Below are 269,716 nucleotides of genomic sequence, written 5' to 3'. Positions count from 1 at the left end.
TTGCTGAGGACAAAGGCAACACAAATGCGTGACAGAAGAGGGCAGTTATAAAGACGGCACCAGCTATGACCACAGGACTGTAGTGATGCTGAGTACTTCTCATCCTCACGTGAGTGATGTTTGCACTTCTACTAACGAATGTGTTTTCTTCCTTTTTCCCTCTCCCATTCCCCTAACACAGAATGTGTTAACAATGGCTCACCTACATGTCAGTGTTCGCGTCATATAACTCTTGTCTTTCAGAGTGTCTAAGTGTTAGACGCACAGAGTCAGACACTCAGCTGGAAGAATGAGGATCACCCAAATGCGGATAAAACGATGTGACGCTCGTTCAGTTTCTTCTGGAGAGACAGCCTAGTTTTGGTTGGGATAGTTGTTGCATCATTTTAAGCAGAAGCATGATTTTTTAAAAATAATTTTAAGAATCAAATTAATAGAAATAGGTTGTTGCCTTTTTTTTTTTTTTTGGAGGCAAAGTCCCGCTCTGTCACCCTGGCTAGAGTGCTGTGGCGTCAGCCTAGCTCACAGCAACCTCAAACTCCTGGGCTCAAGAGATCCTCCTGCCTCAGCCTCCCGAGTAGCTGGGACTATAGGCATGCGCCACCATGCCCAGCTAATTTTTTTCTGTATATTTTTAGTTGTCCAGCTACTTTGTTTCTATTTTTTAGTAGAGAGGGGTCTCGCTCTTGCTCGGGCTGGTTTCGAACTCCTGAGCTCAAATGATCCACCCACCTTGGCTTCCCAGAATGTTAGGATTACAGGCGTGAGCCACCACAACCAGCCAGAAGCACGGTTTTGCTTTTGCTTCTATTTGTAAGCTACATCCGGTTTTGACAAGAAGTGTGCATGCCGAGTTGTCAAGAGAGGGCGCTGCTGGGTTGTTCTAACCTCAACTCAGTTAAGCTGGGGACCTGGCTCCCAGAACCTCTTTCCCTCCGTGTTTGGGGTTAGACGTTACTCTCTAAAGGGCCACTGGGGTGGGTAGGTGTGAAAGGCTAGAGGTGGTGGCAGAGGGGACAGACGTGTCTGGTAGATCCCAGCTTGTCCCTCAGTTGCTCTGTCTGCCTTCTTCCCTTCCCTCCACCTGCTGGTTTCCCGATCGACAGAGGACATCGCCTTGCTGTGGACCCACAAAGGCAGCAGCGTCCCAAATGCACCTCTCCTGATGCTGTCCAACGCTGGCTTTCCAAAGATGCTGTTTATGTGTCAAACAGACGTCACCCCCCCCCAGAGAGCTGCCGCCCTAGCTGACGCAAGCCTCCCCCAAATCACTCTATCCCATCACTCCATTTTATTTTCTTTGTAGCACTTACCACCGGGCAACGTTATTACATATCCTCTTGTTTGTCTCTGCCGAGTAAAGCATAACCCCAGAAAGGAGGAACCTTCTCGTCTTGTTCATTATTGTGCCCACAGGTCTCAGGGTCCCCGGGACACAGGCAGTGTCTACTGGCTGCATGACGGGCACACGGGGACGCCAGGGAGTGGGAAGTGGCCGGGAGGCATTAGATCACACGCGGCCACAAAGATATGTGTGAGAATATGGGGTTCAGCGGAAATACAAGGAACAGAATGAGCTATACAAACCAGTACTGTTACTGTAATGTTTAAAATACACACAGCTTGATACACGTTTTAATGAAAACGCGGATAACAAAGGCGGAAAGTGGACCGGAGGAGGGACGGGGTGAGAACAGGAGTTGATGGGGTGGAAGAAGGTTTGAAAAGATCTGGGTGTCGTTGGAAGGTCAGATATAAATAGTGGGGTGCGACCAACTTGATTCTATGCTTGAGGTTAAAATAAAAGAGGGGGCAGAGAGGCGGTATGACGAACCTGGGTGGCTGTGACAGTGTGTGGCAGACCCGGAGTGGGGCGGCCCTAGGTGCCCTGCCCTGTTTGGTGGACTTGGAGGCCAACGCACCCGAGCGGCCGGGTAGGTGCCCTGGTTAACCGGCCCTGCTGAGCCCCGCCATTCCCAGCGAGGGTGCGCCCAGGCCAGGGTGCGAGTCCCCAGGTGACTCCAGCCCAGCCACCAGTCACTCCAGGCCATCCATGTCTTCCCACCTTCGGCCTGACGTCGTGGAGCAGAGAGAGCCGTGCCCTCGTCCCCGCGTTCCTGACGCACAGGACCAACAGCTGTCGTGGCCACCCCGAGGCCGGGGCGCTTCGTGACACAGCAGCAGGCGACGAGCAGGAGGAAGAAGAGGCGCGGGGCAGCTGCCGGGGAGGGGCTGGCGGGGGCAGCGCGGGCAGGGAGGGGCGGTGCGGGCCAGGCCGGGTCGGGAACCCGCGCGGCGGCCCGGGGGACGCCCACGTCGACCCGCAGCCCCGCCGCGGCCGAGCGCCCCGCTCCGCTCCGCAACCTCAGGGCGCCCTCCCGAGGCTCGAACTCTGACCTCGCCGCCGCGGACCTGGCCCTCCAGGCCGAGGTGACCCTCGCGGCCTCAGGGTGAAGCCTGGCCTCGCCGGAGCAACCCCTGCCCGCATCACCTCCCTCGCCAGCCCCAGGTGTCCCCGGCTCGTCGCCTCCCTCCGCTTTCCTCCATTTTGTCCGACCCCTTCCCCGGTCACGCCGCTTCCCAGGGACCCCGAGACTCCAGGAGCGGCTGCCCGCACGCCCTGCCCGCCCCGCGCCCGCCCCGCGCCCTGAGCGTCCCCAGCCCCCGCCGCGCAGCCGTGTCCCCGCGTCGCCGTCCGCGCGGCCCAGGTGGATGCGCGCGTCCGCGGAGCGGGAGCGGGAGCGGGAGCCGGCACACCCTGGCACGCCGCCCCGCCCCGCGCCGCGGATTGGCTCCCCGCGGCTGGCCCGGCCCGATTGGCGCGGCCGCCGGTCCGTTTCGCGGCGGCAGCACCGCGGCGCGGGTGCCGCTCGGTCCCGCCGCGGCCCCGAGAAGCGCGGAGCCGCCAGCGGCCGGGCCGGGGCCCCGCGAGCAGCCGCTGCCGCCGCCCACCCCGGGCCCGCGCCCAGGGCGGCGGACAAAGGGCCATGCGGGGCCGCGGGCGCTGAGCGCGGCGGGGCCGGGGATGCGGCGCCGCTGAGCGCGGCGGGGGCGGGGCGGCCGCGATGCCGTGGTTCCCGGTGAAGAAGGTCCGCAAGCAGATGAAGCTGCTGCTGCTGCTGCTGCTGCTCACCTGCGCCGCGTGGCTCACGTACGTGCACCTGAGCCTGGCGCGCCAGGGCCGCGCGCTGCGCCAGCGGCCGGGCCACGGGCGAGGTAGGGGAGGACGCGCGCCGGGGCCGGGGGGCAGCGAGGGCCAGACCCGCCGGAGCCCCGCCCGCTGCCGCGGCTCTGCGATTTTGGGGGAGGGGGCGCGGCTCTGCCCGACGCCCGGTGACGTCAGCAGTGACGTGCACGACCCTCTTGGGGAGCGTCCCCGACCTGGAGGTCTGGGCCCTGGCCCGGATCCGGCAGGGCTGCAGCTAGTGGTGGGCCGTTGGGGAGACTTCGCCCCCAGCCTCCGCTGGGGTTTCCTAGAGGCCCGAGAAGGCCTCACCGCCACCACTTGCCTGCTTAGCAGGGCCTCAGTTTCCCCATCTGCTGGCAGGGGGCGGGGAGGGCGGTCGCCCAGGAGTGCAGCCTCAGACCAGGGCCGGGTTGGCGGACTGCAGTCAGAACTCTTTCGGGGGTGGGGGGACGCCCTCGTAGACCAGCGCTCGGGGTCCCAGCCGCCGGTGTGCTGCGGGCGAGGCATGGCACGTGTGCCCAGCCGGGGGAGCCCCAACTGCCCAGAGTAAACTCTGCGGGGTCCTCGTGCCACGTCCCCAGGGGGCAGTGAACCCACAAAGCAGATCAACTCTGGTGAGCTGGGGGAGGGCCTCTTGGAGATGGTGACCTTTGACACACAACTTTGGGGAAAGGGCACCCCAGACACAGGAAGGCACCGGTGATAGTGGGAGGAGGGGGGCAGAGTGCCCCTGAACCTGGGGTACAAGGAGGGAGGGGGGCAGAGGGCCCCTGAACCTGGGGTGCAAGGAGGGAGGGGAGCAGAGGGCCCCTGAACCTGGGGTGCAAGGAAGGAGGGGGGCAGAGGGCCCCTGAACCTGGGGTACAAGGAGGGAGGGGGGCAAAGGGCCCCTGAACCTGGGGTGCAAGGAGGGAGGGGAGCAGAGTGCCCCTGAACCTGGGGTACAAGGAGGGAGGGGGGCAGAGGGCCCCTGAACCTGGGGTACAAGGAGGGAGGGGGGCAGAGGGCCCCTGAACCTGGGGTACAAGGAGGGAGGGGGGCAGAGGGCCCCTGAACCTGGGGTGCAAGGAGGGAGGGGAGCAGAGTGCCCCTGAACCTGGGGTGCAAGGAAGGAGGGGAGCAGAGGGCCCCTGAACCTGGGGTGCAAGGAGGGAGGGGAGCAGAGGGCCCCTGAACCTGGGGTGCAAGGAGGGAGGGGAGCAGAGTGCCCCTGAACCTGGGGTGCAAGGAGGGAGGGGAGCAGAGGGCCCCTGAACCTGGGGTGCAAGGAGGGAGGGGAGCAGAGGGCCCCTGAACCTGGGGTACAAGGAGGGAGGGGGGCAGAGGGCCCCTGAACCTGGGGTGCAAGGAGGGAGGGGGACAGAGTGCCCCTGAACCTGGGGTGCAAGGAGGGAGGGGGACAGAGTGCCCCTGAACCTGGGGTGCAAGGAAGGGAGGTGAACAGCCCAAGGCAGGAGCAGAAGCCCCACCTCGGGCAGGAAAGATCCCAGCTGTGCTGCCTCTGACCCTGTCTAGGAACCCGGGTGTCCTGAGGTTGGGGCCTGGGGTGGGGCTGTCTCCTACAGACTAGGAACAGTGACATGACTCAGGACCCTGGGCTGCTCCACCTGAGGGGCCCAAAGCCCCCTGCTCAGCCTTACCCTGCCTCCCACCTGCCCAAGCCCCCTGTCTCCCGTTTGTGTGCCTGGACACCTCGCTCTGCAGAGTCTTCACCAGACCCTAGGCCAAGGGTCTGGGGCTTGTCTTGAGCCCCAGTGGGTCTCTGGGTTACCCCGACCTATGCACCTCAAGAGACCCCCAGCACTGCTCAATCCCTAAAAGAAGCCCCCCCCACAACAGCTGTCAGCAGATAGGGCAGGACCCAGAGCTGACCCCGTGACACGTAACAGAACCAGCCCCTCCTTGGGCACCTCTGTGGCTTTCTGAAGCCCCAGTCCTCCCCCAGTCTGGTTTCCCGACCAGCTGGAAGGGCCGGAGGAAGAGGAGCCCTCTGCTGCCAGTGGGCGGAGCTGGAAGAGCAGGACTGTGGCTCCCCCCAGGGACAGTCTCTTTTCAGGGCCACCTTGGCCCAGGTCCTCTGGCAGACAGGACCGGGTGCCGGCTCCCCTCTGCCCAAGGTGGTGCCAGGGTTCCTTTGTCCCTGGCTTCAAAGACAGCAGGCGGCACAGGTGCCCTGGGCCAGAGCGGGCTCCTCCTTGGGCCTGAGGCTGTCTGATCAGCGTGTCTGCAGCCCTGGAGGGGGGTCCAGCAGCCTGTGCAGAGGTCCCTGAGGGAAGGCGGAGCCAGGGGCTGGGAGGCCCGTCTGGACACACTGTGCGGGGCTCAAGCCCTGCAGGACAGTGGCAGCAGCCCAGGCTGGGACCCCACTGCAGAAGGCTCCCAACACTCCGAGGTGTCTGGACTTAGTTTGGTGGGCTGTAGGGATTTGGGCAGGGTGCCATAGGGGCTCGTCTCCCAGCTGGGCAGGAGCAGTCCTGGGGGCTTCCTGGAGGCAGAGCCCTGGCAGGGAGGCTGGGTGGGTGTTCACGTGCACACCTGTACACACCGTGTGTGCACACAGCTCTGCTCCCTCGCCCCGGCTGGGGGTTGGGAAGGGCCTGGGAGGGCTCCGCCCCAGCTGCCCCACCAGAGGGGGGATTGGAAGGTTAGGTGTGAGGGAGTGGGCGCCTCGGCCTTCCTGCCCTGCTCCGGCCACGCGGGACGCGGGTTTCTGCCGCCGACTGACCCCAGCAGCAGGTGCCGCAGCCTTGGAGAGAGCCTGCGCCCAGACGTGCCCCCCGTGCCACCCGCAGACGGCGAGAAGCTGACCAGCGTGACCGATGGCCAGGGTGTCCAGGCTGCGCCGTCCACACAGAGGGCCGAGGACTCCAGCGAGAGTCTCGAGGAGGAGCAGGTGGTGAGCCGGTGCAGGAAGAACACGCGTGTGCACAAGCACGCGAGACCCTGCAGCCACTTGTGGCCTCGGGAGCCTGTCCGTGGGTGTGTGGAAGGGGCCACGCGGCGCGGCCTGTCTGTGGGCCCCAGCACCAAGCGTGGACGGCCGTGCCGGCCTGGAGCTCCGGGTCTGAGTGCACAGATGTGCTGGCGTGTGGGGTGGCCAGTGTCTGCTTGGGCAGGTGCATGGGGGGTGACGTGCCGGGTGCTGGCGTGTGGGGTGGCCGGTGTCTGCTTGGGCAGGGGTATGGCGGGTGACGTGCCAGGTGCTGGCGTGTGGGGTGGCCCGTGTCTGCTTGGGCAGGTGCATGGGGGGTGACGTGCCGGGTGCTGGCGTGTGGGGTGGCCGGTGTTTGCTTGGGCAGGGGTATGGGGGGTGACGTGCCAGGTGCTGGCATGTGGGGTGGCCCGTGTCTGCTTGGGCAGGTGCATGGGGGGGTGACGTGCCGGGTGCTGGCGTGTGGGGTGGCTGGTGTCTGCTTGGGCAGGGGTATGGGGGGTGACGTGCCAGGTGCTGGCGTGTGGGGTGGCCCGTGTCTGCTTGGGCAGGTGCATGGGGGGTGACGTGCCGGGTGCTGGCGTGTGGGGTGGCCCGTGTCTGCTTGGGCAGGTGCATGGGGGGTGACGTGCCGGGTGCTGGTGTGTGGGGTGGCCCGTGTCTGCGTGGGCAGGTGCATGGGGGGTGACGTGCCGGGTGCTGGCGTGTGGGGTGGCCAGTGTCTGCTTGGGCAGGTGCATGGGGGGTGACGTGCCGGGTGCTGGTGTGTGGGGTGGCCCGTGTCTGCTTGGGCAGGTGCATGGGGGGTGACGTGCCGGGTGCTGGCGTGTGGGGTGGCCGGTGTCTGCTTGGGCAGGGGTATGGCGGGTGACGTGCCAGGTGCTGGCGTGTGGGGTGGCCCGTGTCTGCTTGGGCAGGTGCATGGGGGGTGACGTGCCGGGTGCTGGCGTGTGGGGTGGCCGGTGTCTGCTTGGGCAGGGGTATGGGGGGGTGACGTGCCAGGTGCTGGCATGTGGGGTGGCCCGTGTCTGCTTGGGCAGGTGCATGGGGGGTGACGTGCCGGGTGCTGGCGTGTGGGGTGGCTGGTGTCTGCTTGGGCAGGGGTATGGGGGGTGACGTGCCAGGTGCTGGCGTGTGGGGTGGCCCGTGTCTGCTTGGGCAGGTGCATGGGGGGTGACGTGCCGGGTGCTGGCGTGTGGGGTGGCCCGTGTCTGCTTGGGCAGGTGCATGGGGGGTGACGTGCCGGGTGCTGGTGTGTGGGGTGGCCCGTGTCTGCGTGGGCAGGTGCATGGGGGGTGACGTGCCGGGTGCTGGCGTGTGGGGTGGCCCGTGTCTGCTTGGGCAGGTGCATGGGGGGTGACGTGCCGGGTGCTGGCGTGTGGGGTGGCCCGTGTCTGCTTGGGCAGGTGCATGGGGGGTGACGTGCCGGGTGCTGGTGTGTGGGGTGGCCCGTGTCTGCGTGGGCAGGTGCATGGGGGGTGACGTGCCGGGTGCTGGCGTGTGGGGTGGCCAGTGTCTGCTTGGGCAGGTGCATGGGGGGTGACGTGCCGGGTGCTGGCGTGTGGGGTGGCCAGTGTCTGCTTGGGCAGGTGCATGGGGGGGTGACGTGCCGGGTGCTGGCGTGTGGGGTGGCCAGTGTCTGCTTGGGCAGGTGCATGGGGGGTGACGTGCCGGTGCTGGCGTGTGGGGTGGCCAGTGTCTGCTTGGGCAGGTGCATGGGGGGTGACGTGCCGGTGCTGGCGTGTGCGGTGGCCCGTGTCTGCTTGGGCAGGTGCATGGGGGGTGACGTGCCGGTGCTGGCGTGTGGGGTGGCCAGTGTCTGCTTGGGCAGGTGCATGGGGGGTGACGTGCCGGGTGCTGGCGTGTGGGGTGGCCCGTGTCTGCTTGGGCAGGTGCATGGGGGGTGACGTGCCGGGTGCTGGTGTGTGGGGTGGCCCGTGTCTGCGTGGGCAGGTGCATGGGGGGTGACGTGCCGGGTGCTGGCGTGTGGGGTGGCCAGTGTCTGCTTGGGCAGGTGCATGGGGGGTGACGTGCCGGGTGATGAATGAGGTCTTTGTACAGTTGCATTCTGCTGTGTGTGTGGTTCGGTGGCTCCTCCCTGCCCCTCGACCCCCAATCCTGCTGCCCTTTCTCTCCTGCAGCCCGAAGGCCGGGACCCAAACATGCTGCTTCTGGGGGGCGCTGGGAGGCCGCCCCCAGTGAACCTCACCCGACAGACACCCCCATGGCGGGAGGAGGTGAGCCCTGCTGGGCCTGCGGTGAGCTGGGAGGCGGGGCGGGGGGGGGCTGTGCAGGAGGTAAAGCCCTCCCCTCCCCCCAGTACAAGGGGCAGGTGAACCTGCACGTGTTCGAGGACTGGTGTGGGGGTGCCGTGGGCCACCTGAGAAGGAACCTGCACTTCCCGCTGTTCCCCCACGTGAGTGCCGGGAAGGGGGGTACGGAGCGGGCAGGAGCCGGGAAGGGGGGTACGGAGCGGGCAGGAGCCGGGAAGGGGGGTACGGGGCGGGCAGGAGCCAGCAGTCTGTCTGATGCTGTCGCCGTCCCCCTAGCTCCGCACCACTGTGAAGAAGTTGGCCGTGTCCCCCAAGTGGAAGAACTATGGGCTCCGGATTTTTGGCTTCATCCACCCAGCAAGAGATGGTGCGGAGGTGGGGTGCTCTGGGGGAGGGGTGTCCTGAAGAGCCCCACCCCCCTGAGCCCTGTCTCACGGACTAGGCGATGTCCAGTTCTCGGTGGCTTCAGACGACAACTCTGAGTTCTGGCTCAGCCCGGACGAGAGCCCAGTGGCCGCCCAGCTTGTGGCCTTTGTGGGCAAGGTACCCCCGCCCCCGCCCCCACCCCATCTGTCTCCACCTGGCCTCCTGCAGCTCGGTCACTTGTCCCCTCCAGCCTCTTGGGAATGGGGACCTGGTGGGTCTGGTGCCCCCAAGGAGAGGGTGGACCACCTTGCTGTGTCACCCCCAGACTGGCTCTGAGTGGACAGCACCTGGGGAGTTCACCAAGTTCAGCTCCCAGGTGTCCAAGCCCAGGCGGTGAGTGGTCCCGGGTGTGTGTGCGCCTGCAGTCACCGGTGCATGCACACGCGTGTTCGTGCACGTGGGTGGGAGAGGGAGGCTGCATGAGGTCCTCACCCCGTGCGCGCACACACACACACACACACACACACACACACACACACACGCTGAGCAAATGCCACCCTGCCAGACCACTGCCCTCCTGAGGGACCAGCCCTGCAGGGTGAGGGAGCCACCCACCCCCTTCTCTGGGCTCTCCACCTGTTTGGGGCTCCTGGGTCTGGTGGGGACACGGCCCCCACTCCTCGTGTCCCCAGGCTCATGGCCTCCCGGAGGTACTACTTCGAGGTGCTACACAAGCAGGATGACCGAGGCTCGGACCACGTGGAAGTGGGTGTGAGTGCTGCCCCCTCCCCAGGAGCTTCCCGGGACCCCCCTCCAGCTGCCCCCTCCCGGGAGCTTCCCGGGACCCCCCCTCCAGCTGCCCCCTCCCCGGGAGCCGACAGAGCAGATGCCCAGGGATGGGGGCCTGAGGCCGGGGGCTCTGCTCTGCCCACTGGGGTCTCGGAGCTTCACTGAGCACTGGCCCCGCGTGGAGTCTGGGAAGAGAGATGCGCAGTGGGGGTGCAGTGGGGAGAGCTGGGGGTGGGGAATGCAGAGCAGGACAACCGCAAGGGAATGGACCAGTGTCTGTGGGATGCAGAGGGGCCTGGTGGCCGCTCAGGACAGCTGGGCTTTGTCCTGAGGAGGAGGCAGTTGGAGCTGTGTTCCAGGGAAAACCCAATGGCCACTGTGGAGAGGGACAGTGGCCTTTGGTCCTGAGCCAAGGAGATGGCCGGAGGGGTGGACACACTGGACCCAGGGCCTGGCATCTGGCGGAGTGGGGTGGCTGGGCGGGGACTCTTGGCCCCACACGTGGGATGTTGCGCGTGTCTGGTGTGGGGGGTGTCACCCCTGCTCACCTGGGCAGAGGGCCCGGGCTGGAGACACAGGTGTGACGGGACCCTGAGAGCCCAGGATGAGCTGGGGGCAGAAGGGCCCGCGGCAGCCCCGGGAGCCCCAGGGTGGGAGGGGCACGGGGAGGCCTGTGGAGGGGGTGCTGGGTCTGGAGGGCCAGCAGTGACCCCAGGAGGGAGTGGGTGGGGTTGGAAGCCATGGCCGTGGGCCAGGACAATCTTGGGAAGTGCGGGAGGCCAGGGAGCCTGGGGTCCGACCTGCCCCGGGGCCCTCGGCCTTCTGGACCGCCTCCCCCAGCCTCCCCACTGCCCTTCTCAGGACCCCAGGACCCCTTTCCCACAGACCCGCCACGCTTCTTGCATCCTTTAAGGGAATGTGCCCATGAGTCCCCAGCCCCCAGCCAGAAAGACCCCTTCCTTCCCTCATGGTCCTGCCTCCACCCCCCGCCCTCTCTGCCCCGCAGTGGCGAGCTTTCCTGCCCGGACTGAAGTTCGAGGTCATCGGCTCTGCTCACATCTCCCTGTACACAGGTGCCGGCGGCGCCTCTGGGGTAGTCTCGGGGTGGGGGCAGGGTTGAGAGGGGTTCTGAGCACCCCTGCGAGCCCAGCATTGCTCTGCCCCCAGACGAGTCGGCCCTGAAGATGGACCACGTGGCCCACGTCCCCCAGTCTCCGGCCAGCCACGTGGGCAGGCATCAGCCGCAGGAGGAGCCCAGCGCAGACATGCTGCGGCCAGACCCCAGGGACACCTTCTTCCTCAGTGAGGGGGGGCCGTGGGGGGCGGGGGGGACCTGTGCTCCAGCCATTCTGTGACCGAGGGGGCCCGTGGGGGGTGGGGGGGCCTGTGCTCCAGCCACTCTGTGACCGAGGGGGCCCGTGGGGGCCAGGGGACCTGTGCTCCAGCCACTCTGTGACCGAGGGGGCCCGTGGGGGCCAGGGGGGGCCTGTGCTCTAGCCACTCTGTGACCGAGAGGGCCCATGGGGGGCAGGGGGGCCTGTGCTCCAGCCACTCTGTGACCAAGGGGGCCTGTGGGGGGCGGAGGGCCCTGTGCTCCAGTCACTCTGCCACCGAGGGGGCCTGTGGGGGGCAGGGGGGACCTGTGCTCCAGCCACTCTGTGACCGAGGGGGCCTGTGGGGGACGGGGGGACCTGTGCTCCAGTCACTCTGCCACCAAGGGGGCCTGTGGGGGGCAGGGGGGACCTGTGCTCCAGCCACTGTGTGACCGAGGGGGCCCGTGGGGGGCGGAGGGCCCTGTGCTCCAGTCACTCTGCCACCGAGGGGGCCTGTGGGGGGCAGGGGGGACCTGTGCTCTAGCCACTGTGTGACCGAGGGGGCCCGTGGGGGGCGGGGGGGCCTGTGCTCCAGCCACTCTGCCACCGAGGGGGCCCGTAGGGGACGGGGGGACCTGTGCTCCAGTCACTCTGCCACCGAGGGGGCCCGTGGTGGGGGGGGGGGCCTGTGCTCCAGTCACTCTGCCACCGAGGGGCCCCGTGGTGGGCGGGGGCACCTGTGCTCCAGCCACTCTGTGACCGAGGGGGCCCGTGGGGGGCGGGGGGGCCTGTGCTCCAGCCACTTTGCCACCGAGGGGGTCCGTGGTGGGCGGGGGGGCCTGTGCTCCAGTCACTCTGCCACCGAGGGGGCCCGTGGTGGGCGGGGGCACCTGTGCTCCAGCCACTCTGTGACCGAGGGGGCCCGTGGGGGGCGGGGGGGCCTGTGCTCCAGCCACTCTGCCACCGAGGGGGCCCGTGGTGGGGGGGGGGCCTGTGCTCCAGTCACTCTGCCACCGAGGGGGCCCGTGGTGGGGGGGGACCTGTGCTCCAGCCACTCTGTGACCGAGGGGGCCCGTGGGGGCCGGAGGGCCTGTGCTCCAGCCATTCTGCCACCGAGGGGGCCCGTGGGGGGCGGGGGGCCCTGTGCTCCAGCCACTGTGTGACCGAGGGGGCCCGTGGGGGGCGGGGGGGCCTGTGCTCCAGCCACTGTGTGACCGAGGGGGCCCGTGGGGGGCGGGGGGGCTGTGCTCCAGCCACTGTGTGACCGCCCCTCCTGCAGCTCCGCGGATAGAGCCCTCGAGCCTGGAGGACGTGCTGGAGCCCTGTGCCTATGCCCCCACCTACGTGGTCAAGGACTTCCCCATCGCCAGATACCAGGGACTGCAATTTGTAAGAGCCGGGACCCGGGACTCCTGTCCGAGCCTCCCCTGAACCTCCTGCGGCCCCTCGGGAAGACTGCCCCCCCGCCCCACGCCCTCTGCCCCGCCCCCAGGTGTACCTCTCCTTCGTTTACCCCAATGACCACACCCGCCTCACTCACATGGAGACGGACAACAAGTGCTTCTACCGCGAGTCTCCGCTGTACCTGGAAAGGTAGGTGGGCAGGTGGTCCCGGAGCAGGTGGGGCGGGGCCGTGGCTGGTGGGTCTCTGATGCTCCTCCCCTGCCCAGGTTTGGGTTCTATAAATACATGAAGATGGACGAGGAGGAGGAGGGGGAGGAAGATGACGAGGAGGAGGTGCAGCGCCGAGCCTTCCTCTTCCTCAACCCCGACGGTGAGCTGCCCCAGCGCCCCCAGCCCTCGCCTGGCTGGGCATGGGGGTCTCAACCTGTGCTCTCTGCAGACTTCCTGGACGACGGGGAGCTGCTCGACAGTCTGGAGCCCAGGGAGCCGTCCCCAGCGCAGAGCGGCCACCTGTCCCCCGCCCCTGTGGCCCCCACTGAGGCCAGGGCCACCCCTGCCCAGCCAGCACCTCCCAGCCCCCAGGACGAGTGGAACCGGCGGCAGTCCCGGGCCCTGAGCTGGGCTGCGCGGGCCACCCGCACCTTGCCTCTCTTCTTGGGGCGCGCTCCACCCCCCCGCCCTGCGGCCCAGCAGCCAGCCCCAAAGGTGTATGTGACCAGGGTGCGGCCAGGACAGCGGGCATCGCCCCAGGCCCCCGCGCCGCGCAGCCGGCACTGGTCACACTTCCCTGGCACCTTCCTGCGCCCCAGGCCTCTGCCCAGAGTTCAGCTGCGGGCGCCCCCGCGCCCACCCCGGCCCCACGGCCGCAGGACCGGCGGCCCCCAGGCCACACGGCTGCGGCCCCCGGCCCGGCTGCAGGCCTCCCAGGAGGGCCGGGAGAGCCAGGCGGGCACGCTGGGACCCGCGGTGCCCACCGTGGACTCGAACTCCTCGTCTGAAACACGGTCTGTGACCTCCTTCCTGAGCTTGTCCCAGGTTTCTGGGCCACAGCTGCCCGGGGAGGGCGAGGAGGAAGAGGAAGGGGAGGAGGAGGGGGCCCCCGGCGACGAGGCTGCGTCAGAGGACAGCGAGGAGGCCGCTGGCCGGCCCCTCGGCCGCTGGCGGGAAGAGGCCATCGACTGGCAGCGCACGTTCAGCGTGGGCGCTGTGGACTTCGAGCTGCTGCGCTCGGACTGGAACGACCTGCGGTGCAATGTGTCCGGGAACCTGCAGCTGCCGGAGGCCGAGGCGGTGGACGTGGTGGCTCAGTACATGGAGCGGCTCAACGCGCGCCATGGCGGGTATGGGCGCAACTGGGGAGAGGAGACTCCGGCCTCAGACCTTCCCCGGGGCTCCGCAGTGTGCGGGTGGGGGCTCATGCATCCCCCAGGGAAGCCCCAGACCCTGCCCACTCTTCTTACTGCCCAGAGCCTTGTCTACCCGTGGGGGCCTCCCAGGGCTGGCTCTCCTGTCCCTGTCCCTGCAAGCCCCACGTCTGCCACCCTGGACCTGGGCCCAAGGATGGAGCCACAGGAGTCAGCCTCAGTCCCCGTCAGTTGCTGGGCAGATGGCCCCGTTCAGGGGCCAGAAACAGCCGAGGGTGATGCCCAGGACCTCTGGGCCTGACTCCAGGGGAGGTGCAGAGTTCTTGGCCCCTCTGGTCCCCCCAGGCCCCAGGATCCAGTCCTGTCTCCACTGCATGCAGGCAGGGGGAGCAAGGGGGCTAGTTTGGTCTCAGGAGGCCCTCTGGCATTCTCTAAGAAGAGGTGGTTTCCTCTGTGCACAGCCTCGAAAACGTGGTAGAATCTGTATGGGGACAGTGGTGACTTGGGGCAAAGGCTGCTACAGGGGCAGGAGGACAGGGTGGTGAGAGCAGAGGACCAAGACAGAGCCATGCTCAGGACTCATTTTTCTTGTGCACGACAGAAGGTTTTGGGCAGGGTCGGAGTTTGACCCCTTTGTGCCACTGCCTGGGGGAAGCCCAGGATGGTGACTGACAGGCTTGGACCCCAGGGCTGGGAGCTGCTGGATTCTGGGCAGCTGGGGGCACACCTGCCTTTGGCTCTAAGCTTCCCAAGAGTGAGCAGCTCAGCATCCCCTGGGCATGAGGGCATCTGTCCAGCCAGGATGGTCATGGCTGTGCCCCACTTTTGCCCATCTGGGTGCAAAGGTCTATGTGGCCCCAAGGAGCAAGAGTGTAGAGAGACAGTATTTGGGGCAGAAAGTCCCCAACACTTGGTGTGAGCATGGGGGGGGGGTGGGCAGGAGTTTGGGGAGCAATTTGGACTCCTCAGTGGTCACCCCGGGGCCCCCAGGTGAAGGGCCCTGGTTACCCATAAGGCAGAATGGCCAGACCTTAGCCTAGGGCAGGGTCCTATGTTTTGTTTTATTTTTATTTATTTATTTTTGAGACAGAGTCTTGCTTTGTTGCCCAAGCTAGAGTGAGTGCTGTGACGTCAGCCTAGCTCACACCAACCTCAAACTCCTGGGCTCAAGCTTCTGCCTCAGTCTCTCGAGTAGCCGGGACTATAGGCATGCGCCACCATGCCTGGCTAATTTTTTCTATATATTTTTAGTTGTTCAGTTAATTTCTTTCTATTTTTTTTTTTTTTTTTTTTAGTAGAGACGGGGTCTCGCTCTTGCTCAGGCTGGTCTCGAGCTCCTGATCTCGTGCGATCCTCCCGCCTCGGCCTCCCAGAGTGCTGGGATTACAGGCGTGAGCCACCGCGCCCAGCCAGGGTCCTATGTTTTCAAGATGAGGAGAGAGAGGCCTCCCCTTGGGGGCAGGAAGGAGGGAGAGGGGGGGACCGCATGGGCAGGGAGAGGAAAAGGGCGGGGCTGGCAGTGGTCACCCAGTCCCCTCCACTCAGGATCAGGACAGCCCTGAGCTGGCGCCTGGGGCACAAGGAGGCTCCTCAGCACCCTGGCTGGGGCCACCGCAGGACAGTGGGAGGCGGGAGTCTGCCACCCTCGTGAGGGCGAGCCGTAAGGCCACAAGTGGGGAGCTGCTGAAGGTCCTAGGATGCCCTTTGGGGCCCTGGAACCTTGTCCCAGGGGCAGTGAAGTCCTGAAGGTTTCTGGGCAGGGGAATAACGCGACAGGCCGGCGAGTCATAACCATTACTGCAGACGTCAGGGGGGGCCGGAGGCCGCCTGGGCTTGGGGGTGCGGCCGGCCCCCCAGTACGGCCTGCCCTACTTCCTGTGCGGCTTGGGGAGGGGGAGGTGCAAAGTCGGGGGGCGTGGCGGGGAGGGGGGCATGGAGCTGTCCCCCTCCTGTCTGCTGAGTTCCCGGGGCTGGTGGCGAGACCTGCAGGGAGAACCGGAGTTAGGGTGCAGGCTCGAGGCCCAGAGCTCTAGTCTGGGCCTGACCGCCCCGCCTCGCAGGCGCTTTGCGCTTCTGCGCATCGTGAACGTGGAGAAGCGCCGGGACTCGGCGCGCGGGAGCCGCTTCCTGCTGGAGCTGGAGCTGCAGGAGCGCGGGGGCGGCCGCCTGCGCCTGTCCGAGTACGTCTTCCTGCGACTGCCTGGGGCGCGCGTCGGGGACGCCGACGGAGAAAGTCCCGAGCCCGTGCCCGCCGCCTCCGTGCGCCCCGACGGCCGCCCGGAGCTCTGCCGGCCACTGCGCCTGGCCTGGCGCCAGGACGTGATGGTGCACTTCATCGTGCCAGGTGGGCAGGCGGGGTGGGAGGCCCACCTGGGGGGCGCCCCAGGAGACCCCGGGGGAACGGGGACCTGATGATGCCGGGGAGAGGGCGTGGGGGGCTGGGATGAGGTTCTCCCGAGCCGGGGCGCAAGGGCGAGTTGGGGCGGTTCAACGTGCGCCCCTTCCCCCAGTGAAGAACCAGGCGCGCTGGGTGGCGCAGTTCCTGGCGGACATGGCCGCGCTGCACGCGCGCACCGGGGACGCGCACTTCAGCGTGGTGCTGGTGGATTTCGAGAGCGACGACATGGACGTGGAGCGGGCCCTGCGCGCGGCGCGGCTGCCCCGGTAAGGGCGCCCCACCGCCCGGGAGCACCCGGAGCATCTGTCCTCCCCCGGGCGCTGGGTTTCCCTGACCCCCACCCCGGGGTCAGTGCCTGGGACTTCCCCCCCCCCACACACAGGTACCAGTACCTGAGGCGAACCGGAAACTTCGAGCGCTCCGCCGGGCTGCAAGCCGGAGTGGACTCGGTGGAGGTCTGTGGGCCGAGGGGGTGTCGGTGGCAGGAGGGTGCGGAGGGGGGAGAGGCGGGGCTCAGACCTCCCGCCCGCAGGACGCCAGCAGCATCGTTTTCCTCTGCGACCTGCACATCCACTTCCCCGCCAACATCCTGGACGGCATCCGCAAGCACTGCGTGGAGGGCCGGCTGGCCTTCGCGCCGGTCGTCATGCGCCTGGGCTGCGGGAGCTCCCCGGGGGACCCGCACGGTAATGCCCCGAGTGTCCTCGCCCCGCAGTAATGCCAGGGGTCCCTCCAGCCACGAAGGTAGAGTCACCTGGAGTGCCCAGGACCCCTGCCGCCCCAGCCCCCAGGGCCTCCCCAGTACCCCACTCCTGAGGGGCTCCTGGGCTATGACCCAGCGCCAAGAGGTGGCACCGAGAGCCCCGTGGTGGCCCTTTGGGGAGGAGGCCTTGCAGGACCTGGCTCTGAGAGGCACCCCTCTCCTTGCCCCAGGCTACTGGGAGGTGAACGGCTTTGGCCTCTTCGGGATTTACAAGTCAGACTTCGACCGGGTCGGAGGCATGAACACTGAAGAGTTCCGAGACCGGTGGGGGGGCGAGGACTGGGAGCTGCTGGACAGGTGACCACTGCCCCTACCTCTGGACAGGGAGGGGGTTACAGCCCTCAGGAGCCTCGTGCTGAGGGCCTCTGCCCCCCCCCCCCCCGTCCCCAAGGATCCTGTGGGCCCAGGGACCCCTCCCCACCCCCCTGGTCCTGCAGACATGCAGACAGCCTTGAACTGATTGTGCCCCATTCTGTAGGCCCTCTGGTGGCCCTGAGCCCCCACCCTGACACCCCGAGCCCCGGACCAGGGTCCTGACGTGCCCCTGCCCTCCCCCAGGGTCCTGCAGGCGGGGCTGGAGGTGGAGCGGCTCCGCCTGCGGAACTTCTACCACCATTACCACTCCCGGAGAGGCATGTGGGGCACACGCAGCAGAGGGGGCGCCCGAGAGGCTGGATCCTGAAGACGGCGACCCCCTGACCGGCCAGATTCCAGGGCAGCCCTGAGCCCCGGCCCCAGGGCCCCGGCAGGGCTCACCGTACGGAGCAGCCACCACCTGTGCCCACCCCTCTCTGGCCTCCTGGGGGGGGGGGCCCTGCTCCATGCTCCTCCCAAGAGGCAGCCTTCACAGCAGGTGGGGGCCTGGCCTTGGTCCCCACACTCTGCGATGATTTCTGTGAAATTTTGCTGTAGCGATGACATTGTTTTCAGGATTTATGGGAGTTCTGTCTGTTCCGTTTTTTATTCAGAATGAAATGAAATATTTTTTTTAGTTCTGACTTGTTCTCTCTCTATGCCTTGTTCTCTGGGGAGGGCAGAGAGTCCTGGACCCCCGGGTGCTGCCGCCTACTCTGGACACTCCCTCTCGCCTGCCCCACCCTCCACTCCCAAGACTGCTGGGCCCCCGAGGGGGGCGTTTCTTCCACCCTCAGCCTATGGAGTCCAGTCTCCGGCGACAGACATGCTGGCCCTTCCCACACTGAGCAGAGAACTGGTGGCCGTCTCCCAGTTGGTCCCCTTTGCTCTGACAACAGAACCTGGGTGTCAGTCCTACCTCATCCGCTGGGGTCCTGTGCGGGCTTGGGGGTGACCAGGACTGCACCGCCCTTGGGGTCTCGGCTTGTTCTCAGCCTGGGAGGGTGGGCAGCGCTCTGGACCTGTGTGGGTTCCTACAGCTGCTGTAACAAGTGTCCTGAAATTCAGGTGTCAGCAGGGCGGTATTCCTTCCGGAGACTCCAGGGCCCACGTGGGAGATCCCTGGCTCGGGCCCCTTCACCTGCCAAGCCAGCAGTCGGCATCTTCCTCTCCCTCTGTCATCTCATCTCCTGTGACACTGCTCCTGCTGCCCCACTCTTGCAAGGACCCTGATGGATGCTGTGGGCCCAGAGAGCCCCGATGGCATCCCTTTCACCGCGTCACATCTGCAAAGCCCCTTTGCCCAGCGAGGCCATGGCCACAGGTTCTGGGACCAGCGTGGGGGTCACGTTCCACCGCTCATGTGGGCGCAAAGCAGCCCACACTGTTCTTGAGGCTCACCCAGGCTGCATCCACGGGTCCACCTTGCCGTGGACACAGGGCAGCAGGAAAGGCAGAGCTGAAGGAGGGACCAGGTGGACACTCCAGTTTAGCTCCAAGAAGATTCTAGAGACAGCAGTGCTGGCAGGGTTGGGGAAGGGACATCGGTTCTGTGGCTGCAGACGTGGGTAGACACTCAGTCACCTGTGTCACGTGGGCCTCACAAGTCCTGCAGGGCCGCAGGACACAGGCTCCCCTGGTGGGACCCGACGGACCTGCCACCTGCCCAGCAGTGCTGCCTGCTCGGTGCACCCTGAGTGGCTGGTCCCGGTGGGGCTGTTTCCACCCGCGGGTGCTTCACGACAGGAGAAGAACCAGCCTTGGGTTCGGGGGCACGTACCAACGCAAGAAACCGCGGAAAGGAGAACGGATGGAGACAACAGGCAGAAGTTTCACGTCAGAGGGGGCTTGAGCCTCGGGAAGCAGGAGCAGGCTCCACACACAGTTCCGTGGGATCCGCACCGGCTCACGCGTGTGTCCTCGTCTCTGTGCACCTGTTTCTCCGGCGTCCACCGTGCGTCCGGGCACCGAGGGAACAGCAGTGAGGACAGACGGAAATGCCACCGCCCAGAACGCGAGTCCTAGCGCAGCGTGGGGAGGGCGGGGCCCGTGTGACGTTTGAGGGAGTTTTTTAAAAGCCAGTGGTAAAAACAAGGAAATGCAAATTATCTGTCCGTACCTGGGAAAGAAATGGAAGAGAAAAATAAAGTCTTTACAAAGTTAGAGCCACTTGAGCAATTTCAAAAAAGAAGAATAGGCAGAGTGGAAAGCCCAGTGGGGAGCGCAGGAGGCAAGCTGGAGAGGGCACGGGGGTCCGAAAGGGCGGGCAGGGAGGTGACCCCAAGAGGCAGAAGGATGCGGACCTGCCGGCAACACAGCAGAAGAGAAGTTTCCGAACTACACACGGGCCGGAGGCGAAAGCTGGAAATGTCGATGCCAAAAAGTTCCTGGGCTTCTGGAGAAAGACGCCGTGGGCATCGGACGGTGGGAGTGAGTCGCCCACCTGCCCAGGAGGGCCGGGCGGGATCCAGCAGCTGGACTTCGGGGAAGCGTCTGCCGAGGCCCAAGGGCGAGAAAGCGGCGCCCAGGGCCACACAGCCCGGACTTGGCCGGAGCCACCGAGCTCAGAGCGCCAGGCCTTTGGGGGCCAACCAAGGTGGCGAGAGACAAGCAGCTCCCGAGGGCTGCGAGGACAGGAGAGGGCTCACAGGCACAGGGGATGAATCTGTGTCATTTGATGAAACGAGACTAACCCTAAACCACGGAGAGAAAGCAAGCAACATAAACCTCCGCTCTGGCCCGTTCCCAGTGAGGGGCCACCAGGGACTCTGCCAAGATGCCCCGCCCCGCCAACTTGCCCCCAGCCCAGTCCTGCTGCCTCTCAGGGTCACTTCTGGAAACCTATAAGCCTTGCAGAGCCTCAGTTTCCCCGTCTGTAAAGCAGAGGTAGTCGTAGCTCTGCCCTCCCAGGGCTCCAGCGAGGACGGAGGACAGTAGGAACACAGTGTGCCAGGCATACCATTGTCCCCTGCTGCAGGGACGGGCGCCCACCGGCGTGGGGGAGCAGCTGCTGCTCTCCAGGCCCTGCCACTGCCAGGCCACCGTGGGGCCACCAGCCACTGCCCCCATCTCGCTGCCCCCCGGCCCCCTGTCCACTCTCGCACGGAGGCTGGCGACCCCTGGGAAAAGCGCCCCCTACTCCCAGCCCCTCTCCCCCACCAGGATCTGTCCATCGGCTCCAGCCACTCTGCTCTCTCTGGGGTCCTTCAGTGCCTTTTGGGAACCTCTGGAGAGCAGCCACAGTGTCCCTGTGGCCACCCTGACGGGCAGCGTTGCTTGTGGGCAGCTGAGTGTGGTCACGTCTGTGCCCCGCCAGACCCCAGGGGGCTGCCAGAGACCCGTCCCCAGGCAGCCGGGGCAGCCCCAGGAAGAGCTCGGGACACGTCTGTGAAAGGACAAGCCATGGCAGACAGCCGTGAGGACCGCCCGCCCCGCCCCACCCCGCCCTCAGCTACTTCCAGCAAGGGCAGGAGGCAGGGGTGGGGGGCCGGGGGCTGGAGCCGCCCCACCGACAGCCCAGGGTTGGGGCAGGGGCCACGCTGCCCGGGAGGGTGTGGGCGGTGCTCGTGGAGGGCCCCGGGCCGGACTTGGCTGGAGCCAGACCCAGATGTCGGCAGGGTCTGGAGCCTCGCCCACACCTGGAGGTCACACGGACCCCTCCCCACCCCCGCCCTGCCTGGTGGAGACCGGCTTCAGCACACTCCTGGGTTCTGTTTTGGAAGATTACCCTGCTTTTCACGTCCTCGCGCCTTTCTCCCCAACCTCCGCCTCCTGCTGCGTAAGACCCACCACGCCCCCCTCCACCTGGGGTCCTGCCTCCCGCTGGGCGCACCTCGGTGGGGGGGCGCAGCCCCTGCCCCGGCACCAGCAGTCCTGACGCGCCAGCCCCGCCCTGCCCATCCCAGCTCCTCTGTGGGAGGGAACCTCCGCCTGGGGACCCGCCTGGCCCTACTCACCCTTGGAGACCCCAGCTCCTGGGCCCCCAACCTGCCGGCCACCATGGGTGGTCCAAGCCCTGCCGCTCACACAGAGCCCCCTCCTCTTTGTTTCCTAAGCTCCCTGGGTGGCGCCTCCAAGCTGCCACCTCCTCCAGGAAGCCCACTGTCACGCGTCGTTCTTGTGCTTCCTCCCCAGTGCTGCTCCAGGGAGGGGGACACTCGGGAACCACAGAACCGATTGCCGGTCGCAGGAGTTGGGCAGGGCTCCTCCCAGTCTGGGGCTGGCGGGGAGGCGGCTCCACGTCTCCGCCAGCCTCAGGCCACAGCGGCAGAGGAAAGAGCCCAGGTTCAGCTTCCCCGGGCCGGCGCTGGGCCGCAGAGATGCAGGACCCCACGGGCTGCCAGGAGACCCCTCAGGGCTCCTGCAAACCAAAGCCCCTCTGTCCCCACGTGGCCCGGGCCGTCCACACGATGCCCTCTCATGAGCCCCTTGGGCGTGCTGCCCTGTCACACTGCCCAGGTGGGTCCTGGGGGACCCGGCGGGGGGCGGAGGGCGGAGGGCGGGCCCCGGCCTGTGCCAGGTGTCCGCCTCCAGGCCTGCTCTGTGCCGTACAAACTTGTCTCCCGGGATTTTTCCACACGAAACGCATCTCCCAGGGAAGCAACCGGTCTGATGAGCTGGGCGTTCCCACTCCGCCCGGCGGGGTCCCCGAAGCCCTGTCCAGAGGCTGCCCGGCACGGCCGGGCCCGGGATGGAGCCCAGGACGACGCGACTGGCGGCAGCGGCCTCTGCAGTCAGCCAAGGGCCTGGTGGGCTCTGGACCCCAGGCAGGGTAGGCCTCCCGCCCTGCCTGCCACCCCCACCTGCCCCGGGACCCCCCCAGCCCTCACTGTTCAGGGGACCCTGCCCTTCCCCCCTAACACCCCACAGACCCCTGATCCCCACCCTCCAGCTCCTGCTCCTCAGTCCTGATCTCACCCCTATGCTGCCTCCTGGCCCGGACCCCTCCCTACCCCTGCCTCTGCCCCAGCCATCCCCCCACCAAGACACTGTCTTCGGGGGACCAGGGCAGAGGCAGGTGTCTGGGGTACAGCCCCAAGTCCAGGGCCAGGGTCCTGGCAGAGGCGGGGGGAAGCCCAGGAGGCATGTTGAAACCCTGTTCCCCACTCGGGCCCTCCCAGGCTTATCCGCAGCCCACCTCCCAGTCTACCAGGGGCTTGTCCCGGATCCCAGGCCTGAGCAGAGGACCTGGGCACACCATCCAGGCCCTGGGCTGCTGGAGGGTCATCTCCTGGGGACAGGCCCTGCTTGGCCTCCCCTGCCCACCCCCTTCCCAGACTCCTGGGCCCCCATCCCACCCCCTGTCCCCCCAGACTCCTGGGCCTCCATCCCAGCCCCTGTCCCCCCAGACTCCTGGGCCCCCATCCCAGCCCCTGTCCCCGCAGACTCCTGGGCCCCCATCCCACCCCCTGTCCCCCTAGAATCTTGGGCCCCCATCCCACCCCCTGTCCCCCTAGAATCTTGGGCCCCCATCCCACCCCTGCCCCCCCAGACTCCCGGGCCCCCATCCCACCCCCTGTCCCCCCAGACTCCCGGGCCCCCATCCCATCCCCTGTCCCCCCAGACTCCCGGGCCCCCATCCCATCCCCTGTCCCCCCAGACTCCCGGGCCCCCATCCCAGCCCCTGTCCCCGCAGACTCCCGGGCCCCCATCCCATCCCCTGCCCCCCCAGACTCCCGGGCCCCCATCCCATCCCCTGCCCCCCCAGACTCCCGGGCCCCCATCCCAGCCCCTGTCCCTGCAGACTCCCGGGCCCCCATCCCACCCCCTGTCCCCCCAGACTCCCGGGCCCCCATCCCAGCCCCTGTCCCCCCAGACTCCCGGGCCCCCATCCCACCCCCTGCCCCCCAGACTCCTGGGCCCCCATCCCAGCCCCTGTCCCCCCAGACTCCTGGGCTCCCATCCCAGGCCCTGTCCCCCCAGACTCCTGGACCCCAATCCCACCCACCTATCCCCCCCTCCTGGGCCCCCATCCCAGCCCCTGTCCCCCCAGACTCCTGGGCCCCCATCCCACCCCCTGTCCCCCCAGACTCCTGGGCCCCCATCCCAGCCCCTGTCCCCCCCAGACTCCTGGCCCCTATCCCACCCCCTGCCCCCCCAGACTCCTGGGCTCTTGTCCGCACACCCCAGCCCCTGCCCCCAGCCTGGCAGGCACTGACATGAGTCCAGGCCCCTCTGAGTCAACCCCCTGGGGCCACCCCGCCTGCCGCCCTGACTCATGTGCTGGGAACGGCCTCCCACCCCAGGCCTGGGCGCTGGAGCCAGACTGCTGGGGTCCCAGGAGCCAGGAGGGTCCAGCTGGGCTCGCCAGGGCCTCAGGGTTGGGCTGCCCTGGAGGTTGCCTGGTCCTTGGAGCTAGCTGGGGCCCCAGACCCCTAGCGAGTGGGACACCGTCCCCTCAGGCTGGGAGGTAGCAGGCCACAGGCTTCCGCAAAGGCACCCCAGCGACCCACACGGGGCCTGGTCAGCCACTGGCACCCCAGCGGCCCGTCTGACCCACCCCTACGCCCACGGGCCAGGTCTGCCCTTTGCAGGCTGACAGCGAGGACCCAGGCCCCGTGGCCCTGTCCTGGGACCGAGAAAAGCAGGCAGGAGGCCAGGCCGGGACCCGGGGCCACGCAGGGCCTGTTCTTCCGCCCGAACTCCACCTTAAGCAGGCGGCAGCCCCTCCCTCCCACCTGGCCCAGGTATCCCCGCCCCCAGCCGAGCTCAGGGCCGGGCCAGCGTCTGTCTCCGGGCTGGCTCTGGGTGCGGCCAGCCAGCGGGGACGCGGGGAGGGAACTCCGGGGACAGGGCCTCAAGGAACAAGACTGCGAAGACAGTTTAGGTCGGAGGCGGAGGCGGCGCTGAGGCCGGGCCGGCACTGCTGCCATGCAGGACGGCAACTTCCTGCTGTCCGCCCTGCAGCCCGAGGCCGGCGTGTGCTCCCTGGCCCTGCCCTCCGACCTGCAGCTGGACCGCCGGGGAGCCGAGGGGCCGGAGGCGGAGCGACTGCGGGCGGCCCGCGTCCAGGAGCAGGTCCGCGCCCGCCTTCTGCAGCTGGGCCAGCAGCCGCGGCACAATGGGGCCACAGAGGTGGAGGCCGAGGCAGCTAGAGGTAGGCCAAGGCCGCCAGGCCCGGGCGGGAGGGAAGGCGGTGGCGGGCAGAGGCGGCCGCCCCAGGTCGGTGGTGCGAGGGGCAGAGGCCGCGGCAGGCGGCCTCGGGTTCAGCTCCTGACTCACCTAGGCCGCGCACTGAGTCACCGCCCCGCCCCAGCGGGCGGGGAGCCCACGGGTGGGACTGCCCCACCCCAGTAGGGACCCCCGGGTCCTCCCGGGACGGAGCCTAGCTGGGACCCTCCTGTCCCCGCAGCCTCAGGCCCTCCCTGTGGGGAGGACGGGGTGGGGACATGGGCACATGGCGGGCAGGACAGGCCCATCTGTTTGCAAACCCAGGACACGCACACACCCAGCCCCACGGAGCACAGGCTCATGCACGGTCTCGGTGACACAACATGGACCCTCAGCCACCAACCTCCTCCCCACGTGCCCCCCACACCCCACAGGAACGAGCAGACCAGAAACGGGGCAGGGGTGTCTAGAAGTCCTGGAGGGACGCCAAGGCCTGTCTGGGCCAGGGGCTCCCTGCGGAATTGCAGGGGGAGGGCCCGGCTGGCGTGACCCAGATACTCCCTGTGAGAACGGCGGATGGGGGGTGCCCCTGAGAGCCAGCCAGACCCACCGGTGCCGGAGCCCTGGCCTCACTGGGGGTAGGGGGTGTTGGTGCCTGTGTGTGTCAGAGGCTCACACAGACGGTGAGTTCAGGGCAGTTATTCTACAAATGTCATTTCCTCCCTTGTCAGGCTACAGCAACAGGGATTAAGGTTAGACAGTAAGATGAACCTCCCAGAATGTCAGGGGCCCAGACCCAGTTCACCGTGGTCCATGTGACGTTTGGGGGACCTGCCTAGGACTGGCTGCAGCCACTTGCCGGGGGGTGGGGGTGGGGGCAGAGGGCCGGGGCTGCCCGGATTGCTGGGTCCTCCTCCCTGGGCCTCAGCCTTCCTGGTGACTAGACCAGGTGCCCAGGGGTCACAGGGTGGAGGAGGGTTAATTACCACCCTAGCCGCCCTGCCAATTAGGGGGAGGTGGATTATAATTTGGGGGGTGGGGGTAAGGTCCCTGGGCGGGGGTGTGTCCCCCCAGGCTGGGCCTCACTAGCGTCAGAAGCCTCATTAACCAGGGTGGGTCTGGAGCTTGCTGGGGGCTCAGACCATCTGGCTCCTGGGCAGAGTCGGGGGAGGGCCCGGGGCCCTGCGTCCCTGCACCCCCCAGGCCCCCCAGGCAGGTTGCCGGCCTGCGTCCAGCCCTCCCATGCACCCCTCTGTCCACTCCGCACCCGCCCACCTATTCGTCCAGCTGCCCACTGGGCGTCACCCAGGTGACCCTCACTCACCGCCCACTCTCCCACCCCTCCGCCCACCCACCTGTCTGTCCGGCACCGTGCAGTCGGGCTGCTGCACAGGGTGGGTGTGGCCCCTGCCGTGGGTGTGGCCCCTGCCTTGGGCGCTGCCGTAAGGGCAGGTCCAGGGAAGCAGTGTGTCCTCGGCCAGCACACTGTCACTCCCCTGTGGCCGTGGCACAGAGGGGTCTGGGCATGAGAGGAGCTCCAAGAGGTCAGTGCAGGCCGGGGCAGGCCTGGCTGCCTTCCTGGAGGAGGGGGCTGGGCGCTGTGCCCTGGCAGGGATTGGAGAGCTGACAGAGGAGTCCCTGGCACATCTCCCAGGCAGCCAGAGTCCCAGATGTTTCCCGTGACCCCGGGAGCAGGCAAGGCCAAGGCAGAGACGGGGAAGGCCACTGCCCAGAAGCCCACCTGCCCTCCCTGCTTGAGAGCCAAGGCTGCCCCGGGGCCAGGAGTGGAGACAGGGCTCTGCTGTCTGGCCCAGAAGGGCCATCACTGTCCCTGTCCACAGGCACGTCCAGGGCTCAGTACCACACCCTGCAGTCTGGCTTCAGCTCGCGCTCTCAGGGCCTGAGCGGGGACAAGACCTCGGTGAGTGACGGGCCCGGCTGGAGTGGGCGCAGCCTCAGCTCTGCAGGCCAGAGGGCGGGAGCTCTGTGGTGAGGCTGGGGGCCGCAGGGCCAGGGCGGTGATGGGTGCCGGTGAGCCCTGGACACCCCCTCACGGCCCCCCCACTGCCCCCACAGACCTTCCGGCCCGTTGCCAAGCCAGCCTACGGCCCGGCCTCCTGGTCCTCTCGCTCGGCGGTCGACCTGAGCTGCAGTCAGAGGCTGAGCTCCGCCCACAACGGGGGCAGCGCCTTTGCGGCTGTGGGATACAGGGGCACCCAGCCCACCCCACACATGCCCACCAGGCCCGTGTCCTTCCACGAGCGCGGTGGGGGCGGGAGCCGGGCCGACTATGACACCCTGTCACTGCGCTCCCTGAGGCTGGGGGCCGGGGCCCTGGATGACCGCTACAGTGTGGTGTCCGAGCAGCCGGAGCCCGCGGCCGCCTCCACCTACAGGGCCTTCGCCTACGAGCGCCAGGCCAGCTCCGGCTCCGGGCGGGCGGCGGGGCTGGACTGGCCAGAGGCCCCCGAGGGCCCTCCGTGCCGGACCATCCGTGCCCCGGCCATGCGGACCTTGCAGCGATTCCAGAGCAGCCACCGAAGCCGCGGGGGGGCCGGGGCGGTGCCACCGGGGGCCGTCCTGGAGCCTGTGGCCCGAGCGCCGTCCGTGCGCAACCTCAGCCTCAGCCTGGCCGACTCAGGCCATCTGCCTGACGTGCGTGGGCTGGACAGCTACTGCAGCCACCGCTCCCTGCAGAGGCTCAGCAGCGGGTGAGCAGCTGGGCCTGGCACAGGGAGGGGCTGCTGCCACCCTGTGGCCTGAACCCGAGGTTACCCTGACCCCCGACCCCTGGCTCTGCAGTTTTGATGACATTGACCTGCCCTCAGCAGTCAAGTACCTCATGGCTTCAGACCCCAACCTGCAGGTGCTGGGAGCAGCCTACCTCCAGCACAAGTGCTACAGCGACGCGGCAGCCAAGAAGCAGGTGACTGGGCCCCGGCCACCCACCCCTCCCTTGGCAGCCACCCCGCCAGCCCCACCCCCTCACTGACCCTCGGTCCCCGACCACCCCTCGTGATCCCCAGTGACGGGGAAGGCCCTACCCTGTGCGGAGCCTCCCCAGCAGCAGGCCGGCAGGGGGGTGCAATTTGCACACATCTGCGTACACCTGCAGACGCCCACATCCACGAGCGCCACGTCTGTAACATCTGCACACGTCTCCACACACCTGCACAGTCTGTGCCCGTCCACACGCATCTTCACACGTGTGCACACCCCCGTGTCCCTGTGCCCGCAGGCCCGCAGCCTCCAGGCCATACCCAGGCTGGTGAAGCTGTTCAACCACGCCAACCAGGAGGTGCAGCGCCACGCCACGGGCGCCATGCGCAACCTCATCTACGACAACGCGGACAACAAGCTGGCCCTGGTGGAGGAGAACGGGATATTCGAGCTGCTGCGGACACTGCGGGAGCAGGACGATGAGCTGCGCAAGAACGTCACAGGTGCCCCTGGGATGCCGCCTGTCCCCTCCGCCTGTCCCCTCCGCCTGTGCCCTCCGCCTGTCCCCTCCGCCTGTGCCTTCCGCCTGTGCCCTCCGCCTGTCCCCTCCACCTGTGCCTTCCACCTGTCCCCTCCGCCTGTGCCTTCCGCCTGTCCCCTCCGCCTGTGCCCTCCACCTGTCCCCTCCACCTGTCCCCTCCGCCTGTGCCTTCCGCCTGTGCCCTCCACCTGTCCCCTCCGCCTGTCCCCTCCGCCTGTGCCTTCCGCCTGTCCCCTCTGCCTGTGCCTTCTGCCTGTGCCCTCCACCTGTCCCCTCCGTCTGTGCCCTCCGCCCTCCGCCTGTGCCCTCCACCTGTCCCCTCCGCCTGTGCCCTCCGCCTGTGCCTTCCGCCTGTGCCCTCCGCCTGTCCCCTTCGCCTGTGCCCTCCGCCTGTCCCCTCCGCCTGTCCCCTCCACCTGTGCCCCTGCTCTGCTGTCCCCCCCCACCTGGCCCCTCTGCCCCACAGTGTCCCCTCCCTGTCCTTGGCCTTTCTGTGCCTTTCTGCCCTCGCTGTGTCCCTATCCCGCTCCCCTCGGGGCTCCGTCGGCCGTGGGTCCCCAGCGACGCTGTTCTGTGGCTGTGTCTCTCTGGAGCCTCTTCTGCCCCCAGGCCCTCTTGTCCCCATGTGTCTCTCTCGCTCGGGTCCCATCCCTGTAGCCCACAAGCCACTCTCGCATCTCCCCGGTGGGGTTCTTGGATAACACACAAACCCCAGGCTGGCCCTAGGGGGAGGGGCGCCTCCTCCCCCCACCCCCAGAGCAGCAGAGGGCAGCTGGGGGTGACCGTGACGGTGGCCCCGGCCCCACCTGCCCAGGGATTCTGTGGAACCTGTCATCCAGCGACCACCTGAAGGACCGCCTGGCCCGCGACACGCTGGAGCAGCTCACGGACCTGGTGCTGAGCCCCCTGTCCGGGGCCGGCGGCCCCCCCCTCATCCAGCAGAACGCCTCCGAGGCTGAGATTTTCTACAACGCCACCGGCTTCCTCAGGTGCGCCGGGCGGGCGTCGGCGGGAGAGGCTGTGCTGGGGGGTGAGACGATGCGTCTTAATCTGACGCCTGGGTGACAACGTGCAGCCAGCGAGAGGGGCCAGGGGCAGGGCACAGTCCGGAGGACGCAGGGACTGGAGCAGGACGGGGGACAGGCCAGGTGCGGCCACCAGGTGTGGCTGTGCTTGGGCTTCAGCAGACTCGGGGGGCTGCAGGCTCAGGTTCCATTAAATCTGCGACCTGATCTGACATTCGTAGCCCCCTACCGCAAGGAGTGGGTTGGGGGATGGGTGGGCATGGGGCCAGGAGCAGGAGGCATGGACGGGCATGCGGGGACCCAGCCCTAGGTGGGGCCCGGGATGGGGGGCTCTGATCTGCCTCGGTCCCCAGGAACCTCAGCTCAGCCTCGCAGGCCACCCGCCAGAAGATGCGCGAGTGCCACGGGCTGGTGGATGCCCTGGTCACCTACATCAACCATGCCCTGGACGTGGGCAAGTGCGAGGACAAGGTGAGGGTGGCCCGTCCCGGGGCCCGGGCGCGCCAGGGGGCCCCTCTGACCACCCGCCCTCCCCCCCGCAGAGCGTGGAGAACGCGGTGTGTGTGCTGCGGAACTTGTCCTACCGCCTGTACGACGAGATGCCACCTTCCGCCCTGCAGCGGCTGGAGGGCCGGGGCCGCAGGGACGTGGCGGGGGGCACCGCCCGGCGAGGTGGTGGGCTGCTTCACGCCCCAGAGCCGGCGGCTGCGCGAGGTGGGCCCCAGCCCGGGCGGGCGGTGGGCGGGGGTGGCGGGCCACCGACCCGCTGACCCGCGGTGCCCTCCCAAGCAGCTGCCGCTGACGGCCGACGCCCTCACCTTCGCTGAGGTGTCCAAGGACCCCAAGGGCCTGGAGTGGCTGTGGAGCCCCCAGATCGTGGGGCTGTACAACCGGCTGCTGCAGCGCTGTGAGCTCAACCGCCACACCACGGAGGCGGCCGCCGGGGCACTGCAGAACATCACTGCCGGAGACCGCAGGGTGGGCCTGGGCTGGGGACGAGGCCATGAGGCAGGGCCTGCCCCCAGGGTCACAACCTGGGAGGGAGGGGCAGTGGGAGGGAGGGGGCATCTGGGGTCGGCGTCTGGCGGATGTGCCTTGGGCCACGTGCGGATGGGGTTCCCCACGGGGTGCCAGGGGACGCTCCCAATCTGGGTCACGGCTGATGGGCCCCAGCTTGGGGAACGGCAGAGGCAGAGACCCCTTGGTGGCAGCAGGAGGCAGAGAAGCTGTTCTGCCCCAGGACCCCCGGCTGGACCTGAGGGTCGGGGGCCTCCCGCTCACATCCTGTGCCCCCCGCAGTGGGCTGGCGTGCTGAGCCGCCTGGCCCTGGAGCAGGAGCGCATCCTGAACCCGCTGCTGGACCGAGTCCGGACTGCGGACCACCACCAGCTGCGCTCGCTGACCGGCCTCATCCGAAACCTGTCTCGGAATGCCAGGAACAAGGACGAGATGTGTGAGTTGGGCTGCCCAGGCCGCCCTTGGCCCACCTAGTCGGTGTCCACCTGGACGTGGCCTTCTGCTCGCTGTGTCCCCAGCTGGGCGGGGCGCACAGGCACGCCAGCTCCCCGGGGGGGGCGGGGGGCCCAGGTGCGGGGTGGCCGGGAGTGGGGGTGAGGACTGACCTCCTGACCTCCCGGCAGCCACGAAGGTCGTGAGCCACCTGATTGAGAAGCTCCCTGGCAGCGTGGGTGAGAAGTCGCCCCCAGCTGACGTGCTGGTCAACATCATCGCTGTGCTCAACAACCTGGTCGTGGCCAGTCCCATCGCCGCCCGAGACCTGCTCTACTTCGACGGGCTCCGCAAGCTCATCTTCATCAAGAAGAAGCGGGACAGGTGAGGCCACCCGACCCTGGGACCCTGCAGCAGCCTGGCGGGGCCCTCTGGCCAGGTGTGTCACCTCCTGACTCTCCCCACCCCCAGCCCCGACAGTGAGAAGTCGTCCCGGGCGGCCTCCAGCCTCTTGGCCAACCTGTGGCAGTACAATAAGCTCCACCGTGACTTCCGGGCGGTACGTTCCTAGAGCACGGGGCAAGCAGGGCCGCGGGGTGTGGGCCCCGAGTGCAGGGCACGGGGAGGGCCCACGTGGAGCAGGAGGCCCGGGAAGAGGGTAGTGGGAAGATGGAGACCAGGGACCTGGGAACGAGGGGGTCCGTGCCAGGCCAAGCACACTGGGGGGACAGCGGGGCACAGGGAGGGCAGGCCTGCACCCTGACTCCCGGCCCCTCACCACAGAAGGGCTATCGGAAAGAGGACTTCCTGGGCCCGTAGGCAAGACCCCCTGGAGGAGGAGAAGGTGATGTGGCCCAGCCTCCGAGGGACAGGCTCAGCTCCAGCCGCGCCAGCCTGGCCTGGAGGAGAAGGCTGACGCCCGAGGGGCCTCTTACTGGGGCCCTAGGCCACCGGGAGGGGTGGGGGCTCACAGCTGGGGACTGGGCTTCCGCAGGGCAGGGGGTGGGGCAGGGCTTGAGGCAGCTTGGGTGTGTGGGGCGGTGACTTGGGCACATTGGCAGAGGTGGGGCCAGCTGTGGCCTGGCAGCACCACAGGGCAGCCGGCACTGAAATAAAGATGGCAATGAACACATGCACTGCCCACACGCTTCCACAGCTGCCCTACCTGGGTGGCCGGTCCTGGGACTTGCAGTGTCCCCAAGTACACCCCCCTGCCCCAAGGACACTCACAGCCCGAGCTCACACACAAGCCTCCCAAGGTCTGAGGAGCCAGGACAGGGATGGAGTGTCCAGCAGAGGGGCGCTGGCTCTGCAGGGCAGAGAGGGAACAGGGACAGATGGGCAGCAGGGACAGCCTCAGTGCGCCCCAGGCACGACTGCAGCAGAGCTGGGGGCCCGGCGAGCAGAGCGGCCGGAGATGGGGCCGCCCCGTACGGTGTGCTCCTGCGGCCAATGCACACAACACCCTCTGCCCGCCGGGGGCCAGTACCAGGGAACTCAGGTCTGTCCCCTGCGCCCGAAGAGGCCCTGACTGGGGACTCCCACACTGGCCACTGAGGCCTGGGGTCCAGTAGGCTCTGGGACATCCCCACCTGTCTTCCCCAGAGCCAGCCCATTTGGTTGTGAAGCTTCTGCAAAGCTTAGAACGTGAGGGCAGAGCTGGCCCCCCTCCAGGATGCGTCCAGATTAGAGGGAGACGGGGACGTCACATCGCCAGGCAGGGGCCAGGCAGGGAGGCGGCAGGACCTGAGCTGCTCACAGAGCAGGGCGGGAGGGCAGATGGGTGACGGGCAGGCACGGTGGGTGAGAAGTGGCGTGAGAGCCCAGAGGGCAGCCAAGGGGAGGCTGAGGGGGCTCTGCCAGGACAGGGCAGGCCCCTTCCGCCCCAGAAGATAGCGAGGCCCAGGCAGAATCCAAAACAACTTTATTTTCTGGCATTAGGAGGAAGCTCGGGTCAGAGCCCTTCCGTGAGGGTCCAGGCTACAGGATGGGGTCCTGATTCTGCTTATTGCAGAAACGACCCACCTGCCTCTGCCCCCGGATGTCCCTGGTGGTCCTGCACGCGGGAGGGGGTGGGGGCTACACATCATCCTCAGACACCAGGCAGTAGAAGTCCGTGCGGGCACTGTAGTTTCGGGAGCCGAGGTCCGAGACGTCCACTTCACTGCCCTGGCCCTCTCCCAGCGACACCCCACTTGCATGCGGTGGAGCTGATGGCTCCCCAAAGACAGGACCTCGGACACCTAGGGAGGGGACATGGAGGCCCCTGAGGCTGGGCTGTCCACAATCTGCCTTCCCTGGGCCACTGCCCTGGGGTCAGTCCCTGCTCACCCCTGCCATGGGGTCATGTGAGGTTCAGAAAGTCCCCAGGCAGGCCTTGGGCCTGAGCACCTCCAGGGGAGAGGCAGTGAGGGCTTCTGGGGGGGACATCAAGCCCGTCCCCGGGCTGCAGGGCGCTCCATGCTGGGAACATGTCCCTTTCTGGGCCCTCTGCCCTGCGCCTGCCCGCCCACCCCAGGCTGAGCTGCTCGGGTCAGGAGTGGGCTGGGTGGGCTTACCCAGGTCTCCCTCAGGGTCGGGATCCAGCTCCGGGTCCAAGGCCCGGCCCTCCGCGACACGGCCTCGAACAATTAGCATGGGATCCTTGTCGTCCTGCAGCTGGGTCTGGGGGTCTCCCTCTACCCGCCTGTACTGCACCTTCCGCGGCAGGGCCAGCTGCAGCTCTTTCCAGAAGTCGGAGGAAGGCGTCTGGGGGCCAGGTTGGCGCCATTTGCATGTGAACACGCGGGAGGGGACGCACACGGAAGCCCCTGGCCGCCCTGGCCCCAGGAGCACTACCTGCCGGGGACCCACGGTTCCCACCCCCGCGCCACCCGCTCCCTCCTCCGGGACAGGCCGCAGAGCCCCACTCAGAGCCCACCCACAAGCCCCAGCCACAGGGCGCCCGCCGCCCCCGCCCGGGCCCGGCCGAGCCGCGCACCACGGAGCCGGGCCTCCAGAGCAGCAAGGTCACCAGGTGGCGGTGCTGGCGCAGCAGGCGGAGCGCGGGGTGCGCGGGGGTCGCGCCTCTGGCCCTCGAAGGTGATGAAGATGGGTCTGCGCGTCAGCTCCAGCAGCCGGCATAGTCCCTCCCTGCGAGGCGGGAGCGTCAGCGAGGGCGCGGCCGGGGCCCGCCCAGCCCCGCGCGGGACCCACCGGAAGCTGTGGCTGCACCAGGCCCGGCCCAGGAAGGCGTCCGAAAGCACCACGATGAGGCGGCGGCAGCGGCTCAGGTTCACCAGGAGGTCGGCGGAGGGCTCTGCGGGAACCGGACGTCAGACCGGCCCGTGCTGGGCGGGCGCCGGAAGCTACAGGCGGGCCCGGGCCCCGAGCGGCGGGGCGGGGCCTGCAGGAGGCTGGGCGGGGCCGGAGGGGCGGGGCCTGCGGGTAGCCGGGGCGGGGCCCGAAGGCGGCCGAGGCGGGGCCGGAGGGGCGGGGCCTGCAGGTGGCCGAGGCGGGGCCAGAGGGGCGGGGCCTGCAGGAGGCTGGGCGGGGCCGGAGGGGCGGGGCCTGCAGGAGGCTGGGCGGGGAGGGAGGGGCGGGACCGGGGGCGGGGCCTGAAGGGCGGGGCCTGCAGGTGGCCGAGGCGGGGCTGGAGTGGCGGGGTCTGCAGGTGGCCGGGGCGGGGCCTGCAGGTAGCGGGGGCGAGGACTGAGGGGCGGGGCCTGCAGGTAGCCGGGGCGGGGCCGTACCTGCGCGGGGCAGCAGGTCGCGGTCGTCCAGGAAGAGCTTGTAGCCCCGACGTCGCTCCAGCTGCGGCTTCAAGATGAAGTTCACGAACTTGCGGTCCTCAGGGCAGTCGCTGTAGGAGACGTAGGCGTCGTAGAGCTTTCCGTCTGCGGATGGCGGCCAGTCAGCACGGCCGCCCCCGGGCCCCCGGCGTCTCGGCTCCCCTAACGCCCCCAACAGGTGCGCCCCTGCCGCCGACTCTGACCCCTCCCGTTCCACCGACCCCGGCCCTGCGCCCTCGTGCGCCCACGGAGCCCTCCAGGGGTGACGTCTCCCCGCTCTGCCCCGCCCCCACGCAGAGCCGAGCCCGGCCGGCCCTCCCGCCCGCGGGCCCCGCGCACCGTTCATCTCCACCTCTCCGTGCGTGTCTTGATACCAGAGCAGCACGTTCAGGCGGCACTTGACGTAGAGCAGCGCGGCCAGCAGCAGCGCCAGCAGGACTAGGAGGGAGGCCAGCACCGCTGCCAGGTGGCCTGCTGGGCCTGTGGGCGGGTCGCCTGAGCACTGCCCCCAGCACCCTCCAGCCTGAGATCCCCGCCCCCCCAGGTCCCCTCCCACTCTCTGCCCCGGGCACCCCCATCACCAGCTCTGCGCAGAGTGAAGGAGGAGGAGCTGGCGTTCTGGATGGAACAGGTGAAGGCCCCGTAGTCTTCAGCACTGGTCAAGTTGACCCCCAGAACACTGGATACGAGTGTCTCTGACGAGTTAGGCTTGACCCTGGGGATACCAAGCCCCACCCTCTCACCTGGGGCCCTAGAGCATCCGTGGACGCCCCAGAGTCCCGCCTGCGGGGACTCACCCAGAGAGGCCACTGATTTGGGCCTCCTGGCTGGTTCTTGGGCCATAAGCTAAGAGAAGAGACCAGAACCTGGAGGGGATGTGGGTCTGTTTCAGGACAGTCACCCCAGGCCCGGGCCTGGGGCCTGCGGGTCTTCTGATCTGGGCTTGGCCGATGGTCAATGTTCGTTTGGACTCTAGGACTCCACTGACACCCACAGCCCTGGGGAGTCTCAGGGGCTACACAAACCCCAAGGTCTGTCCCTGGGGTCACTGACCCTCCCCACCTGTGTCCACAGCAGGAGTCATTGCCCAGCCCATGCCCAGGTGATTCTAGACTAGGAGTACATCAGGCTGCTGGCCATGGCCTGTCCGGGTGGTCCCTCTAACCCTGGACACCCCGGTCTCTTACCAGGAGTACGCGTGGAGGCTGTAGTGGCTTCCATTGCCCAGGGGAAGGCCGTCTTTCAGCCACTGGACTGAAGGCAGGGGGCAGGCGGACCCAGAGACCACCCGAGCCGTGCAGTTCAGAGCAACAGCACTGCCCAGGGCAGGCCCCAGGACCTGGTCTTCAGAGGGGGAGAGGAAGTCAGGGGCCCTATCGCAGACACCTGAAGAAAGAGGACACAGCAGGTCAGCGTGCCAGGACGCCAGACCCTGCCCAGCCCAGATAGTCTGTGGTGCAGGAAGAAGCCAGGCGGCAAGTCCCGTGTGTGGCCTGGTGGTCACGCCGGGGCTACCATGAGTACCATGGGCAAGGGCCCAGCACTTGGCACGTCTTCCCCCAGCGGTGGTCAGACCTTGTGTGTGCTGCTTGCCCTGCCTGTGACTGCCCTGTGCTCAGAGGGGATACCTGCGTGGGTGGCAGTGTCCAGGGTCACAGTTGAGCCGACCCAGCCCTGCCACACAGGGCCCATCTGGCTGCTGGTTCACCCAGGACATGCGTCCAGCCGCCCATTTCCCACATGCACCTGTTGCCCACCTTAGAGGAGGGCCAGGCCCTGTACCTTCAGCCCACCTGCCTCTGCTGGGGGAGCTGCAGGGAGTGTGGGCACATGTGGGTTTGGGGGGCTCAGGTGCTGGCAGAGCTGGAACCTTATGCTCAGTGGCCCTCTGCTCCTGGCCACAGGCAAGCCCTCCCCACCTCCCCAAGGCCCGAACGTCCTCACTTTTGCATCAGGGTGGTGAGCCCTAGTGGAGTAGACCACCCTCTTCTTGGTAGATTGTGGTCTCCTACCAGCTCCCGTCCAACCCCGGTGGCCCACCAGTGCCCACTGCTGGCATTCCTGGGCCTCACTGACCCCCATGAGCCTGGTCTGGAGGCCTTGGGCAGGAGAGGGCTCGGGGCCCACCCACACCGCCAGCCCTGGGTTCAGGAGCAGGGGCACAGCGGGGGATGAGCAGAGGCCTTTGTACCTCCGGCACACAGCCAAGCAGAGAGCCTGGGTAAGAGCAGGGAGCGTGGTGTGGGGACAGCAGGAGGCGGGAGTGGGACTCGCACCTGTCCCTCTGACCTGCCTACCTGCCATGGCTCTGGCTGGGGCGTCCTCACGGCCGGCTGAGCTCTGGTGCCACCCCCAGCTCCACAGGGCTCCTTGGCGGAGCAGACTGGTTCACCAAGGGCTGGCAGGACTCCTCTCTGTCCTTGTGGTCGGTTGGACAGGGCACCTGGGTGGGTCAGAGGCTGCCGCCATCCCCAGGGAAGAAGTTAAACAGGAACAGGATGAGTTAACTAGTAACTGTCGGCTCCACTGCCCCTGCATCAGGTACCACCCTACCAGCCTCATGGCTGCCAACAGGACTCCCAGATGCCAGCTTGGGGTTGCTTTGAGCCCCTTACACAGGGCCAGAATAGGGACCACCTCACGTGGCCCAGGGACACAGGACAACCTCCACCCACCCAGGGCCACCATGATGGCCAGGGGGCACAGTGGACATGCACCAGGGGGACCCATCCCATGAGGCAGCTGTTGGCTTCATTCCTGGCTGTCTCCTGCAGCAGGGCTGCCACACGCAGGTGGGTGCTGCAGTACCCATGACAGCCAGGCCCTGGGGGGCCAGGTGGTGAGCAATGCGCCCCCCACAGCAGAGCAGGTGCCCAGCTGCCTGGCTCTGGCCCACACTTGCTCCCAGCTGTGGGCTTTTGTTCTGGGTGCAGTCATGAGTGCACACATGTACGCAGATGCGGGACAGCTACAGACACCCCGAGCTCAGCTGCACCCTGAGGTCTGGAGGCAGGAGGGGCCCACGGGGCCAGGCTGAGACAAAGGCCAGTCTGAAGGGTCACAGCCACCCCTTCCTCTGGGTCCCACTCCCATGCCCTCTCCATGACCCAACTTGTCTTTTCCAAACTCAGAAATTTGGTCTACATTGTTCCGTCCAGCTCTCCAAGGGAAGCCCCTGCCCCGCCCAGAGGTGACGCTTCTATGCAGGGCCCGGGGGACCATTCCCAGCCATGTCCCTTGTGACTCAGAGCTCTGCAGTGATGTGGCTGAAAGGAGGAGGTGCCCCGGGCCCTGGGGGTCCCCTCCTCCCTGGGTATGCCAGGCTCACCCCCGTTTCTCCCACAGGCATTGCATGAGTACCTCCGACCATCCCTGCTGCGTGGACACCCTGGGAGTGGGGCACAGGGATTGGGCCCCAGGTTTTGTGGCCCAGCTCCCTGGGATGTCTCCACCCCTAAGGCCCCAGAGGCTTAGGCAGGGAGAACCCTCTTAGTTTGCCCCGACCCTGTTCCTTCTGCACAGGGTGAGGCACAGCCAGAGCCCCAGGGGTGGCTGGGTTACAATTTCCACGGGAGCTGATAGGGCATGAGGGGTGTTCCCTGGGGCATGGGCAAGGGGTCCTTGCAGAAGCTCTCTGGGGTGGCAGACAGTCCCAGGAAAGTCCTTGAAGCAGGAGAACTGCCCACATAGGGACTGTAAGAGACCCCCCCAGTGCAGCCAGCTCTCACAGCGTGCCCAGCAGGTCCCAGGCGTCCCCTGCAGCGGCCTCTCAACCTGCCCCGGCTCAGACCTCGCACCCCTGCAAAGGGAGCCCCAGACTCTTTCTGGAAGTTGAGGCCGCAGCGCTAGGATATGAGTACAGCAAGCACCAGGTACCCTCCCCCGCACACCGTCCCCTGCACCCTCTCCCCGCACCCTCTCCCTGCACACCCTGCCCCAATACCCCTACACGCAGCCCTCCAGCCCATGCACACCTGCACTGGGGTCCACCCGTGTGACACTAGCACTCCCACACAGCGCACTTCCTGCCACCTCCCGTTAGCACCCTGTGCCTCCTGGGCACACAGGACACTGGGACCTCCTCTCGAAAAGCGCAGGGCCACAAGCACCCTGCAGCCCACACACCGTGCCTCACACCTGCCCTTGGCCACCGGTGCCACACTGGCAGCCTCCTGCTGCCCTCACCGTCTCACACACACACACGTGCACACACCTGCGCGTGTGCCCCGTGTGCTACAGGCTTCCCTCACCAGACCCAGCTCTAAGGACGGGCCCTGACACAGGCTCACTCAGAGCAGCAGAGAGGGCACAGTCACCTGGTTCCAGCTCTGTCCTCCTGGGCAGAGACGGCGCTCACGGATGTGCATTTGGGAGCAAACTGTCCCCTCGGCGGGGCCCCAGGCAGCGTCCACGGCACCACAGCTGCCAGGGATCCACAGTGAGGACCTGGCTTTTGTTTGTGTGTATTTTAATCAGAACTTTCCCCCGTAGCTTCCTGGCCTTGCAGTCACATCCTCTCCTAAACCTAAACCCCACCCAGGCACCCACCCCTTCCCTGGCGGGCGGGCAGTTGGTGGTTCTCGCCCCTCCTGCCCCGGCTCTTCCTGTAGCTCTGAGTCAGGCGGCTCCTTCCTCTGCGGCCCACCCAGCCCACCAGTCACTGCACTTTCCTCTGTGCAGGGAGGGGGGGTTGCTCAGAGGGGCAGGGGCCGGGGCGATGTGTGGGGGTCCTGCACACACACAAGGAGGACCAGCGGCAGTGCAGCCTGCCTCCTGGACACCCCGTGACGCCATTCAGGAGGGGAGGGGTCATCCATGTCCCTCCAGGCCCAAGAGAGCACCCCCTGACCTGGGGGGGGTGCAGGGGGCAGGTTCAGAAATTCCCAGCCCATAACGGGGCCTCCAGCAGGGCTCTTCTGGCCTCTGTCCGTCTCCCAAGCATGTCTCCCAGATGGGCTAGTGGCTGCAGGCAGCTGCGGCATCTCATGGACCCCAGCTTCAGGCTGGGTGGGCTGCGGGGGGAGGGCAGGGCCTGTTCCAGATAAGGAAGCCCACAGGGGAGGCCATGGCAGGGGCTCGGAGCCAGGTGAGGGGCAGCTGGTATCTCCTGTTGTCATCACTGACCCCCCCCACCCCCAGATTGACCTGGGACTCAGGGCCCAGTGAGGAGGGGCTGGTATTGCCCTAGAACCGGACAGGGGTCTCCCTCAGTCCCTGGCACTGTCCTCACCCACACGGGAGCTGGGCCTCATCCTGGAGGGGTGCCCTCCATCCCCCCTGCCCAGCACAAGAGCACCCTCAAAGCAGCAGCTTCCCACAGCCTGATCTGACCGCGGAGCCCTGCTCAGACAGACCCTCCTGCGGCCTGGCACCCAACCTTGGGTCAAGGTGCACCTTGCCCTCAGGGTGGGAAAGAGCTGGAGGGGACAGCAGCCCTCCCCCAGAGGCCTCGGCTCCCTCGCACACTTGGCAGGTGCCCCCGTGGGCCCCCCTGAGCGGCAGTGCACCCCCCAAGGCCTAGCGCTGCGGCCCCCACACTGCAGGTCAGGAAGCTGAGGCACAGCGCGGAAGGAAGCGCGGACGCAGGCCCCGCCGCCGCCGCCGCCGGAGGCCCCGCGCCCAACCGCCTGCCCAGCCCTGGAGCTGCTGCCAACCCTCCGCTCTGCGCGCTGGGCCGTGTCACCTTCTCTCGGGGCTGGCTTGACGTGACTTGACGCCCCCCTCCTTCCCTCCCTGTGCTAACGCCCCCCGCCCCGTCCCACCCCTCCCCCTGCCAAGCCCACTCCCCAGGGCGACCGGAATCTAAGTCCAAGCCTGGCCCCTCGGTCACCCTGCACTGCCCACCACACTGTCGTTCGTAGAAAGCGCCAGCTCCTGCTGCCCTCAGGCCCCGCACTGGCTGCGCGCGGGGCGAGCCTCCGGGCCCGCCTGGCCCCCGACCGGCGCTCCCTTCCCCCCGCCTCCGTCGGGCTCGCTGCTCGGCACCCCGCAGTCCCCAAGCGTCTCCCGCTTGTCTCCGACGCGCCGCCCCTCCGCTCCTGGCGCGTGCGGAGACCCACACGTCTCTCCTGAAGGAAGGAACGTGCGTAAAAGGCCGCATCCCGCGCGCCCAGGGCTCCGTCCCGCTCCCCCGGCCCACGACGACCCGCTCTCCCCCACTAAGCTCCGCATCCCGCGCTCCGCTCGCTGCGGGGAGGGCGGCCTTGCTGTCCCCGCCCTCCGGGTGCGGGGAGCAGGCGGCTCGGGAACGCGCGCGGAGGCTGGGGAGCGCGCGGACGGCGAGCGTGGGCGCGCACCGAGGCGGGGACGCGGAGGACCGGTCGGGCGCCGCGAGGGCGGAAGCTCCGCCGCCGCCGGCGCCTCAGGAAGCCTCGGGCCTGGGGTCCGGGCTGTGGGGCGGAGGCGGGGTCCCTGCGCGCCTCGGCGCTCCTCGGCCCTCCGCTCTCCGGCGCTGAGGGTTCACCTGAAAGCCACGGGCCACGTCGGGCAGGGCGGAAGGGGCGGCCCCCGGCCCCTTCCCCCGAGGCCGCGAAGGGGCAGGGACACGGGCGAGCTCGGGCTTCCGGGCGACGCGGGGAGCCTGCCTGGCTCGGAGCCGCTTCCCGCGCGACCGCGCCCTGGGGCCCCCAGCTCCAGGCCTGGAGCGGCTCGCGGGGACCGCGACCTCCGCTCCCCGCCGCGGGCCTGAGTCGCGACTTCCACTCACCTGCTGCCGGGACCTGGGGCTGGCGCGGCCGCGGGGGCGGGGCAGCTCACCTGAGCCAGGTGCGCAGCGGCGACAGCCCGGGCAGCTGCAGGTGCGGCCCCGCCCCGCAGCCAGGGTGAGGGCTGACCCAAGTGTCCCGCTCGCGCCCGAAGCTGGCGCTGAGACTGCCCTGCGCCCAGCCCCGGGAGCGACGGCCGCCTGGGCCTGGGGGCAGCGGCCAAACCGGCCCAACCAGCCCCAGAGAGGCCGCCGCCCCCGGACGCACGTTTGCGGTGCTGCCCCCCATCCCCTAGCGTTTCCCCCTCCTCCAGGAAGCCTGTCTCGGCCACCACTCGCCCCAACCAACGCTGCCGTCTTTTCTGGCCACCCCGAAACCGCAGGTGCAGGCAGGGCACGACCTCAGTAACGTCCCCTCAGGCGGAAGCATGCGGAGAACAGGTGGCCTGAGACTACTACCACATTCCAGACTTTGCACCCTCTGGCCTCAGTTTCTCACCTAACCCTGAGGGCAAACAATCCACCGGGGCCCAGAAAACAACACAAACAGGTTTGATTTTATTACAGAAAATTCTGGCTGCCGGGAGCCAGGCCTATGCAGAGACAGCCAAAGAGGTGGGCTCAGCCTTCCCCCAGCCAGCATGGGGGCGGGGCAGGGCCTGGCGCTCAGAAGTCAGAGGGAGGCCCAGGAAACTGGGGCCCGCTTTTCTGCACTGTGATGGCATGGGAAGCCCCGTCAGTTCTGTGGGTGCTGGGCCCCCAGGAGCCCTCAGAAGGAACAGGCCCGCTGTGCAGAGGCCCCGAACACATACGGACCTCCAGTGGCCCCTCAGACACAAGGGCCTTCCTGCGACACCCCTCAACACACGCACTCAGCGTTGGGCAGGGATGGGAGGCTGCAGCGACTCTAGTCTCAGCTCCCAGTGGCTCACGCGCCTGGACCCCTACACTTCTGTGCTCCTGATGCTGGTGCGGGAGGAGGAGGCCGGGCCAGCCCCCGTCCAGCTTTTCCACATCTTCTCCCTGAGTCTCCGGTACTTCTCCTCCAGAACCTTGTTCTTCACCAACTGAGGGACGTCGGGCATGAACCAGGCGGCAATGAGCTTGCTGCACAAGGCCACGTGCTGGGAGCAGGGGCAGGAGGAGCCGGCAAGGTCAGGACAAGCAGGGATTTCAGGGATTGGGGCCAGGGAGGAGGGCAGAGAGAGAACTTCCCCACCCCTGGCCACGGGTCCCCTACCCCTAGCTCTGGCTCACCTCGAAGAGGATGACAAAGGCCAGGCGGATAGCCAGGAGGAACCAGAACTGCTCCGAGAAGTTGTAGTCATGGGCATTGCGGTAGTCCCTGTACCTGGGGTAGGGAAGTGCTGGAGGTCAGGGGTCAGGAGTTCAGAGGGCATTTGTGGGGGATGGGAGCGTTCCACACCTGCACTCAGTCACGTTTTCCAAGCCCTCTATCCCAACGGGATCCTGGAAGTCCTTGGTGTAGAAGATGGACAGGCTGTGGTTGACGTAGCCTGTGAGGCAGCTGGAAAGAGGGGAGAGGAATGTGGGGTGGGAGGGGCTGCAAGGTGTGGCCCCTTCAGGCCCCTGGGTGCTTTCCTGGAGCTAACCTGCCTCAGTGGGGGCACTCAGGGTGGGGCACCACGGACCACCTCCTCCATTTCCCTACGTGGGAGAGGGCCGCTGGCCAAGCACACTGCCACACCTGGGGGCCTCTGGGCCACCAGCAGCTGCCTTCCTGGCCAGGGCTAAGGGGAGTGTTGGGGGCTGACCCTCTGGAGACCTGGTCTGCAGCTGCGGTGGCCCCCGAGGGCCAGAGGAGTTGGGTAGGACTCTGCTCGGCCCTCCCACACCAGAAGCAAGGACCTAGTTTGGGAGCAGAGGGTTCTGGTAGTGCCTGCTCAGAAAACGGCTGGAGCTGGGACCCGCATTCCCAGTGAGGGCCCAGATCAGTCATCCCTGAGCTCCAGCCCAGGGTCTGCAGGTTAGGGCAGGGCGATGCCACCTGTCCCTCCCACCCCCCAGCCTCACTGCAGCCCCAGGTGATCCAGCCATTCCCAGGATAAAGGGTAGGGCCAGTTTCTCCCAGGGCTCAGACAGCTTGAGGCCTTACTCAACGGCAGGGTGAGCCCCCTGTCGGCATGGGCCATAGCGGTACTTGTAGACCACTCGCGGGATGAACTCAGACGTGAAAGCAATGACCATCCCGTTGGCGATGACTGCTAGCACACCGATGGTCTCCAGAACCTGCAGCCAGGTCCCTGGGCCGGAGCAGCGGGTGAGCTGGTCTGACCCCTCAAGCCCCCACCCCCAATGCTGGGAGCCCGGCTGGCCAAAGGGCCTTGTCATGTCTCTGTCCATGGCACCCCACCAGGGCCAGGGGGCCCAAGGCATGCATGAGGACATGCCCATCACAGACAGAACATGCCTCAGCCCTCCCGCACCCCACCACCGTGACCTGGACAGGGAGGGAGCCAGGTGTCCCCAGCTTCCGCCTGAACTTTCCAGCCGCCCAAGCCTGCTCCACCTCCTGGGTCCCCACTCCAGGGAAGCAGGACCCCTTAACCTGGGCCAAAGCCTGGGGGCCTCCCTAACACCTCTCTCTCCCTCTCCCCACATCCAGCAAGGGTCAGGAGCTGCCTGGCCCCAGCGCCCGCCCTCCTCAGGGTCCCCCATCCCGTGGGGGCCTGACCGATGTCCTTGGCCTTGCGGGGCACCAGCCGCCGCTGCAGCCGCACCATCTTGATGGCGTCTAGGCGGATCTCCACGAGGTTGCTGAACAGCGCCAGCAGCGGGGCCAGCGGGAAGGCGGCCACGAAGATGGTGGTGAAGCCGTACTGGATCACTGCGGGGCGGGGGCGTCACGGTCTGGGGCAGGGCGCCCCGCCCCTGCCCCTCGCCCCCCGCGCGCCCCTCGCGCCCTGCCCCTGCCCCTCGTGCCCCTCGCCCCGCGCGCCCCTCTCCCCGCGCGCCCCTCGCCCCGCACGCCCCTCTCCCCGCGCGCCCCACGCCCCGCGCGCCCCTCTCCCCGCGCGCCCCTCGCCCCGCGCGCCCCTGTCCCCTCGCCCCACGCCCCGCGCGCCCCTGTCCCCGCGCACCCCTCGCCCCGCGCGCCCCTCTCCCCGCGCGCCCCTCTCCCCGCGCGCCCCTCGCCCCGCGCGCCCCTCTCCCCGCGCGCCCCTCGCCCCGCGCGCCCCTCGCCCCGCGCGCCCCACGCACTCATCTCCATGAACTCGTCGAACAGGCTGAAGGGATTGACCGGGTTCAGGCGGTAGTTGCGCTGCCAGTCGCTGAGCTCGGGGTCCCGGGGCGCCAAGGCGGACCTGGAGCGGCAGCGGTGGGCCAGCCACCTGGGGGCGAGGACCAGCGCGTGGGCGGGCGGGGAGGGCGCGGGGCTCGCGCGCTGCGGGGAGGGGTGGGGGAGGGCCGGGCGCTCACGGGCTCAGGTACTCCACGCAGTTGCTGAGCGTCTGCTTGAGCCCCATGATGATGGCCATCTGCAGGAACAGGTCCGTCATGCAGCCGCTGAGGTGGCACTGCGGGGCGGGACGGGGCGCTGAGGGGCTGTGTCTGAGGGGTCAGGGCCTGCGGAAGGGCCACCGAGGGGGGCGCGGCGTAGGGGAGGGCAGCTCAGCACCCACCTCCTCCAGCTTCCACAGCCCCGCCAGGCGCGTGGACTTCCCGGGGTGGCCGTTGATCCTGGGGAGGAAAGTGAGGCCTGGGGGAGGCGGGGGCCAGCGCTGCTGGCGGGGGTGGGGGGTTGGGGGGAGGGGCAGGACCAAAGAGGGGAGGGGAGGGGGGCAGAGGGGAGACCAGCCGTCCCCCAGGCAGGCTCACAGGCTCGGACCCATTCTAGGCAAGCTCTGTTGGGGTGGCCTCAGTTGCTCCCCCTAGAAACTGCACGCGGGGGGTAGTCTGTGTTTTAAATTATGTGCTTTCCATAATATGATAAAAAATATGAACTGTCTTAGCCCAATGGTCCGACTCATGTTCCATGGTGAAATCCTGGAAGCATTCCTATTATAGTTCGTGGCAACTATTATTTAGCACAGTTCTGGAATTAACTTGCAAACAGGCCAGAGAGATATAAAGTATCAACAGTATAACTATCCAAAAGGAAAAGTTAATATTTTAGGAAATATGGTTATATACCACGAAAGCCAAAATAAATCTACTAGAAGACTTGGCAGATACGTCAACTAGGGGACACTCAAGCGGATCCAAAATTGGCATCTTCTCTACAAGAAAGCCACGGGAGGGAGAGACGCAGCGGGAAAATGCCAGGCACAGATGCCAGCGAAAGTTATAAAATAACTAGAGTGAAATTCACAAGAAATCTGTGGGACCTCTATGAAGAAAACTATAAAACTGCTACAGAACATAAAAGGCAGGAATAGAGAGCATTGCTCTTCAATAGGAAACTCGCGACTGTTTGTGGGGGCAGAAGGACGGCCCCCGAAGACGTCCACATCCTAAATCCCAGAGCCCGTGAACACATTCTCTTACCCAGCAGAGGGACTTCCTCTGACCTGGCAGATGGCCTTGAGGCTGCTAACCAGGTGACGTTACTGTGGGGAGATTGTTCTGGATTATCTGGCTGTGCCCAGTGCAGTGTCATCACAAAGTCTCTGAATGGGGCAGAGGGAGAACCGGACAGACGTTGCTGGCTCTGAAGGTGGAGGAAGGGGCCATGAACCAAGGAATGCAGGTGACCTCTAAAACCCGAGAAAGGCAAGAAAAAGATTCTCCCCCGGAGCCTCTGGAAGGGACTCAGCCCTGCTGACTCGTGGATTTTAGTCCCAGGAGTCCCACCTCCAACTTCCGGCCTACAGAGCTACGAGACAATAAGTGTGTGTTGTTGAAGCCACTAAGCTGTGGTCATTTATCGCGCAGAAAACTAATGCAGCACCCCTGCCAAGTCTCTCGAAAATAACGTATGATTTTCCTGCAATCTTAAAGTAAATCCCACAGAATTTTGAGACAGTTTGACAGAATGATTCTAAAGTTCACCTAGAATAAACATATCTGGATAACTAATTTTAAAAAAACTGGAAAAGAAGACTAGTGAGCAGCAGCGAGCCCTCCCCGCAGCAAGGCACATGACACAGAGAGGCACCAGCCCGAGAGTCCTCAGGATCCGTGAAAGACCAAGATATATAAACGCGTGATGGAGTTTGGCCTACGGCAAAAAACACATTTCAAGTCAAGGCGGGCGGTGGTGAGGGGCCAGTCAGCAAGCAGCGTGGGGACAACTGGCTTCCCTCCTTTACCCCTGCAGCAGAACAAATTCCTTAGGAACCGAAGATTTGAATGTTTTACTATTTTGAAACCAAAAGCATCTAAGGGAAATCACAGCTTTTCGAGCACTGAAAAACAGAACCAAGAAAGGAAGGCATGACAAAACAGACACTTTGTCTCTGGTGTGACATGGGCAACGGGATACACCTTCTCCGAGAGACCCCCCCACGCAAAAAGGCACTGCACCGAACGACTGGGGACCCAGCCAGGCTCTGGAGCCAGAGGGTCTGGCTATTATTAATTTCTATTCCACCACCTACTGCCTGTGTGACCTAGAGAGCGTTTCTTAACCTCTCTGGTCCTCAGTCACCTCATCTGTAAAGTGGTGATAAGGGAACCCCTGCCCTGTAGGGCGTTGTGTAGATGAAGTGAGTTGATGAATGTGGGTAGTTGGAACTCAGGATGGAATGTGCAGCGGATGTGAGCTACTCTCTTACAGACCCAAACCATCTGCCAGGAAAAATCAGTTCAGTCCTCAGTTCTCCAACGTGAGTGGACAGCAGCAAATGTCCAGTCACAGGGCCCCGCTGTGTAAGCGAGAGGAATGAGGACATACAGACAGGAACACGGACCCCTTAGGAAACAAGAGACAGGGCGCAGACGGTAACTTGCGGGAGGAAAAAGCCTGCTTGACTTCCTCTGTAAACACGAGAAAGGGCTGCTGCAAGTAAAAAGCAGGGAACAACAAACAACTGTTAAAAATTAAGACTTAAATTGTTAAACGTAAAAAAAATCAATAGAAGGGACCAAAAGAGACAGTGGAGGAAACCACCCAGACGCCGGGTGAAGAGACAGACGGAGCGTGTGGGGAAAGGTGAGGAACACGGACGTACACCCAAGAGGACCAGGACCTCCCGCACGAAAGGGCAGAGAGAAAACAGTAAGAAACAAGACCTGAGAGGTTTTGTTAAAAAAGAACATTCAGTGAGCCCAGACAGGACACAGGCCTTGCAACTGGAAGGGCTCGTAGTGGAGCTGCAATAACCCGGCAGAAACCACCCTGGACCCTTCCCCAGTTTACAGCGAAGGTCCCAAAGCTTCCAGGGGAAGAGGTAGGCGGCCTAGGAAGGAACGAAATCCAGACTCTCCTCAGACTCTAACCAGCCCCAGCTGAACGCCGTTCAAGTTCTACCAGGAAGAACTACTGTGAACCTAGGTTGCTACGCCCGGCCGTGCCAGTCGTACGTAAGGGCAGAATAATGACATTTTGAGACGACAAGAATTTGGAAAGTTTACCTCCCAAATACGCTTCCTTTGGTAAATGAGATCCCTCGTCAAGAAAGAAGGGGGCTTGACAGTCCTGGGAATGCAGGCCCAGCCCGAGAAAGCAGCAGCAGCGAGTCCCAAGAAGACAGCCGAGCGAGAGGCCCAGACAGCAGCAGGCAGCTGGGGAGGAGACCGAGGCTCCCCAGGAGGGTCCCTGGGAGAGCAGGGGCTCCACGCCACGCACAGGGTGCGACAGAGAAGCTGGGGGACGTGAGGATACGATACAGGCACGCGAGAAAAGAAAAAAAGCAATTAGAAACTCCCGGAAAACTAAAGAGCCGGACAATAAAGCAGTGGTCCAAATACGAAGCCAAGTGAAATATTACATAATTTTAAGAAACCGACAGAGTCAAATAAAAGAGAATCCCCTTGGCTTTGGTGCTACAATAACCTGACAAAAAATACTCAGATGACATGAACAGTCGATTTATAGTAAAGGAAATACGAAGGCCAATAAATAAACGGAAAGATGCTAGACCTCACTAACAGCTTTTGAAAGGAGCCTTTGAGAAGCGAAAAGGCTTCGCGTATCAGCTTAGCACGCGGTGTGCACTCTCACACGGTGTGGGTGGCTTCGTCAGCGAGCACAGCTTTCTGGAGGTTGCTGTGGTAGTGTCTGCATTGGTTTAATGTGCACGGCCGACTTGCGGCTACGGTGGGCTGCTGACCCCCACCAGCAGGGATCGCCTTGCAGGGAGGAATTGGAGAGGTCTGCAGGGCGGACGTGCAGGAAGCCCAGGACTTGGGAGCCTCTGGTGGCTTGGGGGCACCGGTTGGGGGAACGCAGGCCCAGCTTAAAGCCCGCAGGCCCCCTGCCTGGCCCCAAACCCTCCCCTCAGGGGACCAGGAGCTCACTGGGGGTGTCGCACAAGCAAGACTCAGGGCCAGTGGACACCGAGGCCCCACACCGTCCCCTGCCCCACCGGGAGAGACTTCCAGAGCAAGAGGTCCCAACCGCAGGCACGTGCGCTTCTCAAGTACGGACGGGTGGCCAAGAACCAAGGACACCAAAGTCAGAGCCACTCCAAGAGAGGGCGTAAAAGCCACTCCGCAGAAGCAGAGCGAAGCCCGAGCAGAAGAGAGGAGGAGGCGAGGCGGTGTCCTCGGACTGGACAGCGTGGGATGCGGCCGGCGCAGGGGTGGCCGTGAGGGACATGCAAACCCAGGGCAGCCCTGAAATTAGGGGCATCAGGAAGGGCGAGAGGCTCCCTGAAGCTGGAACGAAAACACAAAGGCATGGAAAATGGGATGAAAAGACCAGAAAATTAGAAGGTCGATCCCACAGGTCTAATTTCCAAGCAGAATAGTGTGGAGGCGGGAGCAGAGGGGCCAAGGCAGGAGACCCCGAACCCGCGGGACGGAGGAGAACCCAGGAACCTGAGGCCCAGGCGTAGTGAGTGCCCAGGCGCTTTTCTTTGACAAATGCGGGCTCTGCACCCCGGGCTGCTCCGCCGCCACAAACAGACGAGCACCCACCCTCCCCGGGACCCGGGATTCCCACATTCCCCACGGAGACCAACCCACCAGCTGCGTCCCGGCCACAGGGCTGCAAAGCGAAGCCGAGCAGGAGGTGTCAAGGGGGCCAGACTCCGGGGAGAGGTCGGGGCAGGGGTGGGGGCGTAGGTGTATCCCGGGGTTCTGAGCGCCTGGAGTCGGGAGAGGCCGTGGCCGGCGGTGTCCGGGCTGGGGGGCGGCCGGCCTGCACAGAGTGGGGCGGGGGTGGGGGACGGGGTGGAACCGGAGGGGAGCCAGACCCAGACGTGGAGGAGAGAGGAGAGTCCCCGAAGGAGGCGACTGTATCGAAGCGGAAAACCCAGCAGCAGGAGAAAAAGCTGTCGAAGCAGAGGAGGGAGGTGGGGACCACGGAGGCACGTGGGGCAGAAAAGCCACCAAAGCACACCGCGAGACCTCTGGGAAGACTGAGGATGAGGAGAACAGTCGGAACCGCAGCCCTGGCGCGCAGCGTCTGAGGGAAAACAGCCAACTGGGAGCGTCACTTCCCACGAGCGAGTCCTCAGTAACAGGGGACTAAGGGACAGGACCACGGGCCACCCGCAAGATCTGGTTCCCAGGCCGCTTCTCAGGCAGCTGCTGGAAAACACATCCTGAGGAGACAGGAGGCGACTGAGGAAGAGGAAGACGCGGACTCAGAGACAAGGGTCCTACGTGGAGAGGGTGAGGGGCTCCCCGGACGACAGGGCCAAGCACAGCCCAGGGGGGGACAGGACGGTGACAGGAGGGTCTCCAGGGACAGACCAGGTGGAGGACCCCCAGGTCTGAACACGTGGGGAGGCCTTTTCTGTTTTTAGCGCTGGTGGAGAGTTTGAGATTAATCGGCAACATGTATGTATCTTACAGAATTTAAGCAAACACGCACTCAAAACGGAGCAATGATTTTCTTCAGAGAAAACAAAAAGGCATATATGGATCGAGCCAGAGGGACTCATTTCCCTAATTAGGAAGGTGAGGGGAGTGAGAGGAAGGACGCTCCCTGCAGCTCAGCAGTGGAAATGACCCAAACCTCCGCCCGCTGAAGGGGTAAATAAACTCAAGTGCACCCCACGGCGGATTGCTGCAGCGCAGACCCACGCGGAAAACACCCACAGTGTGTCTTCAGGGTAAGCGCAGGTACAATTACCCCAGGACGAAACAACTGTTGTTAACGGGCGCACGTGTGCACATAAATTCGTGAGTCTGGAAGACCCCGCTAGACTGTGGCCTGGGACTGAGGAGCTGGGGCCCCTCCAGGCTTGGCTCCCGTGTTCCTGTATTGGGTTTCTAGTTGTTCTGAGCAGGAATTATTTCAAGGCGGGGGGTGGTGGCGAGTCAGCGGGGAGGGTCGGAGCAGCGGCCCTACCTGCCCAAGATGAAGGCGATGTATATGAGGGAGGAGAAGTGTGCAAAGAACTGCAGGGTGAAGAACCAGACCGTGAACTTCCTCTCCCGCTCCGAGAAGGTCCTGGGCTTCTCTGGAATGAGATGTGGCCTGTCCCTTGCCCGCCCTGTGTCCCTCGCCACCCCAGGGCCCTTGCCAGCCTGCTCGAGGGTGAGGCCCAGGGACAGCAGGAAGGACCCCTCCCCAGGTCTCCGATCACGGCTCCCAGGCTCCCAGCCCCGGATCCTCCCGCTGTGTCCCCTCCTCTCACCAAAGTCACAAAGCTTCAGGGCCACCCATTTGTTGACCTGCAGGAGGAGGGCACTGAGTGGGGCTCGCCAGGCCTTAGGGGACCCCCGGCCTGCCCCGCCCTGCCCACCCCTCCCTACCTTGGTCATGATGACGATGGTCACATAGTGCACCACGGCCCCGGTCACCACCATGGCCGTGGTCACCTGCTCCTCCAGGAAAGGCAAGGCCGAGCTGCTGAAGAGGGCAGCGGCCAGCACGCGGTAGACCACCAGGGCGTGGGCCATGCCGATCAGGAAGCAGATCTGCAGGGGGGCTGGCGTGGGTGGGGGCCGGGGAGGGGCTGCCCCAGCTGGGTCCCAGCCCCACGCGGCGTCCCCAGGAATACCATGAGCAGAGACAGGGCGAGGATGATGCCGCTGCGCAGGTAGGAGTGGCGGTGCAGCTGGAGCTTGTAGTCGGGGCAGTTGATGAGCTGGAGCGCCATTTCCTCCTGGGGAGGCCCAGCAAGCCTCAGAGGCAGGGACACAGCCTCGGGCGTGGGGACACACCTCACACGTGGGACGCAGACGTGGGTGCGTGGGGGTGGGAGCACACAGGCCTGGCACAGTGGGCCCCAGCCCTGCCTCACCTGGTCCTCGTCCCACCCGTACAGGTCCCAGTGCAGCACCACGCGGGCTCGCTTCCGCTTCCAGAGCTCCAGGAACACGGTGGCTGCGTGACGGGCAGGGGCGTCAGGTGCGGCCCTGGGGTGGCCTGGGGTGGCCCTGGGCAGGGTGTGGGGTGGGCGTGGCCTCAGGCCCCAAGTTGCCCCACAGAGGCGCCAGGTGGCAACTCACCCCACAGAGCCATGAAGATGGCAAACAGCACAGTCCAGTCGTTGTCGAAGAGGTGTGTGAGCTGGGGAGAAGGGGACACACTGGGGAGAAGGGGGCGCGCTGGGGAGAAGGGGGCGCGCTGGGGAGAAGGGGACGCGCTGGGGAGAAGGGGGCGCGCTGGGGAGAAGGGGACGCGCTGGGGAGAAGGCGCGCTGGGGAGAAGGGGGGCACTGGGGAGAAGGGGACACGCTGGGGAGAAGGGGGCATGCTGGGGAGAAGGAGACGCGCTGGGGAGAAGGAGACGCGCTGGGGAGAAGGGGGGCGCTGGGGAGAAGGGGGCGCTCTGGGGAGAAGGGGGCGCGCTGGGGAGAAGGAGACGCGCTGGGGAGAAGGGGACGCGCTGGGGAGAAGGGGGGCGCTGGGGAGAAGGGGACGCGCTGGGGAGAAGGGGGCGCGCTGGGGAGAAGGGGACACACTGGGGAGAAGGGGGCGCACTGGGGAGAAGGGGACGCGCTGGGGAGAAGGAGACGCGCTGGGGAGAACGGGGGCGCTGGGGAGAAGGGGGCGTGCTGGGGAGAAGGGGGGCGTGCTGGGGAGAAGGGGGCGTGCTGGGGAGAAGGGGACACGCTGGGGAGAAGGGGACACGCTGGGGAGAAGAGGGGCGCGCTGGGGAGAAGGGGACACACTGGGGAGAAGGGGACACGCTGGGGAGAAGGGGGGACACGCTGGGGAGAAGGGGGCGCGCTGGGGAGAAGGGGACGCGCTGGGGAGAAGGGGGCGCGCTGGGGAGAAGGGGGCGCGCTGGGGAGAAGGGGGGCGCGCTGGGGAGAAGGGGACGCGCTGGGGAGAAGGGGGGCGCTGGGGAGAAGGGGGGCGCTGGGGAGAAGGGGACGCGCTGGGGAGAAGGGGGCGCTGGGGAGAAGGGGGCGCTGGGGAGAAGGGGGGCGCTCTGGGGAGAAGGGGACACACTGGGGAGAAGGGGACACGCTGGGGGGAAGGGGACACACTGGGGAGAAGGGGGCGCGCTGGGGAGAAGGAGACGCGCTGGGGAGAAGGGGACACGCTGGGGAGAAGGGGACACGCTGGGGGGAAGGGGACACACTGGGGAGAAGGAGACGCGCTGGGGAGAAGGGGACACGCTGGGGAGAAGGGGCACGCTGGGGAGAAGGGGACACACTGGGGAGAAGGGGGGCGCTCTGGGGAGAAGGGGGCGCGCTGGGGAGAAGGGGGCGCGCTGGGGAGAAGGGGACACGCTGGGGAGAAGGGGACACACTGGGGAGAAGGGGGGCACGCTGGGGAGAAGGGGGGCGCTGGGGAGAAGGGGACACACTGGGGAGAAGGGGGCACGCTGGGGAGAAGGGGACACACTGGGGAGAAGGGGACACGCTGGGGAGAAGGGGGGCACGCTGGGGAGAAGGGGGGCGCTGGGGAGAAGGGGACACACTGGGGAGAAGGGGGCACGCTGGGGAGAAGGGGACACACTGGGGAGAAGGGGACGCGCTGGGGAGAAGGGGACACACTGGGGAGAAGGGGACACACTGGGGAGAAGGGGACACGCTGGGGAGAAGGGGGCGCTCTGGGGAGAAGGGGACACACTGGGGAGAAGGGGGGCACGCTGGGGAGAAGGGGACACGCTGGGGAGAAGGGGACACACTGGGGAGAAGGGGGGCGCTCTGGGGAGAAGGGGGCGCGCTGGGGAGAAGGGGGCGCGCTGGGGAGAAGGGGACACGCTGGGGAGAAGGGGACACACTGGGGAGAAGGGGGCGCGCTGGGGAGAAGGGGGGATGCACGGGGGGGGGGGCCTCCCCGCCAACCCCCGCGGAGGGTGAGCTCTGCGGGTCCCGGGCCTCAGCCCATCTCCAGCTGGACACACCTGCCCACCCTCCAGGCCGGGGCGGACCCCAGGGGCAGCGAACCTTGGCAAAGGTGCAGGTGTCCGAGAGCCGCTGGAACCTGCGGCCGTGGTCGCCGAGGGGACACAGAAGGATGGTGTGGGCCTCACAGATCTCCTTGCTGGGTGCGGGGATGGGCTGGGGGTGACTCTCCCGGAGCGCGGACCCCTCCTGGCCCACCCGGCCCCGCCCACAAGCTGCCTTGGCCCCGCCCACCTGATCTGGCTGGACTCGAACAGAGGGAACCCGATCAGAAAGATGCCGAGGCCCACCAGGGCTGCGGGCACCAGCATGTAGGTGTACCAGCCGAGCCAGGCGAAGTAGAGCGCCACCTTCTCACCGAAGTAGTCCCTGTGGGCACAGCTGCCGAGTTAGGGCCACCCTCCCCGGGGGTGGCTGCCACAAGGGCCAGTGCCTAGGTGGGGGGCGGCCACACGTGGGGGAGGAGTGTCTGTTTTGGTGGCATCAGTGTCCAAATGGGGGCACGTCTGTGGGGCAGGTGGGGGTGCAGGCAAGTCCATGGGGCAGGTGGGGGCGTGGGCACGTCCGTGGGGCAGGTGGGGGTGCAGGCAAGTCCATGGGGCAGGTGGGGGCGTGGGCACGTCCGTGGGGCAGGTGGGGGTGCGGGCAAGTCCATGGGGCAGGTGGGGGCGTGGGCACGTCCGTGGGGCGGGTGGGGGTGCGGGCACGTCCGTGGGACGGGTGTGGGGTGCGGGCACTTCTGTGGGGCAGGTGGGGGCGCGGGCACGTCCGTGGGGCAGGTGGGGGCGCGGGCAAGTCCGTGGGGCAGGTGGGGGCGCGGGCACGTCCGTGGGGCAGGTGGGGGCGCGGGCACGTCCGTGGGGCAGGTGGGGGTGCGGGCACGTCCGTGGGGCAGGTGGGGGCGCAGGCACATCTGTGGGTGCAGGCGGCCTGTCGGGCAGCACTACCTGATCTGGTCGATGGGCTGCTTGTGGCCCATTTTCCTCCACTGGGCCCACGTCTTCTCCAGCTCTGCCTCCCCCTGGCACAGGTGAGGGACGTTGAGAACTCCTGTCCCGGGCTCCTGCCACAGGCCTCCTCCCAGCCGGCCTGTCCCTCACCTTGTGCAGGGGGAACTTGGTCTCAAACACTTCATCCTTCACCAAATTCTCGAATGTCTCTGGGGGTCACAGGGCATCTTGAGTCAGAGGGGAGTGAGGGCCAAGGGAGATCCTGCCCACAAGACCCGTGTTGGGGTCCCTCTGGCCACCGGCCCACCCAGCCCTTACCGCCAGCTGCCGTTGTCTTTTTCAGGATGAAGTTCAGGATTCGGATTCTGAAACCCAAGAGCCAGGTCGGGAGAGCCCCGAGTGAGCTCTGTGGCCTCCAGGTCCTGACCCGCCCTCTGGTCTGGCCAGGCCCACGTCCCTCCCTGTCCTGGAGGGTCCCCCAGACCACCAACCCTGACCAGAGTCCAACATGCAGGACCCACCTGGAACCCCACCGCCCACCCTCTGTAAGGTCCTCCCAGTCTGGCCTGACACAGCCTCCAGGATGGGGCTCTGCCGGCTGCCCTCCACCCGCACCTCCCTCCTGGACTTGTAGCCACACCTGAGGACAGCCCTACCTGTCCAGAGCACACCTGAGCTTCATGTGCACAAAGCCCCTTGACCCTGGTGAGCTGTCCTGCCTGTGCCCAGACTGCAGCTCAGGGAGGGGGAGGAGCCCCCCACTCCGCAGTGCCAGGGGTCTGACCATGGGCCCCTCCGGGGAACGTGCCCCGGCCTGCTGCCCCTGCTCAGACTCCGGCTCGCTCCTCCCAGACCGTGGTTCTGCCTTCACAGCGGCCCGGGAACCGGTTCCAGGAGCACCTTGGCCAGCCCCGGCCAGGGCCTGAGCGGGCCAGGTGGGGAGGACCCAGGGGTAGGCTCCGACGGAGCTGGTGGCTGCCCCTGCCCAGCCTCCAGGTCTGTGCCTGGGAGAGCCAGGGACAGACGTCCGGGAAGGCACAGTCTCCCTGGAGAGGAGGGTCTGCGGGGGAGGATGGCCTTGGAGTCCAGGAGGGCTGCGGGGCCTCTGGGCCTCTCCAAATCCTGCCCACCTTTCAAGTCTGACTCCACTCTGGAACTTCAGAACCCTCCAGAGGTCAGAACTGTCATCACGCCGCATCACGGACGTGGAAACGAGGCACAGTGTGTGCCCACACAGCCAGTGGGTCTGAGCCCCTGTGGCCTCCACCCTGAGACCGCATGGGGCCAGTTGTCCTGCATCAGGGGACACCGGGAGCCGTGGACGTGGCCCCTTGCTCTGCCTGGACCAGGCTGTGGGCGGGCGAGGGTCCTCTGGCCGTGGCTCTGGGCAGGGCTTCCCACCTGGTGGTGGCTGGGACGGGGGTCGGCGTCTTCACTGTGGACCCAGGGCCCTCGGGCTCCAGGAGGAGGGTGCGGTACAGGTCAAAGATGCTGTCGTCGGCGCGGATCCCAAAGAACACCCGTTTCTGGTCTTTTTTCACCTGGGGCAGGGCCACATGGGACCCTCTGTTCCACCTGGGAACCCTTCCTCTGCAGCCACAGCCACTGGCCTGTCCCCGGCACCTTGGGCACAAGGCCACGGCCCCCTCCCCAGGCCCCTCCCCGGGGCCCCTGGCTCCCTGGGGACAGCAGCCCACCTTGAAATGGAAGCCCTTTCTCCTGAGCTCCCCCAGGAACTGCTGCTGCCGGAGCATCTTCTTGGGGATTCTCTCCGTGCGCCGGTCGGCCACGAGGACATAGTCCCACTGCTCAGAGGCCTCGGGCTGCAGGAGGGAGGCACATGGCTGGGGGCCCGGGCGCAGGCAGGGCAGGTGGGCCCGGGCCCGGGAGGGGTCCCTTGACACCCACCTCGACACCCACCTCGCAAGCATGGATCTCCGCCAGCGGGAAGCTGTCCTCTTCTGTTCCCACCAGGATCTGGAGGCTCTCCTCGCCCTGGGGGTTGGGGGTGGAGAAAGGGATGCGGGGGTGCAGAGTGGGGGGGCCGGCACCGTCTGGGGTGCTCAGGCCCTGAGGGGTCAGGACACACTGCCCCTCCCCCACAGCACTGGGGGAGGGGCAGCCAAGAACAAGGAACAGGTCGCTGCAGGGCAGGCAGGGCAGGGAGGTGTGTGTGGGGCTGGCGTGCAGAGCCCCTGCAGAGGCACAGGAAGGAGACAGCTTCGCGAGCAGGAGCCCAGGACCCGTCAGGGGCCAGCACGGGGCACTTGCAGACTGCTGGCGGCCTGAGCAGTGCGTGAACGAGGGACTCTGTGCACCGAGTTTAAAGTCAAACACCCCTGGACTGGACCCACGCCCGCCGTCCGCCCTTGGAGATGGATGCAAGGGGCGAGCACGGTAGCGCCCAGAAGGTGCCTGGGCCGTGTGTGTCTGAGGAGCGACTGTGTGGCCCTTCGGGACAGACAGAGGGTGAGTCAGGGGGAGGGGCTTCCAGACCTCAGAGTCTCCCCCTGACCGGGACTGGGTAGCCTGGAGGAGTCAAACACCCTTCTATGCTCCTCCGGCTTTTTTTTTTGTTTTGAGACAGTCTCGCTCTTTTGCCCGGGCTAGAGTGCCGTGGCGTCAGCCTCGCTCACAGCAACCTCCAACTCCTGGGCTCAAGGGATCCTCCTGCCCCGGCCTCCCGGATGCTGGGGGCGCTGGGAATGCAGGCGTGCGCCTCAGCACCTGGCCACTCCTGGCCACTCCGCCCTTCTTGAGCCTGGGCTGGACCTAGTGACTGAGGAAGACAGCGTGGGAAGGGCAGAGCAGTCCCTTTGCACGCCCTGCAGACCCCCTGACCCACTGAGGAGGGTGAAGGTTGCCTACAATGTCATCTTGATGTCAGGGACCCCGTGGGACATGAGACAGGACATGTCTTCCTCCCTCCCCGAGAGGAAACACTGGACAAGTCCAAACGGCGGGACTTCCGCAGGAGCCTGGCCACACTCAGAGGGTAGAGCACCAAGACATGAGGGACAGGGCCGCCCGGCTGCCTGGGGAGGCACAGGGACCCCAGAGGGACAGGGCCTGCAGCAGGAGTGTACCGAGAGAGACGGGTGGGCACGCTGGGGGCTGTGTCCACCCCAGCACCCTGCCCAACCCCTCCCCTGCACCCCGCAGCCAAGTCAAGCTGCTCTCCCAGACTGGCCAGGCAGCAGGGGTGCCGCCCGCCCCACTGTCCCCAGGGCGGGAGTCGGGGGAGTGGGTCTAGCCCAGGATGGCTCTGTGTCAGGCCCTGCTCCTGCTGGGCCAGGCCTTCCCCCGCCAGCCCTCACCTGCAATCCCTGCCAAGCCCAAGACCTGCCTCCTCCAGGAAGCCTCACTGGACTGCTCCAGCCAGTCCGGCCTCCAGGGCTGCCAGGCGAAACAGGCCGCCCAGCCCACCTGAATTTCCGATCAGCAACAGGCGCTCATTAGCATGTGTGTGGCAGCCATCGCATGGGACATACTCACACCAAAAGAATTGTTTACCCGAAATGCAAATCGTTTTGCTAAGTCTGCAGCCCTGCTCCAGCCCACTCACACCCCCGGGAGCTGCTGGCTCCAGGACAGGGCCCGGCCTGCCCCTGTCCCTCTGCCTCCGTCGCAGAAGCAGGAAACGCATCAAGCCCGACCACAGAGCGGCAGGTGCTCGGGCACATGGAGATGGGGCTGACACAGAATCTTCTCCGGGCCAGCCCCCTGGGCACCGAGGTCCTCACCCCAGTGGGTTCACGGGGCTCCCTCGGCCCTCCAGCCCCTCTGAGTGTGGCCATGCCACCTGCCCGTCAGCCCTTCCTCTGCCAACACTCCCCTCTGCCCGACTCGTGTGTGCCCGTCCTGCCGCCGAAGCCGCAGACACCGCGCTGAAGTGCCGCATGCAGCCCCTGAGACTCCTCCCCGCCTTGGCGGGCAAAGGCACCTCCGTCTCAGGGAAGGGGTGGAGGCTCCACCGGGCGGGACGCTGCTGTCATGGGCACCCAGCTCTGAGGCTTGCCCGGGAAAGAGCCCAGGAAGTGCCCTGTGGAGGAACCGGGCAGCAGAAGGTTCCTCGCCTGACCTCAAGCCCAGGGGGGCCCTGCCCATCCCCCGGCTCCTCTGGCAGAGGCCGACACTAGAGACCCCCTCACAGCAGCGAGGACCGAAGCTGAAGGGCAGGTGGAGTGGGGGCTCCACGCCGGGCAGGACTTTGGGGTGACTGAGAGGAGCCTGGGAGGGGGACTGTCCATGGGGAACTCTCAAAGCGGGAGGTGGTGGCCGCCCTCGGCCCCAGAAATGGGGCACAGAAAGCCCCCTCCCCACCCAAGTGCGGCTTTGGGGCACTTACCCCAGCCTCTCAGAACCACCGTCCCTGGGGGGAGGGGTGTGAGCTGGCTCCCTGGACGGTGACGTCACCCCCACCAGAGACACAGACGGCTGCACAGGGACCCCAGGCACAGCCACGCACACACCGGGGGGCTGCACCGTCCCTGGCTGCCCTCCGCTGCCCCCTGGGCTGGGCCCAGAGCCACCCGAGCAGGGAGGTCAGAGGGCCCCAGCCCAGCCCCCCACAGCCAGGCAGACCCGGCTCGGAGACCCTGCCGCCCTCGCACCCTGGGCCGGGCAGCCCAGCCCTGTGGACACAGCTCCTGGCCCAGGGTCAGGCTGCACGTCTGCCCATCTGTCCTCCAGGCCATTGTTTACACGGTCCCCTGGCCTGACACCCACAGGACCCCGGCTTCTCAGCACAACCTACGGGACCCTCACGGGTCGGGGCTCACCTAGAGTCCCCCCTCCAGCCAGGCACACTGCTCACTCGGCTCGCCCGAAGCAAGGTGTCCGGGGCCCCCATGTCCCCAGCCCAGGTCCGCGAAGCCGTGTGTGGGCCCACACGGTGCAGGTTCTGGGCAGACGACTGGCAGGCCCTGGCTCTCTGTGCCTCGGTTTCCTCATCTGTAGAATTGGGTGACCCTCACCCCTGCCTCACAGTCACCCCAAAGATGTGGCCATGCAGGAAGAGGGTGGACGGAACCACACACCTGGACACTGTCCTCCCTCCTGTCCTCCCTGCCCCAGCCCTACAGGCCACATGCCCCGTGGTGGGCAGGGCCCAGAGTCTCTGTGGGTGAGCCCACTGGCTCCAGGTGAAGAGACTTCTGGGGACACTGCGGCTCCCGGGAGACCCTGCCCCCAGGGCTGGGAGCACGAAGGCTCAGAGCTGGGGTCCTGCCCATCCGGCCCCTTCCCTGTCCGCTCCAGGTCCTGGGTGGGCAGAGAGACAGCCGTGCAGATGTGACCCCACCCAGCCCCGGAGCAGGCCTGGCCGGAGGGTCCACGGTCACGCACATGTGGCATCACTTCGTCCTGAGGGCCGGTCACACCCCTCAGCAGCACTCTGGGCCCTCCAGGTTAGGGTTAGGGTTGGGCACCAAGAGGGGCTCTCCTGCCCCCACCACAGTGCACAAGCCCTGAGAGGCCCACCTTGCTGAGCCAGGGCTCCTCAACTCCACCCAGCCTGGACACCTGCGGACCACCCTCCCTGAGCAGACCCTCCCACCTGGCTCTGCTCTCTGAGCTCCCAAAGCTACAGCCTGCCCCTCCCCTGGCTGGCCATCGTCTGTCATCTGTCAGTTCATCCTTTCCTGTGTCCGTCCATCCGTCTGTCCCCAGGCGCTGGTGATGTGGCCTGTCCCTGCAGGCAGCGCATGGTGAGGGTGCACACAGGGGCTGCCACCTACTTGGCAGGGAGGTGGCCTTGTAGGGAAAGAGGTTGGTAGAAGCCAAAAAAGTGGAGCAGCATTCCAGGGAGAGAAGGCATGTGTGGACAGGCCCTGAGGGGCAGGGTGCAGTCAGTGCCCAGGACTCAGCATTCAGCACCTCCCAGGGACTCAGTACTCAGTACCTCCAGGAACTCAATCCTCAGTGCTTCTCGGGGACTAAGCACTAAGCACCTCCCAGGAGCTCTGTACTCAGCACCTCCCAGGGACTTAGTACTCTGCACCTCCAAGGATTTAGTAGCTACCACTCCTGGTGACTCAGTACTTAGCACCTATGAGGATGGAATCTTAGTCCTCCCAGGGACTCAGTCCTTGGCACCCCAGCTTTGCAGAAGCATAAATGGCCCAGCAGGGAGCTGCCTGGAGAGGAGGCTGCAGGTTGGCAGAAGCCAGACCGGGGAAGTCTACCCAGGCACCTGGGGAGCTTAGGTGTCAGCAGGGGGAAGAGGGGAGCCATGGAAGGGGTTGGAGCCAAGGAGGGGCATGCCCAGACCCAGCCAGGGGCTGGGACCACCAAGTCCTCCCGAATCCTCCCCTGTCAAAGGACTGATGCTCTCACCTCAGACAAACCGGATCCCCACCCACCCCGCCAGCCCTGAGCCTCCTCCACCCCAGCTTGGGGCTGGCATGGGGAAGGAAGGGGCTGGCAGAGGGGACCCTGGGGTCAGGCCAGCGGGTGTCCACATGCTGGCCTGAGCAGCCAGGGTGCCAGAGCTGCTTCTGGAAGGGCCAAGAGCCCTGGACAGAGGTGGAGTGAGAGGCCACCTGCTCAGCCCACACCTGGGAGGCCGGGAGGGAGGCTGGTCTCACGCTGCACATGGCACTGGGCCAGCCCTAATCGACCTCTTCGCTGGCAGAGGGGAAAGGGCATCTCCCTGGGTGTTCCCCGGCCCCCTTCCCTGAGCCCCGCAGCCCTCTGCTCTGCCCCTGGAACCAGAATCCAGCAGTGGCAGGACCCGCAGGAGCAGAGGGCCACCACCTAGCTGGCCACCCTCTTCCTCCCCAACCCCAGGTCTGCCCACCCTGGAGCCCACAGCCCCCTCCCGCTCAGGTGCCAGCTGCGGGGCAAGGTCGGAAGGCCTGGGGGTCCTTGTCAGCAGTTCAGGGCCCAGGGTGGGCGTGCCCTGTCCTTGGACTGGGTGCTCTGGTAGAGGCCCAGGTCCCACAAGCTCACTGAGAGCCCAGCCCCGCGGTCCTAAGATCCCCAGGCTGGATGGGAGGAAAGCTGCCCTCCTCGCCCTGCCCCAGAGGCCAGGGGGGCAGCCGTGTCCCTCCCAGCTCTGGCTACCCTCCCGGCCCTGGCCGGCTGCAGGGAGCCCCCACAGGAGCTCCCAGGTTAGGCGGCTGGGGCCAGGGGATGGCAGGTGGGCGTGGCGGGGAGGGGTCCACAGGTGTGGACCCTGCGGCCCCGGCTCACCTGCATGCTGCGTCCTGGAGTCCTGGCAGGCAGCTGGGAGACGGCACATCTACCTGACTTCCGCGTGGGACTCGCCCCTCCTCCTACTTGGTCCCTCCCGCCGCCCTGGCCCTGCCGGGTGTCGCCGGGGAGGAGCCAGCCCCAGCCAGGAAAGCCCCCACCCCCAGCCCTCGGACACCTTCCAGGGGCCTGGGGACAGGTGAGGGTGGGGGAGTCTCCCTGTGGTGCCCCTGCCCTTCCCCCACAGGCCATCACCCTCCCCTGGGGAGGGGGCTTTGCTGTAAGAGGCGGTTCCATGACATCCCCTCCAGGGGGAAGCAGCTGGGCAGGGAGCACCCCGGCGTCACGGGGTCGGGGGCAGGGAGCACCCTGGCATCATGGGCGGGCAGGGAGCACTCATGGTGTCACAGGGGGGCAGGGAGCACCCCAACATCACAGGGCGGGGGCAGGGAGCACTCATGGTGTCATGGGGGGCAGGGAGCACCCTGGCATCACGGGGGGGGGGCAGGGAGCACTCATGGTGTCACGGGGGGGCAGGGAGCATTCATGGTGTCACGGGGGGCAGGGAGCACTCATGGTGTCATGGGGGCAGGGAGCACTCATGGTGTCACAGGGAGGGGCAGGGAGTACTCATGGTGTCACGGGGGGGCAGGGAGCACCCCCAGCATCACAGGGAGGGGCAGGGAGCACTCATGGTGTCACAGGGGGCAGGGAGCACCCCGGCGTCACAGGGTCGGGGGCACAGGGAGCACCCCAACATCACAGGGCGGGGGCAGGGAGCACCCTGGCATCACGGGGGGGGCAGGGAGCATTCATGGTGTCATGGGGGGCAAGGAGCACTCATGGTGTCACGGGGGGCAGGGAGCACCCCAACATCACAGGGCGGGGGCAGGGAGCACCCTGGCATCACGGGGGGGGCAGGAGCACTCATGGTGTCATGGGGGGGGCCAGGGAGCACTCATGGTGTCACGGACCTGCATCACCCAGCCCAGCAGCACTCTCTTGCAGGTCAGGCCCAGGCTTAAGGTCTGTTTGCTCCAGTTTCCCCAAGGGACAGCGTGGCCCCACCCACATTTCTTCCTGCCCCCTTCCCCCCCCCCACCGCCGCTGTGATGGCAGCAGGGACCAGGATTAAACACTGAGCTGGCAAAGACGCAACTCTGATGCAGCCGGTCCAGATGGAACGCGTGAAGATTTGTGTGATGGAAAACCCTAAGTGGCGGTGGCTTAAACTAGCTTCCGTATTTCCCTCTCCCACAAGCGAAGCCAGGAGTTAGCCAGTCCTGTACTAGTACTGCTGATTCGTGGTTGTCAAGGACCCAGGATCCCTTTGACCTGCTGCTCGGCCACCTTAAACACAAGGTCCTGCCACATGGCCCAAGATGGCTGCTTGAGCTCTGGGCATCGCAGCCACATTCCAGCCAGCAGGAAGAGGAAGGGGTGAAGGAGGGCACCCTTCCCTTCACGTGGTGAGTCACATGACCACACCTTATGCTAGGAAGCCTGGGGAGTGAGATCCCTTTTCCTGGGAAGAAAGTAGGGCACTGGTGGGGCCCAGCAGTCTCCGCCGAGTCAGAGTTCAGACACAGAATCAGCCAGGCTTGCTGAGCGCGGGAGCAACCCCAGCTCAAGAGCCACGTGATCAGCCACGCCTGGACTCTCGCAGGCAGATGTCTCCCTCCAGCCCCAGCTCAACCTGCAGGACACTTTGCATTTGCACGTTCATTGCATCAAGACAACCTGCTAGCAGGTCGTAGAGTTCACTCTGCTCCAGTGTCACCTCGCCTGTCTACGTGGCTGTGCTCTTTTCAGTGACTTTATTTGTCATTCCCAACTTTATTGCCGCTGGAACACCGTTCTTTTTCGTTCCGCCTTCCGCGGGTGTGCGTCATGCGAGGGAGCCTCAGCCGCACGCAGACCAGCTGCAGAGCACAGAGGTGGCCGCCAGGACTTTGCACCCCACGGGGAAGGGCACTCGGTGAGGGCACAGGGGAAGGCAGGTCTCATCCAGGTCTATCCGGAGAGGAAATGGGTACAGCCCTCTCAGAAAGCAATGCAGCAACAAGCATTAAACACCTTGAAACTGTTTATACTTTGGTCCATTCATTTAACTTTTGTAAACTGTTCTAAGAAAAAAAAATTCAAACTAATGAAAATATGTATAAATGTGTCCTTTGCAGCAAAAATTATAAACCACCCAGATGTTCAACAATACGAAAATGGCAAACATGCTATATTCACATGCTGATTAAGCGCTGTTAGAATTTATGCTTTTAAAGAGTTTATGAGAACACAGGAAAATGCTTAAGTGATCACATTAAATGGAAAGAAACATAGATTACAAACATACAGAAAATTTTTAATTTCAACTAACCTAAAATGCATTAAAATACTGGAAGAGTAGGTTGATATTTGATATTTACATTTAACAATGTGAACTCAGAGTAGGGAATTATGATTTTCTTCCTGTGTTAGTTTGTTTTCAAATTTTCTACCACAAACATGTGCCAGTCTTATAAACATTATTACCAAATGTACTTTATTATCATATTAAAGTCTGCTGTTGTAAACTTTACCTCCCCAGACCCAGCCTTACTCTTGCTTTCTGGTGTTGAAGAGGACACAGTGCGGTGACAGCTGCTGGCCCTGCCCTGTCTTGGCGGAGAACTTTGATCAAAGTCCCCATGGGCCTCCTGTGGACCCTGGACCCGGCTCCCTTTCCTTCCTCCTCAGACTCCAGGAGACTCTGCCCACCAGACCTCCTCCCCGCAGGCCCCCCAGGTGCCCAATTCCTGCAGGGTGAAGAGTGCCCCAGGTGAATTCCCTCACACCCTTTGCTGCCCTATCTCTGCCCCTCAGGAGCCTGTCCTCCTACCCCCCGCCCCCTGCATCCTGGGTGTGGCCGCAGAGATGCCTGGCCCAGCACCTCCCGGATGGTGCCTCTGAGAACCTGCGTCCCGTCTTCTCTGGGCTGGGCCCAGGTGCCCAGCTGGGCCGCTCTGGCTGCAGGTGCCTGTCCAGGTAGGCGACATCCCCATCCTCGGGCCCCTGCAGGGGAGACCCCTCTCCCAGGCTGGGCTTCTGCCCCTGGGGTCTGCCTGAAGCTGTCCTTGCCTGCCACAGCAGGGTGGAATGGGGTGGAGACCTGGCCCCTCATGTCCTCATTACAGGGACAGTTCTGTGTCCCTGCTGTCCTCCAGCACCTTGAGCCTTACATTTCTAAGAGTTCCTGTTTCCTGTCTTAGGGAGCAATCCTGCCGCCAAGCTCCCTCCCAGGTGCAGGTGTGCGTGGTGGGATAAGTTTGTGATCCGCACCAGCGGAAAGAGCAGTCATTGTTTCTTTAGGAATTCCCAGGCTTTCTCTCCCTTCCTTGCAAGGGCATTTTAAGAAAGCATCCTAGGCCGGGCGCGGTGGCTCACGCCTGTAATCCCAGCCCTCTGGGAGGCCGAGGCGGGTGGATTGCTCGAGGTCAGGAGTTCGAGACCAGCCTGAGCGAGACCCCGTCTCTACTAAAAGTAAAAATAAATTATCTGGACAACTAAAAATATATATAGAAAAAATTAGCCGGGCATGGTGGCGCATGCCTGTAGTCCCAGCTACTCGGGAGGCTGAGGCAGGAGGATCGCTTAAGCCCAGGAGTTTGAGGTTGCTGTGAGCTAGGCTGACGCCACGGCACTCACTCTAGCCCGGGCAACACAGTGAGACTCTGTCTCAAAAAAAAAAAAAAAGAAAGAAAGAAAGCATCCTGCCAATATTTGCACTATTTACCACCATGAAAGTGACTCCCCCAGGCCTACGGAAAGCTTGGGCTCTCGCCGGCCACGCTCATGAGAGCTCTGTAGGGCTCTGTCCCTGGGTACAGCTGGAGTTGGCCATTTCCTTTAAAGTTCCTGCCTCCCTCCTGCGTCTGTCAGCTGAGGAAGGCTTCTGTCCCCTGCACCCTGTCCCTGGCGGGGGACCTCCAGCCCTGCTGCCTCTGGGGGCTGCAATGGACCACGTCCTCGGAGGTGCTCCGGGGCCTCCTCTCACCTCCACGCTATCCCTGAGCCACAAACCGCCCGCATCCTGAGCCCGCATCCTGCGATGGACTCCACCGGTCCACGCGAGCGGTTCCCGAGGGGGCGAGGCGGGCACTTCTGCAGCTGAGCGTGCGACCTAAGGGTGGAGTGGAGGTGACACCGGGACATCAGGCCCGGGGTGCAAAGCTGCAGGTGGGGGGATCCCTCCAGGTGCAGGGATTGGGGGAGAGGTTCTGGGGTCCGTGGGAAAGGAGCTGGGCGCGGGCGGAGGTGGTCACCAACATTTCCGTGCCTCAGTTTCTCCGCCTCTAAGTGAGAGACAGAAATAGAACCTAAGGGCTGTGAAGATCACGACAGTTGGCGTTTGCAAAGCGTTGGGAATTCTTGCCGGCCGTGGCCAGAGGTCGGTAGTGACCGCTAACTACCGCGTGGTCTGCGTGCCCAGGGCCGCAGCGAAGGGCAGACGCCCCCGACGCCCTCCCAGATCACGCCCTTGCCCGCCCGGAGCTTCCCTGCCCCAGCGACCTTCGAGGCGCCCGGGGAGCCCAGCGGGCCGGGACATCCCTCCGCCCCGCCTGTGGCCTCGCTCCGCCGCTCTCTGTGCAGGTTGGGAGAAACATCTGTGCCCAGGAAAGGATCCCAACAGCACCGGACGGCGCCAGACGCGGGGAGAGGCCGGAGGGCCCCTGCAGGATGGCTCCCCGGGAGAGAGGGGTGGGCGGCAGCCGGCCTGCTCTGGGCATCGCTTCCCCGGGCAAAGCAAGTCCCTCCGTGTCAACCTGTGCAGGCCAGTGCCCGGGGACCGCCCGCCCGGTGCTCCACTGTGCGGCGGGCGACGCGGACCTCGCTCCCACTAAGAGACCCTCAGCGGCTCCCCGCTGCCTTCAGGGGGAAGGGGCCCCGGGCCCAGCCTGGCTGCTCTCCGGCCGCGTCCCCACCCAGGGCGCTCGCGCTTGCGGACCGCCGCAGGGGACGGCCCGGCCCGGGGAAACCAACGGCGGCCCCGGGGGCCTGTGTGTCCCTGGCCCGTCCGAGGATCGGGGCGCAGACGGGCGAGACGTACACACGGCAGCGTCGCAAAGCGGCGGCCGCCAGGGCCCTCCGCGCACTTCCGCCCCCGAGAGGACCCGCCCCCTGCGGAGTCGCTTCCGCCCCCGAGAGGACCCGCCCCCTGCGGAGTCGCTTCCGCCCCCGAGAGGACCCGCCCCCTGCGGAGTCGCTTCCGTCCCGGAGAGGACCCGCCCCCTGCGGAGTCGCTTCCGTCCCGGAGAGGACCCGCCCCCTGCGGAGTCGCTTCCGCCCCCGAGAGGACCCGCCCCCTGCGGAGTCGCTTCCGTCCCGGAGAGGACCCGCCCCCTGCGGAGTCGCTTCCGTCCCCGAGAGGACCCGCCCCCTGCGGAGTCGCTTCCGCCCCCGAGAGGACCCGCCCCCTGCGGAGTCGCTGCCCCGCGCTGCTCGCCACTCATTTCCTCTCCGCGGACCCCCGCGCCGGTCCCGCGCCGCGGCCGCAGACCGTCCGAACAGGCCGCTGCCGTCGGCTCGTGCAGCTACGCGGCCGTGGCGGCCCTGGCTGGCGGCTCTGCGCGGCCGGTCTCCGCCAGCCACCTGTCGACCAAGCCCGGCGTGTCCGCACCATTCGGGCCGCCCAGTTCCACCAGAGCCCCGAAGGAGCCGTCCAGCGGCCGCGGGGCGGGCCCCAGTTACCTAGCAACCGGGCGGCATCCTTCCCAGCAAGCACTGCTTTAACCCGCGGCGCAGGGACTACAAGACCCGGCGTGCCCCGCGCGGACTACAAGGCCCACAATGCACCGCCCACCCCTTCCTCGCCGCCCCCCGCCCCGTTCTCTTGAGACCCCGCCGGGCGAGCGCACGACCCCTTCCCGGCGCTCCCCGCGCCGGGTGCGGCGCGTCCTTGCGCCGGTGACCTGGTGTGCGTGGGGTCAAGGCTCCGGGCGGAGCGGCTCGGGCCAAAGCGCCATGCGGAGGGGCGAGCGCAGGGCCGCCGAGGGGTCGCGGCCGGGGTCCCCGGTGCCCGCGGGCAAGGCCTCGCTGGAGGAGCCGCCCGACGGTCGAGCCGCGGGGCCGGGCGCCGGCCGCCGTAGCACCGAGTCCGAGGTCTACGACGACGGCACCAACACCTTCTTCTGGTGAGGGTCTGCGGCGCCCACGGCCTGGGGGGCCCGGCCCCGCCCGGCCTGGGTCCCGCCCCGGCTCCCGGCCGCGCTGCGAGGGGCGTGGCGAACCCCGCCTCCGAGGCCCCGGGGGCGGCCGGGCCGAGCTCCCGCTGCGGGGGTGGCGGTGGCGGTGGGTGGAGGGAGGCGCGGGCTGGCGGCAGAGGCCCCGGGCGGTCCCCTCCCTGGGTCCCCCCTGCCCGCCCGCCTCCGAGCGGCGCCCGCTGCGCGGTGACCAGGCTTTCCATGGGGCCCCTGTGCGTAGGTCACCTGTGTCCTCCGTCGTGTTCCCTTTGGTGGCTTCACAGTGTTGGTGGACGCGAAACCGCCTTGCTTATTGTCCCCCTGCCCCCGCGTAGCAGCCACACTGGCCAGCTTGAGTGTCTCACTGTTTCCGGAGTTTAGACAGCGTTTGTCGAATAAAAGCTCAGTTTCTCACTTCAGTTGCCCCTGGCCAGCACTTCCTGCGCCGCTCAGTGCTGTCCCCCAACTCTGCCTTCAGTGGGGGGCGGAGGGCAGAGGCCCCAGGAGCAGCTAGGGGCATGGCGCCCTGAGTTGGAGTCAGGGCTGGGGAGCCCTGGGGTTCCAAGCCTGGCTCCTTCCCTGGACGGCTGACCTTGGGCTAGCCGTTTGTCTTTCCTCGTTTGTGAGAAAAATAAAGCCTGGGCTCCAGAAAGCGTGGCTCATGAGCAGAAGGGTTTGGCTTTTGTTTTCTACAGGGTGCTCACTTTCCTCCAGATGAACGACAGCCGTTCAGTCCTGCCATAGGCCCTGGGGGACAGTGGAGTGTGTGGGACCTCTGCCCCAGGAGAGAGTGGGGACACAGGGTGCACAGTCAGCTGTGTGGAAGCAGGTCCAGAAGAACCAGGCTCTGGGACATCAGAGAGCAGGTTGGGTCGGGGTGAGGAGAGCCTGAGGGGAGTGATGGGTGTGTCGGAGGAAGGTCCCCCCACAGGGGTAGAGACCTCGCAGGGGCCCTGTCATATCCTGGTCTGTGTCGCTGGCTTACGAGGGGAAGTGGCAGCCGAAGCTCAGAAGAGGAGGCTGCCTAACATCTGGACCCTATGCCAGGGTCTTCCCTGGGGGTGTAGGCAGCTGCTGCTGGAGGAGGAGGGGCAGCCGAGCCCTCCTTTGGGGAGATACGGCGCTCTGATGGCTGTGCAGTCCCTGAGAAGGAGAGAGGGGTGGGGTGCCCTGCCTCAGTGGCGGCACAGCCCAGAGCTGGTGCTACAAGACTTCCTGCCCTCGGGGCCTGCTCTCGGCCAGGTGTCCTGCCACACACCCTTCCGACAGGAGAGAGGGCACCATCCTCTGTCCACACAACTGGTGTCGGCTGGAGTCTCTGAGGTCCTGGACCAAGGTGGCTAGACCGGACTGTTCCTTATTCAGTCATCCAGCACATTTTGGGGACCCCTACTGGGTGACAGTTACCGTTCTGGAGGATACAACAGGAAACTACACGGGCAGCATAGTTGTTTGTAGTCCCTGAACTTCAGAAGGCCCCGTATGTGCCGGCTGCAGGGACACTGAGTGTGGCAGAACCGGAGGAAGCACTCACAGCTCACCCAGCGCCAGGGAAGCTGCTCAGCGAAAGGTAGATTTCTTCAGAAGCTCAGACCCGTGGCCCTCAGGTTCCTGCTCACAAGGGGAGCTTGGGACACAGAGGCCTGGCTGTGAGGAGGCTGAGGGGGTGCGACTGGGTGGGTGGCTCTGGGTCCCCCGCAAACCGTGTGCAGAGGAACGTGGGGCAGGCTCCGGCTGTGTCTCCTCCCTTACCTGGGCTGGGGAAGAAGCTTCACGTTCCCCGTGGCAGGCAGGCAGGCAGGCAGGCAGATGCAGGACCTGTGCTGACCCGCAGCGCCTTGGTACTGACCTCTGTGTCTCCCCTCACTGCCTTGCTGTGTTAGCATTTTCAAAACTCTTACTTTGTGTTTCAGAGAATTTTAATAATGAATTTGCAAAAAGTTAGCATAGGTAAAGATTAACCTGAAAAGTATATATTTGTGGAAATGACTGTAGGTTCCAGGATTGCCAAAAGGAAATTTTGTATGATGTGAAACCTCGTTTTTAGGGTTTTCGTTTCCAAAGCTAGACGGGTTTCTTTGGGGCCAGTCGCGGCTCTGGTGTGTGGATTTTGTTTCTTTGTGATTGGGTTTTGGCCCCGGGGCCAGCAGCCGGGGTTCGGAGTTTGCCGGAGCCTTGGAGCAGCCCCTGCGCCCTCCTGCTTTGGGTCGGAAGTAGTAGGGACGTTGTCTCTTCTGCCAACTGTGGGGCACCTCGGGGAGATGTTTGGGCCCACAGAGGCTGAGAAACACCGTGCAGAGATGCGCCAGCTAAGGTCTGAACTTGGGAGAAGACTTGGGACCCGTTACCCTGGAGCGGTACCTGGAACACGGCCGCCTGTCGGTGGCAGACGGTGACGCACCTTCAGGTCACCGCACTTGCTAACCACCTCCGCCAGGGAAGACGTGGTCTGACATTCTGAGAGTTTTTATTGTACGCTTAGATCTTAGAACACGGTGCCCCTCGTGAGCCTTCCTAGTGACTGCGTGGGCATTGCTGTCATCAGCGTGTGTTAGAGCTGTCCTTTAACCTCGGAGCCTGGAGAGCATGTGGGTGATCTTAGATGCCCCAGGTTTCTGAGGGTCCGTTCTCGGTCTCTGTGGGCGTGCCCACGTCTGGGAAGCGTGACTGGCTACATGCAGTCGTGTGGGTCGTGCTGGCGGCAGGCCAGGAGGGCCAGTGTCACAGCCTCACAGCCTTGGGCAGGCCTGGGACAGGCCCTGGTCTTGGCTTTTCTTTGGCCCTTGCTCAGCGATGTGTTGGTCTTTCCGTCTCACTGAACTTGGCATGCCTGGCTTCCTACCCACTCGGCCTGAGTGTGGCCGTCTCTAGAGAGGGACTGACAGCGGGGCGTCCTCCACCCGTGGTGGCATGGAGCCAGCTGTCCTTGGGCCCTCGTCCTTGTTGAGTGTCTGGAGTCCTGGGGTTTGCCGCAGCTCTTGCCCGGGGCCTGACCGCAGGACCCAGGCCCTCCCCAGCGTCTGCCCAGGGTCAGGGCGGGGGAGGAAGGGTCCACTGTGCACAGCCCTGGCCTCCTGGGAGGGACAGGGACGGATGCCTTTGGAGTCTTTTTTGTGCTGTCCTGAGTGGCACCCTGTCACTGCCACGTGCGTGTGGACGTCGTGCTGTGTGTAAGACCAGCACGGTAACTTAATTACGCGGATCTTACTTTCCAGGAGCCTGTGATTCTGGCAGTTCTGGCATCTGTCCTGCCGGGTGACTTGTGCCTGGCACCTTGCTCTGGGCCCTTAGCCCCACCTGCCTTTCTGCCTTGGGCAGGACAGAGCTGGGTCCTCTCCCTTGCTGATTCTGCTTCCCCAGGGCGGGGGGCCGGGGTGCTGCTGTTCCTTGGAACTGCTGGGGGCAGAGCCTGGGCCCAGAGAGTGCTGGCGCCTGCCGGTCTGTCCCTGTCAGGTCTCTGGGTGCCGCCGCCCAGTGTGGGGTGGGGCGTCCTGCCCTGCGTCCCCGCAGCCTGGCTCTGCTGAATCCTGGCCTTGCAACAAAAACGGTGGCTTCGTGACTTTTTGGAGTTATTTTATTTTTTAAATTCCCATACAGTAAAACTGACTTTGTAGGGCTATACCCATCTGTGAGCCTTAACATGCGTTAGATTCCCGTAGCCACCGTCACAGGCGGGTCTGTAGCTGCTCCAGCCCGAGTGCCTCGCGCTGCCTCTTGGTGGTGGCATCCTCCCCTCGCCCTGCTCTCACAGCAGCTCCGTCCTGCTCGTCCCCTGTCCTGCTCGTCCCCCCGTCCTGCTGGTCCCCCGTCCTGCTGGCCCCCCGTCCTGCTCGCCAGGGCGAGAGCGCCAGGAAAAGGGACCCGGACAGCGTTCTGGAGGCTGGTGGTGTATCGTTTTTACAGCTGAGCAGTATTCTTTGTGCCACAATCTGTCTTTTAGTTGGTGTGTTTAGATCATTTGTGTTTAATTATTGATACGTTTGCATTTAGATCTACCTCTTCCCTCTTGTCTCTGTGCCCTCTTTTCTGCTCCTCTTTTCCTCTTTCCTGCCTTCTTCTGGGTTATGTAAACCTTTTTTCACATTCCACTTGAATCAAGGTATTGTCTTATCGGTTATGTCCCCTCGTGAGGCTCTGAGTGGTTGCTGCAGGGGGCACAGGGGACGTGCCCGGCCTTCCCTGGCTGTGCTGGTCCCACAGGCGGTGTCGTGGCTGTTGGTTTTGAGAATCACCCACTACTCACCGTGCCCGGGGCCCTGGAACTGTCCTCTGCCGCCGGGTCTGCTGCCAACGTTTCTCTTGCGACTCCGTCCCTGGAGAATGTTCCCTTCACCTTCGTTCTTGAATTTGGAATCCTGTTTAACGTTTCTTTTCTTCCGGCACTTTCCAAGCTTCGTTCCACGTCCTGCGGCCTCCGTGGTCTCTGATTTGGCGTCTGGCGATGTCGGGTTTGCATCTGGTCTGCTCTTGAAGCCCTGTGTGTGCTGTGGGGCGTCAGGAGGGAGCTCTGGGGTCATTTCTAACAGAGTCTGCTCTCTGACTTCATTCTTTTTCCTCCTAAGATGCTTCCCGGAGTCGGCAGGGTCTGCGCGTGCAGCGCCCGCATCTCTGGGTGCCTCACCTCTGCGGATGTGCCTGTTGGGTGGGCGGAGCCTGCCCTGGTGCAGGTGGGACCCTCCGGCCCCCGTTTTACAGACAGGAGTTGGGGAGGGTGCTCGGGTCCCACCCCTGCCCGGGCAGCTGTGTCTGGACAGGCCTGGCGTGGACGCCGCTGGCTTTGAGCAGTTCTGCTCTGTCACCCCGGACCCTCACGTTTCACGCCTGCCCCGTCGGCCGACCCTGTTGGCTGTATCTTCCAGACAGATCCGAAGTCCCCCTGCCTCCTTCCTGCTTGTGGCTCTCCTGGTCACGGCTCCCTGCCGTGGTTCCCGTCCCTGTGCCTCCGCACGGCAGCTGCCACGGGGGCTCTCGGGGGCCCTGGCGTTGCCCGCTGTGCTGACCGCTCAGCAGCAGCTCCTGTGCAGCCACAGCCTCCGGGGGTGGGGGGACCCGCCTCCTCCAGCCGCACTGGCCGCTTCTGTCTCAGCCCTTTGCACTGTGTTTCTGGTCTGGGAGTGTGTTCCCAGGTGTCCCCAAAGCCCCCTGCCTCTGTTCTGCCTCAGTGTCCCTGGCTACCCCCACCCTTTTTGTATTTTCTGCCTGGCACGCAGGGTTTCTGTTCAGCCCTCCTGTGTTAGTCTCGTCTCGTTCCTCTGGAAGGAAAGAAGGCTCCAGAAGGGAGGCTGTGGGCTCTACTCGGGCTGTGGCAGGTGCTCGGGGAACGCTGTGTGTGGACGGGTGGTCCCTCCTCCTAGTCTGTGCCCCGCGGGGCTCCTGCCCCAGGCCCTCCCCCTGCTCTGGGACCTCCACCAGCCCCGACCTGCCTTGTGGGCACCGCACGCAGGTAAAACCGCACGGTGCCCAGCAGCGCCCAGCCGGGGCCACCTCGCTTGTTGTCGTCACTAACTGTGGGGTCTGAACACTCTGGGCCCTGCTCATCCCTGCAGGGTGTTCTTGGTCACTTCCCTTCATCCGATGTCCCCATGGAGAGGGAAGGGCAGGCCGTGTTCCCTCACACCAGCTTGTTTTATTGGCGTAAAACAACTGAGTAAATGGAGAGATTTCCTTGACTCCGTTGTGTAGTAGAAAGTTAAAAAAAAAAAAAAATGGGAAAAATATTCCGTGTCTCGTGAATGAGAACCGTCAGTATTAGTCACACGTCAGTTCTTCTCTCACTAATTCGTAAATTCAGTTCAAGTCAATTCCAGTCAAGATTCTCATGGAATTGTTTGTGGCAATTTGCCTGATGTTAAGGTTAACGTTGGTGAGTAAACGTCAATAATCAGGGTTAGAAACACTAGGGCAGCGCGGAGCCCCTGCCTGAATCCTGCAGCTCCTGCCTCGCTCGCCCTCGGGGACGCTGTCCAGTTGAAGTGTGGCGGTGCTCAGTGGCAGCACCCCCTCGCGGTGACGTGGGCACGGGACGGCCTCGTTGTGCACGGCAGGAGGGTCCTGCTCCCCGGTCTGATGCGCTTGGTGTCAGGTCGTCTCCAACCCCTGGGCGAAAGCGCTGCTCCCGCCTCCGGCTGGCGTGTTGTCGAGGTCTGTCCGCCCCGTGGCCGCTGTTGGCAGCTCGTTCCTGTCATTGCCGTGTGGTGTTCCGTGGTCCGTGATGTGGTGGACCACGGCTCCTCATCCCCTGGGATTTTTGGTTTGTTTCCAGTTTCAGGTTATTATAAATAAATGTTCACGTGGGAGTCTTTGAATGGACCTGTGTTTTCATTCATCTTGAGTAGATATTTTGGAGTAAATGTCTGGGTTGGATGGTAGGTGTATGTTTAACTTTTTAAGAAATTGCCGAGCTGGTTTTCAGAGTGGCTGCGTCATTCTGCACCTGCCTGTGACAGACGAGGTTCGTGTCCCTGTCCCCTTGGCCCGTGGTGTCGCGAGCGCCTTGATTTTTGCCACCCAGCAGACGTGTTTTGGGGTCCAGCTGTGGCTCTGATTTGGCTCTGATTTGCTTTCTCGGGGACAAGTGAGGTTCTATGTCTGTTTATGTGCTTATTGGCCGTTTGTATATTTTCTCTGTGAAGTGTCTGCTCAGTTTTTTGCCTTTTTTCACTGGATTGTGTATCTTCGTTGAGTTGTAAGAGTTCTTTATACATTCTGGATACAAAGTCTTTGTCAGATATGTGTATTGCGGATATTTTCTCCCCGTGTGTGGTTTGCTTTTTCTCTTTTTTAGGGTACAGCTGTTGTTTGTGACAGTCCGTGTTTCAGGGAGGCAAGTCGTGGGCTGCGTGCTGTGGGCGTGTTGCTCACTAGTCCCCATGGTGTCCCTGGAGGGCAGGAGCCCCCCCACCCAGAGACAAGGCCAGTGCAGAGGGGTCGCGTCATTTCTCCAAGTTCACACTGCTCCTCTGGATGGAAGAACTGGGTCTCTGGCTGTTTGCAGGCTGTTAAAATGCAGAGGGGGTCCCAGGTGGGGTCCGGCACAAGCCGTGGTCGAGGTCTGCAGGCTGTGGTTCTGGTGCCTGGCTGGCCGGGGGCTGTCCACGTCGGACGTCCCCACTGCGGTGGGCCGGGCTGAGGCTGCCCGAGGTGGAGAGCCCTGCCCCGCCCTCCCCCGCCAGGCGCCTGTGAGTCAGCAGCGCCCTCAGGGTCGTACCCGTCTCCGCTCAGGGTCTCCGCTCAGGTCCTGGTGTCCGCTCAGCTCTTCCTTTCTGGCCGTCATCCTTGTGAGTCTCGCAGCTGTGGTGGCTTCATAAACCCAAAGGCTGGTCACCTCCACGCATCTTGCTCAGTAAAAAGTGCCGAGCTTACTTGTTGCCTGGTTGCTCCTAACAACAGACGCCTGCAGCTCCCTGGGGGCAGACGCAGGGTCATGTAGGAGCACTCGGCTGGGGACCGCCAGCCACTTGCCTTCTGGGAGCCGGAGAGTGAGGTCTAAGCTCTCTGCTTTGTGTGGGGCGATTTGGTTCCACGTCACATGAGCATCTAACAACGCTGTCCGTGCTCTGACATGATGGCATGTTTTCGATTGCAGGCGAGCCCACACCTTGACTGTGCTGTTCATCCTTACCTGTGCGCTCGGCTACGTGACTCTCCTGGAAGAAACACCTCAAGACACAGCCTACAACACCAAGAGGTAACAGGCCCGCCTCGTCCTGCTCTCTGAACGGGGTGCACGGGTGCCCGGTGTGCTCGGCCTGGTGTCCCTGCTGTCCTCAGGCCGGCCGGGGGCTCAGGCTTTCCCTGGCGTCCGCGGGAGGACTGGCTGGGGCTCCTGGCCTCCCTCTCCAGTGGGTCTGACACGCCAGAGTCCCAGGGCCCCCCCGCTACGTGGCATTTCCTGCCTGGGGACTGGTCAGCCTCTGTCCTGCCGTCACCGGGTCCCTGGAGTCCGTGTCAGCTCCCGTGTGCCCTGGAACTTGTGCCGCGGTTTCTCTGCATTTCACGTGCAGAGAGACTGGGATGTGCCTCGCAGCCTCCCGTGGTGGAGCCATTGTTTTGGGGTGTCTTACAGTGTTGGGGCTTTGTGGGGGCCAGTGATGGTTCCCCCAGTTAGCTGGCATGGTTCTTCTACGCTGGTATGTTCTGTGTTTCGCTTTTTGGTTTTTAGAGGCAAGGTCTCACTCTGTTGCCCGGGCTAGAGTGCCGTGGCGTCAGCCTAGCTCCCAGCAGCCTCAAACCCCTGGGCTCAGACGGTCCTCCCGCCTCAGCCTCCTGAGTAGCTGGGACTACTGGTACTTGCCAGCACATGCAGCTGATTTTTTATTTTAGATTTTTGTAGAGACGGGGCCTTGCTGTGTTGCTCAGGCTGGTCTTGAACTCCTAGCCTCAGCCTTGCAAGGTCCTGGGATCACAGGCGGGACCCACCACGCCTGCCCTGCACTGCTGACGATGCTAACACTTTTTAAACGTTTAAACCACTTCAAGATGTCAGGCGATCGTCCATGGGCATCCTGTGATCGCACTTCTGCGGGTCGGGAATGAGTCACTCCATGGCAGACTCGTCACTCGGTTCGTCCTGTGCCCGGATTCCGTGGATTCTGGGGCCAGTGTGGAAGATAGGCTGGCTGTAGAGTTTGTTCGTTGGTCCTCAGTTGCCGCCTGACAGACCGGCCTCTCCGTTCTCTCCCAGTCCTGGCGCTGGGTGTCGGCTCAGGGCTGCATCCTGCCCAGCAAGGCTGGCTGCCGCCCTCGGGGCTCCCGCCTGCCCTGGTGGCACGGCCAGGGGAGCCAGGGGGATCTGGAGACCAGCACTGGGCGGGGCCCGAGGTGGAGGGAGCCCGGAGGCCTGTCGGTGGCCGCGCTGTGAGGTGGCTCTGGCTGGTGGGGCTGGGCCTTATAGAACCTCCCTGCCACGACAGCCCTGGGCCAGCACTTGGCTTTTTGTAAAACGAGGGTCCTACTCTCTGTGCGATAATTAGGCAGGGTCAGCGGGCTGTGGTGTTAGGGCCACCATAACGGGGCCAGGCGGCTCGCCATCAGCGCTGTCCGCCCGGCTATATGGGACGGTTTAGGTGGTTTAGAGACACCTTGTGACGGGGCTCGTCCCCTTGGGTGCAGCCGGGCATTTCTGGTTAGAAATCGCCATCGTGGTGCCAGGACCCAGGGGTCTGTAGCCCACCCGCCCTGAGGGACTCACACTCTGTCCCCCCCTGGAAGGCTCAGGCGGCCACTCCCTTCCTGAGTCTCCCGCCCTTTTCCCAGCTCTGCGCACTGTGGGGTTTGCTCCCACCTCCCAGTCGGCTTTGCCAGGTCTTCCTCTACACTCTGACCGTAGGTGCCACTCGCTCCCAGCCCGGCCAGTGCCCCTGCTGCCCTCACCCGTGCGGCCTGGCCGGCTCCTCCTTCCTCTCTTGGCAGCCGAGCCTGGGCCACGTGTGGAGCAGCCCCGGTGCGCCTGGCAGCTGCCGCCCAGAGCAGGCGAGGGAGCCGGTGCTGCGTCACGGGCCCTGCCGGGCCACCTGGGCCTGCCCTCGCACTGTCCCACTGCAGGGGCCACGTGGCACGCTGCACCTGTGGGTGTGGATGTGGTGAGGCTCTAGCAGGGCCCGGGTTTGCCTACGGGGAGTTTCCAAGTCGGACTCGGGCTTCTCCAAGATTCACCCCTCAGCACCTGGGTGTGCAGGGTCTGTGGCATCCCCGGGCACAGGGGGCCAGGGAGTGCCAAGGAGCGGGACGTGGTCACACCTCTGGAGGTGTCCCCATAAGGCAAGTAAAATTAGGCCAGAGGTGAGCAGTCCCAGTGTCACTGGGCAAGAGCTGCCGCAAGGGAGGACCTGTCTCCCAAGACCCCTGGAGGAGCAGCCCCCCCGCAAGGGCAGCCTAGACCCAGCGGGGCGGGGAACGCAGACCCTTGAGTGTACGGGACCGAGTGGGGACGCCCCCTTCATCTCGCACGTGCCTGGCGAGCTGCCCTGGGATGAGAGGCTGGGTCCTCCCACCCCTCAGCAGGGAGCCCCCCTGTGCCTTGAGAGAAGAGACCAGGGCTCCTGGGCACTTTGTCCTCCGAGGGTCTGTGTTGTGGGGACACTGTACGTTGTCCCGGGTCACATTCCCGGGACCACACTGCCTCAGCCCCAGAGCCTGGCGGCGGCACGGCGGATGCTCCGGCCTGCCCAGGCCTTGCAGGGAGGCTGCTGGGCCAGTTTATTTTAATACGTGGGAGTTATTTCATGCCCTTGAGCGTAGGTTTTTATATAGAAAAGACCTTCTAAAGGTTACCTGTATTTTAAAAAATTAATATTTATGTTATTAAAAATGGAGAAAACTAGTTTGTTTTCTGTAAAATTCCAAGTTCAGCTGTATATCTTTGTTCTTTTTTATGCATCTAACAGTTTCTGTCACTTTAGGGGGGGTTGGTTTTGTTCTGTTTCTTAAGTCAACCTTATTTTTTTAATTTTTTTTGAGACAGAGTCTCACTCTGTTGCCCAAGCTAGAGTGCCGTGGCGTCTTCATAGCTCACAGCAACCTCAGACTCCTGGGCTGAAGCGATCCTCCTGCCTCAGCCTCCCTCACCTGGGACTACAGGTGTGGGCCACCATGCCCGGCTAATTTTTTCTATTTTTAGTAGAGACGGGGTCTCGCTCTTGCTCAGGCTGGTCTGGAACTCCTGACCTCAAGTGATCCTCCCACCTTGTCTTCTCTGGGTGCTGGGATCACAGGCACGAGCCACCGCGTGGCCAAGTCAACCTTATTGACATACAATTTGATACTATATATAGCTAATCAGAGCATACAGCTCGATGACTTCTGACAGGCATGTAGCACGTACACCTGTGTGCCCTCCACTGAGCGGAGGCAGGAAATTTCCATTGTCCAAGTTCCTCTGCCGCCAGACGGCCACACCCGACACTTGGGGCGCTGGCCTGCCTGCACGGATGTGCTCTGCCCGTGTTTCGTGTAATGGCGCTGCTGGCGCATGCTCCGTGGCGTCTGGCTCCTCCCGCCTGGAAGAACGGCGTGTGGTGTCCCGTTGTGTCTGTCGGGAGTTCCTGGCTCTCCTTGCGGGCAGCAGCCGCGGTGCCGGTGTGCTGCGGTCCGTGGCGCTGCGCTCCGTGGGTGACCGTGGGGAGATGCCGGTTTTTCTTGCCAACACATTTGCAGGGTCTTCAATGAGTTTTTTATTGCGTTTACCAATTTAGTAAATAGAACTTCACATGTTTTAGTCATATAAAATGCATATGATACATATAAATATGTGGATAGATACACATCTAAAGTATAAATATACTTTATATGTGTAACACATGTATAAATGAAATGTAGCACATACGAATGTGTTCGCAGTGCCACAGAAGAGCAAAGTTGCGGAGCTGACGCTGCCCGATCCCAAGACTTGCTGTGAGGCTACGGTCATCGAGCCGGTGCGGTGTTGGCAGCAGCAGGCGCAGAGACCAGTGCGCCAGAGAGCGAGCCCGGACGGCACACGGCAGTCGGCTGCTCCCGACGAGCACAGGCCGCACCCTGGAGAAAGGGCAGCGGGTCACCCACGTGCAAAAGCGAATCTGGATGTTACACTGTTCACAAACATTCACTCAAAATGGATTACAGAGAGGCCTGAATGTAAAAGGCACAACCGTGAAACTTCTTGCAGAAAATACAGGAGAAAACCTAGTGCCTCAGGTTTGGTGATGACTTTTTAGATAGAACACTAATAGCACGGTCCATGAGAGAAGAAACTTGACAGGTTGAACTTCACTAAAGTCGGAAGCTTTTGCTTCATAAAAGGCACTGTTAAGAGAATGAGAAGAGGAGCCACAGTTTGGTTGAAAATATTTGCAAAACACGTATCTGATAGAGGACTTGCGTGCGAAATATGCAAAGATGCTTAAAGCTCAATGATAAGAAAAGAAACTACATGGTTAAAAACTGGGTGAAAGATCTCACGGTTGCTCCCCAGAGCAAGTACACAGATGACAGTCAGCGCAGGGCAGGGTGCTCAGCTCCGTCCGTCTTCAGGGAATCGAAGATCGAAAACTGAGCACGGCCCACCCATTGCCATGGCTAAAATTTAAAAAACTGACAGCACCAAATGCTGGCAAGACTTCAGAACACCAGGCACCCTCATGATTACCGTGGGAATGCTGAGTGGCGCGGCCACTTGGGAAGGCGCTTTGGCCGTCTCAGAACTAAACAGACTCTTACCTTAGATCCCACAGTTGTGCTCCTGAGTGTTGATCCAATCGAATTGGAAGCCTGTGTTCACACAAAACTTGCACGAACATTCATAGTCACCAGAAATTGGAAATAACCAGGATGTCCTTCACCCGGGGAGTGGGCAGGTGAACTGTGGCACGGACGGAATATTGTTCAGCGATAGAAGGAAACTAGCTCTCCAGCCACAAAGACAGAGATGGATCTCAGGCTGCGTTACCACCGAGTGGAGGAAGCCGGCCAGAAAGGCCGAGCGCCGTCCGATTCCAGCAGGGTAACACCGGGAAACTTTCTGGGAAGGTGAAATTATGGGATGGTAGAAAGAGGCGTGGTCTCCGGGGCGGGGCGAGAACGGACAGCAGAATGCGGCGCTGCTGTGGCAGAGGGACTGCTCGGGGCACGTCCGCGCAGGGGGGCCTGACACGGTGCATTGCCCGAGCGCAGAAGCAGACAGCTGCAGAGTGAGCCCTGATGCATGCAGATCTACACGGCTGACTCGGGAGGCCAGGGGTCCCAGGAGGGGAGGCAGACTGTGACAAGACAGCTCACCGTGCCTGCGGCATGCAGGGCCTTCCCGCAGGGGCAGGGGAGCAGGTCCTACGTCACGTGGGGGCCGAGTGGCGGCAGACGGAGCTGTGTGGAGCACGGTGCTCTGACTGACACAGTTGTGTCCAGGAGGTGCCAGGTGGCAGTTCTGTCACTGCCGTATGTGTCGGGTGGGGACGGTGGCAGCCAGGTGTCCACTGTCAGGGGGAGTTCACAGGTAAGGGGAGGAGGCTAGAAGGATCCGCGTGGGAATAGACCGTAGTCAGAGATGTCATTCGGAACTCATGTTTAGCTTAGTAAAGACACAAATAGCTGAAAATATAAATGTTTATGATGTGTGTACATGTCGGCTAGCGTGTACGCAGATAGCTCACTGTGCTGTGGGCTGAGAGGACCCCGAGCCTGCCACACCCCAGGGGCAGCGAGGCCTCCAGCGCCCGGGCTCTGACGTTCTCCAGGGACAGGGCCCAGGGCGCCTTGCAGAGCTGGCCGATTCCAGGGCTGGGCACGGAGTATCCAGGTGAGCCTGGTGCACCTGTCGTGCCAGAAAGCAAAGAGCTGCTCAGAAAGACACAACAAAACCCCACAATGACAGGATTATGTCAAAGCCGTGCAGGAGCCAAGTGACAGCTCTCGGTGGGCAAAGCTGGAACAGTTTCAGCAACAAAATCGATAGAGTGGTATTGGAATGTGGCCCAGAGTGTGAAAACTGCGATGTAAGTGATGAATAAATAGGGAAGGAAAACAAATCTCCCTGCAGAAGATTTCCAAGCGGCTACGCAGCTCCTCCACCCCGCGGGGCCTGGAGCGCAGCCCCCCCCAGGCTGCCCATGGGGGCCCTTCCCGAGCACGCAGTGTGGGAGGGGCCTGACCAGCGCCCCAGCTGGGTGGTCTGCCGTGATCAGTTGGTGGCCCTGGCGAAAGGCTCCTCACCACTGTGGTCCCCCCAGAGAGCCGCACCCCGTTCTGATCACGAGGAAGCACAGCAGACGCCTTAATTGAGGGACAGTCTGCGAAAGTCCTGACCAGTTCTCAAGACTGTGCTGTCCTCAGAAACAGGAGAGTCTGGGAAACTGTCACAGCCGAGAGGCATGTGGGGGGACGGACGTCTCCCTGTCACGGAGAATCCTGGACGGGATTGCGGGACAGGAAAGGACCCTGGGAGAGCTAAGGAAATCTGAGCGACGTGCAGACCTTAGTCAGTGGTGACGTGTCATTTGTGGCAGACGCCCCGTACTGACGCGAGGTGTCCGTGACGGGAAGCAGGTGCGGGGATGTGGGAGCTCTGCTGTTCACAGTGGTTCTGTAAATCTAAAACCGTTCCAAAATTAAGTTTATTTTAGAAATGTAATGTATTTGTTTTCCTTTTAAGGAAATTCCTTTACCCAAACGACATACCTTCCCGAGTACTGAAGCAAGTCCTAGGAACAAGTTAGCCTCACGAAGTCATGAGAAACAATAGCATGTGGTGCACAGCAGCTCACGTTCCCGTGTGACCTGGGCTGAGCTGGCTCCTGGCCTCGTCACGTGCAGAGCCACCAGGCTGCCCCAGGAGCCCAGTGCCAGGCGGGCACCGCGTAGCCGAGGCGCACTGACCCTGGGCGATGCCAGCAGCGTCCTCCTTGGTCACCACCCACTCCCTCTCCATTTCCTTCCGTCCTGGGGGCAGAGGAGCATTTGCTGTCTCCCCCACCAGCACAGCCGTCCTCCCCGTGTCGTGGAAGCGCAGCTGAGGGGGGCCTGCATCTGGCTCCCGTGGCCCCGCAAGGTGCTTTCCACCTCTGCCACCCCGGAGCACCCTGCACCTCGGGCCGGGGCACCTGTGACAGGACCCGCCCCACCGTGCCAGGCAGCGAGGGTGTCTCTGCGCCCGTCCCTGGGGCTTGGTGTGGAGGCTGCCCTGGATGTGCACGTGGAGGCTGCCCTGGATGCGCACATGTCCCACTGGGGGTCTGAGAATATCCTGCCAAGGGTGAGACCCTCAAGGCTCCCAGCTGCGTGAGGGCCGGGCCCAGCCCATGTGCTCCCTGGTCCTGGAGTCTCGTGCTGTCCCTGCTGGGGCTCTGCCTCCCCTGTGTCTGCGGGCGGCTTCCAGGCCCAGGCAGCCTTGCTGGGCGGAGAGGAGAACTCTTTCGACTGAAATTTGTCACCAGGTAGATTTGAAGAGCACTGTGGAGAGCTCTGGGCCCCGTCTGTTCTTGAAGCGGAATGAGTGTGCGTTTGTACGTGGCAGCTTCTCTGCAGCCACAGGCTGGGTGCAGCCCAGTGTGGGAGTGCGTGGGGTGCGGCTGCCAGCGCAGGTCCCCTGCAGCGGGGAGGGGTGCTGCCCGCGGTGGCTGCTGGGCTCAGACTGCAGGATGGGACCTCCATGGGCTTGCAGGGGCAGAGCGGGGGCCGCGGCCGGGGACACGGGTGCCATGAGCAGGTGCCCACACGGCCAGCCGGGCTGTCCTGGGCAGACCAGTGACTCAGGGCCGGGCCTGTGTGAGCAGCGGTGCTGGGGGCCCCTGCCCTGCCCCCCAGCCCCGCCCAGTGCTCTCTGGGCTGTGCCCCGTCCCCATGCACCATTCCCTGCACCGTGTTATCCATTGCTCAGCCGCAGCTACCGTGCTCACACCTGCACCTTCCTACGGGTTACAGGAGTCCTATCAGTACTGGACGATGTGACCCAAAGGGACAAAAGAGTGCTGTAAAAATATGGGGGTCCCTGCCCCGTTGGCACAGAAAGCCACTAGCTCCTAATGTCGTTCTGTCTCGTGTAGACGTTAGTGAACCCTGGTGGTTGTGTGGTTTTCTTCACGCAAAGTACGTACCCTGGGGGTTCAGCACTGTAGGTGAGGAATGTGGTGCCCAGGCCTGGGGAGACTGCTGGTCCAGGGGGTGGAGTCGGCCCCGCCCAGCCCCCTGCCGGCAGCCCCCAGCTGTGCCTGAGGCCGGGGCTGTCCCACAGTGGGTGTCCCGGGTCCCCGCTGCCTCCCTCCTGGGAGAAGCTTACACACACTGAGGGGCTGTTTGTTCTTTATTTGCAGAGGTATTGTGGCCAGTATTTTGGTTTTCTTATGTTTTGGAGTCACACAAGCTAAAGACGGGCCATTTTCCAGACCTCATCCAGGTAACTTGCCCTTTCTTCTTCCGTGTGTGGCAGTTCTGTTCTGAGCAGTCGCTGTGTGTGCGGGGTGTGTCCTTCCTCCGCCTGGCCCTGCCCTGGCTGCCCGGCCACGTCCCACGGCGGGGACGGAGGGCGGGGCCCGAGTTGCCTGCTCCTCCTTCGGCCCTTGCGTCTCTTGCTGCCCCCTGTCCTCTGCCCGCAGCCCACTCTCCTCCCGCAGGCAGGGAGGCTGGGCTCAGCGGGGGGCTGGGAGGTGCCCCTCCCCCAGTCCCCTGATGTCTGACAGTCCCAGGGGAGCAGGCACAGGTCCTCCCCAGGGCACAGGCCACCTCCCGCCAGGCCTCTGCTGGGACGGTCGGTTGGTTCCCCCGAAGGCTCAGGTGTAGTGACTGGAAACATCTGTTTTCTGTTTCAGTAGGGGTATATGTTGTAGAAAATTTGGAAAATACAAAAAATATTTTAATTAAAAATAAAAACCACCCACAAAAAATAACCACTATTAAATTTTGATGTGTTCTGTCCGTGTACATAAACATAGGCTTAAAAAAATGAGAAGAATGACGTATGTGTGGCTTTATATCATGCATTTTTGACTTTAGGTTTAACCAGCATTTCCTTATTCACTAATTTTTTTGTTTGATAACTGGATTTTTAGTGGCTGCTTGTTTAGCTGTCATTAGAATGTACCATAATTTTAGTTAACCCATTTGCTTCCGCTGTAACACCGTGTATTTAGGAAGTTTCCAGTTGTTCTGTAATAAACTAGGCTGCGGTGTATTTTTGCACATGTGCTCTGTGTAAATATCTGATTATTCGTTTTATAAGACATCCCAGGAGTAGGAGTATCGGGTTAAAGGGCGCAAACATTTCAGGCCCGTGACAGACATTCCGAGGTTGCCTTCTAGAAGGGCAGTTAGCGCCGAGGCGGAGGGGCTCTGCCCTGGAGGCCCCCGACCAGCTGGTCTTGTGGCCCTGCTCTTCCGGAGTCCTGAGGAAGGGCCCCGAGGTGCCTGGTGGGACACGGGCTGGGGGTCAACTGAGCACATCTGGTCTGGAGGGGTTTGGACCGCTCCCCCGCAGGGGAGAGCGAGGGTGTGGTTTACACTCCGCATCACACACTGAAAACCCTATGCCGCTGGTACTTGCTGGGTTGATCTGCAGCAAGAAGCTGCCGGAAGCTCGGCCAGTGTCGTCCTGGCTGGAGGCCGCGTCCCTCCCAGACAGGGCCAGGCCTTGGGGTGGGGTAGGGGGGTCTTATTGTGTCTTCAGCTTTTATTTTGAGCTCAGCTCCACCTTTCTTCTTTCGATTTAGTTTGCTTTGCATAAACCTCATGTTTCTTTGCCAATCTTTGATTGATTGATTGATTGATTTGAGACAGAGTCTCACTCTGTCACCTGGGCTGGAAGTACCCTGGGCTCAAGCGATCCTCCTGCCTCAGCCTCCCGAGTAGCTGGAACTACAGACACGCACCACAACGCCCAGCTAGTTTTTCTATTTTTAGTAGAGGTGGGGTCTCGCTCTTGCTCAGGCTGGTCTCGAACTGCTGACCGTAAGCAATCGCCCTGCATTGGCCTCCCAGGGTGCTGGGATCACAGGCCTGAGCCCCGGCGCCCGGCCAGATGTCTGAGTTATTAACGTAGGAAGCCAGGAGCCACCTTCCTCCACACGTTAACTTTGTGGTTGGCAGGAGACTCTCAAACCACCCAATCAAAATATGCGTGCAGTGGGTAAGTGAGGGTCCTACGCAGCGCAGCGCTCTGTGGCCAGAGCCAGAAGGGGTTTCTGGCCCCAGGACGGCCCCTGCGGGTTCTGCCTCCCTCCCTCCCCGCCTGCACTGGGCCCAGGAACGCCGGCCAGGCCGCCGCAGCGGGAGTCGGTAGATCAAGTGTGTGTGCTGAGAGGCAAAAACGAGCCCCAGGTCCTCTCTGGGGAGCTGCCCCGTGTGGGAATGTGTCTGACCACAGCTCCGAGCGAGACCACGTTCAGGCAGGTCCTGGCCCGCTGCAGAGGCCCCGTGTCCGCGTGGTCTTTGCTTCCATCTGTGGCCCCTCCGAGAGCTGGCGAGCTCTTCGCGGCAGGACAGCACCTCGTGAGGCTGCCCGTCTGCCCTGCCCTCGGGCCTGTGCTCGGCTGGGGCTGCCGGATCGGGGAGACCAGCTCAGGGGCAGCTGCCGCTGCTGCGGGCTGTGGGCGGACGGCCTGCTGGTGTTGGGGGTGGGCAGGGCCCCAGGTGAGCGATGAGTCCGAGGTGACCCACCTCTCCGATTTGGGGCACAGAGAGGACAGAATCGGTGACGGGGACCCAAGTGGCCCTGTCAGGCGTCTGTGGTTTCGGGGAGCACCTGGTGCTCCGAGCGGCCAGAGGCTGGGGACCTTCCAGGAGTCTTGCTCAGTGGCCCTTGGGGTGGAGGCTGCCCCGGGTTTGTTTCCCCACAGACCCTTCTGGCTGCAGTTGTAGCTCTTGAGCCAGTGAGGATTTCCCAGGCGGAATCTTCTTATCCTTCAAAGCACAAAAATAAGTTTGTAATCTCCATTTTCTATCTCATGTCCCTGAACTACTTTAGCAAATTTCCTAAGAACTTACCACGTTTGTATTTCCTGCCCGTGCAAGGTGGCTTTTTGTGTAACATCACGGCCGTCTTCCCCCAGGTGGGTTAGGGTTAGCCCTGCCCAGAGGCCTCCCACGGGTGCTGGGTTTGGCCCCGAAACCTCGTGCGCCTTGCTGGGAGCTGCTCAGAGCCGTGGCGGGGGTCAGGGGTATAGGGCGGGGGTCAGGGGTATAGGGAGGGCTCAACATTAGGAGTCTGCTAACGTAACGCCTCACGTTGTTAATGGAAAAATCAATCCTCTTAAATGCAGAAAAATGAAAGTGCATACTTAGCCATGAGGAAAACTTAGCATACTGGAATTAAAATATTTTTTTTTTTTTTTTTAGTGACAGTGTCACTCTATCACCTCAGATAGGGTGCCGTGGTCATCACAGCTCACAGCAACCTCAAACTCCTGGGCTCAAGCGATCCTCCTGTCCTAGCCTCCCCAGTGCACTACAGGCGTGCACCACCACAGCCTGGTTGGTTTTTCTATTTTCAGCAGAGAAGGGGTCTCGCTCTTGCTCAGGATGGTCTTGAACTCCTGACCTCGAGCGATCCTCCCGCGTCGGCCTCCCAGAGTGCTGGGCTCACAGGCATGAAGAAAGATTCTTTTAACATGATAAAAGGGATCCACCAAAAATCTACCGCAGACTTAATCACCAATGGGAGGTTGAAAGTGCCATCGGTGAACACGAGACCAGCGTGTTGGCTGCCACTGCTCCTGGCCAGCGGGCCGTGGGCCTTGTGTGCCGCTGCAGTGAGGCAAGAGAAGTGTATGGTTTAAGGACTAGAGTGGAAGCAAGTGAGGAAAAACATTTCAGGGAGAAACTGTGCTTAATTCTGGGTTCGGCCTTGCCTTAAAGGCTTAGCCAGGCTGGGCGCGGTGGCTCACGCCTGTAATCCTAGCCCTCTGGGAAGCCGAGGCGGGAGGATCGCTCGAGGTCAGGAGTTCGAGACCAGCCTGAGCCAGAGCGAGACCCCATCTCTACTAAAAATAGAAAGAAATGATCTGGACAGCTAAAAATATATAGCAAAAATTAGCTGGGCATGGTGGCGCATGCCTGTAGTCCCAGCTACTCGGGAGGCTGAGGCAGGAGGATCGCTTGAGCCCAGGAGTTTGAGGTTGCTGGGAGCTCGGCTGATGCCATGGCACTCACTCTAGCCCGGGCGACAGTGTGAGACTCTGTCTCAAAAAAAAAAAAAAAAAAAGGCTTAGCCAGGGACACGTGAGGAGCCCAGAACAGACACTGCATCACAGAGTCATGCGGGAGGTCCTGGGGGCTCTTCTGCCAGGAACCAGCAAGGCTGGGGGGCCTGGGAGGACCCAGGACCTGGGGCGCGCTAACGCTTCTGTGTTCTTTGTCTCCGTAGCTTACTGGAGGTTTTGGCTCTGCGTTAGTGTCGTCTACGAACTGTTTCTCATCTTTATCCTCTTCCAGGTAAGCGGTTTTTCTTGGTTGGATAAACTGTGGGAACTTAGGAGACAGGGTGGCCCCAGCCAGGGTGACAGGTGACAGAGGGTGTTGCACACTCAGCCCTCCCGAGCGCTGACGGGAAGCAGGACCTGACCCCAGCCAACATGGGCTGAGGCTGCACGGGGACCTCCGGAAGCATCCGTGGGTGGGAGCCTGACCGTTACCTCTCAGCAGGGTCTCAGCGGGTGGCACAGGTGGCAGGAGGGGGCCCAGCGATGCTCACGCCCGGGGGTCTCTGCCCTGGCGCTGCAGGGAGGACAGCACGCCGACCACGTCGGGCCACGTGTGCTCGCTGGGTTTGGGTCTGTGGGTGGCACACGTGGCTCTGTGGACCCCTCTCCCTCCTGGCGCACATTTCGAGAGGTGATCAGGGTGGAGGGTGGAAACTCGTCTCAGTATGTCTTGGGTCGGGATGCTGCCACCGAAGTCTGTGTTGTTAATCCTCGTTCTGCCTGAGCAATGGGCACACATTGTGGTGGCTGCCTGCGGTGTGCAAAGGACTTTCTTATTCATGACCTGGAAACTGTCAGTGAGTGGCCAGGCTACTTAGCATGATGCAGAGTTGACTCTGGGGGGCTGGTGTGCAAGTCTGTGAATTTTGGCGCTTGTGTAGATTGTGCCCCCCAAGTCTCTCCAGTTTGGCGTCTTGGCCGTGTGGGTGGCGGTGGGCAGGGTCTTGGTGCCCCGGGTGCTCTGCAGGCTCTGGCAGTCCCGCCGGTGCTCTCGGCGTCCCGCTCCTCCGTGCTGACAGCATTGTCCCTTCACACGGGGGACCACAGCGGTCTGTGTGCCACACGTGGGGAAGCACTTGCTTGTTGGGTTCGGGGGTCGTGAGCAGAGCTGCTCCGGGCAGTCCTGTGTGGGTTCTGTGTGCTCCCGGCTCCACCCTCCAGGGCGGGCGCCCAGTAGCAGCGCTCCGGCTCGGTGGCTGTGACTTTTTGAGGAGCTGCCACAGGCCGTGCGCCTGGGTCCCCACCAGCAGTGTCAGCTGCTCCACGCTCCCGTCCGCACCTGGGATCGTCAGCCCGCGGGCGGTGGGGTCTCAGGGTTTGGCCTGCGTCTCTCTGAGTCAAGTGGTGCGACCAGCTCTCCCACGCGCTCGCTTGCCGCGCGAGTGTTCGAGTGCTTGCCCTTTTTAAAACTCGGGTTGTTAGTTTTCGTAGTCTTGTATTGTGACAGTTTTTCATGTCGTCCTAATACAAGGGCCTTGTTGGATGAGTGATTCGTGATTTTCTCCTGTGGTTTTTTTCTTTTTTCTTTCTTTTTTTTTGAGGTAAGGTCTCACTCTCATCTGGACTGGAGTGTAGTGGGGCCATCACAGCTCACTGCAGCCTTGAAAACTCCTGGGCTCAAGCGATCCTCCTGCCTCGGCCTCCCGAGTAGCTGGGACTGCAGGTGTGCGCCGCCATGGCTGGCTAATTTTTTTGAACTTCTGTGGAGACAGGGTTCTTGCTGTGTTGCCCAGGCCGGTCTCAAATTTCTGGTCAAAGCTCTTGGGCTCGAGACATCCTCCCACCTCAGCCTCCCCAAATGCTGGGATTACAGGCGTGAGCCACCGTGCCTGGCCTCCTATATTTTTTCCTAAAAGTTTCATAGTTTTATTTACTTAGATCTCTCATCTATTTCATGCTGGTTTTTTAAAAAATATATTTTGCTTTGAAATCATTATAGACTCTCAAGAAGTTGTAAACAAAGTATTGTGCTGTGTCCCCTCTGTCCGGTTTCTCCCAGTTTTGTGTGACTGTGGAACAATACGGCGCAGTCTGCAAAGCGTATTCATATTTCACAGGTTTGCACTGGAACGTGTGTATGTAGAGTTCTATGCAATTTTTGTAATCTTATGCAGTAACTTTTAAAATTCTTTTTGTGTTAAAAAAGATAACAGAATTTCCCACCTTAAACCATTTTTCAGTGTATATTAAGGGGCATTAAGTACGTTGACAGTGCTATACAGCCACCACCACCATCCCTCTCCAGAACTTTCTCATCCTCCCCACTGAGCCTCTGTCCCTGTTAAACACTGACCCCCCGTCCCCGCCCCAGCCCCGGCAACCACCATCCTCTGTCTCTGGGTTTGGTGACCCTGGGACCCTGTAGGGGTGGAGTTGTGGGGGGTTTGTCCTTCTGTGTCTGGCGCATTTCACTGAGCAAATGTCCTCGGAGTTCTCCCGTGTGGAGCACGCGTCACACACGAACAGAACGAAGCCACCAAGCATAGTGACTGTTCCCATCGCACAGTAACGTGCACACGGATCCTGGTTACATTCAAATCCGACCCCGCGATGCTGTCGGGGCCATGTCTTGTCCGTGACTGGGGATAGTGCCTGTATCTTGGCTGCTGAGGAATCGCTGAACCAGTTTCCAGGGCAGCTGCACCGTTGTGCATTCCTGCCAGCAGGGCACAAGGGTCCCTGTTTTTCTACATCCTCACACACACTTGCTGTTTCCCATCTTGGAGGTCTTGGTTTTTAAATTCTCGTCTGCCTAATGGGTGTGAGGTGTTTTCGTTGCGGTTCTGGTTTGAATTCCCGGGTGGCGAGTGACAGCGTCGTGTGTGCAGCGACCACCGCGTGTGTTCTTGGGAGACGCGCTGTGGCTTGGATTGATTTTTTTTTTTTGATGGTGTTTTGATCTATTTATTTGAAATAAACTTTTAATTTTAAAACAGATATACAAATTGCAAAGCCAGTACAGAGAGTACCCATGTGTCCGATGCACAGTTTCCACTATTAATAATACATTAGTCCGGCACATTGGTTGCAAATGACCAGTATGACACACTGTTGCCTCAAGTCCATTCTTTATTCAGATTTCTTTAGTTTTTACTTAATATCCTCTTTTTGCTCCAGGAAACCACATTACATCTAAATGTTTTGTCTTTTTAGGCTCCTCCTGCCTGTGACAGTTTCTCAGCCGCTTCTTGTTTGCAAAGACCCGGGCAGGCGGGCAGAGGGTGGGGCGGGTGTGGTGGATGTGTCAGGTGACATTTGAAATTGGGAAGGCTGAGTCCTCCTACTTTGTTCTCCTTTTTCAAGGTTGTTTTGAATTATCTGCGTCTCTTGCATTTCCAGATGAATATTAAGGTCACCTTTTCCATTTCTGTAAAAAGAACAGGTGGAATTTTAATACGTTTCATGCTGAATCTATAGATTGTTGACACCCTAACAATATGGAGTGTTTCCATTTATTTAGGTCTTTAATTTCTTTTTTTTTTAGACAGAGTCTCACTCTGTTGCCCTGGCTAGAGTGAGTGCCGTGGCGTCAGCCTCACTCACAGCAGCCTCAAGCTCCTGGGCTCAAGCCATCCTCCTGCCTCAGCCTCCCGAGTAGCTGGGACTACAGGCATGCGCCACCATGCCCGGCTAATTTTTTCTATATATGTTTGGTTGTCTAGCTAATTTCTCTCTATTTTTCGTAGAGACGGCATCTTGCTCTTGCTCAGGCTGGTCTCGAACTCCTGACCTCGAGTGGTCCTCCCGCCTCGGCCTCCCAGAGTGCTAGGATTACAGGCGTGAGCCACCGCGCCCGGCCTAGGTCTTTAATTTCTTTCAACAATGTTTTACAGTTTTCAGAGTTTAAATTTTGCATTTCATTCCATTTATTTCCAGGTGTTTTGTTCATTTTGATGTTATTGTAAATGGAATTGTTTTCGTAACTCCACTTTGCGTTGCTCATTGCCAATGTGTAGAAATGCGACTAGCGTTTGTGTGATGGTCCTGCGTTCTGCAACCCTGCCGAGCTAGTTTGTCAGCACTCATAGTTTGTGGTTTGGAGAGGGGCTTTTTTTTGGATTGTGTAGGATTTTCTATATTCAAGATCGTGCCATCTGCAATAGAGCTAGTTCTGCTTCTTCCGTCCCAGGCGGGATGCCTTCTCTCTGCCCTTCTTGTCTGACTGTCCCGTCTGGAGGCTCCGGCGCAGTGTCGGCTACAGCCGGCAAGGACAGCCGTGCCTGTCCTACTCCAGCCTCTGCCCACCGAGTGTGTCAGCGTGGGATTTTCATGGGTGCCCCTGTCAGGCGGGGGAGTTCTGTTGCATTTCTAGTTTGTTGAGCATTTTTATCATGAAAATGCCTTTTCCGTGTGAAATGAGATGATGATATGGGTTTTTCCCTTGATTAATATGACGTGTTAGATTGGTTGATTTTGTTATTTTGAAGCATCCTTGTGCTCCTGGGACGAGTCCTACTTGGTCATGGAGTAGAGCCTTTCTCTGTCCTGCTGGATGTGGTTTCCTAGTATTTTGTCTAGCATTTTTGCATCCACATTCGTAAGAGAAATTGTTCTGTAATTCTCCTGGAATGTCTTTTTTGTGATTTGGGCGTCAGCATTAATTAGGGTTTGTGTGAGGTCTTTCTCACGGCCTGCCGAGGATCAGGGCACACGCCGTCACCACGGCTTGTCACTGGCAGTGCCGACCGCCCGCTGGCCGGGGTGTCTGTCAGGCTTCTCCCCTGTGTGGCGACTCCCTACTGCCCGCCCCACCTGGCTGCCTGGCGCTGTGGGGCCGCGCCTGGGCGCGCTCGGGGTCCTGCCCCCGCCTTGCTGCCCCAGAGCCGCTTGTGACAGAGTCTTTCAGATACGCTGGGAGGGGTGTGGTGTCCAGCACTGTCTGCCTCTGTCCCCTGAGACCGGGTCCCGTCTGCTCCAGCCCCGGGCCGAGCTCGAGGGGCTTTGTCTCCTGTCACTGTGGCCAGGGCGTGTGCCCAGGCACCTGCGTCTTCTCACTCCCGCTGCGCCTCCTGCACCTCAGCTCCGTCATCTGGTCTCCAGGCCACCAAGCCGCCTCCTCTTTGTCCCTTGGCTGGTGGCCAGAGGGGCTTCAAGGGAGAGTCAGGCCTGCTCGAGGGCAAACCCCCTCCCTTGAGGGACCAAGGGGAGCATCTGGCTAACGGTGGCGTCTGTGTGTCTGGGAAAGGCTGTTGTGCGTCATTTGAAGACAGAAGGGACGTCCCACGAAGGTGACTCCCCCGTGAGGGTGTCTGGCCCTGCAGACCCGTTGGGGGTGGCGGGTGAAGGTGGAAGCACACGGCCGCCGCCGTGGCCCGTCCGACCGGTGCTCCACGTCCCACCACCTGCCCAGGGTGAGCACAGCTGCAGAGATGTGGGGCGGGGGTCTGGGGGTCACCTCCCGCCCCCACCCCCTTGCCGGGTCTCGGGACCCCAGGGCTCCAGCCCTGCCTGGGGTGGGACAGCTGGCAAGACTGTCGACAGGCGGACTGAGATGCAGCCACAGACGTAACCCACGTTCCATGCCGCACCCCCGTCCCGGCCCCACTAACGAGGGCGTTGGCCTTGCAGACCGTGCAGGATGGCCGGCAGTTCCTGAAATACATCGACCCCAGCCTGGGGGTCCCGCTGCCGGAGAGGGACTACGGGGGAAACTGCCTCATCTATGACGCAGACAACGAGACCGACCCCTTCCACAACGTCTGGGTAAGTGCTGGGAGCCCCGAGGTGGCCCCCGTGGGTCAGGCCGGTGTTGGGTGCCCAGGCACAGGGGCTGCACAGGCTTCGTGACTGCATGAGGTTGTCACCCTCACGGGGGGTTTCCTCCTGGTCGGGAGACCTGCTCTGGGCCCTGCAGTTTAGATGGGGCTCCCTGGCGTGGGGCTCCCTGGGGTGGGGCGCCTGCTCTCTCGGCTGTCTGGCGTGTCGTCTGCAGGGGCCGAGGGAGCGTCCCCAGGTCTGGCGGGTGCTGCTCAGAGGCTCTGTGGTCCCAGCTGACCTGCCAGCCATGGGGCAGCTCAAGCCAGGGGTGGGGCTGTACCCGAGCATCAGGCCCTGTCGCCCATAGGACAAGATGGACGGCTTTGTTCCCGCACACTTTCTCGGCTGGTACCTGAAGGTACGGTGACCTCCTCTTCTGATCCGACGCCCTTCAGGCCTGCCCTGTGCTCTGGGCTGTTTCTGGCACAGGTTGCCCTTCCGTGCGCTTTGAGTGCGGTGGGTGGGTAAGCCCTGGCCGTGAGGCACCGTGCCGTCCCAAAGCGTCCGTGAAAACGCCTGGGAGCCGGGGGTCTCCCAGCAGGGCTGGAGTGGGCGCCCTGCCCTGTCCCCAGCATTGTGGGGCCGGTTAGGGAAGGGGGGAGCGAGAGGCAGGAAGTCCCGCCCCAGCCTGGGCTCGGGCTCCACTCCCGTCCTACTGCTGAACGAGGGGCTGGTGCCACCGGGGGCCCGAGAGCGGCGCCTGTGCGACCCCACACGGCCACGCGGCAGCCCCGGCACGGCCTTGGCTGGCCTGGCGGAGGGACCAGGCCTTCCCTCTGGAGCTAGAGCTCCGGCCCTGGGCGTGAGGGACGCTGCCTCATTTGCTGAAAGTGTTAAAAATCAGGGCTGTTAGGGGGACAGCTGCCCACCTCACGTGCTCTCCCTGGGCCTCACGGGGCTGGGGGCCCTGCGGTGGGGAGGTGGGGCTGGCGTTCCCCGTGGGCGAGGCTTGTGTGCGAGGACACCCCTGCAGGCTCAGTGACGAGCCCGACACCGGCGTCCGCCCTGCAGACGCTGATGATCCGGGACTGGTGGATGTGCATGATAGTGAGTGTGATGTTCGAGTTCCTGGAGTACAGCCTGGAGCACCAGCTGCCCAACTTCAGCGAGTGCTGGTGGGACCACGTAGGTGCCCCGTGCGGCCTCCCTGGGAGCTGGGCTCAGGCTGGCGTGGGGCAGGGGGGCGTGACAGGGAGGGCTGTGGGCCTTGCGGGTCCTCGTGCCTCCCAGCTCTGGGGCCGGGCGTCGCCTTCTGGTGCTGGGCGGGGGTCCCACGAGCGTCTGCCCCCCACTGGTTGCTGCCCCCAGTGGATCATGGACGTGCTCATCTGCAACGGGCTGGGCATCTACTGCGGCATGAAGACCCTCGAGTGGCTGTCCCTGAAGACCTACAAGTGGCAGGGCCTCTGGAACATTCCAACCTACAAGTACGTCTTGGGAGCCTCAGCAGGGGCTGGGTGGGTGTGGCGCCTGAGGTGGCGTCTGCTGCCCTGCCTCGGTGGCCCCGAGGGCCAGGCCTGTCCAGCGAGCTGCGGGGGCAGGGGGTGGCCCTCCTGGAATGTCCACTCTGTGGCACCGGCCACCCCGCACAGCCCCTTGCCTGTGGTCTTGTTACGGAGTAGTTGCTGGTGCTCTGTTGTTTTTACTTTGGGATTTGGAAAAGGAAACAAAGGCCTAAGGAAAGTCCTGGGGCCATGCAGGGGAGGTCTCACCTCCTGTCTGTTGGTGCCCTAGGCCCCCTGGAGCCAGTGCGGAGCCCTCGGAGGGGCCAGGGCCGCGCTGGCTGGGCTGGAGGAGGGTTCTACACCGCTTAGGGCCGTGGCAGGTGGGGCTTGGCCTGGGGCGGCTAGACCCAGCTGCTCCGCACCCGTCCCGGGCTGGCGCTGCCCCACAGCCGGACAGTGGCCTGGTGCCGGCCTCGTGCCCCGGAGCAGAGCAGTCCTGGTGTGCCAGGTGGGGGGCCTCGTCCTCAGGCCCATGGCGCTCTGGTCCACAGGGGCAAGATGAAGAGGATCGCCTTCCAGTTCACGCCCTACAGCTGGGTCCGCTTCGAGTGGAAGCCCGCCTCCAGCCTGCGCCGTTGGCTGGCCGTGTGCGGCATCATCCTGGTGGTGAGGCCGGGCCGCCCTGGGGTCGTACAGCTGACCGGGTGGCCAGAGCGAGGGCTCACCCTCTTCTGCACCCTCTCCGCCCCCCAGTTTCTGTTGGCGGAACTGAACACGTTCTACCTGAAGTTTGTGCTGTGGATGCCCCCCGAGCACTACCTGGTCCTCCTGCGGCTGGTCTTCTTCGTGAACGTGGGCGGCGTGGCCATGCGCGAGATCTACGACTTCATGGACGACCCGTGAGGGCCGCGGGCCGGGCTGGGGTGCAGGGGAGGGGTGTGGAGGGCGGGAGGCAGAGCCGGGGTTGCCTGGAGCTGGGCCAGCCGCTGCCCCCTCTGCAGGAAGCCCCACAGGAAGCTGGGCCCGCAGGCCTGGCTGGTGGCGGCCATCACGGTCACAGAGCTGCTCATCGTGGTGAAGTACGACCCCCACACGCTCACCCTGTCCCTGCCCTTCTGCATCTCCCAGTGCTGGACCCTCGGCTCCGTGCTGGTGCTCACCTGGACCGTCTGGCGCTTCTTCCTGCGGTCAGTGGGGGCAGGGCTGGTGCTCTTGGCAGGGGGCCCCGCCCCGGCCAGCGGCTGTCCTCGTCTCCCGGCACAAGCTCTGCCGCGGTTTGTTTAATTGTCCCTGCCCGACCCTCTGGGCGCGGCTGTGCCAGCTTCCCTGGGGCAGCCAGCCTGGGCCCTCCTGACCCTCAGGCCCCCAGGGCCTCGGCCCTCATGACCTCTGAAGGGACAAAGGTGCCCGGATGTCTACGGGGCCTGCACCGGGGGCTGGTGCGGGAGCAGGTGTGACCAGGCCTCCCTGCCCCACCCCCAGGGACATCACCTTGAGGTACAAGGAGACCCGGCGGCAGAAGCAGCAGAGCAGGGGTGGCCCGGGCAGAGCCGTCAGCAACGGGGACCAGCACCCGCTGGGGCCGGATGAAGACCCGCCAGGGCCTGAGGCGGCAGAGGGGTCGGGGGCGGCTGAGGGGTCGGGGGCGGCTGAGGGGACGGGGATGGCTGAAGGGACGGGGGCAGCAGCTCCAAACTGACCTGCAGCTCAGCCACCCTGGGAGCCTCCCAGAACCCAGGCCCACCTTGAGGTTCTGTTTTCCTTCCTCCTGTGCACTCCACTCAGAGGGACTGAGGAGGCAGTGAACGCAGCCCTGCCCTGGCTTCATACGTGTGTGCATGTAAGCAGGTACACACGGGTGACTGCGTGTGATACACACGTGTGTCTTTGGCTCCTGGGGCTTGGCCCAGGGCAGCTGGTTCCTCTGGAGTGAGGGTCCCTGCTCAGCCCAGTGGCCTCTGGCCTCGAGTGCCCCGTCACCCAGCCCTGGCACGGCCCAGCCCTGGCTCCGCCTGCCCTCTCCGTGCCCCTGGCCCCAGCTGCTCCAAGGCAGCGTGGTGGGGGCCAGGGGCCCCTCCTGGTGGCCTGTGTACGAGGGACAGTCGTCCAGGCTCAGTGGCTGAGAGGTATCGATCCAGGCGGCAGCGCTGAGCTGAGCCGTTTCAGCGTCTCCATTTGGCAGAGTGACCTGGCGGCCTGGGGATGGCGTCGGAGGCCGCTGGGCCGGCCCCTCAGGGTACACTGAGTCAGACGCTCCAAGGGCCGGAGGCCTGTAACTGGGTGCTGGGACCCGTGTCCGTGGCTCCCTGAGTTCAGGGTCATCCCCACGAGCAAACAACAAATAAAGTGGCGACGAAGGTCTGCAGCCTCCTCCTCCTCCTCCTCTCTGCCTTCCGCGCTCCCTGGGAGACCCCGAGAAGGAGAAGCACGGTGGGGTCAGCAGGTCGGCTCTGCCTCTGCCCGAGACCCCCTGGAGTGCGTTGGGTGCGAGTGCGGGACGCCGGGCCACCTCCCCACCCGCTGCTTCTGTCCCGGCTGTGGGAGGGGCTGGTGACCCGCGGGGCAGTGGCCACAGGGCCCCTGGGAGGGGCAGCCACCCGCTCTGGCTGAACGTTTAAAACCTGACCATGAAAATTTCCAGGCGCACACGAAGAGGCAAAAGTGTAGTGGGAAATTTCCACCCCCCGTAAGTCGTGAGGCTGGGATGTGGGGTCCCCTTGAGACTGCACCCCGACACCTCTGCCCTGCCCAAGAGCCGTCAGGGCGGCTCCCTGCAGCGGTTTCCCCGAGTCCTGCGTGTGTCCCCGACGCTGTCCTGCTGGGGCCTCTGTGTCCCTGCACGGGCCAGGGTCATGCCGGCTACCCTCATGCTTCCCTGGAGCTGGAGCAACTCGACGTCCCCCCAGCACCCCCAGGAGGCTCCTCCTGCTCCCCTCACGGGTGGAGGCTTTGACCCCTTGGTGAGAGTGGCTGCCCCGTCTCCCCGCTGCAGGGACAGCCTCCCTGATGTCACCCTGGCTACCGTGGGCCCTCGGGGCTGCATCTAGGGGGGTGGAGATGGCACCTCGCTGGAGGGGCTGCCCGACCCCATCCTCACTTGTCCCAGCTCAGGTTTCCGAGGCTACGACCTTGTGCGTGTCTTGCCGCGGGCCTGGGTCACCCTGTTCTCCAGGGAGCCCTGGTTCCTCTGAACAGTGGATCAGATTTGTCACAGAAACCGAAGACACTGGGGTACCTTGATAGGCGTCACAGCAGCAAACCTGAAGTTTGTGCCTGGGCACGTGGCCCTCAGAGCCGATGAGCCTCCCACGGCCTCTCGGGGCAGCCCCCCTGGCAATGCAGGTCACCCCTGGGCTGCGCAGCGGGGCTTGAGGTGCACCCGGCCCCCCATCCAGAGAGCCGCAGAGCTGATGGGGCTGGGGGGCAGTGCAGGGGCCCAGGCTGCAGGCGGCCAGGCCTGGGCAGCTCCCCGCAGCCCCCACACCCTGTGCCCCTGGAGTGGCGGGAGGTGGGCGTCACTAATAATGGCAGAGAGGGGGTGAGACCCCTGCTAGCCTGGGTACTGTGGTCTCCTCAGGGGACCCCACAAGGAAGGATGGGCACCCTCTTGCCAAAAAAGTGCTTTAATGACGATAAAGTGTCTAAAATTTTCTAAAATAAGTTGATTTAAGCATTTCTTTCCAGGCAAAGCTAGGACACCCACAGTGTGCGCCCCCCGGGGAGCCGGTCCACCCTGGGGGTGGGCTGAGGCCACTGTCCAGGGAGAGCAGGTGGAGGAGCCTGGTGGCTGGCAGTGGGCTCAGGAGATGATCCTCAGGGACGGCTTGTCCTCCTCCAGGGCCCTCACCTGGTTGTCTATCTCCTCAGACCAGTAGATGTCGTACAGGCTGCGTAGGGGGCGGGCAAGGAGTGGGCCGCGTGTCCCCGCCCCACCCCGCCCCCGCCCCGTCTGCCTGAGCCCCGGGGCCGCGCCCACCACTCACACCAGCTGCTCCAGGGCGCAGCCCGGCTGCCGGAGGCTGTCTATCAGCTGCAGGACGCCCGGGTCTCCCAGGCAGTTGTTGCTGAGGTCCAGCTCACGCAGGCTGCGGTTGGCCAGCAGGATCGAGGCCAGGCTGCCGCAGCCGCTGTCGGTCACCTCGCAGTCCCCGAGCCTGAGGGGAGCAGGGTGGAGGTCAGGACCCAGGCTGGGCTGCATGACCTGGACCTGGGATGGTGACAGGCCCACGCCCGGCATGCCAGAGGACCCCGAAATGCGCCTGCACCGGGCTGCTTCCCCAGTCCAGCCCTGGCAGCTTGTGCCTCAGTCCCTGTCCAGCCCCGGGCACATCAAACCCGAATACAGTGGACAGAGAGCTCTTTAAAAGCTGCCAAGAGGATCACAGTGGATCAGGGGTCAGAACAGCAGAATCCCTCCCGGAAGACAGAAAATGACGCAGCAGCACCGGCCTGTGCCAGGGGCCACGAATGGCTCCACACCCAGCCAAGGCTCCCAAGTCACCTCCACGGCATGTTTCCTAAGAAGCTTCTAGAGTAAGTGCTTTAGCAGGAGTCAGGGAGACCCGGAAAGAGACCAGGCTTCAAGCGTGGAACCCCGGACCCGCTTACTGTACACGGGAACCACACGCACACGCACCAGAGCACCCGCAGCACGGCGCCCGGCTGGCACAGGCCCTGGCCGAGCTCCCGCACGCCCGCGTCGCCCAGCTTGTTGCTGCTCAGCTGCAGCTCCAGCAGGGCCTTGTTCTGCGCCAGCACCGAGCCGAACAGGGGGCAGCAGGCGGCGGTGAGGCTGCAGGTCTTCACCCTGTGGACGGCGAGGTTTGGGCCAGGCCGCACCCCTCCCGGGCAGGACCCCAGGGTCGGGGCTGAGCCCACAGCCCCAGCGCCTCGCCCGCCCCCTGGGGCCTCACCACAGCGACTCCAGCCGGCAGCCGGGCTCCAGCAGGCTCTCGCACAGCAGCCGGGCGCCCACGTCCCCCAGCTCGTTGCCGGCCAGGCTGAGCTCCTTGAGGCTCTCCTTGGCCCTGAGGACGCGGCCCAGCTCCCGGCAGCCCTCCGCGGTGATGCCACACTCCCAGAGCCTGCGGGGCAGCGACACGCTCTACGGGTGCTCCTCACCAGCACCAGGAGCCGGGAGGGCGCTGGGACAGCCGTCGCCCCCGCAGGAGGCCGACTCACCACAGCGTCCTGAGCTGGGAGCTGGGCCGCAGCAGCCCCGGGCACAGCTCCGCCAGCCCCGCGTCGCCCAGCTGGTTGCTGCCCAGGTCCAGCTCCCGCAGCGAGGCCTTGGAAGCCACGATGCCACACAGGTCCCTGCAGTTGGCCGTCGTGACACCGCAGCTCTCCAGCCTGGGACGCAAGATGTGCCGTGGAGCAGGGAGCCCCCACCCCCGACCCCCACCCCCGACCCAGCCCAGCACCTACTTGAGCGTCTCGAGCTGGCAGGGGGAGTCCTTGAGACCCTGGCACAGCACGCGGACGCCAGCCTCGCCGATCTCGTTGTTGCTCAGCATGAGCTCCTTGAAGTCCGGCTTGGCCCGGAGCACTGAGGCCAGGGGCTCGCAGCTGGCAGCTGTGAGGTTGCAGTACTCCAGCCTGGGGCGGGCGAGCGGGTCTCAGCCCCCGGGACGGGGCCAGGGAGGGGTGCGACGCCAGGGAGCCGCCTCGGGAGGTGGCAACCCCTTAGCGTCACAGGAGCACGGAGGCCCAGAGACCCATCCCCAGGGCTCAGGGCAGGGCGGGCAGCGCCCAGAGCTCCAGCCCATGTGGACACCGCAAACCCTTCACCAACCCAGAGGCCCCCTCACACCCAGGGCTCTACCGGACCCGGGGAAATCACGCTTGGCCGTGGTCACTCTGGTGGCCGGGCCACCTGACTCAGCCGGCACGGTTTCCCGCCATGAGGTCCCGGGACGGCTGCCAGCGCCTTGCAGAGGCAACTGGACAGGGAGGTGGGGCCCGACGGGGCCCCCAGCCGCAGCGCCACAGGGCAGGAGCACCATGGCGCCCTGCGACCCAGCCCCTCCTCAGTTCCCCGCAGCCCACGTGCCGGGGAGGGGCAGCGGGGAGCCGCCCCCGGCAGAGCACACACTCACTGCAGCCTTTCAAGGTGGCACCGGTGGTCCAGGAGTCCCTCGCAGAGCAGCCGCAGGCCCGTGTCCCCCAAGGGGTTGTCGCTGAGGTGCAGCTCGCGCAGGGTGGGAACGGAGCGCAGCACGCCGGGCAGGACCCCGCAGCCGGCCTCCGTGAGGCAGCAGTTCTGCAGGCTGGCGCACACCCGCTGTCAGGGCCGCCCCGCGGCCAGGCAGCACCCCGCAGGGGGCAGGTCTGTGCCTGTGCTTCCCTGGGGGGCTCTGGGTCTGCGGGCCCAGGGCTGCGTCTGCAAAGCCCTTTGTCCGCAGGGTGGCGCGGTGATGCCCAGGGGTGACAGGAGGAGCCCTGCCCCCGCAGTGTGTGGACACCACCCACATGCCTCCGGCTGAAGCTGACACACCCACGGCTATCGCCTGCCCACCTCGGCCCCTGCAAGCCCCGGGCAGGGCCCCCAGCTCACCTCAGCTTCTGGATCTTGCAGCTGGGGCTCTGCAGGCCCTGCAGCACCAGGTGCACGCCGGCGTCGCCCAGCTCGTTGGTGCGCAGGCTGAGCTCCGTCAGGGCGGGGTTGGCCCGCAGGGCGGAGCTGATGTCCTGGCACCGCACCTCCGTGAGGCCGCAGTCATCCAGCCTGCAGGGAGGACCCTGGAGTCACCACGCGGCCACACCAGCCTCAGGCTCAAGGACCACCCCACATGCAGGGCGTGGCCCATCAGTGGGCCAAGAAATCGCAAGATGGGTCACACCGGGATGTTTCAGAAACAGAACAAAAGACTGGGCGCGGTGGCTCACGCCTGTAATCCCAGCACTCTGGGAGGCCGAGGCAGGAGGATCGCTCGAGGTCAGGAGTTCGAGACCAGCCTGAGCAAGAGCGAGACCCCGTCTCTACTAAAAAAACAGAAAGAAATTATCTGGCCAACTAAAATATATATAGCAAAAATTAGCCGGGCATGGTGGCACATGCCTGTAGTCCCAGCTACCTGGGAGGCTGAGGCAGGGGGATCACTTAAGCCCGGGAGTTTGAGGTTGCTGTGAGCTAGGCTGACGCCACGGCACTCACTGTAGCCCAGGCAACAAAGCGAGACTCTGTCTCAAAAAAATAAACAAAAAAAAAAAACAGAACACAAAACAGGAGGAATTGTACAAAACTTCTATTTAAGACACTCAAACGCTGCAGATGTGTGTCTGCGGCACGCTGTCTTCTCCACGTCCTGCTGCGGGGCCCAGAGCACGAGGGCGCCCTGTCTATCCAGAGGGGACAGCTGGGGGGAAGTGCTTGGGACAGGACACAGCAGCCGACGGGAGGGGCTCGCAGCAGTCGGAGCTGTGATGCGTGAGCAAAAACAATGATGCTCGACAATAACTCAGCAAAATAGGTATCTTCATGTCATCCCGAGTCAATGAATCATTACAGGTGAGAGGAAAGCCAGCTCTTGTTCACAAAAGAATGTTCGCTGATAAATGCGGAGGGAGTGACAAAAGTAGAGCATCACACGATGGCCATTCCAGTCCGAGCCACCGATGCTGCTGAAACCCGCAGGTGAGTCTGACCAGAAACAGCATCAGCAGAACCTCAAAGCGCCTCCCAGACACTGTCAGTGACGAGGGAAGAACAGCAGCTCCACAGGGGGGACACCGCAGACAACACCTTGACCAGGTGGTCGCGTGGTGCCATGATGGGCCCACGAGTTCCTGCTGAAAACGTGTGACTTCAGCCACAAGAACAGCCCAGATAAGCCCACATGGAGGGGGTCCGCAGGAGCCTCGCCATGCCCGCGGCTGTCAGAGCACCAGGACAAACAGGGACAGGGCTGTCACAGATGGGAGGAGCGAACGCCACGTGGAATCCTGGACTGAGCAGGGACAGGGAGAGGACGCGGTGGGAAAGTGGACTGGCACCTGCAGCTGGACGTGCAGGGCCAGCGCTGGGGTCTCTGTTTTGCCAAGTGCCCAGCTGTTCCCAGCTGCCGCGAGACGCTGTCACCAGGGGAGGGCGCACGGGAGCCCTGTGCTGCCTTCCTGTCTCTTCTGCAGACCTGAAACTACCTCACGTAACACATTCACGGCGAGGACCGTGCAGGCACCTGTCTCTTGCTGTGAAACCTTCGGCGCTGCTGGGTTTATGGGAACTTCGAGGCCAGAGGCCAGTCCCACTCGGCAGGGACCGGCAGCAGCTCCACGGCCACTGACCGAGGGGCCTCAGGCCAGTCCTGCCCCCGCGTTCCCAGAGGAAGGGAGGAGCCGAGCCCATGGGGCCAGAGACCCCAGCAGCCAGCCCCAGCCCGTGTCTACAATGGGCTTTACATTCTAAATGGTTGGAAAAAGCACAGGACCAACATTTCCTGCCACGTGAAAATGACATGGAATTCACGTCTATGTCCATAAATAAAGTGCCCCTGCCTGCAGGCAGGGCCTCACCTGACCACCTGGTACTGCTGGATCAGCGGCAGCAGCTCTGTCCACCTGGCATCACTCAGCTGCTCACACTGGATGTCCAGACTCATGGTGGGGCTGAGGTGTCGCCTGCGTCGGAGGGAATGTCTCAGCCAGATTCTCCCACGGCTTGACAGGCCAGAGAGTCTGCAAAGGGGGAAAGAAGCCCAAACGGTGGGGCTGGTGCTTCGGGAAGAGCCGTAGCTTCCCCCATGGCAGGGGCCTGCCTTGCTCCCGGTCATCACGCTCTCGCTCAGCCTCCCCGAGCAGACGGGGCAGAGGCTGCATAACCAGCTCCCCTGGCAAGGGCCACCACAGGCAGGAGGCCTGGGGACACAGATGTGGGGTGCAGATGCAAGCCTCGCCTCCTGCCCACATGCCTTCAGGGGGCACCTCTTGCCCAGGAGAAGGTGGGGATGGCAAGTCTGGCCCAGGAAGCCCCTGCCTCTTATTTGCCTGGACAAGGGCAGGGTGGGACTGGGGTGGTCTGTGGGCCTGGAGACCCCAGGGGAGCACAGGGGCTGTGGAACCCCTCCCTGTCCACTTGGCCTGTCCTCGCTCTGAGGACAAGGAGGGTCAGGCTCCCACTCGGCTAGGGACCCCCCAGGATCCTGGACTCCAGGAGCCCACATGCAGTCTGGCCTCATGACCCCTGGGCAAGACAGAGAGGGTAGGGTGTTCTTGGGTGGCCACTGGGGGCATAAGCTTCGATGACCCCCTTCTGGGGCTGGGGACATCCTCTGTGCCACCCTGGGCCAGCCCACAGAGAAGCCTGGCTGTCAGGCAGCCTGGGTTACAGGCCCCAAAACCTCACCAGGGACAAGCTCAGAGCCTGAATGAAGGAGGTGGCACTGCAAGGATGTCCCTGAGGACCGGGCTGAGAGCACAGCACAGGTGCCCTGTCCTGGGTCAAGGGAAAGCGAAGCCGTCAGAGCACCGTGGGACATCCACCCATGCCAGCCCCAGCACACGCCACTGGTGGGCAGACACGTTCCCTGGGCAGCTGCCAAGCAGTGGCTGGGGACAAGGGCTGGGCAGGACCCACCCCGGGGTGTAGGGACACCTGGAGAGGTACCCTGGGGCAGCCAGGGAGGGCTCCCTGGACAAAGTGACCCATGATGCTGACACTCGGGAGGGGCAGCTGGGCTTCATTCAAAAGCCACAGAAAAAGCCCAGGAAAGACGCAAGCTGGGAATGATGCAACTCCAGCTGCCCTTGGCAAAGGTGCCAGACAGGATGAGGCAGCCTCGGAGAGTTCCCGGTTCCCCGAATCCCCTCCTGGTTCCCCGAATCCCCGATTCCTGAGAACACTGCTCTTCTCACTCCTGTTCTGCCCGTGCCTGGCACGGCCTGGCCTTGCTGCAGGGGCCCTCCCCACTCCCTTCCCAGGGCTGGTCAGGGTGACAGGGACGGTGGCCAAAGTGGAGGGAGGAGGCCCTGGTGCCAGCCAGGAGGGGAGACGTGCTCACACAGGCCTGCAGAGGAAATGGAGGCCAGAGCGCCAGTAACTCAGCAGGGTCGCCTAGCCCACCGCCCAGAGCACAGGAACAAAACCAGCCCCGCCTGGGTGGCGGCGTAGGGAGGCCGGGGTGTGGTCACCCAAACAGACTGGAATTCACAGGCAGGGACAGTCATCTCCTGACACACTGTGGGGGCGGGGGAAGGAGGGGCCTCAGGGCTGCAGATGGTAACTCTGACTTCCCCATGGGAGGACCTGCAGCCCCAGCACCTCCGCAGTCCAGCCTGGGAGCACCGCTGCCTTCTGCGCCCCAAGTGTCTTCCTCCTGGGACAGCGCGAGGGGCTGTCCCGCCACGGTCTGGGGTCAAGGACACGGAGGGGGAGTGGAGGTGGCGGCTGAGCCCCCACGCCCTGGGCCAGACCCTGCCGTAAGGCCGGCTGGGCCCTGGGACCAGGAAGCTGCCTCTTAACTTGCGTGGTTCACTGCTGCACTGAAGCCCGGTGACATCCCCCAAGGATGCCGCGTGCGCAACCTTCTCTAGACGCTACGAGGCCCCACAAGCGGGTTAAGAGCACGTTTCAGGCCCACGGGGGAACCAGCGCCCCCGGCTGGGCCGCTCCCCGCCGCGGCCCGAGCTGGTCCGTCCCGCGTCCGAACCGCAGTGGGCACGGGCCTCTCTGCCGCCCCTGCGCCCCGGCGGGCCGCTGGGAGGCGCCGGCCACGCTCGGCGGGTCCCACGGACCTGCTAGTTCCGGACGCTCCGCCGCGTATCAGACGGCCCGGGGGGACCCCCAGAAGCAGCCCGCAGGGGGCGCTGCCGGCCCCGCCCGCCCCGGACGCTCACCTGCGCTCGGAGCCCGCGGAGGCCGCCGCCGCGCTCCTTCCGCCCAGGCCGGCGGGGGCGGGGCCCGGGAGGGGGAGGGCGGGGCCCTGGCGGGGCGGGGCCCGGGAGGGGGAGGGCGGGGCCCTGGCGGGGGGGCCCGGGAGGGCGGGGCCCTGGACGGGGCGGGGCTCCGGGAGCGGGAGGGGCCCCGGGCCGCAGGGTGTGTCCGCCCTGGGGGCCCCGCCTGCCCTCGCCCACCCGACCCTCTGGCCCGCACCCGCGCTGCCCCCGACCCCTCCGGGCCTGGCCGGGCCTTTGCCCAGACGCGAGCGAAGCCCTGGCCGCTTTCCGCTGGTGGGCGGCAAAACCAGTCCCGTCCCGTGTCCCACTCTCTGGCCCCAGCCGGCCTTTCAGTTTTATCTCCCGGAACAAGCGCCTGTGCCCCCCGGCCCCCGCCCCAGGCACTTCTGCCGGCGGGGAGGCAGCCCTGACCACCCTCACGGGGACCCCGCGTCGCCGGGACCCCCACCCTCACGGGGACCCCGCGTCGCCGGGACCCTACCCTCACGGGGACCCCCCACCCTCACGGGGACTCCGCGTCGCCGGGACCCCCACCCTCACGGGGACCCCGCGTCGCCGGGACCCTACCCTCACGGGGACCCCCACCCTCGCCGGGACCCCACCCTCGCCAGGACCCCCACCCTTACCAGGGACCCACAGTCGGCCTCCTCCCACGAGCAGGCCCGACTCCAGCAGTTCCCCAGAACACAGAAGTAAAGCACACCTGAGACACCCCGTTTTGCTGCCAGACTGGAAAAGACGCAAAGGGTGACAATTTGTTGTGGCTGAGGGGAAGTGGGGGAGGCTGTGATGAGGCTTTTTGCACAACAATCTGGAATTGTGTAAAACATGCACACGCCGCTCCGTTTCTGCGTATCAGGCAACAGAAACATGCAGGAGTGAGCTTAGAAGACGTGCTCAGGAATGCCATTCACAGCATTTTGTAAATATCCAAACCTGGAAACAATCCAAAGAGCTACCAGTAGGAAAACGGTTAAATACTTTGACACACCACACCCTGCCAGTTGACAAGACTCCTACGGACAGGAAAAGATGTCCTAGGGTGGGCGGTTCGTGCGGAGCGAGACTCAGAGTAGAGCGCGCGGCTTGCGGGAACTGAGGTGGGCTGGGGAGTCTGCGTCCCGCCGCGGGGCACCCCCGGGCGCCCAGCCCTCCTGCACACACGCCCGGCTCTGCATCTATTCCAGGCGGCCCCCCACTCACCTGCAGGCGCTTTAGAGCGCGGGGAGCTCGGTGTGTTGCCGCTGCGCAGGCATGTACCCATTCACCAACGATTACTGGACGCCTACTGTGTGCCAGGCACAGTTGCAGCAAAACAGGACAAAGGTGTCAGCTCTCAGGAACTCACACTCAAGGGTGGGGGGTGTACAGAATTAAAATGGGGAGAATGCGAGGTGGGGGCAATTACTGCAGGCAAGGGGGGTCAGGTGTGCTGGGGTAGCAGGGAGGAGGTGAGGCCTGGCGGGGCGGGAGCTGGTGGGACAGGAAGTGGACTGGAGAGTGGTTTCGAAGGCAGTGCACACAGTGCTCACTGCAGAGCTGGCTTAATCTTCATGGCTGGAGCCAGCAGCTGGCCAGTGGCCTGAGGGGGTGGTTCTTTTGGGTTGTACAGTGAAGGGTTACTCAGTATGGGGAAGAAAATTTGCCTGGGCCAGCCCTTGCTTGTTGCCCTAGCTTGCTGGGTGTCAACAGGACAAAGGGGTGGGGATCACCAACTCAGGGTCCAGGGTTCCAGGAGAGCTAGTGGCTGGGCAGGGGCAGTCCACACAGGTACAGATAACCCCACGCACCTGTCGGCCAGGGGTGTGTGCAGCACCTGCCACGGTGCTCAGGACAAGTGGAGTGCAGACAGCATGCACTCCTTCCACCCTGACGCACAAAAAGGAGGGCTACTGCAGCCTGGGGAAGGGTGAGAACACAGGGAGAGAGAGAGTAGGGGAGGGCTACGGAGGGGGCCTCCAAGTGCACTAGAGCCCCTGTCAACTTTTCTTTCTTCCTTTCTTTTAGAGACAGGGTCTTGTTCTGTCGCCCATGCTGAGTGCAGTGGCACGATCACAGCTCACTGTAACCTCAAACTGCTGGACTCAAGCAATCCTCCTGCCTAGGCCTCCCAAAGCTCTGGGACTACAGGCATGGGCCATCGTGCCTGGCCAACTTTAACATGGTTTTTACCCCACAAGCAGTATGTGCTTCTTGTAGAAAAATCAGAAGACAGAGATTAGAAAATGAAAAGCTCTAGAATCCTCATCTTCCAGAGACAAGCACTCTGACATTTGTGTACCTGTTGATACACCTTCTCTGTACACAACACACATTTTTTAAAAATGGCACATCAGGAATGGTAGTCAGAACGGCCCCCAAACGAGTCCTGGCCCTAATCTCCAAACCTGTGAAGTTATAGGGAAAATGAAAGTCTCAGGACCATCCCCTAACTCCTCATGCAAATGAAGGTCAGGCCCGGAGGCTGAGTCCACAATACCTCCAAACCTGTGAAGTTATAGGGAAAATGAAAGTCTCAGGACCATCCCCTAACTCCTCATGCAAATGAAGGTCAGGCCCGGAGGCTGAGTCCACAATACCTTCTTCCACACGAACAGCTGCTACTAATTTCACATCAGCCAGATTCCCCACGGCAGGTAAAGGGCTCAGGCATCTACAAGGGCTGTCCCCACAGATCACTTCTAAGGAAATTCTTTGCTGGCCTCCCATAAACAAGGACTTGCAAATTGTAACTGGGTCTACAGCCTAAGTTTAGCTCCTGAAACTAAAGTCTGTTCAATTCATCCACCCAAATAAATGACTGAGGCAAAAATCTCTATCAATGGAGGTTTATTACGCCAAAGTTGAGTACTGGCCCAGGAAAAACACAAACCAAAGCACAGCTGGTTACAGGTTTGTCTTCCCAGATGCAGAACAGAGAGGAGATGAGATCATTCTGCCACCTACCAAGGGACATCTAAATAACTGATGCTTCCTTCATTCCTTTTCTCTTGTAACATTTGCCTGATCTTACATAAAATACAGATTTCCTGGGCCTCACAAGAATGTGACCGTTTGTCTCACCGCCCACTCCCCTCCTCTTGTTTTCTTTCTGTTTGCCCCGTCCCCTTTAACAACTGAGTTCCCAAATCTCACTATTTATCCTTTTTTTCTGGGCTCATCCTCCATTGATTAAGATCTTTGCCCCTGTCACTTATTTTGAGTTGTCACTTACATGGCAAAATGGACTTTGCAAAAGTGACTCAGTTAAGGATTCTGAGATGGGGAGGTCATCCTGGGGTACCTGGGTGGGCCCCGTGCACTCAGTGTCCCTATAAGGAGGGAGGCAGACAAAGGGCTTCGACGGTGGAAGGCAGCCTCTAGAAGCTGGAAAAAGCAAAGCAGCAGATTCCCCGTGAGAACTTCCAGGAGGAACCAGCACCGCTGACAGCTTGATTTTAACCCCCTGAAACTGATTTAGGACTTCTGACCTCCAGAAGTGTAAAATAACAAATTGGAGGCAATTTTGTTGTGGTGGGGATTGCAACTGCTGTAATAATCCTCACTTAAGAATCTGTATACAATGTAACTTTTAATGGCCACATTGTGTGCAAACACCGGTATTCCTCAGCCAGTCTCTACAGGTGGACATTCAGTTTGCAGGGTTTCAGGTTTTCCATCACCCCTGACAGGGGCCTGCCTGGTTCTAAGGTCAAACTGCCCTCCAGGAGCGCTGCGAGAGTCCACCAGCTTCCGCCGAACCGCGGGCGCCCTGGCTGTGCGGTACCAGCGCTCAAAGTGCCTGGGCCGCTTTCTCCATCGCAGCCAACCCCGCGACAGACCTGACGCCCAGGCCCGGCTCCGCTCCCCTCCGTGCCGGGGCCGCCCGAGGGCCAAGACCACCAGGGACGTGCGCTTGTCCCCCGAGGCCTCGCAGGACGGGACCCCGCCCCCGAGCGCTCCGGGTGGGACGCGGGCGAGTCCCCTGCCCGGGCTGTCCTTCCTGCGGGTCGGCTCTTTGGGGAGCAAGGCCAAGGGCTACGCCACGCGGGAAGAGAGCTCGGCGGGGCACGCGCAGCCCCCAGCGCCAACCCCCAGGGGGAACCGAGGCCGCGCGGGGCCGAACTACGCAGGCGCGAACCCGCCCCCGGACTCCCGGCATGCCCCGAGAAGGCGCGATGACGCCATTGGGCGCGCCAGTCCGCGGGCGCCCCGCCCCGCCCCCGCCCGGCCCTACCGCCCCCACCGCCCACGGCCCGCCGCCCCCGCCTCGGCCTCCGCCCAGCCCCACCTCGGGGCGCGTCTGGCTCCGGCAGCCGGGGCCGCGGGAGCGCCGGCGCGCGTGCACAGGAGCCGACCAAAGCTGGCGACGGCAAGGGCTGGCCGCGGCCGACGCATCGCTTGAGGGACTGACCTCGAGGCGCCCGAGGGACTGTCGCCGGCCTGCAGACCCAGCGCGACGAGGACGGTTTCGGACTGGGGCGGGCGGACCGGGCCGAACGGGGCGGTGTCTCGCGGCCAACGGGGGCCCTGGCGGAACGGGGCGGGCGGGGGCGGGGCCTTCAGGGGCGGGGTCTGGCGGGCGGGCGGGCGGGGCAGGGGCCGGGGGCGGGGCTAGAGCGGACCCGCGGGGGCGGGGCCGGCGGTGGGGCCTGTCCGGGGGGGCGGGGTCTCGCTGGTGGGGGCGGGGCCTGGCAGGGCGGGCCAGACTTCGGGGGCGGGGCTAGGGCTGGGTCTCGCTTGCGGTGGGCGGGCCTCGCGGAGGCCGGGACCCCCGGTACCCCTGAAGAAGGGGCACCTGGGGGAGGCCCGGGCCAGGGGGCGCCACCATCCCGGGAGGCTCCTGTGCGGCCGCGTTGGGTGGTATCCCGAAGGTGACGTCTCCGGGGATCGGATTTATTTCGGTGTCAAAAGTTTAAACACTTTTGGTAAAATGTATCTTCTATGTTATTGTTCTTTGTCCTTGATGAACTTTTCTAAAATCAGTTCCATCCGAGCGTCCCCGAGGGTCTCGGGCTGGCGTGAGGGTCTGCGAGCCGGGCGGGCTGCTCGGAGGAGGAGGACTGCGAGGAGGCCCGCTTCTGCTGCGGGTGCCAGACCGTGTGTCTGTCGCTGTTTCTTCGTGTTTAATGGGCACCAACTGTCCAGGCTTGTTGGAATCGCGACTAAATTAAGAGCAGTTTCTAGGCCGAGTGCGGCGGCCTGTAATCCCAGCGCTCTGGGAACCCGAGGCGGGGGGTGGGGGAGGATCGCTTGAGCCTAGAGTTCGAGACCAGCCTGGGCAAGAGCAACAGCCTTTCTCGACAAAAAATAGAAAAATGAGCAGGTGTGATGGCTTATGTCTGTAGTCCCAGCTGCTGGGGAGGCTGAGGCAGGAGGATCGCGTGAGCCAGGAGGCTGCAGTGGGCTGTGAAGACACCACTGTACTCCAGCCCGGGAGACAGTGCAATCTTGTCTCCAAAAAAAGGGGTGGCCGACCTCCCGGGAAAGCTCAGGGCCTGGAACCAGCGGGGGCCCCGAGCTTGGTGACCAGTGGCAGATTCTTTGCCCTTCAGAGCTTGATTGTTTCATCTGTAACCAGGGCTACCAAATGTACCTCCCTCCAGGTGGCAAGGTTTCAGTGAGGCCATGCAGGTGGCTCTTCAGGGCACATGGGCTCTCAGTATTGTTTACGCAAAGCGTAGGTTGCAAAACCAAAATGCTTTTGATTTAGAATCTGGATGTGAGGTTTAGAATTCATTGCAGGATGCTACAAGGATGCTGCTGGCCTGATTCCTGGACTGCAAGAGGTACATTTTTAAGAAAGCTGTTCAAATGTTCTAGATTCATTTCATTCTTTTCTATGCCGTAACCTCTTAGATTTGTTCCTTGCAGTTGTCATAAGGGTGAAGAGAGCCATTTAAAACAAGTATTTGGCTCTGATGCTGTCCGGGCTCCCTTTTGTGACCCCCACATGGGGATGTGAGGACCAGGTGAGAGGCATCAACTCTGCGACTCCCCACGACCTGAGCGTAGGGTGACTACCTGTGACCGGAGCGTCCTCCTGGATGGGACGCTGGCTGCAGTCAGGGGCCATGTGGGAGTCCCTGAAAGTTATGTCTTTATCTTTACTTTTGAACTTATCTGGTTTACCCAGTTATATCTTTATCTTATTTTTAAACTTAGTGAGTCCATCCATTGTGAGATTTGGATCATACAGAAGTAGCCCCCCATCCCACTGCAGCCATGACTCTTGCCCTCTGGTGAGTCCTGGCTGCCGCGTGTGTGCTTGTCTTCCTGGCCCGGCCGTGCCCAGGTCTGCTAGGTGCTCATGCCCCACCTGGCCCTTCCCTGTGCCTCCAGCCCCTCCAGGGTACCTGTTCCCTGAAACAGAGTTCTTGGGGGCCGGGCGCGGTGGCTCATGCCTGTCATCCCAGCACTCTGAGAGGCCGAGGCAGGAGGATCGCTCGAGGTCAGGAGTTCGAGACCAGCCTAAACAAGAGCGAGACCTTGTCTCTACCAAAAATAGAAAGAAATTAGCTGGACAACTAAAAATATAGAGAAAAAATTACCCAGGCATGGTGGCGCATGCCTGTAATCCCAGCTACTCAGGAGGCTGAGGCAGGAGGATCGCTTGAGCCCACAAGTTTGAGGTTGCTGTGAGCTAGGCTGATGCTACGGCACTCTAGCCCGGGTGACAGAGTAAGACTCTGTCTCAAAAAAAAAAAAAGAGTTCTTGGGTTGTTCTGCCTTTTCTTCAATGTCTGTCGGGGCATCCTGATATGGGGGCTCTCAGTAGATGCATAGAGTGAGGGGCTGAGGTGAGAGACCCCAGTAAGTGTTTAAGAGATGCCATCCAAGGCCGGGCGCGGTGGCTCACGCCTGTAATCCCAGCACTCTGGGAGGCCGAGGTGGGTGGATCGCTCGAGGTCAGGAGTTCGAGACCAGCCTGAGCAAGAGCAAGGCCCCGTCTCTACTAGAAAAATGGAAAGAGATTATCTGGCCAACTAAAATATATATAGAAAAAATTAGCCGGGCATGGTGGCGCATGCCTATAGTCCCAGCTACTCGGGAGGCTGAGGCAGGAGGATGGCTTAAGCCCAGGAGTTTGAGGTTGCTGTGAGCTAGGCTGACGCCACAGCACTCACTCTAGCCCGGGCAACAGAGCGAGACTCTGTCTCAAAAAAAAAAAAAAAAAAGAAATGCCGTCCAAAAAAAAGTACTGTGGTGCTGAAGTCTGCCAGTCAGACCTACAAGTCACACCCATGGGAGAGATTCCACCTGGGGGTGTGTTTGGGTGGGGAGTCTCTGTACTTGTTATACTTTCATAAATATATTTCTTAAAAAATACCTTTTTAATTGAAGTATAGGATACATACAGAAAAGCACACGTAGTGTAAGTATAGAGCACAGTGGATTTTCTCAAACAACACGTGCATGAAATGGAAAGACATGTATGAGGAAGTAGCAATTATTTGAGAATTAAGCTTGTTTTGTAGAGATGAGGTCTCACTGTGTTGCCCAGGCTGGTCTCGAACTCCTGGCCTCAAGTGAACCTCCTACCTGAGCCTCCTGAGTCACTGGGGTTGCAGGTGTGAACAGCTGCACCTGGCTTGAGATTTAAACTTGATTGGTGGCTGCTATGGGTTCATATGTGAGTGGTTACATAGTTGATAGGGTTTTTTTAAACTTTTACTGGCAAGGACCAGCTGAGTTCTGGTGACTGAGGGTTTGTCCTAAGATTTGGAATGCAGCACCCGCCGGTTCACCTAGCCGGGGAAGTTCATGACAGAGCAGGTTAGGGGGAATCTCTGCGTCCCCTGTGAGAGCCCCTCACCACAAGTGAGAAGGTCTTGTTCAGCTTCAAGTCGTCAGTTTCCGTCAGGTAGGAAGAGCTGGTCACGGGACGGTGCGTGGCTGAAGAGCCCCATGCTCCTGTGGTGGCCTCACGGGCGTGCCAGTCTCCTGTGCCTGCCACACAGAGGTGTGGTGAGGGCTGGACACTCCTGTGAGGGCCCCAGGTCTCACACTGAGGTGGCCTCTCTGAGCTAGACGATGTTTGAGATGCCAGTCACCCCTCACCCCTCACACGCATTGTAGGGGACAGCTGTGCCATGGTGGGACATGAGGGGTCTTGATCAGTTACCTCGGTGAGGTCAGGAGGCGACTTTATGCAGGAGACATTTGGGTTCGCATGGTGTGCGGGGAAGGGGAGTCCAGGTAGGAGGAATGGCGTGTGGGCGTGGGCACAAAGCTTTAGAAGAAGCTCTCTTCGAACTTCTGATTCCACAGACTGAGTTTGCCTGTTTTGAACTGTATGTAAATGGAATCATATCGCCTGTTCTCTTTTGTATCGGACTTCTTTTTCTCCACGTTAGGTGAGTGATGCTCATCCATCTCATTGTGGGTAGCAGCAGTCGGTCGCTCTTGAACACACCATGATTTGTCTGCCTGTTTTACCTTGATGGGCATCAAGGTACTTCTAGCTTTTGTTTATTACAAAAAATGTTGCACTGCGTGGACGTTCTCATGTGTGTCTTTGCTGAACATAAGGAGGTGTTTCTGGTTGGGTGGAATTCCTGAGTTGGAGAGCACAGGTGTGTTCAGTTTTCATGTTTGGGTATCAAGGTTGTGGGGACCTCGTAAAATGAGTTGAGAATTGTTTCCCCACTTTCTGGAAAAGGTAATATTGGTATTCATTATTTCTTAAATGTTTGGTAGAATTCACCAAATTCTTTGTTTTCTTTGTAGGAAATTTTTATATCAGAGATTCTGTTTCTTTACTAGTTCTAGAACTGTTCAGATTTTTCTATCTATTCCTGTGATGGTTTTTGTAAGTTGTATTTGTCTAGATTTGTCCATTTCCACTATAGTTTCAATGCGGTTGGCATAAAATTTTTCATAATATCCTGTTTTGTTTTTTTTTAAAAGCCATTGGATCTGTAGTGATGTCTCCTTTTTCATTCCTGATATTGGTTATTTGTAGCTTTTCTTTTTTTTTAATCTTTCCAAAGAAACTAGCTTTTAGCTTATCGACCCTCGCTATTGTATTTTTTTCTATTTCACTAATTTCTGCTCTTTATTTCATATTTCCTTCTAATTTGGGGGAGTTTAACTTCTTATGCCAGTTCTTGAGATGGATGCTTAGATCACTGATTGTCTCCTGTTTGTAAATATGCATTAAGATGATTAAAATTCTCTTTCAGCTACTTCCCACAAGTAGAAATCCCACAAGGGATTTGTGATATTTTTTAACATTAAGTTAAAAAAAAAATTTTTTTTTTAAAGACACAGGGTCTTGCCCTGTGGCCCTTGCTGGAGTGTGTGGAGATCACAGCTCACTGTGATCCTAGCTCAAGGCATCCTCCTGCCTCAGCCTCCCAAGTGGCTGGGACTACAGGCACCACCACACCCAGCTCATTGTTCTTTACTTTTTTAAGAGACAGGGTCTTGCTATGTTGCCCAGCCTGGTCCCATCTGGGCTCTCTGTTTTTTCCTGCCTGGAGAATACCTTCCAGTATCTCATTTGGTATGAATTTCCTGGTGACAGATTCTGCTAGTTTTTGTTTGTGAAAATTTGTTTGTAGTCCCTCTATTTTTTTTTTTTTTTGAGACAGAGTCTCACTCTGTTGCCCAGGCTAGAGTCCTGTGGCATCAGCCTAGCTCACAGCAACCTCAAACTCCTGGGCTCAAGCAATCCTTCTGCCTCAACCTCCCGAGTAGCTGGGACTACAGGCATGCGCCACCATGCCCGGCTAATTTTTTCTATATATTTTTAGTTGTTCAGCTAATTTCTTTCTATTTTTTTAGTAGAGGCGGGGTCTCGCTCTTGTTTAGGCTGGTCTCAAACTCCTGAGCTCAAGTGATCCGCCTGCCTCGGCCTCCCAGAGTGCTGGGATTACAGGCGTGAGCCACCTCGCTAGCCCCTCTATTTTTTAAGAATAGTTTCACTGGGTATAGAATTATAGGTTGGCAGTTATTTCTTTCTGCCTGTGTGCCTCTGTCATGGGAAGATTGGCAGTTATTTCTGTCAGCATTTTGGGGATGCTGTTCCATTGTCTTTTGGCTTCCATCATTTCTGTCAGAGAGGGTGCTGGGGACATGGGGGGCAGTCAGACCATGCTGGTCATGGGGGTAGCCTGGCAGGGGCTGAGGCTGCCCTGAGGTCAGCCAGGGGCCTGGCAGGGTCAGCGTGGAGATGGCAGAGGAGTTGCGGAGGGAGGCGGGACACTGTGGGGGGCAGGACAGGTGGGGGGCAGAGCTTCCTGGGGGTATGAGATGGGACCACCGGCCACAGGTGCACGTGGTGGGTGTGGCCGGCGAGTTCGCCTCGCTGAAGCGGGAGGGGCACGCTGGCCGTGGCGGGGGGCTCCGAGGCCCGGCCTTCCTCCTTGGCTGTGAGTCACTCAGGGGACACGGCTGAAAATCACAGGACATCCACAAAGAAGGGAGGCGTCATCTTCCTCGTTTCCTTCCGGTCACAGGCAGCCACAGCGGCTGTGGCTCAGGGCTGAGGGCTGCTGTTCTGCGGGAGAGCTGCGGGGGACAGCTGAGGTGGACAGCTGAGGGGGACAGCCGCGGGGGACAGCCGAGGGGGACAGCCGCTGGGCTCCGCCTTTGGGGGGCCGCGCGACGGGAGGGGTGGGTGGGCGAGAGCTCGGCTGTTCACAGCGCGGTTACTGGACGTTTCCAGCCCGTCGTCGAGGCCTACTGCTCGGATCAAGAGTCCTGTCCAGTGTCCCTGCTCGCCGACAGAGCACGGTCGCCCCAGCGCCCACGGGGACGCCCACGGGGACGCCCACGGGGACGCGCAAGGAGGCGCGTGCGCGCTTCCTGCTGAGCAGCGTCTGCCCTGCAGCCCGTGGGCCGGGGAGTCGTTTCAACATTCAAGTCTCACCGTTTAAGAAACGCATTTCATTCATGCTTTAAGAAGGGCTGTAAAGAAACAAAAAGGAAACACATTTCATAAGGCTAGAGCTGCACAGACCGCAATTCCTCTGATGGATCTGGGCAAAGTAAGTTGAAAACCTTCCGGAAAGGATTTGCCCTTCAAGGTGCCATTAAGAACATTCGTGATTCATGGGAGGTGAAAAATGTCAAAATCAACAGGAGTTCGGAAGAAGTCGATTCCAGCCCTCAGGGACGACTTGGAGGGTTCCCGCCCTGAGCGCGGAGGTCACTGCAGGTGCCCGAGAGGGGCTGCGTTGCTGCCATCTCACCATAAAACCTGAACAGACGCGGAGCTGCTGCTTCCGCTGGGCAAAGAAAGTGGTTTCCTGAGATGGAGTCGCCTCCTGGTGAAGATGCCGTGAGCGTCGTGGAGAGGACAGCAAAGGACTTCGAACAGTCCATGAGCAGCGGCAGGGTCTGAGAGGAGCAACGTCAACTTTGAAGGCAGTTCTACCGTGGGTGCTACGGAGAAATCTCTCACGGAGGGAAGAGTCCGTCGCTGTGGCCGGCTTCACTGTTGTTCCCAGGCGGGTCTGGGGACTCCCGCACTGTTGTCTTATTCTAAGAAATGGCCACAGGCCGGGCGCGGTGGCTCAGGCCTGAATCCTAGCGCTCTGGGAGGCCGAGGCGGGAGGATCGCTTGGGATCAAGAGTTGGAGGTTACAGTGAGCTGTGATGATGCCGCTGCACTCCAGCCTGGGGGAGAGTAACGGTCTGTCAAAAAAGAAGGAAGGAAGGGAGGGAGGGAGGGAGGAAGGAAAAAGAAATTGCCACAGCCACTCCAGCCTTCAGCAACCACCGCGCTGTTGAACAGTCAGCTGCTATCAACGCTGACACGAGACCTTCCATCAGCAAAAAGATTAGGGCTCGCTGAAGGCTCAGATGATTGTTAACATTTTCTAGCAATAAAAGTATTTTTTACTTAAGGTATGTACGCTGTTTTTTAGACATATGCTGTTGCACACTTAAGAGACTACAGTATAATGTCAAAATAACTTTTTTCTTGAGACAGAGTCTCGCTCTGTCGCCCTGGGTAGAGTGCAGTGGCATAGTCACGGCTCACTCTTGGGCTCGCCCGATCCGGCCTCCCAGAGCGCCAGGATTACAGGCCTGAGCCGCCTCGCCCGGCCTCAACATAACTTTTATATGCACCAGAAAACCAAAAATTCGTGACTCACTGTATTGCAGTATTTGCTTTATGGCGGTGGTCTGGAACCAGACCCCCGTATCTCCAAGGTGTGCCTGTGAGCGTTTCTAACACAACAGAGTTCAGCACAACTCGATGGTTTTCTGAACGGTTGGATGTTGCTTCTCGCCTCCAGGGGCGCAGACTCCCCTGGGATGGGGGTGGACCGTGGTGCTGCTATAGCCACTGCTTCGGTTAACCCGAGATTGGGTCGTTGGACAGAAAGGCTTGAAGGACCGCCAGTAAATTCATTTTTCTTTTTATCACTTTTTTCTCCTTTCCTCCTCCTGAAGGAGGGGCCGTGTCCCAAGAGGACCCCAGGGCCTGCTCTGTGGGTGCGGGTGCGGGTGCGGGGAGGCAACGGTTTGCGGGCTGAGGACCGGGTGCTGGCCGGGGACTTTGGGCACCTCTGCTCGGGGGCAGGAAAGCCGGGCTGGGAGGCGTCTCCCGAGTCTGCCCAGGGCTCAGCGCCGAGTGACTCCGGAAGACGCGGGAGCCGGTCCGAGAGCTGTCTGTACGCGCCGCGCAGGAGTCCCGCAGGGAGACCCGCAAAGCCTCCTCCGGCCCGCGCTCCCGTCTCCGCGCTCCCGTCTCCGCGCTCTCTCCGCGCTCCCGTCTGCGCGCTCCCGTCTCCGCGCCTTCCCGGGGACCGAGTGCAGCGGGTCGGCGCTTGTGCTCCGTGCGTGGCGCTGTTGGTGCGTGAGAAACCTCTGTCCGCCTCACAGCCACGCTTTGGTTCGGGGTAAGCACTGAGGAGTCGTCGTGTAGAAGCCACGAACGGTGACCTGCTCCCGCGCACGCCCCGCTCCCGCTAGAGACCGGCTCAGCGCGGCGCGAGGGTCGTCCCGTCGCAGGCTCCGTGTCTGGACTTCAGAGCCTTCGCGCCAGGCCCCGGGTCAGGTCTCGGAAGCCCGCCTGCTTGTTGCCTCTTTTTCTGAGTGCTTGGGGCTCTGCTAGGTCCGTGGGGTTGCCACCTGCCCAAACGTGTGACCGCCAGCGTGCACGCGTGCGCAGCCCCCGTGGGAACGTGCGCACACCATGACCCGGCGGCATCTATCCCCGCAATGCAAGGCAGGCTCAGCTCGGAAAACGAGCCGATGGAATCCACTACGTCAACAGATTAAAAGACAAATTAATTTCTATTAATAACAAGCTAACAAATTGGGAAGAGGCCAAATTTAGAACATGAGAAAGAAGATGTTAGAGCCAAGGGAGGCTGTGGACAGGAAGAGCACACTCACAGTCACTCTCGCACAAACACAGTGCCACACTCACAGTCACTCTCGCACAGTGACACACTCACTCACACCGACACATTTACATTATCACACTCACTGTCACACTCACACTCTGTGGCCCTGCAGAAAAGGCACAAACAGGAATCATGAGGTCAACATTTAATCAGCTTGACCCTGGGCCAGGGTATAAAAGGCCCTGGCAAGGGGGGCTCCACACCTGCTCCTCCCTCCCACCTGCTCCTCCCTCCCACCTGCTCTTCTCTCCTGCTCCTCCCTCCCACCTGCTCCTCCCTCCTGCTCCCCCCTCCCACCCGCTCCTCCCTCCCACCCGCTCCTCCCTCCCTCCTGCTCCTCCCTCCCACCTGCTCCTCCCTCCCACCTGCTCTTCCCTCCCACCTGCTCCTCCCTCGCACCTGTTCTTCCCTCCTGCTCCTCCCTCCTGCTCCTCCCTCGCACCCGCTCTTCCCTCCTGCTCCTCCCTCCTGCTCCTCCCTCGCACCTGCTCTTCCCTCCTGCTCCTCCCTCCTGCTCCTCCCTCCCTCCACCCACTCCTCCCTCCTGCTCTTCCCTCCTGCTCCTGCTCCTCCCTCCCACCTGCTCCTCCCTCCTGGTCCTCCCTCCCACCTGCTCCTCCCTCCCACCTGCTCTTCCCTCCCACCTGCTCCTCCCTCGCACCTGTTCTTCCCTCCTGCTCCTCCCTCCTGCTCCTCCCTCGCACCCGCTCTTCCCTCCTGCTCCTCCCTCCTGCTCCTCCCTCGCACCTGCTCTTCCCTCCTGCTCCTCCCTCCTGCTCCTCCCTCCCTCCACCCACTCCTCCCTCCTGCTCTTCCCTCCTGCTCCTGCTCCTCCCTCCCACCCGCTCCTCCCTCCTCCTCCCTCCTCCTCCCTCTTGCTCCTGCTCCTCCCTCCCACCCGCTCCTCCCTCCTGCTCCTCCCTCTTGCTCCTGCTCCTCCCACCTGCTCCTCCCTTCTGCTCCTCCCTCCCACCTGCTCCTCCCTCCCACCTGCTCCTCTCTCCTGCTCCTCCCACCCGCTCCTCCCTCCCACCTGCTCCTCCCACCAACTCCTCCCTCCTGCCTGCTCCTCCCTCCCACCTGCTTCTCCCACCTGCTCCTCCCACCCGCTCCTCCCACCTGCTCCTCCCTCCCGCCCGCTCCCCCCTCAACCCACCAGAACCGTGGGCTGCTGTGGCTGTTTCGGGGGCTGCGGCTGTGGGCTGTAGACTAACTGTCCTACGTGACCACAGTCCCTGACCCACTTCTCCCTATTTCCTTCCTGCCCCAGCTGCTGGTAACCAGCACCCTACTCCATGCATGTATATGTCTGACGTTTTTCTAAAAAGAAACTGTGGTACACGCGCACACACACACACCCCTGCATGCACGGTGGAATATTATTCAGCCTTAAAAAGGAAGGAAATCCTGTCATTTGCAACCACATGGAGGGATATGGAAAACATCACGTGGAATGGAAGGAGCCAGACACGGAGAGACAGGTGGCTCATCCCCCAGAGATGAGGGCTGTGAAGGACTGAGCCCCACAGCAGCGGAGAGCGGGAGGTGGGTACCGGGGCTGGGGGAGGGGAGTTGAGGAAACGCTGGTTAAAGGTACAAAATTTCAGTTGTGGGAGATTCGTAAGTTGTGGAGATCCAACATACAGCAAAGTGACTACAGGTAACAAATACGGTATTTACTGTATACCTGCAGTTTGCTAAGAAGGTAGATCCTAAATGTTCTCAGCACACACACACAGAAGGAGAACTATGGAATGGTGGGGACCTTAACTGTCTTGACTGTGGGGGTTCTTTCACAGTGTAGACATACATTGAATCATCAGAAGCCAGCCTCCGGGGACCAGCCGCGATCCCTCAGCCCCACGCAGAAGGGTCCGGGCTGTGCCCCTACCCAGCCCCTCATACAGTGTATAAAAGCACATACACACAGACACGGCGGTGGCATTTTTACCAATTAGAATTTTACTACCCACATTTCTTTGGAACTCAGTTTGTTTCACTAAAACAGGTATCACAGACACCTCCTAGGAAGTGGCCGTGGGTGTAGCTCTGTGCTTCCTCACGCACAGGCAAACACACACACACACACACACACACGTAAACTTCTTCCACAGGTAGGATTGTACAGTACACTCCAGACTCATTTTCACATTGTCATTTCCCTCTCCTCGCTACTGCCCTCCCCACGCCGCCCACCCACCATCCCAGCCACCCTCGGGCACATGCTTAGAATATGTATAAAATATCATCTGTGTGTGTGTCACCAACATAGGACCCCACTGTGCTCATTTCTCTGTGTCACATGTCACACTGACCAAAGCCTTCAGGGAATTTCTCCAAGTCCACTGTAGTCTGGTCTTGTAGGTTTTAGTATTGGTTTCCGATCTGTTAGGATTTTTTTTGCCACTGCAAACAATCTATCATACACATACGCGTCTACATATATATGTTCACATTTGCTTTTATTTTCAGTAATTTCAAAGCTAATTGTATTGATATTACCTAATGTTGTTTTCAAAAAATCCTGTAAAAAATTACATTCCAAAGAACAATGTTTAAGAATACCCTTTTCTCCCAATTTCACCAGCAATAGCTACTAACATTCCTGTTAACTTTTACCAGTCTGGTGGGTATGAAATATATCACTGTTACTGTGATTGGAATTTATCTGATTACGACTAAATTCGTTCTACTTTTCAAATTTTTTTTTTTTTTTTTTTTTTTTTGAGACAGAGTGTCACTTTGTTGCCCAGGCTAGAGTGAGTGCCGTGGCGTCAGCCTAGCTCACAGCAACCTCAAACTCCTGGGCTCAAGCGATCCTACTGCCTCAGCCTCCCAAGTAGCTGGGACTACAGGCATGCGCCACCATGCCTGGCTAATTTTTTTTTACCATATATATTTTAGTTGGCCAGCTAATTTGTTCCTATTTTTAGTAGAGATGGGGTCTCGCTCTTGCTCAGAGCTGGTCTTGAACTCCTGACCTCGAGCAATCCACCCGCCTCGGCCTCCCAGAGGGCTAGGATTACAGGTGTGAGCCACCACGCCCGGCCTAAATTTTTTATTAGACATTTCCATTTGCTCCTCAGTAAATTGCCTGTTTTTTGACCTGATTGCTTTTTTTTTTTTTTTTTTTTGGAGACAGAGTCTCACTCTGTTGCCCAGGCTAGAGTGCCGTGGCGTCAGCTTAGCTCACAGCAACCTCAAACTCCTGGGCTCAAGCGATCCTCCTGCCTCAGCCTCCTGAGTAGCTGGGACTTCAGGCATGCGCCACCATGCCCGGCTCATTTTTTCTATATAATTTTAGTTGTCCAGATAATTTCTTTCAATTTTTAGTAGAGATAGGGTCTCACTCTTGTTCCGGCTGGTGTCAAACTCCTGACCTCGAGCGATCCTCCCGCCTTGGCCTCCCAGAGTGCTAGGATTACAGGCATGAGCCACCACGCCCGGCCTGGTTGTTTTTTGTCAATTTGTAGGAGTTATTAATGTTTTATAGATAATAGAACTAATAAATGAATCCAGCAAGTCTTCAGAATACAAAATCAATATACAAAAGTCAATTGCATTTTTACTTGCAAAAAACAATCTGAAGATAAAATTAAGAAACCAATTTCACGTGCAGCAGTTCAAAAACTAAAGTGATTAGGAATAAACTTAACAAAAGAAGTACAAAACTATTTTTTTTCTTCATGTCAGACGAGTAACGTGCCGACGGCTAACAAGGGCTGAGGGAGGCACAGCTCACGCGTGTGCACGAAGAGCCAGTCATCACGCTTACGAGCTGCGAAAGGATCGGAAGTACAAAACTAATACTCTGGAAACGACAAAGCAGAAAGAGATTAAAGAAGCCCTAAATAAAGAGACATTCCATGTTTGTTAGGGACTGTTTATGTTCCCCAAAATTTATATGTGGAAGTGCCACCCCCCACTGTGGCTGTAGAGATGGGGCCTCCTAGGAAGGGGTTTTCGCTGAGTAAGAGCATCAGGCGGGGCTGGAAGTCGTGTCCTCAGAGAAGTGGCGCCCGGTGCTTCCTCGCTCTCCCCCGTGCAGCACCGAGGAGGCCGCGGGAGCTCGCAGTGAGAAGGCCGCCTGCACCCAGGGGAGCCCTCGCCAGAAACCGAACCTCTGGCATCTTGACCTTGGACTTCTGGTCTCCAGAATTGTGAAACAATAAATACGTTGTATTTTTATTTTACCCCAATTTTTAAAATGTCAACAAAGTCAATTTTGGTGTATAATAATTTTTTAAAAATTATTTTTAAAACTCAGCAGTTTTGGGTTAGGGCCTGAAATTCTGCATTTTTTTTTTTTTTTAAAGATAGGGTCTCACTCTGTTGCCGGGGCTGGAGTGCAGTGGTGTGGCCATGAGGCAGGAGACCAGAATGGGAGCACGGCGGGGGGTGGGTGTGGAACAGTAGGAACAAAATTAGGGTCGTGGATCAATGAGAACAAAAGCTGTGGTGAGGCTGTGATTGTAACCATTACAGAGGCATCACTGTCTCAAAAGCTTACGCACTGTTTGATGCCATTCTTAGGATGTTCTCTTTTGGAGACAGAGTCTTGCTCTGTCGCCCAGGCTAGACTGCCGTGGCGTCTGCCTAGCTCACAGTAACCTCCAACTCCTGGGATCAAGTGATCCTCCTGCCTCAGCCTCCCATAGTGCTGGGATTACACGCCTGAGCCACCACACCCAGCCGACTAGGATGTTCTCAAAAAGGCTAAACCGACAAGACTGAGAACAGACCAGTTGCTGGGACTGGGGTGGAAGGAAACTGACTACAGAGGTTTTTGTGGTGGTGGAACTGTCCGGTATCCTGGTTACAATGACGGCACGTGGATCTACACGTGTGCTAAGATCCATAGAACTGGACACCCCCAAAAAATCAATTTTGGCAAAGATGTCAAGAAATTGGAGCCCTCAAATGGTTGGCAGGAACGCACAATGGTGCAGCCACGGAGGAGAGCAGTTTGGTGGTTCCACAACAGGCAAGCATGGAGTTTCCGCATCACCCAGCAGTTCCAATCCTGGCTATGTTCGCGAAAGACTGGGACGCAGGGACTCAAACGGATACGTACACACGAGTGTTCCTTGTAGCATCATTCCCAACAGCCAAAAAATGGAAACAGCCCAAGTGTCCATCGGTGGATGCATGGACAGACAAATGTGGTCTATCCACACCATGGAATATGATTCAGCCTTAAAAAGAAAGGAAACTCTAACATTACAACGTGGATGAACCTTGGGGACACTATGCTCAGTGAAATCAGCCAGACACAAAGGACAGATCCTGTCTGGTTCACGTAAGTGGTTGCTGGAGGTCCGTGAGTCATCAAATCCATAGGGACAGAAAGGGGAATGGCGGGTGCGGGGGGCTGGGAAGGGGACGGGAGTTAGTGTTTAATGGGGGCAGCGTTTCAGTTTGGGAAGATGAGAAAGTTCTGGAGACGTTTGGTGGTGGTGTCTGCATGACACTGTGAATGTGCTTAATGCCACAGAAGTGTAGACTTAAAAATGGTTACAGTGGTAACTCTTATGTATGTTTTGCCATAATTGTTTAAATGTCAACAAAACTTCAATTTCGTTGTATAATAATTTTAAAAATTAAACAAAATTATGCAAAAAGGAAAATAAAAAATTGGGTATACACACACATCTCCTGGTTCTGACTCAGCAGGCTTGGGGTGGTGTATGAAATCCTGCATTTCTAACCGTCTCTTGTGCAGTGTGGAAGGAGCCGGTCAGGAAGCCGGGAATAAGCAACTAGAGTTTCCATCACAGCACTGCTTCATGCAGCAAAAACTGCCACCTGAATCGCCATCAGTGGCCAAATAAACAGTGTATTCACACAACAGAGACCTGCAAAGCAGGTAAAATGGCAGCACTAGCTCATCTGCATCAAAAGGACAGCCAGGCCAGCACCGTGCTGCACGCCTGTGATCCCAGCTACTCGGGAGTCTGAGGCGGGAGGACTGCTTGAGGCCAGGAGTTTGAGACCAGCCTGGGCAACATAGCAAGATCCTGTCTCATTTTTTAAAACATTCGTTTTAAAGGATAAACAGTCTGGATAGTGAAAAAAAGCAAACTGAAAAAGAATGGTTACACTATGATACCCACATGTATTTGAAAGCACAAAAAATAAAGCTACCTGTCGTACATGGAGACTGTCTATGCGGTGAAGCGGTAAACAGCACCGGGAAGGCAGCCACAAACCCGAGCAGCAGCTGCCTCTGGGAAGAGGCACAGAAGAGGGACGGAGAACTTCACCTGCTGCTTTTGTAATCTGCAGCAAAAAGGGAAAAATGTTGGCATTGCTGGGTCTAGCAGCTAAGAATTTGTTATATTGTTCTCTATGTACATTCGTAAGTTATAAGACGTTATAATAATAAACTAGGAAAGAAAATAATCTGAAATGTGTGTTAAAAGGATGTAAGAGCCAGGCATGGTGGCACATGCCTGTAGTCCCAGCTACTCGGGAGGCTGAGGCAGGAGGATGGCTTGAGCCCACGAGTTTGAGGTTGCTGTGAGCTAGGCTGACGCCACGGCACTCTAGCCCGGGTGACAGAGCGAGACTCTTGTCTCATAAAATAAAATGATTAAGATGGTAAATTCTATGTTATGTGTATTTCACAATAAAAAAATAATAACTTTTATAAAAAATAAACAGAAGAAAAATCTACTTGAACACCTGAGATTGGCATTTTATGGAGTCAACTATACCTTGACTTAAAGGGAAATACAGTGGCACAGATGTTTCCTACATATCATTAGCTGAAACAACTGTATGCAAATCAGCAAGAGAAGTGAACCTCACTTTTCTTCCAGCACAGAAAGGCTCCCCTAGGACAGCCCTGGACGCCCTCCCAGCAGCGGGAGGCGACGGCGGCCGATCCTGCGCCGCGGCCTGCGGGCGGCAGAGGGCGCGCGCGGACCGCCCCGCCCGAGCCACCTGCCCGCAGGTGCGCGGCTCCGCCCCGCTGCTGCGCGCGCCATGGCCTGAGCGCCTCCCTGACCGCGCGCAGGATCCTCCGCCGCCGCGGGGTGGGTGCCCGGGCCCAGCGGGCAGCCCCTCCCGTGTCGCGTCCCCAGCTCCGATGCACATCTGTGCGGGGTGGCGCTGAGCTGACCCGGTCCGGGGTCATAAGCCCCAGGCCAGGCGCCTGGCCGACCCCCTACTGAGTGAGGGCGTGGAGCCTAGCACTGACCTGGAGGGGGCTCAGGGCAGCAGAGCCAGCGGCCTTGGAAAGCCACTGTCCTCTGTAGAGTGGCAACCTCCCTAGCCCTCCAGCCCGGTACCTGGCAGGACTTAAGCTTTTATGTGCGTCTGTGCGTGAAAAATGACCACTGGGATTATAGCAGAATCACCCTCCCAAGGGCACGCCCCTCCCCAGGGACCAACCAGGCCTTCCAGGAAAACCTGTGTGCCACCCCTCGAGGTCACCTCGAGGTCACCACCTGCCCACTGCTCAGGCATAGTTAGGAGCTGCTCAGGGTATACCCAGAGTTCTTAGGGGACAGTGTGCACTCCCAGGCCACCTGCAGATGCAGACCACAGCCTGGCTGGGCAGAAGAGGAGCCCCGTGCAACACCCTCTGGCTCCTTGTCTCCCGGGGCTCACCCTGGGCCTGGCAGGGACAGCAAGGTCAGGCATCCCCTCCAGGTGTCACCCCCCAGGTGACAGTCCTCTATCTAACAGGGACAACCCCACTCCAGGTCAGGCATCCCCTCCAGGTGTCACCCCCCAGGTGACAGTCCTCTATCTAACAGGGACAAGCCACTCCAGGTCAGGCATCCCCTCCAGATGTCACCACCCAGGTGACAGTCCTCTATCTAACAGGGACAACCCCGCTCCTGCAGGTCCCAGGTCTGTTGCTGCTTCCTTGGGGGTCCCCACTCGCTGCCTGGCCCCCTCCCCAGGGCACAGCCTCCCCACTTGGCAGACATCAGTGACCCCAAACCGAAGAAGGCCTGAGACCAACCTGGCCACGTATCCCTGGGAGCCACCCCTCCAGCCGGGGCCCCCCTTCCCCAGAGCCCTCTCGGTCTGGGCCAGCCTGGGGCAGGGAAAAGGAAAGACCTGAGCCCAGCCCCCACCCCCAGCGACCCCTGGGCTCCCAGGGCTTCCTCTGGGAGAGCCCCACCCCCACCCCCAGCGACCCCTGGGCTCCCAGGGCTTCCTCTGGGAGAGCCCCACCCCCACCCGGGTGTCTGTTTATCCCTGGTGCTGGCCCTGAGTCAGGGACTCCACCACCCACCACCCCGTAGACACACGCTGCCCGGACTCAGGCTAGCCAGGGAGCAGAGCTACGGGCACTTACTAATCGCCAACTGTGTGCGAAGCTGGGAGGCGGAAGGGACACCAGGCAGGGGACACGGCAGCCCCTGAGCCTGCCCGGCCTCTGCTGCCCCAGCCGGAGCGCAGACCCTCGCGGAGGGCGTGCCTGCCTCGCTGTGACCCCCATTCCACCGGCCTCTGCTCAGGGCAGCCTCCCAGGCCCCTCTCCCCAGGCAGGGGCTGCATTCCCGAGGGAGACCCCCGCAGCAGCCCCAGGTTGGCGGGGGGCTCCAGGATGGAAGGTGGACCACCCCACTCTCCATCGGGCAGTGAGGGGGGAACGGTCTGGCATACCCCAAGAATAATTACCTTCAAAGTCTCCCAGGGCTCCTTGCCTGCCCTGAACAAGGGTCTTTGTCCCCTTCCTCAGGGCTGTGTCCTCAGGGTCCAGCACCTCGGCCCCCCAAGGAGCAGGCCCGGGCCTCCTGCCTGAGTTGCTGTGTCCCTTCCGCCCGGAGCCCCCTGCACCAGGGCTGCCTCCTCAACCGGCCCCTGCCCGCGGTCACCCCCGGGGGTGGTCCGACTGCCCCCTGCTCCAGCGCGTCCGGCCCCCTATGCTTCCGGCGACACGTGCCCAGGCTGTAATTACCTATGTTTTCCTCCTGCCCTGGGCTCCCGGCGTCCGCCGCCAGGCCGGTGTGCTCCCACAGCGGTCGTCGGGGGCGGACGCTGGACCGCCTGGACTGGGGGCGTCAGGGTGGGCGCGGGGGGCTCTTCACCGGAAGCGTTGAGGGCCTCTGGGGGTCCAGGTCCCCCGTCTCGTGCCTCCGTCCTGGCATGGGGCTGAGGCCAGCGCTGCGCCGGAGACGCCCGTGGGTTCTGGGGACCCCCCCCAGAGTTCATGAGACGTGTGACCTGAGGCAAACCGTGTCGCCTCTGAGCTTGCATTTCCTCCCAAGTGGAGATCGGGGCTCCCACGGCCGGGGTCTTGGAGCGGGCGGGCGCGGGTGCTGCAGGTCAGGCGCCTCGTCGCCGCGCTCGCACCGGCCGGCCGGGCAGGCTCTCCGCGGGCGGCCCCGCGCGCACAAAGGCGCCGGGGGAGGGAGCCGGCGCCAGCCCCGGAGGGCGGCGGGCGAGCGGGGGACCCCAGGCCCGGTCGGCAGGACCGTCGGGGCTCTGGGTGCGGCGAGACGGGGGGTCCGGGTGACGCAGAGCCCTGCGGCCGGGTAGGCTTCCTGGAGGTGGCGTCCCCGAGCACGGCTGCCGGCCCGCCGGGTCCTGGGCACGGGACGAGGCGCCGCGTGGCTCCTTTAAGGGCCGGTCCCGGGCGAGGGCGCGGGGCGAGGGCGCGGGGCGGCGGCGAGACCCGCCCCCCACCCCCCGCAGCCACCGCCTCTAATCTCCTTGCGCAGCTCGGGCTCCGGCTGACGTCACCTGCCCCCGAGCCGCGCGCGCTGATTGGCTGCAGGTGACGTCAGGGGCTTTTTTCGCCCGGCATGACCTCATCCCCGCCGGGGGCCCCGCCCTCCGCCCCGGGCCTGTCACTCGCGGCCGAGCGCGGTGGCCGAGCCGGCTCCGCGGCCCCCGCCCCGCCGGACGCCTGGACGCCGAGCCCGAGCCCATCCGCGCCGGAGCCGCCCGGCCGCGCCCGCCGAGCCGCGGGGCTGGGATGCGCGCCGCGAGCGCGCGTGCCCGCCCGCAGTGCGCGCGCCCCGGCTCGAGCGAGCGCTCCCCGCGGCGGCGGCGGCGGCGGCGGCGGCGACGGCGACGCGGCCCGCGCGCTCCCCCGGCCCCTGCCCCGGCTGCGCGGGCCCCCGCTGGGCCGATGGGCTGCGCGGCGGAGCGGGTCCCCGGAGCGCCCCGGACGCGAGCGTGAGCGCGGTGAGCGGAGGCGCGGGCCGGGCGGGGGCGCCGCGGTCGCCGGCGGGAGGGCTTCGCCGGCGCGGCCCGGCCCGGGGGGCGGCGGCGGCTCGGGAGGTGAGCGGCCCCCGGCCGGCCCTGGGACGCCGGGCCGGGAAGCCCTTTCCCTCCCGCGGCGCCCGGCGGGCCCGGGGCAGCCCACACCCGGTGGCCGCTGTGCAGCCTTGTCCCCGCAATTGCTTCGTAAGGAGGCGGAGGACAAAAATGAAGGACCCAGAAGGGCCATTGAGATCCAGCCTGGACCCGCCCGAGCCCCAGACACCCCCTGCGGCACCCTCGGTGGGGCTGGAGCGGGAGAAGGTCATCCCTGGCACCCAGCCGGTCCGGGAGACAGGAGGGACGGCCTTTGGCCCGCGGGAGACCCAGGAGAGGTCCCGTCCCGTGCCCGGCGGGGACGGTGCAGATCCATCCTCCGTGCGGCCAGCCTGCCTGGCACCCCCGCCCCGGGGTGCTCAGCTGGCCCCGCGGAATAAAGGCCATCCCTCTGCCTGCTGCGGAGGCGGCCGCGATGCTGGGGGAGGGGCTGGCACAGCCAGGCTGCCTGCACCCCTCCTCCCCGGGCGCGTCTGCCCACCTGGGATGGCGAGCACGCAGGTGGGGGGTCCCCAATAGTCTCGCCTGGGGGGGGCAACAATAGGCCCAGCCCCGCAGGTCATGGCTTCTGGGAGAACTTGCCCCCTGACTCCCTGCTGCAGGGTGCCCTGGTTCTGCGGGGGGAGTTGGCCGAGCGCTGCAGTGAGGGGCTGGGGGACTCTGGGGTGGAGGAGGGGTGGCAGGGTGTAGAGTGGCGTTGCAGCGTTGTGCGCCTTGGGTGGGGGTGGGGCGCCGAAGGCCGGGGAAGCCCCGGTCCTCCTGCTCCGTGCCCCTGCCTCTGGGGGTCCAAGTCCCCCGCTCTCTTGCCTCCCTCCTGGCACAGACCACCCTCGGACACTGTAGTTCCCGGCGCAGCCAGCGGATGCATGTAGCATCCAGGGCCCTGGCCCTTTACCGGGAGGACAGGCCCATGTATTCGCTCCTAGCAGGCACCCGACATGGATGGGCAGATCATGTGACTGGGAGCTGGGAGTTCATCCTGAAGTCTCACTGAAATATCTCCTGCTGCAGTCAGCCTAGGGCTGGGGGAAAGTCACTGGGCAGGTTGTGTTCCCTCCTGCCCTCGGCCCTAGGAGAGGCTTCTGGGCCCAGGGGCTGCCTCTGGAAACAAGATTTCATGAACAGAGAGATGCAGAAAGATGCTCAGAGTTGGGCTGTGTCCCGGGAGCCTGGCATCGGGGCCCAGAAGTTTCAACTGGGCACGAGCCTGGAGGGGCACTGGCCAGGGGCTGGGGAGGCCCAGGTGTGCCCTCATAGAGAAAGCAGGGAGAGAGATGGCTAAACCCTGGCCAGAGAGACTGCACGGGCTGAGGCCCGGCTGCCCAGAGTGCTCAGGTGATCCTTGAGGAAGCCCTGGGCTGGCCCTGGCACGTGGCGTGGGGCACAGTGGCCAGCAGAAGCCTGCAGATCAGTGGGGCTGGCTCGGGCCAGGTGGGAACACAGGAAACGTGGATAGTGTCACTGTCCAGGGCTCAGCCCAGACCCCATCCCTGGGAGCTGAATGGGCCTCCACCCACAGCCTCCCCAGGCCTGGGCTGGCTCTGCGTGGCCTTGCCATGGGCCCAGCGGAGCAGACTGAAGGTCAGCCAGGGTCCTGACCTCGGGGGGCTGAGGTGGGAGCCCACCCAGGGAGAGCACGTGCAGATGGAGTGAGCTGACCCCTGTGAGCGTGTGGGCTCCTGCTTCTGGAGGTTGCCGGCCACCGTCTCTCTCCCGGCCTCCCCAGATGTGTCCCAGGTGGCAATGGCCCGACTTCTCAGCACCTCAGTGTCCTCCACTGCTAGTCTCTTTCCCAGGCCCACCTGGGGGTGCGAGGGCTGGGGCCCACCTGGATGAGGTAGCGCTGTCCTTTGGGGCCGACGGCCCTGACTGCCGCCTCGGCAGGAACAGAAGGTGACTTGGTGGGGGTGCTGTCATTTGGGGGCTGGGGCGAGCCCAGGACTCGGGCTGTCCCTGGTCACGCATGTGCTCGGGGTCGTAACTGTGCTGTATGGAGGCCCTGAGTGGAAGCCCACGTGTGTGAGGAGACCCTGGAGCTGTCAGCTGGGGTGCAGGGGTCCTGGATTCTAGAGGAATTTGGCAAGCAGAGGGTGAGGATGTGAGTGTGCGTGTGCGTGTGTGCGCGCGCTCCTGCATGCTCCCGGCGTCCGGTGCCACACGCTTGTGCACAGGCGTTCACGCGCAGTTGCACACAGGAGAGGTGGATTGTGGGTAAGGAGTCGGTGTGCAGAGGGGCGTGTGCCGGCTCGCACGGGCAGCAGTGTGCATGCGCACGGGGCCCGCAGTGTACCTGGCGCCCGAGAGAGGCGGCTGCCGGCGGCTCCCAGGAGGGGCGGGGCCTGAGCGGAGCCTCCTTCTGACTTTGGACTTGAAACTGCTCGAGGCCGTTTGATGAGGGTGCGTGGGCTCCCCTGGGCCTTGCTCGCCGAGCCCCGGGCCCCGGAACAGCAGGGAGGGGAGTTCACCCCGGCTCCCAGGAACGGGTGCGGACCAAGGCTGGGCAGGAGGGCTTGGTCCCGCGGCATCCACATTTTTGTTTCCGCTGTGTCCACCTGACCCGTGCCAGCCCAGCTGGTCTGCTCAAGGCTGTCCTGAGTGTCCCGCGGCCCACCCCCAGCCCACCAGTGGCAGCCCAGTCCATAGCATGGGGGGACGCCAGAGGTGAGGTGTCTGCCTCCCGGGGAGATTTAGGTCCAGGAGACCCAGTGGTTGAGGATGGACCCCCGAGGCCAGCATCAGACAGAGGCTTCCTGCAGGAGGGGGTGCTCGTTCAGAGGGGGAGGGGGGTGCTGGGACCGGGCGCAGGGTCAGGACCGGGTAGGGCAGGGCGGGGCAGGGGCTGGAGGAATCCCCCGCCTGGCTCTGGGATCCACAGGGCGCTGGGGGTCACTGCTGGCCCCGCTCCTGGGCACCTGCTGCGGGCAGCAGGGAGGGGAGCACGAGGAGGCGGCCTGCCCACTCCGCTGCGGAGCCGGCTCTCGCTGCCGCAGGAGCAGCGGTTGCCTGGCACCTCTGCTGTTGCCATGGCTACATCGGAGGTGCTAACTTGCTAACGAGTCCCCTTTGGCTGCAAATGACAACGCGGTGGTGGTTCCTGGAGCTGAGAGGGTTGCCTGGGAGGCAGGGGCAGGGCCAGGTGCAGGCCCATCTGCCCCCCCTGCGGCCCCCGACCAGGCTTCTCTCTGGGCAGTGTCAATGCCGGGCCGGCTGCAGCGGGGTGAGGGTCTCCCCAGCACCCCCATGGCTGGCAGCCCTGTTTGCTTCCGTTGTTTTCGGTGAGAGGTGACCCACCCCCACTTAACTGAGGGGGGGACACTGAGGCTTCCGCGGGCAGATCCCTGGCCCGTGAGGCCCTGGGCCTTGGTCCCTGTCCAGCGGGACCTGGCCGACCTCCCCCCTGCCGCCTTGCACGAGACTCCGGCTAGGACTCAGGGAAAACCGCCCAAAGCAGCCGGTACAGGGCTTGAATCAGGGACCCTTTAGCAGACAGGCCCCTCTGCTGCTGAACTTGCTTGGTGTGGCCCCAGGGGCAGCTCCCTAGCCCCGCCCCCGGGCCTCGCCCCCAGTGGCGGAGATGGGCGCCCAGGCCTGGAGGGGGGTCTGTGATGGGGGCCTGGGTTCTGTCTTGGCTCCTTGGTGGCAGCTGTGCTGCCTCAGCCTAAGGCTGCCCACCCAGGGGCCGGGGTTTCTCGCCACCCCCAGGAGCGGAGGGGGGAGCGTCTATAGCAGGGTGCTGGGAACAATGGGCACAGATGCCGTGTGCCCACAAGGAAGGGCAGGCAGGGCCCAGCCAGCACTGTCTGGGGAAAGGAGAGCCAATGCCAGGACTCCCCAGTGGGGTGGGCGTCTCAGCCCCGCCCCTCAGTTTCTGGGCTGGGGGCTGGGGGCACAGGCCTCACCTGCCTGCACCCGCTGCTCTGTGGACCCCACCATCAGCCCCTGCTCCACCAGCCTGGGGGCAGACCCAGGGGGACGGGGGTCCAAAAGCGGTGGCGGCACTGTTGTCCCCAGCATTGCTGCTTGTGGCGTGCACGTGTCCTCAGGGCACCTCCCCCAGTGCCCTGTGTCTCTGGGGCTGTGGGTTGGGGGCCTATGTAGGGGCCTTTGCCCACCGTGGCCCTGGGGGCCTTCCCAGCACTGAGCTGGGTGGGGAGATGGGCCTTGTGGGGGACACCCAGGAGCCCTGTCCAGTCTTGTGTGTGACCTTGTGCTGGTCCCATCCCTGCCCTGAGCCTCAGTTTCCCTACATTTAAAACAAGCTTGTCACTGTGATGCTATGTTCCTCTTGGGTCTGTGAGTCTCGGGTGGGCCCAGGGTAAGGCCAGTCCTGGCAGGTGGCAGAGGAGACGGGGCCTGACGGGTGGGGTGGCAGAGGCTGGCCACCGAGCCACAGGAGAGGGCTTCTGAGCCCCCAGCTGCACCTCCAGGCACCCCCGTGCCCCAGGCCTTTGCAGGCTATGCCACAGGGACCTTCATCCTAGGGCTGCCCCCACTCAACCCCTCCCAGGACTCCCAGCCTTGAGGGACCCTGGGCCCCAGGCCTGCGCTGAGCCTGAAGTGCCCGGCCCCACCCCGCTCTGAGGGTGAGATGTAGCCACGCAGGGCTTGGGCCCTTGCCCCCAGCCCCTTGGGCGGTGGGCTAGCAGAGCACTGAACCTCAGCCTGCAGAGCTAGGACAATGGCAGGGACAAAGGAGCCCCCATGCCCAAGCCCCCAGCCTGCCTGCCCACCCGCCCTGGAAAGCGCCCACCTCCGCCATGGTCCGGATTATCGGTTTACAGAGCAGCCCCGGAACTTCATCTCCGTGGATTGGGCTCCCTGGGGGTTGGGCCAGGAGGGGAGGGGCAAGTTCTGGACCCCTGGCCTGGGCTCCTGGCGGCTGGGAAGATACGAGGCCAGAGCAGGAAAAGGCATGCACTCCAGGGCGGGGATGGAGTGTTCTGGAATGTGTGGCTGTGGTGTGCCCAGGGCCCAGGCCAGCCCTGAGAACGTGCCGTCTGGGGGCCCCGTTGGCCTCCCCTGCCTCACTGTGTCCTCTGGGGCCTGGCACTGTGGCGAGACTGTCATGGCAGAACAGGATCTCTCCCGTGGGCTCTTCCAACTCGATAAGACTTTGTTTCCTCCGAGGGCTAAGGCCCCTCGGCGCGTGTTGGGCCCAGAGGCTCTGGTGGCCTCAGGTCCCAGCCCCGGCCCTTCCTGGGGCGCCGGCCGGGTGCGCTCTGCGCCTGCAGCCCTGCTGACGTCCTCCTCTCCCGCAGGTCTGGCGCCATGTGCTAGGTGACACTGAGCTCAAGGCCACGCCCCCGGCCGTCGGAGCAGCCCCTCCTCGTGTCAGGGGTCACCCCACTGCCCAGGACCCCACCATGGCTGGGGACCGGCTCCCGAGGAAGGTGATGGATGCCAAGAAGCTGGCCAGCCTGCTGCGGGGAGGGCCTGGGGGGCCGCTGGTCATCGACAGCCGCTCCTTCGTGGAGTACAACAGCTGGCACGTGCTCAGCTCCGTCAACATCTGCTGCTCCAAGCTGGTGAAGCGGCGGCTGCAGCAGGGCAAGGTGACCATCGCGGAGCTTGTCCAGCCGGCCGTGCGCAGCCAGGTACCCGGGCCGACTGCCTCCTGCTGGGCCCTGTCACCCCCAGGGTCAACAGCTGAAGAGCCCGCGTGGGGCGGCCCCTTTCTCTGCTCTTGAAACCAAACCGGGTCTCTTGGGTCACAGCTCGGGCGTCGTGGGGCGCCCCCAGCTTGCCTCTTTCTGCACACGTGCCCTGCCTGCGGCCTCGCGCAGCTCCTGCACGGAGGTCTGGGCGTGCCCACTCCTCCCCCAACACACGTGGGACAGGACGGAGTCCTCGGGAGTGTCCCCAGTGGCCCAGGCTGGGAAAGAGGCACGCTGAGGGGAGGAGTGAGGTGTGAGTGCAGCCAGGCTGTGCAGGGTTGAGGCACCGGACTGCTGTGAGGACAGGAGGGGCCAGGCCCCGCCCCCACCCCCACCCCTGGAGTGTGCTGAGACCCAGCATTCTCTCTGTGGCCCCAGGGAGGGCCTTCCGGGAGGGACCCAGGCCAGCTGCAGGGTGCTGGGTAACGTGCCTGGAGGGGGCAGGAGGGCTGGTCACACACCTGCCAGCTCAGAGCCAGGGCGGGAGAGGACAGGGGGGCTGGGCGCCTGTGGGGAGCCCACCCCAAGGCCAGAACCGGCTCCCTGCGGCCTCCAGTGAGGGGAATCCAGTGATTAATCACCCCCAGCGAGGACTCCTGGCTGGAGTGCGGTCCCATTGGCTGCCGGTGACATCACCCAGTGCAGGGCTGGCAGCTCAGCTGGCTTAAGGGCCGAGCGTGCTGGGGGGCGGGGCCCCAGTGCTGTCAGAGCAAAAGCCACCCAACATCTGGCCCCGAGGCTGGGCTGGGGGAGGGCAGGAGCAACCGACCCCACTTCCAGGTGCTGCCTCCTGAGTGGGTGCGGGGGTGGGGGGGCTGGGGAGGGGAGAAGGGCTGTGCAGGGTCGGCAGGCAGCCTGCAAGCTCCGACATAGGGGAGCCAGCCCAGGCCACGTCCTGTGCCCGTGTCCCGTGTGCACTCGCTGGGCAGGCAGGGGGACAGTGTGGAGGGCCGAGGCCTCTGGGACTCTGTCACACTCACCTTGTCTGCTCCCTACAGTCCTGGCCCCCAGGGTGCCCACGGTGTCCGTCCCCTCACCCGTGTGAGAGGGCGCAAGGGTGTGGCTGTGGGCGGCTACACCTGTCCCCCCCCCCCCGCAGGAGGAGAGTGTGAGGTGTGGGGAGGCCCCTGCCAGGTGACAGCTGCCCCTTCCCCATTGTCTGGCCCCGTGTGGCCTCCCCTTGGGCCAGCGGCAGCAGGCTGGGGCAGGGCCGGGGCAGGGCGTCCGACAGGGGCCAGCAGACCCTGACCTCTGCCCTCGCGGCCCCAGGTGGAGGCTGCGGAGCCGCAGGACGTGGTGGTCTACGACCAGAGCACCCGGGACGCCAGTGTGCTGGCCGCAGACAGCTTCCTGTCCATCCTGCTGAGCAAGCTGGACGGCTGCTTCCACAGCGTGGCCATCCTCACAGGTGAGTGCACCCCTCCACGGCCTGGGTACCTCTGGGTTGCTCAGGGACCCCACAGTCAGGACCCCTCCAGTACGGGCCCACCCTGCCACAGGAGGAAGCCCCTAGGGGCCCGGCGTCCAGGCAGAGATGCCCGGAGCTCCCTGTCCAGGGGAGGCAGAGCCCTGCCCTCCGGAAGCCTCAGTTTGCCCTCGGGGGGGGGGGGGAGGTCCACGCACTACATTCCAGCGGAGCACAGGTTGCCTAGCAACAGCCTAGTGCTCATGGCTGCTGCCTGGGGTCCAGCAGGGCCCCCGAGGGCTACCTGTGCCCCCAGAGCAGCCCGGCCAGCCAGTGCCCAGACCGGAGGCGGGGCCCCCCCACTCTCACACACACTCTGGTTCCTTCCGCCGCCGCTGGCAGCAGTGGCTGAGGGCACTTCGGCAGAATCAACCTCCTGGAGGGCCCAGGGCCGAGAGCCGGACCCTCCCTGGCCCAGGACAGGGGTCTTTGTTGATGTCCCTGCCACCTACCGGGCCTCCGGGCACCAGGGGCCGTGGTGGGCAGGGGGAGAGTGTGTAGGGCTGAGGCCCCTGTCCCCCCACAGCGACAGAGCACCCTGAGCCCCTGCCACCCGCAGACACGGGGGGCAGGTGGGCAGCCGGGCGGCCCCAGCACTGGCATCCCATGGGGGCCACAGGGTGTGCCAGCTGCCTTGGCCATCTGTGCCCTGCCCTGGAGGGTGCCTAGCAGGCTTGGGGGTGGCATCTCAGCATCGCGTCCAGGACACGGGTACCCTCTCTCCACGTGGCTGGGCACCAGCCGAGGGTCCCCCGTTTCTGGACTGGCGCAGTCAGAGGGTGTCTGGCGGCCAGCAGCTGCCTGTGAGTGCGTGTGTCCCGGCTCCAGTGTCTGCAGTGACCCTGAGCCTGCCGGGTGGCATTTGGGATGTGTGTCCCCGTGTGCACTCTTGGAACCAGAGGCCTCAGAACGGTGCATCCTGGATGCAACCCCCATCCTCTAGGTTCCATTTGGAGGGAGAGCTGGAAAGTTCTGGGCTTTTTGCAGGTGTCCTGGGCATAGCTGGAACCCTCCACGGGCCCAGCTTGCTGTCCTAGTCAGGAATGGGGCCATGAGGCCCTCTGGGAGTCTAAGAGGGCCCCGAGTGGCAGCCCCCCAGCCCCAGGCTGTGCTGGGGAAAGCCCAGAGCCTGGAAGGCCCTGTCTCTGTGGTGGCCTGGGGAGGGCGAGGATGAGGACAGCGTGGGAGGCCGGGCTCTCTCCAGCACCTGGTGGGGCAGGCCTGGCCTGCGATTCGCCAGGAGGGCTCACATGGGACCTGGCTGTGCCCCGCTCGGCTCTCTGAGCCCTCTGGGCTGCCTCCCGCCCTGTGTCCAGCCTGCGAAGGTGCAGTAGGTGTCCCCATTCCTCCAAAGGCCGAGCCAGGGAGGAGTCGTGGCCCCCAGGTGTGCGGGAAGCTCACAGTGGCACCAAATCAGGACCCAGCATGCAGGACGGGCTCCCTGCCTTGCCCACAAGCCCCCCACCCCAGGTGGGCACAGCCTCTGCTCCCGGCTGGCTCTGCCCCGACTCCGTGAGAACAGGAAGGAAAATGCTGAATCGGGGCGGGGCACCCGCCTTTGTGTGCTCTGGGCTTCGCAGAGTAGCCTGAACGGCAGTGCCCTCCCCAGGCCCCACGGACTGCTGGGACCTACAGAGTGTCACTCATCCAGCCCGTCACCCACCCCCGGGGCCTGAGTGGCCCTGGGATCCCTGGAACCCACAGCAGAGTCGGCAGGGGCCCCCAGGCTACCCGGCTCTGTGGGGGTCCCGGGAAGGCCCCTGAGGGGCTGCTGCGAAGGTGTCAGGGCTCTCACCTGTCCAGGGACCTTCCTGCCTTCCCTCCTTTGGGAGGTGGGCGGGGCTGGGGAGGGTTCTGATGGCCGTCACCCCCAACCACTCTGGCCAGGCCCTGCTGAGAGCAGAGAGCAGAGCAAAGACCCCTGGGGCGGGTGGGAGGAGGGGAGGCCCAGGCCAGAGCCCACGGAGAGGCGGTGCAGACCTGCAGCAAAGATCCCGGAGCCCCTGCCGAGCCCGCTCTCAGGGGAGCCGGTGAACCTGTGTGCCGTGGCACGATGGTGGCAGCAGTCACCTGCTTCTCCCCGTGTGGCCAGCAGCTTCCCGAGGAAGGGACTGCTCCTCCTCCAGGGCTGGTACCTGGACCTGCCCAGCTGGAGGTGCCCCATCTCCGTGGCCCCCAAGGTCATGCCTTGCTCAGGCCTGGGCGCTAACACGGGCATTCTGGTCGGGTGTCTGCAGAACTGGCCGCTGAGCCCGGCCAGGGATGAAGGTGGAGCCCAGATTTCTGTGTCTGGGAATCAGCAGCCTCTCCTGCAGACCAGGGCAGCAAAGTGCCAGGACCCTGGGCCGGGGACCCACTGTGCGTCCTCGCTGCCTCCGCGGGAGGTGGCCGGCGTCCAGTTGTCTCTGGTGCTGGTTGGGCCCACTGGGGCCAGAAACAGGAGCCCCCCCGCTGTGGGGCTGTGTCCCCCGAGGCTTGCTCAGCCCTGGGGGTCGCTGAGCAGTTCCCACCCTACCAAGGCGTGTGTCCCCAGTGTCTAGTCTGAGTCGGGGGTCAGTCCCGTCGGGCCGGGTGTGGCCAGGTCCACTCTGTGTCCTCATGGTCATCGTCTTCTCTGAGCCTTGCAACAGTGCCATGTGGCAGACAGAACCAGGAAACTGAGGCCAGAGGCGTGGCGAGCCCTGCCCACAGTCGCTGAGTCAGACGTGGCCGAGGCTCGGCGGAGGGGCTCCTGCCCACACCGTGTGGCCCAGGACCTGGATACGCGTGGAAGGTGGCAGGCCCGTGCCCGCCAGTGTGCGCTGAGCTCCCGCCACCAGGGCTCCTGGGCTCCTTGTCCTCCCCTGCTGGGCAGGGCGGAGCTGTGACCAACCACAAATGCCCTGCGGTCGTGCCAGGTCCCTGGTGATGTCATACCTGGGGCAGGGGGAGGGCCCCCCAGAGGCCCTTGCCTCCCAGTGCTGGCACCCAAGCCCGGGGCTGGCCAGCAGTGGGCAGGGGGTGGTGAGGAAGGCTTGCCTGGCCCGGCCCGCGCACACTGTGCTGCCCACCCGGCCTGTCCTCCGCTGGGTCAGCCCCTGGTCTGCGGGAGGAGGAACATGGGCATCGGTGCAGGCTCAGAGTGGCAGCCCGCACCCCTGCCACGGGGAGAGCCGCCCTCCGGCCCGAGACCAGGTGCTCAGGCCAGAGGCTCTGCCCGCTCCTGGCTCTGCCTGGGCCCGGGCTGGGTGCGGCTGGGCCTCAGCGGTGGATGGGGCAGCCCAGCACTCTTCTGCCCACCTGACACTCCCCTCCTTGCCTCTCCGCAGGGGGCTTTGCCACCTTCTCCTCCTGCTTCCCTGGCCTCTGTGAGGGCCGGCCTGGCACCCTGCTGTCCGTGAGCCTCTCCCAGCCCTGCCTGCCGGCCCCCAGCGTGGGCCTGACCCGCATCCTCCCTCACCTCTACCTGGGCTCTCAGAAGGACGTCCTGGACAAGGTGTGAGCACAGCTGGGGCAGGAAGGGGGCCGAGGGCTGGCGGGGGAGGCCCGGGTGTGGGGTGAGCATGGGTGAGGTGGGGGGGCCAAGGCCTCCACCCCCAGGACCACAGCAGGGCTTCAGGGAGGGGCCCAGCAGGGCTGGGTCAGAAGCGGTGGCCCTGCATGCCAGACCGCTGACGTCACTGGCCCCTGGCCAGCTCTGAAAGAATCCGTGTTTTAAAAACAGTGACGGAAAAGGGTAAAGCCTCCGCCCAGGCCACCATACATTCCTGGGAGCCCACTGCAGGCTGCGGGCGGGGCTGGCAGAGGAGGCCAGCCGTCCCCTCCCCCCCAGGGCTCCTGGACCGGGCTCCTCGGACAAACCCGGAGACCCCAGGAGCCGGGCTCCCCAGCACCCTGGGTTCTAACGTCCTTCCCAGCTGCAGGGGGAGCCCCCCGGGGGTCCCGGGCGCCTGGCCCTTCTCCTTTCTTGCCACCCCTTCCAACGTGCCCTCCCTCCCCAGGACCTGATGACCCAGAATGGAATAAGCTATGTCCTCAACGCCAGCAACTCCTGTCCCAAGCCCGACTTCATCTGCGAGAGCCGCTTCATGCGCATCCCCATCAACGACAACTACTGTGAAAAGCTGCTGCCCTGGCTGGACAAGTCCATCGAGTTCATTGGTGAGGGGGGCGCAGGCGGAGGGGCTGCTTCCACCCCACCCAGGGGCAGGGGCTGGCCCTGTGGGGCTGCACCGTCTCGGGCAGGGGAGGGGTCCTGGGAAGCAGCCGGGAGGGTGGGGAGGGGCTCAGTCCGGCCCTCACCGGTCCCTGTGGCCCACCTGCCCCCAGATAAAGCCAAGCTGTCCAGCTGCCAGGTCATCGTGCACTGTCTGGCCGGCATCTCGCGCTCCGCCACCATAGCCATCGCCTACATCATGAAGACCATGGGCATGTCCTCAGACGATGCGTACAGGTACCTCCTTGCCCGGCCCAGGCTCAACATCCCCCGCTTCGGTTCTCTACCGTCCCGGCGGGTACAGGCCTGGCCTACGCCCAGCCCCCACGCGCCGGCCTGTGCCCGGGCGGGCGGGCGGGCAGGGCCGGGCCGGAAGCAGCTCCCCACCAGCGCCCTCTCGCGCAGGTTCGTGAAGGACCGGCGTCCGTCCATCTCGCCCAACTTCAACTTCCTGGGCCAGCTGCTGGAGTACGAGCGCAGCCTCAAGCTGCTGGCCGCCCTGCAGGGCGACGCAGGGTCCCCCTTGGGGACGCCTGAGGCCCCGCTGCCGCCGCTGCCACCACCTACCTCAGAGAGAGCCGCCACCGGGAGCGCGGCGGCCTCCGCAGCCAGGGACAGCGGCCCCGGCGCCTGCGGGGAGCCCCCCGCGCCCGCCGCGGCGCCGGCCACCAGCGCGCTGCAGCAGGGCCTGCGCGGCCTGCACCTCTCCCCGGACCGCCTCCAGGACACCAACCGCCTCAAGCGCTCCTTCTCCCTGGACATCAGGTCGGCCTACGCCCCGAGCCGGCGGCCCGACGGCCCCGGCGCGCCCGACCCCGGCGAGGCCCCGAAGCTCTGCAAGCTGGACAGCCCGTCCGGGGGCGCGCTGGGCCTGCCCTCGCCCAGCCCGGACAGCCCGGACGCGGCCCCCGAGGCGCGGCCCCGGCCCCGCCGGCGCCCCCGGCCCCCCGCCGGCTCCCCCGCGCGCTCCCCCGCGCGCGGCCTCGGCCTGAACTTCGGGGACGCGGCCCGGCAGACTCCGCGGCACGGCCTCTCGGCACTGTCGGCGCCGGGGCTGCCCGGCCCCGGCCAGCCGGCCGGCCCCGGGGCCTGGGCGCCGCTCGACTCCCCGGGCACGCCGTCGCCCGACGGGCCCTGGTGCTTCAGCCCGGAGGGCGCGCAGGGGGCGGGCGGCGCGCGGTTCGCGCCCTTCGGCCGGGCGGGCGCGCCGGGACCCGGCGGCAGCAGCGGGGACCTGCGGCGGCGGGAGGCGGCGCGGGCGGAGCCCCGGGACGCGCGGACGGGCTGGCCCGACGAGCCGGGCCCCGAGACGCAGTTCCAGCGCCGCAGCTGCCAGATGCAGTTCGAGGAGGGCATGGCGGAGGGGCGCGCGCGCGGCGAGGAGCTGGCCGCCCTGGGCAAGCAGGCGAGCTTCTCGGGCAGCGTGGAGGTCATCGAGGTGTCGTGACCCGCGCCCCGCCCCGCGCCCCGGCTCGGCCGCCAGCAGCCGGGCCGTTATAAATATATATTATGTATAATGCAAAGAAAGGTAAATGGTTTTACTGCGATTTTTATCAAGAAGTAAATATTTCGATTTTTTTATTTATTTAAGCTGTTCATTCTGGCAATGATTTGGCAACAGTGCCGGGTGGCCCTCCGAGCTCTATTTTTACTGTCTGATATTTAAACTGAAACTTGTTTCTAAGCAATATGAGGCCACCTTCAGTCGCAAGCTGGGGTGCCAGGTCTGGGGTCCCCTCGCCGACTCCCCGCACCCGCAGGAAACACTGCTGACCTTTGCAAAGAGGCTGCGAGCTTGCTTTCGGAGCTTTTGTGCACTTTTTACATAAGAAAAAGGGGAAAAAAGGAAAAAAACTTCTTTGCCACAAACTGAGCCGCAGAACCTCCCTCCCCTCCCCTCGGCCCCTCCCTCTCCTCTGCGCCTCTGAACCAAAGCCATAGGTTTGGGGTGGCCCCGGGAGCTGGTGTGCCCCGAGCGGGTACTGCCAGCCCTGCACCAGCTCCAGGACCAACTCTTAGTGGCGTGGAGGGCATCCGCCACCCACGCCCAGAGCTCTTCCTGCTCCCTGGCAGGTGTGGACGGGCGTTTGGCCCCACGGGGCAGGTTTCCGAGGGGCTGGGAGTAGGACCGAGTGGGGGCTTGGACAGGGGGCTCCTGAATGTGAGCCGAGGTGGGTCCCCAGGGCGGGGGCAGGGTCCATTCCTAGGAGGGTGCGTCCTGCCCTCTGCTTTGCAGTGTCCCAGAGCCCCCTGCCGGGCGGGACCCCCTCCCCGCAGGAAGGGGCGTGGCCTCTGGGGGTGCCAAGCGGGAGGCCCCCCGCAGGAAGGGGCGTGGCCTCTGGGGTGCCAAGCGGGAGGCCCCCCGCAGGAAGGGGCATGGCGGGAGGGCCCCGCCAGCTGGCCAGTGCTGGCTCCACTGGTCAGAGGGGAGCTGCCGGCCCAGGTGTGGGAGGGGTGGGTTTAGGGCTTGTCCTGGGCTCTTGCGCCCACCCAGCCCCAGCCCCCTCAGGCCTTGGAATTCAGGCATCTGCACATTGAGGGGCCTCTGTGAGCAGGTGCTGCCTTGCTCCTTCCTGTGGTCCTCCCAGGGTCCCGAGGTCCTGAACTTTGGGAGAGCCATCTCCAGGCAGAGAAAGACCCCTGTCTCCCCCACTGTGAGAGCCTAGTAGGAGAGGAAACCCCCAACACCCCTTTCCCAGGGTCCTCCCAGCATCTTCAAGGTGACATGCCAGCCCCCACCCCCAGGTGGGCCCAGGTAGGCCCAGGTGGGCCAGCCTGGGGGTGAGGGCAGGAGAAGAGCCCAGCCGCCCCTGCCCCACACCCGCCTGGGTCACTGGGACCCAAGGCTTTAAAGGCAGATGTCCCTTGCCCTTCAGATGTCCCAGAGACTAGGAGTGGGCCCAGTCACCTTGCGGAGATGCTGGGGCAGGAGGGGCTGGGCAGGAGGGGCTGCCCCTGGCTGTTTCTTCTATTTGTTCTTTTGACCCCAGGCCTCTGTCCCTGTCATCCCTCTTTTAAGCAAAAGTCCTGTTCCTGTTCCCTCTGTCCCCCCCACCCCTGTTCCCAAGAAAATAAGCTATCATTGTTGTATTTGCAATCTATGGATTAGAGGTTTAAGTATTTATTATTGGTTAATTATTATTAATTATGTAAATTTGCCTCTTGTCTGTTGCGTTGGGTTTCTGAGGTGACCCTGGGTGTGGAGGATGCATTGCCCCCCCCACCCCACCCCTGCACTGTCCGGGAGACAGTTTTGGGGCCACTGGTTGGGTCCCAAAACCCTGGATGCAGGTCCCACGGTCCTGCGGCCCCCCCTTCTCCAGGGCTGCCAGCATCACTGTGGCTGCTGTCCTGGGGCATGTGGGGCCGGTGGCACTCAGTCTCCGCTCTCACTGGTGAGGCACTGGTCACCCCAAAGGGGGCAGCCAAGATGGGGGAGAAGGTCCCCCATCCATGTGCTGGGGCAGCCGGGCAGGGGCCTTTGCCAGGCTGCTGCCCCCACCCTTCCAGGTATGGGGGACTGGGCTGCTGAGTCTGCCAGCTCTCCCGGCCCCTTGCACCCCTGCCTGGCCACCCCGGCTTTGGGGTCGCCCCACAAGGGGCCCGGCCCCTTCCTGTCATTTGCTGGAAGGTCCAGTAGAGCAGAGGCGGCAGCCCCCTAGCCGAGCCTCCCGTCTCTGCTGACTGGGCTGCCAGGGCCCAGCCCACTCCCCCTCCGCCTCAGAACCCCTCCCCCAGGGGCCACACTTCCAGGTCCTAGGCCTGTCCCCTCCTTTTGTCTTTGGAAACAATGTGTTGTAATAAATCCTGAGATGGACATTTTCCCCTGGCCTCTGGCTGCCTGTTTCTTCAGACTGTTGTGGGGTGGGCAGAGGGGCCGGTGGTGGGGCCGGCGTGGAGGCTCCCTGAGGCCGGAAGATGGAACCTTGGACCAGACTGACTGGGCCAGGGGGTAGGCAGGGCGCGGTGCCAGGGCCCTGCAGTGGGCCGGGTCTGAGAACTGTCCCAGCTGGACCAGGTGTTGGGGGGGGCAGGTTCTCAGCTGCACCCCTAGGATGCGAAGCTCCCTTTTCTGTGGTTGCATGCTAGTAAGTGTGAATAACTTGAAACTGCATAAAACAGTTTTGCCCACCACCTCCCCTTCCCCCGACAGTCCTGCTGTGAACAGCTGCATGCCTCTCTGCAGACCTGTGTGTACACATGTGCGCACGAGCCTGTGTGTACGTACCACGCGACAGCTTTTCCAGCAACAGCCTTTTCAGATGTTATTCACTGTACATGTACACACGGCCCAAGGGTGGAAAACACGCCAGGTATCTGCGGGAGGTGCCGAGACGGACTCTCCCAGCCCTGGCCCGGCCTGCAGACCCGGCTGTGCCGGGCGCCAGAGTCCCAGCGTGGGCGCAGCGCCGTGGTCACAGCCACGCAGCGGCGAGCATCCTTATGCCATTCTCATGGGATGGGTTTTTTTTAAACGTGACTTTTCTGGGTCAATTCAACGTTTGCTCGGTTGTTACAACCACAGCTCCTACGCACCGCACCGAGCATCACACAGCAGAGTCGCCGTGTGACCGGGCAGCTCTAGGCACTTTCCCGGGGTCTCTAGGCGGCTCCCCACAGAGCCGTGTCCTCCGCCCCACGCCCACAGTGCTCCCGCTCCTGCGGCTTCCTCGAGCTGCGGCCGGCCTCTCCCAGGGCCCCTTTCAAACCGTGACTCCAGCCAGCCCTGTGCGTGTGCGTGTGCGTGTGTGACGGGAGGAAGAGGGGAAGGGGGCCTGGCCAGCCCCTCCTGGGGGCTGCGGGAGGAGGTAGGGGCCTTGAATCCTGCATCCTTAAGAGTCCTCACAGAGGCTGAAGGCTAGAAGTGCAGCTATTTTTAGCTTAAGAACGGCTATTTATAGCTCTGGCAGCCCCTGGGAGTCAATAAAACCCAGGACTCGAAAAAGCTGATGGCTGTCTCAAGCCGCAGCAACCACCCGGCCCCCGCTAATGTGCGTGAAGACCTGCAGCTGCAGGAGGGGCACCAGGGCCTCTCCTGGGACCCCCAGCTGGGCACGTGGGGTCTCAGGTTGGGGGCAAGGTGGGACTCTGAATGGGGGAGAGCCCCTTCACCCCTCAGCCTGGCCCCCCGAGGTCAACTTGAGCAGGAGCTGCACTGGTGGGCAGTGAAGCAGGAGGGGAACACTGGGGGGCTGGCCCGGCTGCCACACTGCCAGATACCCCCCCACAGGGTCCCCTAAAGGCTGACGCCCTGCTTGTTTGTGCCTCTGTGTCTCCCTCCCCCCAGGCCAAGAGCTTTAGGTGCTTGATGGGCCGTGGATGACGGGTGGGTGGGGGTGGCCAGGTAACGAGGGGGCGGGTGGAACGGTGGAGCGGGAGTGGGAGGGGACAGGAGGGGAGGTGGAGGGCGGAGGTGGGTAATGAGGTCACATTGCGTCCGTGTGCTTCCGTCAGTCGGCGTCACATCAGTGCCGTGTGCCGACCTCCATGCTCCGCTGGACTGCAGACAGGTGCCCAGTGAGTCCCGTGACTACACCACCAGCCAGCAGTCCTGGATTTGGGTGCCACGGTGGAGGCTCGGCTCAGCCCTCTCCGGGCCCAGGGAGAGAAGTGGGCGTGTCCAGTGTTTCTTGGGGCAGAGTTGGGGCTGGACTTGGTTCCTCACGTGCCAGGCACCCCTCCTCTGCCCCGCTGGGCAGCCTCTGGGAGAGTCCTGGAGGGGCTGGTCCCAGGGGCCCCTCAGACCTCCTCCAGCTCAGACTGTGTTCCGTGGGCGAGGCTCCGAGCTGCAGGGACTCAGCGGGAGGACGGGGAGAACAGGGCCAGTTCCCAGGAAGGCCTCCAGGAAGAGGGAGTGTTTGTGCTTCTGAAGGCCAGGTTGTGTTTGCAGGGCCGGGGCAGGTGTGGGGGGCACTGCACAGGTCGTGGTGGGAGCCAGGGCGAGGTCCGACGGGGCCCGGGTGCAGCTCTGCGGGGCTGTGGGGGGTGTTGGCTTTCCTGTGAAAAGTGGGGTGGACTTTGCCATTAAGGAGGAGCCACGGGGCCTCCGAACAATGGCCGTGGGCGTGGGTGTCCCACTCCCCCAGGACTGGTGCGGGGCCCTGGGTTGACAGGTGAGTGTGTGGGGGCCGGGAGCCTTGTGCAGCTAGTGGGAACCGTGGGGGAAACAGAGTCATCCCTCCTGCTCAGCGTGAGCTCAGGGCTGCCAGCCCAGCAGAGCAACCTCTTCCCCCCTGGCAGGGGTGAGGGTCCAGACCACAGTGCCAGGGCCCCCTCCTGGCAGTCTCCAACGTAGGGCCATTTATGGAAGGAGAGGCCAGGCCCTGGGGGGGGTGATGGCTCTACGGAGGGCACGGTCCCCTGAGGATGAGGACCAAAGCCCAGAGTGGTGTCCTGGCAGGCCTGGGGGCACATACATGTGTCACAAAGCAGAGTGGTGCCAGGCAGGGCAGGCCTTTGGCAGACGCTAGGCAGGCGTCCGGGTGAGCCCACTCGGGCCTTTCCAGACTGAGCAAGGACTTGTGTTGCTTCAGAACCTTCCAGTGTCCCCTCCTGGGGAGCTTCCGGGAGAGGCTGGGGAGGGGGAGGTCTCAGGCAGGGAAGGTGTGTGGGAGCTGGAGGTGACTGAGACTTCAGTGAGGACAGGTGGGAGGAGGGGTGCTTGGTGCAGTGGGAAGGCCGAGCCAGGCTCCTGAAGGCTGGAGGAGGCCGAGGGCTGAGGCCCTGGGGGCATCTGTCCCTGTCTTTGCAAACACCAGCCAGGAGACTGGAGCAGCGAAGTCGAAGTCGCAGTGGGTCCTCAGGGAGCCCAGTACGAGGAAGTTCTGGGAACAGAGGGAAGGTGCCCCTTTCCCCTTCACCAGTCCCTGGCCGGTCCCTAGAGTCCCTTCCACCCCTTCACACGTGCCCGCCAGGGTGCCCCCACACCTGGGGCATCTGACCGACCTAGCAGGGCAGGTGACTGCCCGAGAGGGGGGTGTGTGGGGACGCTGACGCCATCCGTGGACACCACTATAAATAGCCAGGGACAGCTTGAAATAGAGCGGGGGCAGGGTGCAGAGGCGCGTGGGGGGCGGGAGTCCTGGAGCCCGGCTGCAGCCGGCTGAGTCTGAGCATCTGCCGCCAGAGGAGGAAAACGGCCCGTTCCAGCCCCCCACCCCCAACCCAGCCCCATAGGGCGTTTGCGCCCGAAACGTTCAGGTAGGCATCGGGAAGTCAGGAACTCTGCCGGGCTGTGCCAGGGCAGTGACTCAGAGTGGGCCTCAGCTGCAATGGGGACCTGCTCTGCCCACAGCTCCCTTCCTCGGCTGTGGGTCACCCGCAGGGCAGGGCTTCTCCTCCTGTTGCCCCCAGGACCAGCAGAAAGAAGATTTGGTGCCTCTCCACCCCCTTCTCCCTCCCAGGCAAGCCCCTAGCCCGGGAGATCCCTCCAACCCCTCGGATACACCCCACGGGGCTGGGGACAGTGGACACTGGGCCTGCCCGCGCCTGGCAGGAAGGAGGCCCTGCTCCATGGGCCTCTGCCACATCATCTAGCCGGAACCGCCCTGGTCAGAGACTCTGCCCACCTGGCCAAGGACGCACTGCTGCTACAGGGAGGCCGGCCCCAAGCCCGGATGCTCCTGGTGCAGAGCAGCACCCTCTGCCACCTGGGCCCTGGCCAGGCACCCACGGGATGGGGCCCAGAAGTGGACCAGAGAACCCCAGGACCTGGTCCCTTCAGGTAGTGACTTTGGCCCAGTTCCTGCTGGGACCTCCCCCTCTCGGAAGGTTTCCCACCCAGGGGCCCCTCCCTCTCTGCTCCTAACTTCCCCGGTGGGCAGCCCTGGGGGCGGAAGGCAGGCCTTAGGGCCGCTAAGGACAAGTGGGCTGCCTGGACACAGGGGTTCAGGCACTGCGAGTCACCCCTAACCCGAAACTCCAGGAGGGGCAGGACTCAGGGCAGAGGGGGGGTCGGGTCGGGACGTTTGGGGCTCCCACCTCTCCTGGCAGTTGGCTGCCCCACCCCTTCCCTGGTGGGCGCCAGGCGGTGGTGTCAGCCCAGGTGTAGGGTGCCCGCAGGGAGCACCTGGTGGCAGGTGCGGGAGGAGCGGCCTATGGACCCCCCCCCAAGCGCCTCCTCACATTCCCGCCGCAGGGAGTCCCCCTCCCGGGAGCCCAGGGGCCCCCCAACCTGCTGCAGCCCCATCACCCAGGGCCGCACCGCCCGGACGCCCGCCCGCTTCTCGCCCTCAAAGCGCCGCCGCCCCCTCGGCCCGGCCCCACTCGCCCCTCGCAGGCGCGGGATCGCGGGGCGCAGCGCGAGCGGCGGGCGGGCGCGGGGAGCACCTGTTCCGCGCGGCCCTGGGTGCTGGGCCCAGGTGGGCAAACACCTGCCGCAGCCGGAGTGTGCGCGCGTCTCACGCCGGGGCTCGGACCGGCTCGCCCCGCAGCCCCCGCACGCGCACCCCGCGCCCAGGCCGACACCCCGGCGGCGCCCTCTGCCGCCCGCCAGGAGGGGGACGGCCCCGCGGCCGCAGCCGCCTTTGCGCGGGCGCTCCCCTGTCCTCAAGCCCGCGCAGGGCCCACGCCTGCCCCGGGCCTCCGTCGGAGGAGGTCGGCGGCGCCACGGGAGCGCGGGTGTGCCCAGCCGCCTGCCCGCCGCGGCTCCTCGGCCCCTCCGGGCCCTGCAGACTGCAGGGTGCCCTCAGGGCGGTCCTCCCGTGCCCAGGCACTCACCTGGCTCTGCCCCCACGGCCCAGCGGAGCCGGCTACCGGCAGCTCCGACCTGCAGTTGTGGGAGTTTTCCGGGCTGCTGTAAGAAGGCCCCAGACACTGGCTGGCTTCAACAATGGCAATTTCCTTGGAATTCTGGAGGCCTCGGACCTCTGACAGGTGCAGGGTCAGTGGAGGAAGGGCAGCCCCAGACCACTCCACCACTCTGCCGGGCCACCAGCCCTGGCACCCAGGCTCTGCCGCTGCAGGGTGGACTGGAGTCTGATCAGGAAGAGCCACCAGGGCCCGGGCTGGGGGAGCCACACCTCCCAGCCCCCCAGCAGGGCCCCCCGGCCTGCAAAGCCAGGCTCCAGGGGGCACAGGGCCCAGGAAGCCATATCCTGGTGTTTCTCCAGGGAGTCTGCGGCACATATTGGTGGGGTGAGCCAGTGGTCCCCCCGCATTGGACGGACAAGGAATGAGCCCAAGCTGGCCAGCAATGGAGTCAGGAGAAGGGCCGGGTCTCCGGCACCCTCTGGGGCCTGTGCCATCCACCGGCACCTGTCAGGGGCCATGGCCTAGGGACCGTCAGCCTGCCCTGCCAGCCAGGGGGGATACAGTGGCCTGACCCCTGACCTCAGGCTGCTCTGCGATGCTGTTCCACTGGCTGGCTGGAGTCCAAAGCCATGACATTCAGCTGGGAGGCCACCAGGCAAGGCCCGGGCTGGTTGGAGGGTCCCCATGAGAGCCTGTGGAGGGCGAGGTGACAGGGAGTGAGGCCTCAGGGTCCCCACCACCTTCCACCACCCAGCTGGAGGGGCCCGGCTGACTCTCCGAGGGGAAGGCCCAGCCAGCCCAGCAATGCCGGGCTGCAGCCGGAGCAGGGAGCGGCAGCATCCACGCAGGCCGGGCCCTGCCTGTCCACCTCCCCCGGGCTGTCCTCTGCCCACCTGCAACGTCCCCTCCCTCCCACAGTGCAGGAGGCCCCAGGACAGCCTCTCCCACACCCTGACCTGGCCCCCAGGGGGATGGGGGGGCTCCAGAGGGCAGACCATCCTCAGTGCCCTCCCGGCTCACGGGCCTCAGGGCCCCTCCCCGAGAAAGGGGGTGGGAGCCACCCGGTGCCGCCTCTTGCGTCCAGCCCAGCCCTGGGTCTCCAGCTCTCACTGGGCCCCCCGGGCAGGCCCCGGACCCCTGGGCCTCAGTTTCTCGTCTGTCATGTGGGAGGATGTTAGCGACTTACTGTCCCGCTTCTGCTTTTGTGGATTTGTCCCACTGATGTGTGCTGCAGTCCCCAGTGCACGGGGTCACCACGAGCCCACCGGCTCCTGCGAGGGTGTGTGCAAGAGATGCCACAGAGGAGGCGTGGAGAGAGGCCTGGAGGGCCGGGCGTTCTCAGGGAGGAGCTCCCTCCAGGGAGGAGGAGCGGCCCACGCAGCGCCCAGGACTTCGGTCCCCGCCCAGGTGCGTGGGGAGGAGCACAGGTCTGCGGGCAGGGCCTGGCCAGCTCCACAGGAGCGTGGACTGTGTCCTGAGGGCCATGCCATGGGAGGGGTGGTTTGCTGGCGGCTGGAACCACAGACTGGAGGGGTGGTGGCTTCCCCCTAGCAGGGGTGCCAGGAACGGTGGCCGGTGAGTCAGTGACGTCTCTGCTTTGAGGTGTGGCCTGCAGCTGACCCTGTGGGGGTCCTCTCAGGGAAGTCTGCAGCAATCTGGAAGCCACCTGCCCTGAGCTCCCTCTGCCCAGGCAGGGAGGGGGCTCTGCCGGTGCTGCGCCCCCCTGCAGGCAGGCGACCCCCCGCCCAGCCTCAGCTTGGCTGTGTTTGCAGATGACTGGCACTCTACAGGGCTGCCCCGAGGATTCCCGGGGGACACGGGCGAATTGCCCTGGGCAGGGAGGGTGCTCCACACTTCCTGCTGGGAGTTGGGAACTTGGGGAACTCCTTTCTCGCCACCTCCTTCCTGAGTGGCAGGATCCGGGGATGCCCGCATGCCCCCCAGGCCTGCTCTGGCCACTGCGCCAGTCGACAGCCGTTCCAAGGACCCTGCCCGACGGGCACCGCCCTCCCCTGGACACCCCTCCCCTCCCCCAGGAATGGAAGACGTGGGCCCTTTGCTACCACTCTCCCGCCTCCCCTCCCGTCCTCAGTGGGCAGGACCCCCAGGAACCTGGGGGCAGGATGTTGGTGCCTCTAGGGGGTGGGGGTGGGCAGGCCCCTTGGGGACCCAGGTCCGAAGGATTCAGGTAATGCTTGGGCTTGGCCGGGCGCCATCTGCAGGCCTGTGGGGCCCCCGCCCAGGTTCCTGTCTGGGCTCTGTCTGGAATGGGGGTTCCTGAGACCAGGGTTGGGGCCAGGCTGAGGCAAGAGAGGCAGCAGGGCACCCCCAGCCCACCCTCCTTGAGACCCGCTTATGGCTCCGTTCACAATCCACCTTCCCCCGAGCGGCGCCTGTGCTGGGCCCGGGGCGCTGCCCTGTCCACTGGAGCACGTGGTCCCTGAGGCTGCTCTCCGCGGCCCATGCTGGGGACGCCAAGAGAAGGCCGGGGTGCAGGGCCGGCAGCCGGGCGCTGGAGCGAGCTGGAGATGTCGCAGAGTGTCTACGTGTTCATCTTGATTTGAGGAAAGGGCTGGCCTGGCCATGCTGAGCCTGGATTCCAGGCAGGGGTGATCAGGACCCCCAGGACCCCTCGGCCTGCTCACCCGCTCACCGCCCCGCCCTGCAGCCCGATGGACATCTGCGTGAGGCCAGGCCAGGAGGAACTTTCCCTGCTGGAGTCGTGTCCTGGGCTCTCAGTGCATCCCGGCGGCCCAGGCTCCCTCCTCTCCTCCCTGCGGGAGGGCCGGGAAGAGCAGGCTGAGGTCCAGAGAGGACCGGGGTTAGCAAAGCTTCTGGAAGTGGCCTCTGGAGACGCGTGTGAGCAGGACACCAGCCAGATGGCGCAGGGTCGGGAGGGCAGCGAGCCCGGCCTTAGGCTGACACCGTGTTCGGTTAACACTGAGTCATGGCAGCTCCGCCACAGGTAGCAAACCCAGAGCCCAAACTCTCCGGGGGTTCAGGGCGTCCGATCTGAACCCAGTGACACAGCGCACGGGACCCAGGAGCTGCCTCTGCTGGGCTGAACTCAGTGCCGAAGCGTGTGCTGCAGTCCCCAGCCGGCTGCCCATGACACGACCCTACTGGGACATGGGGTTTTCGCAGGGGTTCCCGAGTTACGCTGCGGTCGCCCTGCATCAAGGTGGGCTCTGACCTGTGGGCCGTGTCCTCATGAGAAGAAGGAACTCTGGGCACAGGGACGCGCAGGGGAGAAGGCCACGCGAACACGGAGGTGGAGAGGGAGCCATGTATGTCCAAGCCGAGAAACGCCCCGGGACGCGGGAGCCAGGAGGAAGCGCCGAGTGCCCCTCCCTCAGGCCTGCCCACACCTGGCCCAGGTAGCAAAATCTCAGTTCGACCTTTTCTACAGGTTCCGTCTGCAAACTTAAGTCTGAACTGAGGGCCGATGACCCAGGGGTGGGTGGGGGCACACAGTGACCCTCCTGGCCAGAGACGCAAGCAAGCGTCCCCTCCCCGGGACAGCAGCCCCCACTTGGGTGAACCAGGTGGCTTTCTGGGAGCGGGGCTCTAGCCGCCACCACGCTGGCTCTCAGGGGACCCTGGCTGGTGGGAGCTCCGGCGGGGGCTGCGCGGTCACCTGCGGGTTCGGTGGGAGGAAGTGGCTGGGAAGCCCCACGTGGACGGGCAGCTGACAGCCAGGGGTGGGCAGCAGGGCCTGCCAGACACTGCCAGCATGGCACCCTGGGCCCGGCACACGGCTGCCCCGTAAGCCGGGGTGCTGAGGGCACCCACCCGACGGTGGCATCTATGTGCCCGCACCAGCCCCCTTCACCCCGTTAAGCTTCACAAAGGGGGCAATGCTGAAGCCTGAACGTCTCCAGAGACAGCTCAGCCCTTCCGCTGCCAGACAGGAAGGACCTGTCCCCAGCCTGCTCCAGGGTGCCCAGCTCGACCGTCCTGAGAAGACAGTCCCCTCCGGGAGGAGGCTGAGGGGGGAAGATGCCCAGCCTGGGAGCAGGTGGTTCTCAGGTCCCCACCTGCTCACCAAGTGACCCTGGATAAGCCCCTGCCATGGTGGCAGCCTGGGGCTCCTCGTCACACAGTCACGGTCCGGGGACGAGTGAAGGTGCAGACGGCTGCACTGTGCGGTCTGCAGGAGGGCGCGGGGTGTTGGCGAGGGCCTGGAGGAGCTGCCGCCTTGGGAGGGGAGGCTGAGGAGGGGCAGCCGCCCCGCACAGCTCCCGGGAGAGTGGCTTCCCGCAGTGCCTTGCCCAGCCCAGACCTTCAGGCCACTAGGAGATAAAGCCGCGCTGATCCTCGGGGGCAGCAGGACCGGGCGGAGGGGCTGCCCTGGCAGGCGTTGGCAGCTGTTCTCCCTCAGCCTCACTTGGGACCGTCCCAAGCACAAGGACCAGCTCACGAGGTGAGAGGGAGCCATTGTTCTCCAGCCTCGCAGTGTAGGCGGGCGTGTGTCACGAGGCCCACCCCGTGCCAAGGCCTCGGGGGGCAGCCCAGGACAAGAGGGGGTGCTGAGCAACGACTGGCCGTGTCCCCACTGGCTGTCGGGGGAGGGCAGCGGTGGGCCCGAGGGAAGGACAGATGGGGTCAGTGAACGGGAAGGGCTTGCAGGCGGGGCCTGTGTGCAGGAGCCAGCTCCCCCTGAAACCTGGCCGTCCGGCCGTGCTCGCCCCGGAACCCTTGGCCCCTCATCCCACGACGGAGGGCAACTGCCTGGGGTGGGGGGCTCTCTGCACAGGTCCTGCCTTCAGGGGGTCCCCAGTCTAGAGTGAAGCACAATTGGGGAAACCAAGGCCCTCATTTCCCCCCAGCACAGCAGCCCGTGGGATTCCTGGAGCTGGGCAGAGGAAGGTGTTGTCACAAGCTGCCACTGACCGAGCGGTTTCAAACAGCAGAAATGCATTGTGTCCCCGTCCTGGAGGTCAGAAGTGCAAAGTCTTCAGCGTCCCCAGGGCTGGTTCCTCCCAAGGGCTGTGAGGGAAGGACCTTTCCGGGCCTCTCTCCTTGTCTCGTACTGCAGGTGGCCGACCTCCCTCCACACGTGTGTCCAAATCTCCCCCTTTAATAGGTCATCAGTCATACTGGGCCAGGGCCCACCCTCCTCCATGACCTCACCTTAATGAAGGACATCTGTGAGACTGTGTCCCTAATATGGTCACGTCCGGAGGTGCCGGGGGTCAGGGCTCCAACACACCTGTCTGGGGCACGATTCAGCCTGCAGCCCCGGCACCCCTGCCCCCCTCGCTGGCTTTATTTCCCTCCTGAGCACGCCCCGCTCTCCCATGTGCTACATGTCCCATTAGTTTCTTGTTGACTGTCCACTGCTGCCAGCCCTGCAAAGGCAGTTTTTGTCTGTGTTGTCCACTGACGCTTTCCAAGTACCTGCCAGCGCCTCGCATACAGCCGGCACTTGGTACTTCCTGCCAAACCAGTGCATGAACGGGAAGAAGGGAGGGCTAAGGGGAAGCTCCCTGGTTCCGCCTCCCTGCTAAAACGGTGAACCAAGGCAAAGCTCCCCCCCAGGGATGCCCAGAGATGGGTACCACCCCCCAGACCCGACAGATGCCGGGAAGGAGGCCCCTCTGTGGTTCCAGTTTCTCGCCCGTGTCTCATCTGTGCGGGAGCCAGAGGAGGGTTGGTGACTGACAGTGGGATCTTGCAAACTGAAAGACATCGTGACTCCAGCTGCAGCTGGTCTTCCAGATGTGGAGTTCTTACCGGGGCAAACCAACAGCTGTGATTCAGCTACTGATCAGGCAACTCCGCTCCGCAGTCCCAACAAGCAGAGACCACCAGAGCAGTGTGTGTTCATCTGCGGAGAGCAGCAGTGTCCCTGTGCCACCCTGCCCAGGGCCTGTGGCTCTAGTGCTCTGCCACAATGTGGTCCACACGGATTTGTCCTGGCGTGTCTCGGGGTACCATACTGTTCAATCATGGAGGATGTCATGTTGATGGGCCCTGGAGCCAAGACCTAGATACTCCAGGCGCTAAATAATACAGGTGCTTGCCAAGGAGATACATCCCGTGGACAATTAGGAACTTACCACCTAGGTGAGATTGTGGGGATCCAGTGGCCTGAGACTATCAAGATGTTCCCTTCAAAGCAAAGGATGAGTTGTTACACCTTAAGCACCAGGACAAAGACAGACACCCGTTCTGATGAATGTATCAATGAGACAAGAGCTACAAGTGCTTCAAGTGGAGACACTGGAAAGAACAGTAATTTAATCCAGAGGTTTTTCAATTAAAACAAGTACAGAGGCAAGAAGTTCAGCACAGCCATGGAGGTTCCAGAGTTTCAGCAGGGACCCGAGTTCTTTCTGTCTTTCTGCTGTGCCATTGCTACCTGCCTCACACTCCCAGATTGCTGCAAGGGCTCCAGCCATCACTTTCCCATCCTGGTCAGGAGGCAAGAGACTGGATGAGGGTTGAGATGGGGAGGACGGACAAGAGAGATTTCCTGGAAGCCACCCAACAACGTCCACATACGTCTTGTTGGCCACCTTGCCCGCATGGGAAGCTGGGTAAGAGTTTTTCATCTGGTCATTTTGCTCCGCATTCCATTACCAAGGAAGAGGAGGAGGAGGAGGAAGGAGGAGATGGGAGAAGAGAAGGCAGGAGAAGCAGGACGTGGATGTAGACACGGGCAGGTGACTCATCCTTTCTGACCAGCGCTCACTGTCAGTGCCGTTCTTAACTGGCTGGCAAGAGACCCGAGTAGACACGCTTTGACTGTGCCCTAGACTGAGAAGGTGTGGCCGAGGCTGCGGTCCAAGCAGTTCTGTGGCTCGTCCCTACGACCCAGCAGAGCAGCGGTGCCGGCCGTGGAGCCGTAAGGATCTGTGGCAAGCTCTCCCGGGAGGGCGAGATTGGAGGGCCCCAGGGTGTTGGAGCACAGCCACCTCCTCTGAAGAAATAAACTGTGGTTCTTCGAGATGCAAGTTTTAGCTTGGCACTGGGTTCCAGCGGGGACCATACATAAGACCGGGGGATGTCACACGACGTGTGACCCGAACCGCCCCTTCCGGTCTGGGCAAAATACAGCTCTAACACGGGGTGTGCCCAGCGTTGCACCATCATTACGGAAGAGCAGGGAGCCGTGAGCACGGGCGAGGTGGCTGAGCAGGTGACTGTGCCCCCAGCGTGCCTGGTCACACATTGCTGCTCCCCTACCCCCAGCCCACACCGGGGACTGCACGAGAGATTCCTAGGACAGGTTTGGGAGTGTTATTACTCCAGTTACACAGAAAAGGAAACTGAGGCGTGGAGATGTGGAACAACTTCTCCAAGTCGATGAGCTAGTCACTGGAGGGGCTGCTGGCACAACGGGGCTCCCACCAGCAGTGCCAGGAACACGAGGGGACCTGAAGGGTTACCTGCGCTGCCTCCTAGGATGCCCACGTCCAGGGGAACAGATAATGGGAGGTTAAGGTGGCCCAAAGAAAGCAGGGTCACCGAGGGCTCATCCTCCTCACGCACGACGGGTTGGGTCACTGTGTCAGTCGGTGGGTGACTAGAAGCAGTGACCAAGGGGCTGGGAGAAGGAGTGTCATCAACCACGGCCACGCACGGCTGTGTAAGTGAAGACCCTCGCTTGTATCTGCGTTTTCTGCCTGTCACGTGTTAAATGAGCTCTCCTCTCCTGTCCTTCGTCTGTCCTCGCTGTGTTATCTCAGGTGGTTGCTGCTGGTCAAGTTTGCGTGCTGACCCCATGAGCCTCATGACCTTGCAGGTGATTGAGGAGGAGCAGGAGTTTCCCAGCGTCCTCCTGGCAGTTGCTCCTGAGCGTGGGCTGGGCCCCTGGGGAGCACAGTTTCAGGTGTTAAGGGCGGAGTCGTGTGGGGGAGGGGAGCGGTGTTAGTGTGAACAGCAGGCAGGGGGGGCTGTGGGCAGTTCTGTTCGCCACCTCCCGGGTACCTGAACTTCCTGGGGACCCTCCTCAGGAGGCTGGTCTGCCTCCCAGCCTAGAAGCTGCCAGCCAGGTGCAGGCAAATGCCCTGGGCTTCCCCCTGGGAGCGTTTCAGGGGTAGGGGCTTTCCAGGGCCTGTGGTGGCAGCACTGTCCCTTCACTACCCCAGCTCTGCAGCTCACACTTCGGGTGGGAAGAGGTCAGTCGCGACCAGCAGAAAGTCCAACGGGGGTCCCCGCGGCTCACACACCAACAACTCTGGAGAAAGCAGCCCAGGGCTGAGCAGCAGCTCTTTGAAAACACCCCTGTCCCAAGCTCTTTTGTCTTCTTGGTCTTTGTTTTCAGTCAGTGCCTCCCACGAAGGGGTCCCAAGACGGCTCCTGGGCCTCCTGGACTCACCCCACACGGGAGCAGCTCCCTTCCTGGCAGGGAAGCCCCCCCAGCCGACTTGTTTTTACCTCGTTGACCATAACTATGACACAGCCTCCTGAGGCTGCTGGTCTCGACTGCGGGGGGGAAGGCAGGAGAGAGGGGCTCAGGGCCTCAGAGGAGGCCACCGTGATTGGGGGCGTCCCCAGATGCAAGGTCTCGTGAGTCCTCCCTTTTTCCTGGCAATGCTCTGAGCCACCCAGTATCTGTTAATTAATTCGTTTTCACCTCAAACTTTTCTGTTGATGGCAACTGAGAGTCTTACCTGAGCCTTCCTGAGCTGGAGAGGCCAGGTGGCAAGAGGGGACCTGGGGGTGACAGGAGCGTTGGAGAGACTCCTGTGTATCGGAAAGGGCTGCTTCCCCCTGGCTGAGGACGGGACAGCAGACCGGGCTGACCCTGGAGTGGGTGAGTTCAGTTGGCCTGAAGCTGTCACCTGTCTGATGCCCAGTGACTGTGTTCCCCACCGCAGGATGTCCCTGTGGCTGAGGCTTCCTCTGCTCTGGTTCCTGGTCCTCCCAGCATCTTCCCAGGGAGAACAGGGAATCCAGTCCTTTGACAAGCTGTCACTGAGCACCTGCTGCCGGCCAGGCCCCGGGACAGAAAAGGACAGAGCTCCGACAGAGCTCCGGGGCACATGGGGAGGCCCAGGTGCCCAAGAGGAGAGTCCAGGATGGGGGGACAGCCAGAGTGAGGAGAACAGCCTGTGGAGAAAGGGGACAGTCCAGGGCTTGAGCGGAGAGGCCTGGGTGCAGGGAGGACAGTCCTGAGCACCGTGGGTGGGGTGGGGGCGCAGAGAGTCCGGAGTGTTGGGGGGACAGTCCGGAGTTGGGGAAGAGAGTCCGGGGTGCGGGGGGGGAGAGCCGGGGTGCGGGGGAGAGAGGCCGGGGTGCGGGGGGGAGAGTCCGGGGTGCGGGGGAGAGAGTCCGGGGTGCGGGGGGGAGAGTCCGGGGTGCGGGGGAGAGAGGCCGGGGTGCGGGGGGCAGAGTCCGGGGTGCGGGGTAGAGAGTCCGGGGTGCGGGGGGGGAGAGCCGGGGTGCGGGGGGGAGAGTCCGGAGTGCGGGGGAGCAGAGTCCGGGGTGCGGGGGGGAGAGTCCGGAGTTGGGGAAGAGAGTCCGGGGTGCGGGGGGGGGGAGAGTCCGGGGTGCGGGGAGAGAGGCCGGGGTGCGGGGGGGAGAGAGTCCGGGGTGCGGGGGGGAGAGTCGGGGGTGCGGGGGGGAGAGTCCGGGGTGCGGGGGGGGAGAGTCGGGGGTGCGGGGGGGGGAGAGTCCGGGGTGCGGGGGGGGAGAGTCCGGGGTGCGGGGGGGAGAGAGTCCGGGGTGCGGGGGGGAGAGTCCGGGGTGCGGGGGGGAGAGTCGGGGGTGCGGGGGGGAGAGTCCGGGGTGCGGGGGGGGAGAGTCGGGGGTGCGGGGGGGGGAGAGTCCGGGGTGCGGGGGGGGGCAGAGTCCGGGGTGTGGGGGGGCAGAGTCCGGGGTGCGGGGGAGAGAGTCCGGGGTGCGGGGAGAGAGTCCGGGGTGCGGGGGGAGAGTCCGGGGTGCGGGGGGAGACCCGGGGTGCGGGGGGGAGAGTCCGGGGTGCGGGGGGAGCAGAGTCCGGGGTGCGGGGGGAGAGTCCGGGGTGCGGGGGGACGGTCCGGGCGCGCGGGGACAGTCCCGAAAGAGCATCCCCAGGGCAGAGCGCGAGGCGGGCGCGGCCGCAGGGGCCGCCGGGACTACGCGTCCCAGCAGGCTGCGCGCGGCGCGTCACTTCCGGCGGCGCGGACGGCGCGCGTGTGGGAGCGAGCGAGCGAGCGAGTGTTTACTTCCGGCCGCCGGGCTGAGGCCGAGCGAGGCGGGCGGCGGGCGCGGCGGCCCCGCGCAGCCATGGACTGGCTCATGGGGTGAGTCGGCGGGCGGCGCGCGGGGCAGCCGCGGGTCAAGGGCGTCGGGCGCGGGCGGCGGGCCGGGCCGGGGCCGCGCGTCCCGGGGACAGTCCGGCTCCGTCCCCGTCCCCGTCCGGGGTCAGGCCCCGCGACCCCGCGCCGCCGGGGCGCCGGGGCCGGGCGGTGGGGGCTGCGCCGCGCGCTCCGCTTGCCGCGGGGACCTGTTTCTGGAGTAACAGCCGGGCGCCGGCAGGAAGCGGCGTCTGTAGGGAAAGCCAGAAGTACCGAACCCCAACTTCGCGGAGACACCGGCCGGATGGCGGCGAAGGCGGAGCGCCGGGCGCGGCCGAGCGAGGGTGGAGTAGGAAGGAAGCCGGGAAGCTGCTCGCGCGGAGGCAGCGGCGGCCGGGCTTCCCTCCCGTTTGCGTTTGTGTTTAGCTTGCTGGGAGTTAGAGGAACAGGGTAAAGCAGGTAAAACGTCGTCACGTTGCCTGCGAAAAGTTGTACTGGCTAAAGCGATTTAATTTTTTTTATTTTTATTTTTTTCTTTTTGAGAAACAAGAGCGCAGGCACGTTCAGCCGACGGCGTGGTCCTTACGCATTTGTGCTTATCTCCGTGGGCATATCCGGAGTCTGTCTCATTCCAGGGGCCTGCGGCGAGAGTGGGGAGCTGTCGCCGTGGGTTTGGGGTGGTGGAAAGGCTTGTCTAGACGCTGAAGTCCAGCAAGGGAGCTGGCAGGCTTGGTGGACGTTTGATCTCTGTGTCCCGGGCCCTGGGGGATTGCAGGGCAGGGCCGGGGCTGGTGCTGTGAGGATAACCAAGGAGGTGGATCAGAACCATCCTTGCCTTCAGATTGCACGGAGCCTAGTGAAGGGGAGGCCAGGGAAGACCCGCAGCATGGGGGACAAATGGAAAGACCAAAGTAGTGCTGCGTGTGGCAGCGATAGTCCTGGAGCCGGGACAGCGTGTGGGGTGCAGGGGACCAGCCACGCATGGGAGGGCTCACCTGGCTTCTGGAAGAACCAGCACTGCCACCCCAGCCCTGTGCTTCTTAGCTGTGTGCCTTCGGGTGGCCACTTCGCCTCTTTTTAAAAACCCCCTGTAAGATGGAAGTTGTGTTACTTGCAGGGCTGCGGAAGGGTAAACTGAAGTCACGTGTTAGCACGGTGCTTGGCACGTGGTCGGTATGGAGAGGTGTTTGGTGTGAGGCCTCTGCAACCCACAGGCGCTGAGAGTTTAGGGCACACAGGTGTGTTTGCTTTATTCTGATCGGACACACTTGCTTGTTGTGTGGAGTTACTGGATTTATGGGAGGGACTGTTTTGGAGGCAACCTGGCCTCCGAGTGAGTCGTCTTGGAGAAGCAGAGTCTTGATCCAGTGAGTTGAATTCACAGGGCTTCATGTCAGGAGGACCAGCCCGGTCAGCGGGGTTGCCGAGGAGGCAGCAGACTGCGTTTGGCGTCTGTGCTTGTGGCACGCGAATGTCCGTGAGTGGCAGGTACTTTGTACCTGGAAGCTGACCGAGGCTGCGGACTTCCCTGTCGTCGTTGTGAATATTCCGACATTAACCACAGGTAGGTTTCTGAGGAACTGGTTCTTATGACCCCCTTGTGAGGACTTTGGTGACCACGCAGTCCCCCAGGGAAGGACCGTGGAGCACCCATCTCATGGGGTGCAGGCTGGGGGTCGGGCCAGGTGCCAGAGGAAAGCTGGCGGGAGCCTTGGAGCTGCTGCCTGAGGGCCCCAGGAGTGGAAGGAACCTCCATCGCTGCCTGGCCGTGAACACAGTTCCAAAAGGGCGATGGAGATTTTTAAGGAGGGATTATGGTGGAGCGTGGTTATCTTTGTGTTTGTGTTTTTATTTCCCTTTATTTTTGTATTTTTCTGTCCCATTTACCTTGACTTGAATGCGTATGTGTTTTTAAATTTAGTGGGTTGCATATTGAACATTGTGAATCCTGGATTCTTTAACAGTTCCTTAAATATGCGCCTCCTGTTTTGAGTGGCATATTTCAGTTGTCGGGTGCTGTTCCCCCTCAAGAGCTTGTGTTTAAGCTGGTATGCCCAGGGGTTCCTCCGTCCCTCCTTCCTTCTGTCCATTTTGCATGTTTACCGTGCACCTAGCGTGAGAACGGGGAGATGTGAAGGCTGCAGAGTGAGCCAGGGCGACTCCCAGGTCTCCCCGCCGCCCGGAGGAGAGGCGCTGGCGAGGGGTCCGCGGTGGGTGAGGGGCTTGCTCCTGCCTGCGCGGCGTCCGAGTGCTCAGTGCCAGGCTTTCGTCGGCTGTTAATCCTTTACCTAGGTTTCAGTCTGGAAGAATTGAGGGAAATGTATTATTTTTTACTATTACCCGATATTTTTATTGATTCAAACCATTCAAAGACAACCAGGTACTCTGCAATACAGTTCTCATGTTTTAAAAGTTTTTTTTTTTTTTTTGTTAGACAAAGTGTTTCTTTGAATTAGTTCATCTCAAGGGACAAAGTAAGGACTCAACTGAGCAGCAAACCAAGCAGCAGAAAGCGCCCGCTGCCTTTTCTCCTGTCACGGTCAGGAACGTGCTCTGTAGCCGTGCAGGTGAGGACCTGCGGCCGGGGTCTGCCCGGCAGTCCAGGGTCCTTACCTGCAGTGCTCGCGGCTGCTCCTGAGGAGGGGCCCTTGGGGGCAGCCTGCTGGGGAAGCCGGACCGTGGCCAGAGCGCTAGGAGCGGGGCTGGGACGCCCTGGAGGTGGTTTGCAGGCGTGGCTCCCTGCCTGGTGTTGCCTTGAGCTTGCTGGAGAAGTAGCTGTAGAGTTAAACTAACTTTCTTTCTTTTCTTGCAAAGACTAGTCCATAACTCGAAAGGGGTTTCTACTTACAGTCAAGCTCTGCTGCGTCCTGGACAGCTGATGGCAGGGTGCCGTCTCTTGCCACCGAGCCGTAAGCTGGCTCGAGAGGAGACGCTGCATGACCGCGGCAGCTTCCCGGAGTCCGGGAGAGGGAAGACTCTCCCACAGTGTTGGGTGGTTTCTGAGAAACTTTTGTTTTATCCTTACCTGGCAGTGATGGCATTTGTGAGCGGAAGATACGAGTCTAGATTTTTACCCAACAGAAAGCACAATCCAGAAGCTTCTGAGCATCTGGAAATGCAGGAGAGGAAACACACTTCCTCCCCTTGTGACGGAGAGGCACAAACCCCCACCCTCCGGCCCTGTCTGGGGCCTGCTGGGTGAAGCCTGGGCGCAGCTTCCCCGGAGCTCCTCCTCCTCCCGCGGGGCCGCAGGTGAGAGCTTCTGGCTCTGGCAAAAGGAGGTGAACCGTGTTGGTCATCGAAGGCAGGTGGTGTTGCAGACGGCCTCTCCAGGCCAGCTGACAGGTACTTGCTGAACGGTCTCAGGCCTTTGGCTCCCAGAGCCGCCGCAGGTGGGAAGGAGACACGCGTCTCTCCAGGGATTTGTTTTTCTCTCCACTCCTGGGAGGATGTCAGTGGTGTTGACAATTGAATCTGATTAGGGGACACCCAGACTGAACTGGCTTGAGTTTCTAGACTTTTTTTTTTTTAACAGCCTCATTGAGATGTAATTTACATACCGTAAAGTTAACTTGTTTTAAGTGTACAATTAAATAATTTTTGGTAAGATTATAGGGTTGTGTAACCGTCACCGCAGTTTAATTTTAGAGCACTGCCCTCACTCCCCAAAGAAACCTCCTGTCTGGCGGCAGTCAACTCCCTGTCCCCACCCCCAGCCTGAGGCAAGCGCTAATCTGGTTTCTGCCTGTGTGGATTTACTGATTCACATCTAGGGAATCCCAGTCTATGGTCTTTTGTGACTGGTTCGCGCAGTGTCATGTTTTTAAAGTGCATCCCTGTTGCATGTGTCCACGGTTCTGTCCGTGCTGCAAGTGAGATTCCACTGGGTGGAGAAGGGCACATTTCACTTCTCCTCTCCCCAGCGATGGGCACGGGGGTGCGTCCACTTTCTGCTGCCATGAACACAGCCTTTTGCGATAGTGCGTGGGCCCCTTCCCCAGCCAGGGCTCCAGGTTCTGACTGAGCTCCTGGGCTGCATGTGCCGGGCTGCATGTGCCAGGCCCGTGCGGGGTCGCGGGGTTGCAGGGTCCAGCAGCAGCAGCCGCTGCTTTCCAGGAGTTCTCAGGCCGGTAGAGGGGGCTGTGGACGGGGCGAGGGGAGCATCGAGCGTGCGTGTGCGTGTGTGTGTGTGGACGGGGCAAGGGGAGCATCGAGAGTGTGTGTGTGTGTGTGTGTGTGTGTACGGGGCGAGGGGAGCATCGAGCGTGCATGTGTGTGTGTGTGTGTGTGTGTACGGGGTGAGGGGATCATCGCGAGTGCATGTGTGTGTGTGTGTGTGTGGACGGGGTGAGGGGAGCATCTAGCGCGTGTGTGTGTGTGTGTGTGTGTGTGGACGGGGTGAGGGGAGCATCGAGCGTGTGTGTGTGTGTGTGTGTGTGTGTGTGTGTGTGTACGGGGTGAGGGGAGCATCAAGCGTGCGTGTTTGTGTGTGTGTGCACACGTGTGCATGTGTGGAGCTGGAGCGTGTGCGGGGGCTCCCGCGTGGAAAGGAGGAAGGTGTGGCCCAGGAGTAAGGCAGGGCGTGTGGAGGCCCAGAGGTGTGAGCAGAGAAGCTGTCCAGTTCGCTGGCACCTGTAGCCACAGCCCCTTTGCAGCTGTGCTTTCAGGAACAGCCTCTTCGTGTCAGGGCTCCCCCCGGGGGAGCTTTGGGGCTGGGGTTCCCCGGGTCTGTGCCTGGGGGTGGTGTCGCGTTCAGATTCCCTTTGGTCGTGGGCACAGGGCCCCCACCCGCCTGCACGCCCTCAGCAGCACATCGTTTCTCTTGCCGGGAGCCCCTGCAGAGTCGAAGCTGGCGGGGACTGGCTGCGGGGAGCCCCCTGGAGGAGCCCCCCTGGGGTGGGGCTGGCGGGCGGCAGGGCCGTGTTTCTCTTGGGGGCATCTGGGACAGCAGCGTGGGGGCTGGTGTTTGCCCGCCTCAGTGGTGCCGGCTTCCAGCCTTTGTCCCAGTGTTGCCACTACCAGGTGCCACCAGCCTCCCCTTGCTCACCAAGGCCAGGCCGGGGTCCTAGGAAAGCCACCCACACTGGGGGCTGCCCGGCACATCCTGTTATCTAGAGGGGCGCTTGGGACACAGGGGTGGGGGCCTGCTGTCTGCCCTCCTCTCGGGAGGTAGCCGTGGTCTCTGCTGTGGTCATTCCGTGGGGGGTGCTGGGGCCACCGCTGTGGGGCCTCCATGCCGATGCCCCGTCATCCCAGCACTTCCTGCCTGTCCACTCGGGGGCGTGGAAACTTGGAAACAGCCTGGCCCCGAGTCTCATGTCTGTGCTGGACATGCTTGTGGCAGGGAGGGAGACCCCGTCTGAAAGCTGCTCCCCGGCCCTCGGGGATGAGCACACCCCCCTGAACCTGGTCCAGGCTGACGGAGGCAGCAGCCCCCACGGCCACTTTTGTGAGGGCCACTGAGTGCCGGCCATGAGCCGCGGGAGGAGGTCTTGTTTCTCCACGGTGTGTCTGTCGGGCCTCCCGCCAGTGCCAGACCTGTCCGTAAGGGAGGGGTGTGCCATTCCTGTCTGTCTTGGCAGGGCCCCTCCCACTTTCTGCCTTCGTCTGTCTGTTTTCCTTTCTGCACAGGAGCTCTCGTGGCGGGGCACCCGCTGGTGTCAGCGCAGGGCCCAGGACTGTGCCTGGGAACACGGAAGTGGGAACAATGGACACAAACACGGAGTGCGGACGCCTGCGGGGAAGGGAGGGGAAGGACGCCTGCGGACGCCTGCGGGGAAGGCAGAGCGTCCAGGCCACATGTGGTCTGTGGTGCTGCTCTGCCCGTGGACGGTGGGCGTCCTTGGGGCGCTGAGGTCTGGTTCCCTGCTCTGCAAGGTCCCCTTCGCTGGTGTGCGGTGGCCTGGGCTGGGACGTTCCCCCAGTCCGTCCCTGCTGCCGCCTGCAGGTGCTTCCCGGGGACGTGGTGCCGTTAGTGCCATGGCTCCTGGTTTTTTGTCTGTTTGGCATGTTGCTGCTGCTTGGATGGTGGTGATTTTTTGGTCACTGTTAATTGAGCTTTCTGGCGTGACGGGCAGGCACGGAGCTCCCTCGGAGGCACGCGGCTGGAAGGCCATCCTCAGAGTTCCTTACAGCGTGGCTGACCCCAAGGAGCTGGGGGTGACACAGGAGCATAAAACTGCTGGGGTGTTGGGTGACACCTGCCGGTGTGAGTGTCCGTGTCGGGTCCGTTGTGTTTGGCCTTGGCCGGACCCTCTGCCGGGTGGGTGCTGTGGGCTGGCGCGAGCTGCCCGTGCCCTTTCTCCTGGCACGCCTGCCCTCTTGCTCCATGACCTGTCCTTTTGGTGCCAGACGAGAGGAGGCTGTTTGTCTCAGCAGTGGCGTTCTGAGTGCAGAGGATCTGGGTCCAGTCAGGTGCCCGCTGGAGGCCTCCAGCTGGGGCCCCCCGTGTGTGGCCCCGTTCTGGGTGCTTGGGACGTGGCGTGGACAGGTGCCACCACAGCTGCTGATGGGATGACAGGGAGGAGGCCCAGGACGTGGCGGCTGGAGGGCAGGGGCACAGGGGGCTGTTTTACCTGCGGCTGTGCAGCGCCAGGTGCGGGGAGGGCGTGGCCTGGTGGGCGGCCTCTGGGCAGGAAGGCCGCTGGCCGCCTCCCTCTCGTGGCACTCAGGACTGCGGGGCTTCATTCAGTGTGTTTAATCAATTATAGTCTTTGTTGTTACTATTTTTTACTGTTAACATTTTTTTAGAAAAGGAGTCTCTGTGGCTCGGGCTGCAGTGCAGGCGTGACCGTAGCTCACTGCAGCCTGGAACTCCTGGGCTCACGTGATCCTCCTGACTCAGCCTCCTGGTTGCTGCAGGTGTGTGCCACCACACCTGGCTAATTTTGTGTTTTTTGTGGAGACGGGGTCTCACCATGTTGCCCAGGCTGGCTTCAAACTCCTGGCCTCAAGTGATCCTCCCACCTCGGCCTCCCAAAGTGCAGGGGTTACAGGTGTGAGCCACCGTGCCTGGCTCAGTCTTTATTATTTTTTATGAATGGATTGTCCCAAGTTTAGGCAGTGGGAGCACATGTAAATCGCCTCTGTGATGATTTAAATAGAAGGGAAACATTCTATGAGATTGGATAGAAAAAGGGGTGGGGAGTGAACCGTGAAGGAAGCAGAGCCCCGGAGCCCGTCCACCACCGCAGAGGCGGCCGGGTCCGCAGACGCCTGGACACCCGTGAGGGCGTGAGTCTGTGCATGTGGTCTCAGGGCAAGGACGTCCTGACTTCGCTCGGCAGGTTTGTCATGTGGAAGGAGCGCCAGTCTCGTGATTTGGCAACTAGTCTGTGAATATTGTGGGTTAAAACAAATGTGTCAGGATCATGAGTAGCCAGGTTTGATGTAAAAAAAAAAAAAGGTACAGTATTAAGTAAGTTAACAGAAACATCGGAGATGCTGCTGTGAACTCTGGATTCTGTGACCACCACGGGAGCAGTGGGCTCTCTGTCCTCCCCGTGACCACCACGGGAGCCGTGGGCTCTCTGTCCTCCCTGTGACCACCACGGGAGCCGTGGGCTCTCTGTCCTCCCTGTGACCACCACGGGAGCCGTGGGCTCTCTGTCCTCCCTGTGACCACCATGGGAGCCGTGGGCTCTCTGTCCTCCCTGTGACCACCATGGGAGCCGTGGGCTCTCTGTCCTCCCCGTGACCACCACGGGAGCCGTGGGCTCTCTGTCCTCCCTGTGACCACCACGGGAGCCGTGGGCTCTCTGTCCTCCCTGTGACCACCACGCGAGCAGTGGGCTCTCTGTCCACCCCGTGACCACCACGGGAGCCGTGGGCTCTCTGTCCTCCCCGTGACCACCACGGGAGCCGTGGGCTCTCTGTCCTCCCTGTGACCACCACGGGATCAGTGGGCTCTCTCTCCTCCCTGTGACCACCACGGGAGCCGTGGGCTCTCTGTCCTCCCCGTGACCACCATGGGAGCCGTGGGCTCTCTGTCCTCCCTGTGACCACCATGGGAGCCGTGGGCTCTCTGTCCACCCCGTGACCACCACGGGAGCCGTGGGCTCTCTGTCCTCCCCGTGACCACCACGGGAGCCGTGGGCTCTCTGTCCTCCCCGTGACCACCACGGGAGCCGTGGGCTCTCTGTCCTCCCCGTGACCACCACGGGAGCCGTGGGCTCTCTGTCCTCCCCGTGACCACCATGGGAGCCGTGGGCTCTCTGTCCTCCCTGTGACCACCACGGGAGCCGTGGGCTCTCTGTCCACCCCGTGACCACCACGGGAGCCGTGGGCTCTCTGTCCTCCCCGTGACCACCACGGGAGCCGTGGGCTCTCTGTCCTCCCCGTGACCACCACGGGAGCCGTGGGCTCTCTGTCCTCCCTGTGACCACCACGGGAGCCGTGGGCTCTCTGTCCACCCCGTGACCACCACGGGAGCCGTGGGCTCTCTGTCCACCCCGTGACCACCACGGGAGCAGTGGGCTCTCTGTCCTCCCCGTGACCACCACGCGAGCAGTGGGCTCTCTGTCCACCCCGTGACCACCACGGGAGCCGTGGGCTCTCTGTCCTCCCTGTGACCACCACGGGAGCCGTGGGCTCTCTGTCCTCCCCGTGACCACCATGGGAGCCGTGGGCTCTCTGTCCACCCCGTGACCACCACGGGAGCCGTGGGCTCTCTGTCCTCCCCGTGACCACCATGGGAGCCGTGGGCTCTCTGTCCTCCCCGTGACCACCATGGGAGCCGTGGGCTCTCTGTCCTCCCTGTGACCACCATGGGAGCCGTGGGCTCTCTGTCCACCCCGTGACCACCACGGGAGCCGTGGGCTCTCTGTCCTCCCCGTGACCACCACGGGAGCCGTGGGCTCTCTGTCCACCCCGTGACCACCACGGGAGCCGTGGGCTCTCTGTCCTCCCCGTGACCACCACGGGAGCCGTGGGCTCTCTGTCCTCCCCGTGACCACCACGGGAGCCGTGGGCTCTCTGTCCTCCCTGTGACCACCATGGGAGCCGTGGGCTCTCTGTCCTCCCTGTGACCACCACGGGAGCCGTGGGCTCTCTGTCCACCCCGTGACCACCACGGGAGCCGTGGGCTCTCTGTCCACCCCGTGACCACCACGGGAGCAGTGGGCTCTCTGTCCTCCCCGTGACCACCACGCGAGCAGTGGGCTCTCTGTCCACCCCGTGACCACCACGGGAGCCGTGGGCTCTCTGTCCTCCCTGTGACCACCACGGGAGCCGTGGGCTCTCTGTCCTCCCCGTGACCACCATGGGAGCCGTGGGCTCTCTGTCCACCCCGTGACCACCACGGGAGCCGTGGGCTCTCTGTCCTCCCCGTGACCACCATGGGAGCCGTGGGCTCTCTGTCCTCCCCGTGACCACCATGGGAGCCGTGGGCTCTCTGTCCTCCCTGTGACCACCATGGGAGCCGTGGGCTCTCTGTCCACCCCGTGACCACCACGGGAGCCGTGGGCTCTCTGTCCTCCCCGTGACCACCACGGGAGCCGTGGGCTCTCTGTCCACCCCGTGACCACCACGGGAGCCGTGGGCTCTCTGTCCTCCCCGTGACCACCACGGGAGCCGTGGGCTCTCTGTCCTCCCCGTGACCACCACGGGAGCCGTGGGCTCTCTGTCCTCCCCGTGACCACCATGGGAGCCGTGGGCTCTCTGTCCTCCCTGTGACCACCACGGGAGCCGTGGGCTCTCTGTCCACCCCGTGACCACCACGGGAGCCGTGGGCTCTCTGTCCACCCCGTGACCACCACGGGAGCAGTGGGCTCTCTGTCCTCCCCGTGACCACCACGCGAGCAGTGGGCTCTCTGTCCACCCCGTGACCACCACGGGAGCCGTGGGCTCTCTGTCCTCCCTGTGACCACCACGGGAGCCGTGGGCTCTCTGTCCTCCCCGTGACCACCATGGGAGCCGTGGGCTCTCTGTCCTCCCTGTGACCACCATGGGAGCCGTGGGCTCTCTGTCCACCCCGTGACCACCACGGGAGCCGTGGGCTCTCTGTCCTCCCCGTGACCACCACGGGAGCCGTGGGCTCTCTGTCCACCCCGTGACCACCACGGGAGCCGTGGGCTCTCTGTCCTCCCCGTGACCACCACGGGAGCCGTGGGCTCTCTGTCCTCCCCGTGACCACCACGGGAGCCGTGGGCTCTCTGTCCTCCCTGTGACCACCATGGGAGCCGTGGGCTCTCTGTCCTCCCTGTGACCACCACGGGAGCCGTGGGCTCTCTGTCCACCCCGTGACCACCACGGGAGCCGTGGGCTCTCTGTCCACCCCGTGACCACCACGGGAGCAGTGGGCTCTCTGTCCTCCCCGTGACCACCACGCGAGCAGTGGGCTCTCTGTCCTCCCCGTGACCACCACGCGAGCAGTGGGCTCTCTGTCCTCCCCGTGACCACCACGGGAGCCGTGGGCTCTCTGTCCACCCCGTGACCACCACGGGAGCCGTGGGCTCTCTGTCCACCCCGTGACCACCACGGGAGCAGTGGGCTCTCTGTCCTCCCCGTGACCACCACGCGAGCAGTGGGCTCTCTGTCCTCCCCGTGACCACCACGGGAGCAGTGGGCTCTCTGTCCTCCCTGTGACCACCACGCGAGCAGTGGGCTCTCTGTCCACCCCGTGACCACCACGCGAGCAGTGGGCTCTCTGTCCTCCCTGTGACCACCACGGGAGCCGTGGGCTCTCTGTCCACCCTGTGACCACCATGGGAGCCGTGGGCTCTCTGTCCTCCCCGTGACCACCACGGGAGCCGTGGGCTCTCTGTCCTCCCTGTGACCACCATGGGAGCCGTGGGCTCTCTGTCCTCCCTGTGACCACCACGGGAGCAGTGGGCTCTCTGTCCTCCCCGTGACCACCATGGGAGCCGTGGGCTCTCTGTCCTCCCCGTGACCACCACGGGAGCCGTGGGCTCTCTGTCCTCCCTGTGACCACCATGGGAGCAGTGGGCTCTCTGTCCTCCCTGTGACCACCACGCGAGCAGTGGGCTCTCTGTCCTCCCTGTGACCACCATGGGAGCCGTGGGCTCTCTGTCCTCCCCGTGACCACCACGGGAGCCGTGGGCTCTCTGTCCTCCCTGTGACCACCACGGGAGCCGTGGGCTCTCTGTCCACCCCGTGACCACCACGGGAGCCGTGGGCTCTCTGTCCTCCCTGTGACCACCACGGGAGCAGTGGGCTCTCTGTCCTCCCTGTGACCACCATGGGAGCAGTGGGCTCTCTGTCCTCCCTGTGACCACCATGGGAGCCGTGGGCTCTCTGTCCTCCCTGTGACCACCACGGGAGCCGTGGGCTCTCTGTCCACCCCGTGACCACCACGGGAGCCGTGGGCTCTCTGTCCTCCCTGTGACCACCACGGGAGCAGTGGGCTCTCTGTCCTCCCCGTGACCACCACGGGAGCAGTGGGCTCTCTGTCCTCCCTGTGACCACCATGGGAGCAGTGGGCTCTCTGTCCACCCTGTGACCACCACGGGAGCAGTGGGCTCTCTGTCCACCCTGTGACCACCACGGGAGCAGTGGGCTCTCTGTCCTCCCTGTGACCACCATGGGAGCCGTGGGCTCTCTGTCCTCCCTGTGACCACCATGGGAGCAGTGGGCTCTCTGTCCTCCCCGTGACCACCATGGGAGCCGTGGGCTCTCTGTCCTCCCCGTGACCACCACGGGAGCCGTGGGCTCTCTGTCCTCCCTGTGACCACCATGGGAGCAGTGGGCTCTCTGTCCTCCCTGTGACCACCACGCGAGCAGTGGGCTCTCTGTCCTCCCTGTGACCACCATGGGAGCCGTGGGCTCTCTGTCCTCCCCGTGACCACCACGGGAGCCGTGGGCTCTCTGTCCTCCCTGTGACCACCACGGGAGCCGTGGGCTCTCTGTCCACCCCGTGACCACCACGGGAGCCGTGGGCTCTCTGTCCTCCCTGTGACCACCACGGGAGCCGTGGGCTCTCTGTCCTCCCTGTGACCACCATGGGAGCAGTGGGCTCTCTGTCCTCCCTGTGACCACCATGGGAGCCGTGGGCTCTCTGTCCTCCCTGTGACCACCACGGGAGCCGTGGGCTCTCTGTCCACCCCGTGACCACCACGGGAGCCGTGGGCTCTCTGTCCTCCCTGTGACCACCACGGGAGCAGTGGGCTCTCTGTCCTCCCCGTGACCACCACGGGAGCAGTGGGCTCTCTGTCCTCCCTGTGACCACCATGGGAGCCGTGGGCTCTCTGTCCTCCCCGTGACCACCACGGGAGCCGTGGGCTCTCTGTCCACCCCGTGACCACCACGGGAGCAGTGGGCTCTCTGTCCTCCCTGTGACCACCACGGGAGCCGTGGGCTCTCTGTCCTCCCCGTGACCACCACGGGAGCCGTGGGCTCTCTGTCCACCCCGTGACCACCATGGGAGCCGTGGGCTCTCTGTCCTCCCTGTGACCACCACGGGAGCAGTGGGCTCTCTGTCCTCCCTGTGACCACCACGGGAGCAGTGGGCTCTCTGTCCTCCCCGTGACCACCACGGGAGCAGTGGGCTCTCTCTCCTCCCTGTGACCACCACGGGAGCCGTGGGCTCTCTGTCCTCCCTGTGACCACCACGGGAGCCGTGGGCTCTCTGTCCTCCCTGTGACCACCACGGGAGCAGTGGGCTCTCTGTCCTCCCTGTGACCACCACGGGAGCCGTGGGCTCTCTGTCCTCCCTGTGACCACCATGGGAGCCGTGGGCTCTCTGTCCACCCCGTGACCACCACGGGAGCCGTGGGCTTTCCCGTCTGCCCTGTGACACGCCCCAACTGCCAGTGCAGGGCCCTCCTCAAGCAGTGCTGTCCTGCTCAGAGCCTCCCACGTCCTTCGTGCCTTGTGCTGGGGCCGCTGGGGAGGAGGACAGAGCCCCTGCCCTGGTGGGACTCGGTGTCCATTGTAGAGACAGGAAACAAAACACAGAAAATACAAAGGAATCGTCCTGCTGCCCAGAGGCAGCTGCCCTGTCTGTCGTGCCCCACGCAGGCTTTCCGCATGCCACGAGCAGTTCCCGTGGGCTTCCTCTCCATCCACACGCCACACGTGTCCCTGCTGTGTGTGGTGGCACTGCCTGCTCTGGCGCCCGGGCATCCTCCTGCCTGGCTGCCGGCTGCTCCTGAGGCCAGCCCTGCTGGGAGAGGGGCCAACGGACGTGCTCCCCCCGGGGCTCCGGGCAGCCTGCCGTGTGGCCGACGTCTGTCCCTGCACCGCCAGAGTGGAGGCCTAGATGCTGTCCTGGAGATTGCCGCTGTCAGCGGGGCCTTAGGAACTCTCGTTGTCAAGCACACGCTGGTGCCCTGCTGGGAGGCCGCCTGCCTTGGGCTGGGGAAGTGCCGGGCTGCGCTGAAATCTGTCGAGGGCTCCCGGGCATTTATAGCTCACGTGGAAATAAGAGTGACGCCTGCTTGTGGCCTCGTGGCAGCAGTTTGCTGACACCACAGGACCCTCAGCCCCAGGCGTGTGACTGACTTCTTGGTGGGAGCAGCAGAGTTTCGGGGTGCGGTGCTGCTCCCTCTTGGGGTGCTCTGCCCGACGTGCCATCTCCTCACTGGACGCTGGGATTGAGGCGCAGCATTCACGGTGTGCTGGCTCCTGAGGTCTGAGCCGCCGCCGGGACACAGCGCAGTGTTCTGTCCCCTGAGATGCTCCCTGCGAGAGGCCCTGCTGGCTGCTGCCCTGGCGGTGCAGCAGGGCCGGGGGGGCCTGGGCACCCCTGGTTCAAATGCCACCCGCACGAGGGCCCCGCCCAGCCTCTGAGCTGGACTCTGGGCCTGGACTGCTGGGCTGAGCCGGGAGCCCCCAGCAGGAGGCCTGGGCCTTGGTGTGGCGTGTGCCTGGGGGCCTGTGTCTGCCCGCCCCCACCACGGGCTTCTCCTGCCCAGGGCCGTGGGCAGTTCCAGTGTGGCTGCCAGAGGCCCCGTGTGTCCACGGCCTGTGGGTGGCCCAGCTCAGCTGTGTGTGCGTTGTCACTGTCCCGGGGTGGTGGGATGGTTCACAGGCAGAGGGGCCTGAGGGGGCCCTGCCGTCAGTGTCTCCCCCGTGTGTCTGGCCTGTCTGCACAGGGAGGGCACGTGGGCATGGGCTGGCTGGGGCGGTGTGTGACAACTGGAGGCGCTGCCTCTGCTGTCCTGGGACCAGGCACCAGACCCCACCTGCCACGGGCTGTGTGACCCCAGGCTGTGGTGCTGGTCTCTGAGCTTGTCGCCCCACCTGTCACAGAGACGGGTCCTCCTGGTGGGCAGTGTGTGTTCCTGCTGCGACTGCCGTGGTGGCCGCAGTCGTGGGAGCAGGTGCGCAGCGAAGGCCTCAGGTGGTGGCCCCCCAGGGGCGAGTGAGACTGGGGGGCCTGGCGGATGGGTGGGGTGTGGAGAGCAGGCTGCACCTGTGATGCTGGAACGGGACCTGTGTCCTCGTCCCCTCTGAAACGCCCCAGCCTGGTGACCGGGCCAAGTGGCTGTGCCCACTGGCTGGGTCTCTGCCTCTGCTGATGCTTTGCTTTCCCTGACAGTCAGAGGCGGGATGTCGCAGCATCCTGGGGTTGCTCTGCTGATTTGGGGGTGTCGGGTCCTGAGGTCCTCCAGGTACCAGAGCAGGTGGGAGAGCCTCCCACGCGTCCGAGGGCTGGCGTGCCCGCCACACCCAGCTCACGGGCAGCACTGCAGTCCTCTGTCATTTCTTCCCCAGAAGTCTAGGTCGTTTCACTTCTAATAAAAACAACGAAGTGTCCTCTAATGTGGTGACGTTTGGAGAGCTTAGGGTGCGGACCGAGCCCTTTCTGCCGTGGTTGGGTTCCTGTCGTGGGGCCCGGGGCTGCGCAGCGGCCTGCGTGTCCCGGCCGTGGGGCTTGACCAGCAGCCTGCGAGGGCCCTGGCTCTGCTGGGTTCTCTCTCGGTGGGCCAGGGTTCTCCGGGCGGTGCCGGCGCTGTGGCCCAGGCTCTCACAGCCGTCGGCACTTGGGGGGGGGGCACGTATTTCTTGTCTTTGATCTGCATCCTCCACAAAGCTGCCAGAGGAATGGCCGTGTTGTCCTCCTGCTTAAAAGACCCTTCAGTGGACCCTGTGGCTTGTGGGCCGATGTCTACTGCTTCCGCGTGCCCCAGGCTCCTGTGCCGAGACCCCTGCCTGTGCTCACGGTGCCCTCGGCCTGACTCCTGCCCGTGCTCCTACCTCTGCAGACTTGTCGGGCCTCGGGCTCTCAGGCACTCGACTCCAGCCTCCCTGTGGCCTGGAGCCTCAGGACCGAGACACAGATGGGGGCGGGAGCCTCCCGGTCACCTTCTGGAAGATCCTCGTCCCGGCTGTGTCTTTGCCCCGCTGTCTGCCTTCCGGGGGTCCCTGGACAGCCCCTGGTGAGCAGGCAGAGCGGCCCCACCGGCCCAGGCCCCGGGAAGGTGTCGGGAAGCCGAGCGTGTCCCTGTGTCCTGTGATGATGGCGGCGAGGGGAGCAGCACCTGGGGGTGCGTCTCTGTCCCTGCTGCTCAGCGCAGCCGCACCTCAGTGCAGGGAACAGTGAGCCCGCCACCGGCAGTCTGCACACCGTGTGCTCGTGGAGCATTCACAGAAACCGACCCAGACCTCAGCACATTTCCGTGAAATGGAATTATCCAGAGCATGTTCTTGACCGAAGTGGAATTAAACAAGAAATCAGCAGAGTTGTAAGATGACTTCTTATATTTAGAAATTGGGAAGCACACGTCTAAGTCACCTGTGGGACAAGGAAGAGTTTGTAATGGAAATTAGGAAACACTTTTTAGCTGAAAGGTAACAGAAATGTCACCTGTCCAGGCTTGTGGGCGCAGTAGCCGAGAGTCACTCAGAGCCTCGCCAGAGGACAGCCCGAAAGGCCGGAGTGGGATGAACATGGGAGAGGAATTAACAAAACAGAAGGTAAATCCTGCGCGGCTGAGACCGCAAGGCCAGGCTTGACTCTTGCAGGTGGGAATCCAGCGCAGAATCGGTGGACAGACGGCTCGAGGCAGGGGAGAGACGGCAGGAATGGCCACCGTTTCTCGTACGTCGCGCTGGCCACCTGGACAGCCACGTTTGGAAAGGATTTTGACCCGCACCTCACCGCATGCAAGGAGTAGTTGGCCAGTAGGACGTAGATCTAAGTGTGGAAGCTTCTGGAACTGTCGTCCAGGGCAGCCTGTAGCCACATCTGGCTGTGGGCGCGGGCGCTGTGCCCTGTCAGCGCACCGGACTTGGGAAAGACAACGTGCAGCATCATGTTGCTATTTTCTGTGTTTGCTGCGTGTTGAAATCATGACGTTTTAGATCTTTTGAGTTAAATAAAAATGGTTGCACCTGTTTCTTTTTCTTTTTAATGTGGCCATTAGAAAATTTAAAACTGCACCCGTGGCTTGCATTTGTGGCTTGTCCTGCATTTCTCGTGGACACTGCTGTTCCAGAAGGCTTGACCCGTGGGCCTAGGAGTTTTCTTAAACAGGATCAGAAAGTACCAGTCGTAAAGGAAAGACAGATAATTTGGTTCGCGTTAAGATTAAGCAGCTCCACGTATCGAAAGGTGCCCTTTAAAGAGGGGAAGTGCAGCCCGTGCGGGGTCCGAGTGCAGAGCTGACGGAAGGCCAGAGCGTGACCTAGAGAGCGGCCGGTCCGCAGACGGGTGGACACAGACCTGGCCCGACGCCCCAGGAGAGAGGAGATGCCGATGGCCCTGGGTGGGGTCGGTCACCCGTGGGCAGGACTCAGGCGGCTCTTGCGTGCCCGGTGCCCGGTGCGCGGCACGTGTGCGAGTGGGCGCCGGGTGGTGGTGTCCTCAGCCCTCACGTCCGGGCTCCACGTAGCGGCTGGTGTGTTCAGGGGAAGTTAGCCTCAACGCTTGTGCTTTCTCTGCCCCTGTTGTTTGAATTTGTCCTCTAGTTTTGTATACATCGTCCTTCCCCCCGAGCCCCGCTGCTCTGGCAGTGACACCCTTGCCGTCTCAGCCGCCCTCTCTCCGCACGTGTCGCCGGCCAGCGTTGACCCTCCTCTCCTCGTGGGCCCTGCGCACCTTGTTACTGTTTTCCTCGTTGGCATTTATTTGGATTTGCTGATTTTATGTGAGATTCCTGTGGCTGCGTTGCTCTGTCCTGTGTCTTTCTGCCCTTGCTCCTGGCACCGGTTTCCTCTGCCCCCTGTACGGCCTTTCCCGTTCTTTCCGGCAGCTCTGCTGGTGGCAAGCGCTGTCTCTGTCAGAACGCGCCCTCAGTCGGCCTTCGCTCTTGCCGGAGGTTTCCGCTGCATTGCTGTGTGTAGCTTTTGGCCAACTCACTTTCGGCCCGTCGAGGTGCCAGCCGGCGGTCTGTGGGTGCAGCCCCGGCGCGGAGAGGCCGCTGCCTGCCGAGCTCTGCTCGCTGGGCGGTTAGGGTCAGGGTCGGCCTCGCTGCTTCTGGCGTTTCACTGCCTCAGAGTTAGAAGCTGCAGAAATGGTGTGAATAACTGCTGTCTTCCTTTACCCGGATTCCTTAAATGTTAGCATTTTTGTTGTGTTAGTTTTGTCATTTTCTTTCTCTCTAGACACACATTACAGTCTGGGTGTGACCTGCCTCTTCACCCCAACACACAATAGAGGCATCTCGGCGTGAAAGCGCCTGGGTGCGGCTACACCGAAAGACGTGAGGGACAAGCCAGGTCCTTCCGCCCCACGCAGTGTGAGCTGTGAAACGGGCCCAGGAGTGAGTCTGTGGGAGGCGGGAGCGCGGGCCAGGGCAGCTGCGGTGCGTGGTGACAGCAGGCCGCCCGTTCCGGTGTGGGAGCAGCTTGTGGGGAAGGAAGTGCAGCAGCCGCCTCGGCAAGGTTGTCTGAAGGCCACTGTGAGGGTGTGGGGCTCGCCGGGTGCTGCCCTGAGCTCAGGGGCAGCCACGTCAGGGGCTTGGGCAGAGTGGAAGTGCCACCCTGCGGGTGCAGGTCCCTGTCCCCCGACTCCCCCGGCCCCCCGCCATGATGTGCCGTGCAGCAAGACAGCAGACCCTCTGCACACGTCCTGGCTGGGGCTTGCGGCGGGGCGTTGGCGCTGAAAGCCCGGGGGTGTGTCCCCAGTGGGCATCGAGTACAGTGTCATCTGAGCTTGTGTTTTGGAGACAGGGTCTCACTCTGTCGCCCAGGCTTGAGTGTGGTGGCGTCACCACAGCTCACTGCAGCCTCAGCTTCCCGAGTAGCTGGGACCACAGGCGTGCAAGACCATGTCTGGCCAATTTTTAGATTTTTTGTAGAGACGAGATCTCGCTCTTGCTCAGGCTGATCTCGAACTCCTGACCTCAAGTGATCCTCCCGCCTTGGCCTCCCAGAGTGCTAGGATTACAGGCGTGAGCCACCGCGCCCGGCCCAATAATTTCTTAATGTTGTCAGTATTCTGCCATTGTTCACGTTTTCCCAAAAAGGCCCATAAGTGCCTGCCTGCCCTCCCTCCCTGTATCTCACCGTTTCATTCCCTTTTTCTTTCTTCCTCCGCCTCCCTCCCTCTCGCTGCCTCTCACCATTTCATCCTCTTTTTCTCCTCCTTCTTCCCTCCGTCTGCCTCTCTTTCAGTTTTTCTCTTCTCCCCCCATCTCTCACGTTTTCATTCTTTCATTCCTTCCCTCCCCGCGGTGTGAGTTGAGGTCACAGGCATTCACAGATGTCAGTTGGTTGACAGCTGCGGAGTTTGTTTTGGGCTGTCGGTTCCGTCCTCTCTCTCCTTGCAGTGTTCTGAGCAGGAACCAGGGTGTGTTGTCCTACAGGTTTCCACCGTCTGGCTTGTGTCATTCCTGAGTTCCTCCCTGTGCCCGTCGGGCAGGACCATACCACTCACGGGTGTGCTGCCGTGGCCCACGAATGCCTCAGATTCTGTCCGGGGTGGTGCACGTTCTCATTCTGTCTTCCTCCTGTACTGCCGGGAGGACGTCTGTGACGAGAAGCTTCCTCCTGTCACTCTCTGGTCACCCTGGGAAATTCAGGGTAACGCGCTCAGCGTGAAGGAGCTGATTCCCTGTTGTCTTCTGTGACCAGTGGCGGCTGGAGAAGTAGGTTTGCACAGCAGTGAAAACCTCTGAGAACTCAGGGGTTGAAACAGTGTTGGTCTCCGCATCCCTCGTCCTCACTGCTGATCTCCTCGCCCGTCTTTGGCCCTGGAGCTCGTGCAGCCTGGTCGCTGGGCCTTGGGACGTGGCCCTCGTGGTCTCGGACAGCCTTGCTGCTCTGCTGTGACAGTGTGGCCCCCGCCCTGGACCTGGGACCCACCTGTGCTCCAAGGGGTCCTGGTTTCTTGTTGTGGGAAGTAGCTTTAGAGACCAAATTCCAGGTGCCAGAGGTGCCATCGCTCCTAGGCAACGCACATGGGACGTCTGAAGTGGGTGTGTCTCTGCCCCCCATTGGCGGTGCGTGGCGTGTGCAGACCCTTGCTGTCTCTGCCCCCCTGGCGGTGCGTGGCGTGTGCGGACCCTTGCTGGCTCTGACCCCCATTGGCGGTGCGTGGCGTGTGTGGACCCTTGCTGCCTCCGGCCCCCCTGGCGGTGCGTGGCGTGTGGGGACCCTTGCTGTCTCTGGCCCCCCTGGCGGTGCGTGGCGTGTGCGGACCCTTGCTGCCTCCGGCCCCCCTGGCGGTGCGTGGCGTGTAGGGACCCTTGCTGCCTCCGGCCCCCCTGGCGGTGCGTGGCGTGTGGGGACCCTTGCTGTCTCCGGCCCCCCTGGCGGTGCGTGGCGTGTAGGGACCCTTGCTGCCTCCGGCCCCCCTGGCGGTGCGTGGCGTGTGCGGACCCTTGCTGTCTCTGGCCCCCCTGGCGGTGCGTGGCGTGTGCGGACCCTTGCTGTCTCCGGCCCCCCTGGCGGTGCGTGGCGTGTGCGGACCCTTGCTGTCTCCGGCCCCCCTGGCGGTGCGTGGCGTGTGGGGACCCTTGCTGTCTCCGGCCCCCCTGGCGGTGCGTGGCGTGTGGGGACCCTTGCTGTCTCCGGCCCCCCTGGCGGTGCGTGGCGTGTGTGGACCCTTGCTGCCTCCGGCCCCCCTGGCGGTGCGTGGCGTGTGGGGACCCTTGCTGCCTCCGGCCCCCCTGGCGGTGCGTGGCGTGTGGGGACCCTTGCTGCCTCCGGCCCCCCTGGCGGTACGTGGCGTGTGCGGACCCTTGCCTGCATGCTGCCCACGCCCTTCGGCCCGTTTATGTTGGATTCACCCACCCCCTTTTGATCTCTTTTTAAGTGAAGTGAGTTTTCCTGTTTTTAGGGTATTGGGGCTTCGCTGGAATTGCTGTTTTAGTCTCGTGGCTCCTGAGGTCCCTTTTCTGCTGTTTTCAGCAGGAGACGAGGGTGGCCGCCCCAGGCTCCTCCCCACTGCTCGTCCGAGTCGCAGGGGAGCGACCCTGGCACGTTCTTAAGTGGCAGCAGCTGCAGGTGCAACGCACGGCAGAGCTCCCGGCCTCGTGCCTCTCGTGTGACGGAAGCTTTGTGCCCGAGTGGCAGGTCCCCTGCCCCCGGGCCCCCCTTGCCCTGGCAGGCACCGCGCTGCGCTCTGCTCCTGAGAGTCGCCTGCCGGGGTCCCGGGTGAGGAGTCGGGGTTACACTTCCCTGTGGCTGGTCTCACTTAGCATGGTGTCCCCAGGCCCAGCCATGCTGAGGCCACCAGCAGCCCTTCCTTTCCAGAGACTCAGTCTGTCAGCGCCCGCCACCGAGGGCGCGTCCCACTCCTCTCCCTCCAGTCACCTGCCACTGGCTGTGGGGTCCTTCCCCTGTCTGGGCTGTTGTGAGTGGTGCCGGGGTGAAAGTGGGGGGCAGGCGTCTCCTCGAGATCCACTCAGTTCTTCTGGATCAGTGCTCAGAAGATCCAGAGGGCGTGGGTGGGGCGTGTGTGGGAGTTTTATTTTTAATTTTCTGAGGGGCCTTCGTGCCGTTTTCCATGGTGGCTGCACCGATTTACATTCCTACCACGGTGCCCAAGGGTTTCCTTTCCTCCAAGTCCTCGTTTGGTGGTTCTGTTTTGGCAATTGCTGTGTGCGTACGGTGTGAGATGGGGCTCGTGGTGGTTTCGATTTGCGTTTCCCTGGCAGGTGGTGGTGCTGTGTGCTTTGTCACGTGTGGCCATTTGTGTGTCTTCCTTGGGAAGGGGTCTGTTCCGGCCCTTTCCCCATTTCTGAGCCTGATCCCTTGGGTGGTGTTGCTGTTGAGGCGTGTTTAGAGGTCGTCGGGTAAGTGGTTGCGTGTGTCCCCGGCCTGCAGGCGGCGTTTTCACCCTCTCGGTTGCTCCTGTTGCTGTGCAGAAACTTTCCAGTCCGACGTGATCCGCTCGTCTGGCTTGCGTTTGTTGCCTGTGCGTTAGGCATCCTGTACAGAACGCCACCGCCAAGCCCAGTGCAGGGGCTTTTCCTCTGTTTTCTTCCCGGAGTTTTAGGGTTCCAGGTTTTACGTTGACATGTTCACAGTTGACCCCTGAGCAGTGCGGGGCTAGGGGCACCCCGCCTCGCAGTGGAAAATCCGTGTGTAACTTTTGACTCACAGAGAAGTTTACTAATAGCCTGCTGTTGACCAGAAGCCTTGGCGATAACAGACAGTTGATGGACACGTGTTTTGCATGTTGCGTGTATCACATTCTGTGTTCTTACAGTCAACTAGGGAAAAACAGTATTAAGAAAGGCATAAGGAAGAGACAGTATTTACTAATTAAGTGGAAGTGGCTCATCACGAAGGTCTTCGTCCTGCCTCCCTGAGGGGGCGGAGGGGGGTCTTGCTGTCTTGGGGGGCAGAGGCGGCGGAAGAAAGTCCATGTGTAAGTGGACCGTGCAGTGAGACCCATGCCGTGCAGGGTCAGTTGTGTTCAACTTGGAGGTGGTGTGTGTGTGGTCTGAGATGAGGGTGCAGGTTTACTCCTTTCATGGCACCATCTCCTCCCCACTTTCGCCCGAGCCTTCCCCTGCGCGGCTCCGGGACGTCAGCGGGCCCCAGTCCCACTTCATCGCCCCTGCAGCCTGGGCCCCTGTCCTCGCCGCTGCCTGCAGTGCCCGGCTTGCCCCCCGGCGCCATCTTGCCTGCGCTGGGCTGGGTGGGCCGGGCCCCGTGGGAGCCTCTGCCAGGTGGGGCGGCTCTTTGCGGAGTCACCGTCCATCATCCATGCTTGACTGGCTGCTCCGTAGGTTGCAGGTGCGGTTTGCAGAGTAGGTCCCTGCATCTTCACCCTGCCACGCTCCTCTTTGCTTCTGTGTCCGCGAGCTCTCCGGAGCTGGCAGCTGGCAGTGTCCCCGTCCTGTCGGGTTGTCGCAGGACTGCCCAGGTGGCAGCTCTCGGGAGGGGCCTCTGCTGCCCCACAGCAGAGACCGAAAGTCTCCTTACTGTGCCCCACCCCCTTTTCTGTGTGGAGTCACAAGGCCAGCTAGGACACCTGGCACGGTCTCGGTGGGCGGCGGTGCTGGCTGGGGGCTGCTGGGGCCTGGAGCTCAGCCTGCGTCCCGCACACCTGCTCCTCCCCCGGGAGCACCATGCCCTGCGTGTGCTTCCTGTGACCCCGTAGTACAGGTGGTGGAGGGGGTGGGAGCCTGCCGGGGGTGCCGCGAGGGGGGTGCAGAGTCTAGTCCGGCTGCGCCACCCTGCTCCTGGGCACCCTGCTCGGAGTTGGGAAATAACGAGGGAGTTGACTGGCTTCACCTGGGGGTGGAGGTGGCGGCAGGTGGAGCACCAGCGGGGAGGTGGGGTCGGCGGCAGGGTGCAGGCGTAGAGCGCCAGCGCCTGGTGGACACAGCGAGCTCGAGGCGCGGAGACGCCTGGGCAGCGGCTGTCGTGGGGCGGTGGGTGCCGTCCAGAGCAGGGAGGTCGACCTGGTGCTCTGGGTTTTGCTTTTATGTAACGATTTTTTTTTCTTTCTTTTTTCTTTTTTTTGTTTAACATGGAACACTTCACGAATTTGCGTGTCATTTTTGCGCAGGGGCCATGCTAATCTTCTCTGTATCGTTCCAATTTTAGCATACGTGCTGCTGAAGCGAGCACTGTAACAATTTTCCTCACTGTTTACAGTCACAGCGGAAGCAGAGCCTCCCGTCCTCGGGCACGAGCTGTGGGACTCTGTCTCTACTCTGGGTAAATATTACAGGCTTCTCCCCGGGGCTGGGGCAGGGCTGTGCCTGGGGAAGCAGCCCAGCCTAACCCGTGTGTGAGCGTGGCGTGCTGTGGCCTCCCCCCTCCCTTGAGGCTGGCGGTTCCGTGGTTGCTGCCGTGTGGTTGTTGGGAGCTAGTCGCAGCCCACCCCCTGCCCGTCGTGTTCGCCATTTCCCGACTCACTGGCAGGGGCAGGGTGGGCCTGGGGAGGTTGCTGGTCTTGGCCGCTTCCCCGTTTGACAGCGAGACGTGGTTTTGCTCTTATTTGTGTTTGTTTGGTCATCGGTGAGGTGGCTCACACTTCCACGTGAGTTCTCTGCTGCGACTCGCTCACAGTGATTCACGCGTGGGTGCTGCCGTGGGGGCAACACGGGGAGCATCACAGTCAGACCTAGAGAGGCCTTGGAAGTAGCCAGTGCTTGGCACCTTCTGCTGCACAGCTGGAAGCTTCCACTGCTCAGTGGCTGCTCAGAGCTTGCTTGGCAGACAAGCAGCTTCCCTGTCGCCGTGATTCTGCTCATGCTGGAAAGAACCCTCTGCCATGTGCTCGGGCTCCCGGAGAGCACTGCTGCCGCCCGGCCTGGACCCTCTCTGGAGCAGGCGGGAGGCCCTCGGCCCCTTCCCACATGCAGGAGCAGCCAGTGGCATCCTGGGCTGGATTCCCCGGGCCGGAGCACCTGCTTGGTACACGCTGGTGGTCGGCGTTCCCGTGTCACAGATGGGAGTTCCTGAGGAGCAGCCCCTTTGCTCCAGACCCCCGTGCCCGCTGTGAAGGCCTCGCCCCGGCGGGGATCCAGGCAGCTCCGAGGAGCCAGCTGACCCCCGACTGCTCCCTTCAGGAGTCCCCACGCAGGAGCACGCCTGCAGCCTCTCGCTCCTGGGGCCACGGAGGAGTGTGGGTGGCAGAGCCCAGGGCCAGACGGGGCGGCCCCCGGGGCTTGCTCACGCTGTCCCCTGCCTGCTGCGGGCCATGGCTGGGGACGGTTGGTTCCACCAGAGGACGCTGCTGCCCCCAACCGAGGACCGCAGGTGTGCGCTAGTGGCGCCTCTGTGACGAGCTCTGGGTGTCCCCTGAGGCTGTTGTATTGCGCACTGGTTGGGGCCACTCGGAGCCCGGCCACGTGGGTGTGGGGTCCAGGACGTGACACCAGGGAAGGCCCAGAGTGGCTGCAACACACGAATGCCTGGTGCAGAGTGGCAGCAGGGCAGCCAGTGCCACGCGGTGCACACGTGTGACCCAGAAGCAGGCCTCCGAGGCCTGGCCTTTGTGGGGTCCCTGGCCCTGCCGTGGCGGGAGAGTGTGGCACTCCCCTGCGTCTGCTGCCAGCGTCAGCGTCTTTGTCTCTGACAGTGCCGTGGGTGGGACAACCCCCACCTGCCTCGGTTGCACTGCTCGGGCCTCGTCCTCCCAGCCCTCTCCCCGCGGCAGTGTTGGGGGCGCGTCCAGGCAGCCTCCCTGCACCTGTCAGGATGCTGGCGCTCGGGGACACGTCCACTGTGTCGAGTACCTTTCTGAGGGGGCACAGAGAGGAGGGGTCTGTGTTTGCCCCTAGGTTGACCCTGAGGTGAGTGTTTGCTTTGCAGGATGGCTCCTGGGGGGAGCACCCGGGGCAGGCCGTGTCCTGAGGGTCAGGGTCAGGGTCAGGGTCAGCTCGTGCACCGGGGGCGGGCGGTGTCCTGAGGGTGCAGCACGCAGGGCTCAGAGGGCAGGTGACCCTTGGGGAGGCTGTGACTGACCCTTGGGTGGGAGACTGTGGGGTCGAATTTGCCACCACTGTGCCTCTCCCGGGGGTCACGCCCTCTCCGGAGACTTCGCCGGCCCCTTCCAGGGTGCAGCGTTTGCTTCCATTTTTCTCTGGCGTGTGTTTAGCAAAAGGCTGTTTTTCATTCAGATTTTAGTTCTTTTGGGGGGAAAAAGCCTGGCAAAAACATTTATTTCCAGTTTTTCTGTTCCCGCCTTGTCAGGCAGGTGACGGGACGGAGGCAGTGGCTGGGCGGCCCCGCCCTTCTCCGCAGCGGCCTGTGCTCAGCCCTGGGGGGGTGGTGGGGGCTCACCTGGGTCCTGGCTGTCCGAGGCTCAGGCTGCAGGTCTGCGCCCCACTCCAGGCCCCTCTGCCCCGTCCTGCAGGCATCAGGGAGGGGCCTCAAACCAGCCTCTGGGCCGAGGACGTGAGCCTTCTCCACGGGTGGGGGGGGTGCCCTGTCCCCACCCAGGCTGTGGCAGCTGGGAGAGCTGGAGCTGTGTTGGTGTCAGGAGGGGCAGGGCCCGTGGTCCCCGCAGCCCCGGGTGACAGAGCAGCTCCAGTCACTGTAATCGTTAGGAGTTTGGCTTGACTTGAAACAGGATGAATTTGGTGGTGGGTGCGTTTCTCTCATAACTTTGTGCTGAAGTCCTGGCCCTGGTGTGGGCACGCCTGCCTCCCTCCCGCCGAGTGCGCCTGCTCCCTTTCCCCACGCCCCCAGCCCTGCCCCTGCCCTGGCGCTCCGTGGTCACCGCTGCACGTCTGCCAGCGTGGTGGGAGGGTGTTGTCGCCCTCCTGGGAGCTGCTGGGCTGGGCCGTCCCCATGCGCCTCCCACCCCTTCCGCGTGCCCGTCCAGGTCCCCACTAGACACTGGCGCCCCCGGGTCAGCTGGGGAAGGACTGTTCCTTTGGGTCAGTGCGGAAGGAAAACGGGTGTTGCGTTTCGGACGTTTTCCCCTTGGGGAGTGAGGCGGTACTGGCTGGCATGCTGGGGGCAGTGGTGGGCTGAGGGGCAAACTTGGTGGCAGTTCCTCCTCTCCCTTCCTCTGCTGACTGGGGCGTAGGCGGGAAGGGGAACCGCCTCCCTGGGGAACGGGCTGATGCTGGTGGGGCCACCAACTGCACGGGACAGCTCGGCTCTGGCCCAGGTGGGCAGTGCCAGCCGAGCTGCAGAAACAGGCTTCTTCCTCCCACTGCACCTGTCCCCCCGGGGTGGTTGGGGTGAAGTCTGCACAGCGAGAGCCCACAGGAGTCTGTGCGCGGCACAGGGAGCTGGGGCGGGGGCCGAGTCAGCCCCGGCACCAACAGCTCTTGCTGTAGAAACCTGCCAGCGGAGACCCCACTTGGGCGTTGACGCTGTGACGCTGGCTGGGTTTGGTGCCGCGGCCCCGGCCGTCTGTGATGGCAGAAGCAGTTTTTCTCAGGTGGTTCCAGGACACTTCCTGCCAGTGGGAATAATGACTCCCCGAGATCCAGGGGCGGCCTCGCCTGGGCAGGGCTGCCCGCCACTGCTGGGCGTCTGGATGTGCCCCCTGGGTGTGGCCTCGTTGGGAGACGTGGCTGGGGTGGGGTGGGACCCCCAGCCCCCGGTGCACCTGCCCTGAAGTGGAAGGGGCAGAGCAGACCCCCCTCCAGGCTGGGGCCGGGTTGCTTTCACGGCTGGCCCCGGGCTGTTCCCGTTCCCGACGCCCCACTTCCCTCCTGCCTCGGAGAACAGGCAGAGCTGGCACTGTGAGAAATGCAGGCAGCGCACCGTGAGCTCCGGTCAGTGAGGAGGACATGTCACACACACGGTTGTCTCTTCTCTGCTTGTTTAAGCATTGCCCATTTTGAGTGCTGTGTATGAAGCGTGGCACACGCAGAGGACATTACGGTTCTAAATGTACTCGTCTGTGGGCCTCACAAGTGAACATACTTCCACCCGGGTCACGGAACCAGAAAACCCGCAGCACCAGGGCCCTGGGGAGCCCCAGCCAAGAGGTGCCAGTGTCCTGACGTCCAGCCCCGCGTCTGGGCGCGGTGCGGGGCCGGGCAGACAGCGGCCCCTGTGTTGGGTGGGGAGGAGGTTGGCCGTGGGGAGCAGGGCCGGCCCCGGGAGGCCGCGGTGCTGCCGGGAAGGTGCCAGTGGTGAGTGAGGCCGGCAGCCCTAACGGGTGTCTGGGAGAGCGAGGGGCTGTCAGGGTCTGGGGGCGTGGGCGGCAGGCTGGGCGTGGGCCAGCAGAGAGAGACAGAGAGGGGAACAGTGGCCGGCCACTGGCTGCACATACACTCACGTGCACACAAATACCCTCACACACACGTGTGCACCCGCAGATACGTGCATGCATGTGTGCACACCCAGACCCACTCACAGACGTAGCTGCACATGTGCATGCACGGAAACACGCATGCAGGTACTCACGGCACAGCTTTGCGGTGTGCAGCCCCCACAGGAGTCTGCGTGGAAGCTGGCGGCCCAGGCGCTGTCAGTCTGTCACAGATTAGGGTGGACTAAGTGCTGGGACCGTGGCTCAGCCAGCTGGAGGTCTGTTTACGCGGAGCGCCGTGTGCGTGTGCGGTGCTGTGTGACCAGGAGACTGGGGGCGCCAGGGCTGGTGTGGGAGACGGGCGTGGAGGTGTCTGCCTGTGTGGTGTCGGCTCAGAGACGTCCTCGCTGCCTGTCCCGGCGTTTCGTTCCAGTCTGTGTCGGTGGAGCCTTCTGACCAACCACCAAGCCGCCACTTGGTGTCCTTGCCCGGCGCCTGCACCCCCAGGGCAGGTCCAGGGTCCCGGGTGGTGTCTCGTCCCACGTGGTTCCTGCCCGTGTGGCGGGGGGGCATCTGGTGAAGAGTGGGCCTGTGTGCTGCGGGCACCACTGCACGCAGCTGGCGTGACGCCCCGGGCCAGGGTCCTCTGTGGTTGCCGTGTGCTTGGATGAGCACAGCAGCCCGGCTGCCCGTCCCGAGTCCCCAGCTGCCCGTGTGGGTCTTGTCCCCCAGGGTCCGTAGCACCGGGGGCAGCTGGAGGGGCCAGGTGCAGGTGCCGTGTGGATATGGCCGTGGGGACCCCAGGAAACCGCCCTCCGTGCCACGGTCACTGTCACTGTGGACCTCCTGGGCCGTTGTCAGCTGCACATCGAGTGGGCTGTGGAGGAGGGGGAGGAGGGGCCGTGGCGTCTCCATAGTGACCGCGTCTGAAAAGCATTTTCACGTTCTCTCTGCGGAACTCAGCTCCCGGCTGGCCTGCCTGCCTCAGTGCACGTTCGTTTAGCCCTGGGTGTGCCGGGCGTGTTCTCTGCGGGGACACAGCCCTGAAGGAGCCCACGCTGGCTCTTGGGGGGTGGGCAGCGCACCGGCCCGCGGCGTGCAGCTCTGCCACGGCACTGGGATGGGACGGCGGTGGGCCAGGAGGGGCCTCCCTTACCTCATGTTCTTTTGCCAACCACTGCCTGAGGTTGTGTTTTCTGGGGTCCGTCCCACCTGCTCCCAGGGGCTTTGCGTGTGCGGGTAGAGCCGCCCACGGAGATCACTCAGGCCACATGTGGGCACGGAGGAAGGAGGGGGGAGTGGTTGGAGCCGGGAGCTGGCACCCATGTGGCGGCACCCATGCGGCCCCTCCCCTGCACCCTGCCCTGTTGCAGTTGGTGACCAGCGTTCAGTTCAGCAGTCGTGGCTGGGTCGCCCGGCGCAGGGCTGGCTGGAGAGGCCTCGGGAGTGGACAGACGCCTGGGCCAGGGCCGGCTGCGGTGGCAGAGAGACGTCGGGTGATGCTGGCCTGGCACAGGCGGGGGTGCGGGATCCAGCCCCCAGCCCCTGGACAGGCATTCGCAGGGGGTGGGGGGCAGAGAAGACAGGTGACAGGGGACACTGGGAGGCCAGCGGCCATGCAGGTGTGTGCGTGCGGGGCGTGGGTGGGTCGGGTGTGAGGCTGGAGACCTGGACGCTGCCCTGACCGGGGCACCGCCCTGCCTGCGTTTTCTTTTCAGTTGGCTCAGATGCCGTTTTCCACAGAACGTGCCCATGGCTCACTTTCCCTGGTGCCTGTAACCTGTTGCAGCCACAGGGGTGCCGTGGCCAGAGTTCCACGGACCCGGGTGCCACGTGCCCCGAGCACCCTCCGCCATGTTGCTTGCCAAGGTCAGCTCTCCCCAGACGGGTTTCAGGGATGTGGTTCATTTTGGCTGGGCATGTGCTCGTGGTGTTGGCGTCGTCCCTCAGTGTGGGTGACGCAGGCCCTGGGGAGCTCCTGGGGCAGAGCGTGTCACACAGACGTCACCACCTGGGCTGGGCATGGTCTGCCGCCCCCGCGAGTCCACAGGTGGAGTCTTGGCTTCAGAGGAGCCCATGGCAGTGGCGGGGCGTTGGCGCGGCCCTGGTTGCCATCTGGAGCCACGGGGCATGGCCATGGGGCCGGCAGGCCCTGTGGGGAGGGGGGCACGTGGCGCCCCCTGGCTCCCTGTGGTTCTGCCTTCTCACCCCTCGCCTGCGGCGTCTGTCCCGTGAGAGCTGCCCTCGCCACGGTGCACGTCTGTGGGGCCCCGCACGCCCGATGGCCCTGTTGCAGGGGCGGGCTCTGCCCACAGCAGCTCAGCGCCCTCCGGACCCCCAGGGGCTGGTCAGCCCTGTCCGCCAAGGCTGTCTGACGGGGACCCCGCAGGGCACGCCCCGCCTTTCCCTGAGTCCCCGCCTGGGGGGTGACTCCCCCCTCAGAGGGCGCAGCCCAGGGCGTCTCTGACCGGCGCTTCCCGCAGGCTGGCGCCGGGACTGCTCCTCCCTCCCGCCTGGCTGCAGGCGCTGGCCACGCCCTGCCCTGCCCGTGCCACTGCGAAAAGGCCAGTCGGTCTGACCAGCCCTGCTGGCCTTTGGCTCTGTGAAGGGAGCAGCCATTTGTCTCGGCCAGGGCACAAGGGTGGGGGCCGTGGCAGCGGGGCCTGGCAGGCCCTTGCGAACGCCGCTCGCTGGTGCTCCGGCTGCACCCCCACGTCATGCTTGGAGACCACCGCAGTCTGCCCGCAGACCCGGCCCTGCTCAGCCCCCACAGCGGGGCTCTGCTGCACGTCGGGGCTCCAGGCAGTCACCAGAGTGCTCAGGTGGCACCTGCTGGCTGGACGCGGCGCCAGGGTGGAGGCTGGCGTCTGTTGACTGTCCCCAGGAGTCCATCTGGGAGGCAGTGGCCTGTGTGGCCAAGCAGCAGGCTGTGCTGGGCGGGTGGGGGGCTGGTGCCATCCGGCGCAGAGGCAGCTGGTGGCCCTGGGCCGGCCTCGCGGCTTCCTGTGTGCACAGCCATGAGGGGCAGGGCTTTGCTGGGCGGGTTTCCTCCTCCTGCTCTGTAGCAGGGTGTGGCCGAGTGGGTCAGGGGGCGGCAGCCCCACCAGTGACCGCCCTGGCTGCGCTGCATCTTGCCAGCACGGGAGCCCACTGGGCATGGGGCCTTTGCCACCAGCAGGTGTCTGGCCTGTTGTCCCAGCCACGGCTGCTTGCGTCCCGGGCAGGGTGACGGAGCCTGGCCGTCAGTGGCCTTGTCCAGAGAAGGGTCCTGGGGTCCCGGGCTGCTGTGGGGGTGCCGTCGGGAAATCGTTTCTGACCTGGGATGGCCCCCCAGCCTGTCTCGTGGGCGTGTGCAAGTGCACACTGTGTGCAGGTGGGCGTGTGGCAGTCCCTGGTGGGGCTGTGGTTAGAGCCTGGGCTCCTCCATGGGGCGGAGATGGTGCTTGGGCTGCCCGGTGGGAGCTGGGTTCCCTGCCACAGCCCCTAGAACGTTCTCACGTTGGAGTCAGACCAGGGTCCCTTGAGTGTGGAGCCTGCGTTGCCTCTCGTCTCAGGGGTCCCGACTCTCGAAAGTGAGAAGCTCACTCTGCTCTGATACGGTCCGCACTCGTCACCGCACCTGGCAGGGCTGCCGCTGAGGGTTTGCGGGGGAGTCTGGAGCGGTGGCCGGGAGGTTCTGGGACGTGTGCGTCTCTGTGCCTCTGACCGTCCCCGGCACCTCTGGCTCCGTCCGGCTGTCGGCGCTGCTGTGTTTCGCGGGTCGGTTTCACGTGCGCAGGGGAGACCGGAGAGCCGACCTGTGGGCTTTCGGCGGGTCCTGCTGCAGGGAAGGTGAGGGTTCTGGAAACGTGGCGAGCTGGCGTGCCCTTCGGCTCAAATCAGGAGTGATGGCCGGAATGGGTGGCGTGTAGAGGGCTGTGCAGGCATGTGCGTGTGCACGCATGAGGCCCCGTGCTTCATCCTGCTCCGTGGAGGGTGAGGAGGCTGGAGGGACTTGTTGAGACTTCCGGGCTGAGCCCCGTGGGGAGGCAGAGGTGGCGGCTCAGCGCCCCGGTGACCAGGAGGGTCTCACGGGAAGGTCATGAGTCAGCGGGGCGCCCGAGTAGGTGTGGCCTACCTCCCGGGGAGGGCTGTGCCCGCGTGGCGGCGCGTGGGAGACCCGCAGTCAGCAGTGCACCAAGGTCCTCTCGCTGTCCTGGCCTCTGCCTTCCCGGTGGGTCCCCGTGCAGAGGGACGGTGGCTGGAGAAGCTCTGTCTGGGGTGCTGGCCCGCCTGGGGGGGTGGGCAGTCAAACCCTCCACGGGCCCCTCCGCAGCTTCCAGCAGCCGAAGCCACGGGGTCTTCCTCCCGCTCAGCCCGTGGTGGAAGCGGGCAGGACCTGGAGGGAACGCCGGCCAGGCGGGGTTCTTGACGCGCATTCAGGCTCCTCCCCGCTCCTCCACCGCTGCCGGAGACGCGGTGCCGCACAGCCGGTGTGACGCTGGCGGGAGTCAAGAGCTGCTCTCCCCGCAGGTTGCCTGGTGCGGGGTAACAGGGTGGAGCCTCAGGGCATTCGGGGGCCGGTGGTCGCATGGGGCTCTGCCTGGCGGGTGTTGCAGACGGAGGCCACCGGGAGCCTTGACTGCAGGGTCTGGGCAGGCGACCAGCACGGACAGCTGCCACCTCCCGGCCGCTCTCCTGGAGGCCCAGGCTGTGGTCACACCGGCCTTCTCTCGTTTCCACCCCCCTACTCCCGGGGAGGTGGGTTTCGGAGCAGCCTTGGGCCTGTCCCACCCCCCAGCGTCGCCCGGGAGCGGGAAGCGGCAGGCAGTGGTTTGGGAAGTTACCGTCTGTTCACCTTTTCTTCTCAAGACCCCATGCCCTCTGAGGGGAACCTCCCACACGTCCTCGTCCTCGGGTCCCTGGTGGCAGCTCCTCGACCTGCTCCTCCCGACCCCAGACCTTGGCGTCTCCCACCTCCCACGAGTGCCTCCTGGCCCCGCCCTGTGCCCTTTCTGGAAGGCGGGCAGGCGCCGCATGGGGCCCCCAGGGCTAGCCAGACTCCAAGGAGACAGGGGTGGCCCCAGGGCCAAGGGGTGGTCCCAGGGCCAGCCGCTGGGGTGGGGGGCGGCCTCAGAATGGGGCGTGCAGCCCTTCTTTCCACGCCCACTGGGCACGGCCGACCCTGCGTTGTGCTCTGGGGACCACCAGCCCCTGCCCGGCACGCGAGGGCGGGACCCCCTGCCCGGAGCATGTCCCTTCCTGTGGGCTGTAGGGCGGGGCCGGCCGAGGTTTTGTTGCTGGTGGAATCGGGTGCCTGTCATGCGGGCTTGTGGTGCTGGGTTGTGTTGTCCTCGGCTGTCAGGTGGACAAGGAGCAGAGGGGACTCAGAGCGCTGTCCCCAGCTCGCGCTGCCTGTGGGCGGGGGGGTCCCCCATGGGAGGACCTCTGTCTGTGGTCCCCAGGAGCACGCTGCCCCGACCCCTCCCGTGCCTGCCCACTGCCTGCCCCGCCGTGCACGTCCTCGGGGAGGCCACGGCGCAGTGTCACGGGGTGCCGCTGGCGAGAGTGGGGAGTACCGTGTTCGGATGACCTTCGAGGGCCAGGGGGGCTGGCCAGGCCTGGCGTAAGATGTGCGTGTCAGCACAGGGGCCCAGCTGGTGCCCACGAGGGGGTGCGACTCCCGCGGCAGCCCAGGCGCCAGGAGCAGGGCAGGCAGAGAGGTGAGGCTGGCTGGGCGTGTGGAGATAGCGGGAAGGCGATTCGGGCCCAGCGTGTGGCTGGCGTGGGTGGCACGAGGTGTGCAGAGGGCTCAGGGTGGGGGCTGGGAGAGCCTGCCCCTGAGGGCACACCCTGGGCACGACCCGGCAGGGGCCAGGGCTGCGGACAGAGCTCTGTGCCATCCCCCGTGTGTGGCGGGACCCTGAGTGCCCACAGCGAGTGGCACATCCGCACCCCAGGCCTCGTGCCCTGCCCCGTCCCTGCCCGGCTCTGGCTGCTCCCGGTGCTGCCCCGGAGGCCAAGCGCACGTCGCCTTTTAAGGCGATGATCTGCTGTGAGAAGCTGGGAGGAAACGTTTCCCTGGCATTCAGGGAGCATTTTTCCTTCCTTTCTCTTAAATGAACCACACACAACTTTTCAAAATAGAAGAAAAAAAAAAAACAAGCACAGGGTCAGGCTGCCGTGAAGACCTTTTACCCCCACGCCCGCAGCGTGGGCCCCAGGGCTGGGGGAGGACAGGGACCACAGAGCTCCAGGCCAGGCCCCCTCCTGGCGCCATGGATCCTGGCTGGCCTCTCCGCCTGCGTCCTCAGGCCAGCCGGGATAGCAGGTGCCCAGCATGCCCTGGGTGAGGCCTGTGCTGTTCTTCCTGGGGCAGCTCTAGGGATGAGGGGCTGGGTGAGGGCCCCCGTTGCTCCCTCCCCAGCCCCCCTGGCTTGGAGAAGGCCGGCTAGGGGGGCGGCCCTTGGTGCAGACAGGCCGTGGCATCCAGGGAAGGCGCCATTCAGGGTGGCTCCTGCTGGGCACTCCCTGGGGGCAGAGCCTTGGCCTTGGTGCCTGTTGGGCTGGGCCGGGCCCCCTCTGCACCCGCATGTGCTGTGGGTGGTCTGGGTCTGGCCAGGCCTGTGGTGACCGCGCTGTTTCTCCCCTTCGCTCTCGGCAGGAAGTCGAAGGCGAAGCCCAATGGCAAGAAGCCGGTGGTGGAGGAGAAAAAGATGTACCTGGAGCCGGAGCACACCAAGTCCAGGATCACCGACTTTGAGTTCAAGGAGCTGGTGGTGCTGCCCCGGGAGATCGACCTCAACGAGTGGCTGGCCAGCAACAGTGCGTGGGGCTGGGGACGCTGGGGGGGCGCAGGGGCGCAGCGTGCAGGCCATCCCCCTCCCCACGGGCCCCGTCTTGGGGGACCCCAGAGCTGGTGCCCAGAAGCGCTGCCGGCCGGCCGGGGCCCAGGACAGACTGCAGCTCCCAGCCGAGCCCCTGTGCCCTGGCGGGAAGCAGGGGGACGGGTGGCCCAGCCTGGTGGCCTTCCCAGCTGTCCTCTCTTCTGCTCTCTTCCCTTCCAGCGACGACGTTCTTCCACCACGTCAACCTGCAGTACAGCACGATCTCCGAGTTCTGCACAGGAGAGACGTGCCAGACGATGGCTGTCTGCAACACGTGAGTGGCCCCCGGGACGGCCGGGTCCCCTGGGGGCTGGGACGCGCTGTGCGGCTCCTGTCCTTCCGCGCCCTCCTCTCCCGGAGGCCCTGAGAAGTCCTGGGACCGACGGGCGATGGCCTGGTCACGCAGGTCCGCGCTGGGGCACAGGAGGAGCCGGGGGCCGCGTCTAAAGGGAAGGCTGAAGTCTGGTTTCCTGGGAGCACGGGGCCCGTGCGGCAGAAAGTGCTTCTCCACTGGCCCCGTGAGACCTCTGTGTGGCCGAGGGGTGGCCGAGGGCCGGGCTCGGCAGGCCGCCAGCTCCCCTCTGCTCGCTGTGTGGAGCCGGGGTGCCTTCTCCGCGAGCCCCCGGCAGGCCGGCGCTGCTGGCTTTCTTCTGGAGGTGCACCGTCCGCTCCCTCAGCGCGCGGTGTGTCTGCCTGGCCTGCCGCCCGCTCTGTGCCGGGGATGGAAGTGACCGTGGGCTGCCGGTGGGGGCTCAGCTGGGGTGGGTGCGGCCACAGGGGTCGGAAGTTCCCTCCTGACGTCCGTGGGTTGTCAGGATGCTGCAGGCGAGGGACAGCTATGTGACTGTGAACGCACCTCTGGGGGTGCCGGCCCGGGGGTCCTGCAGACACGGCCTTCCAGGCCCCGGCACAGGGAGAGGCGGCCCCCAGACAGCTGGGCTTGGCTCATGAGAACGCACTGGGCCTCCGCATGGGCAGATGGTAGCTGTCCCCTCAGCTTCAGCCCTGTGACGCTCCCCGGTGTGGCCCAGCTGGGTTCTGGGTGACGTGGGGGCAGGTGCAGACGACAGCGGCTCTCCACGCTCAGCTCCCCCAGGAAGGTCAGGGTTCACCACCAGCCACAGCCCAGGGTGGATGGAGACGAGGACGGCATGCGTGGGCACTGGGGCAGGGGCAGGCGTGGCCGGGGGCGGGAGCGTCCTCTGTGGAGCTGACGGGGACACGGATCCCCGGCAGCAGGGGCCGTGCCGAGGGCCGTGTCTGGCAGGGCTCACGGGGACACTCGCCACACACGGGCTTGGGGGCTGCACTGTCCCCAGCTGCTCTGCCCAGTGCTGCCATGTGTGTCCACAGAAGGGTTTCGTGAGAGATCATGGGGCCTGGCTTTCGGCAGACCTGCATCTGGACGTTGGCACTGCCACGTGTCCCTTGGAGAGCAAGTGCCACCTCTCCGCGGCTCCTGAGTCTTCTCTGGCACCTGCCTCGCGGGGTGGCAGCAGATGTCTGAGAACTGACGCCTCCTAGGAGTCATCTGAGGTCAAGGGTTAGAAACTCACTCAGACTGGCTTAAGAGCACGGGGGCTTCTCAGAGGGCCCCAGAGCCACTTGCTGTCCCCAGACCAGCAGGTCTGCCTGGCACGTTGCCACCGGGAGGGCTGACGCTGGAGTGCGGGGAGAGGAGCGGGGGCGGGGCCAGGCACAGCCGCAGCAGTCGCGGCCCAGGACCCCCCACACCTGCGGGTTCGAGAAGCCGAGCCCACCCTTGTCGGACTGACCTGAAGACACGCGTGTGCAGGGCCCTGACACTGCACGGCTGAGCACCAGGCGAAGGAGAGACCTCAGCAGCGGAGGATGATGCTCGGCCCTTACAGACGCCAGCTCAGTGGCCACGGCTCTCGCTGGAGACCTGGGAGCCGGAAGGAAGCTGCATGTGACTGAAGAGCTGAAAGAAAGGATCAGTCACCCCAGAATTCTGTGTCCCACAAAAATGTGCTTCAGGAATGAAGGTGAGCCTCACAGCCAGCAGACCTACTCCGTGATTCCTCAGAGGAGATGTGGCCCCCAGGACACAGGCAGGGCCACAGCAGCGGAGTAGCGTCTGCTGTCCTCCTCGTGTGTTGCTGAAGTCACGTGTGACGCGTGCCAGCAGCCTCCAGGGCCCTGTCCAAGGGCGTGCGGGGGCAGGTGGAGGCCGCAGGACAGCAGGGTGTCTGCGTGCAGCCCAGTGCCCCCGGGGCCTCTCAGCGCGCGCAAGCTCAGCGTGTGCCCACGGTCCTCGGAGCAGCCTCTGAGAAAGGCGTGTGAAGAGACACTCAGAATCGTAGGAGACACAAGGGACACTAGAGGTTTCAGTAGCCCGCAGGAAAGAGGCCACGGTACAAGGAATGGAGACCAGGAAACGGGTGGCAGCCCTGAGTGCGGAGAGACCGCACGCGTGAGCCGCGCAGACACGCCGCGTGCGAGACCGTCGTGAGAGTGACTTGGGCAGGAGCCGGGTGCGTGGCACCCGTGGGAGGCTCGGTCTGTCTTCCGGCTGCTGCAGAGCTGCCGTGGCCCGGGCGGCTCGCAAGCCACGGGCTTTTGTTTCGTGCAGCTCTGGAGGCTGCACAGCCAGACCCGGCGTCTGGCCAGGGCCGCCTCCTGGGTCACAGACGTGTCTTCTCACTGGGTCCTCGCAGGTGGGAGGGGCCAGGGTCTCTCTGGGGACTCTTGCGTGGGGCTCCGCCCCTGACCGCATCACCTCTGCAAGGCCCCGCCTCCTAACACCGTCGCCTTGGGAGCGGGCGAGGCTTCAGCGCAGCCGTCTGGGGGACACAGACGTCCCTCGTAAGGCGTCACTTTAAGTGCAGTGGCGCAGGCGGGTCACAGTGAAGTGGGGGAAGGTAGCCCCAGGAAACGCTGTCCGAGGTGGGGGTGGTACCAAAGGAGCCAGGAAAGCGACCAGCAGTGAAAGGGTCGTGTGTTTAGAGGGGTGGGTGCACCAAGAGGGAATGCTGACCCTACACGTGGGCACCGAGCAACGGAGCTGTCAGCACAGAGCGACCCACAGAGCCTCAAAGGGAGAGAGCCCACGACAGCTGGGGAGTTTGCCGTCCCCGCCAGTGATGCCCAGACCCCAGGAGACAGAACGGCAGCAGGAGCACACAGCTGGCGCTGCCTCCCCCAGCTGCATCCCAGCCTGCACAGCGGACACCTGTCCTTGCAAGTTCTCAAGGAATATCCCCCAAATAGGTAACGCCCTGCTCACAGGGCCCTTAACAAACTTGAGAGAATCGAAATCGTACGGAGCTGTCTGACTGCAACGCAGTCACACCGGCAGTCAGTGACAGGTAACAGGAACGCTTCAAACACTTGAAAATTAACACGCTGCTAAAGAATCCGTGGGTCGGAGAGGAAGTCTCAAGGGAAATTAGAAACTATTTTAAACTTCATGAACGAAAACGCAGCATCTCAGAATCTGTGGGGTACGGCGACAGCAATGCTGAGGGGCGATTTATAGGATTTGATGATCATTTTAGAAGAAGAATATTTCAGCTCAGTAATCCAAGCTTCAATCATAAGAGACTAGAAAAAGAGCAAACTAAACCCAAATCAAGCAGAAGAAGGAAGGAAATAACATAAGAGCAGCAATCATTAAAATCGATTTGTGAAAACAATAGGGGAAATCGAGGAAACCAAACTGATTACTTGAGAAGATCAACCAAGTTGACAAACCTTTGTGTTCGTAGGATGTGCAGAGAGCAGAGGCGGATTGTTGGTCAAGGCGAGAATCACTAAACCCAGCTGATGGTGGAAGGATGATGAAGAAGCATCGCAGAAAACCCTCGATGCACATAAATTCTGCAGCTTAGGTTAAATGGACCAGTTCCTTGGAAAACAGAGTCTCAAAACTCACCCAAGACAGGCAACGTGACAGGGAAGAGGAATAAGCTGCATCCACAGTGGAAGGAGGTGTCTTTCCTCATCTTACGTTTCAGTTACCCGAGGTCAACCGTGGTCTGGAAAAACTAAATGGGAAATCTCAGAAATAATGCGTGTGTTTCGGCGTGCCCGCCCTTCTGAGTCGTGTGGCGAGGCCTGTTGGCTCCGTCCCGCCGGGGCGTGCGTCCTCCCGGCCACTTCCCAGCCCCTGGGTGTCGGCCCTGCCGCGGGTGGCCGTGCTCGTGGTCACCCCACTCCCTGGACTCACCACGGCCCGGGTGCACAGGGGTGGCGCTGGCAATCTGGGGACACTGGAGAGCAGCCGTCAAGTGCTTCGTTTAAATGAAAAGGTGAAAGTTCTCAGGAAAGAAAAAAACTGTGTGCTGAGGTTGCCTAGATGTACAGTAGGAACGAACCTCCTTATCGTGAGCCTGCAAAGAGGGAGAAAGGAATTCATACAGGTTTTGGCGTCACACCTCAGACTGCAGAAGTCACAGCCGCAGTGCATGAAAGTGCTTAGTTAGGAGGGAAAAGGCATCGGGTTTGTGGGTGGGAGGCGCGAGGAAGCACGTTCCAGTTGGTGTCAGCGCGCTGAGCCTGTGCTCGGACTTCAGCCGAGGGGCCCCGGGGATGAGGCTGGCGAGCGGCCAGCAGCTGTCCTGTCCCGTCCTGGTGTCCCTCTCTGCTCTTTCTCCCTGTGCCCTGTGAGCCGTGTCACAGGTATGTCTGTTCAGGGACACACACAGTGTGCGGGGCGCGCTGCTGTCTGGTTTCAGGCACCCACAGAAGACTTGCAACGTGCCCCTCATGGATAAGGGGGGACTGCTGTGTCCCCGTTTGCTCATGATTGTGAAAATCTCAAGGATTCTAGCAAAAAAAGAATAAACAGTAAATTTAGCAAGTTTAACACACAAATCAGTCATAGTGCTGTATACTAGCAGTGTATAATTGGAAACTGAAATTGCTTTTAAAAATCCCATTTACAGTGATTCCAAAAACAACGAGATGCTTAGGTATAAACGTAAAATAATCACAAGATCTGTGCCCTGGAAACTACAAAACGCTGGCGCGGGAAGTTGGAGATCCAGGTAAACGGAGAGACGGGCTGTGATCGTCAGCGGGACGCCCCAACATGCTGAAAACGTGAAGTTCCCCCAGGCTGATGTCTTGGTTTAATGCAATCCCAGTCAGAATCCCAGCAGAGTGTTTGAGGATATAGACCAGCTAAGTCTAAAGTTTAAAAAGGGCAAAGTAACTGGAATAACTGCAACAATTTCAAAAACAGACTAAAGTTGGAAGAATGCCACAATCTCAAGAGTCACTTTAAAACTACAGTGATTAAGACAGTTGGTGTTGGCGAAGGCATGACATGTAGGTCAGTGGCACGAAGCAGAGTCCAGGAAGGCCACCAAATGTGGCCCTTTGAGTGTGGACACACACACCACGGAAGCAGTTCAGCGGGGAAAGGGTGGTCTGTTCCCAGGTGCAGCCGGGACCCTGGTCATCCGTGTGCACACTGGGGCCAGCTGTGACTGCATCTGGCACCTCTGGCGGAAGGTGTGAGATGCTCACGCTCAGAGGACTCGGCGCTTGGGCCCCGCAGCAGAGGTGCCGTCCACTGACGGGAAAGAGCCCAGACGGTGGGCTTCGTCCCAGCCTAGAACTTCTCTGGGGAAGACAAGGAAGCACAAGCTGCGGGCTGCGAGGCAAGGTGTCTGCAGGTCACAGACCCCACGGACCAGCGTCTGCAGTGTGTGAGGAGCTCTCACGACCCGCCAGTGAGAGACCAGACAGCCCCGCCAGCCTGGGCAAGAGGACGCCCGCAGTTCCCAGAGAGGTGGCTGCGTGAGTGCGTGAGGATGCCCTGTCACTGCCGCCCTGGCCCCGGCCCAGAGCTCCGCCTCCCCCCACCCACTGGTGGGACAGGCCACACGGCAGGAGGTGGGCGGCCGCCACTGCCGCCCCCGCTCCATCCCAGTTGCTCCCATCACCGCCTGAGCCCCCCCGCCGCCACCTCATGGAAAAACCGTCTTCTGTGAAACTGGTCCCTGGTGCCAGAAAGGTTGGGGGCCGCAGCTGCTGTGCAGCGTCAGCAAGCACAGAAATGCAGTCAGCGTGAGGGGCGCTGTACCTGCTCGCACACCTGTGGGAAGCCGGGTGTGGCGAGGCTGTCGGGAGGCGCAGGTGGCTCAGCCTGCAGCTGCTGAGGGGCCCTGGGATCCCCTCCTGCGTGTCTGCCCTGGAGAGGCGGAAACTTGCGTCCACACAGCACCGCGAGCCGCGGTCCCTCGACACGGGGTCTCAGCAGTGAAAGCCGTGGACCCCGACATGCCCCCCGGCGTGGCCGGATCCCAGGGCCCTGACGCCGAGGCAGAGGGGGAACCGTGTGACTTCACGTGGAGTCCGTTCCTGGTGACGCCCCGTGTGCCAGGAGCAGCTGGCGCGACCGAGGGCCATGCGAGTTACCCTGTGCTGACCGTGGCCATGGTGTGACCAGTCTGTGCCCGTGTCACCGTTCACATAGCTCGGGAGCAAAGCCGCGTAGTGATGCTGTGTGATGATTTAAAAAGGAAAATGAAAGCAGGAAGGAATGCAGAGTCTTCTGTTTGTCGGAGCGGACGCAGTGTGCCTTAGTTGCTGTTTTTTTAACTCTTTGATGAAGGGGGAATAGGAAGCGGGACGTTCAAGTTCCTTTTCTTTTTCCTTGGATAGAGTTGCCCCAGGTACAGCGCAGTGGTGTCATCACAGCTCACTGCAACCTCGAACTCCTGGACTCAGTGATCCTCCCGCCTCGGCCTCCCAGAGTGCTGGGATCACGGGCGTGAGCCACCATGCCTGGCCAGCTGGTTTTCTCTCTGGGACTTAAATTGTGGAAGACTGTTTTGGTTTTTAAGCCCAGCTGTTGCTCCTGACACGTCACACACCCGGGGCTTCTGGGGACCCACAGGGCAGCTGGTGAGGGAAGGTGCATCGGTCCCACATGCGGTTCCCGTGTGGAAGATGCCATCAGGGTCTGACATGGCCCACACCGTGCCAAGGTCCCTCCCGGGCCCGCAGCCCTGGGCAGGTGTTGGCAGAGGCCGGGCAGTGTCACCCGTGGCGGATGCGGGTGTCCCTCCCCTCGTCCCTGCCCCCCACAGCGCCTGTGCTTTCCCCACCTGGCGCCCTCAGCCCCTGCAGGCACACTCCGCGTACCTGGTTTGTATTCTGGGGGTGGGGGCACCGGCCGGCCATTTCTCTTGGCGAAGCAGGGTGCCGAGGTGGGGGCTGCGCTGTGCACCTGGTGTCCAGGGCTGGGGGTCACTGTGCATCTCCCTAGCTCTGGTGACTCCCTGGCCCCAGGGTGCCTGGCTGAGGGGCCTGCCGGCTGAAGCAGAGTGGCGAGCCCAGAGCTCCCTGTGCCCGATGGTGGGCGCTGCGGGGTCTCTCTGGAGGGAGGCCCCGGGTGTGCTGGGGAACCTCTGAAGATCCCAGTGCTCTCCTGTGTCCACTGCCCGTCAGGCCGGCCGGCAAGAAGGGCCTGAGGGGAGGTGGGGCTGAGTCCTGCTGCAAGGGTGGCCTCCTGGCCATGCCAGCCCCCAGGGCATCTTCCCGTGGTACAGGGTGAGCTCCAGAACCCAGGCGTGGTGCTCAGAACCAGCCCCGGAGACCCATCCTGGCCAGCAGCCCTGCCCAGGGCCTGGTGGGAGGGTGAGGGGGGCACTGGGCAGGGGAGTTCTCTGGGGGCCGGGGTGGAGGAGGGTGTGGCCGGGCGTTGCGTTGCTGCCAGTTCCCGGGTGCAGATACCCCCCAGAGCTTGCTGAGAGCCACCTGGCGGGGGTGGGATCGGCCCACCCGGGGCTGGTGCTGACCTCCCCATCCCACAGGCAGTACCACTGGTACGACGAGCGGGGCAAGAAGGTCAAATGCACGGCTCCCCAGTACGTAGACTTCGTCATGAGCTCCGTGCAGAAGCTGGTGACCGACGAGGATGTGTTCCCCACCAAGTACGGTGCGTCCTCCAGCACACTGCGGGCCGGTCATCCCGGGTGGCGGGAGAGCACACGGGACCCTCTGGTGGGGGGGCCAGCCTGGGCCGAGGGCCGCCCCCCACACTCTGCGCTCCTCCTGGCCCCACGGCCCACCCTGCAGGACGGCAGCCGGCCAGCGGGTGGCGCCTGTGCACCCCAGGTCTTCTCCTCCTCCCGGCTCTGCAGGGAGTCCTGCTGGGGGTGAGGGACACGGGGTCCCTGGGCCCAGCCGCAGGCCCCTGGCTGTGGGGGTGGCCAGGGCCGTGTGCCAAGCACCTGGCCCTCGGGCAGCCGCAGCCCCCGGCGGCTGAGCCCAGGGCTGGGGGGGCGGGCGGCAGGTGCAGGCTCCAGGCCCAGCCTGGCGTGGGGTGGGTGGGTGTCTGCAGGCCTGTGACACTGCTGTCCCCACAGGCAGAGAATTCCCCAGCTCGTTCGAGTCCCTGGTGAAGAAGATCTGCAAGTACTTGTTCCACGTGCTGGGCCACATCTACTGGTCCCACTTCAAGGAGACGCTGGCGCTGGAGCTGCAGGGACACTTGAACACGCTGTATGCGCACTTCATCCTCTTCGCCAGGGAGTTCGGCCTGCTCGACCCCAAGGAGACCGCCGTGCTGGACGACCTCACGGAGGTGCTGTGCGGGGGCGGGGCCGGCGGGGGCCCAGGGGCACAGAACCACGTGAAGGAGAGGTGAGCCCCCGACACGGTGCACATATGCAAAGAGACGATTGCGTGTCCTCTCCGTGCGTCTGCGTGTGTGCGCACACGTGGCTGGGCACGCTCGCCGGCGTGGTCGAGGGGCCCGGCGGCGCTGGGCGAGGGCTGCGGGCCGCGGGGGCCGCGCCGTGCTGCACGGCTTCGCTGTTGGGTGGGTGGGTGCCGGCTGAGAGAGGAGGCTTGGGCCCACCCGCCCACCCGCCACTCAACAGGCGTCCTCCGGACCCACGCTCCGAGTTTCCCTCCGTGGGGTTTTCCTGCCCCTGGTTTTCCAGGCGGCCCCGCCCTCCCGGGGGCTGTGCCGGTCGGAAGGGTCCCTGGGAGGTGGGTGTGCTGGGGGGCTTGCTTTGCAGACTCGGCTTCTGCGCTGCTGTGCGGTGGGGCAGCTCCTGCAGGGACCCCTGCGCCCCGCCCTCCTCCCCGCCCGCCAGGGTCTTGCTGTTGGTGGCTCGGCCGCGGGAGGCCTGGGCCGGCCCGCGAGGCTGTGCCCGCTCCTGTCACCTCTTCCTGCCGCCACCTCCCGGCAGTCAGCAGGCAGGTCGGGATGGGGCTGGAGGAGACGCAGCTGTCAGCAGAAAGCCGCTTATTTTAGTTCATCTGTTCACTCGTAATAAAAAGAATTCTCTCAGGTCAGAGCCTTGTGTGCGTCCTCTGCGTCTCAGCGGCCCCGTGACACTGGGGGCCTGAGGTCGGGGGACCTGGCCGCTCCCCCAGGCAGGCGGCAGGACCCTCGGATGTGGCTGCAGTCGTCCGGGCCCCTCAGAAGGGCTCTCGGCCAGCCCGACGCGGGGCCACTGCCGGCCAGGCAGCATGGCCAGTGAGGGTCTGGGGGCACTTTGGGAAGGAAGTGGGCCCGGCCGAACCCTGGAGCTTGTCTGGGACTGGAGTCGGCTGAGAGGATGGAGGGGCTCTGGTGAGGGCGAGGCCTGGCCCTGTGCCTGTGACCGTGACCGAGGGGGGCCTCTGCTGCTGGGTCTCGGTGCCCTCCCGCAGCCCCTTCACCACCCCCCACCCCTGGGCCAGCTGGGGTCAGGGCCCCTGCCCTGGCGTGTCTCTGCCTCGCTCCGTGGGATGTCCCAGGGCACCCTGAGGTCTTTGTGGCCTGGCCCTGCCGCCCCTGGCCAGGGTCCACGCTGTGGCTTTGCCCCCGGGCTGCACCTGGAGCCCGTCCCTGGAGACACAGGGACACCGACAGGACTTGGCCGCAGGGCTGGGCAGGGGAGCCCGGGGCACCGAGGGGACCTCTGGGGGAGGCAGCAGGGCCAGGTGGAGGTGAGCGCGCGGCCTGGTGGCACCATCCTCTCTGGCCAGGGCTGTGTGGGGAGCCGGACACAGCCTGGGCCTGCGTGTTGGGGACGTGGCCCGGCTGCCCGGTGGGGGCCAGGGGGAGGGCGGGGGCGGGGCGTAGAACAGGGCTCCCCGGAGGGACCCAGGCCCTACTCCCTAGAACGTGGGGACGGGTGGCCCTCTGCAGCCGGGGGAATGAGGTCCCTAATCACCGACTTGGCGCGAGGAGCTGAGCTGGGCTTGCTGGGGTGGCCGGTGTCGTAAGGTCCCGCACGTGGGCGAGGGGCTCCTCGGCGAGGACATAGGAGGCTGCAGGTCAAGCGACGCAGGCAGCTTCCAGGGGCCTGAACAGGAAGGAAACGGATCCTCCCCTGAGCTTCCGGAAGGAGCCTCCCTGTGGACTGTAAACCCGTGTTTGGCCTGGGGAGACCCACGTTGGATTCCTGACTTCCGGAACTGTGAGGTAACAGCTCGTCTTGTCTCAGGCCGGTGTGTGGTGACCACAGTGCAGACGCGGTCCGGGGGAGGCGCTACTGACAGACTGGGCACGGGGACGTGGCCTTGGGACGGGGCAGGGGCAGAGGCTGGAGGAGCGTGGCTGTCAGCGCGGGCTCAGGAGGAAGCTGCGCTTGGCCAGGGCAGACGAGGGGTTGTGGGACGGTTAGTGGGGACGGGCCTTCGGATGCCTCGGGCCACTGGAGACAGGTGCGGGCAGCCTTGTGACGTGGTGGCAGGATGCGTGGCTAGGTTCTGTCCTCGTGCTCCGTGTGGAAAGCAGGAGCCGTGTGCCACCAGCCGGGGCTCCACCCGAGGAGGCTCCGAGCAGGGGGCTGAAGCCACGGCCTGGTTTCTGCTCACACATGCAGCGGCACGGGGAGGGAAGAACTGTTTGGCAAAAGGGACCCTAGCGCCTGATGATTTGGGGAATGTCCACATCTAATCCGTGGGACCTGCCCGTGTGTGACCGTCCAGCAAAGCAGCCACAGCTGCAGGTGACTCCGTGCTGCCAACCGGCTGGCTTTGAGGCGAGGAGGTTATCCAGGCCTGTGTCATCACAAGTCCTAAATGGGGACCAGGGAGAACCAGGGCTCTGCCCGTGTCCTGGCTGGGGGTGGACGAGGGCCTCGAGCCGAGGGACAGGGGGACCTCTGGGAGCCGCAAACGGCAGGGAAGGGGACTCTGCCCAGAGCCCCCAGAGGGAACAGCCTGCTGACACCTTAGCTTTAGGCCAGTGAGACCTGCCTAGTTTTGACTCCAAAACTGTAAGGGGTAAGAAATTTGTGTTTGAAGCTGGGCGACTTGGGGGTGAGCTGGTGTCCGAGGGGCAGAACCGCAGGTCCAGAACCTCCCGTCTGGCCAGCAGTGGGCACAGGCTTGCTGAATTGTGGCAGCCATGTTTGTCCCTGAACCTCGTTTTTAAGCTAAAATTAACCAGTGAAGTCTGCAGTCCAGTGATTGGAGCAGAACCTCACCCCTGGGCCTCTTCCTCTGGGTACCGTCCCTGGAGGGCCCTGGTGGGGCAGAGGGGACGACCCCAGTTGCCCTCAGGCCTTTCACGTCCGGGGCTTTACGCCCGAGTTGGTGGGAGCTGCCGCCCTGCAGAGCCTCGCACCCACGGCTGCCCTCGGGAACACCTGAACTCCAGGGCAGCGGTTCTCCCCCAGGGCTGACTCTGCCCCCAGGGGGCACATGGCAGCATCTGGCGACATTTTTGGTTGTCTCGCAGGCCTGGGGGGCAGCCACTGGCGTTGGGTGGGCAGAGACACCTGCAGCTCACGGGCCCCTCCCGGAAAGCCACTCAGCCCCGGGTGTCAGTGCTGTGGGGACAGTGCTGGTGTAGACGTGGCTGGTGTGGTCAGGCCCTGCCAGCAGCCACAGGGCCACCTGTGCCAGCGTCCACACACGAGGCAGCGAGCGTGTATGGGGTCGGGGGCTCCGTGGCCTCTGCCCGTCCTCAAGGCCGGGTGGACGCCCAGGCGCTGCCCTTGGAACGCGGGGCTGGACGCCCCCTTCGCGCTGCAGCCCAGGGGGGTGTCCTGGGGCCCCTGGCCTGGCCGCCCTCTGTGCTGGGTGTGTGGGGACTGTCCTCCTCTCTGTGCCCATCAGCCTGGGCCCGGGTGCCCCCCGCCAGACTCCTGCCAAGCAGCAGGCGGGAAAGGTCCACTCTCCAGAAGCCCGGGCACTGGGGCGGCCGCCAGTGGGAGGGGTGAGGACGGTGCTGCTGCCCAGCCCCTGCCCTGAATAAGGTCCCAACACACGGGAAGTGACGATGGCTCGGCTGCGTGGCCCCCGCACAGGGCTCTGTCCTGCCCAGCTGGGCAGCGGCAGCACCTGGTAGAGCCCAGGGGACAGGCCTGTCACCGGCTGCCCAGACCCCTGTCCCCACCCTGCCTGGAGGAAGACCTGGCGTCAGTGTCTTTACGGAAGGAATTTATTGTTCCGGAACTGAAGTTGCTCACAGTTATTGACAGGGGTACACTAGGTGGGGCTTGTCCATTTCCGTGACGCCTGCGTGAGTCCGCGTGTGTCGAAGTACAAAAGAGGAAGGCTAGCGAGAGGTATTGCTGTCGGTCTCCTCTGTCTCGCGGACGAGCCCCTGCCCGCTGGTACTGTGTGGCTTTTGCTGTTACAGGTGTTTAATTTTGTCTTATGTGTAGAAATCCCAGCCTGTGGTGGAGGCTTAACGTTAACAGAAGCGTTAAAATCTATACACAGGGACACCCAAAGCGAAGGACGGGCCACAGCGAAGACATGCACCGGCCCTGCCGCCTGCGCCACCCGCCGGCTGCACCAGGGCGGCTTGTGGCCAGCGGGGGGGGGGGGCCGGCCGCCCCGACAGGAGGGGACGCGGGTGGGAGTGGAGATGTGGGGGCCTGCCGGGCGGGCAGTGGCCACGGCCCCACCCTGCTGTGTGCAGGAACACGCCCCGTCACGCCGCCCACTCTGCCTTTTGTTGGTTTTTTTTTTTTTTTTCATCTTTTTTCCATTTTAATACAAAAAGCCCCACGGTGCAGCTGCCATCCTGTGTGGGCCGGCTCCGGGCCCCCCCGCCCTTCGCTCACGGGCACAAGCCCCAGCCTGGGCCTGGACGGGCCCCGCAGAACCAGAGCTGCTGCCACACGGTCACCAAGCAGCCGGACGGAGCTGCCGCCCGTTCTTTAAATATAGATATGTGCGTGTAGAAATGCCGAGAGCGGGAACTGACACACAAAGGCCCTGCCCAGCAGCCCCCCCACACCCCTTTCCAAAAACAACCGAGAAAAAAAGTTTATAAAAATATCTTGCAGGAATTCTTTAAAGTTTACAGTAGCTGCTGGCGCCTTGTCCACGGCTGCCCCTGCGCCCCTCCCTGCTGGAGACACAGGGCGGGGCCGCCCTTCCCTGAACAGAGAAGTGCGGAGACTCAGCAAATTCACACAGCGGACGAGCGGCACTGCCCTGGCCCAGCCGCGTCTCAGTCTCCATGGGAACGTCGCGCCCATGCGCCCCCCGGCCCCAGGTGAGGTGCAGGACTGGATGCAGGGGGCCGCGAGGCTGCAGGTGGGGGCCGGGGGCTGGGCGTCCAGTGCGGGGTCGGGGGCGCCGGGCGGGGCTGTTCCTGCTGCTTCGCCCCGGGGCCCTGCCCTGGAGGCCGCCCAGGGTCTGGACGGGCCGGGCAGGAGGCGGCCTCCCCACAGAGCCTGGGCCTCTCGGCGGCCACGCGGGCCGAGGACGGGCAGCGGGCGGGGCCTCGCCCGGCAGCAGCGGCAGGAGGAGCAGGGAGGGCGGGTCCGCGCAGCTGCCTTCGGTCAGCCAGTGTCCGGCGCAGGGCACAGAGGACGGCCTCGTGGAGGTGACATGTTAGCTTTTCGGGATAATTCCTGGTATCAAGAGTGGAAACAAGTGATGCTGTCAGAGACAGGCAGAGACAGAGACCGCGAGAGAGAAAGAGCGAGCGCGTGGCCCAGCCCGCAGGCCGCGGCCCGCCGGGCCCTTCCTTTCCTCCCTGGCTCCAGAACCCGGTCCAGAGGGGGCGCGGGCGGCGCTGTCAGTGCTGTGCTGGGGGAGGGGCTAGTGTGTCTAAGGCTGCTCGTGGCGGGCAGCGGGCGGCCCCATCTTGGCCATGTCCTTGCCCGCCGGGTACTCGGCGTCCCCTCCAGGGCCAGGGCCAGCGGCCGCGGAGTCACCGAGTGGGCCGTGGGCGCTCCGCTTGGCGGGCGAGCTGGGGGCCTGGGCCGCCTGCCCGTTCTTCTCGTCTGAAAAAAGTTGTTTAATTACGTCAAAGAAGTTACTCAATGGGCTGCCTGGGTACACAGAACAGAGACAAAAAAAGAGAAAAGGACAGGAAAGAGGAAGGGAGGGAAGGAGAGAGAAAGAACAAACAAACAAATGAACGAAGGGGCCTTAACAGAGAAAGGAAAACCCAACGAGATGAGGGCGGAGGGGCGCGGAGCAGGTGCAGGCGGGCGGCAAGCGGGGCAGGTGGCTGGCGGGGGCCCTGCGTGCCAGGGGCCGTGAGGCCTATGCCTGAGTTGCCATCCAGAACCCAGAGCGCTTTGGAGAACCGAGGCTCGGGCAGGTGGGGAGACCCCTTCTCCCTCTCCGGGCCTGGCCCTGAGGCCTTGGGGCCACCCCAGCCTCCTGGCCGTGAAGGCTGGCTGAGCCCGGCCCGGAGGTGGCAGCCTAAGTGCCAGGGGCCCTGAGGCTGAGCAGCACCCCGGGAGCAGCTGCTGGTGCCGTGTGCGGCCTGCCCTGCGGTGGGGAGGCTGGAGCCAGCGCCCGCGGAAGACACGGGAGAGGAGGATGAGCCTGCCGCAGCCCCCCGGGCCTGGAGCCAGCCCCTGGCCACGTGGATGGAGTTCAGCAGCAGCGGACAGACAGATGGACAGATGAGTGGACAGGCGTGGAGGGGTTGGGGAGCAGGCGAGGGGCAGGCAGCCGGAGTCGGGTCCCTAGTCCCGGAGGCAGGAGGAATGGGCAGAAACGGGGTGACTACCCCCTTCTGGGGTGCTGTGCCCACTACCCAGGTGGGCCGATGGGCACCTCAACTCCACTTCCTAACCCTGACCCCCACCTGAGCCCAGAGCCCCAGGCCCTTCTTTTGGGACCAGGCATGGCCGGGAGGGGGCGCGTGGGCACCCCGACCCCCGCGGGGCCCACAGGGCTGGAGTCCACCCTGACCCAGGCCAGGGCTTGCGGGCGGGACCCTGGCTGGCCTGTGGGGAGCGCGGGGGCCGGGGAGCCCGGGCTGCGGGGCGTTGGTGTCCACACCAGGGGCTTGGCACGGCCTGGGCGGGGGCAGTGGCCAGAGCCCGCGAGCGGGAGGCGTGGCGGGCGGAGGTGCGGGTGAGCAGGGAGTCTTACCACATTTGGAAAGCCGCCCCGTCATCATTTCCATACAGTTAGTGGTGTCTGGAGCACAGAACGGAGAGAGGGCAGAGTGAAAAGGGGGCCCCTCGACCTGGCTGGACGGCTGCCCCGGCCGCGGCAGGCCCAGAGGGGGCAGAGGCAGAGCCCTGTGGACAGCAGAGGGTCCCCGGCCGCCAGAGCCGGAGCCCGGATGTGGTGGTCGCCCGGGTCTGCCACCCTCCTGCCTGCCCTGGCCGCCTGCCCCCTCACTCTGCCACTCGGCAGCACCAGGCTGGTGGCTTCCAGGCCATCCCAGGCTCGTCCGGGCACCCCGTCTTGGCCCTCTCCCATCCTCTGTGGGACCTGGGGACCCCGGTGCTGGCAGGAGGCCAGGGCTGGGTGGTGGTGGGGGCCCTGGGGTGGGGGCTGTTCCCCCAAGGCCCTCACATGTCCACCCAGCCTGCTCTTGGCCTGCTCACTGGGGCCTCAGCCTCCCCTCGCTGGACCAACTGGGGTCCCCACCATGGTGGCCACCAGGTCCCTTGGAGGATGGGCAGTGCCTGAGGGGCCCCTCCTGCAGGGACTCAGAGCTGAGCTGGCCAGGCAGCGTCCCGCGTGGGAGGGAGGGCACAGGGAAGTCCGTGGGAGGCAGCAGTGGGGCAGGTTGGGGTCCCAGGCTGGGCTCCCCAAGTCCAGGGGGAGACAGACGAGGCCCAGAGTAGGCACCCAGGAGTCGGGGGCAGGGCTGGAGGGGGGCCGGGCACGGCCATGTGCTGATGGAAAGAGCCACCCCTCGTGGCCCGGCTCGAGCCCACCACCCGGCCAGGGGCAGAGAGAGACTGTGGTGCCCGGGCGTCACCGCAGGTCTGGGGATCCCGCAGCACACACCAGGCCCGGGGTTTGCTTGCCTGTCCTTTGTTCCCTGGCCTCAGTTTCCCTCCCTAAGGTGGAGGTCTTATTTCTCAAGAGCTCAAGGAGCCAGAGGCTGCCACAGGCTGACAGCGCGGCCCCCGGCGTAGGACAAGGCCCACATGCCCGCTGCCCGGGAACCTGCCGTGCTCCCTGCCCACCGAGCCAGCCCCCTGGGGCCTGGGCAGGGCCAAGGCTGTTGGGAGCTCAGCCTCCTCCTGCCAACTGGGGGTGAGTGTTTTGGGGGTTTGTCCCCAGGTGATGGGATGAGGGTGGTGGAGGGGGATGGGTGGGGCCGACTCCGGCCCCCAGGACCCCCAGAAGCACAGGTGGTGACCCTGACAGGCCACCCAGCTCTGGAGAAGACAGGCTGGGCAAAGGCTCCACTGAGGGCCCAGGTCCCCAAGGTCAGGGTCAGTGTGACCCGCATCACCCCGGCGCCGCACCGCCACTCGGACGCTCACCCTGGCTAACAGCCTGCACCCGCCACCGCCCACCCCTGCCCTGCCCGCCACTCGTGGGCCCAGGGGCGCAGGGGGCCTCCCTGCCCGACGCTGGGTGGCGCAGACCCTCGGGCTCCGGGGACCTCGGGGCTCTAGGCCCAGGCAGCCCCTTCCCCGCTGTAGCTGGGCCTCAGGCCCGTCCGCCTGCAGCAGGCTGGGCTCCGGGCAGTCAGGACTGCGGGGGGCTGGGGGCTACAGCACAGCCGGCAGCCCGTGTGCGGCTGCCCAGCAGGTGGGCTGGCTGCCCGGGGCACCCTGGCCTGGCCTGGCCTGGCCTGGGCTGGGACCGCCAGGCGGGCGTGGGGAGCCCTTCTCAGGACCTGCCCGCAGCCCCTCCCCGCCCCGGCGGCAGGCCGGACGCCTTACCTGCCAGCGTCAGAGGCTACTCTCGTAGCTGGTGGCCACCTTCTGGCCCTTAAGCCCAGCACCCCAGCTTAGTCCTGGCGCTGGCGGGGGAGGTTCTACAGTGGACAAGAGGCGCCTTTCAGTGCGGTGCGGCTGGCCCTACGTCCCTGGGACAGAGGCGGGCCAGGCCCGCCGGGCGGGGGCCCTGCTCCCTGAGCGGTGCAGCCACAGCTCGGGCGGGGGTCCTGCCGCGGGCCAGGGCTGCGCCCGGGTCGTCACGCCTCCTGTCCACACGGCCATCGCCCCGGACGAGCGGAGCCCTCACCTGCCAGGTGCTGGGCCGCCGGCTGGTCGTGCGTGCTCAGCAGCTGGGCCTGGATGGTCTCCACCACCCTCTTGAAGCGGCGGCTCGGGCCTGGGGGAGACAGATGGTTACGCCCCAGGCAGGGCCGGGCCGAGGCCACCCCTGGCCTCCGCTCACCTGAGAGGAGGGTGAAGGTGACAGAGTAGATGCCGTTCTCCTTCTGGGCCTCCCCGCCCTCGGTGTAGGTGATGTCCACCTGGAACTTGACAGGCTTCTGGAACACGGCAGGGCCTCCCGTCGCCTTGTACTCGGCCCGGAAGCTCGTCTGGGAGATAACACTGTGGCCCAGGCTGGGGATCTGCGGAGGGCGGCGGCGGCGTGAGCGTGGCTGGAGACGCCGGGTGGGGAGCGCGTCCCGGCCCCCCAGAGCCCCCTGCCCAGGACACGCCAGGCTCTCGAGGAGGGCAGGACAGGGGAGCCACCGGGCTTCGTCAGAGCGCAGAGATGGGGGGCAGGGCGAGGGTGAGGCGGGAGAGACGTGAGGGGCCTGGGTCCCCGGCTTCCTGCCGCATGTGGGGACGGTGCCCTCCCCCCACGCACACGCAGGAGCCGGGGCTGCCCACGGATCCACAGCGCAGACGGAGCCCCAGAGCCAGGGTCCCCAGTACACGGGCTGCCAGTGCCCAGGGTGGCAGGGGGAGGTGGCCGAGGGCACCCCCAAGTCTGAGGTCAGCCTTGGCGACCCAGAGCAGTGCTGGGGGGTGTGAGTGGAAGGTTGGGCGTGGGCCAAGGATGCTGGGGTGCCCCAGGGGACCCCAGAGGACCAGTGTCCAGGGGGGCAAGGCCAGCCCTGTGCTAGAGAAGCTGCCATGGGGGTTGTGGACTCTTGCTCAGTGCACGGCAGCCTGTCACCCGCGGGGCCTGCCCTGGGGCAGCGCTGACTCCCCCTGCCGGGCACCAGCACAGGGCAGCCCTGGGGGGTTGGGCCGGGGGCTTCGGCGATGCAGCCTGCACAGGGTCCCCACGAGACTCAGGGGCTCACATCCCTTCTGCTCCTCAGAACCCTGGGACGTGGATGGCCGCGGGCTCCACAGGCAGGGCGAGGCCAGGCAGCTTGGTGGTGAGGATGGGACAAGGAGACAGAGACCCGGGGCCCGGGATGGCCACCCAGGGGTAGCAGGCCCTGCACGGGGCCCTGGGGTCACAGCTGCGCCTTTGCTGTCCCCCCCAGGGCTGCATGGTGGCTGCGGGACTCACCGACAGGAAGGCGTGCACAATGTCAGCCTTGATGGAGCTCAGCGGCTTGTCCTTGATGACCACGAAGATCTGCTCCTCCTTCTCCAGGTTGATGAAGTTGCCGAACCAGGACTTCTTGGCCAGCCTGGGCGGGGGGGACCAAGGCTGCTGTGGGCAGGGTGTGGTGCCCGATCCACACGCCTGCTGCCCTGGCCCAGGACGGGCTGCCGAGCACCCAAGTCCTGTGGGACGGGGACAGCTCGCTCCACGGCCCCAGCCAGGCCCCACCCCAATCCCACAACCTCATCCCAAATGCCTCAGCACTAACCTCAATGCCCAGCGCCCTACTCTACCCCAAATACCGCAAACGCCTTTACTCTAAATGCCCCAAACTTACCACAAACACCTCAATCCTACCCCAAATCCCCCAACCCTGCCCTAAATGCCCCAAACTTACCCTAACCCAACCATCTGAACTCTAACCCAAACACCTTAGCCCTAACGCAGACCCCGCAAATGCCCTGCCCCTACCCCAAAAGCCTTAACCATAACTTGAACACTCTAAACCTTAATGCCCTGACTCAAACCCAGACGCACTAACTCAGATCCCCCCCACCCCAAACACCCTAACCTTGCTTCTCTCACCAGGTCCCAGGGCCCTGACCAGGCCCCAGAGCTGGAAGCCCAGCTGGAAGGAGTGGGGTGGGCGCCCTGCCTGGCTTCTCTGCCTAAGTGGCTGAGGCCGGCAGCATCCCGGCGGAGGGGCTGCAGCCTGGTGCGGGGGGCGCCGGGGAGCCGCACCCAGGCACTGACGGCACAGAGAGGTGCTGCGTGCCCCTCCCACTCGGAGGAGCAGCCTCAGCTGCCTGGGGCCGCACTCCTGTCCTGGGACAGGTGGCTGCGTGGCTGCCCGTGTCCCTGTTGCTCTGGCCTGGCATGGCCACTCCTCCCTCTAGAACAGAGGTGGCTCCCAGACCTCCAGGGCTGCGGGGGAAGGGCCCACCCAGAGCTCGCCGTGGCCCTCGGCTCCCAGAGGCCGCTTCGAGGGGCCGTCCACCTGGTGCAGTGCTGCCCACCCGGCTGCAGGACTCGCCTGACCCTGGCGTTCCTTCCAGCATGGCCCGGCACCCAGCGGAGGCAAGCGCTGGCAGACGTGGCCTCCGCGCCCCCCAGCCCCACCTGCGCCTCGCTCTCACGCCGTGAGCCCTCCTTCCCACCAGCACCCGACCTCGACTCTCTTCCTGCCAGGACAACCTGGGAGTGTGAGGGACGCAGGCCCACCCTGCTGGCGGCTGCCCACTGGCGTGACGCGGAGGCCTCTGCCCAGCATCCTGCGAGGACCCGAATCCCACCCACAGCCACGGGAGCTTGGAAGTGGGTCCAGTCCAGCCTCCAGTGCACAGCCCAGCGATGTGCTGACTGCAGCCTCGTGCGACCCACAGGCAGGACCCCAGGCAGGGCCCAGGACAGCCGCGGAAGCTGCAAGATGGCGAGTGTGTGTTGTTCGATCGTGGAGCTCTGGATGGTTTGTCATGTGGCAACAGCTGACGGATACAGCCGGGCAGGCTTTCCACTGCCTCCCCTGCAGCTACGGCATGGACATGTGACCTAGGCTCTGCCAATCACATGCTCCCACGCAGGCTGGGGGCCAGGGCTGCAAAGGGGCGTCTGGGGCCCCTGCTGGTGCTCAGCCGTCTTTGCCTTCTTGACGTCCCTCCGCGCTCCAGCCAGCACCTGCCGCGGTCTTGCCCTGGCCCCACACCAAGGCCTGGGCCCGGGAGGTGCTCAAGGAACCTTTGCTGATGGCTCACGGGGCAGCCAGGCCATCCAGGAAACCAGAGGGGCTTCTGCACGCTCCTCTCTTGACGACGACAGCAGAGAAAACCAACAGAAACTGGACTTTGTTCTTTGGGACCCGGGTGTGTGGTGTCCGGAAGAGACAGTCCAGTGTCCGAGAGACCGGGGCAGGCGTGTGGTTGGGGGGCCTGGGCCGTCCACCCCGGAGTCCCTGGCGGGGCCGCAGCGCCAGTGTGCACGTTGCTGCAGGTGGTCTCGGACCGGCAGGGCAGGGGGCTGCGTCCCGTCAGCCGCAGGCCTCGCAAGAACAAGGCCGAGGGGTCCCACAGAAGAAAGAATCTTCCTCAGGACTGTGACGTGGCAGTCTGGGCTCGTGGGGACGCCAGCCCACCGAGTTCCAGCCCCACAAGCTGCCACCTCACGGCCCATTCCTGAGGACACATGCCGGACGCTGCTTCTCTGGAGAACCCTGGCAGGCGCAGGGCTAGCAGCAGGTGGGGACCAGGCCCCGGCGGGCGCCTGCTCAGCACAGAGGGGCTGTGGCAGGTGAACCGCGTCGGACCCTCAGGCAGGGCTGAGCCCCAGAGCGTGTCGGGGGCGGGAGGGCAGCAGGCGGAGGGCGCTGAGAAGGTGCTGAGCCACTGGGGCTTTTGTCCGACTTTCCCGGAAAATGTAATTGCGAGTGTTTATGAAAGCGTTTGACTCCAGCAGAGATGGCGACTTGAGGCCTGACCAGAGGATACAGAAGCGTCCCCTGAACCCAGTACCTCAGGGCCACAAAGCACAGTGGCCCTGCCTGGGCACCCCGCCGGGAAGGTGGCTCCGGCTGGCCCGGGGGTCTGACTCGGGTGGGGTCCTGGGCCCGACTGCAGACCTGCTCCAGGCGAGTCCGGCGCTGAGCAGTGGGTTCCCGCAGTGGCCTTGTTCAGGGCCAAAGGCAGGAGGAAGGTCTCGCCCGGCGGCTGTTTCCGAGGTCGTGTGCACGAGGCCCCCACGGCCCTGTCCTGGCTGCTGCTCTGTGGCTGCCCCGCACGGGCTCGCCTCGCGTGTTCACGCATGTGCGCTGTCAGCCGCCGAGACGCTGCCCCGTGACAAAGGCTGTCGTGGAGAGCCTGGGTGCCGGGTTCTCTCCAGGGCTGGACAGCGGGGAAGGCGGCTGCCACAGGGACATCGCGGGTCTGCTGGGTCTTGCACGTCGGTGAGCGGAGGGCTAGGATGGCTTCTGCCCGGCCCACCCTGCCCTGCACCCACCCCCGGCTCCGTTGCACCTGGACTCTGCCAAGGCCACCCCCACGCCACACACCTGCTCCTGCCAGGCCCCTGTCCCATGACCGGCCTAGACTGTTTCTTTCCTAAGACCCCACTGTCCCTACAAGCCTGTCTCTGCTCCTGGGGGGCCCAGGCCTCGGGGAGCACTGCCCAGCACACCCCTCGTCCCCACAGGCTGTGGCTTTGGAACAGAGCTGTGCCCCTCCTGCCGCCCCCTGACCTCCCGCCCCCGCAGCACTCACAGCTGGGGGCTGTGGAGACGCGGCCAAGACAGGGGCCCAAGGCAGGCCCTGCCCGCGGCAGGAGGTGGAGGGAGGGACCCAGGAGCTCGGCCTGCGTGCGTTGGGGGTGGTCCCCACACCCTCCCCTGCCGGCCTGGCCCAGGCATCAGGCTTTGAGCACGAACCACTTACTCTGGGGATGACTCCGGGGTCAGGCTGGACATCTCCTCCGGCGTCGGAACTGCACGAGGGACGGATGGGGGGCATGGTGGGCACGCCGGCCACCCGAGGGGCCGCAGGGCCCTGGGAGCCTCTGGTGCCCAAGTTGGGAGGGGCCTGTCTGGCCACCAGCAGCCCCCAGACCCTGGCACTGCGTACGGGGCAGCGGCCTGAGACACACGCATGGGCAGGTTCCAGGACACGCAAACATGCAGAGGTGCTGCCCGGGCCCCCGACTGAACACGCGGTTAAGGGCATAGGCCCATGGGGGGGCAGCGGGGCGGACGGGGACCCACGTGCTGCAGACCCTGCTGGTACCCCTCCCTCGTAGCCCTCCCCCCACTCTGGCGCCCCCCCAGGCAGGGCTCACCTTGCAGTTTCCGGCGGTGGAAACGGGGTGAACCCAGGAAGCTGTTCTTGATGGAATTGAGCCGTGTCCTCCAGGGCACCCCGCCGACGCTGGGGCTGGACGGCGGCGTGGGGTTGGGCGTGCCGGCTGGGCTCTCCTTTGGCGTGTGGACGGGAGTCCCCTTGGGGGTGGGGAGGGGACTGCCCCTCGGTGAGGGGTGAGGGGTCACCTGTATGGTGGGGACAGATTTGGTGTTTGGTTCGGCCCCAGTGGGAGGGAGCCGGGTGGGGCCCAGGCACAGGGCCAGCTGGGGGCCCGGGCAGGTGGCGGGAGGCCGGGCCTGGGTGCCGGCTGGGAGTGGGTTGGACTTGGTGCCCTGCAGAGGCTTGTCGCTCAGCTTGGCCTTGCACGGCAAGGTCTGGGTCTTGGGGTTGGGCCTCGGGGCGGCCTGCGGCGGGAGGACGTGTCCGGGCCGCAAGCTGCTCCCACAAGCTTCGGGCTCCGTGGAGGCGGCTGGGGGGCAGGCCACAGAGGCCGGCGTGGGGGTGGGGGGGGGCAGGATGAACTTTCTAACAGGCTACAGGAGACACAGGCAGCAAGCGGTGGGGGGAAAACCCGCCCCGAGGGCCCGCCCGCCCCACATGCACACACGGCGCCCGCAGGACCAGAGACATTCAAGCAGGACCCCAGACGGGCCAACAGGGGAGGCAGCGGGCGGGGAGGGTTTGCCACAAAGGAAAACAAGTGACAGACGAGAAAACAAAAAGAAAACAAAACAAAAAACGTGCAGTTAGCAAGAGCAGCCCAAGCCCCACGCCTGTGCACTCGGGTGGGACAGCTTCCCGGGCGGGGCCCCGGCAGCCTGCCCCCACCCCGCACACTCGGACAGACGACGCATGCAGCCGTGGCCTGGGACCGCGGGGCACTCACCCGGGGGCTGCTGAGTGGGCTCGTGGACAGGCCTGAGGAGGCGCCGCTGATGGATCGTGACCTAGGACACAGCGCAGGGCCGAGACTTGGTGGGGGCCGCGGCTCCGCCTTCCCTGAGGGCCCCTCCGCGAGGCCTGGAGCTCACCAGGCCCCGCCCTGAGGGAGGGGCCCCGCAGCCTGCGAGCCCAGGGCGGTGTCAGAGCCCAGCGGGCCCATCCCAGCTCACCACAGGGGGTGGCACTGGGGCCTTCGGCAAGGCAGAGGGACGAGGAGACAAGACGGGACTTCCTGGGGCTCCAGCCCCTCCTGCTCCAGGCCCTACACTGGGTCCTCTGCCCCAAGGCCCCGCTGCCCAAGCCCAGCCGGCCTCCGAGCTGGGCTGTCACCACGTGGGCCACCAGCTGGGCACTAGCCCAGCCCTCCACGCCCACAGCTGCCCACGAGAGACGCCAGGGCCAGCCCTCGCCTGCCTCAGCCTGCACCTGGGGGCCTGGGCAGGGCCGGCGGGGCCTCCTCCCCTGCCGCCCCCCTGGCGGGAGACCTGGCCGGCCCGGCACACCCCGCAGAGATGCAGGCCTGCGGCTGCCCCCGGGCACAGCCAGGGTTGGCAGTTCCACCGCACCCGGAGTGTAAGCACCCGCCCGGCCCTGGGCAGCGGCACCTGACACAGAGGGGAAGAGGCCGAGGGAGCACAGGGGTGAAGAGGACAGAGAGAGAAGACCACCCAGGCCTGCCCCGCTAGCCGGCAGCCTGGGGGGCTCCATGGTGACACCCCTCCAGTTCCCCAACCTGACACAGCCAAGGGGCCAGAGGTGGCGGCGACCCCACGCCTGGCTCAGCCTGCCTGGGCCAGGACAGCCCCCAGGGCCAGGGCTGGGCCCAAAGATTTTGGGAACTGATCGGGGAGCCGGGGTCGGCCCCACCAGAAACAGCAACCAGGAGCGAGGCCCAGGGCCTCCTGCGGAACCAGCCGGGAGCTTGTCACCTGGCACCAGAAAAGCACAAAGGAAGTAACTGGAGGACGGGGTGGGGAGCCACATCCGGCCAGGCGGCCCCGGGGACTCTGAGCTGCCACTGCCGAGGCAGGAAAGACGGCGCGACCCTGAGGGCAGCCGGGGCAGGGAGGTGCACGGCAGGGACCAGGCAGCAGCCCCAAGGAGCAGTACCGCCTGCCTGGGGCTGGGGCCTGGGAGGCCCGGCCCTTGCAGAGGCTTCTCTGACCTTGGGCAGGAGGACAGGGATGAGGGTCAGCGTGGCAACGAGGTATGGCACAGCGGGAACCCTGTGGCAGTGGGGCCCGCGTGTGGGCCGGCCACCGGCCTCACCAGCACCCGCCATTGGCCTCTGTGGAGCCCGACGCAGGCTCTGCCCCTGGCTCGTGGGACAGGTCCGCTGCGGGTACCTGGGAGCCAGCCCCGCCACCAGGCCCGCCTGTCTGCCACCTGAGGCAGGGCAGCGTCTGGGGCTGGGAGGTGCGGGGTGCGTGGTCAGGGTGTGTACCTGTCTTCTTTGCTGAATTGGGGGTGGGCCTCAGCGATATCCAGGCTTTTACTGAACACTGCTTTACTACAGCAGGAACAAAGCAAGAAAACAGAGTTACCGACCCGGCCACACAGACACGGGCCAGCCACCGGGCCCGGGCCACGCGGCAAGAGCTGCACGCAGGTCTGGGGCCAGTGCAGACAGCACGGAGGGAGGTGGGCAGGGAGCCCTGCGGCCACAGCACACCCCACCCTGGTTACCTGCGGGGCAGCTGGCCTGGCCTGGCTGCGGGGATGCCCGGCCCCCCCTGCCCCTCCACCCCAGCCAGTGGCCCCAGGAGGTCCAGTGCCAAGCGGCTGGGGTCCCTGCTGGCTGTAGGTGTCCAAGCCAGAAGTGGAACTGGGTTGGGCGTGGCAGAGGCTTTCCAGGACGGTCCACACCTGGACCTCCCCAGCACCCCGCCCCGAGGCAGCCGGGCCTGGAGGCTGGGAAAGCAGCGGGAAGACGAGGCCAGGCAGTGGGGTGGGGTCTTGGACTCAGCCCTCAACCTGCACTGCAGGGTCAGGGAGCCCACAGAGAGGCAGCCACGCAGGCAGGAAACGGGCCCTCGAGCCCCCAGGAGGGGTCCTGCCGGGGCAACGTGTGCCCTGGACAAGCAAGGTGCCAGAGAGAGACCAGGTTGGTAAAGTGTGCCAGCAGCCCAGGGCAGTGGCCCAGACTGGCTAGAGAACTGGAAGGAGGTCCTGGAGGAACCCCGAGAAGGACCCAGGACTACCACGGGGCTGTGGTCTGCAGGGCCACCAGCACCAGGCTCAGGGCTGGAGACACAGCAGTCTGTCCTCACGGCCGACCAGCTGCCTTGTGCTTTCCACACAGGGCCTGGCCAATTCCTCAGGAGCATCCCTGCCCTGCCACAGCACCCAAATCCCGCTCTGGGAGCCGGGGGAGGGGGGCGGGGGGGCTCCCCAAAGGTGGCCAGGCCTACTGGGACACATGGGTGGTGGCCACAGGCCCCAAGGCTGGCCCCAGACTACGGGGAAGGTGGAGGCTTGCCCTGGAGGGGCTGCACCGGCTCCAGAGATCTGCTGGGGACCTCGAGCAGCCCAGCCCTGGCCTGGCCTCGGGCTCTGCAGAGCCTGGGAGCCTCCATGCATCCAGAGAACGTGTCGGGCAGCCCAGCCCTGCCCGTCAGCCCCAGATTCCACTTCCTGGCCCCCACACACCGCCACTGGCCACCCAGAGCTCAGTCCATCAAGTGGGGGACAGACTCCTAGGCCGGTGGCTTCAACAAGGTGTGATCACAGGCAGCTCAGCCAAGCAAAGCTGAAGTCAGGTCAGCCCAGTTCAGCTCAGTCATGCCCAGCCCTGCCCCACCCTGCTGCACCCAGCTCATCCAGCTCAGCCCAGCCCAGCCCCACCCAGCTCCATCCAGCTCAGCCCAGTCCAGCCCCACCCAGCTCAGCTGTGCCCACTTCAGCCCAGCCCAGCTCTATCCAGCTCAGCTGCACCCAGCTCAGCCCAGCCCCACCCAGCTCCATCCAGCTCAGCTCAGCCCAGCCCCACCCAGCTCCATCCAGCTCAGCTGTGCCTGGCTCAACCCAGTCCCACCCAGCTCCATCCAGCTCAGCTGTGCCCAGTTCAGCCCAGCCCAGCCCCACCCAGCTCCATCCAGCTCAGCCCAGCCCAGCCCCACCCAGCTCCATCCAGCTCAGCTGTGCCCAGTTCAGCCCAGCCCAGCCCCACCCAGCTCCATCCAGTCCAGTCCAGCCCCACCCTGCTGCACCCACTTCAGCCTAGCCCCGCCCTGCCCCACCCAGCTCCACCCAGCTCCATCCAGCTCAGCTGTGCCCAGTTCAGCCCCGCCCAACCCAGGTGCACGCAGTTCAACCTAGCTTAGCTCAGCTCCACTCCGTCCAGCCCCACCCAGCCCAGCTGCGCCCAGCGCCGCCCAACCCAGCCCCGCCCCTTGCCCCGCCCCCGCGCAGGACCCGGCCCGCACCCCAGGCGGCGACGCTGCCCCGGCGGGGCCCAGGGAGAGAAGCGCTGGGCGCACGCACCTCTGGCTGTGCTGGGCCATCTCGATGGCCCGGCGCGCCGGCACCGGGGAGCCGCCGTCCGTCACGCTGAGCACCTCCATGGACTTGCGCTCGGGCCGCCGCTTGCCGTGCCGGTTCAGCATCGGGGAGTCCACGCGCTTCCGCGGAGGGTCTGCGCACAGACGGGGCTCAGCCGGGGCGCGGGCCCGCGGGGCGCAGGGCGGGGCTCCCGGGCGTACCTATCTCGTTCCGCGGGGGCAGGTCCTCGTCCTCCTGGCTGGGGTACCTTTCTTTCCGGTCCAGGAGGAGGAAGTAGATCATCTTCTCCTGGTTTTCCCTGCGGGGCGACATGCGAGGCGCTGGCACGTGCGCCCCCCCGCCCCGCGCGCGCCCCGCGCCCGCCCGGCCTCCGCGCACGCACTCCTCCGACAGCAGGTCCTGCAGCAGCTTGTTGCGGTCGCGGAAGCAGCCCAGCGAGTGCATGCTGTCCAGCACGTCCGGGTCGATGTCCTCCAGGCTGGGCAGCGAGCGGATCTGCACCTTGCGGGGCGCTGGCTGCTCCGGCTCGGGCTCATTCTTGCCCCCTCTGTGGACACAGGCCGGGCCGCGTCACTCACCTGGGGCGGGCCGGAGGCTCCTCCCCCAGGCGGCCAGGAGGGTGGGAGGCCTACCCGCACCTGGCACGCCTGGCCCGAGTCCTGCGCTCTCCCTGCACCGGCCCTGCGGGCCTCCTGCGTCCTGCCCGCACCCCGCACCCGCGCCAGGGCGGCCGAGGCGGGGGCAGGGCCTGCGCTGGCGGCGCCCTCCCCCCGCCGTCCCTAGGAGGGCCTCCAGGCCACAGCGACAGGCAAAGCAGGCGATTAGTGGGAGAAAAGCTACTTACATATACCATATGTGTTTCTGAATGTGCTCTAGCTACAAGGAAAGAGAAACAGGGAGTTAGTACGGAGGGGACAGAGCCCGCATTAGGTGACGGAGGGGTGCCGCGGACAGAGCAGAGGGGAGGGCGGAGGAGGGGCGGGCAGCAGGGGCGCCAGCAGACGCGGGTCTGGGGACGAGCGGGGTCGGGAGGGGGTTCCAGGCAGGGCAGGGGCCTGGGTAAGGAGGAAGAGGCAAGGCGGGAAGCGGTGGCCCCTGGTGGCCCCGGCTCCAGGCAGGACCCAAGGCAGGAAGCAGGGAAACAGCCGGGCCCACCTGTGCGGCGGGGGCAGGGCTGGGTGCAGGTGCGAGCAGGAGGCTGGGAGGGCTGCCAGCTACGTGGCCCTTCTCCCCCCGACTGGGCGCAGCTCACAGGGTGGGAGGCGACTGCTGTCCTGCCGGGCAGGTGCTATCCTGACACTGGACAGCCCTGGAGGCGGCCGGGAGGAGCGGCAGGGGGCTCCCCTTAGCGCCCCCCACCCGTACAGCTGATGCTGTCACGCAGGGGACAACTCACACTGCCTGAGCCCTCGCCCCTGGAGCGCCACAGGCAGGATGGTGGCGATGGGGAATCCCCGTTGCCACAGCACACGTACGGGCACAGGTCTGTCACCCACCTGTGCACCACGCCCACTCACACCTGTGCGTGTGCCCAAACCTGGCACAAGGTCACACACACCTGTGCACACACCTGAGCAGGCCCTCCCACAGACCGGCGTATACACTCACGCACCTGGGCCGTGGCCCCCTCACCTGTAGCCACGTCCCCACACGCACCCGCGCACGCTCCCCGCGCACCTGGACAGCGCACACGCACCTGGGCCCCCCAGCACTCGCCGCGCCACGCTCACAGGCACAGGCACAGGGGGACGCCCGGCCACACCTGAGGAGCCCTGGGGGCCCCGAGGAGGCGCGTCGGGCAGGGGCGGCCCGGGGACCGCGCGGGGGCGGCGGCCACGCACCGTGAGGCGCCGCGCGGCGTCCACCTCGATCATGCCCCGCAGCAGGCTCTGGCAGTCGGGCGGGATGAAGTGCGGCATGTGGAACACGCCGCGCTTGACCTTCTCCAGCAGCTGCCGCAGGTTGTCGTCGTCGAAGGGCAGTGCCCCCTGCGGGTGGCGGGGGTCAGAGGGCGCAGGTGAGGGGTGGGGGTAGGGGTGGGCGGGGGCACGGGGCAGCGGGCGGGGCCGGTCCTGGCCGGGGAGGGGCGAGGGTGGGGCGGGGCTGGGGGAGGGCGGGGCCGGGGCGGGACCGGGACGAGGGCGGGGGCGGGTCCTGGCCGGGGAGGGGCGAGGGTGGGGCGGGGCCGGGGCGAGGGCGGGGCTGGGGGGAGGGCGGGGCTGGGACGAGGGCGGGTCCTGGCTGGGGCTGAAGGCGGGGCAAGGGTCCTGGCAGGGTGGGGGCGGGGCGAGGGCGGGGCTGGGAAAAGGGCGGGGGCGGGGGCGGGTCCTGGCCGGGGAGGGGCGAGTGGGGCGGGGCTGGGCCAATCCTGGCCAGGGCGGGGCGAGGGTGGGGCTGGGGTGGGGCGAGGGTCCTGGCAGGGTGGGGGCGGGGCGAGGGCGAAGGTGGGGCCGGGCTCACCACCAGCAGGGCGAACAGGATGACGCCGCAGCTCCACACGTCCGCCTTGCGGCCGTCGTACTTCTCCCCCTGCGGAGGGCAGTGTCCGGGCGTTGGCGCGCGCAGAGCCTGGGGTCCCGGGCCTGGGCAGAGGGTCTGGGGGGGTCCGCCCAGGGACGGGCAGCCCAGCTAGGGCTGGAGTGGGCCGGGGGTCTCGCCCAGAGGGGCCGGCCCGTGGGCCCGGGACTGTCTGCGGCTACTCACCCGGATCACCTCCGGGCAGGCGTAGTGGGGGGACCTGAAGGCAAAAGCAGCGGGTTGGGGATAGGCTGGGGACAGAGGCTCAGGACTTGCAACCAGGCCTGGCCACCTGCCCTGCCTGGACCTGCTCCTGCATCCCTGCCCCTGTGCACGGTGGGCCCAGAACCCCACATGGTCCTGCGGGGAGACCACACCAGGCAGCCTGGGAGCCCATGAGGGCCAGGCCCCACGGCCAGAGTGGACACCAGGAGCCCCACGGAAGTGGAGGCCGGTCCCAGCCTTAACCCAGGCAGGTTAGCAGCCCTGGGGCGGGGCAGGCTTCCAGGGGCCTGTCTGCCCTCACCTCGCTGCACCTGCCCTTGGGGTCCACGCCCAGGCCCAGGGGGCCACTACAGCTGTCCAGGCCCCACAGAGCCTGCAGCCGGGAGGGGCCACTCACCCGCAGCTGGTCTCCAGCAGGCTGTCGCCCACCTGCAGCGACGCCATGCCGAAGTCTGCGATCCGGATGTTGTTCTTCTCATCCAGCAGCAGGTTTTCGGGCTTCAGATCCCTGTGGCTGGGGAGGAAGGCCGAGAGGCTGACTTGGGCCCCTCAGGCCAGGGAGACCCCTGCCCAGGGCCGTACCCCTCCCCAAACTCCAACTCACACAGCTGGCCACTGGCAGCCCAGCCTGGTGATGTCATAGGCAGCCAATCAGAAGGTGCCTGCCTGGCCTCTGGACCTGGTCCTTGGGCCAGCTTCCTGGTTGCCCCCGGCCACCCCCAGGGGCTCCTGCTCCCACCACACCTGCTCTGGTGGAGGAAGACCCCACAGGCCCAGCCGGACCCCTGTAAATGCCAAGGAGCGTCCCACAGCCCTTGGGTGGGCACCTGGCAAAACCTTCCTGAGGCCCCTGGAGGGTTGGCAAAGGGTGCACTGCCCACCCCAGGGGACAGGCACTGACGGGCACCCGGGGGGACAGGGCACCGGGGGCAGGGCTCGCACCATATGGAGTGGCTGTGGCAGAAGTCCAGCGCCGAGATGATCTGCCGGAAGAACTTGCGAGCCTCTTTGGGAGTCAGCCTTCCCTTCTTCACCAGGTAGTCAAAGAGCTCCCCGCCGGAAACGTGTTCTAGCACCAGGTATCTGCAGGAGACAGGCAGGCGTCACTGTGCCCAGCTGTGCTGCCGGCCACCTCCCGCCCAGGGCTCACGCTGCAGCCTCCATCCCGCCCTGGGGGCCCCAGAGGAGCCCTGGCAGCTGGAGTCTCAGAGCAGGGTGGACCTCAAGTGGCCGAGGCTCCTAGGTGACCTCCTGACGGGGTCTTGGAAGACAGGCGTTTGCAGAGACCCTGGGGGAGGCGGGGCTGGACTAGGGCAGGTCAGTGGCTGGGGACAGCCTTGGCTCTCCAGCTGAGTGTGGCTGGTGCCCTGGGGCCAAGGGTGGGCATCGTCCCGGCAGCCTCAGGACACAGCCTGGTCTGTAAAGCAAGATCCTCACACCTTCTGGGCCCCAGGCCTGGGCGCGGACGCTGCTGGGCATGGAGGACCGGGGCCCCACGGGGCTGCCATGCAGGGGGCCATGGCGGGAGGTGGGGTGCAGTGTGGCAGGGGCACCGGGGTCAGGGAGAGGAGGTGTCTGTTTCCGGCGGGGTGACAGGGTGCCCGGTGGTGCCTCCCCACGGTGCCCTGTGCTCCCCCCCCAGCTGCACGCGACAAGCATACTGCAGCCTCTCTGCCCTGGTGGGGTCTGGCCAGGTGGGGGCCTTGACACTTGGGGCAGCTGTGGGGGCAGAGACGGGCCCCCGGCGGGATTCTGGGCAGGAGGGGCCAGGGCTCAGCGCAGCCCAAAGGGGGCCCTGCAGGGTGCTGTGCCCATCAGGCCCCAGCTCCTTCCTGATCCATCCCAGGCCTTTGCCAGCCATGCCCACCCGCCTGCGCCCATCTCTGCCCTCCAAGGAGCCTCCCCAGCTCGGGGCCGCCACGCTGCAGTCACCGCATGCTGTCCCCGCGTGTCACACAGCAGCGAAGAAGTGACTGGTCCCGCACTGCTGTGTGGAGGGTGCCTGTCCCGGCCTTTGTCCCCACCCCAGACTCACAGGACAGCACCAGGACACCTTGAGCTGGGCCGCTGGGCCGCAGAGCCCAGGAGCAGAGGAGGTGCGGGTGCTGACCCCTGCCCTGACCCGCCGCCACGGCCCCCCAGGCCCACAGTGACAAGGACGGTGGCCTGCCCCCCATCCTTCATCTTCCTCGCACGCTGTGTGCTGGGAGCTGGGCCTTGGCGCCACACTGGCCCCACAGAGGTGGGGAGGCTGAGGCCCAGGAGGCCGAGCTGCTTGCCGGGGGCAGCTGGGGGTCGGGCCTGGCTGGGTCCTCAGGCAGAGCCCAGGTAGAGGTCCCAGGGGCTGGCAGCAGCCCCTGCACCCCCCTCCCCCTGCCCCCATCGAGGGCCCTGCCTGGCCAGTGACTGCTGGGCCCCCGCCCGGGCAGGGGCAGATTTCCACTGGGCCTGCAGCCTCAGGGGCGCAGGGCCCAGGCTGGGGCGGGGCGCAGTGGGAGGGGAGGGCCAGGTGCTCCTGCCCCTTGACCCCAGGCCCCCAGCCCCAGGAAGCCTGTGCCCTTGCGGGCCTCCAGCCAGTGGCTCTGCGAGCTCCCACAGAGCTGGCCACGGGCCTGGTCCAGGAGCAGGGCCCGCCGCGGCCCGGGCTGAGACCGCCACCTCTCAGTGGCACCGCAGACGCACTCCCCAGCCCTGCCAGTGGGGCCGCGACCCCCCGCCCCTGCTGCGGCCCCCTTGCCCGCCACGCCCCCTGCCTCCCCGGCTCTCCAGACCCAGCAATACCTACAAATATTTTTTGTTTTCATAAACGTCGTGCAGCTTCAGGACGTGCGGGTGCTCGATGAGCTTCAGGATGGCGATCTCCCGCTCCACCTGGCAGGGACCAGAGCGTCAGCGGGCGGGGCCGGCGTGCGACCTCCCGCCCTCACCGCTCCGCCGGGGGCTGCGTGTGCGGCCGCTCGGCTGGTGGGGCAGGCAGGGGTGTGAGGGCTGGGGGGCCGCAGGGGGAGCTAGGTCAGCCGGCACCAGCCCTGGTTGAGGCCCCCCAGCGCTGGGCAGACGGCAGGCCGGGTGCCCGAGCCGCCCTCCTCACTGGGGCCCAGGACAGCCACCGGCAGCCACCGGCCCTCCTCAGTCTGGGGGCTGCCGTCCTTGAGACTGAGGAGGGCCGGCGGCTGTCCTGGGCCCACGGGCTGCCCCTGCACCAGCTGCCCGGGAGCCTGGGCTCAGTCCCTCCTCACTGTGGGAAGCCCAGGAGAAGGGGCCTGTGCAGACCCCTGAGGAAGGGCGGACAGGCTTGTGCCCTGCATGCGCGTCGGGCTCCGTGTGCAGAGTGTGGCCCCCACAGGCCTGCGGCTGGCACTGCCCCCCCAGGGAGGGGCAGGAGGGGCCCAGAGGGCGGCCCCCTGCCCCGCCCCGCCTGCCTCCTTCCTCGCCCAGTCCTGCTTCTGAACTGGGGCGCAGGGCAGGTGAGCAGCCGTGCCCATGGCGGGTGCCCGTGGGGACACAGGCCGGCTTGGGAGCCCTCCCCCTCCCACCAGGGCACGGGCACCTGCACCCGTGGGTAGGGCCCCCTTTCCACACTGTTCCATGGGCCCCCTGGAGCCCAGCTCCTCCTCAGGGCAGGGTCAGAACCTGCCTCTCCCTGGGTCCCCGTTCAGCCGTCTGACCTACCCCTGCCCCCGTGGCCCCCATGGCTGGGTCCTTACAGACCTAACTGGCTCTCCCTCCCATCCCCCGCTGCTCCTGCCCACCCAGGCAGCCCCAGCCCTGCGCCTGGGGGAGAGGGGATGAGCCACAGCCTCTGGTGACGGGGCCCCCACATGCCACACCCCCGCCGGGTCCCAGCCGACTCAGGCCTGCGTGGTCCGGGAGCTGGGTACTGCCCTGCTTGAGGGTCGGGATGCCCTGGGAAGCCCCCACCCCCTGACAGGCTGCGTGGCCCTCAGCTGCCTCCACTGCATGGGGACTGCCCGGTCCCCAATGGTGACCATATCCCGTGAGGCCAGCTGAGGCCAGGCCCCCAGCGGAGGAGGAGGGCAGGGTCCCTGCCTGGCCTGACGGGGGGGGGCTCCCTCTGTTCTAACTGGGGGAACTGGCTGCTGGCCTCTCCCTTGTCCCCTGTCCCCAGCCAGGGGCCGCTGCTGCATGGAGGCAGGAAGGAAGCAGGCGGGTGGGGTGAGGGACCGCCGTGGGGCGGCCCAGGAGCAGGATCCTCCCTCCCCCAGAGCCCACGTGACAGGGTGGCGGGTCCCCCGAGGCCCCGTCCTCCCCGCTGGCTGGGCGGCGTCTCACCTTCATCAGCACAGACTCGCTGAGCTTCTCGCGGTTGACAATCTTGATGGCCACCTTCTGGCAGGTGACACAGTGGATCCCAAGCTTCACCAGCCCTGCGGGAGGGAGGCCGTGGCTCAGACCCCCCTGACCGTGGCGGTGCCCACCCCGCAGAGCTGCCCTGCCTGGGGGCTCCACCTCTCGGCCTGGCTGGACCCCACCCCAGCCCAGCCCGGCCGCTGCCCCCGGCCCTTGGTCACTGTCGGGGCAGCTCAGGGCCACCTGCCCCCGACGTCTTCCTCCCAAGATCAGCCCTTTGGCCTCCTCGTGCCCCTCCCCCGGCCTTCAGGACCCCCGGCCGGGGAGCCAGGGCCACCGCCTGCCTCGCTCCTGCCCCGTCCCAGCAGGCTGTCCCCACAGTCCCGTCCAAGACCCCCACAGAGATGCAGAGAGAGATGCCCCTGCCTTCCGTCCCTCAGGGACCTCGGGCCACCACAGCCCGGCTGCCGCTGAAGCCCCACGGGACTGAGCTGTGGCCTCGGCGCTGGGCACCCGCCCGGGGCCTCCCCTCCACGAGGGTCCCAGGTGTGTGGGGAGGTGTCATCGCAGCCTCTGCCCACCGGTGTCACACACGCAGAGCCCGACTGGGAGTTCCGCTCGGCCGCGATGGACGTGGCCCTTCCAGGGGCTCGTCTGTGACGACAGGCGGCCACGCCCGCTCTGCAGGGCCCCAGAGCCACGTCCAACTCCAGGGGTGGCTCTGGGTGGAATCTTGTTGCCGCCACCTAACGGTGACACCGAGCACCTTCCCGCGGTGGCCACGGCTCGGGTTTGCTCTTTGCGTGTTCCCGTCGCACGTTTCCATGCTGGTGTGCACAGCGTGCGTTTCCTCAGCAACCGGCAAGAGCCCTTGGATTTGTCTGGGAGCCGATCCTTCGTCACGAGCATCAGGAACGCGCCCCGCACCCATCACTGGCCGTTAGCTTTGCTCCGCCTCTTGCGTTGTTTGGTTCACTCAGGGCCTGTGTGTCACTCGGTGGCCCGGCCTGCCTCGCCCACGGTCCCGCCGCACCTCCAGCCGCCCGGCCAACCCGCTGAGGGGTGGGCTCCGCCCCTTCCGTCCCGAGGTGGCCCCTGTGTGGGAGACACGGGCTTCCCCGGCGGCAGGAGTCCCTGCCCCACGCAGATGCCCAGGGACGGGCGGCTGGGCTCCTGGGGCCTCTCTCCAGCGGCCTTTGATCCAGCGCGAGGGCCTGCAGGGCCATTCCCGCTCACACGGAGCACGCGGGAGGGGCAGGGAGGCGGTGGGGGGGTGTCCTTCCTCCAGAGTTCAGTGCCGGGTGGCGATGCCCACAGCCCAGCGACACCATCTCTCTGGGACGCCTGCGGCCCCCGCCCAGGGCTGGCACTGACCCTGCACCTCCTCCCCGGGCCCCAGGGCACCCGGCCACGCCAGGAGGCCCCTCCCCAGACAAGAGGCCACCTGCTCCCCAGGTCAGGCGGCGCCGAAGGCAGGATGCAGCCCACATACGCGGGACACAGCAGGAGCACACCCGTCCAGCGAGGGGGAAAGGCGGCATGACCGGAGACGAAAGCCTCACCCCAAGGGGAACAAGCTCCTCAAAACGCGCATGGCGAACTCCCAGGACGGTGCAGCAGAGATGGCAGTGGTTACAAGTCACAACCCGCCGGCCCAGACGGCCCCCAGGAGTGGTCCCCAGATCCCAGGGACAAAGAGCTGGCCCCTTCCCCCCAGGATGTCACCAGTTCAGGACCGGGAGGCAGCACCTGAGGGCAGGTGGGCACTGGGGTGCCAGCTCTGCCGGCGCTTCATTTCAGCAAAACTGGGAGCTCCCAAAATGCTCTCCAGCCGGTGAGCGCGGATCCTCACGGCACAGCGAACGCAGAGAGCCCCCCAGCCTGACGCACGGCCCAGCGGCCACGGAAATGCTTACTGGCCAGCCACAGCAGGAGGACGCAGGACACAGAGCAGCGGGACCCGTGCAGACATGGCGCACGCATGCACGCACACACGTGCACACATGTCCAGCACACACACAATCCAGTGCACACACATACTCATGTCTAGCATGCACACAAATGTGCACACACGTCCAGCGCACACACATGTACACACACTCAGTACACAAACAGTACACACTGAGCACATATACATGCACACAAACACATCCAGCACATGCATCCAGTGCACACACATACACGTGTCTAGTGTATACACATAAACACATACACATCCAGTGCACACACATACACAGTCCACATGCACACACGTCCAGTGCACACACATAAACACATACACATCCAGTGCACACACATACACAGTCCACACGCACATGTCCCGTGTGCACATATCCCATGCACACACACACACCCAGCACACACATCCAGCGCACACACATGTCCACACACTCAGTGCACAAACAATACACAGAGCACATATACGTGCACACAAACATGAGCACATGCATCCAGTGCACACACACACACATGTCCAGTGTGCACATATCCCATGCACACACACACAGCACACACACCCAGTGCACACATAAACACGTTCAGCACATACATGTGTACACAAACACGTCCAGCATGCACACATGTCCAGTGCACACATACACACATCCAGTACACACACGTACACACATATCCAGTGCACACACGTGCATACACATGTTTAGCACACATGCACGTGTACATGCACGTGCACAAACTTCCAGACACATGCACATCCAGTGCACACACATGCACACCCTTCGGTGACGGGAGCCAAGCGTTCCCGTGGGGCAACGTGGTCCTGCTTCCAGAACAGGAAAGGAAGGGGGTAGCGAAGCTGGAGGGAGGCCGGGCGTGGTGGCGCCTGCGGTCCCAGCTACTCGGGAGGCCGAGGCAGGAGGGTGGCTTGAGCCCAGGAGTTGGAGGTTGCTGTGAGCTATGGGGACACCCCTGCACTCCAGCCAGGTGACAGAGCGAGACTCTGTCTCAAAAAAAAAAAAAAAAAAAAAAAGGCTAGCAGGAGCCTGAGAGCGGCCCTGGGCCAACTTTCCAGAAGCTAAATAGTAAAATGAAGGTGCTGTTCCCTGTGACCCCAGCCGTGCCGGCCAAAGCCTCTGGGCACCACCCATGCCAGGTGTGGTTCTGGGCGGGGCCTGCTTTACCCCCACCTCACAGATGAGAAACTGGGGTCACACCGCCCAGTGGCACGCACAACTCAGATGCTGGCAGACGACAGGCCGGGAGCAAGGTGTCCCCGAGAGCCCAGCGGCCTTCTGGGGGAGGTCAGTGGACGGAAACACGGCCTTGGGCTGGGCCTGGGGCTGCAGGGGGCAGGAGGCCTCCCGCCCCGCCTGAGCGCCCTGGCCTGGCGTCCCTAGCCCACCCTCCCTGCACTATCTGGCAGCAGCTTGCGACGCCAAGGCCCAGGGCCCCCCGCCCCCGGGCAGTGCCCGCACCTGTGCCAACGCACCTCCAGGCACACGCCGCCCCTCTGTCCCGGCCACCCTGCCCTTGCTGGGGGTCCCGAGGCGCATCCTGAGGGCCCTGCACCCAGGCCCTCTCTGCCGCCTCCCACGTGGCTGCTGCTCCCTCTGCTGACCCCGCGGCCAGTGACCGCCCTCCTCGAGGACTGTGCCCCGAGACCCAGCCCCACCCAGAGAGGACACAGGCGCGGCCCCTCATCAGCCACCTCCCTCCAGGCCTCACAGAGGCTCCGTGAGCTCCCAGCACCCAGGGCCTCCCCAGCCCACCCCGGCCGCCCTCTCACAGATCCAGAACCGGCTCCCCCGGGAGGTAGCCAGCGCCCCCATCTGCGTGTCCTGCCTCCTCCCGTCGGAAAGGACAAAGTGACAACCTGGCTGAACGGCCCCGGCCTTCCCCGGGCAGGGCCGTCTCGGGCATCTGCCCCACACAGCCCGAAAGCCCAGCACCACCACACGCGTGGAGCTGCCAGTGTCCTGCCGTCCCCAGCAGACGGGAGCCACAGCCAGGGTCCCCGAGGGCACTGCACCCCCGGGGCAGGAGTGCCCGGCGGCCCTGCAGTCAGGAGCAGCTCGGCACAGGGCAAGCCCGGGCAGCGGGGCCCAGCTCAGCACCACCCTGGGGCACACGCCCTGCACCCCACACGGCACCGGACGGTCACGGGCCCTGCCTCACGGAGCCAGGCGAAGGGATGTGCGTGGGTCTCAGCACGCGGCCACCAGACACTGACCAGGCAGGCAGTGACCGTTGTAGTGACGGTAGGAGCAGCCTGTCACCACAAGGCCCCAGCCCTGCACACGGGCTGGTGGGGGGTGGAGACCCAGCCCCAGAGCCCCTCAGCCCCACCCCGTTCACCAGGCGCCCCTGACTCAGTTGCTCTCACGGCTGCACCCCTGCCAGGAGTGGGCTCCAGAGGCCTGAGGTCCACCCAGGAGCAGGCGGCCCGGAGCCGCTGCTGTGCGCCCCCGGCTCACAGCCCTGCCCCTGCTGGGGTCTCTCCTCCTGCCAAAGGGCCACCTGGGGACCCCGTCCCCTCACCCTAAACAGGGCGAGCTCCAAGAGAAAAGGGAGGTGACTCATCGCAGCGAGGAGGACAAGGACAGGGCGGAGGTGACAGGGTTGCGGTCGGGGGCTCTGCAGACCCAGGGCCGCTGTCCCTGGTGCTGAACTTGGCCTGGGGCCCACGGAAGAGCCGGGCGGCTGTGCCAGGCCTGGCAGCCGGCTGGTCTGTGGCACCGGCGGGGTCGCGGCGCCCTCCCCTGCGGGTTCCGGGGGGCTAGACCCACCGCAGGCAGATGCGCCAACATACCCGGCTCCCACCCGCCAGCTCCTGTGGGCCGAGCTCTGGCAGCTCCTCAGAGACCAGTGTGGGGCCCCCTCTGCCCCCAGAGCGCCGAGGGTCACTTGTGCCCAGAGGGAGCAGACCTCATCCTGGGCCGGGGGCTCTCCGGGGGCCAGCTCTGCCCTCCGTGACCCATTCCCTGGACATCCTTGTCGTGGGGGCGCTGCGCTCCTAGGTGTGTGCCGGGCGCCCGTTCCCTGGGGACAGGAGGGAGCCGCCCCCAGCCCCAGCTCTCCGGAAAATGGATCCACAACGCTGGACGCCCCAGAGCCCGACCTGTCCCCCCGGCTGGGCCGCCCACAGCTGGCAGCGCTGGACGCCCTGGGGGCAGCTGGGGCCGGGCAGCGTCGGTCCCCTCCGTGGGCTTCCCCAGCGCGGAGCAGACACCGGCTCAGCCGTGGCTCAGCCGTGGCTCTGTGGGTGCTCTCGGCCGCTCCCGGCAACCTCACGGTCACTGCCTCTGGTCCCGTCCCCACACGCAGACCACGGCCCCACACCCAGGCCGGGCCTCCAGAGCTCAACCGTGCTCTGGAGGGTATCGGTGGCGGGCGAGAGCACACACGTGGTTCGGAGCAAAGGGAAGAAGGCGGGACGGTGTTCTGGGTTCGAGGTGCCGGGGCAGGCGGCCAGCGGTCCGGTCCGCAGGGCCAGCGGGGCCCACGTGGGCCTCCCAGGGCCGCTGACCCTGGGCTGAGGCCTGGGGGCAGGTCTGGGGGCGTGGCCAGCAGGAGGGGGGAGGCAGAGGCCCTGCTGGGGACAGTGTGCGTGTGCAGGGCCGTCCTGGCAGCGTCTGTCCCCTCTGTGCCTGGTGCTCTGGACCGCAGTACACACGGCACACAGCGGCCTCTGAGGCCTGTCCCCCGGTGCCACCCCATGGTGGACCGTGGACCCAGGAAACGTGGCAGGGAGGATGGGGCAGGCCACAGAGAACCCTAAGCTTCCTCCTGGGCGCCGAGGAACCCAGCTGCCACGTCGAGCCCATGTGGGGCGGGGCCGCAGCCCCCAGCCCATCCAGCCTGTGGCCGCGGCCACCCCCACACTAGACTGGAGCCGGCTGGCGGGTTTGGTTCCCAGGCTGGGGCACCCCCACCCTGAGGGGACCGCGTCCCCTCTGTAGCACCTGGCCCTGCTCTTCCTGCCCCAGCAGCCTCCTCTTCAGGGGACACCAATCCCGCCCCCGCCGGCAAGGGCGAGCACCGGTGCAGGGCAGAAGGAGGCCCAGCACCGGCTCCGACACACGTCCTGCCGCCTGTCCGCCCACCAGTGCCAGGCGCAGCGGGGGGGGGGGGGTGGGGGACGGCTCGTGTCTCTCGGGAGACGACTGTTCACGCTCGGAAAAGGAACCTCTCAAATTAAATTAATTAAGCCCCGAAATACTTCACAGGCGCTTCAGACGCTCACGCCTCTGCCTCGTTCCCGCCCTCCCCGCCCGGCACCCAAATACAAGGGGCTGCCTGCTGCTCGGGGGGACCCCTCCTGGGCTGGGCTGGGCCGGCCCCGAGCCCCTCCCGGGGGCTGCGCCCTGTCTCCAGCCGGCGACGGAGAGTGAGGCTCGGCTGGGCCTGGCTGCCCTCCTGGGGCGACACCAGCCCAGGGGGCTCCTAAGACCCTCTCCTGCCGTGGGAAAGACTAGACAAGGACCCCCACCCCGCAGCCCTGGCACCTACACCTGCTCCCGCCCCTCCAAGGGGTGGCCTGGGATGGCGCCCAGGAAGAGGCCCAGCAGGAGCCACAGCAGCATGGGGTCCCCCGAAACTGTCAGGCAGTCACACAAGTGCTTCCAGGTCCCCCAAAACCCACAGTCACATGAGTGCTTCCGGCCCCCCCCAAACTGGCAGGCAATGGCACGTGTGCCTCTAGGGCCCCCAAAACCCACAGGCAATGGCGCGTATGTGGCCAGGCACGGTGGCTCACACCTGTAATCCCAGCACTCTGGGAGGCCAAGGCGGGTGGATCGCTTGAGCTCAGGAGTTCGAGACCAGCCTGACCAAGAGCGAGACCCCGTCTCTACTAAAAATAGAAATAAATTATCTGGACAACTAAAATATATATAGAAAAAATTATCTGGGCATGGTGGCGCATGCCTGTAGTCCCAGCTACTCGGGAGGCTGAGGCAGGAGGATTGCTTGAGCCCAGGAGTTTGAGGTTGCTGTGAGCTAGGCTGACGCCACGGCACTCACTCTAGCCCGGGCAACAGAGTGAGACTCTGTCTCAAAACATAAAAAAAACCCAAAACAAATGGCGTGTGTGCTTCCGGGTCTCCCCCAAACCCGTAGGCAATGGCACATGTGCTCCCAGGGCCCCCCTGTCTTGCACTCAATGGGAAGGTGCTGACAGAAGCCACCACCAGCCCTGTGGTCACGATTTACCCGTCAGCACCCACCAGAAGGCCGGGGGAGGCCCCCTAGGGACACAGGCCCCTCCCCGAGACGCTGGCACTCATGGGCACCAGCCTGGCCCAGAGCCAAGGGGGGAGGAGCCCCGAGGTGTCTGCTGAGCAGGAGCCGGAGGGCGAGGGCAACCCGGGGGGGCTGCAGGGAGGAGGGGTCCCAAGAGGATGTCCTTGGCCCAGGTGACGGGGAGGAGGCCGGGCTGGTGGAGTTCTGGGGGCCGAGACAGGTGTGGGGGCCCCGGGAGGTCCAGGCAGGGTCTGCGTGGAGTGGCTGGCAGAGCCCCGCCAGGTGCGACCCTCGGGTTTGCCTCGCGTGGCCCACCCTCCGCAGAGAGAGGGTGCCTGCGGGGACGAGAAACCTCACAACCTTCCAGAACCCTCTGGAAGAGGCAGGCGGGGGGCAGGGACAGGGGCTGCAACACTTGAGAGCACCCACCTCCCACAGCGGGAGCACCCACCGTGGGAGCAGTCAGCGTGGGAGCACCCACCACCCACCGCGGGAGCACCCACCACCCACCGTGGGAGCACCCACCGCAGGAGCACTCAGTGCGGGAGCACTCACCGTGGGAGCACTCACCACGGGAGCACTCACCACGGGAGCACTCACTGCGGGAGCACTCAGCACAGGAGCACCCACCACCCACTGCGGGAGCACCCACCGCAGGCGCACTCAGCACGGGAGCACTCAGCACCCACCACCCACCGCGGGAGCACTCAGCACCCACCACCCAGCGCGGGAGCACCCAGCGTGGGAGCACTCACCGTGGGAGCACCCAGCGCGGGAGCACCCAGCACCCACTGCGGGAGCACCCAGCGCTGGAGCACTCACCATGGGAGCACTCACCGCGGGAGCACCCAGCGCGGGAGCACTCACCATGGGAGCACCCAGTGCAGGAGCACCCAGCACCCACCACGGGAGCACCCACCGCGGGAGCACCCACCACGGGAGCCAGTGCAGGGATGGCCTGAGCCAGCACCTCCTCCCTCTGTGCAAGACAGGGGAACAGCCAGGGACGTGTGCCCATCAGCAGCCCCAGCACACACACGTGTGCACACACAGCCCTGGGCACACGGCTGTTCCCTGAGCCCCACCAGGCAAGGACGTGCCAGGGTGTCAGTGCTTGCTGGGGCTGGAACTGAGCAGCAGCCCCTGACCCGGCACCGGAAGGTCCCACCTGCAGGGTGTTGGGTTCCAAGGCTCTGGTGCAAGGAGGGCTGGGAAAGGCTGACCCCGCGGCACCCCGCGTGGGTGAAGGGCCTGGGACGCACGGGAGCACGGGAGTCTTCTCCGCCGTGTGACCTCCTGGGAAGTCCCCAACAACACAGGCAGCAGACCGGGGAGCCGCGGTCGCAACCGGGGCAAGGGACACAGGGGTCTGGGACAGAGGCTGCCAGAAAGAGAAGGGGACTTGGCAGAACGATGGCGTGTCTGAGCTGGCTTTAAAAGCTGAGCTGTAACCAACAGGTAAAAGGCGTGACACAAAAAGAAAGGCCACTTGGACCTCCTGAGGACATCAGGGGACGCAAACGCAAAGTCTCACAAACGCAGACCGTTCTCGGATGTCACCAGAGAGAACACCCTCCACAGACTGCCAAGCCCTTGACATTCCCAACTCCAGAAAACCGGGTCTCAGGGCAGAGCCGCCAGTGCACGGCCCGGCCCCACTGACGAGGAGGTGACCCGGCACTGCACGATGTCCCCACGCTGACGACTGTGGAAACCTGTGATGTTTGACCTCCAAGCACTGACCGACAGGCCCCCAGGAGCCTGGCCCGGCTAGGAAGGGACAGAAATGCTTCACTTCAGGAAACCAAAGGTAAAAGTCGCGGTTGGGCAGGACCACGGGTGGGACAGAGATGGGTGGGGACAATGAAGTGCTCCTCTGGCAGAGAAGAGACGGTGGCCACTCTAGGGAACAAGTCTGGGGACACGGGGCCTGTCTCACTTTCTGCAGCAGGGTCACCAGGGACTGCCCAGTGGTGGCCGACCAAGGCTCGGACGTGAGCCCCCCAGAAGCATTTGGACCACGGGTGGCTCCGAGAAGTGGCTCTGGGGTGGCCGGGACACAGCGCTGTCACCTGAGTCCTGCAGACCAGGCCAGGGCCCATGACAGGTGCAGCCACGGACAACAGGAGACGCCGAGGCGATTCAGAGAAGGAATCTTGTATCTACAAACCAAGTGAGATACTTGGGCTCGTACCGCCAAGGGCTTTGGGTTTTCTCCCCCACTTCATTTTATTGCATTAATTTTTATTTTATTTTACTAAAGTACTCAACTGGGAATTTTTAAAAAACTCATCTTTCGCCACGGAGAATTTGAGAAGCGTCGTCGTAAATCATGAGTGACTCAGGAGCGCGGAGACAAAGCACCAGGACGAGCCCCAGCACCGCGGGTGACAGCGCCGGACACGGACCCGTGGCCCCTCCCAGTCCCCCGCCTTGCCCGCCAATGGGTGGTCCCCGGCCCTGGCCACTGCAAGGTCCCCGTGTGCCCAACATGGACTGGGGTTCTCACGGGAGCCAACGGTGAACTCTGCTCAGCCCGGTTCCAGGTCCCAGCTAGCAGGGGCGTCCCCAAATCTGCAGAAACTAAGTCACAGGACAGAACTGCCCAGAATACTCGACCGCCCAAGGCTGGGTGCCCCGGGGCTTCCCCGGTGCCCTCCAAGGCGACAGTGGCTGAGGGGAGCCGCAGGCCACGGCCCAGCACCGCTCGCCAGGAGAGCCACCCTGTGGGCACTGCAGTCGACTGCCCGCAGGCCCCGCGAAGGAAGGGGCAGCGCGTGCCGGGGCAGGGCAGGCGGCGCCCTCTCTGCGGAGACTTTAAAAACAAAAATAAAACCGGTTAAAACTGGGTCTACCAGAAAACAGCCTGGCAGTGCCTCAAACGTTAACCAGAATCACCGCGTGACCGGCAGCTCCCGGCCCGGGCATCACAGAGCCGAGCGCAGGGCCCGGCAGGCGCCCACACGGGCGTCCACGGCAACGTCGCTCCCCACGGCCAAGGGCGGGACGACCCCAGTGTGCCTCGGAGGACGACGGATGAAGACGGTGCGGTCCCTGCGTACGATGGGGCGTCACTCAGCCACGACAGGAAGGAGTCCCGACACACGCTACCACACGGAGGACCGTGGGGACGTCACGCGGAGTGGAAGCAGCGGGGGAACAAGAGGCCGCGTGTCGTGAGATTCCATTGGCACAAAATGCCCAGAGCAGGTAAATCCACGGGGTGGAAAGCGGACCAGTGTCCCCCACCGGGGTCGGGGGTGAGTGCCGATGGGGCAGGAATGTCCCCAAGCTGGTCAGAGGCAGGTGGAGGCTGCGAGACTCTCAGAATGTGCTAGATACCCCTGAATCGGGCACTTCCATGGGGCTGAGTTTATGTCATGTGGATTCCATCTCAGTCTAGAACAGACAGGACGGCCAGGCACACGCCTGCGGTCCCAGCACTCTGGGAGGCCGAGGAGGGAGGATCGCCGGACAGGAGTTGGAGGCTGCAGGGAGCTGTGATGACACCACCGCACCCCAGCCTGGCAATGGAACGAGACCCCACCTCAAAAAAACAAAAAACAAAAAAAGAAAACCTGGTCTGCTTTTCGCCGCCACACTGACAATTCTGCACAACACTGGTGACACGGCAACATCCCTCCCCAGACACAGCTGTCCCTGGGTCTGAGCGCTAGGGAAACAAGTGCCGCTCACGCCATGCCAGCCCAGCGCACCGTGCGGTCCCGCACCCTCACACAGACGTGGTCTCTGCGCAGAGTTCATTCCTGGGATCCCAGAAACCTCAGCCCCCCCGAGAGAAGGCAAAGCCCCCAGTGCCCGCCCGGGCACCCGGATGCCCACTCGCTGCCACGCCACCTCCGCCTGACGTCTGTTTGCATTTGGAATTTAACACAACGGGACGATGGGAACTGCGGGGGGCGGGGCACTTTCGGTCAATGCAAATCTTTAGTTTCTCCATATGTGAAATATTGAATATCTTTAAATTTGAAGGTAAATTCTTCCTCTTAAACTAATGAGTATTTGTTTTAGAGCCTCAGAACGGATCAGGAAAGCACAGCTGCCACTCAGTGTCGCACAATTCCCAGCACGTTCCGCTGCACAAAGGAGCGTGCGGGGCAGGCTGTGGCCGCCCGGGTCTCAGGGACAAGCCCCGTGTCCCGTCTGCCCACAGCTCCTCCCGCGCAGCCTGGGGACGCCTCCCAGGAGCTCCTGGCCCGGCACCGCGACGCCCCTGTCGACGGCAGGACGGGCTGTCAGGGCGAGGGGTGCCACAGGCCCCTCCTCTTGGCCCCCCGTTCTGCCCGGGAGGCTGGGACACTGGGCGGAGGCCTCGCAGGGGGCCTGGGCCTGCAAGGCCATCGGGGTCCACGGGGAGCCGGGGCCAGGACCCGGGCGTCGGACAGGGGCAGAGGTCAGCAGAGCTGGGGGCACCAGGGAGAGGTGCCAGCTGGCTGGGAGGAAGGTGGCCACGTGGTCCCATGGTCTTGCCTCTGTGGCACCCCGGTCCCCGGCCCCGCAAGCCCCCCATGCACCTGCTGCTGGTCCTGAGCGGGCTGCAGCCTGGGCTTCCCCGCAAGGCTGTGTCCGCTCCCACGTGGTGACACGAGTAGGCGGGGACTGTGCAGGGTCCCTAGGCAGCTGCGGCTACAGGGCGGGCCTGGGACTCGGCAGGCAGAGCCGGGTCTGGCCTCAGGGCGTGGCCAACGCAGCCCCTCCCTCGCCCACATGCCGGCCAGGCTGGGTTCTCTCTGGGCCCCGGGGGGTGTCCCTGCAGCCAGCGGTCACACAGGTGAGGCCGGGTCCCTGGCCCTTCCCGGTTGAGGCTGGGAGGGGAAAGGTCACCCTCCCGTTGCCCCCGGAGGATGATGCCCAGCTGGTCTCCAAACCCTGAGTGCCTCCTGCCAGGCCCTCTCCGCCCCTCCCTGCCAACCTCCAACTGTCGTCATGGTGACGGAGCAGAAAAGGCAGCTCCCTGCTGGCCCCGCCCCCTCAATGGGCCCTGGCTGAGCCCCTGCCCCAGCCCGCAAGACCCCGGCCTCTGAGACCACCCAGCTCCTGCCCTGCACAAAAGGAGCCCCTGCCCAGGCCCCGGCTGGGCCGACCCCTGACCTGCCTCCCTGCTGGGCCTCCAGGAGGACGGCAGCCCCGCGGGAAGGGGTGGCAGCCCCGGCTCGGCGATGCTGTGCAGGTGACCAGCCCCTCTGCTCCTGCCCCCACATAAACCCCAGAGCACCAGGGCCCGGGCGGGAACCGAAGCGGCACCAACATCGCACACCCGCTGTGTGCCCTCTGCCCTTCCCACGCGTGGACCCGCCAGCCTCAGCTCCACAAGGCCACGCCACGGTGAGCCCCTGGGCTGCGGCAGAGGCCCAGGCTGCGCGGCCGCCGCACGACTGGCACGAGGGCTCCGCTCACGGCTGTTCCTTCCTCTTCTGCGTCTGCAGCCGCCGACGCGCGGCCCAACCCGCCTCCCCCGGATCCGTTCCCGGCCGCCTCTTGCAGCCAAGCGCACGAATTCACAGAGCGAGAACGGGCTGGCCCACCCACACGCACACGCACCCGAAGCCCAAAGCGTCCTGCACCCTGCACGACCCTCCCCCACGGCAGGTGGCGTGAGCTGCCTTCGCCAGGACCCCCACGCGGAATCGTACGGCACGGGCACCGAGCCGCCAAGGCAGACACACATGTGACTCGCCCCGAGCAGGGTGGCAGGCCCGTCCTACGTGTCAACAGCTCTGACCGCGCGATCAGAAAAGCCACCAACACCGCAACTGTCAAAGAGCCAAGGCCATGACAGACGACCAGGCGCCTGTGCCCAGAAGCCCGTCCTGCCCAAGAAGGACGACTGGACACCAGGAGACACCTGTCCCCACCTGCCAGCGTGCCCAGGTGAGGCGGCACCTGGCATGGCACAGGAGGGGCTGGGCTGGACAAGGTCTCAGGATGGTCCAAGAACAGGAGCCGGGCCCCCTACGGCCCCACACGGCCGGGCTCTGAGCACAGTTACCAGGAAGGAGGACGCCAGGCCGGGGGGTCAGGGAGGCTGTGTGGGGGCACCGGAGCAGGGGGCACCAGGCCTCCCTTCTGCAGCCGTGGCAGGGCCACCTCCCAGTGGTGGTGTGGCAGAGCCAGAGTGGGGCCTTGGGGCAGGGGTCTGAGCTGGCCCTGACCGGAGTGGCCACACGTCAGGGTCTGCGGAGAATCTCGCCTGTCAGCTCCAGAGCAGCAGCCTCAGGTGTCACCCCCCGCCCCACCCCCGCCTGAGGACAGGCCCTCAGGTCCCTGCAGGGAGGACGCACCCGGGACCACACAGCTGGCCCGCCACAGGCTTCAGTCGCGGCGACCCCTGGGCCTGGCGGCAGCGGGGCACACTCCCGTGGTCCCCCCACCCTCCCCACCCTCCCCATGCTGCTGCCCTGACCCCACCGTGGCCCCACCATGGCCACCCTTGAGCCCCCCAGGGAGACTGTGGCTTCCCCCCTCCTGGGGGGCTGGGCTGGGCTGGGGGGTATGGAGGTGGATTCTGGGGTCGGAAAGCCTGGCGTGGACACCACGGTGTGACCAGAGGACATGCGGCTGGTGGCAGGGCCCCGACCAGACATGGTCCCGCCTCCCAGGCCACGGTGCTGTGCTGGACAGGGCGGAGGTGGCCGATGGGAACAGCTGAGTCAGAGCTGGGGTCTGCGAGGGCTGGGTGGGACGGAGAGGGGGTGGCGGCCACAGACACCTGCCACGCAGAGCACACACAGGCCTGGGCAGCTCCCTCCGCTCCGCACCTGCCCGCCCTGCCCCCCAGACCCAGGAACGCAGAGGGGTTGCTGTGGTGACAGGTTAGGGAAGCCCCAGGGGGCCCCTGTCGTCCACCTGCAGGCACATACCCAGACCACACACACCCCCCCACACCTGCACACACACCCAGACCTGCACACACCCCCCACACCTGCACACACACCCAGACCTGCACACACAAAGACCTGCACACACACACACCTGCACACACACCCAGACCTGCACACACACACAAAGACCTGCACACACACACACACCTGCACACACACCCAGACCTGCACACACACACAAAGACCTGCACACACACACACCTGCACACACACCCAGACCTGCACACACACACAAAGACCTGCACACACACCCAGACCTGCACACACCCCCCCCACCTGCACACACACCCAGACCTGCACAAAGACCTGCACACACACACACACCTGCACACACACCCAGACCTGCACACACACACAAAGACCTGCACACACACACACACCTGCACACACACCCAGACCTGCACACACACACACCCAGACCTACACACACACACCCAGACCTGCACACACACACCTGCACACACACCTGCACACACACCCAGACCTGCACACACACACACCCAGACCTACACACACACACCCAGACCTGCATACACACACCCGCTCACACACATACACATACACACACACACACACACCCAGACCTGCACACACAGACACAAAGACCTGCACACATGCACACACACCTGCACACTCACACTTGCACACACACACACACACACCTGCACACACACAACACCCAGACGTGTGCACATACGCCGACACAGGCAGAGACCTCTACACACACAGAGACACACACAGGCCCGTAACCCTGCACACACCCCCGCAGGGCGCCCGGCCTTCCCCATCAGGGCCCCAGGCTCCGCCGGAGCTGCAGGCTGAGACCCGGCGTCCTCTCCCAGGGCCCCAGATCCCCAGAAGCACAGCACCAGGGCCTGTGTGCCACACACGCAGCTGTCCTCGCCTCGCTGGCTTCACACGGCCCTGTCTGGCCCATGCCGGGAGCTGGCAGCCTCCGCGGTGTGCGGGGCCCGGGGAACCCCGGCCAGCCAGGCCCCTGGTGTCTGCTGAGGTCTCGGGGCCCAGGGCAGAAAGGGGCTCCCCTGTGTCCTCTTTCTGGGGACACCTCTGCCCCTGCTGCTGGCACGGCCAAGCCCCTCTGCCTGGCCGCGGGGGCCCCTGCCCCACCCGCAGCTGTGGCCCTGGGCAGCCGGGTTCGCCCTGTGTCTGGCCGGCCAGGCCCAGTGGGGGAGGCCGGGCAGAGCCGAGTGGGGGACACTCGGCCGCAGGCGCTGTGTGGCAGGAAGGCACCTGGGGGCCCAGGGCTGGCGGGGCTCAAGCCACAGGGGGCAGAGGCTGAATGCCTGGGGGGCCGGGGGCCCGACCAGGTGGCACCTCGGTGTGGGACCATGGGGAACAGTGCACTGCTGACCAGCACCGGAGTGACCTGACTCAGTTTACTTTCTAAGAAGGTGCCTCTGGCGGCCACACAGGTCTGGAGGCCCTGAGTCATCGGGGCCACACAGCAGCGGTGGGACAGCCCCAGGGGGGACACGGACAGGACGCCACCTCAGGAGCCGGGGACAGTGACCGCCCTGGATGCAGAGGCCAGGACGGCCAGGGCACCACGGGGGCTGCGGGTCACTCGCCCACCCCAGCCTCCTCCCTGGGGACGCAGCCGCTCACGGCCCTGGCCGGGGTCTGTGCAGGGCTGGGTGGGACCCTGCTGCCCCCTTCTCCAGCTGGCTGGAGTGCCGAGCGCCGGCGCAGGAATCCAGGCGAGGCCGGCAGGGCGGAGGGTACGAGCCCCCTGCCCCCCGCGGCACGTGGCGCCCCAGGCAGCGGCCCGGACCCCTCACGAGGGCGAGGCGTTGGGGTCCTGGGCAGCATCCCTGCCCCCCGCCTGGCCGGGCCACTCCCGACCACCAGACGGCCGCGCGCCAGCCGCGGGTGCAGCGTGGATTAGGGACAGAGCCGTCCGACCCGGCGGAGATCCCCGCGGGGGTGAGAACAGAATCCGCTTAGCGGGCAGCAGGGGCGGAGGGGCCGCGATGGAGCCTGCTGCCCCCCCACTTGCTGCCACCCGCCCCCAACATCAGAGCCCGTCCCGGGGGACCCTGCGGCCACGCCAGGGACCAGGGCAGGACGTCCAGCTCCGCTGGCCCTCAGGCTGGCGTCCGGGAAGGGGTGGGCACAAGGCTGGTGGGCGACCTTCTCCCACTCTCCGCAGAGGGGATGTGACGGGACAGTAGGGTCAGCAAGAGGGGAGGCGTTGGGGACGGCGGACACGGGGGACCCAGAGACAGGAGGGACACAGAGAAGCCAGGCCCTTGGGGCAGTGGTGCTGTCAGCCCCCCCGGGACGCTGGGGGCCCTGTCTCCAGCCCACGTCCCTGCAGGAGCTGCTGCTTGGTGGCACTGGGGAGGGGTGCTAGCTCCGGAAGCTTCTACCCAGACAGATGTGAATTCTACTCACACTTCATGGGCCAAAGCAAGCCTGTCTCTGACTGGAGCCCTGGCCTGACCTGAAGAGGCGGGAAGAGGGACCGGGGAGGGGCCGGGACACCCATCCCAGCCCTGGAAACCTCCGTCCTCCTGGAGCTGGGCGGGACCCTCCCCAAAGCCCCCAGGTGGTGAGCAGCCGAGCCCAGGAGCAGGCAGGGTCGCGGGCACCACACCAGGCCGGGCGCCCTGCCCACGCCCCGACCCCACCAGCCCGACTGCAGCCTCTGCCACCTGCCCCGTGGGCTCAGGCCTGGCTCGTCCACCACGAACCCAAGTCTCCCCAGAGGGCACCCGTCCCGAGGCCACGCACGCCAGCCCAGAGCTCCCGGCTGATGTACCCAGGCCCCCAACACGGCTGTCACAGGCACCAGGTGGAGGGACAACAGGGCTCCCAGAAGCCACCAAACTTGAACTCTGTTCACCTGCCGTGGGGCGTAAACCACCCCCAAAAGGCCTGCTCCCGGCCACCAGGTCCCTCCTGCCCCACCCAACCTAGGAGCTTGGGGCTTCTGCGGCCCAGAGCCCCGCCCAGTAGGGGTGGCTGGAGGGGGACATCCCATGACAACCCCTGGGCTGGCCACACACAGCAGCCTTCTTCCTGCCCCCCCTGGTCTGGGGACCCAGCTGGGCTCTACGCCCCCCCCCCAGGTGAGGCTGCCTGTCCCCCGGCAGGCTATGCTCACATCCCCAAGGGTGCACTGGGGACAGGCTGCCTGACACAGGTGCTTGACGTCACAGGCCCCGTGGCTGCGGACCCCACAGGATGGCTGTGGGAGGGGCTCTCGGCACCCCACAGGCAAGGGGCCCCAACGTGTCCCCCCTGGGAACGTGGCGTCCACGTGGGCATGGTGGGTGCTGGGCCTCTGCGGACGCCCCCGGCCAGCCCAGCATTCGTGGAGGATGTTCTGTGTGCCACTTACGATTAACGGTAAATCCCTGGGGATTTGGGGTTTAGGGTCAACCAACGCCAGCTCTGAGCCGAGCCCTGTCTCTTGCGAGACTGACCCAGCCGCCCACCCCGGCCCATCTGCCTGGCTCAGCCCCTGCCTTTCCAAACCGTTTCCACCCAGTCCCACTCCGGGTCCTTTGGAGGGAGCCGCCCCTGCCCCAGCAAGCCCGGGGGTGGGGGGAGGGCCGGGCCCTTCTGTCCCTGCGAGTGCCACCCCTCCTCCAACGCCCCAGGGACCTGACCCGGACACCAGCCTAGAAGCCGGGCTCACAGCCAGCCCCTCCTCCACCCAGGGCCCGGCCACCCCACGGCCACCCTGAGGCCCTTCGACCCCTGTCCCGGGCCACAGAGCCCCACAGCAAGGGGCTCCCAGGGGACAGAGTCCACCAGGTGTGTGCCGGGCCCTGTCTGGGGAGCCCCGTCACCCTCAGCTCCACAGCACCAGGCAGGTGGCCGGGCCCAGGCTGTTCCGTCCTGCACGTGGCTCCCACTCACGGCGGCAGACCTGAGACGGGAGGATTCGCCGCAGCGGCTCCTGCCACGAGCAGACGTCAGCAGGACGCCAGGACTGCTCCGGGGGTCGCCCGAGTGAACCCCACATGGGCGCTGCTCCCTCAGGGCGGTGCTCAGCCCCTTGGCTCCGTGGGCCGAGGCAGCAGCAGCCCCTGGGGACCCCTCCTACAGCCCACCAGCCAGAGCGGGGACTGGCCCAGAGGTGCCCAGCACAGGCCAGCATAGAGCCAGAGCCCCGCTCCGGGCAGGTCTGGGACTTGCCAAAGACCCCCGTCCCTCACACGGCCCTTCCCAGCCAGGGGTGAGGACCCTCACGGGAGGCCGGACAGCTCCCTGGGGCCCCGGGACGGGGCGCAAAGCCCTCCCCCAAAGCCCCTCCCTCCTGGGGGTCAGCAAGCTGCCCCCACATGTGCCCAGGAGGACACAGCAGAGACAGGGCCTTGGGCCACCAGCGCTGGGTCTCAGGCGTCCACACGGGCCAGGGACGCACTCACAGGCAGGAAGACTCGGGGCTTCAAGAGTCACCCACGCTCCCAGGTCACCGACCGTGAGACACGAGTTTCAAGAGAGCCTCTGCACACGAGTGTGAGCTCCGGCTCAGGGCGGGGAGCACGGCCCACGCCGCAGCCGCCCCACGCCAAGAGGGGCCCTCGAGGGGCCACGTGCCAGCGGCTCCCAGGTGACCTGGGACACAGCAGATGCTTGGGCAGAGGAACTCTGCGGAGACAGGGGCCAGGCTGCAGGAGGCCGGGGGTGGCAGGGCTGCCCAGCCACTGTTTCGTCTGCCTGGCCTCAAGGGCCCCAGGTGGGGGCTCTGTGGGGGCTCAGACTGGCCGAGGGGAGCTGCCACGGCACCCCCGTGTCTGAGGCCAGGCGGGAGCTGGGAACCAAGAGGAGGAAGGGCAGCAGGCACAGAGCCCAGCGTCCGGCAGGAGCCAGGGCCAGAGGAGCTGACCCTGTGTGAAGTGTCCCTCGGACCCCAGATGCCGTCTGGCCTGGCATGGTGAGCCCTGCCACGCCCAGACTGCCGGCACTCTTCCTGGGCTGCGTCGTCACCTGCCCGGGCCGCGTCCTCACCTGCCCAGGCCCCGCACCCCTACCTGACAGGGTGGACAGGGCCTCTCCCCAGGTGGCATCTACTCCCCGCTGGGACTGACCCACACGTGTGGGCCCTGCGGAGAAAGCTCCAGAATGTGTGGGCTGGCTGTCCCCAGGCAGCGCCAGGCCACGTTTGCTGTGCCCCCGTGCCTGGCTTGGTGCCAGTGGCGTTAGGTGCCCACAAACAATGACGGGTGGGCCAAAGACCACCCCCGAGCAGAGTCCAGGCCCCACCCCAGAGGTCCCGGCTCCAGGAAACATCCTTTACAGGTAAAACTCCAGCATTTGACTGAATTCCTGCTGGTCTCCAGAAATCAGTGTTAATGTCTCAGGTGACAATGGCACTGTGGGTTTTCAAGAGTGTCTGTTCCACCAAAATAGTCACCACTGAGCGGCGCCCAGGACACGCTTCCCGCGGGGGCGGGTGGGGCAGAACTGGCGCTGGCTGGGGGTGCTCGCGGGGTTTGGGGTACCGTGTGTGCTCTCTGCTCCTGCATGGGAAGATGCCGCAGGCCGGAGTAAAAGCAGAGCCCGTGGTCACAGTCCCACGGCAGCCTCAACCCTGGGGACAAAGGACACTGTGGCCAGATGGCGGCAGGAAAACCCGGCCAGGCCCAGGCCGACCTGCTGCCCCGGCACCCCGAGTCCCCCCACACCTGCCAGGCAGCAGGCAGGGCCAGGGCGGGGGGTACACACAGGGCAGGGCAGGGACGTGTCCTGGTCACCATGGCAGCAGGTGGCAAAGGAACGTGGCTGGGACAAGCCCCCCTCGCCAGCCCAGAACCTGAGGTGGGACAGTCACCCGTTCGAGCCCTGGTGTGCCCCAGTGGGCCCAGCCACCCACACCGTGGCTCCGGCCACCACCCCACGAGAACTGCGCGAGAAGTTGCCCCTGAGTGAGGAGCAAACACGCACCCTGACCTGGCCTGGCACCTCCACTCTGGCACCCGGCGCACATGCCGCCAACCGTCCTCAGACACCGCAGCAGCAGGCCCGGTCCCCAGGCTCAGCCCTGTGTCTGTCAGACCCCCCGGCACGGCCCTACTGTCCCGCCCCAAGCCACTGCACAGACAGGGAAACTGAGGCATGGAGCCATGTGCCCAGCTGGCTGCCAACTGGGTGCTGGACTGAGACCCTGGCGGCAGCCCGCCTGGGGGCCTCTGCACACACACCAACCACGGACAGCCACGGATGCACCCCGGCTCCGACCTGGGACGTGGCAGCCTGCCCAGCTCCTTCCCGACTGAAGATGCCACGTGCCGTGGAAGGGACGGAAGGTCATTCCTGCAGAGCCCAGACTGCGGGGGACGGAAGCCTAGCTCTGCCCCTGACCCTGACAGCGTGGAGAGGGCTGCGAGGCTCCGGCTGCGTGGAGCCCCTGTGCACCCCATGGCGCCCACTGAGGAACCCCAGGCTACACCCTCCGCAGACGGGCAGGAGGGGTGTCTGAGAGTGGGGACGGGGCTCTCGATGCCACCCCAGCAGGGTCTGCAGCTCACCACCCAGGGAGGGGGCTTCGCCCGGCTGCTGCAGCCCAGGGCCCCCGACTGCCTCGGCCCACCTGGGCCACCACCTCCAGCTTGGGGCCGGGGTCACCCCCGAAGGGGCCACTCGGGAAGAAGCTGGACAGCCAGCCCTCACTGGCCCCGAGACAAACTTCAGTGCAGGAAGAACCTGGTCTGGGGGCTGCCTCCCCCCAGCACCGCCCAGCCGGGGTGAGCGCCAACCTCCAGCTGCACCAGGGAACTTGACCGCCAGCGCAGTGAGGTCACCTGCCCAGGGAAACAGCCTGCGGGCCCCTGTGACCCCAGCCCAGCCCCGGTGCCGCTCTCCCTGCAGCTCACCCAGCTCTGGCCACGGAGCCCTGGAGCCAGCCTGAGGGCGAGGGGGGGGCCCAGGCTCCCATGGCCACGTGGCTCAATCGGTTGGCCCCTCCCCACCACCCCACGCCCCCACCCTGACCCTGCGTCCAAGCTTGGGCTGCCCGGCACTCTGGGGACAGCCAGGGACTCCGAGGCCACACTCCTGGCCAGGCAGGCTCCCCACCCCCGCCAAGCACAGCTGCGTCACAGCCATGCGGACGCTGCCCAAGCTGCCCTCGGGCCCTGTGCCCAGCAGAGCGAGTGGGTGGCAGCAGCGAATGCCCTGGGGCACCCACCCCTGCAGGCCTCCAGAGCCCCTGCCCAGCCCCCACCTGGACAGCCCAGAGCCACTGGGACCCAGAACTGTCCACTCTCCCTCTGCCAGGCCCATGCGGATGCCACGGGAGCCAGGGAAGGGGGCTCTGTCCTCACAGGCCAGCACCCCCGGGGCAGACGGGTCCCGACCTCGGCCCAAGGACACAGCGCCTGGCTGGACAGGCATCGGCCTCCGTGACCCGCTCCGTCTGCCTGGGGAGGCGCCATCGCCACCCGGGCCTCGGGGGCAGAGAGCAGCAGGAGCCCAGGGAGCTGGGGACGCCCTGGGGCGGGGGGAGTTTCTCTCACGCCCGTGGTCGGGTCCGGCCCCAGCCACGGGGCTTCAGGACACTGGCCCCTCGGAGGTGGCAGAACGAGGGCCGGACGGAGCAGGCTGGGCCCCGAGAGGTGGCCGGCCCGGCACAGTCCCTGCCTTGTCCCTGAGGCCTCGGCCCAGACCAGCTTCCCTCTTGCCGGAGCGCGAGGCAGCCGGTGCAGCTTCCCGGGGTGAGGCCTTGGGGAGGCCTGAGGGCAGCTCAGCCGCCAGGCCCACCCCCCTGCCACGACCCGATATCAGCCGTCCCCCCAGGTGGCAGTGGCCCCGGCACTGAGGAGGGCAGCACGGAAGACCACCCAGACCCACAGGAGGCCCGAGGGCCCCCTCCCACGCAGTGCTGATGGCCGGCAAGAGCTGGCTTGCTGTCCCCCCTCAGGACACCGTTCCCAGGCGCTGGAGCCTCTCGGGAGCTCTGGGGAGGCCCGTTCTGCAGAGGAGGAGCCTGAGGCTCCAAGTCCTCAGCTGCCGCGTTGCCAAAGCCCCGCCGGGTGTCCACAGCCTCTGGGCCACGGCACAGGTCTGCACCGCTGAGCGCCAGGTGCCACGGGGCCTGCAGGGCCAGCTCAGCCAGTGCTCACAGTGGCCACCCGGCGGGGTGCTGGCTTCAGAGGCAGCCTGACCCTCCCAGGTGCCCAGTCTGTGCCCAGAGAGGCCCAGAGGCACAGGTGCCCCTGGACCGGACCACCCGACGGCAGAGAAGGTGCCTCCTTACTGCTCCTCCCGAAGCAGCCACAGACTCCCACAAAGGGACGGTGACCGATGGGGTGGCAGGGCCGCCCCGGGCTGTCCCAGTGCCTGACCTGCCCGCCAGCCGCGAGGCACACCCCTGCACCCCGGGGTCACCCCACAGACAACACGAGACGTGAAAACCAGGGAAATCACCAGGGATCGGGGTGCACGCTTGCTTGGGCCCACGTCCAGGAGCCGGCCCCCCGCAGGGTCCCCCAGGTGGCTGGTGGGGGAGAGGGGCCGGGAGATGAGGAACATGGGGGTCCACACACACCCACCAGAGCGAGGACCAGACCCCCTGGCCACCTTGGCCAGCCAGGGACGGGGCAGGACCCGGAGCCCCTCGGAGCCCCAGCCCCGGGCTGGGGGCACAGTCCACAGTGGGATGGCCCCAGCCGGAGCCCAGGGAGGCTCTGCCGGGAACAGAGGCCTGGGGGGCCTGAGCCAGCTTCCCACCGCAGTGACAGCCTGGCCCCGCCTCCTCGCACAGCCGGGGGCTGCCCAGAGCTGCGTTCCCTGTGGTTGGGGACAGGACTCCCCACGTAGGCGAGGGCAGGGCAGAGACGGAGCCACAGGTGACACGGGACGGCCTCGCTGGCTCAGCCTGCACCGGGCCAGGGTCGTGAGGGGTAGCTGGGCCCTGAGCTACCACGTGGAGGAAACCACAGCACGGAGGGGCCTGGCCGGAGCCCATGCGTGGCCAGTGTGGGCAGGGCCACCGTGCCCTCTGCTCAGGGCGCCTGTTCCGATATGGACGATCCCCACCCCGGCCAAGCCCCTCACTGCTGCCAGCAACAGGCAGAGACCCGCGTCAGCGGGGACAGACAGACACACTCTGAGGGGCTCCGTCACCCCCACCGAGGGACCCGCCTGTCCTGCAAAGCACCTCCCTCACCGTTGGGGACCCCCGTGCTGGGGCTCTACAGGGACAGTCCACCCAAGGCCAGTTCCCAGCCCGCAAGGGGGCTGCTCCCTGGGAGGCTCTGCAGACTGGGGAGGGCCGGGGTAGCGTCCTGAGGCGCCCAGGGACGCCACACGGGCCTTCCCAGTGACTCCATGGGGCCTGTGGGGCTCTGGTCACAGGGCCAGGGCCTGAAGCCCGCAGGGGACCTGGCCTGCCTATGGCCAGGCTGACATGACAGGCCACCCACAGCTGTGCTCTGGCCACCTCCACCACTGCAGAGGCCACTGGGTCCCATCTGCCCGGCCACAGTCTCTGGGCCCCAGCCCTGAGCAGGCCACCTCGCTGCCACCAGGGCCCCGGGCAGGCCACCTCGCTGCCACCAGGGCCCTGAGCAGGCCACCTGGCTGCCACCAGGGCCCTGAGCAGGCTCTCCACTCAGCCCCTGCGCCGTCACCCCACCCCTGCCATCCCCCACCTCTGCCTTCACCTCCCAAGCCCTGGGGCCACCCCAGGGTCTGCCAGGGCCCCTGCTCTCCACACCTGGCCCCTGCCCTGCCTTGCCCTTCCCTCCCTCCCACCTGCCCCCACCCTCCCCTCCCCTCCCCCATCCTGCCTGCCCCCAGGACTCCAGGTCAACCCTCCTGAAGGTCACGTGGGAATGTGGCAAGGTGTCCCCAGTCCTAGGAAGCCCAAGGGCCTCCCCCAGCCCACCCACCAGCTAGGTGAGCCCAGCCAGGTAAGCCCTGTCCCTCGGCCACCTCCCTTCTCCCGCACTGGACGCAGGGCTCCCCGCGTCTCTCTGGGAGCCTGGGTCCCCACACAGCTCAGAGGGCCTGAGTCCCCCACCTTCCACAGGGGCCTCCCGGGTCCTCCGGGGCCGAGCTCTGGTTTGGCAGGAAGGTGCCCTGCTCCATTTACCGAGGGGTGGGAGCGATAAAGTCCACACAGATACATGACACTCCCTCCTGGCGCCGCAGGGGCCTGGACTGGACATGTCCCCACGCATCCTCACCCTCCAGCCTCCCCACGTCCCTTGACGGCAGGGACTGCACCTCACATCCACCCAGCCCAAGGCGGGGGCTCAGCAAGCATCTCCTGGGTCAAGGAAAAGCCCAGACGGCACCTCTGCAGGTGGATTCCCACCCACCCAGCACCACCTGCCCCTGGGAGGCCCCAAAGGGCCCCCGACAGCCTTGGCCAGAAACCGCCTTCCTGGAGCCACCGTGCACTTGGCCTCGCGGGCACCTGGGTCGGGGCACTTGGGCCATCAGAGCGCAGCTGTGCAAATAACACCTGGGCAGAAGCGAGACGACCATGCGCCACGGCTATGCTAGCCCCACGGGGAGGCCACGTGCCACCTCTCCCCACATGACCCAAGTCGCCACAGGCACCATCCCAGAGCAGATCCACAGCCCACCTGGGTCGGCCGGGTTGATAGGCTCCCGCCACACCGCGAGGCTCGCGGCCACCAGACCAGGCTTGCGGCCACCTCACGGGCTCTCTGTCCACAGCTGTCTCGGGGTGAGCGGCTCCCACGTCAGAGACTTGGCAGAGGGACAGGGAGGAACAGGCAGGGCCGAAACGAACAAGCCGCCAGTCACAGACCAGAACGGGCTGGAGCTGAGGTCCACGACGGGCGGCCATGCCAGGGGCCAGGTCCCCAAGGCTGGGAGCCCAGCCGCATGTCCCCCCGAGATCTCTCGCAGGAGCCTCCCCCTGTCTGGCTCGGGACCTGGCACCTCTCCTGGTGCTGGCGCGGAGTGGCCGGGGCCGGCGCACACGTGGGACCCCACGTCCACCAAACTCCGAGGACCCCCCACACGCAGGGGCGGGGAGATGAACAGCAATGGCCGGCCTCGCCCTGGGCCTTCCTGGGCAGCACGCCTGCCCTCCGACCATCAGAACCAGGGAGGAGTCGGCCTCCCGAGAGCCCCAGTGGGGAGGCCATGCTGCACTCCACTCCACTCGGAGCTGTTTTCCCACAGGAGCTCCTCCTTGACTCACGCACAGGGTGCATCCTTTTGTATTCATTATGCTAATTACAGTGGAAACCCCCAGTAATTAACTGTAAGACGGCATAGCTCAATGAAGAGTGCAGAGACCAGCCCCTACCCACGGAGACCGCGCGGCACTGTACATAATTCATTGTTGTCATCGCTTACACGCTGATGTTTCCTTATAATAACATTTTATTGGTACAATAATTAGATTATTTCACTGCCTCCTGCATTCTGCTGTCCTGGCCCCTTCCTTCACCAACGACTCCACAAACTGCGGTCGTTCCTACCAGGAAACATGCATATTTTGAGCTCGGCTGAGCATCGGCTGTCTGCCACCTCCTCTTCCAACCTGGGCCGCACCACCCCCACTGCCCACAGCCTGGTGCCACGGCCAGGGTCCCGCCAGGGCCTGGGCAGGTGGGAGGGGCGGTCTGCCCAGGGCAGGGCAGCTCCCCTGGCCCCAGCCCAGATGCCTTCCTGCTTCTGCCTCAGTTACATCACGGCGCTGCCCTCCCCCGAGAGCCCGGCCCTGCCCCACTTTCCGTCCCCAACACCACCTCCCAGCTCCGCCGCCCTGCAGCCCTGGGGGGCTTGCAGAGGGCCTCCTGAGCCCCCACCCTGCGCCAGCTCACGCCATCACAGCCTCCTCCTTTCTGCCACTGCCCTGCCTGCCCCCGGTCTAAGCAACTTCTCAGATGGGGACAGGGGGACAGTGCCAATCGGACCTCTGGGGCACCAAGACAGGCCGGCCCTGGGAGAAGAAAGAAAATGGCTGAGCCCTAGCCGCGACAAAGGCGACTCTGTGAACGCGCCTGGCTGGCCAGATGAGGGGGCTGGCCAGGCCAGCCCAGCCAGGCCGGGGAAAGTTGGCCAAATGCAAGGGGAGCCATGGTCACTGCGACCCGGGCTGGGCCTTGCAGGGACCTAGCCTGTCCCTTGGAAAGACAGCCAGGGCCAGCTGGGAAGACCCCTCCTCCCGGCGGGTCCAGGTTTTGTCCCCGGCCGGCCCAGGCCCCGGTGCACACTGTGGTCTCAGCATCGGTCAGCCTCTCCCTCCCCCGGGGTGGTGCAGCGTCACAGTCTGCTGAGCCTGGGAGGAGAGGAAGGCGCTGTCCAGCCCTCTGACGGTCCCGCACGCTGCCACCCCCACCGCGAGGGGGGCCGAGGCCCAGCCAGGGAGGCCCCGGCGGCCGCCGCACAGAGGTGGGGGTCTCGGCCGGGGCGCGCGGCCGGGCGCAGCTGCTCGGGCAGCTCGCCTATTAGCGCGGCCGCGGCAGACGGCAGATGGGCGCCCGCTCGGCCCCCTCCTCCGCGGTACAATGGGCCCTTCGCTCGGGCGCACAATGCGGCCCGGGTCGCGCACCTGCAGCGGGCCCGAGGGGCGCTGCCCAGGCCCGGCCCGTGAGCCCCCGTCCGCCCGTGCGCCCCGGGCCGCGCCGCGTGTCCTTGGGCCGCGCCCGCCGACCGCAGCCCGCGGCCTACGGGACCCGGCGGCGGGGCGCACGGGGGCGCACGGCCGCCCATTGTTCGCGGCCGCCGGGGCTGGGCCCGAGCCGGCCTCCCTCGGGCCCGCGCTGCGCCGCCCCCTCCCCTCCCGGCCCGGCCCCGCCGCCCCCGCGCACGCACCTGTCTGTCCCTTGCCCAGCGTCTTCTCCAGCCGGTAGGGCCCCACATACTGCGCGTGCTGCGCCCCGCCGTCCTTCCCCGTCGATGTCATCGCTCCCGGCGGCGCGGGCCACTGGCGCCCGGCGCGGGCAGGGAGGGGCCGGCCCGCCGTCCGCCCGCGTCGCCGAGCGCCGACCCCGCGCCCGCGCCCCGCGCCCCGCGCCCGCTCCTGGCGGCCGTCCGAGGCCGGGCCGCGCGACGCTGCGCCTCGTCGAGAGCACCGGCGGGCGGGGGCACCAGGCTTCCGCCGCCGCCGCCGAGGCCCGCGCCCCGCGCCCCCCGCGCACACCCGTCCGCGGTCGCGCAGCCGAGCCGAGCCGAGCCGAGCCGAGCCGCGGGGCCGAGCCGAGCCGCCGAGCCGAGCCGCCGAGCCGAGCCGAGCCCGAGCGAGCGCAGCCGGCCGCAGCGGCGGCGGCAAGTGGTGCCCGCGGCGGCCAATCAGCGGCGCGGGCCAATCAGCGCGGCCCGCGTGCGCCGCCCCGCCCGCCGTGGGCGCTGCGGGAGACGCCGCTCGGAGCGGCGGCGCGGACCCGGCACCTCCCGCCCGCGGCCCGCCACGCCCGGCCCCGCCCGGCCGTCCCGCTCCGCCGCTGCGCGGCCCGCCCTCGAGCCGCAGCCCGGGACCCTGCGGGCGGCCGCCGTGGGGAGGGGTGCAGTGGCTGCAGGCCCGGGGTTCCTCTGCAGGCCGCGACCCGGGTTTCGGAAGGAGTTTCCCGCGCTCGCAGGGTGGGGGCGCCGCACGCAGGGTGGGGGTGCTGCGTGCAGGGGGGCCGCACGCAGGGTGGGGGTGCTGGGGTGCTGCACGCTGGGTGGAGGTGCGGGCGTGCCGCACGCAGGGTAAGGGTGCGGGGGTGCCGCATGCACGGTGGGGGAGCGGGGGTGCCCGCGCTGGAGGGAGAGCTGCAGGCAGGGTGGGGGTGCGGGGGTGCTGCACGCAGGGTGTGGATGCTGCACGCGGACCGTGTCCGAGCCCTGACCTTGCGGCTCCCAAGGCTGTGCCCGGGACGCGGTCCTCCGCCTCCGCGCCGTTCCCACGGGAGAAAGGGAGGCATTTCCTGGGTGTGCAGGGGTGACCCGCACAGCGAGATCAAGGAATTCACGCAGGGTCACCAGCAGCCACCGCGCAGCCCGCCCCCCCCCCCATGCCCTTGCTGCAGACCCTCCTCCCATGAGGTTGGGCAGTTGGGCTGGGGGTGCCCAGCACCCAAGGTCAGGAGAAGCATCTGGAAGGTCTAAAGACATCAGGCTGGTCACACAGGCAGCCAGACACGGAGGGGTCCTCTTGTTTTTTTCAGGGAACACTCATGTTTCGTTAAGCTAGTGTTGCAGGAGGTGGGGGGGGAGGGCTGGGCAGACCCTGCAGATCTGGGGGTCCTGCCCCACGTGGGCCCCGGGGAAGCTGTGTTCGCCAGTGTGGTGTCCCGTCCACAGCAAGTCTCTGGGTATTCAAGTGTCACCCGCGGGCTTTCTTCAGGGTCCTCCCGAGGTCCAGGGCCAGCCTCACCCCCGGCCCCGCCCCACCCTGGGGAGAGGCTGGGAACTGGGGGTGCTCTTCCAGCCCAGGAGGGGGTCAGCCCTCAAGCAACTGCCCCCCCCGCCCTGGCATGCCCTGGCCTTGCTCAGTTCTGGGGCCTCAGAGGACAAGCAGTGCCAGCCAGGGCCTGCGGTGGGGGCTTGCGGCAGGAGGCAGATACCCCCCCCACCCTGCTCCAGCCGGTGTGAGTGGGACGGGTGCTCGTTTCCACCAGACTTCAAAGAGCCTTTGGGACCTTGCACCCCAGAAACTGTCAGGCAGTGAGGCCTGGCTGGAGGGGGACTGGCGGTGCGGAGGCTGAGCCCGAGACCAGGGGAGGCCTGGGCAGTCACGGCCGTGCCGGTGCGGACTTGTGGGAAGCCCCAGCCTCCAGGTGCGCCCGGTGCATCTTCCTGTGCCCAGGGCAGTGTTGGCTCTGTCCCCCAGCCTCTGGCCACTCCTGGTTGCCAGGAAGACTGTCCCTGCCTTTCCCACTCGCAGTCCGCCCTGCCCCTGCACTCGGAGTCTGCGCAGCCCACGCCCACCGCAGGGGCTCAGGCCGGGCCCCTCTTCTTGGCCCTCCAGGCATAGCTGTCCGCTTGAGCCTTCATCCCCTTCATCCCCCAAAACTGCCCATTTGTGAATTGAGAATTGCCACTGCCAGCCTCGCCCTGGGGCCCTGGGGCCAGCTCCCTGGCTGCACCTCTCCTGTGTCTGCTGCCCGAATTCTCCAGCTCAACACCTGTCCCCTGCCCCGTCCTCTGGTGGCCCGTCACAGCCAGGCCGGGTGTGGGGATGCCCGGGGGCTGTACTGGGGTGGATACCCAAGCTCTCTGTCCCCCTCGGTCAGTAGCGACACGGGGACAAGAAGGCCTGTTCCCCGCGTTAGAAAAGGATCCTGCTGGGGCCAGGAGATCTTGCTGGTGGATTCTACCAAGAACTTGGGGGACAAAAGGCACCCATACGACACCGGCACTTTGAGAACACAGTAGGGAGACAACTTCCCGACTCTGTATGTGAAACCGTCGTAACCCTGGTACCAAATCCAGACAAGGACATGACAAGAAGAGAGAAAGCCCACTGTCTCTCACGAGCCTAGACACAAAAGGCCCTCACAAAATATCAGCAAATGGGTTCCCATAATACATGAAAGGAATCCATGCCCTGGGGCTTGTTCCAGGGACGCACAGTTGGCTCAACACAGTCATTTGGATAGATTCAAAAACAGCAGTAGACAAAATTTAACACCCATCCATGACAAACACTCTAAGTAAACCAGGGATAGAGGGGGGGCAAGCCCCTCAACCCGGGAAAGGGAACCTTGCCCAGCATCACACCTGGTGAGAGCCGGAAGCTTCTTCTTAGAGCAGGAATGACGCGAGATTGTCCGGCTGTCACTTCGGCTCAGCCTTGCGCTGGAGGATGCAGCCAATGTGACGGGCTAGGAACAAAAGTTACACCAGCCAGAAGGGAAAATTTTAAATGATCTTCATTTGAACATGACATTATGGTCTGCAGAAAATCCTACTTGACAAGACACTACTAAGCTAACAAATGAGTTTGCCAACACCACAAGATACAAAGCCAAAGTCAATTCTATTTCTGTGTACTAGCGATGAACAGCTAGAAATTGAAATTGTAGAAACAATACCATTGACAAATAGGATCAAAAAGCGTGAAATACTAGGGGTAAATTTAACAACATTTGCATGAGACTTGTTCACAGAAAACTGTAAAATGCCACTGAGAGACTCAGAACGGCCCAAGTCGCTCGAGAGTCCTGTCCTGTTCGTGGGCTCCAGACTCTGGGTTAGGATGTCAGTCCTCCCCAGACGGGGCTACAGAGTGAAGGCAATTTCAGTCAGAACCATAGCCGGTTTTGAAAAAAAAAAAAAAAAAGTCTTTTTTTTTTTTTTAGAAATTGACAAGATAATTCTAAAATTTATAAAGAAATACGAAGGACCTAAAAAGCCCACAGGATTATAAAGAGAAAAGACAAAATTGGGAGACACACTGCCTGACTTCAAGTCTTATAAAACCACAGTAACCAAGACAGTATGCTGTTGGCTTAAAGGTAGACATTAGATAAAAGAGTGAGATGACAGTCTAGAAATAAACGCTTACATTTCTTGCGATTGGTTTGCAACAAGGGGGCGAAGATACATGATGGAACAGACAGTCATTTTGACAACAGGTGCTGAAGCAACCAGGCATCCACATGGGGAGAGAACGCGAACCTTACGTCACACCAGGTGCTAATATTAACTAGATTAGCTAGTTAACATTCACAGATCCTAACTAGAATTGGTTCATATGCCCCAGTGTGAAAGCTGTAAGTATTAAATTTCTAGAAGAAAACAGAGAATAATAATCTTTGCGTCCTTGGGTTAAACACAGATTCCTTAGATAAGGTGCAAAAAGCACAAACCATAAAATAAAACAAAAACAGTACATTGGACCTCATCAGAATTAAAAACTTTCGTGCTTCAAAAGGCACTGTTAAGAAAAATGAACAGCAACAAATTGGGGGAAAATATTTGCAAGACATATTTCTGACAGTAGACCTGCGTCTAGAATATATAAAGAACTCTCACCACTCAGTAACAAGAGGATAGCTCAACAAAAAATTAGACAAAACCCTTCAAACAAGAAGAGACTTGGATGGCAAATAAGCACATAAAAGAATGTTCAGCATGAATAGTAACAAGGTGCTACCACACTCCCATTAGGACGATGGGAATTTAGGGGACTGACACCTCCACATACTGGGGAGAACACACAGCACCTGGAGCGCCGTGGATTGCAGATGGGATTGCAAACGGTCCAGCCACCTGGGGAACCAGTGAGCTGCTGCTGCTGCTTTTTTTTATTTTTTTTGAGACAGAGTCTCGCTCTGTTGCCCAGGCTAGAGTGAGTGCCGTGGCGTCAGCCTAACTCACAGCAACCTCAAACTTCTGGGCTCAAGCGATCCTCCTGCCTCAGCCTCCCGAGTAGCTGGGACTACAGGTGTGTGCCACCATGCCCGGCTAATTTTTTCTATATATTTTTAGTTGTCCGGCTAATTTCTTTCTATTTTTAGTAGAGACGGGGTCTCGCTCTTGCTCAGGCTGGTCTCCAACTCCTGAGCTCAAACGATCCTCCCGCCTCGGCCTCCCAGAGTGCTAGGATTACAGGCGTGAACCACCGCGCCCGGCCCAGTGAGCTTCTCCTACAGGTAAACACACGTTTACCATACAACCCAACAATACCACTCACAGGTATTTTCCCAAGAAGTGAAAACTTACATCCACACAAAACTTGTATGCAAATGTTCACAGCAGCTTTACGTGAAATAGACAAAAATCGGGAACAACCCGGTTGCCCTTCACGGTGGCTGAATAGACACCCTGTCCACATGGGGACAACCACTCGTGCTGAGGGGAAGCGTCCCGTCTCAGAAGGTGGCCTGCTGTGCGGCTGCGTTTACCTGACATTGTAGAAGGGGCGACACTGTGGCCACAGAAGGTGGGTGGAGGGCGCTAGGTCCGGGGCGAGGTTGGCACAGGAAACCTACAGGGGATAGAAATGCTCCATGTCACCTGGTGGTCGTTCAGCTGTGCCGTTCGTCCCCAAATTGCACGTGAGATTGTCATGAGCTCCATGCCGCTTGGCCAGTGGCCCAGGCAGGGAGGGGAAGCCACGTTCCCCTTCAGTTTCCCACATCCATGAGCATCACGATGCGGCGCCCACCTCCAGCCCACAGCAGCCCGTGAGGGGGCCGTGGCTGTGGACGGGGGCGGGGTCTCTGATGCCGCAGCCTCCGCCCCCCACTCCACTCTGCTGGTGGGTCCCGAGGCGCGGTGGGCCCCGGCCTCCCCGCCTCTTCCTCCTCCCACCCCGTTCTCTGACCTTGGCTGGCATGTCCCACTGCAGAATGGAGGGGTTGTGGTTCCAGGGCAGGGGCCAAGGCCTAATCCACGCCCCCCCACTGCCACTGTGCGCATCAGTGGCCTGAGACCCGAGAGGCAGGGGAAGGCACAGGGTCTCTCACCTGGGTCCCCCAAGCACTCCCAGCCAGGCTGGCACCTGTCCTGGCAGGGGGGAAGCCAGGACTCCACAGGCTCAGAGCCAGGCCGACCCCTGCAAGCCGCAGCACAGCTCTGGCAGGGAGGTGCCCTGTGGGTCTGGGGGCTGCCAGCCACTGCGCCAAGACGCAGGGTCAGAGGCTCTTGCCGGAGACCAGGAGGATGCCAGGGGCTGCTGGCCCAGGGGGCACAGACGTGGCATCGCAGGAGCCTTGGGGGGAGCTGCCCTGGAGGCGGGGGTGGGTGGGGGCCCAGGAGTTCCCCCAGAGCAGCTGGCAGGGCAGAGAGGTGCAGGGCTGGGTGTGGGCCTGGGGGCTCCTGGTTCTCCCACCCGGTCCCTGCCCACCCCCAGTGGGGGTGTCTGGCAACACCCTGTTTTCTGTTGCCCCTCCCTGGTGGGGTCCGCCAGCTGCGGCCCTCTGAAGAAAGCTGGGTGGCAGGTGAGGCTAGAGTTGGTGTTCTTGCTTCGCAGAAAGGAAACTGGGACCCGCCGGCCTGGCGCGGGGAGGCCAGCACCCAACACGTCGGTCCCGCCCGGCCCGGCTCTCCGAGGGGTCGGGGGACCCGGGTCCAGAACCTCCCGGTGCTGGTCAGGAAGGAGGGAAGTCTACACGCGGGGTCTGCGCCCCACACAGCGACCCCAGACAGGCTCCGCTTCCCTTTCCCGCCAGCGGTCCCCTGGTGTCCTGGGGGCCCTTGTCACCCACACGCCCAAGCCCAGGGTCCACCAGGCACCTGCCACAGGCCCCCTGCCCTGTCCCTCCCACTCCAGCCCAGCCTGCCCAGGCCCTCCTGCTGCTTCCTGCCCGTCCCCTCCAGGCTAGATGGCTCTGAACGCCTCCTGGTCCCTGGTCCCAGAGTGGGGGGTCTCCTGCGGTCCCGCCCAGGTAAGTGGTGAACCCCGGAAACCCGGGTGTAAGGACGGACCTCAGATTCAGGCCTGGAGGAGGCTGAGGGGGTCGGGCTGCAGCCAGGTCTGCTGGGCTCCATCCACCACCAAGTGCCTGACGCTGCCTGCCAGTATGTTCATAATGGCAGAGAGACAGGACAGAGGGGACAATGATGACCGCGGTGGGGCAGCAAATGGTGAGGTGGTGCAGGGGCGCCCTGGGTGGGTGCCCGGCCAGCGCACCTGCCCCTCCTGAGGCCCAGGTGTGGCCTGTGGGGAGCCAGGTCCTCCGGCTGTGCGAGGAGGGGCCCCTCCCGGCTCCTTTGGCCGTCATCAGTGGTGTTGGGGACAGAGACAGACCTCCAGACCCCCAGAGTTCGCTGTGGGCAGAGCAAGAGCAGACAGGCCCTGGTCCTGGGACGGGGGAGGGCGGGAACGGCCAGACACGCTGGGTGGGCACAGCAGGGTGGTGGGGACCTGGGGGAGCCCCGGAGCCGGGGCAGGTGGGGGAGTCCTGAGCGTCCTTTCCCGGGTGAGAGCAGACCAGGAGGAACCTGGGAGGAGGGACCTTGCGGGAAGGAATTGGAAGTCCCCACGGGGCCCGGCATAGCTGGCCAGGAAGCTCTGGAGCAGCACACCCGGGCCCCAGACACTCAGAAAGCCCATCCCGGACTGAGGAGCACCTGCCGTGCCAGCCCGAGTGCTCCCCGACCCTGTGGTCGCCGCCCCTAGCGGGCGAGGGAGTGAGGCCCAGAGACCAGAGTGTCCCGCCACAGGGCGGCCCTCTGCCCACACCGTGGGGTCAACTCTGTGCCACACACATTGCTCTTGCAGCCCTGCGAGTCCCCAGGAGGCGGGCCACTGTGCAGTATGAGAAGAGGACAGGCCGGGGTGGATGGGGCAGGGGACACAGAGGGGCACAGCGAGAGGACCTGGGGGGACACAGAGTAGGATGCGCTGGGCACAGGAGAGTGCAGGGGAGGGGCCATCACAGAGGCCAAGGTGAGCTCCCGTGTGGGAAGAGGAGTCTGAGGGTCAGGGTGGTGATGTGCCTTACTGGAAGTCAGACGGACCACTGGGGAGGTTGGGGAGGGGCTGGTTCAGAGGGAACGGAGGCCCCGTGTCTGAGAAGACTGCAGAGAAAACGGTGCGTCGTGGCCCTGAAGTACCGAAGGCGTGAGCGCTGACTCAAGACACTGGGGGAAAATGGAGAAACAGAGGAAAACGAGTCACCTTTGGTGCCGCCAGTTCACACCCGGCTCGTGAGTGCTGCCGGGAGTTCTCTCCCGAGTACCTTCTGCTAACGGTGATGTCTGTAACCTCCTCTCCGTCAAAGCAATTTTAGCAGCCACGTAGAGACAAAATTCACGTCTTACAATCCGCCCCTTTAAGCTCCACAACTCAGCATTTATGTTCCAGTGTGCTCAGAGGCGGGCGACCATCGCCATGATGGGCTTAGGACGTTCTCATCACCCCGAAGAGAGGAAAGGCCTCCGGGAGGCCTCACCCCGTCACCCGCATCCTGTCCGCTTCCCCCGTGGACTGGCCTGCTCTGGACAGCACGCACACGCGGTCACACAGCACGTGGCCCTTCGTGCCGGCCTCTCCCACTCGGCCGTGTGCGTGTTGTAGCTGCGCCGGGACCGCGTTCTGCCTGTCCACTCCCCAGCGGACGGACACGTGGGTGGGCGCGTGGGCTGCTCCACTCTCTGGCTGCTCCAAACGACGCTGTGACAAACGTCTCACTCGGTTGTGAGGATGTCGTGTTTTCATTTCTCTTCTGGACTCGCCCGGGGGAGGAGCTGCTGCTTCCGGTGGCGATTCTGCCTTTAGCTTCTTGAGCACCTGTCAGGGCCGTTTCCCAAAGCGGCTCCAGTGTGCCACGTCCACCCGGCCCCGGCCCTGCCCCTGGGGGCCTGGGGGTCTCACGGCAGCTTTGGTCTCCATTTCCGACCTTCCCTGGGCTTCCTCGTCACTGGTGCATCTCCCTGGGGAAATTCTGTTCTGATTCTAATTGGGTTCCTCGTGTCCTTGTCACTCAGTCGTAAGAGTTCTATCGCGATACCAGCTCGTCATCGGCTAGTCATTCCCGACACCTCCTCTCAGTCGCGGGACGTCTTTTGCTGCCCTGACAGTGTCCTTTGAAGCACAAACGTCCTTTGTTTTGGTCACACCCACTTTCTCCAGCTTTTCCTTCCGCGCGGTGTTGAGTAGAAGCAGCAAACGCAAACCTCACACCCCGGCTGCCCGTCCCTACGACAGCAGCTTCGCGGCTACTTCGAAATCGGGAAGGGTGGTCCTCCGGCCTCGTTCTCTTTCAAGGCTGTTTTGACGCGTCTGCGTCCCTTCCAATCCCAGGTGAATTTTAAGATCAACTTTTCAATTTCTGCAAAAAAGGCAGCCGAGATTTTAACAGGGATCGTATGGAATCTGTAGGTTAATTTGGAAAGCATCTTGGCAATATTTACTTTCTCCAATCCATACACATGGGAGGTCTTGCCGTTTATTTAGGGCTTCTCCAAGCTCTTTCAACAATGTTTTGTACTTTTTAGAGCTTAAACTGAGTTGCTGAGTATGTTATTCTTTTCGACGCTGTCATAAATAGAAGTGTTCTCTTGATTTCATTTTCAGATTGCTTGTGGCCAGCTTAGGGCAAGACAGCTGACTTCTGCATACTGGTCGTTGCTCTGCACCTTGGATGCTCTTGCTTATTGGTTCTAATGGCCTCGTAGTGGATTCCGTAGGATTCTCTACATACAGGCTCGCGTCACCTGCAAATAGAGATGCTGTTACTTCTTGTGTAATTTCTTCTTCTTGCCCAGTGACCTTGTCTGGCACCTCTGTGCAGCGCTGACTCGAAGCGAAGCAAACGTCTCTTTTTGTGTGTGGTATCGGAAACGGCCACGATGAATGGTGTCACTAGCCGTGGCTTTGTCATCGGTGCCTAGTCAGGGGGGAGGAGCTCACTCCCCGCGTGTTGAAGGTTTTTCTGAGACTGTTTTATTCCGGCGTCTTCTCCATTGCCTCCCCGTGGGTTTCCCTTCCCCTCTGCCACGCGGCCGGATCTGGCTCTGGCTTTCCGCTCCGGGATGTCTTTGCAGCATTTGTCCAGTTCAGCCCAGCGATGGCCACTGCAGGGTGGGGGGAGTGCCCCACGGCAGCGCACCTGTCAGTGCGCGGGTTGCGTGTCCTGTGCCTGTTTGCTGGTCCCGGCCGTGCCCGGAACAACCTAAACGTCAGCCTCCTCCCGGGTGGCCTGGATGGAACACTGTCCTCAGCTCTCTGGAGAGAGGGGAGGCGCCTTCCTGCGAATACGGGAAGGGCGTGGAAATGCCGTTTGCGCTTCTTGCTTCTGTCGGAATCACAAAGGGATTGGATTCCGTGGCGGGTGCTGCCACGGAGGGGAGGGAGCCACGTGCTGCTCTGTAAGTTCTCGAGATCTCGGCTCCGCCAAATGCTTTGACTGTGTCGGCTGCGATGATCACGTGGCTTTTATAAAACTCCTGCCGGTGCCGTGTATGGCATTAACCCGTGTTTGCATTTAAACCGGCTTTGTCCCCGGGGGTAAATCCCAGGAACTGGTCGGGGTGTGCGACCCTTTCTGACGTTGCTGGATTCCGTCTGCTGGTATTTTGTGAGTTTCGTGTCTGGTCTGCAGGTTTCTCGTCCTGTGATGCCCCGGCCTGGTCTGGGGTCAGGCGGTGCTGCCCCCATAGAGCCAGTCAGGACTGTCCTCCTCGTGGGTGTCTTGCAGGCGTGTGAAGACACACGTGTGATTCCTCCTTCAGTGCTCGGTAGGACTCGGTAGGACTCGGTTGGACTCTGTGAAGCACCCAGGCCAGGGTTGGTCCTTGTGGGAAGTTTTTAAACTACTCGTTCAATCTCTGCGTGTTATAATCTACTCAGATTTCCTGTTTCTCCTTGAGTCAGTCATGGCACCTTCCGTCTTTCCAGGCCTTGCCGGGTTTCCCTAAAACATGTGCCCTGCTGGTGTTTGCTCCCGCCCACGGGACGCGCCTTCCTAGAGGCAAACACGGCATCGGGGAGGTGCTCTAGGCGCCAGGCCAGGAGCCGACGGCTCAATTGTGCGTGGGCCCAGCTCACGCAGGGTCACAGCCAGGTGCCCCCGCCCGTCTCCGACGTCTCCCCCAGGCCTGCTCTCCCCAGCTGGGCTGGCTGCGCGGCTGCCTCTTCCCTGGGGTCCCCACCCCACGCCCGGAGCCCTGGCAGGGGAAGGGGGGCTGGGAGCACGTCCCGGGTGCCCCCCTCGGAACCACGACATGTCTGGGTTCTGGTGCCCCAGGAGGGGTGCTGCTCCCTCCTCCCCGGCCCTGCTGCCCAGCTGGTGGCTCCTGCGTCCCTGGGCCATGGAGAGGGGCTGATGCCCGGCTCAGGCTCTGCACGGCCGTGCCTGCTTCTGGCCGCCCCAGAGAAAGAAGGGGGCCTTGCTCCTGGGCGACCCCAAGCTCCGCTAAGAGGGTCCAGCCTCAGGATGCAGAGAGACTGTCCAGCAACTCAGAGGGGTGCTCTGTCCTGGGGGCACCCCAGGCTCTGCTGCTCTGGTGGGGTCCACGCATTGGCAGGAGGGGTGGGGCCGTCCGACGGCCCAGAGCGTGGGAACCCCTTTGGGGTCACGGTTGGAGGTGCCGCATCTCTGCACGTGTTCCCACTGGCGCTTGAACAAGAAACGGGGAGTTTAATAAAATGCAGAGGCTGCTGGGCAGCGGCTGCAGCACTGTGAGCTGCACACTGAAAGTGCTTCAGACAGTCCGTCTCATGCATATTTTAGCACAACTAAAATTTGTTTAAAACAAGCTGGACAGAGACGGGGGCCACGTTCCTAAAAGTGGGGCTTTTCCCCTTACCCCTCAGCGCCCACCCTGCTGCACGGCGCCCACTGAAGTGGGTGTCCCGGCTGTGCCGGTGCCGGTGGAGCCTGGGGGCACGGCTTCCACGGCGGCTTCCAGCCGAGGAGGGGAGGGGAAAGGGCCACGCTGGAAATCACCCCGGTACGCAGACGGCACGAGGGTGCTGAGACCACCGGGCTGTGTGTGTCTCCTCCTCCGCTTCCTTCTGGAGCTACGAAGAACTGACAGGGAAAGAAGCCGCTTCCAAAGCAACTGGGCAGAAGACTCGCAGTGTCTCCCGACTGATAACGCATCTGCCGAGACGTCATGATGGTTGTGCTCCGGTGAGTTGTGGCTTCATATTCCGTGAGTCTCCGGCGCGACCGTCTTGGTATTTACTTGTTTAATGAAACAGGCTCTGGGGACCAGAGGTCCCGCCGCGGAGGCGCCTTCCCGGCCCGGCCCACCTCGCCTGTAATCAGGCCGCGTATTTATGGCTTCAATTTGGTTTTATTATTATTTTTGCTTGTTTTTCAGGGTGAGAAGCACATCAAACATTTCTGCCCCCAGAACGGGGCTGTGTGTTCCCGGAGCGCGGGAGCAGGGCAGCCCTCGGACGTGGGGTAAGAAAAATATCTAACGATTATGTTGCATGTCAATAATTAAAGCTAACAGGGCTCAGTGGACGGAGTCTGTATTTCCTAAATTCACCTGTTTCGTGCCCAGGTGACCGCACGGCCCCAATCCCCTGTCCCCACCGGTGCCCCCCACATAGCTGTCTCCCCAGGCAGGTGTACGGCTCTTCCCAGTGGATGTTGAAGGTGAAGCTGTCCTGGCTCCTCGGGGCACAGCAGGATGATCTCCTTCCCCGTGCTGTGTGGCGGGGTCAGCTGCCACCACCGCACACGCCTGCCTCTGCCCGCCCTGCTTGGGCCCAGCACCAACCCCACGGGCTTGTCCAGGGACACATCTGAGCCCGTGGGTGCCGCGTGGCAACTTTGCCCAAAGACGGACTCAGCAGCACAGAGGGGACCCTGCCGGGCCTCCCTGGACCCGGAGGTGCTGGAGCGCCCCTTGCCCAGCGTGGAGGCCAGGTGGAGTGAGAGGTCACTGGGCCAGATGCAGCTCCCCCGCCGCTGGGCCCACAGCCTGCCCAGCTGCCTGCCCACGTGCACGGGGCAGCCAGGGGGACCCCGGCCTGGATGGACCTCACCGTCCACCCTCCTCCTCCTCCTCGGGCTGCCAGGAGGTGGGGAGCCAGGGGCTGTGGGTGGCCTTGGTGTCAACACCTGCCGTTCTACAGAGACAAAGCTCCAAAGCTGGGGAGTAAACATGTTTGTTCTGCCTGTGGATCCTGGGGTTCAAGGAAACTGCAGAGCAGAACAGCAGGTCCCGTCCCCACCCCAGCCCTGTCCCCATCCCACCCTGGCCACAGGCCCAGCCCTGTCCCCACCCCAGCCCCATCCCCATCCTACCCTGGCCACAGGCCCAGCCCTGTCCCCACCCTTGCCTCCTTTCCTCCGGGCCCAGGGGGTGCAGCGCCCAGACTGTGGCCACAGACCTCCTACTGCAGCGGCCCTGAGATGCCACCCCCTCCTCCTTGTCCCCTGCACCCCCATCCCCCAAAGCGCCAGGAGTGACAGGTGCTGTGGTCAGTTCCAGCCAGTTCACGGCCTCCCTGCCTTGCTCTGGGCTCCCCTGGGTGGAGGCCTGAACTCTCCGCTGTGGCTCCTGCTGACTCCTCCCTGCTGGGGTCAGCCCTCCCCGACACCACCCCCCCAGCCCTGCTCCGGCACACGCAGACGAGCACCCACACACGCCTCCAGGCCCGGCCGAGGAGGACTCCCGGGGCCACACATGCCCCTCAGCGGGGTCCTGAGCTCCACTCAGGGCTGGGTGGTCGGGCTCCGGCCGGGAGGACGGCCCCAGGCTCAGCCCAGGACCCCCGGCAGGTGGACTCGGAGGACAGCACCTTCCCAGTGAATCCGCCACTCCGCGTAGCTCACCAAACTCTTCCCTCCACACATGCGTGTGACTTATTCTGTAATTAGGTGATTCTGCTGTTGATCTTGTGTGGGTCCCCGCTGCTTCCCCAACTCGACTGTGAACCCCGAGACATCAGGGACCCGTCACTCTCCTCACTCTGCCTTCGTAGGGTCTACGACGGTGACATCTGAGCAGAGCTGAGTCTCCTACGTCCTTTACCCACACACCTCACTCCCGACAACAGCCTGCCATGGCATCCGACCTCGAGCCCTCAGGTGGGCGTCGTGGGGCTCAGGCTGACCGGGCGCCCAGCCCCTCACTGCAGGAGGGCAGATGGGGGGCCCGGAGACGCCTGAACCAGGGAGGTCCAGCATCCAGTCCCGCCAGGGCCCCGAGGCCACTTTCCCACAGGCAGAGGAGGCTCCGGGGCAGCGGGATGCGGGAGTGTGGGCGCAGGGGTGGGATCAGCAGGCCCAGCAGTGAGCGGGGGCCCCCGCATGGCCCGAGAGCCACACGAAAGGGCAGGTGTCTCGATCCCCACCATGCCCCCACCCAGGTCCTGGCACAGCTCCGAGGACACTGCAGGCTTCCGCTCTCTCAACCCCGTGGATGTCTGCTCGGTGGACCCCTCTAGGTGTGTTTCTCCGTGTTCCACCTGTGGCCGGGAAGAGGGGTGTTCCGTGAGGGGTGGTGCTTCTGGGAGCAAGTTCTGTTTATCGTGGGCTCCAAAACTCCTGTAGAGTTGTTGACTTTTTCTTGCTGTTTTGTTGTTTACTGAGGGAAGTGAGGACAAACATGGATTTGTCTACTTCTCCATTTAGTCCATTGGTTTTTTTTTTTTTAAATCGAGAGGAGAAAATCACATGCAGTGAGACTCGGGGATTTTCAGTGTAAGTGACTTCAGAAGTCTCCCCAGAGGCACAGGCCACGTGCCCAACACGCCCCTGGGAGGAGCTGGGGAGTGTGGGCACCAGAGAGGAAGCCCCCTGGGGCTCCCAGCTGCTCCCCACCCCGCCCCGACTTCTATCGACCCAGGGTGGTTGTGCCTGTTCTTGAATTTCACAAAAGTAATATCAAAGCCATCCTTTGTGTCTGGCTTCTTTCACATGCAGTGGTATTTGTTTCGCAAAGACATTTTACAGCTTTATGTAGACGTCACAGAAATCCCTGCTGTTGGCACAGAGCCGACAGTTACCACCTGGATTCATTCCAAATAAACTTAGCTCTTTTCACCGTGGTCAAATGCACATCATATAAAATTCACCGTCTTAGCCATTGTTTTACTGAATGGTTTTTTTTTTTTTTTTAGAGATAGACTCTCACTCTGTCGCCCAGCCTGGAGTGCTGTGGTGTGATCGCAGCTCACTGCAGCCTCAGACTCCCAGGCTCGGGTGGCCCTCCCTCCTCAGCCTCCCAAATTTCTGGGATTAAGGCGTGAGCCACCGAGCCCATCTTAGCCATTTTTAGGATCACAGTTTAGTGGCATCAGGCACATTCACATGGCTGTGCAACTGTCACCACCGCCCATCTCTGGAATGTTTTCATCCTCCCAAACTGCAGGTCTGTCCCCGTTCCCTCCCCCAGCCCCTGTCAACCCCCATTCTTCTTTCTGTCTCTGTGGATTTGACCACTCTCGGGGTCTCAAATCAGTGGAACCACACAATATTTGTCCTTTTTTGACTGGCTTATTTCACTAAGTATGATGTCCTTAGGGTTCATCCATGTTGTAGCCTGTGTCAGGATTTCCTTCCTTTTTAAGGCTGAATAATATTCCATGCGATGGTAGGATCACATCTGCTTTATCCCTCATCTGCGAATGTCCACACTGCAAAGGCCCCGGCGGCCAGTGGTGGAGCTTGTCTTTGCTTCCAGAGCCAGCTGGAGAATCGCCCCAAGGTGTTGCAGCCCTGGGATCTCGGGGGAAGCCCCCAGCCAGGCAGGCCAGTGGTGCAGGTCTGAGGACCTTGGGCTCAGTGCCCTGCTGTTCCTGAGCTTCCAGATCTCAGTCTCTGAATTTCTCAAAGTTTGTGAAAGCATAAAATTCCCTGAGATGAATCTCTTTCTGCCCAAAATACCTAGAGTGACTTCAGTGTTCCTGACCAACCAACCCCCCAAGCTTCCCTGGTACTAGTGGTGCTTCCGAGAAAGCAGACCCTCAAAGATCGGAATCTGGGTTAGTTATCAGACAGACCAGGTTGAGTCCCATGTCACCAGGGACCTTATGAGCAGCGGAAAGTAGGGTGCAGATGGTCCGTGAATATAGTTACTGATAAAATTATCACCTCTAATTGTCTGGGATGAAATGCCCACTGACAGTATGGTTTTCAGAAACCAAGGGCTCTTGCAACAGAACATTAGGGCAGAAATGATGAACATAAGGATGTGGCATGGGATGGCTGCTTCGGACTACCCTGGAGGAGTTGACAAGGAAAATGACAAGTTGCGGCCTTAAGTGCTCAGCAGCTCAAGGCATGGTCAGAGAACCGGAGCCTTTCTATGGTTCTATGGCTGTCCTGAAAAAACATTTCTTTGGCCTGCACCCTCTACTTCCTCCACCA

The 269,716-nt window shown here is 64.2% G+C and overlaps 12 protein-coding genes, 1 long non-coding RNA gene and 2 other non-coding genes across 23 annotated transcripts; 7 read left to right on the top strand and 8 right to left on the bottom strand.

Moving 5' to 3' along the window:
• Positions 1 to 3,065: 3,065 nt before the first annotated feature.
• On the top strand, positions 3,066 to 17,787 carry B4GALNT4 (beta-1,4-N-acetyl-galactosaminyltransferase 4). The gene is made up of 20 exons (XM_045558581.1): positions 3,066 to 3,216; positions 5,980 to 6,083; positions 8,261 to 8,356; positions 8,440 to 8,535; positions 8,669 to 8,759; positions 8,835 to 8,935; positions 9,084 to 9,151; positions 9,451 to 9,529; positions 10,554 to 10,620; positions 10,715 to 10,849; positions 12,140 to 12,249; positions 12,353 to 12,453; positions 12,531 to 12,634; positions 12,704 to 13,604; positions 15,689 to 15,972; positions 16,139 to 16,292; positions 16,409 to 16,481; positions 16,559 to 16,712; positions 16,960 to 17,086; positions 17,348 to 17,787. Exons 1-20 carry the CDS (start codon positions 3,066 to 3,068, stop codon positions 17,469 to 17,471), a joined length of 3,120 nt encoding a protein of 1,039 aa, XP_045414537.1. The 3' UTR covers positions 17,472 to 17,787.
• Positions 17,788 to 18,548: 761 nt separating this feature from the next.
• Positions 18,549 to 20,212, bottom strand: LOC123642188. Its single transcript, XM_045557090.1, has 4 exons — positions 20,103 to 20,212; positions 19,447 to 19,767; positions 18,924 to 19,262; positions 18,549 to 18,699 (listed from the first exon to the last, which is right to left on the bottom strand). Exons 1-4 carry the CDS (start codon positions 20,210 to 20,212, stop codon positions 18,633 to 18,635), a joined length of 837 nt encoding a protein of 278 aa, XP_045413046.1. The 3' UTR covers positions 18,549 to 18,632.
• Positions 20,213 to 21,809: 1,597 nt separating this feature from the next.
• PKP3 (plakophilin 3) lies at positions 21,810 to 31,340 on the top strand. The gene is given in 15 exon segments (XM_045558580.1): positions 21,810 to 21,914; positions 24,050 to 24,239; positions 26,095 to 26,174; positions 26,330 to 26,964; positions 27,056 to 27,179; positions 27,492 to 27,696; positions 28,549 to 28,723; positions 29,113 to 29,230; positions 29,302 to 29,412; positions 29,414 to 29,473; positions 29,552 to 29,737; positions 30,059 to 30,212; positions 30,400 to 30,592; positions 30,680 to 30,767; positions 30,992 to 31,340. Coding segments are annotated over 15 exon segments (2,436 nt in total). The 5' UTR covers positions 21,810 to 21,833; the 3' UTR covers positions 31,028 to 31,340.
• Positions 31,341 to 32,115: 775 nt separating this feature from the next.
• On the bottom strand, positions 32,116 to 39,666 carry SIGIRR (single Ig and TIR domain containing). The gene is given in 12 exon segments (XM_045558579.1): positions 32,116 to 32,451; positions 32,767 to 32,956; positions 33,189 to 33,266; positions 33,268 to 33,340; positions 33,404 to 33,506; positions 33,940 to 34,083; positions 34,318 to 34,458; positions 34,560 to 34,693; positions 35,166 to 35,364; positions 36,276 to 36,437; positions 38,295 to 38,400; positions 38,828 to 39,666. Coding segments are annotated over 10 exon segments (1,233 nt in total). The 5' UTR covers positions 36,283 to 36,437; positions 38,295 to 38,400; positions 38,828 to 39,666; the 3' UTR covers positions 32,116 to 32,287.
• Positions 39,667 to 40,795: 1,129 nt separating this feature from the next.
• Positions 40,796 to 43,536, top strand: LOC123642979. The gene is made up of 3 exons (XR_006736564.1): positions 40,796 to 41,231; positions 41,731 to 41,835; positions 43,308 to 43,536. It is a non-coding gene; the product is annotated as an uncharacterized LOC123642979 (long non-coding RNA).
• ANO9 (anoctamin 9) lies at positions 41,219 to 61,271 on the bottom strand. Of its 2 annotated transcripts, none has more exons than XM_045558577.1 (23): positions 61,209 to 61,271; positions 55,923 to 56,009; positions 55,712 to 55,837; positions 55,416 to 55,555; positions 54,333 to 54,379; positions 54,165 to 54,223; positions 54,012 to 54,085; positions 53,299 to 53,433; positions 53,107 to 53,203; positions 51,212 to 51,272; positions 51,004 to 51,086; positions 50,761 to 50,865; positions 50,513 to 50,677; positions 50,395 to 50,431; positions 50,106 to 50,217; positions 44,326 to 44,383; positions 44,123 to 44,220; positions 43,904 to 44,034; positions 43,377 to 43,529; positions 42,798 to 42,945; positions 42,108 to 42,209; positions 41,939 to 42,032; positions 41,219 to 41,805 (listed from the first exon to the last, which is right to left on the bottom strand). In XM_045558577.1, the coding sequence occupies exons 1-23, from the start codon at positions 61,212 to 61,214 to the stop codon at positions 41,626 to 41,628; spliced, it is 2,298 nt and encodes a 765-aa protein (XP_045414533.1). In that variant the 5' UTR covers positions 61,215 to 61,271; the 3' UTR covers positions 41,219 to 41,625. The 2 variants fall into 2 exon arrangements, with proteins under 2 accessions (XP_045414533.1, XP_045414534.1); XM_045558578.1 differs by having other exon boundaries at positions 55,935 to 56,009.
• A 5,523-nt stretch (positions 61,272 to 66,794) lies between these two features.
• Positions 66,795 to 96,644, top strand: PTDSS2 (phosphatidylserine synthase 2). Of its 5 annotated transcripts, none has more exons than XM_045558569.1 (12): positions 66,795 to 67,375; positions 75,009 to 75,110; positions 83,203 to 83,285; positions 87,246 to 87,313; positions 92,650 to 92,784; positions 93,146 to 93,196; positions 93,850 to 93,963; positions 94,147 to 94,265; positions 94,835 to 94,949; positions 95,037 to 95,182; positions 95,285 to 95,470; positions 95,766 to 96,644. In XM_045558569.1, the coding sequence occupies exons 1-12, from the start codon at positions 67,032 to 67,034 to the stop codon at positions 95,980 to 95,982; spliced, it is 1,680 nt and encodes a 559-aa protein (XP_045414525.1). In that variant the 5' UTR covers positions 66,795 to 67,031; the 3' UTR covers positions 95,983 to 96,644. The 5 variants fall into 5 exon arrangements, with proteins under 5 accessions (XP_045414525.1, XP_045414526.1, XP_045414527.1 ...); XM_045558570.1 differs by having other exon boundaries at positions 66,804 to 67,375; positions 95,412 to 95,470; positions 95,766 to 95,879; XM_045558571.1 differs by lacking the exon at positions 66,795 to 67,375 and adding an exon at positions 78,761 to 79,901 and having other exon boundaries at positions 75,029 to 75,110.
• A 1,246-nt stretch (positions 96,645 to 97,890) lies between these two features.
• On the bottom strand, positions 97,891 to 109,717 carry RNH1 (ribonuclease/angiogenin inhibitor 1). Of its 3 annotated transcripts, none has more exons than XM_045558574.1 (10): positions 109,570 to 109,717; positions 102,798 to 102,959; positions 100,840 to 101,010; positions 100,382 to 100,552; positions 99,711 to 99,881; positions 99,465 to 99,635; positions 99,197 to 99,367; positions 98,920 to 99,090; positions 98,267 to 98,437; positions 97,891 to 98,170 (listed from the first exon to the last, which is right to left on the bottom strand). In XM_045558574.1, exons 2-10 carry the CDS (start codon positions 102,881 to 102,883, stop codon positions 98,083 to 98,085), a joined length of 1,371 nt encoding a protein of 456 aa, XP_045414530.1. In that variant the 5' UTR covers positions 102,884 to 102,959; positions 109,570 to 109,717; the 3' UTR covers positions 97,891 to 98,082. The 3 variants fall into 3 exon arrangements, with proteins under 3 accessions (XP_045414530.1, XP_045414531.1, XP_045414532.1); XM_045558575.1 differs by lacking the exon at positions 109,570 to 109,717 and adding an exon at positions 105,880 to 105,975; XM_045558576.1 differs by lacking the exon at positions 109,570 to 109,717 and adding an exon at positions 105,117 to 105,172.
• A 12,492-nt stretch (positions 109,718 to 122,209) lies between these two features.
• Positions 122,210 to 122,312, bottom strand: LOC123643161. Its single transcript, XR_006736716.1, has one exon. It is a non-coding gene; the product is annotated as a small nucleolar RNA U13 (small nucleolar RNA).
• An 828-nt stretch (positions 122,313 to 123,140) lies between these two features.
• LOC123642971 (translation initiation factor IF-2-like) lies at positions 123,141 to 128,114 on the bottom strand. Its single transcript, XM_045558568.1, has 2 exons — positions 127,443 to 128,114; positions 123,141 to 124,801 (listed from the first exon to the last, which is right to left on the bottom strand). The coding sequence occupies exons 1-2, from the start codon at positions 127,739 to 127,741 to the stop codon at positions 124,687 to 124,689; spliced, it is 414 nt and encodes a 137-aa protein (XP_045414524.1). The 5' UTR covers positions 127,742 to 128,114; the 3' UTR covers positions 123,141 to 124,686.
• A 222-nt stretch (positions 128,115 to 128,336) lies between these two features.
• Positions 128,337 to 143,942, top strand: DUSP8 (dual specificity phosphatase 8). Its single transcript, XM_045558567.1, has 7 exons — positions 128,337 to 128,674; positions 134,065 to 134,400; positions 135,730 to 135,868; positions 139,234 to 139,400; positions 139,906 to 140,065; positions 140,234 to 140,357; positions 140,526 to 143,942. Exons 2-7 carry the CDS (start codon positions 134,170 to 134,172, stop codon positions 141,565 to 141,567), a joined length of 1,863 nt encoding a protein of 620 aa, XP_045414523.1. The 5' UTR covers positions 128,337 to 128,674; positions 134,065 to 134,169; the 3' UTR covers positions 141,568 to 143,942.
• Positions 143,943 to 158,997: 15,055 nt separating this feature from the next.
• Positions 158,998 to 202,270, top strand: MOB2 (MOB kinase activator 2). 2 transcript variants are annotated; one of them, XM_045558565.1, is made up of 5 exons: positions 158,998 to 159,106; positions 192,769 to 192,929; positions 193,172 to 193,265; positions 200,779 to 200,903; positions 201,334 to 202,270. In XM_045558565.1, the coding sequence occupies exons 1-5, from the start codon at positions 159,090 to 159,092 to the stop codon at positions 201,612 to 201,614; spliced, it is 678 nt and encodes a 225-aa protein (XP_045414521.1). In that variant the 5' UTR covers positions 158,998 to 159,089; the 3' UTR covers positions 201,615 to 202,270. The 2 variants fall into 2 exon arrangements, with proteins under 2 accessions (XP_045414521.1, XP_045414522.1); XM_045558566.1 differs by lacking the exon at positions 158,998 to 159,106 and adding an exon at positions 182,074 to 182,119.
• LOC123643050 lies at positions 181,923 to 182,029 on the bottom strand. The gene has a single exon (XR_006736626.1). It is a non-coding gene; the product is annotated as a U6 spliceosomal RNA (small nuclear RNA).
• Positions 202,271 to 205,341: 3,071 nt separating the features above from the next.
• On the bottom strand, positions 205,342 to 253,950 carry BRSK2 (BR serine/threonine kinase 2). The gene is made up of 21 exons (XM_045558564.1): positions 253,821 to 253,950; positions 226,927 to 227,021; positions 225,419 to 225,504; positions 223,576 to 223,716; positions 223,031 to 223,147; positions 222,595 to 222,628; positions 222,352 to 222,420; positions 221,733 to 221,879; positions 220,736 to 220,767; positions 220,274 to 220,438; positions 220,092 to 220,189; positions 219,874 to 220,024; positions 217,835 to 217,900; positions 216,335 to 216,395; positions 215,426 to 215,633; positions 215,029 to 215,077; positions 211,571 to 211,694; positions 210,491 to 210,671; positions 210,335 to 210,424; positions 208,268 to 208,315; positions 205,342 to 207,207 (listed from the first exon to the last, which is right to left on the bottom strand). The coding sequence occupies exons 1-21, from the start codon at positions 253,909 to 253,911 to the stop codon at positions 206,984 to 206,986; spliced, it is 2,277 nt and encodes a 758-aa protein (XP_045414520.1). The 5' UTR covers positions 253,912 to 253,950; the 3' UTR covers positions 205,342 to 206,983.
• LOC123642966 (translation initiation factor IF-2-like) lies at positions 206,838 to 213,190 on the top strand. Its single transcript, XM_045558563.1, has 2 exons — positions 206,838 to 209,392; positions 211,545 to 213,190. Exons 1-2 carry the CDS (start codon positions 208,464 to 208,466, stop codon positions 211,600 to 211,602), a joined length of 987 nt encoding a protein of 328 aa, XP_045414519.1. The 5' UTR covers positions 206,838 to 208,463; the 3' UTR covers positions 211,603 to 213,190.
• Positions 253,951 to 269,716: the final 15,766 nt, after the last annotated feature.

Source organism: Lemur catta, chromosome 7 (assembly GCF_020740605.2).
Source record: "Lemur catta isolate mLemCat1 chromosome 7, mLemCat1.pri, whole genome shotgun sequence".
Classification (NCBI taxonomy): Eukaryota; Metazoa; Chordata; class Mammalia; order Primates; family Lemuridae; genus Lemur; species Lemur catta.
This window is presented reverse-complemented; position numbering and strand designations above follow the sequence as displayed.

What these genes read in the sequence shown, in the direction of transcription:
- MOB2 (XM_045558565.1), top strand. An exon ending in ACGATGGCTGTCTGCAACAC is followed by an intron (nt 193,266 to 200,778) that starts GTGAGTGGCCCC and finishes CCCATCCCACAG; the next exon opens with GCAGTACCACTGGTACGACG. An exon ending in TGTGTTCCCCACCAAGTACG is followed by an intron (nt 200,904 to 201,333) that starts GTGCGTCCTCCA and finishes CTGTCCCCACAG; the next exon opens with GCAGAGAATTCCCCAGCTCG.
- DUSP8 (XM_045558567.1), top strand. Translation starts at nt 134,170, where the DNA reads ATGGCTGGGGACCGGCTCCCGAGGAAGGTGATGGATGCCAAGAAGCTG. An exon ending in CAAGTCCATCGAGTTCATTG is followed by an intron (nt 140,066 to 140,233) that starts GTGAGGGGGGCG and finishes ACCTGCCCCCAG; the next exon opens with ATAAAGCCAAGCTGTCCAGC. An exon ending in TCCTCAGACGATGCGTACAG is followed by an intron (nt 140,358 to 140,525) that starts GTACCTCCTTGC and finishes CCTCTCGCGCAG; the next exon opens with GTTCGTGAAGGACCGGCGTC.
- LOC123642188 (XM_045557090.1), bottom strand. Translation starts at nt 20,212, where the DNA reads ATGGGGGCAGTGGCTGGTGGCCCCACGGTGGCCTGGCAGTGGCAGGGC. An exon ending in CCCTGCAGCAGGGGACAATG is followed by an intron (nt 19,768 to 20,102) that starts GTATGCCTGGCA and finishes CTGTCCTCGCAG; the next exon opens with CCCTCGGGAGCTGCTTGTCT. An exon ending in TTCCGCGGTTTCTTGCGTTG is followed by an intron (nt 18,700 to 18,923) that starts GTACGTGCCCCC and finishes CCACGTCTGCAG; the next exon opens with CCACAGAACCGATGTCCCTT.
- B4GALNT4 (XM_045558581.1), top strand. Translation starts at nt 3,066, where the DNA reads ATGCCGTGGTTCCCGGTGAAGAAGGTCCGCAAGCAGATGAAGCTGCTG. An exon ending in TCACATCTCCCTGTACACAG is followed by an intron (nt 10,621 to 10,714) that starts GTGCCGGCGGCG and finishes CTCTGCCCCCAG; the next exon opens with ACGAGTCGGCCCTGAAGATG. An exon ending in CCTCTTCCTCAACCCCGACG is followed by an intron (nt 12,635 to 12,703) that starts GTGAGCTGCCCC and finishes TGCTCTCTGCAG; the next exon opens with ACTTCCTGGACGACGGGGAG.
- ANO9 (XM_045558577.1), bottom strand. An exon ending in CAGCCCATCGACCAGATCAG is followed by an intron (nt 53,434 to 54,011) that starts GTAGTGCTGCCC and finishes CTGTGCCCACAG; the next exon opens with GGACTACTTCGGTGAGAAGG. An exon ending in CCATCGTCATCATGACCAAG is followed by an intron (nt 50,432 to 50,512) that starts GTAGGGAGGGGT and finishes CTCCTCCTGCAG; the next exon opens with GTCAACAAATGGGTGGCCCT.
- LOC123642971 (XM_045558568.1), bottom strand. Translation starts at nt 127,741, where the DNA reads ATGCAAGCTCAGAGGCGACACGGTTTGCCTCAGGTCACACGTCTCATG. An exon ending in AGGGCAGGAGGAAAACATAG is followed by an intron (nt 124,802 to 127,442) that starts GTAATTACAGCC and finishes TTTTTGCTGCAG; the next exon opens with ATTACAAAAGCAGCAGGTGA.
- BRSK2 (XM_045558564.1), bottom strand. Translation starts at nt 253,911, where the DNA reads ATGACATCGACGGGGAAGGACGGCGGGGCGCAGCACGCGCAGTATGTG. An exon ending in GCTGGGCAAGGGACAGACAG is followed by an intron (nt 227,022 to 253,820) that starts GTGCGTGCGCGG and finishes TCCCTCCCGCAG; the next exon opens with GGCTGGTGAAGCTTGGGATC. An exon ending in CCACCGCCGGAAACTGCAAG is followed by an intron (nt 215,078 to 215,425) that starts GTGAGCCCTGCC and finishes TCCCTCGTGCAG; the next exon opens with TTCCGACGCCGGAGGAGATG.
- LOC123642966 (XM_045558563.1), top strand. Translation starts at nt 208,464, where the DNA reads ATGTGGTGGTCGCCCGGGTCTGCCACCCTCCTGCCTGCCCTGGCCGCC. An exon ending in CCTCCTCCTGCCAACTGGGG is followed by an intron (nt 209,393 to 211,544) that starts GTGAGTGTTTTG and finishes TGTCCCCCCCAG; the next exon opens with GGCTGCATGGTGGCTGCGGG.
- RNH1 (XM_045558574.1), bottom strand. Translation starts at nt 102,883, where the DNA reads ATGAGTCTGGACATCCAGTGTGAGCAGCTGAGTGATGCCAGGTGGACA. An exon ending in TGCCACCTTGAAAGGCTGCA is followed by an intron (nt 99,882 to 100,381) that starts GTGAGTGTGTGC and finishes CGCCCGCCCCAG; the next exon opens with GCTGGAGTACTGCAACCTCA. An exon ending in TCCCAGCTCAGGACGCTGTG is followed by an intron (nt 99,368 to 99,464) that starts GTGAGTCGGCCT and finishes GCTGCCCCGCAG; the next exon opens with GCTCTGGGAGTGTGGCATCA.
- PTDSS2 (XM_045558569.1), top strand. Translation starts at nt 67,032, where the DNA reads ATGCACCGCCCACCCCTTCCTCGCCGCCCCCCGCCCCGTTCTCTTGAG. An exon ending in GCGAGTGCTGGTGGGACCAC is followed by an intron (nt 93,964 to 94,146) that starts GTAGGTGCCCCG and finishes TGCTGCCCCCAG; the next exon opens with TGGATCATGGACGTGCTCAT. An exon ending in TGGAACATTCCAACCTACAA is followed by an intron (nt 94,266 to 94,834) that starts GTACGTCTTGGG and finishes TCTGGTCCACAG; the next exon opens with GGGCAAGATGAAGAGGATCG.